Raw genomic sequence first — 288,358 nt, 5'->3', positions numbered from 1 at the left:
CCATGAACCGGTTTTCGAACCTTTTCAGGTTCACCTTCAGATGGCTTCAGGAAGTTACATCATTATTTCCAGCATAATGCTGTGTGCTGGCTCTATGACAAAAAGATGGAAAACACTTCAATGTATCGCCATTACTATAGCTTATCTGTCGATATGGATGTAAATTTACCTTTTTAATTACTGCGACAGCATAGGCTTCTTTTTTTCGGTTAGTGTCCATCTGTCTGTCTCCATTTTGATGTCCAGTTTTTGTATCACTACACACACTTCCAGACAAACTATATTAATTTACACTCTGATAGCGAGACTTTTCCAGCATCCAGCATGCGCTGTACAACTGTTGCTTGTAACAAAGATCTTGACAAAAGGATATGGCATAGGCCTACTTTGCACAGAGACATAATTTGTTTTTCTTTACATGTATTAAGGACGATATAAGGGCAAATATTTTAATTACACTGGCGATAACATGGGAGTACAAAATAAAATAAATAAATAAACTACTACAAGAACAAACTTCAGGTGATCTGATATCATATTTCTATTTGTATATTACATATAATACAGGCAGTTTATAGCATTTTTTGATATATTTTTTTAATGTGATTGGCATTAACATGGATACCCATGAATCTCCACTACAGAGCTCTTGTATCTGCAGTGATATGCAGCTGTCTGTTAGACTAGGACCTTTATATTTAAATTTAAATCAATAACAGACCTTCAGAAGAGCTGTTGACTTATTTCTGTTGTTATGTTAACATGATCTGGGGTATTAGCAAGAGTAGATTCTGTTTATTTTAGCTAAAGGTATATGTAAAAAGTTATACTGACTGTAATGAACTAAAGCTGTTAACTGTTGACTTATATTTATTCTAACATTAAAGTGATCTGGAATACTGGTAAAGGTAGCTTCTGTTTGTTCCAGCTAGAAGTAATATGTATAAAAGTACTGATTTATGTTAGCAGTAGAAATATAGTACAGTTTTTATTCTGTGGTAGGATATTACATCTACATCTACATTTCGACATTTATACTCCGCAAGCCACCCAACGGTGTCACAAGTGATACAACTGGACATCATCTGCACCGGTGTGGTTAGGATGTAAGGAGAGGGAGGGAGGGTGTCGTTGGTTGGGGATGGAATGGGGAGTCGGTGTAGGGTTTGCTGAGTGGTTACTTGTTTTGAACTAGTATATCTTCAAGGTTCTGAAGGAAAAATTTGTTTCTCAGTTAAATTTGAACTGAGTATTCGCCGTCTATACTACCCTACGTCCTATATCTTTTGACAAAATCGCAAAAGTCAACTCATTTGCCTGATTAAATAGTCCTGAAGAGACATGGTGATAATAATAATAATGTCAAGTGATATTACTGCTTGTGGACTGGCTCGTAACATCCTAACATTATTTTAGGTAACATGTTTGCATAATTATGCCAAACAAATTGAATGAACCGTAAAAAACTACTTCTTTTGTTTGTACTAGTAGAAAAGAAAAGTCTCCGGAAAATTAACATCTGTAAACCCTGATATAATTCCAATATTTTCTTCTACGATATAGTAATTACTCTACCTTTGAAGTAAGTGAACTTAGATTGTTTCCTTCTTCCTCTTCTGACATCGCCACGATTCGACTGTAAGTATACTCACTGAACGTTTGCTAATAATAACTGGAGTATTACATTTAAAATATGTTTCATTTTGTAAAACGATAAACCTCTCAGTTCCTCTGTTTTAATCAAACCACGTAATTAATTTCTGACCGTTTAAATTACGTTGGGAGCCACTTGTTTGGTGACGCAACGATCGAAAGTCTTAACGGCTCTGTCATTAGTTATTTTGTTATTAGAAAGTCGGACCTGCAGCTTAATTTAAAGTGCGATTAACTTTTTAGAAAATAAATTCCTTTGTGCAAACAATAACTACACACACAGTCATTCATCACCAAACGCACCATTAACCAACAATAGCTTTTTGGCTTGAAATTAAATTTGATTCATTCTATTCAAGGCAACTAACATTATTCCTTTTAAAGTAAAATAATGTGTTTACAACAATTTCAGTTGGAAATGAGAATAGTCGCATTCCCCATTTTTACCGCATTTGGAGTGGATCCTTTAGTTTACGATACTTATAATCTGGAAACTTAATAGATTTATACAAAAGGAAACACTTGTAAGTGTTATGTTTTTGTGGTGGTTGTAAATTAGACTGATTTCCTATCCTCAGACATTCGTGAATGTCTGTGTTCTAATATTAACCTGAGCTTTCCTTGCGGTGTGATTACGTAAACGCTATCTAATATAAAGAGTCGCAAAATGTCTGAAACTATACAACTGTGTGTCAATTAACTTTCACCAAAAATAATTAGAATACGTAAAACTCTATCCTAAATAACCTGTCCTGTGAAATTCTCTATTGCGCAGTGCGGTGAACATTGCTACAATGCGTCACGTCACAGTTCTTGAACTGCTGTTCCAAATAACAAAAGTTTTAAATGAAATTACAAATTGAAGATTGATAAAATGCATGTTCAAAATGCTTCTGTGAAAACGCCCTGTAAATTTACGCGAGAAAGCTGATTAAATAAGATTCCCAACATTAAATTATGCACCTCGTATGTAACGATGCAATATAAGAATAAGACTGTCTGACAAAGAAATGAAATCTGAACTTAACTTTACCTAAACTGAACCTGACCATAATTTTTAAATGTTATGTTTAAGTGTGAATGATGTTAGTACGTCCTGACTGATGTTAAACAGGCACTAGCAAATTTAGATGAATTACCTAGTGGCCACGGAAACTCGGTACTACTCTAAAATGGTGAAAACAAAATGCAGCGCAGAAGCAAACCAACTAAGAAAAATAAAAAGCCTTGGCCAAGTGCAATGCAAAGAAAAACAGCTATGCTGAACACATGAACACATCATTCATTACTTTGAGCTACTGTGTTCCTCTAGTGCAATGTGGCGACACACAATTAGAAAATAAAACTGTCATGAGAGGACTTAGTAAATGACTGAAAAGAGACTAGCATTCAAAACTGTATTGCGAATAATGAAATTCATTCCTTGACAATAACAACAATCTTTACAAAAATCTCTTCTTATTAAAAAGTATTACTCTGTCATATAATACGTTACTGAAATGGTAAAGGAGTGGTGGAACTGTAGCTGTGACTGCAGGCCATGTGAACAGACAATTATGCTTAAACTCGTCTCGGCAATCAAACTAGCTGACGCAAACCAATAAAAAGAAAATTTCTAAGTAATTATCTTTGTCAAACAAATGATAAATTACGCGCGATCAAGCAATGTATCGACATTACTTGAAAATCTCCGCGCTTCTAAATCAGTCTTTATCAGACCATATCTCCAAAAAAACAACATCCTCTGCATTTGCCTCTTTGTGTACTGACCGCTCAGAAGAGTAATCAACACCAACACCCTTACTTCTCACTAAATGCTAATGCCAACGACAATGCTACTGACAACCAAAGATCACACTGCTAGCACTCTAAACCTCTGTGGCGACTGTTAAAGACATCTGTTGGAAAATATCCAGTGTAGAAATAAAAAGTATGACACATCGAATAGAAAGAGCACACATTACTTTCATTGAATACCAAAAAATAAGCCAGTAACCTTACGCACTTCAGTGCTCGTTCCATTTCATGTCGCTCCGCAACGTCACAAATAGACTGTTAAACGATGAGACTGCGTCAAGCAGCACAAAACGGCATACTATATTCGAAAATTATGTGATTTTTTCCTATTCATCAACAAATTTTCCTTTAATCTGGAGTGAAGTACATGTAAAAACCTAGAACGTCTTGAATAAGGATATGTTAATGTCAGTCATCAATAATATTTCATCAACTTAGCAGTGAAAAGCATTTTGATATTTCATGTGTGAAACACGAGAGGAGCGGGCTGGTGCAAGCCTTGACTTGTTGACTAAAATCGCGGTGCCAGCTGTCCTTCGGGTAGGAGCTCACAAATGAAGGAGGCAAATGTTTTCCGTGTCGTGTCTTCCCGTGTCGTCGCGTCAAATATTTGCCGTCGCTGGCCGTGTTCACACCCCGGTCCGCTGCAAATCAGACGTGACTCGCCGGGACGCCGCCAGCGCTCTCCGGCTGGGGCACGTACGGTGCTTCCCAGAAGCTCCGCTCCAGCCTCTTACACCGGAATCCTGGACGTTTCCAGCAGGCCAGCTGCTTCAAGGACGCTTTGCTTGTCCCACCCCTCCCCTGCGACAGCAAACACCGTAGAATGACCATATCTCTGTAATGAAAGCCACAGTTCGATTGAAAGAGTTATTTCAGTCAAACTGGAATACTTACAGAAACCTTTACAGAGGATTCGAGAATTCGTAGATACAATTTAAAATCTGTATACTTCCTGTAGTTATAAAAATCGTTGTGCCATACTTTTGTAAATGCTGATCCCAGTTAAGGAAAGGAACCTTAAATTCATGGATTCATGCAAGGGTGTTCGGTTCTTGCAGATAAATGAAAGGCAATTTGTTCCTTTGCCATACGGGCTTCGCTTCTTTTATTTATGAAACATTTCCAGAGGCGATTTCCAGTGTTGCTAGTCAATGTGTGCGGCTCAGAAGATGGAGTGTGGGGACCGAGTAAACACATCTCCAGGCCACACACATGGACTAGCAACACTGCAATTCGCCACTGAAGATGCTTCATAAATAAAAGAAGCGAAAAGCGTATGGAAAAACAAACTGCATTTCATTCAGTTGCAAAGACGAAAGATACCCCGCTGAATTTTGAAGCAACTAAGGAAAGACTGGAAACAAAAAAAATGACGAATCGTAAATCTTTATTGAATAAAACCATTTTTGCACCTCTTCTGCAACTTACTCATGTTCACTTCTAAGTACAGGCCAACGAAATCTCATAATTAAGGAAGGCAGGATTGGGTTACGATTGTGGACGGGGCCCGAATCAATTACTATTGGTTTACTTTGCAATTTCACCCATTTATTTTAATAAATAATTTTTGAAATTAAGTCAATGAGGTCGCAATCAGACTGTTAAGGTAAGTAACAACAATCACGGCTGAAGGCCTTTAACGCCTAAAATGCCAGTTATTAAAAAATTGAATAAACATATATAAAATACAACCAGCAAATAATCTTTGAAAACAAGCTAATGTGGTCACAATCATAATTTTAAAGCAAGTTACCACAATCACGGCTGAAGGCCTTTAACGCCAGAATGGCAATTATAAAAAATTGAATAAACATACATAAAATACAACCAGCAAATAATTTTGGAAAACAAGCCAATGTGGCCGCAACCAGAATTTTAAGCAAGTAACAACAATCACGGCTGGACTCTAACGCCAAAATGGCAATTATAAAAAATTTAACCAATATACTGTCAATCGGCGAATGGCATAGCATAAGTTAATTTAATAAAAAACAAACAACAGATCACCAAACAGGTGACACAAATGATGGTAACTTAATAACACAATAATAAAATAATAACACGATAATAAAACACAAGGGCCAGTGACAGACGGTGCTCCAGGAATCGACCTCTGTGTGACACCGAAAATACTTTAGGGAGGAAAGAGAAAGGCAGCCAAGAGTCGCATTTAGATCACAAGATGGTAACTCGGACTAGTGGCAGTCTAACGATCGACTAATGATAATCTTGGTGAGGCTACCTCACATCCAACCAACAAATGCAAGAGGTAAAATTACGCCAAAGCCAGAACCGGCTGTCTGGGCTCCGCCCGCAGAATACTGTACTTACAGCGCCTGGAACAAGAAGGAATGACTACCACTAAAGGTAGAAGAACGCCAACCAACCTACAATGAAGAAGCTGTCAAACTTACACGGCTCACCGGACAGCGGCGGCAAGGCGAGGAAATGTACACTGCCATTACATACACTAACCCCCAGGGCAGGTAACTGGGGCGTTAACGGCCACAAGACAGAAAAATACCGCTGATTGAACTTAACAATGTAAGAAGCTGAAAACAGTAAACAGTAATTAGAAGCTCAGGAAGGCTAATCAGATCCGCCATCCCCAGGTACTCCCATCGCTGCTTTTCGCCTTGGCGACACTACGAGCAGCAACACGAACCCAAGTCACTGGAGGTTTCTCTATGCGAATTGCAACGCACTCAACTTAAACATGCAGGATCCGGTTTCTACGAGGTCGTGCACCCTCGTGACCACTGCCCTTCGATCCGGCAGTCCATACAAGCCGCCAGCGATCCCGGCGTCTTGGCGCTCTGTGCACACCTCGCAACTCTTGTGTCCCCAACCGAACTCCACATTCACGCCACAAGGTACAAGCGATAAGCAACGCTGCTGCCACTAGCGGACAGGCAACGCTACGAAACCGAATGGCGCCAGTGAACACGAGACAAAGACAAACAACGCAACCATGCCAACTAAATGATGGGGTCTGGCAGAAACCTACACACGGCACCAACGTTAGCCGCAGCACGGCTCAGCCAATTTAAAGACTTTGCGTGTATTTTAAACTGTCATCTAAATGAAAAGCGGAAGACATGTTTTAAAGCCTCACATTGCGTATATAAATTTTACCTGAATAATAAAAACTACGGCAGCGTGAAACTTTAGAGAGCTGAAGGAAAACTGTAAATCATACTACTTCATTCACTTTGGATAGACAATCCGTACATGTAGACACCATGAAGCGAAAAGTGAGAGGAACATCCATCCAACGAAGAACTGTATGAACCCCGATAGTCCATAATTTTACTAGCTACACACATGTACACAACATATAATTACATTGTAAACTATCATTCATTCACCTTTGGGCAAACAGATACCAGGGCCGAATAGAGCCCTACACATATTTCGTAGACCATCGCAGTCAGAAGCCTTTTTAATGTATGAGTGCCAACTACAGGTAAATGGGAACGCCATACGATGCTATATCAGCTGAAGTACTACATAAACTGCGATCAGCGATAGTGCCTACATGGAAATGGCAATCCTCTTTTGATACTCAGGGTGAGTCAGTTGCCCCTACAGATGTCATTTTAAAAACCCGCAATGTTATATCTAGCCTCCAAAAACCAAGCGCGAGATGTACATATTTTCTCTCTCGCTATGTGCAAACCATTAGCCTTACAAAAACAACGAACAGGACCCTTTGGCAAGAAGTTTAATGCATTTCAATTTTGTTCTGGAATATTTTTTCGCTGGAGGCAAAGGTTTTCTAATTATTTACGAAAAACGTACAATACTGGCCTTCAAACGCACCTCTACCCCCACAACACACCCCTCACAAATCAGAACTTCTAGTACGTTTTTCGTGGCACTTCTTCCCGCCACTGTACAAACATTTTCAAATACACGAACTGTTACCGATATTCGATCTTTTTTGGTCTCTATGATTGAGCTATTACGTCAAAAGCATTGTTGCCTATTTCATTAACACTATTAATTTAATGTGCCCGTGAGGGTAATGAAAGAGTAACGACTTTTGTAAACGTTACGATAAACCTAAAAGGGCAAATGTGGGAAATAATTCGTGCAGTCTCCAATTTTTGTACAGTGCTAGAAGGGAGTGCCATGAACAACACAGAAATCCTGACATGTGGAGGCTGATTGTGGGAGTGGGGGTGCATTTGGAGGTCACTTTCGTGCGTTAATCTCGAATAATTCGAAAACTACAGAATGTAGCGATAAGGTATGCCATTATAAAGTTTAATTAGATTAAATATCCTACAAAAATATTCTGTTAATCTTCTTCTGTAGGACAAGTAATTTGCACTTAGCCAGCGAGAGAATATGAAAATCTCGAGCCTGGTTTTTGAAGCTCTGACGGAACATTGCGGGTTGCGTAAAACGACGTCGATAGGAGCAGCTGAACCACGCTGTATTAAAGCTGTGTGCGTATTTACTGACGGCCTGTGCAGGAGTGTGTTAAAGTGTCGTTCCTGGGCTGGGGATTTGCGTCGTCCCCGGATGAATCCGCCCAGCGAATTAACGATGAGGGTCGGTGTGCCGGCCAGCCTGGCTGTGGTTTTTAGGCGGTTTCCCACACACCGCTAGGTGAATACTGACTGGTAACCAAGTTCGATTCAGTTAACTAGAAACATTTCGCTCACTTCCACATGAGTAATAATAGAAGTAGTCAATAGGAGGTACACATACTTTAGTGGAAGGAGGGAGCGGGGAGGGGGGGGCGGTTGTTAGTGGGTTGCCGGCCAACCCTTAAACTAATTATGACAAATCCATTAGTAACCTTGGTGCGACCTTGCGCCGATGAGGCACAAAGACACAAAACAAAGAAGAACTGTATCCACTCAAAAGATGCAAGACAACGAGGAAGTATGTCACCTCAAACAATTAATTGTTTTTGCTATCCCCCTCCCTCGTAAGTATCATTTCTGAAATACACTCCTGGAAATGGAAAAAAGAACACATTGACACCGGTGTGTCAGACCCACCATACTTGCTCCGGACACTGCGAGAGGGCTGTACAAGCAATGATCACACGCACGGCACAGCGGACACACCAGGAACCGCGGTGTTGGCCGTCGAATGGCGCTAGCTGCGCAGCATTTGTGCACCGCCACCGTCAGTGTCAGCCAGTTTGCCGTGGCATACGGAGCTCCATCGCAGTCTTTAACACTGGTAGCATGCCGCGACAGCGTGGACGTGAACCGTATGTGCAGTTGACGGACTTTGAGCGAGGGCGTATAGTGGGCATGCGGGAGGCCGGGTGGACGTACCGCCGAATTGCTCAACACGTGGGGCGTGAGGTCTCCACAGTACATCGATGTTGTCGCCAGTGGTCGGCGGAAGATGCACGTGCCCGTCGACCTGGAACCGGACCGCAGCGACGCACGGATGCACGCCAAGACCGTAGGATCCTACGCAGTGCCGTAGGGGACCGCACCGCCACTTCCCAGCAAATTAGGGACACTGTTGCTCCTGGGGTATCGGCGAGGACCATTCGCAACCGTTTCCATGAAGCTGGGCTACGGTCCCGCACACCGTTAGGCCGTCTTCCGCTCACGCCCCAACATCGTGCAGCCCGCCTCCAGTGGTGTCGCGACAGGCGTGAATGGAGGGACGAATGGAGACGTGTCGTCTTCAGCGACGAGAGTCGCTTCTGCCTTGGTGCCAATGATGGTCGTATGCGTGTTTGGCGCCGTGTAGGTGAGCGCCACAATCGGGACTGCATACGACCGAGGCACACAGGGCCAACACCCGGCATCATGGTGTGGGGAGCGATCTCCTACACTGGCCGTACACCACAGGTGATCGTCGAGGGGACACTGAATAGTGCACGGTACATCCAAACCGTCATCGAACCCATCGTTCTACCATTCCTAGACCGGCAAGGGAACTTGCTGTTCCAACAGGACAATGCACGTCCGCATGTATCCCGTGCCACCCAACGTGCTCTAGAAGGTGTAAGTCAACTACCCTCCGGATCTGTCCCCCATTGAGCATGTTTGGTACTGGATGAAGCGTCGTCTCACGCGATCTGCACGTCCAGCACGAACGCTGGTCCAACTGAGGCGCCAGGTGGAAATGGCATGGCAAGCCGTTCCACAGGACTACATCCAGCATCTCTACGATCGTCTCCATGGGAGAATAGCAGCCTGCATTGCTGCGAAAGGTGGATATACACTGTACTAGTGCCGACATTGTGCATGCTCTGTTGCCTGTATCTATGTGCCTGTGGTTCTGTCAGTGTGATCATGTGATGTATCTGACCCCAGGAATGTGTCAATAAAGTTTCCCCTTCCTGGGACAATGAATTCACGGTGTTCTTATTTCAATTTCCAGGAGTGTATAATTGTGTGATATCCACAAAAATTATGAGACCTGTTACGGGATAATGTTTAAGAATGTTTCGCCTGATGGAAATACTCTGGCTTCAAAACACGAGAGGAATGTATGATTACATTTATAATCCACAAGTAAGCCAGGTTCTGGTGTGTGGTGGAGGATACCACAACCTTTTCGTTTTCTCCTATTCCATTCACAAATGGTGAGTGGGAAAAATGATCGTCTGTAAACCTCTTTACCACATCTAGTTTCTCTGATTTCCTCGTGATAATTTCGCGAGACGTTTGTTGGAGAAGGTAATAGGTTGCCCTTCTATTTTTGGAACATAAGCTCTCGAATCATCCACAGTGATCCTCTTCGTGATGCACGTACGCCTCTCTTGTAACGCTTTCCAGTGGAGTTTGTTGTGCATCTCTCGCACTGAGTAAACGTTTCTGTGATTAAACGAGCCGCTCTTTGTCGGATATTCTACATCTCTTCTATTTTATTTTTACTTTTATCGTCTTTTCTTTGCTTTTCCATTGCCACACTTCATTTTTAGATGATTTAAAATAAAATTTTATCAAAACTTGAAACGCTCTTTTTAAAAATATAAGCCAATTAGAAGAAAATATCCTAAAGAAAAGTTTCGTAGTTAAAGTTGCTGAGAAGATAATTACTCTGGTTTTGTTATAATACAGTAACATGACTTTTGAAGATACAGTAGGTAGGTTTAAATCGGTTTTTAGTCAGATTATGTGTTTATGGTGTACACCCGTAACGCCAAACCAAGACTTCGTAAACCCAAACAGCCTAGAACGTTGGCGTCTCCAAGAGAGCTGGCGCAGTATTTAAGATAATGGATTTACATTCAAGAAGTGTGGGTATCAACCATCAAACTCCGTTCGCTATTCAGATTTAAGGTTTTGGTATGGAAGTGCACGGCGCAAAATTGGTAGTAGCTGCCGTGTGCTTCTCTAGTGAACTCGAGTGTAGACATTTCTCGAGTGTAGACATTTCTACCGTAGTGAACCCATACTAGGTGGGACATAAAAGAATACTAAAGCTATCACTATGAAAATGTACTGTCCTCATCTCCACTGAGTTTAGTGGTTCAGAAATAATATTAAACATTTATTCAGAGCCTATTTCTATACAGACGTAAGAAAGACACATTGACACAATACTGACAATATGTAGAGTGGATCTATAAGTCATTATTTAAATGGCATAATGCGGGCTCATAACGTCAATGGACGAAATCTGCCTAAATACTATCAAATAAATTTCCCATACATTTTCAGCAATTATTTATAAACAATTAAAAACTACTGACTCTGCCCACCTGCTTAGACAAGGCCTAGAAATTACGCCATCCCCGTTTTTTGAAGCAAAAGTCAGTCTTTCACAAAACCCTGTTTTAAAATCATTTTGCAGTTAACGAATTCATAAAGTCTTTTACTGGCAGTTGTGGAGCTGCAGAGCGATGGTGCTGGCTTGGCTCCCAGAAACCACAACTGGGATTTTCCGTTCTTTGTGCAAACACATTCAGCATGACGACGGAAGTCCACGCCTGAGTCACTGTGAAATACAGCCGAGTAGTTTTTCCACGTGAATGAAGATTTAAAAGTCTTGATTCTTTTTCATTAAAACAATACAGATCAAAGAGACATACTGGATATTTCTAATTATTTAATGGTATTTCTTTAACATGCATAATTTTTATGAAGCTTTACATTGTGACTATCCTCGAAAGTGGAGTGCATACAAACCTAGAAAATTTCTCTCTAGACTCCTCCAGTAACAGGAAACAGAAAAAGCAGAAATTACCGCACAATTAAAAAAAAGCAACTAAATGAACTAGCAGGCAGGCTAAAACTTCCTGGCAGATTAAAACTGTGTGCTGGACCGAGACTCGAACTCGGGACCTTTGCCTTTCGCGGGCAAGTGCTCTACCAACTGAGCTACTCAAGCACGACTCAGGCCTCGTCCTCACAGCTTTACCTCTGCCAGAATCTCGTCTCCTACCTTCCAAACTTAACAGAAGCTCTCCTGCAGACCTCCCCCAGGCTGTGGCTAAGCCATGTCTCCGCAATATCCTTTCTTCCAGGAGTGCTAGTTCTGTAAGGTTCGCAGGAGAGCTCTGTGAAGTTTGGAAGACAGGAGACGAGGTACTGGCGGAATTAAAGCTGTGAGGAGGGGTCGTGAGTCGTACTTGGGTAGCTCAGTTGGTAGAGCACTTGCCTGCGAAAGGCAAAGGTCCCGATTTCGAGTCTCGGTCCGGCACACAGTTTTAATCTGCCAGGAAGTTTCATATCAGCGCACACTCCGCTGCAGAGTGAAAATCTCATTCTAGCAGGCGAGCTGTTTAAAAATAAAACATTAGCACTGGAGGCGTTTCGGTAGAACTGGGAAATATTTCAACAACTTAACGCAACTATTTTTATTTTATGAATTTAATCATCACTAGACATGGGCTGTGAACTGTGGAAAGGTCTGCGCTACTGGTAGGTGCATTACGATTCTCACAATGTTATGAAAGTTCAATGATGGTGAGAGAAACAAAGGGGAACTCACAGTATTTTGTCCATTCAGTGAGTTGTAAAACTCAAGTTATATTGGTGCATGAATAGCCGTCGATTACACAATTAAGACTTAGGTGTATTGCATTACATAAATACTTGTTGCATAGATAATTAGTACGACATGTCATAATGATTTGGAACGTCTCAGTTTCTTTTCACAATTCCTTTTTTTTTCAGTTACTACTTCATATCAAAAAATGATCTACTGAGTAGAAGCTGTCATTCAGAAATTCTTTTAATATGTTGTGGAATAGTGATTGGCTATCTGTGAGACTTTTAATGGTATTTGGTAAAAGACCAAAGACTTTTGTGGCAGCCTAATTCGCCCCTTTCTGTGCCAAAGTCAGATTTAACCCAAAATAGTGAAGGTCATCCTTTCTTCTAATGTTGAAGCTGTGCACTTTGATTTTGGTTTTGAATTGTGATGGATTATTAATAACAAATTTCATAAGTGAATATACTATGCACTGTGAAGTAACTGTGAAAATCCCTAGTTGCTTAAATAAACGTCTGCAAGGTGATCTCGGGTGGGCTCCAGCTACTATTCTGATTACTCGCTTTTGTGCAATGAATACTTTTTTCTCTTAATGATGAATTACTCAAAAACGTAATGCCATGTGAAAGCAGTACATGTAAACAGGCACGGTAGGCTAATTTATTGATATGTTCATTACCAAAATTTGCAATAAGCCTAACAGCGTAAGTACATGAACTCAAACATTCCAGCATATCATCACTGTATCTTCCAGTTGAATTTCTCATCAGTGTACATACATAGAAATTTTGAATATTCTGCCTTAGCAACAGACTTCTGTTCAAAATCTATATTTATCAATGGGTTATGCCATATACTCTACTGTACACCGTGTTTTCCCATAATTTAATGACTGTCCACTCAATAATTTTCCGAAAGACATTATTTACAATTTCCTCAGCTAATTCTTGTTCATTGGGTGTGATTACTATACTTGTATCATTAGCAAAAAGAACTAGCTTTGCAACTTCATCAGTACAGGGTGGTACGTCATTAATATATAATAAGAACAATAAGGGACCCAGAACGGAACCCTGTGCTACCCCATTCTTGAGTCCTCCCCAATTAAAGGAGTTTGCTGATTTTTGCAGACTATTTGTCCTGTTAATTTCAACCTTTGCATCCTTCCAGTCAAATATGAATTAAACCATTTGTGCACTTTTCCACTCATATCAAAATATTCAAGCTTATCTAGAAGAATTTCATGATTCACTCAGTCAAAAGCCTTTAAGAGACCACAAAAAATTACAGTGGTTCATGTTCGGTTATTCAGAACATTTAATATTTGATGTGTGAAAGCATGTATAGCATTTTCTGTTAAAAAGCCTTTCTGAAAACGAAATTTACATTTTGTTTGTACTTCATGTTTACAGATATGTGAAGCGAGTACTGAAGAAAATGGCGGTAATTCTCTCCCCATTCCCACCCAATCGCTTTCCAACAACCACGCAGCGGTCATTGTCGTGGTTCTCACTCGTTCGTGTTTCCCGCGTGTACGATGAAAATGGCGTCGAGTTCTTTTGTGAAACACCTTCCTGTCACGGCACTGTCATTCTGGAACCGTCACTTGATACTGTCAATGAGCGCCGTCGCCATTACCACCTGCTAATGTATACAGTCAGGGAGCTTCCATGGAAAGAGTATTTGGTTTATAAAATTGAGGAAGAAAAACTTTTCTTAAAAAAATTAACACATGTTCTCAACAATTGCTGTTCTCGTGGTCTTCAGTCCAGACACTGGTTTGATGCAGTTCTCCATGCTACCCTAACCTGTGCAAGCTTCTTCATCTCGGAGTACAACTGCAACATACATCCTTCTGAATCTGCTTAGTATATTCATCTCTTGGTATCCCTCTATGATTATCACCCTCCATGCTTCCCTCCAATACTAAATTGGTGATTCCTTTATGTTTCACAATGTGTCCTGTCGACTGATTCCTTCTTCTTGTCAAGTAGTGCCATAAATTCCTCTTCTCCCCAATTCTGTTCAGTACCTCCTCATTAGTTACGTAATCTATCCATCTAATCTTCAGCACCACATTCAGAAAGCCTCTATTCCCTTCTTGTCTAAACTATTTATCGTCCACGTGTCACTTCCATACATGGCTACACTCTACACAAATACTTTCAGAAATGACTTCCTGACACTTAAATCTATACTCGATCTCAACAAATTTCTCTTCTTCAGAAACGTTTTCCTTGCCATCATCAGTCTACTTTTTATATCCTCTCTACTTCGACCATCATCAGTTATTTTGCTCCCCAAGTAGCAAAACTCATCTACTACTTTAAGTGTCTGATTTCATAACCTGATTCCCTCAGCATCACCTGATTTAATTCGACTACATTCCATTATCCTGGCTTTGCTCTTATTTATGTACATCTTCTATCCTTCTTTCAAGACACTGTCTATTCCGTTCAGCTGCTCTTCCAGGTCCTTTGCAGTTTCTGACAGAATTACTATGTCATCGGCAAACCTCAACATTTTAATTTCTCCTCCATGGATTTTAATTCCTACTCCAATTTTTGTTGTTTCTTTTACTGCTTGCACAATACAAAGGTTAAATAACATCGGGGATAGGCTACAGCCCTCCCTCACTCCCTTCCCAACAGCTGCTTCCTTTTTCATGTCCCTCGACTCTTATAACTGCCGTCTGGTATCTGTACAAATTGTAAATAGCCTTTCACTCCCTGTATTTGGTCGCTTCCACCTTCAGAATTTGAAAGAGAGTATTCCAGTCAATATTGTCAAAAGCTTTCTCTAAGCCTACAAATGCTGGAAAAGTAGGTTTTGCCTTTCCTTAGTCTGTCTTCTAAAATAAGTCGTAGGATCAATATTGCCTCAAGTGACCAACATTTCTACGGAATCCAAACTGATCTTCCCCGAGGTCGGCTTATACCAGTTTTTCCATTCGTCTGTAAAGATTTCCGAGTTAGTATTTTGCTTCTTCTCAACTGTATGTATAGCTATATATCGAAGAAACTATCGTGACAGATAAAACCACATAAACAATAAACAGCAGCACTTATGTTAAATCCAACCGCAAGTAAGAACTTAACTGATTGAGTAAACAATAACTGAGATCAAGTAAGGCCAATAATGTACATTAGTTGGTCTTGACTGAAGTAGGGATGGGCGGTAGCCCATAGTGCTATCTATATACAGACAGTCAAATCTATCAATGGCCTTATTTACTACCGATATCCCTTTTTGTAGTATTATTGAAAATCAAAATACCTCTCAATTTCACAACATGGCAACTAGATAGTTCGTAATTTAATTTCATTTAGCTGATAGGGATGAGACAGGGGGTCTCGATAATAGACACGCCCCGTTTGGCCAAGTCCTTGTCCCACACAGCGCATGGGCGTCTGCCAATACCGAATTCGAGTACATTTCCATTGCACAGTACCAGAAACCATGTTCCTGGTGAACACTAAACAGCCGATGCTACGTGCTTGATGGTATACTGCTCGCTACGATGCCGCATAAAACGCGATGCTTTTCAAAACTGGTTCAGATGGCTCTGAGCAATATGGGATTTAACATCTGAGGTCATCAGGCCCCTAGAACTTAGAACTACTTAAATCTAACTAGCCTAAGGACATCACACACATCCATGCCCGAGGCAGGATTCGAATTTGCGACCGTAGCGGTCGCACGGGTCCAAACTGATGCGCCTAGAACCGCTCGCGCGATGCTTTTATTGAAATCGACTACATACAGCAGACGCTCGGCGGGAACTATACTACTGACCATTAAAATTGCTACACCACGAAGATGACGTGCTGCAGACGCGAAATTTAACCGACTGGAAGAAGATGCTGTGATATACAAATGATTAGCGCTTCAGAGCATTCACATAAGGTTGGCGGCGATGGCGACACATACAACGTGCTGACATGAGGAAAGTTTCCAACCGATTTCTCATACACAAACAGCAGTTTACCGGTGTTGCCCGGTGAAACGTTGTTGTGACGCCTCGTGTAAGGAGGAGAATTGCCTACCATCACGTTTCCGACTTTGATAAAGGTTGGATTGTAGTCTATCGCGATTGTGTTTTATCGTATCGCGGCATTGCTGCTCGCGTTGTTCGAGATCCAATGACAGTTAGCAAAAGATGGGATCGGAGGGTTCAGTAGGGTAATACGGAACGCCGTGCTGGATCCCAACGGCCTCGTATCACTAACAGTCGAGATGACAGGCATCTTATCCGCGTGGCTGTAGCGAATCGTGCAGCCACGTCTCGATCCCTGAGTCAACAGATAGGGACGTTTGCAAGACAACAACGATCTGCACGAACAGTTCGACGACGTTTGCAGCAGCATGGACTATCAGCTCGGAGACCATGGCTGCGGTTACCCTTGACGCTGCATCACAGACAGGAGCGCCTGCGATGGTGTACTCGACGACGAACCTGGGTGCACGAATGGCAAAACGTTATTTTTTCGGATGAATCAGGGTTCTGTTTACAGCATCATGATTGTCGCATCCGTGTTTGGCGACATCGCGGTGAACGCACATTGGAAGCGTGCATTCGTCATCGCGACACTGGCGTATCACCCGGCGTGATGGTATGGGGTGATATTGGTTACACGTCTCGATCATCTTTTGTTCGCAATGACGGCACTTTGAACAGTGGACGTTACATTTCAGATGTGTTACGACCCGTCGCTCTACCCTTCATTCGATCCCTGTGAGACCCTACATTTCAGCAGGATAATGCACGACCGCCAGTTGCAGATCCTGTACGGGCCTTTCTGGATACAGAAAATGTTCGACTGCTGCCCTGGCCAGCACATTCTTCAGATCTCTCATCAATTGAAAACGTCTGGTCAATGGTAGCCGAGCAACTGGCTCGTCACGATACGCTAGTCACTACTCTTGATGAACTGTGGTATCGTGTTGAAGCTGCATGGGCAGCTGTACCTGTACACACCATCCAAGCTCTGTTTGTCTCAATGCCCAGGCGTATCAAGGCCGTTATTACGGCCAGAGGTGGTTGTTCTGGGTACTGATTTCTCAAGATCTATGCACCTAAATTGCGTGAAAATTTAATCACAAGTCAGTTCTAGTATATTTGTCCAATGATTACCCGTTTATCATCTGCATTTCTTCTTGGTGTAGCAATTTTAATGGCCAGTAGTGTAAAATCGTATAAGGTAATAGCAAATGCGGAAGAATACGGAGCGTAATGTTTACATGTGGATTATTCTTATGATAAACAAAGAAAAAGCAGCGTTCCATTAGGCGGTGGCGGCGGGCGCGGCTCGGTTGCGACCCGCTCTACCGGTGTGTCGGTGGCGGCTGGCCGCGCCATCACTCAGCCCGGCCCGGACAGTAACTGTCGCCGCGTAATGGATTGGCCGCCGCAATATCGGCCGTTTCCATCGGAACTCATTTTATTGCCCGCTTAAATGGACAGCGGCGAGTGCGTATTGGAAAACACGCACTCGATGTAATTACTAATTTCGTGATGGCGCTTTGTGTACTAAGAATCAAGTGTGTTTGCCTCCTCGCACATACACTGCTCCATTTTCCAGTTAATTTATAGCGTACGTACAAGCTGCCTTTTTTTCCCTCTCTGACCTCAGAGTGATGCTCGAGTCTTGTTTTGACTGGGCAGGCTGTGTCGTATACTTTCGAGGTCTCTGTTAGCCAACAGAGTCACGTTTGAACAACAACGGGCGCACCAAAGCGACAGAATTCCGGGAACACCGTAGTGTGTAGAAGGAAATTATCGTGAAAGCCTCAATACACCACAGAGCTACCGTAATCAAAAATATATAATATATTCTTTTTATCGTATTACCTCAGGTCAAAACAACCAAAGTGTCTCTAGTGTAAAAAAAATGTCGTCTTAGATAATACAGGATCAGCCGGTAAAAGAGTAAATCAAAGCATTTTATGGGCGCGCTATTAGTTTACATTCAGTCATTTGTGAAAAATGCCTTACAAGTATACTCAGTTTCCAGATAAACTAGAACATTCGTTAGTAAAAGCACATCATAGACAGGGAGTAAGAGATAACGTACTCACTTACGGGTGAATATCTTTTTCGAAGATTTTTAAGAAGACAATCTACAAGAAAGAATTAACACTATTTAGTTCACATAAATTGATATCACATCGCGATTTGTCATCAGTAAAGAAACAAAAAAAAATGGAAAATCTTTGTTTTGTGTGAGGCATTTGCTGGGTTAGATATTAAGTTGGGAGCAGTAGGTATCCTCTTCGATTTGGCGTAAGCATGTGATTGTCTGCACCGTGCCACAGTTTCGCACAAGTTGGAACCCCACTCAGTAAGCGCAAAGGTGAACTCTGGTTAATCTTGCACCCACAAAGCAGGAAACAGTAGGTTATCCATTAGTACCAACGGACAGGCAGCAAATTTGATTCCGAGTGGAGTGCTTGAAAATCTGGCTTGCCACTGGCTTCTAGCCTGAATCCGGTATATACAGACTATTTCACAATTCTTATTACAGACTTAACAGAACATTTAGAGAGGACTTAGTAGATTTTCATGCGGAACACATACATGACGATGTATCGTTTGCGTTTAAAATAAGTTCGAAGATCGGAGCACTTTCAAATCTCCCGCTTTACGGTACGGTATATAATGACAGGGCTACACAACTCATGTATCGAGGACGTTTCCCACGTCAGATGTGTCCCTCACATACCACATTTTCGTCCGACTACAACAATGGCTGCTTCGCAACTAGGATGCGCGACTGTGGTGCTACGAGGGCGGGCACTAGGGTTTGTAGACCATGTCAAAGAATGCATGAGCCCCACATACACTTTTTTTGTAACGAACAGGAGGGCTGTCACGTGGAACAGCTCCTTTAGAGACCATATATCACAGCTCATTGTCTTCGTTGTGTGCATGCCGTGAGCAGAGCTATTCAAATTTATTTAACAGCCAAATGGTAACATTTCAGGATAAGGGTTCCTCTAATTTGAAGCCATATTGACTATTAATCGACCGTGATTGTTTCAAAAATAAGAAAAGGTTTTTCAAATATCGTTACAAGTCACTGATCACGGTATTTTAAAACCTTTTCATATGGGCTTTTGTCAAAGTGTTACCAACTAAATCCCCTCTACAAGAGAGAGCGAGAGAGAGAGAGAGCTGCAGTTGTTGTGTTTCCCTCAAGGGCGTGGAATACAACCTGAATGACTTCGCAAATAAAGTAGTGGACAACATTAGCTAGCAGCTTACAGAAAACTTGGTCTCCCTTATCTGCAGCAAATGGCAGTACATGATGCTTCTGACATGGAACTCACGTAGAAGCAAAATTTTAATCGCACGAGGTGATCATTTAATACTCACTGAAATGAAACCTTTTAAAGTCTAAGTGCTGAAGAGAGCCGAAAGGTCGAAAAGACCGATTGCGTACCACATTGAGGATCTTGTGCAGAAACTAAATGCTGTTACCTTCAAATGGTTCAAATGGCTCTGAGCACTATGGGACTGAACATCTGAAGTCATCAGTCCCCTAGAACTTAGAACTAATTAAACCTAACTAACCTAAGGACATCACACACATCCATGCCCGAGGCAGGATTCGAACCTGCGACCGTAGCAGTCGCGCGGTTCCGGACTGAGCGCCTAGAACCGCTAGACCACCGCGGCCGGCTCTGTTACCTTCACTGTAGCAATAATTTCCACTGTCTCTATCGCTGCAACGCGAAAGCTTTCACTCTTATATCCTACGGGATATTTTCTAGATATCTTGTAAATTCACAACGTATATCCTTAGCCCAAAATAGGGCTGTCACAACGATTGCGGCGTCAGTTCACTAACTGTGTACAGCCCGTTGTTCAAACGTCTCAAACTCTGACGTCTCTCTACATACACTCGCGAACGTGATCTGTGGTTAATAATAGGGACTCACTCGCTAGTACCACCCAACACTAGACAGAATAACTACTTGCACTTGGTGACAAAATGGTTCAAATGGCTCTGAACACTATGGGACTGAGGTCATCAGTCCCCTAGAACTTAGAAATGTTTAAACCTAACTAACCTAACGACATCACACACATCCATGCCCGAGGCAGGATTCGAACCTGCGACCGTAGCAGACATCTACATCTACATTTACACTCCGCAAGGCACCCAACGGTGTGTGGCGGAGGGCACTTTACGTGCCACTGTCATTACCTCCTTTTCCTGTTCCACGGCTCCAGACTGTAGCGCCTAGACCCGCTCGGCCACTCCGGCCGGCACTTGGTGACACTGCTTTAACCATGGTACAGAAAGGTATGCACTGTCTGGCAAGTCTCAATACTCTTCTAATAGAACTCAAGAAATTGTGGACAAACACTAACTTTCCAAATCTAAGTTCAATGTCTCCCTTGCAGTATACTTCTTTCTTCTGTTCACGAGGTCCACGCAGACTCTAGCCTTACACTGTAATGCAGAATTTGTTGCATACAAAGTAGCCGCTAGACTTTTATACATTTATTTCTTGTTTTCGTAGTCTTACTTTCTCGGCTTTTTTACTTTCCTATCAGCCTTCTGTCAATTATGTAGTGACTCTTTTAGTATCCAATTGGATATGGTTCATAAAATCCCAGGGGTCATAAAAAACAGAAAATTAAAAATTACAGTGATTCTTTTATTACACACTCATGTGTCTATTTACATGTATCACCTGACAAAACAAACTCTCCAGATTAAGACAGAGATAAAACGGGTAGCTGATAGTATAGTTACAAGCTGAGTGGTGTCACTCGTTCTTCGAGCAGCTGACAGCCAAGATGCTGCAACAATACAAACAGGAGCAACATTTCTTTCCGACGAAAAAGAGATGGAAGGAAGATTTGGTTGTAGCGTCCCATCGACGACAAGATACACTGCTGGCCATTAAAATTGCTACACCACGAAGATGACGTGCTACATACGCCAAATTTAACCGACAGGAAGAAGATGCTGTGGTATGCAAATAATTAGCTTTTCAGAGCATTCATACAAGGCTGACGTCGGTGACGACACCTAGAACGTGCTGACATGAGGAAAGTTTCCAACCGATTTCTCATACACAAACAGCAGTTGATCGGCATTGCCTGGTGAAGGGTTGTTGTGATGGCTCGTGTAAGGAGTAGAAATGCGTACTGTCACGTTTCCGACATTGATAAAGGTCGGATTGTAGTCTATCGCGATTGCGGTTCATCGTATCGCGACACTGCTGGTCGCGTTGGTCGAGATCCAATGACTGTTAGCAGAATATGGAATCGGTGGGTTCAGGAGGGTAATACGGAACGCCGTGCTGGATCCCAACGGCCTCGTATCACTAGCAGTCGAGATGACAGGCATCTTATCCGCATGGCTGTAACGGATCGTCCAGCCACGTCTCGATCCCTGAGTCAACAGATGGAGACGTTTGCAAGAAAACAACGATCTGCACGAACAGTTCGACGACGTTTGCAGCAGCATGGACAATCAGCTTGGAGACCATGGCTGCGGTTACCCTTGACGCTGCATCACAGACCGGAGCGCCTGCGATGGTGTACTCAACGACGAACTCGGGTGCACGAATGGCAAAACGTCATTTTTTCGGATGAATCCAGGTTCTGTTTACAGCATCATGATGGTCGCATTCGTGTTTGGCGACATCGCGGTGAACGCACATTGGAAGCGTGTATTCGTCATCGCCATACTGGCGTGTCACCCGGCGTGATGGTATGGGGTGCCATGGGTTACACGTCTCGGTCACCTCTTGTTCGCATTGACGGCACTTTGAACAGTAGACGTTGCATTTCAGATGTGTTACGACCCGTGGCACTACCCTCCATTCGATCCCTGCGAAACCCCACATTTCAGCAGGATAGTGCACGGCCATATGTTGCAGGTTCTGTACGGCCTTTTCTGGATACAGATAATGTTCGACTGCTTCCTTGGCCAGCACATTCTCCAGATCTCTCACCAACTGAAAACGTCTGGGCAATGGTGGCTAAGCAACTGGCTCGTCACAATACACCAGTCAATACTTTTGATGAACTGTGGTATCGTGTTGAAGCTGCATGGGCAGCTGTACCTGTACACGCCGTCCAAGCTGTGTTAGACTCAATGCCCAGGCGTATCAAGGCCTTTATTACGCCAGAGGTGGTTGTTCTGGGTACTGATTTCGCAGGATCTATGCACCCAAATTGCGTGAAAATGTAACCACATGTCAGTTCTAGTATAATATATTTGTGCAACGAATACCCGTTTATCATCTTCATTTCTTCTTGGTGTAGCAAATTTAATGGGCAGTAGTGTAGCAGGAAAGTGAGCACTCGGACTGGGAAAGGATGAGGAAGAATATTGTTGGTGCCCTTTCAAAGGAGCCAGCCTGGCATTCGCTTTAAGTGATTTAGAGAAACCACGGGAAACCTAAATCTGGATGGCTGGACGGGATTTCAGCCACAGTTCTTCCGAATGCGAGTCCAGTGTCTTGAACAGTATACCACCTCATTCAGTATTTTTGTTTTCCGCTCGTGTGCTCGCGATGATTCATTGGCAATATACGCCCAAGTGTTGCATGGGGGCTTAATTATATAGAATGCAAATAATTTTTAAATTTTTAGTAGCTGACTGTCCGATTACGAAGTCTCGTAAACGGTTTGCCCTGACTAGTATTTGTACGTAATCTGACTGCATAGAACAACAAAAAAGAGTGAAACGAAATTTCCGTTAACACAATTAATTAATTAAGTCCCCAGCAACTATGAAAGCTACGAAACAACAAGGCATAAGTGTCGCTGTTCTGTGTGTGGAAGTGTGATTCAACGTACACATCTGGCACGGTTCTTCCTCAAAAAGACAAGATATTTTAAATACCATTTACACTGAATTAATTAAAAAAAAGAAATACTATAATTGCACATAGATACCAGAATTACACTCTAATACATGAACACAAGCCAGATGCTTTGTTGACTGAACCTGTGACCAAGAGGCATTGTTATTTAGCACATTTGAAATAAAAAATAAAAGAATTTATTACCTTCATATATATTGACGAAAAGCACATTACTGCATCCCTAATCCAACAACATCTGGTGTCTAGCCCATCAAAACAATATGACAAAAATCTGAACAAGCACTCTCCATGGGAACCTCTCAACAACGACTCATCACTGCTACATCTCAACAAGCACTCTCCACCTCGACAAGAACTGCCAGTGGAGGCGGCTGAATAATACTCTTTGGCGCAATCTCTGGCGTTGTGGCTCAGTGTAGCCACCTTTCAGTGTCTTCTGCGGCAAAATCACGATTATCTTCATTTATCATCGTGACATTTTCTGCTGCTAATTTAGTCTGGGATGTTAAAATGAACTCCTTTATTGAGTCAATCCACGTAAATCTGGTACGATAGTTTTCTGTGTGAACAAATATTGACATGATCACATGTGCGACTACCATAATCACAACATCTGTGTAAAACAATGAAATTCTTTCAATAAAGGCTTTCGAGGTTTTATAGTATTGATGTTTAGGTATAACAATTTCTGATTATAAAGGAATTTTCTCATGTGCTTTCTGCATTTTGTGCACAGAGGAAATTACGTAACGAAAACTGTGGAACATTTTGAAAATTCTTTATTTCTTTAGACGGCTGACGAATTATCATCAGATAGAAAGTCACACAGTTGTAAGAATAGACGCGAAGCCGAAATACTGGAAGATTTCCAACAGCCAGTCGTTATGCTGTACGCAACCATTCAGAAATGTGCGAATCAAAATGAAGGGCGCCAGACTACAATGCGAAATGTCGCTAAGAGTGACCAGTTTCCGGTCAAACAGCGGATCACAGACAGAGCAAACACAGCGCGTGTTTGTTTGTCCCTGCATTATCAACCTTCTACACACTTCAGTTAACACAATCTGCTTGTTCTTCGTTTTCCCGTTCTATCTACCTCCTCTTCCATTGAGATTCAGAACGTCTAACAAAAATATATGCTTTGGTTTATATTGTATAGGCGTAATATTTATTTTTGGTGTGATCTCATAGAAGGCAGATAACCCTGGTAAACATTTAATTTAGCTCAAGCGAACAAGCCTCTATGTAGGTTATAACAGGGTATAAAGAACCAATCAAATGTTGGAAGTCTAGAGTTCATATATTTTGAATGTTACAATGGTGTACCCCCCCCCCCCCCCTCCCTGCCAACAGATATACAGGGCAAAATCAGCACCAATAGAACAAATAAATATCTCATTGCAACAGAACTGCCATATCCAGTAAAGTAAGCATACTTACAGTGCAAAAGCAATACACTACGTAAATGATAAAAATAGATATGAAGTCCAAGAGTAGTATAATTGTTTACATACTGAAACTGCAACGTCTAATCTATACATATAACTACATACATATTCCAAAAGCCGCCATACGGTATGTGGTGGAGGATACCCTGTGGCACTATTAGTTATTTCCTTTCCTGTTCCAGTCGCAAACAGAGGGAGGGAGAAACAACTGTCTGTATGCCTCTGTATGAGCCCTGATTTCTCGTACCTTATATTCGTGGTACTTACGCGAAATTTATGTTGGTGGCAGTAGAATCGTTATGCAGTCATCTTCAGATTCCGGTTTTCTAAATTGTCTTAATAATAATCCTCCAAAAAATGTCGCCTTCCCTCCAGGGATTCCCTTTTCATTTCCTGAAGCATCTCCGTGACACTTGAGTGTTCGAACTTACCGGTAACAAATCTAGCACCAGCCTCTGAGTTGCATCAATGTCTATGTTTAATCAGACTTTATACGCATCGTAAACACTTGAGTAGTACTCAAGAATATATCGCACTAGCGTGCTAGATGCGGTCTTCTTTACAGATGAACCACACTTTCCCAAAATTCTCCCTCTAAAGCGAAGTCGACAATTCGACTTCCCTACACAGTTCTCAGATGTTCGTTCCATTTTATATCGTTTTGTAACGTTACGCACAGATATTTGAACGAAGTGACTGTATGAAGCAGGACACTAATAATGCTGTATGCAGAACATTAGGGTTTGTTTTACCTCCTCATCCGCATTAACTTTTTCTGCATTTAGCGCTAGCTGCCATTCACCACACCAACTATAAATTTTGTCTGGGACACCTTTTATCTTCTTATGATCAATCAACTTGGACAACTTCCCTTACACCATAGCATCATCAGCAAACAGCCGCAGATTACTGGCCACGCTGCTCGCCAGATCATAAAGTATATAGAAAATAATAGCGGTCCTCCCACGTTACCTTTGGGTACTCTTTACGATACCCTTGTCTCGTGTGAACACACGCCGTCGAGGACAACATACTGGGTTTTGCTACTTAACAAGTCTTCGAGCCACTCACATATCTGGGAACCTCTTCCATACGCTCATACCTTCACTAACAGTCTGTAGTGAGGCACTGTGTCAAGTGCTTTCTGGAAATCTAGAAATATGGAATCTGCCTGTTGCCATTCGCCCTTAGTTCGTAGTATAACATGTTAAAAGGGCAAACTGACTTTCGCACGAGCTATGCTTCCTAAAACCGTGCTGATTCGTGGACTTGCGTCTCGGTCGCAAGAAAATTTTATACAATCGGAGAATGTGTTCAAGGATTCTGCAACAAACTGAAGTTAGGGATATTGGTCTGTAATTTTGCAGGTCCGTTCTTTTACCCTTCTTAATACGTAGGAGTCACTTGTGGTTATTTCCAGTCGCTTGGGGCTTTGCGCTGTGTGACAGATTCACGGTAAACGCAAGCTAAATAAGGCTCATAGTCACAGAGTACTCGTTGCAAAATCGAATTGAAGTTTTGTTTCTCTACTCCAGGGATGCTTATTACTACGTCGTCTATACGGTGGTCTTTTCGATGAGCAAACGACGGTATTTCCAGAATGAGATTTTCACTCTGCAGTTGAGTGTGCGTTGATATGAAACTTACTGGCAGATTAAAACTGTGTGCCGGACCGAGACTCGAACTCAGGACCTTTGCCTTTCGCGGGCAAATGCTTTACAATCTTTTTTTTTTTCGGTATAGTTCGTTGCGTTTGGTCTGGGCGGATGTCACAAGACATCCGTTCAAGTTGATCGTTGATTCCTTGACTCAGTTTTTTTTATTACAGAGAGCACGCAGCTCTCTGACCGAACACGCTGAGCTACCGTGCCGGCATCATCTGAGCTACCCAAGCACGACTCACGCCCCGTCCTCACAGCTTTACTTCCGCCAGTACTTCGTCTCCTGCCTTCCGAACATTACAGAAGCTCTCCTGCGAACCTTGCAGGACTATCAGTCCTGAAAGAAAGGATATTACGGTGACATGGCTTAGCCACAGCCTGGGAGATGTTCGAGTCTCGGTCCGGCACATAGTTTTAATCTGCCAGGAAGTTTCAAACGACGGTATATTTGCACGATTCTCCTGCGTGAAAAATTTTTAAACGCGAAATTTGAAGCTTCCAGGTTTGTTATGCAGTCTTCAACTGCCATACCGGACTAGTCAACGAGTGACTGGATGGAAGCGGGTCCGAAATTTCTCGGCCAGATATTTTGCTAAGGTATGATGGTGGTAGTTGCATGCTTTGCGTATGGATCTTTTCACAGCCGTGCGAATCGCTACCAGCCTTTACCTGTCGCCAATTGCGCGTTCTCTTGCAACGCTAGTGCAACAGCCCTTGCTTCCTCAGTATTTCTGGATCATTTTGCATGTGAATCCCCATATATTTGAGGCAATTCCAAGGTAAAATGTTCATAATAATTTCAGATTATGTGCGAATGACAGAATGCAAGTTCCATTCATTCACATGCACCCAAATTTGACTTGACAGTCTTCGATCTACATCGCTTGTTCATACGAGGGCTGTTTGGAAGGTGAGTTCCGAGCGCTCACATGAGCTGCTGGCTATGAAGATAACGTTTTGGCATAGGCAACGAGCCGTTGCTTGGCATAAAGCACAGGCGCCTGGCTCCCATGAAGAGAATATTGGAAAGTTGGTACAACGCTACGACAAGTGACTAAGTTGGAGCGGTGACTATGTAGAGAAACGGGTGGAAGGTGAGGCAAAGTGTTGCAAATAGAACATATTTTTTATTGTTACAGTGGTTTCCATTTCATGACTAATAGGAACTTTTTTCCGGAGTAGCCCTCATTTGTCGATTAAGCTGCTGCGGCTGAAAGAGCCGCAATGATTTGGACTGTTTAAAATTATTTTGTGTCCTCGATTTCACACGACCTGCTGAAGACCAGCCGCATCCATACTCTGTACTCAACAGACTGTTCATTCCGTTCAGCAGATCATGTAATTCTTCTTCACTTTCACTTAAGAAAGCAATATCATCAGCGAACCATATCACTGAAATCCTTTCACCTTGAATTTTAATTCCACTCCTGAGCCTTCCTTCTATTTCCATCATTGGTTCCTCGATGTATAGATTGAACAGTAGGGGCGAAAGGCTACATCCTTGTCTTACACCCTTTTTAATACGAGCACTTCGTTCTTGGTCGTCCACTCTAATTATTCCCTCTTGGCTGTTGCACATATTGTACATGACCAGTCTCTCCCTGTAGCTTACCTCCACTTTTTTTCAGAATTTCGAACATCTTGCACCATTTTAATTTGTCGAACGCTTTTTCCAGGTCGACAAATCCTATGATCGTGTCTTGATTTTTCTTTAGTCTTGCTTTCATTATTAACCGCAACGTCAGAATTGACAGGAATGTAGCCACTCTAAATGGCTCTGAGCACTATTGGACTCAACTGCTGTGGTCATAAGTCCCCTAGAACTTAGAACTACTTAAACCTAACTAACCCAAGGACATCACACACATCCATGCCCGAGGCAGGATACGAACCTGCGACCGTAGCGGTCGTGCCGTTCCAGACTGTAGCGCCTTTAACCGCTCGGCCACTCCGGCCGGCCCACTCTAAATGATTGCTGGCAGCGGTAATCACAAGAATATACGGTAGCAAGAAGACCAGCTCCTGCCAACCATGTGATGCTACCGAGAGGGAAGACTATCGTGTTCGGCGTATGGCTGTGGCACATTGATATATCTGCAGGAGCGTCTGCAGGAGAAACTGGAGCATCCTGTGTCCTGATGTGTTACCTTTCGTGCGATGGTGTCATTTTGCCGCTTTTCAACAGAACAATGTCTGGCTGATGCTGAAATGTTCCTGTGACTAGGAAGATCACCGATTCTGTCCCCAATAGAGAATGTGTGGGGCCAGGTCGGACGCCAGCTCTGTCCCAGCGGCAGTATCCACGCTGTCAAGGAGCAGTTACAACGTTTGTGGACCAAGATGCCTCAAGAGAGAGCGCGGCGACTTTACTATAGCCTTCCCAACCAAGCAGTGCATGAATCTAGGCCAGAGGCGGAGAAACGTCATACTGGTATTATTCTCACATTTCAAGTTATTTCGAAATTTGACTCTATTTTGTAGTCACTAAAATAAAGTCACATACGCTCTCAATTCGAGAAGTTTCACTTCGTTTTTTCTCCTCTTGAGAGTACTTCACTTTTTTTGTCATCAGCGTATTTTGAGATGCTTGTCGTTGCTGAGTGAGAACGTTATACAAGGTGTCCCCCCCCTCCCCCCCCCAAAAAAAAACAAAAAAGAAACGGCAATGCTAAGTAAGTTGTGCGGGAAGGCACACTGCTGATCGGTTTTCAAGGAAGAACACATAAACCCATATCCGGAAAGGCACGGCTTGGATGCTGGAGAAGGCCGAAGTTTGACGGTTTGTTCCAATTCTCATCTGAATACAGAAGATACATAACACTTCAGCCATCTGTGTACTAAGGATGGACGACTCGACCCTAATAATAATAATACAGCGCATGCTCTAAGTTCTGTAAGATGGCAAGAACTATGCCCCTTACATGAAGTCATTAAAGATCACCGAACTCATGTTGAGTGAACAGTAGGGCTGAATAAAAATGACTGACAAGGCACAATGCAACCTGTAGAGAGTATAGTTTGGACGTATTGGAATAATTAATGTTGGGTGATGGTTTTAAAGTAATTCATGTGACATGAAAACTTTGTGGAAACGCATCGATTTACTGGAGGCTAGTTTATCCCAAGGAAGTATTCAGAGTTGAGCGTGGCCGGTCTGGGGATCGGCGAAGGGAAGCGACAATAGTCAGCTTAGGGCAGCTCAAGCTCTGAGAAAGCGGTAACGGGGCACGGCCTCCAGCTGCCTTAAGATGAGTGACAGTGAGCAGGGGTGGTTGACCAAATGCTGGTGTACCGGGAATCGGACAGAGAACATGTACACCTGTTGATAAATGTCCGTCGTCCCATTTTCAGTGAAACATGCAAGAAAGCCGTGCAAAGCTACGGTGGAGCGGTCAACAGAGGCCAAAATATGCATGTTCGTAACTATAGCAACTTCACGCTGAATTCATGGTCCGCAGAGTCTGAAGTAAATCAGGTGAAGAGCGACAGAATGAATTACGCCGACCTCCGAGGGGAGCATAGGACCAAGGAAATTGAAGCAGTCTCCTGGGAGTCAGAATTCCGGAAAAATTGGTGTTTTGTGCAGACGCTAACCATGATGGGTGGCCTGGGAGGAGCTAAATAGCAGAAGTTGAGAGGAAGGGAAATTTCGTGGGAATTTGTTCACTTCCCAGAGCAGGCATTGGTCGGCACTGGGAAATGATGCATAATTAACGCGACTTGCTCTGCAATTGGCGTAAGTGATTTTGCTGGAGGGGAAACCGAGGCGAAAAGCGGACTGGCAGAAGTCTCCATAGAAGTCTTCCGTTTCCAGCTTGCCTTGCCTAGATTGCAGACGTGGCGTTCTTTACTGATTGCCTGAGAGAGAGTGAGCATCTATGCAGTTTAGGACTTAGTAAACAGAACGATTGAGCTTGGAGATAGAAAGTTTTGGTTCAGCTATGTACTGAACAAGATAGCTAGGAGTGAATAGATGAGCGCAGCCTTGCAGCACCACGAGGTCGGCTGACGTCCGCACAATGACGCCGCCCCGCCACGCTGAATTCGGTGATATTGCACCCACTCCGGCTTGAATTAGGCCACTGATTAATTTGTTGGATCACGTCGGCAAAGTTTCCACGAGGGTTTCATGGGCCGTGTATTGTAGAATTCTTCTCGCACTTCGCATTACGCATGGGTCAGTCGATAGAAATTACTTTTGATTTGTCGCGCTTTACTCCACGCAAACGCAATTTATTACCACTGCCTGTTAGGAGAGTCATGTAATGTGATGATTGAAGGTCGTGAGTTAAAATAGTGCTAATCGACTGCATCTGTTTTCAATCAAGTAGTTGAAATCCCAAGTCACTTTCTTAATTAATTTTATGTTCAACATTTGCATCTGATGTTCAATAGCTGAATATAACATCAATGTGCACACCTTTTTAATTAAAAGGGATCAATTCTGAATCAATTAACGTCAACACTGCCACCGAAGTTCAATCAGGAGTCACAGGGCCTTATTACTTTCTTTGTGTTATCCGACATTGCGGCAGTTTTGCACTCTCTGTTGATCTGTTAGTCAATTACCTGGGGTAAACACATGCCAAAACCAGATAAGTGACAGGTGGGGTGTTACAGTTCCTCCATGGAGTCCTTGGGCGCATCCTAATCCGGACCTTGTGTGATCTTCCAGTGCAGTAATTCTGTTGAGAGCAGTGTGACTTTACCAGTACACAGCTGTGGAAATGACCGGCGAAGAGGGTTGCAGTGGGAGAGCCACTGCAAGACTGTATGCGGAACGTTTTCCAAACATCACTCTACGTTCTCTGTCACCGAGAGACGCCTCAGAGAAGCTGGAAAGTTACACGTAGGTAGTTTCTGCCAGAGATGTGTCCATTGTACAATAAAGTAGCGACGCCTTGTGTTACAGTTTACTGGAAGTCCTCTGGTAGGTGCCGAAACGTGATGCGGGACGTCCACTCTCGGCTCGAACACTACACTTGGAGGAGGGCGTGCTGACAATGTTGGAAAAGGATCGAGACACCAGCCCCCGGCAGGTGGCACACGTGCTTCACACGAGTAAAAGTCCCGTAAAGTGTCTTTTCCATGAACACTGGCTCCACCCACACCATCTGCAGAAAGTTCAGGCATTACCCATGACGGGTACGACAACGCATCTCCAGCCACGATTCCCGAGCTTGGTGCTATATACGGATGAATGCACGTTTACTAGAGACGATGTATTAAACTTGCACAATGTGCATGTTTGGGTGGAAGAAAATCCGCGTGCGCATGTTATTCAAAATCACCGACATAGGGTCGGTATTAACATCTGGGGCGGGATAATTGGTGCCCATGTCATTGGATCATGTCTACCGACAAGCGGATCAACTGGACCGGTCTACTTCACATTTGTTACCTACCCTAGTAGATGTAATGCCACTAAATGTTTGGGTGGAGATGTGACTCCAACACAAAGGATCTCCAGCACACTTTGATGTTGATATGCGGAATCACCTCGACGTCGCATAACACAATCTTTGGGTTGGTAGAGGTGGGCCAGTTCTACGGCCAGCACGGCTGCCGAATGTAACACCTCTATACTGTTCTCTGTGCTATAGTACGAAGAGTATAGTGTATGTTACACCTGTCACGTCAGCGGAGGGCTTTATATTGCCGCGCAGGATTAGCCGAGCGGTCTGGGGCGCTGCAGTCATGGACTGTGTGGCTGGTCCCGGCGGAGGTTCAAGACCTCCCTCGGGTATGGGTGTGTGTTTTGTCCTTAGGATAATTTAGGTTAAGTGGCGTGTAAGCTTAGGGACTGATGGCCTTAGCAGTTAAGTCCCATAAGATTTCATACACATTTGAACATTTTTTTGGTGGGCTTTATTCCTCGAGTCTACGGAGCGACTGAAATACTTCAAAGATAGCCGCACGTATAGGCTCACGCGTGTGGGGCTCGACACAGTGATGTAGGCTCTGCGTTGACGTAGGAGGTACGCAGTTTGAAGCCCTTTTGCAATGTAGGTAGCGCGATGTGCTGCTCATGTTCGGTTTATTGACGTAATATGGAACGGACACCCATCTCAGACTTCGACCTCTTCAGCGTGCTGTGAGCTTCGGGATGTGGATTCCTTTTTGAAAACCAATCTGTGTGCCTTCGTGCACAACATGCTAAGCGTTGTCGGTGCTTTTTGGGGACACCATGTACACTGAAAATGTTAGCGGGCCATTAGCCCTTCTTTGAGGCTAACGCGGTTTTCCTTCCGTTTCTCTTGAACATTTGTTATCCAGTATAGCGTACTGGTGTCTATGAAACAAAAATACTCAGGCTAATCATACATTTGAGAATATATTTCGCACCATCGTATCGCTGTTATCAGGCGACTCAGTCGAATGCCTTACGTAAATCTAAGAAAGAGGAATGAACCTGTTCGTTTGCATCTAGCGTTTATAAAATACCGGGTGTGAAAATAAGGATCCGTGTTTCACGTGACTGGTTTCTTTTCTTTTTTTCCTCAAGTTGTTAATTTATTAATGTAATCCCCTTTACCTCAGAAGTTTAAATCACATATAATAACTTCAATTTGCCTAGAAAAGTCTTAATGAAACTTTGCCTTAGAAAAATGGAGTCATTGGTGTTAGGAACTGGTAAGATGTCACTTGTCTAGCGAGCACTATTTAACAGCGATTTAAATAAGACCTATAGTGTCACAGATGGCGGCAGGTAGCTCAAACGAGGATGGTAAATGTTCGACCTGAAACGTCGTATCGGAAATACCGGGAGTATTTTCGATGGCGTGCGTGACGAGATGACTGAGCGATGCAATACCTGCATTCAAGTAAACAGTGAAAATTTCGAGCATCTTTTGTAAATGTGATCTGCTGTAAACGTAGAAGTCACAAAATTATTGCCTTCGCTGTAACCAAGGAAAAGCTGCTTTTATTTTGTGTTACTTTCCTTTTGTCCCTTCTTTTTTTGTTTATGGGCACTATTTAGTAAACAAAGCGTAGGTTATTTGCAGATAACGACGCAGTTCAGAAGCTTACACTCACTTGTGACGCAATAAGGTAAGTTTTTGTTGTACGGTACTTTGCAATAAAACTGCGGAGACCGGCGACAAGTAAATAAATTAATGCATCAATGTAAAGACAATTGTCTCACGCAGTGAAAAAGAATACGACGTTGTAGAGCCAAGACGTTAACCCTAAGCCCCACGCGCTAAAGGCGCGCACTAGGCATTTTTTATTTTTAAATCTCATTTTGTTCCATTGTTCGTTGACTTTGTTCGTGGCGGGCGTCCGATGACACTCGTTCAGGTTGTTCGTTGATCGGTTCACTCAGTTTTTTATTACAGAGGGTAGCTAAACCCTCTGACCGAACACATCATTTTGTTCATTGTTGATCGTTGTATTTGATCGTAGCGGACGTCACATGACATCCGTGGAAGTTCGTTATTGATCCTTTCACTCAGTTTTTTTACTACAGAGACGAGCCAGCTCTCTGACCGAACACGCTGAGCTACCGTGACGGCTAGGCTCGGAGCTACATCGATGTGAATATGAGTTTGAGGGGGGGTGGGGGGACAGGGGACAGGATGAGTTGCGACAGAGCGACAACGTCAACCGCTGCGCGTGAGGCGGTGTACACCACCTAGTGACGTCAGACGTTCAACATTTGTCACCCACTTTTGACGGTATTTCCCGACATTTGCCGCCGTATGTGTATGATATTAAATCACTTCTCTCAGCACAACTACGTCCCTTCGGTTTTCGAACGTTGGTAAGGATCACGCTGTATAACGTAATGAAAGAAGAAACGAGGATGTGGGGATGACGAGCCTCTGTACAGTGACAGCCCTGCAGCAGCCTCGGACAGTGGTGCCGTAACGTGAGCACTGCTGCGGCCGCCTTTGACTAGGAGCCCGTGCGACTGCTCCAGGCAGAGACGTACCCGCCGTCCGGCTCTGGCCGCGGCGCACAATAATTAACTGGTTCAGGCACGGCGGCGGGAGCAAACAGCCAGCAGCCAGTGGTCGCTTATTAGTTTTATCTTGCGCCTAATGGAAAGCGTGTTTGCCCGGTCGGCCGCGGCCTTTGTCGGCGCCGCGTGTTCCCGGACAGGGCGCAGCCGAGTGCAAACACGGCGGCGAGCGCCGCGTCTCGAGCGCCAGCGCCGGCATTCCCGGCCCATTAGCGCTCCTCCGGGCCCGACACCGCCCTGTGCTGCGCCCGACACTTCCGGCGCCGCTCTGAGGTGGGCGTGCCACGGTTCAGCCCCACGGTCGGGACGTCCTCGGAGTCACTGTTGGAACGCCGTCCGTATTCATTGCAGTATTTGCCAAGTTAGAAAACTTCTCATTCCTAGAGCTCCCCATGCTACACTAGGCATCTATACTACCATCAGAGAAATAGAATACCATAGAGACGCGACACTGCGACCATTGTGAAGCAACCTGAACAGTCTTCCGTCATGTTTTGTGCTATTAAAACAAAGGAGAGTGGCACATGACGGTGTGTAACGAAATTTTTGCAAAGTGACTTAGAAAATCGAAACTACTAGGTAAATCATTTTTATGCAGTCGCCTTTTGCCATTCACTTCATACATAAATTCGATTTTAAAATGTGAAGAACCGTGCGAGTGTATTCTGTCGGAAATCAATATTGCACGATTCGTCCAGCCGGCGTAGTGGAGACCCACGACAAGGCCCCCTTTCAAACTTCGGGTCCTGATAATGCTGTGTTATATGAGTACGCAACATCTCTTTGTCCGTAACCGCACTCACTCAACATTTGACCCTGATCACTTATACACCCTACTAGGCCTGGTAGAAACACTACACATGGCCAGCACCAATGCATTCTGGGAGCTATTCCATCCGTGACTCTAAACATTTACATACACAGGTATGCTGTGTATGTCAGTTAAGTTACGTTGACATGCAACATCTCTTCTGGGACCGATCGAGGTGGCGCAGTGGTTAGCACACTGGACTCGCATTCGGGAGGACGACGGTTCAATCCCGTCTCCGGCCATCCTGATTTAGGTTTTCCGTGATTTCCCTAAATCGCTTCAGGCAAATGCCGGGATGGTTCCTTTGAAAGGGCACGGCCGATTTCCTTCCCCATCCTTCCCTCACCCGAGCTTGCGCTCCGTCTCTAATGACCTCGTTGTCGAAGGGACGTTAAACACTAATATCCTCCTCCTCCACTCTTCTGGGTGTTTTATTTTTTTCTGTCAGTGTGTATTATACGATCGGCGTTCAGTATGTAAAGCTACACAATTTATTCTCGAAGCACGTCGATTTTTAATCTGCCAGGAAGTTTTATATCAGCGCTCACTCCGCTGCAGAGTGAAACTCTCATTCAGGTTGGTTTTATTCAGGATTCCAATACACCACATTATTCCCCACTCTTTTGGCCACGAAACTCTATTTTTCAGGCCGGCCAATGTGGCCGAGCGGTTCTAGGCGCTTCAGTCCGGAACCGCGCGACCGCTACGGTCGCAGGTTCGAAACCTGCCTCGGGCATGTATGTGTGTGCTGTCCTTAGGTTAGTTAGGTTTAAGTAGTTCTAAGTTATAGGGGACTAATGACCTCAGATGTTAAGTCCCATAGTGCTCAGAGCCATTGGAACCATTTTTTTCAATTTTTCATCTCTATTCACGGCGACAGCCTTACGCCACGTTACTGGAACGACCTATATACCCGCATGATACCACTCTACTGGTAGACGTGAGACCCATCGTCTTGCTGCATCAATAACATCCCCCTCATCTACGTACCGCTTCCCGTGGAATGCATCGTTCATTGCGCCAAACAGATGAAAGTCGCAAGGTACGAGTCCGGGCTGTGGATTGCGTGAGGAAGATCGGCCCAGTGATATTTTGTGAGCTTCGCTCGTGCGCACAGTCTGGTGTGAGGCCCTGCGGTATCATGGAGAATGAGAAGTTCGTTATGGAGACGAATTCGTCAGAGTCGATTTTTCTGTTTCCTGAGGGTAAAACAGAACACTTCAGAGTTGACTGTTGCACCGTGAGGGAGGACATCAAACGGAATAAATCCCTTCAGAGTCCCAGAAGACCGTCACCATGACCGGCTGAGGTTGCAGCTTTGAACTTTTCTTCGGAGAAGAGGTGGTGGGACGTCACTACACTGATTGCCGTTTTGTTTCCGGTTCGAAATGATGAACCCATGTCTGATCACATGTGACGATATTCGAGAAAAAATTGCCACGATCAGCCTCTTAGCACGCGATCAATTCCGTACAGATGGTCTTTGGAGCTCTTTATGGCGAGGAAACCAGTGGGCATACACCTTTGAGTATCCCAGCTGGTGGACGAGTTGTAACTAGGCTGTTTAGGTTTTTATATTGGTAACGCCACTTAGCACTCTATATGAAAATCACTGGCTGTGCTGTGTGCAGTCTGTGGCTGGTTTGCATTGTTGGAATTTTTCTATTGTAGCTGGATGTGAACAGCACGTAGCGTTGCGCAGTTGGAGGTGAGCCGCCAGCAGTGGTGGATGTGGAGAGGGAGATGGCGGAGTTTTGAGAGCGGATGATCTGGACGTGGGTCCATCAGAGACAGTAATTTGTAAGACTGGATGTCATGAACTGATATATATATAAATATACAGGGTGTTTCAAAAAGGACCGGTATATTTGAAACGGCAATAAAAACTAAACGAGCAGCGATAGAAATACACCGTTTGTTGCAATATGCTTGGGACAACAGTACATTTTCAGGCAGAGAAACTTTCGAAATTACAGTAGTTACAATTTTCAACAACAGATGGCGCTGCGGTCTGGGAAACTCTATAGTACGATATTTTCCACATATCCACCATGCGTAGCAATAATATGGCGTAGTCTCTGAATGAAATTACCCGAAACCTTTGACAACGTGTCTGGCGGAATGGCTTCACATGCAGATGAGATGTACTGCTTCAGATGTTCAATTGTTTCTGGATTCTGGCGGTACACCTGGTCTTTCAAGTGTCCCCACAGAAAGAAGTCCCAGGGGTTCATGTCTGGCGAATAGGGAGGCAAATCCACGCCGCCTCCTGTATGTTTCGGATAGCCCAAAGCAATCACACGATCATCGAAATATTCATTCAGGAAATTAAAGACGTCGGCCGTGCGATGTGGCCGGGCACCATCTTGCATAAAACACGAGGTGTTCGCAGTGTCGTCTAAGGCAGTTTGTACCGCCACAAATTCACGAAGAATGTCCAGATAGCGTGATGCAGTAATCGTTTCGGATCTGAAAAATGGGCAATGATTCCTTTGGAAGAAATGGCGGCCCAGACCAGTACTTTTTGAGGATGCAGGGACGATGGGACTGCAACATGGGGCTTTTCGGTTCCCCATATGCGCCAGTTCTGTTTATTGACGAAGCTGTCCAGGTAAAAATAAGCTTCGTCAGTAAACCAAATGCTGCCCACATGCATATCGCCGTCATCAATCCTGTGCACTATATCGTTAGCGAATGTCTCTCGTGCAGCAATGGTAGCGGCGCTGAGGGGTTGCCGCGTTCGAATTTTGTATGGATAGAGGTGTAAACTCTGGCGCATGAGACGATACGTGGACGTTGGCGTCATTTGGACCGCAGCTGCAACACGGCGAACGGAAACCCGAGGCCGCTGTTGGATCACCTGCTGCACTAGCTGCGCGTTGCCCTCTGTGGTTGCCGTACGCGGTCGCCCTACCTTTCCAGCACGTTCATCCGTCACGTTCCCAGTCCGTTGAAATTTTTCAAACAGATCCTTTATTGTATCGCTTTTCGGTCCTTTGGTTACATTAAACCTCCGTTGAAAACTTCGTCTTGTTGCAACAACACTGTGTTCTAGGCGGTGGAATTCCAACACCAGAAAAATCCTCTGTTCTAAGGAATAAACCATGTTGTCTACAGCACACTTGCACGTTGTGAACAGCACACACTTACAGCAGAAAGACGACGTACAGAATGGCGCATCCACAGACTGCGTTGTCTTCTATATCTTTCACATCACTTGCAGCGCCATCTGTTGTTGAAAATTGTAACTACTGTAATTTCGAAAGTTTGTCCGCCTGAAAATGTACTGTTGTCCCAAGCATATTGCAACAAACGGTGTATTTCTATCGCTGCTCGTCTAGTTTTTATTGCCGTTACAAATATACCGGTCATTTTTGAAACACCCTATATATATATATATATATATATATATATATATATATATATATATATATAATGACGTTTGAACACTATTAAGGTAAATACATTGTTTGTTCTCTGTCAAAATATTTCATTTGCTAACTATGCCTATCAGTAGTTAGTGCCTTCAGTAGTTAGAATCTTTTACTTAGCTGGCAGTATTGGCACTCGCTGTATTGCAGTAGTTCGAGTAACGAAGATTTTTGTGAGGTAAGTTATTCATGAAAGGTATACGTTATTGTTAGTCAGGGCCATTCTTTTGTAGAGATTATTGAAAGTCAGATTGCGTTGCGCTAAAAATATTGTGTGTCAGTTTAGTGTTGATCAGAATAAATAAAGAGTGAAATGTCTGAGTACATTCAGTTCTGCTCAGCTGTTTGTAAATCAAATAATGGAAGAGGTTTATAAGCACAGTTATTCATAAATTTTTCTAAGGGGACGTTTCAGAGTGTGTTATCACTACCAACAGAGACGTCCAATTGAGCAACGAGGTGTTTGATTGTGGTCCGCCGACCACCTCCAATATGAGTGTCCGCACGTTCCAAAATTGCCAGGGTCACAGCTGTGTGCAGCCAACCGGCACGCGGCAGATATGACCAGTTTAAGCTACCTTGTTGCGGCGATGACAGACGCCTCGCCCAACAACTGACAGTGCTTTTGTTCACTACCAAATCTCCGTAGACATTCTACACGTGCCTGTGAATATCTGCGATGGTCTGGTTTCCCTCCAAAAGAAACTCAATGGCAGCTCTCCGTTTGCTCGACGCTGGAGCCAATGTCTTTCTGTATCAACAAACTCCCTATCATACATGTACTGCTCCCCGCGGAGTGGAACCCTCGTTGGATCAGACGGAAATCGGTTTGAAAATTTCGCATAGCGCCGTCTATCGGAACTTCATGAAACTATAGGCGCTGAAGCATTTTTTCAACCGAAACTGGCCGAGAGAAAAAAATGTGTTGCATTACTTATACAACGCCCCTCGTAGTTTTCGCGCGGTCGTCATCTGAAACTCCAGAGGTACTTACTTTGCACATGTTGCTTATTACTTTTGCTACGAAATAAAGGCGACCCCTTTTTCCAGAATATTGATAATTTAATGACATCAAATTTCTGTGTACTGGGCCAGTTTAAGTTCTTTTACAACAGAAACGCAGAGATAGTGCCAGGACGCGAGACGTGCCGTCCAGACGAGACAAGTAGACAGGTAAGCAGACTAGCAGATTGTGCCGGCAGCTCAGCCGGGCCGCTGCGGGCGCACTCGGCGCTGTGCTGTGCCGATTGTTTGAACGGCTGATGGGCAGATAGCGGCGCTTTGGACAGGTGCTAAATTCATAAGCTCGATAAACAGTATCCGCCCCTAGATACGCCGGCAAACATTTTCTTTAGGAGGCACGCGCTCGCACGCACACACACGGAATCAAATAGGCGCCCAGCGCCGGGGGCACGGCTCGGCGCAGCCGCGAACGGGAGAGCGAGTGTGAAAATATTTAGACAGATAGTGGTCCGCCTGTTGAATCACGCCCATTCAACTGTATCAACTTATTCCGCAGCTCCGGGACCAATACGCTGTGTCCACACACAAATATTTAGGTACTCGGCGGCAAACACGCTCCTTATACAACAAATATATGCTCGGTCAATACGGGGAGCACCTTTTAAATGTTTCTTATCGCGAGGAATGCAAAACAGGTCTGCAGCCACTCGGAGTAAACGATGCGGGGCGTCGATTCGCGTCCGTGTACGACGATGTCTGGGTAAATGTGTGGCGGTATGTCGCCGAGGAATTTACTCAGCAAACAGAGCAGATTCGAGCGGGCGCATTGTAGCTGACACTGCCTGCTCTACCGTTATGCTTCTACATCTCTTCTGTGAAATTTAATCCGCCAGCTAAAACGTAACACCTATGTTACGAACCCACACTACCCGAGACATTTACTTTTAATGCTATTTAAATACCCTTAGGATACATCTTCTGTGGAGCCAGAATGTAATTAACTTTACGTACACAAACATTAACTTTTTAACGTTTACTTATTGTCTTCGAAATCACAGATATTATGCAGGGGTGTAACACAAAAAAAGTTTATGTATATGTGTCATTCGTAATAAGTGACACACCTTAATGTGCTATCTACCTTTCCTGCTTTCTTTGTAGTTCGTACAGAAATGTTATGATCTTATCATTTCCACTAAAATGGCTTTAAAAAATAGATACTAAAACTATATAAAAGTAAGTGCTACCGTCTCTACCAGACCTAACCAAACAACGGTCCGCGGGCGTTGCACTCTATCCGCCCTCCCCGCTTAGCGAGTGGAGCCGAGGTTTGAGGGGAAGGGGAACATGAAGGCTGCAGAAGAACATCGCTCGAGCGGAGCAGTCGGCTTGTCAAACGCGAAGCAGTTCCCTGACAACACTATTTGAGTCAAATAACATTTACGTTCTGCGTTAGGAATATTATGGCGTCTACAACTTGTCCAAAAAATTCAACGCTGAACGGGAAATGCATTACTTTTCGTATCGTTTCAAGGCCATGCAAAGTGGTTAATATGCCATCGCACTATTGTGGGCTTGGATAACACTTACTGGAGCATCATTACAACACCAACCACAAAGACGATATAGTGCACTTGTTTTCTGACGGACCACAGTGAATGCTCGCTGAAGTGAAGGCGACCATTACGAAAAAAACGAAGTTAAGAATAAATAGAATGATACCAAAATCTGTTATAGATGAATTCACCAATTATCTGAATTCGTTAAGAGCCTTAATACAAGGGGAGAGTCATTTGGTAACAGATGTGGCAGACAGGATTGATACTACGAAACACAAAGGAATCATATCGAAAAATCAGCTTAAGCTCATGACATGGTACATTTCGCGTAACTCAGTGCAGTCATTTGTGGACCAGACATGAGTGACTACGTTACAGCAATTGAAACATTTCATCATGAGATCTCAAAGAGATCTGAAGACATTGCACGACCGAAGAAGGATTTCGATGTATTTGTCTGACCATTCCCGCTTTTGGCTGCTAATGTACGCTGTTACTTTCAAGTTGAGCAGATAGATGTACTGTGAAACACCCAGCTCCATGACCTGTTTGTCCATTTAATGAGTTTACATTACTTTTATAACTGTTACCCCAAGAGTATCTTCGACTGCACAGACAAGCCGCTAACGTTATTTCAATTTTTTCTTCGCCACATGTGTGATAAAGTTTTTTTCTTTTTTTTCCCCTGTTATGAAACTGACAAGTCCCACTAACATTAAGGTTTAACAGATTTTAATCTGTTTAACTACACTCATCAAAAAACGTTTTGCATCATCCCAGTTCCCAGAATTCCAGAAGATAGACGTTGACTGTGGATATTGTATCACAGACACAGTCCCTTTGACTGTTCAGAGATGTCACTAAACCCGACCAAAGATGTAAACAACCATGCATGAGCAGCGCCTATTAGATGGAGGGGATCCGACAGCCGATCAGTTCCAGTCATTCCACCATGAAGGAGGTACACGGCTGGTGTTGTCTGTAGTTCAACCACGCCTAGACGGTCAATACCGCCGATCGATCGCGTCCGCATTGTTACTTTGTGCCAGGAAGGTCTCTCAACAAGGAAAAGGGCCAGGCACCTCGGAGTGAACCAAAGCGATGTTGTTCGGACATGGAGGAGATACAGAGAGACAGGAACTGTCGATGGCATGCCTCGCTGAGGCCGCCCAAGGGCTACTACTGCAGTTGACGACCGCTACCTACGGATTATAGCTCGGAGGAACCTTGACAGAAACATCACCATGTTGAATAATGCTTTTCATGCAGCAACAGAACGTCGTGCTACGACTCAAACTGTGCGCAATAGGTTGTACGATGCCAAACTTCATTCCCAATGTCCATGCCGAGGTACATATTTTCAACCACAACACCATGCAGCGCAGTACAGATGGGCCCAACAACATGCCGATTGGACCGCTCAGGATTGGCATCACGTTCTCTACACCGTCGAGTGTCGCATATGCCTTCAACCAGAAATCGCCGGAGACGTGTTTGGAGGCAACCCGGTCAGGCTGAACTCCTTAGACACACTGTCCAGCGAGTGCAGCAAGGTGGAGGTTCCCTGCCGTTTTGGGGTGACATTATGTGGGCCCGACGTACGCCGCTGGTGGTCATGGAAGGCCCCGTAACGGCTGTGCAATACGTGGATGCCATCCTCAGACCGATAGTGCAACCATATCGGTAGCATATTGGCGAGGCATTCGACTTCATGGACGACAAATCGCGCATCCATCCTGCACATCTTGTGAATGACTTCCTTCACGGTAACGACATCGCTCGACTAGAGTGGCCAGCATGTTCTCCAGAACCCTATCGAACATGCCTGGGATAGATTGAAAAGGGCTGTTTATGGACGACGTGACCCACCAACCACTCTGAAAGATCTACGCCGAATCGCCGTTGAGGAGTGGGACAATCTGGACCAACAGTGCCTTGATGAGCTTGTGGATAGTATGCCACGATGAATACAGGCATGCATCAATGCAAGAGGACGTGCTGCTGGGTATTAGAGGTACCGGTGTGTACAGTAATCTAGACCGCTACCTCTGGAGGTTTCGCTCTAAGGTGGTACAACATGCAATATGTGGTTCTCATGAACAATAAAAAGAGCGAAAATGATGTTTATGTTGATCTCTATTCCAATTTTCTGTGCAGGTCCCGGAATTCTCGGACCAAGGTGAAGCAAAACTTTTTTTGATGTGTGTATATGTGGTTTCACTGTACGTGAACCATAGTTGCAGCTATATTATATATTCTAAAACTGAAATGTGTTTAGATATATATAAACATTACAGTTTAATATTAAATCCCTGTCTGTAAAGTTTTTTATATTTCTCCTCAACATATCAGCATTATCTAATTCTCTTTATTCGGGGTGCACTCAGCCCTTGTGAGGCAAACTGAGGAGCTTCTTGATTGAGAAGCAGCGGCTCCGGTCTCGGAGACTGATATACAACTGGGAGAGCGGTGTGCTGACCACATGCCCCTCCATATCCGCATTCAGTGACGCCTATTGGCTGAGGATGACACGGCGCCAGTCGGTACCGTTGGGCCTTTATGGCCTCTTTGGAAGGAGTTTGTTAATACCCTTGTTTAATCAAGTAATAACAGTTATTGCTTTGGAAGAAGAATAAGAAGGGAAGACACACGATTAACTTTTTTTATTTATCGATTCGTCCATTACTTCTTGGTAGAACAATATTTAAGGCTGAATAACAAGTACACTGTTTTCGCTCTATAGTAGAACAAAAGCAGTGTACTTGTTATTCAACCTTCAATACACATCTTACACTCCTGCTTATAAAATATGTTGCAATATTCGCCTCTTAGAAATAGTTGAACTGTGTTGCAGATACGTTTACCTGCAACCTTCGACATCTGTGTTACACAACAGCTCAAAATAGCGCAGTGTTGGAGGAAACTGCGGAGCTGAGCATACTCGACTACGCTCACGGAGCACGAGGTCACTCCAGGAGCGCAAATCTTGTCCAAGCCTGATCTATATGAATCTTAGAGTTTCGTGCAGAATGTAGGGGCTGATACAGTTATATCTTTACAAGCTCGTTACTCAGTGTTCCCCATTGATAATTATTTTTACAAGTCCAGAGAGTAACTAATATGTGAACCAATTTTGGATGTAGTTGCTAATGCCGTTACTGAGTTCTATTTACCTTTGAAAATCAGGGTGAAAGGATATTAATGATAAGATTCGCTGATGACATTGCCATCTTCAGTGAGAGTGAGGAAGAACTGGAGGACCTGTTGAATGAAATGCACAGTCTAATGAGGACACAGTGTGGATTGAGTGTAACCAGAAAGACAAGAGTAATAACGAATGGCAGGATTGAGATAATTGGTAAATATAACACAGAAATTGAAGACCTTGAAGTAGATAAAGGGATGGAAATCTGCTACTTTGAGAAAAAAAAAAGCCAAGACTAGCACAAACAAATAGGGCACGTCTCGTCCAAAGAAGTCCAATGTATAAAGCTTTGATCTCAATTCGAGGAAAAAAATTCTGAGGATATATGAAGTGCAGCGTTGTATGGGAGTGAATCATTAACTGTGGTAAAAACTGGAAAAGAAGAGATTAGAGGGGGTAAGATGTGGCGCTGTAGAAGAATGTTGAAAATTAAATAGTTTGTTAACACAGAAAATGAGGAAGTCCTCTACCAAGTCGGCGAGGAGAGGTATATGAGGAAAACACTGGCAAGAAGAAGGATCACGATGATAGCGTATATGTTAAGATATGAAGGAATAGCTTCCATGGTGTTTGAGGGATCTGTGGAGGATAAAGACTGCAGGGAAAAGAGACTGGAATACTTCCAATAAATCAGTGAGGACTTTGGATGCAAGTGCTACTCTGAAATGAAGAGGTTGACACAGCAGAGGAATTTCTGGTAGGCTGCGACACAACAGAGAGAAGACGTACGATTCAAAACAGAGTCATCTTTATGAGTGGTAAGTGTGCCTCATCTCACCGTTTCTATTTTTCTCTCAGATAGTAAGTTACTAGTAACCCACCGCCTGTGATACTTCAAAAAATCTAAATCTCATGTTTAAAACACCAAACAACGACAAACGTCTGATTACTTTATAAATAAGTAAACAAAATAAACATTTCAGTTTAAGCATGGGAAATCTTTATTGTTGAAGACGCAGAAACTCAATAATATTAGTTTTATTAGTTTCGAATTATTCACCTACAGATTAATGCTGTCACTGTCAAACATCGGTTGAGTATAGTCTGTGTAATTTTCGCTCCGTTTTAATATACACTTGTTTTTCCCTGATTTCAATGTTTATGACGTCATGTCCATGGACAATAAATAGTTTGGACAAGAAGAGAATAGAAGCTTTCGAAATGTGGTTCTACAGAAGAATGCTGAAGATTACATGGGTAGATCACATAACTAATGAGGAGGTACTGAATAGAATTGGGGAGAAGAGGAGTTTGTGGCACAACTTGACAAGAAGAAGGGACCGGTTGGTAGGACATGTTCTGAGGCATCAAGGGCTCACAAATTTAGCATTGGAGGGCAGCGTGGAGGGTAAAAATCGTAGAGGGAGACCAAGAGATGAATACACTAAGCAGATTCAGAAGGATGTAGGTTGCCGTAAGTACTGAGAGATGAAGAAACTTGCACAGGATAGGGTAGCATGTAGAACTGCATCAAACCAGTCTCAGGACTGAAGACCACAACAACAACGACGTCAAATATCCTGGACTATGTGTCGTAAAATGATAAAATGTTGCAGATTCATTCAGTAGCACACGTGGACACTCTTTGCAAAATGTGTTGCGAGCGGAGTTAGTAGTAATGGGATAATTAATTAAAACATCATGCCTAACGCTTAAGTTTTACAGCGTGGACAACCAAAATCGAGTAAGCGATACACTGCTATCCTTGCATTAATTTGTGTGTGTATGTCTGTGGGGACGGGAGGGGGGGGGGGGGGTCGGTTCAGTGGAAAAAAAGGTTTGAAATAATGTTTAAGGTTTGTCGGAAGTCGCTGAGTGCTCACAGTCTCACATACTGGATGAATATAGCTTTCCAGGTGCATTCGGTACTATATGTAGATACGGTCTAAAAGTCGTGTTCCGTGAATCACTAAAAGGACACATCTAGGAGTCTGCCTAAACTGATCTAAGGAATACTCGGAAAATGTATAACAGAATGCCTAAACAGAGATCTGTTGAATGGTACTGCGAAATCTGTATATCAACTCGTCGATCGGCTGACGATTTACTCCTTCTAATGAAATCTTTAGTGTCGCAGTAAGTCATGGACTACCTGTCGTCATATATTTTTCAGAACAAACAAGTGACAGGTCGGAGTTAGGATATAGTTAGGTTAATAAGCAGGCATTGTAAGTAGGAGGAAGAAAATAACAGTGAGAAAATAGTGTGTACAGTGCATTTACAGTGCAATGTATTACAGCCACGTCCGTAACGTATACTCCTGCAGAGTAGCTAACCCACAACACAAGGAGCTGTTGCTGTTGGACGAAGCTACCGAACCTCCTCACACTTATGTTTTATCCTACAACTCATTCGTTTAGCTGTGTTGTATTCTGCAGCTTTTCTCTCCTTTCTTTACTAGCATGCAACCGTCCCGCCCTGAAGTGCTGCAAAACGGGGAGCGGGTTTTCCCGGAGTGTGTCATCCGCTTGTCTCATCGGGAAATCAGGTGTCACATTCAGTTTCTACTGTGTACGTCAGTTCTCAAGTTTTGCTTCAATAGTTTTAAACGCTTCAGGGTCCTCTCGGAAACTAATTTGTCACCTCCCACAAATACTACTAGACGACCAACACGCCTAAAGGGGAAATGTCATGGAGCGTACTGACGCTGACACCACCAGAGTGTGAAGAATAGGAAGTTTTCTCAATGAAGGTGGGAAACGTTGGACAAAGATGCTTTTGACAAATCCATTAGTTTATACCCGTAAGAGAAATTGCAAACGATGAGAAACTTGTTCTTTATTTGTCTTGTCATCAGTAGCACACATTCGTCGCACAAAGTACAATATACCAGGATCTGTGGATAAACGATGAAGCATAACATAGCAACGGGGTGCTACGAAATGGCAAGATTTAACGATATCCTGCAAATTATTTGCTGCTAGAAAAATCTGCTGCCATTTTGGACGACAGGGAATCCATGACTTACTGCTACTCTAAAGATTTCGTTAGAAGCAGTAAATCGTCAGGTACAGTAAAAGTACTTATTGAATTTTATTGTGTTCAAATGGCACAGTATGAATTTCTGCTGCATTTGACAAATTATTCACTGCAACCAGAACCGGTTTAAGTAATTTTCGTGTCCTCTGCGAAGGACATTAACGCGTTAACCTCGAGTTGTAAGAACACCAGATAGTGTGGATTTTACAATATCTTCGTGTATTTCTCTCTTTTTTTATGTTCAAGAATACCTGAAATATATACTAAAACAAGCAAATTATGCACCAGAAATATGCTAATATGCACTTAAAGTTAACGTACCTGTGCCGAAACGAACACCGAATAAAAGTGGAAAAACAAGAATCTAAAAACTTAGTAGGAGTTTCTTAAATTAAAATAATACTGAATGAATTCTGATTTTAGTTGTGTCTTTTATAGTAAATTACCAACTTTCGTTCCAAATATTTCAAAAAGACTATCATTACATCTGTCAAAACAGTTTTTACATTTGCAAAAATCCCCTCTGTGGCACATTGTGGTACAAAGTAGAACTTCCTTGTTGCAATATCGCTTGCAAAATAATCCTCGAAGAGTACGTCTGGAATCGTGATAACTGGTATAATGTTTCTCTTTAACTCACAAATTGAACACCAAGCAAGTATATGGCGATTTTGAAATGTACTAAAAACTTGAGTGCAGTATTTCATATAAACTGAGGGAATTACAGATTACTACAGATATTGCAATGGCTTTAACGACTGAGCGTTTCTTCGTAATTTTTACTTCTTAAGAAGCAACAATGGCTGTCTCAACGCTGGGTTTTCAGATTGTGCGAAACATTGATCGGTTTTTACATTCAACACAAGCAGCCGGTAAGATCTGTCTATTTTTATCCATTCTCAGATTTTGTTTTCATGATCGTTTATCACTGACGACCACATGTTAGTAATAGTTCACAATAGTTACGAGCGAAGCCCGATTGATTTGGTAGTGACAACTATTACATGCATCGCTATAACATGAAAAATTAAGCATATAGTTTAACAGATTCTGTCTAACGAAAAATAAAATGGGGGAAAGCCTAATAAATTGTAAAAATATTATTTTAAAAATTACTCACGTTAATCTTAACTTTTCTTGCTTTTTCAGTAGCGCAGCCTTTAAACAGTTTCTCGCTGTCGAACGAAAGTGCAGTCTGTATTTCCACGTCTATTATGCAAGATTTCTCAGCTAACCGTTGGTCACTGAAGATCTGAAGTAGTTTTTAATAGTCTTTAAATTGGAAAAACTACATTCTGCAGAAGCTACAGACATTGCCATGCACAAAAACATTTTAACGCTAGAGTAGCATTTGGGAAAACGTTTTGCATGTTCATTTCGAAGAATACTGAAGTACTTCTAAACATGTGTTCGTAGTTTCCTGAAGCGTAGGGGACAACAATTCCAATTCTTTTGCAAGATTTTGCAAATTTATATCTATTGTATGCGTTTCATGGTCTCTTAAATGTTTTGCAAGACTTCTGCTTCCTTTGTTGAGAACGTATTTCTTTGTTGCCAAATTCTTAATATCAAAAATAGCACTAAACAGTTACTGAGCTGCTGACGTAATAGCCGTGTCTGCCACAAGATAAAAGAAGTTTACGGGAGATTCTCTTCCCCGTAGGAAGGGTTCATCTTTACTTTCGTAAGAAAACTGCCTTTTAATTATTGCAGATCTGATTTTGTTAACTCAGCAATATTTCCTACAGATGCAATCGATTCCTCTGCTTCTATATTAACCTTTTCAAAACCGTTTGCTCTATATTCTTCGTTAACACCAAGTGTTGACTTTATTAATTTTACTGTTGTGTCGACTCCTCTGCTTCTTTCTTAGCCTTCTCAAAACCGTTTGCTCTAAGTGTTGATTTTATTAATTTTACTGCAGTGTCTAATTGCATCCTAATTACTGAACTGCATTATTGACTCTGTTGACACCCATAAGGACATTATGCCATAGCATAGCACACAAAGAAAATTTAAATTTTGAGATTTCGTTCAAGGGACTACATATTTCACTGAAATACATTGGATAATTTTTGCACGTGTTCTTTAACTCTGTTGATGCAAGCCCAATGTTGTTAAGCTCAGATCTTACTACCTAGAAACTTTCAATCCCATCCTCCCATCTCGTATCACACAGCAGCTTTAGAGTCAGCTTCACGTGATTCTTGAGTGCTTTCCAGTGCTTCAAAGAGGGTGAAAATAATGTGAATAATCATAATAAAAAAAATTCGAACTTGAGAACCACTCTTCTTGCACTTTTTTTGACAAGCTCTTCCAGTCTGTTAAACCATTTGTTATAGCGCCAGCACTCGAACAACTTGCAACAAAAGCCATCCACAGCATCTTTTGTTCGAGAATATACAAGCCACGTTCGCTTAACTTTTTCGTCTTTTTAAAGATGATGAAAGCATGGAAAACAGTTACAGTTAAATACCTTCTCGTCCCGCAATCCAGAGGAATTATGACATTCTTGCGCTAATGCCTTGCGGACCTTCCTTAATTGCTCTTATCCTTAAATTATCATTTTTAATATATGTCCGGATGCCCAGATCGCTAAAATCGACAGCCTGAACGCCGTTATGTTCCTCATATAATTTTACTTCGTCTTGGAGATCTTGGCCTGCTCCGGTTTCTTCCGCAGTAACGTTATAGTTGCCAACGGCCTTGCCGCAAGGGTAACACCGGTTTCTGTCAGATCACCGAAGTTAAGCGCTGTCGGACTTGGTTAGCACTGGGATGGGTGACCATCCGGTCTGCCGAGCGCCCGGTTCCGGTTTCGGAAACTGACATACTGCCGGGAGAGCGGTGTGCTGACCACGTGCCCCTCTATATCCGCATCCAGTGACGCCTGTGGGCTGAGGATGACACGGCGACCGGTCAGTAGCCCTTGGGTCTTCATGACCTGTTCGGGCGGAGTTTACGTTTTAACGTTATTGTTAGCTGTTTACGCTAGTGCAACATTTTCATCAGCCACTAGTTCTTGCTTGCACGTAACGTACGATTCTGCAGCATAATCAACTGATGAAACCTTAGTAACACTGCATTCTTTCATTGCCTCTGTGCATTCACTGAAACAATGTTACCTCGCTTTACAATTTTATTTAATAAATCATTTTGCCACAGCTGCTTTTTTAGGATGTCACACCTACATTTTCCTTTTTTGCACCTGACAAGTATTTACGATCCCTTCTACACTCTAGCATAAAAAAAATTATAGGCTCCGACAGCAACAACGCAGACCACAGATTGCCTTCATACTTCATATCTGACTGAGCTGCTGAACCAAGATAAGAGAAAAACTGGGGTGCTTTACTCGAGCGTGTCCGCCCGTGGATTAGCAGCGGAAATTCCAAACCGGTAGCTGTCATGCACGGTGCACTTTGTGTAGCGGGCAAGGTATACCTCTTATATGAATGCGTGGTTTCTGTTATTTCGGACATGTCCGAAAGAACAGACACCACTCATTCATATAATTGATATGCCTAGATGAGCAATGGATCCACTTTCTTTAGTCCGGATGCAAAAATGCATCCGACGTTATGTGGGATTCTCACAGTAGTGAACAGTGAGTACAATGGACAGGGACAGGGTAACTGGCGCTCGGTGGGAATGTGGATCGGCTGTGAGGCGTGCCGCGCGGTTGAGATGACGCTGTGTCCTGGATTACACAGTAGTTAACGCACCTGCCTAGCAAGCAGGAAATACCGGGTTCAAATCCCCATATGGTACATATTTTCACTCGTCGCCGCTGATTCCGCGTAATGTCCCGCTGCAGCTGACAGCAGCGATACCCCTTCAATTTACATATAAGGTATACCGCGCCAGTCAGCGACGTCAAACGTCCCTAGTATTCCCCTATAGGTCGGCCATCGATTGGGACCGAAATGGAAATCCCTGTTTTCGTCGGTTCACTGGCAGAACTACTGCCACGGTTTTCATCAAATCTGTACGGTTTCAGAAAAAAATGGAATCAATAACGAAGGTGCTCTTGATAACTGGACTAGCGTGAACGGAGCCTATTAACGTTCTAAATTTGAAGAATTTGAGCTCGGGGCTCCCACGGCTGTCGTGACTGCGGTACCCTTAAACTGGCCCTGACTGCAACGAGTTTCGGTGATCTAAAGATAATTGCCTGATCAGTCACCACTGGTCATCCTTCCATAAATTTGAGATGAAGACAAATAAATTTATTATTGGATGCTCAGATCATGTACTGCACAAACTACACCACATCAGTTCTTTAAGATAAATCTACGCGACGATTATGTGCATTTCGCCATCAAGTTAAAAAAGTTGCTCATCGTCAGAAGAACGTCCAGAATACAAATTATACTGCCACCGCTAACGTTTGCAAAGGACGTAGTCCTTCTTGTCGGCTCTTAAGAAGCCTCGGAAGACCTAGTGGAAGAAATAAATAACATACACTTCTGATCAACAGCATCCGGACACGCCGTTGTGATGGAGAGTTGTGCACTACATGTCACAAGTAAAAGGAATCTGGGAGCATCATGCTGTCAGCAGGGAATCAGTAAGTGCAGAGTGGGGAGATATGATACTGCGTGAAGAGTCTAACAGAGCACTGAAAGACCTGAGTCGAAACAAGGCCACGGGAGTAGACAACATTCCATTGGAACTACTGATAGTCTTGGAACAGCCAGCCCTGACAAAGCTCTACCATCTGGTGAGCAAAATGTATGAGACAGACGAAATACCTTTAGACTTCAAGAATATAATAATTCCTATCCCAAAGGAAGCAGGTATTGACAGGTGTGAAAACTGCCGAACTATCAGTTTAATAAGTCATGGCTGTAAAATAGTAACACGAATTCTTTACAGACGAATGGAAAAACTGTCAGAAGCCGACCTAGGGGAAGATCAGTTCGGATTCCGTAGAAATGCTGGAACACGTGAGGCAATACTGACTCTACGACTTACCTTTGAAGATAGATTTCTAGCATTTGTAGACTTAGAGAAAGGTTTTGACAATGTTGATTGGAATACTCTCTTTCAAATTCTGAAGGTTGCCACGGTCAAATACAGCAAGCGAAAAGCTATTTACAATTTGTACAGAAACCAGAAGGCAGTTATAAGAGTCAAGTAGCATGAAAGGGAAGCATTGGTTGGAAAGGGAGTGAGACAGGGTTGTAGCCTATCCCCGATGTTATTCAATCTGTATATTGAGCAAGCGGTAAAGGAAACAAAAAAAATTGGAGTAGGATTTAAAATTCATGGAGCAGAAATTAAAACTTTGAGCTTTGCCGATGACATTGTTATTCCGTCAGAGACAGCAAAGGATCTGGAAGAACCGCTGAACGGAATGGACAGTGTCTCGAAAGGAGGATAATCGAATGTAGTCGAATTAAATCGGGTGATGCTGAGGGAATTAGATTAGGAAATGAGACGCTTAAAGTAGTAGATGAATTTTGCTATTTGGGGAGCAAAATAAATGATGGTCGAAGTAGAGAGGATATAAAATGTAGACTGGTGATGGCAAGGAAAGCGTTTCTGAAGAAGAGATATTTCTTGACATCGAGTATATATTTAAGTGTCAGGAAATCTTTTCTGAAAGTATTTGTATGGAGTGTAGCCATGTATGGAAGTGAAACGTGGGCGATCAATAGTTTAGGCAAGAAGAGAATAGAAGCCTTCGAAACGTGGTGCTGCAGAAGAATGCTGAAGATTTAATGAGTAGATCACGTAACTAATGAAGAGGTACTGAATAGAAATGGGGAAAAGAGGAGCCATCAAGGGATCTTCAATTTAGTATTGGAGGGCAGCGTGGAGGGTAAAAATCGTAGAGGGAGACCGAGAGATGAATACACTAAGCAGATTCAGAAGGATGTAGTTTGCAGTAGTTACTTGGATATGAAGAAGCTTGCACAGGGTAGAGTAGCATGGAGAGCTGCATTAAACCAGTCTATGCACTGAAGACTACAACAACAACAGCTGCCCAAGTTGACGGGTGATGTGATTCTGTACGGTAAACGCGAAAGAACAACCAAAGCTAAATCAAGATCAGGGGGACCCTCTGCACTGAAGAACAGTGGCCGTTGAACATAGCGTAGACTGAGTGTATAAACTCTCATGTGATGGCATGAGTCCACTTAGCAGAATCAACTGTGCGTAGGGAGTTAAAAATAATGGGGTACAACGGTCGAGCTTCTCCTCATAAGCCACACATACCTGTAGTTAACGTTTATCAATGCTGGAGATAGAGTAAAGAGAGACGCCACTAGACAGCGGATGACTGGAAACGAGTGATATGGAGTGATGAATGAGGATGCATCATACGGCAACCAGAAACGCTGGCGTTTGGGTTTGGCAAATTCCTGAAGAGCGTTACCTGCCATCAGCGTGTCGCGCCAGCAGTGAAGCACGGCTTAGGTCGTTTCACAAAACAGGGGTGTTTTTCGTGGTTAGGGTGTTCTCCCCTTATTGCGCTTAAGAAGACTCTGAAAGGGGAAGGATATGAATACGTTTTATAGAATTGTGTACTGCGTGCAGTGGAAGAACAGTTTGGAGACGGTCATTGCTTGCATCAGGATGACAAAGCACCCTGTCATTAAGCATCATCTCTAAGGCAGTCGTTTGTGGACGATAACATTCCTGAGATGGACTGGCTTACGCAGAGGCCCGACCTGAACCCAACGGAACTCCAGACCGCTGCGTCCAACGTCACCACTCCCTCTGGTTTCGGCTCTTAAGGAAGAATGGGCTGCCATTCCTCCACAGACATTCAGACACCTCACTGAATCCAGAATGAGATTTTCACTCTGCAGCGGAGTGTGCGCTGATATGAAACTTCCTGGCAGATTGAAACTGTGTGTTGGACAGAGACTCGAACTCGGGACCTTTGCCTTTCGCGGGCAAGTGTTCTACCATCTGAGCTACGCAAGCACGACTCACGCCCCGTCCTCACAGCCTTACTTCTGCCAGTACCTCGTCTCCTACCTCCCAAACTTTACAAAACACAGTTTTAATCTGCCAGGAAGTTTCATATCAGCTCACACTCCGCTGAGGTGTGAAAATCTGATTCTGGAAACATCCCTCAGGCTGTGGCTAAGCCATGTCTCCGCAATACCCTTTCTTTCAGGAGTGCTAGTTCTGCAAGGTTCGCAGGAGAGCTTCTGTAAAGTTTGGAAGGTAGGAGACGAAATACTGGCAGAAGTAAAGCTGTGAGGACCCGGCGTGAGTCCTGCTTGGGTAGCTCAGATGGTAGAGCACTTGCCCGCGAAAGGCAAAGGTCCCGAGTTCGAGTCTCGGTCCGGCACACAGTTTTAATCTGCCAGGAAGTTTCACCTGACCGAATGTATTCCCAGCACAGTACAAGGCGCCATAATGGCGAAGGGAAGATACATCCCATATAGTTCTAAGGGAAATGAACCTACCCTTCGTGGTCTCCCAGACAACAATGCTATACGACTTTTCGATGTCTGTAGTGATGCCCATTTGATGCGGACTCCCAAACACCGAAGCAATACCCAAAAACTGGTCGCACCAGAGTCCTGTATGGCATTTACTTTACAGATGCATTGAATTTTATTGAAGTCTTCCATTCTCTTTCCCTAATATTGGTTTTACGTTATACTCTCATTTCATATCGCCTCTTACACGATTTGACGCGCTCAACCTGCTGACCACTAATCTAGTGATCAGATATTATAAGGTTTTCTCTATTTGTTGTAGGCATTATCGTACAACTTTCCCACATTTAAAATGGGCCGCCATTCGCTACGTTAAGTGGAAATTTTATCCAAGCCTTCCTGCAGCTCCTTACGTTCGCCCAACGTTTGTACTTTCCTGTACACAGAGGCTTCGTCAAAGAACACCTCACAGTACTGCTGGCCCAATCTGATAAGTGGTTTAAGTGTACTGAAAGTAGTATAGTCTTATAAAGATTACTTGTGATACACCCTGAGTCGCTTTCTTTATCGTTTCTTTTTTGTTTAGTAATTGTTGATCCTGTGATAAAATAACGGTAGCTCATCCCTCTCTCATTACTATCACTCTTGAAAAGATCTGATCTGCTCATAGATCGGAGGTCTAATTATTCCATTCGTTAGTCGGTTGGTGGCCTAACTGTTTGAGGCAGTTGTCAGACCGTTTTCGGCATTACTTCGCAATGCTGTTTGACCTTAGTGCTGATAGCGCATGTGCAATTTTTCCACTTGATTCTGAGTAGGTTTAACTCACCACCTACTACTACGTAAGGGCCTATACTTGAGGTATTTCATTGCTGCCGTATAGAGTAAAATATTTTTTTCATTTTATTCCATTTGCATAATTGAAAGGTTTTGGTTACGAAGCCATCTTCAATTGCAGCCTTTCCTGTGACTGGCGGGCGTTTTGTATCAACTCCTGTTCCTTTCGCACGAGAATGAGCTTCAATTTAACTTTCATCAAGCACACGTGGCACTTATCGCAGATGATGCAATTTTTTATGACTCCTCTTCAGTAACGAAATTTTGTGTTGAGAAACTCAATAACTTTGTACTAGCATCAGCATCATTGAGAGTAGGAATTTTCGTTCTGAATAGATCTGCCACCTGCACGTGCAATGTTACGTTTGGAATCAGGTGTGGGGCCACCGAAGTCGTTCACTTTGAATTTATCTTTTAACGATAAGACAGAAAAGGCTTACACAGGAAATGACTCAATGAGGGACTTTTGACATTTGCATCATCTACAGAAAGTGCCAAATTGTTTCAGACGCGTTAAGTATTCGTACTCATAAAGAACTTGCGTGCACCAAAAAGCTTCCTCGTGTCACAGAAAGGTTCGCATTTGAAAGTTATGTGATGTTATTTCAGATATTACTTAAGAGAGCAAAATTTACAAAGGAATTGACAGTATAAGCCCACGTGTCAGTACGACCTCATGGATGAACGCACTCTTCCGGGTGTCTTAAAGCCGTTGTATCCTCTCCTGAGGCAAGCTGGCCCACAACTTCTGTAACTATATGAAGATCATATCTGTTCCTTCGCGCCAATTACCTTCTACAGTGTGGATGCACTCACATTGCTCAAACTCTTACGGGAATTGGTAGATTGACTGCCGCGACTTATGGGTATAGTGGGCAGGTGTACTACAAATGTAGTGTGTGGACAGTAAGTAGGAAATGTGGGTCTCACGGGGAGCGTGCCAGAGATAAGTCCCTGCAGTCGCACTATCTTCTGTGTCCTCGATGGCTCAGTCGGATAGAGCATCTGCCATGTAAGCAGGATACACCGGGTTCGACTCCTAGTCGGGGCAAACATTTTCAAATATACCCGCTGATATTTATCAACGCCTGTAAGTAGCTAATGGTCTGGATTTCAGTGTAATTTCACTGTTGTAACTGGTCGTCGACATCCAGGATACTGGCACTGGTTCTGTGTTGACGTCCGATCTGACTCCACAGATCGGGGGATCTCGCTGGCCACGAGAGTACCTTATGATCACGCACACGATTTAGAGACACGTCCTTAGGTTAGGCGACCACTGTTCTGTTGAAAAGTGGCACCACAATATTCTCGCACGAGAGGTAACACACACAGACTCAGGATGTACGTAGCATACCCTTGTACTGTCGGGGTTCCCCCAGTCACTACCAAGCGTGACCTGAAGTCATAGTAGATGCCTCCCTACACCGTGACGCTAGGACACCTCCGGCCCTCAAAACTTAGGACAATTAGGACCTCTATACTCGCCGACGATGGTAGTGCAGAACCGCCGTTCATCGATAAACACATTCATACAGCGTGACGCCACCGATCGCCAGTCCATGTTTCCGGGTCACGGCAGCACTCCAAAAGCAGCTGCTGGTGCTAGTACACGACCATTGGTGTGGAATGATAGGCCTACAGAATGTTCCAGGGAGTCCTTTACTTGCTGTCGGAGAGGGTTGCGATATGCCTGGTGCACAATGCGGCGATCCTTCCCTGTAGTGGTCACACTTGGCAGCACAGAATCTTGACGACGAGTGTGGCTGCCCTGACTTTCCCATGCACTTCAACATCTGTCCACTGTCACAATCGAATGTCCCACAGATATGGAAATTGCACGACCCAACCAACCGATCAATAAGAGAAGCCTCGATGAGGCTCCTCCCAAGCTCTGTCAGGTTGTGATAACGCTATCTTACTCGACTACGCGGCAGTTCTATGTCTTTTACAGCGATCACCGAGCACCTGGCGCTGTTAACGCCTCTTACAGGCTGAAAATTATTGAATTATATATATATACACTCCTGGAAATGGAAAAAAGAACACATTGACACCGGTGTGTCAGACCCACCATACTTGCTCCGGACACTGCGAGAGGGCTGTACAAGCAATGATCACACGCACGGCACAGCGGACACACCAGGAACCGCGGTGTTGGCCGTCGAATGGCGCTAGCTGCGCAGCATTTGTGCACCGCCGCCGTCAGTGTCAGCCAGTTTGCCGTGGCATACGGAGCTCCATCGCAGTCTTTAACACTGGTAGCATGCCGCGACAGCGTGGACGTGAACCGTATGTGCAGTTGACGGACTTTGAGCGAGGGCGTATAGTGGGCATGCGGGAGGCCGGGTGGACGTACCGCCGAATTGCTCAACACGTGGGGCGTGATGTCTCCACAGTACATCGATGTTGTCGCCAGTGGTCGGCGGAAGGTGCACGTGCCCGTCGACCTGGGACCGGACCGCAGCGACGCACGGATGCACGCCAAGACCGTAGGATCCTACGCAGTGCCGTAGGGGACCGCACCGCCACTTCCCAGCAAATTAGGGACACTGTTGCTCCTGGGGTATCGGCGAGGACCATTCGCAACCGTCTCCATGAAGCTGGGCTACGGTCTCGCACACCGTTAGGCCGTCTTCCGCTCACGCCCCAACATCGTGCAGCCCGCCTCCAGTGGTGTCGCGACAGGCGTGAATGGAGGGACGAATGGAGACGTGTCGTCTTCAGCGATGAGAGTCGCTTCTGCCTTGGTGCCAATGATGGTCGTATGCGTGTTTGGCGCCGTGCAGATGAGCGCCACAATCAGGACTGCATACGACCGAGGCACACAGGGCCAACACCCGGCATCATGGTGTGGGGAGCGATCTCCTACACTGGCCGTACACCACTGGTGATCGTCGAGGGGACACTGAATAGTGCACGGTACATCCAAACCGTCATCGAACCCATCGTTCTACCATTCCTAGACCGGCAAGGGAACTTGCTGTTCCAACAGGACAATGCACGTCCGCATGTATCCCGTGCCACCCAACGTGCTCTAGAAGGTGTAAGTCAACTACCCTGGCCAGCAAGATCTCCGGATCTGTCCCCCATTGAGCATGTTTGGGATTGGATGAAGCGTCGTCTCACGCGGTCTGCACGTCCAGTACGAACGCTGGTCCAACTCAGGCGCCAGGTGGAAATGGCATGGCAAGCCGTTCCACAGGACTACATCCAGCATCTCTACGATCGTCTCCATGGGAGAATAGCAGCCTGCATTGCTGCGAAAGGTGGATATACACTGTACTAGTGCCGACATTGTGCATGCTCTGTTGCCTGTGTCTATGTGCCTGTGGTTCTGTCAGTGTGATCATGTGATGTATCTGACCCCAGGAATGTGTCAATAAAGTTTCCCCTTCCTGGGACAATGAATTCACGGTGTTCTTATTTCAATTTCCAGGAGTGTATATATAATGCACAGAGCATAACTTAATCATAGCTAACAATTGGTTCAAGAATCATAAAAGAAGGTTGTATACCTGGAAGAATCCTGGAGATACTAAAAGGTATCAAATAGATTATATAATGGTAAGACAGAGATTTAGGAACCAGGTTTTAAATTGTAAGACATTTCCAGGGGCAGATGTGGATTCTGACCACAATCTATTGGTTATGAACTGCAGATTGAAACTGAAGAAACTGCAAAAAGGTGGGAATTTAAGGAGATGGGACCTGGATAAACTGAAAGAACCAGAGGTTGTAGAGAGTTTGAGGGAGAGCATAAGGGAACAATTGACAGGTATGGGAGAAAGAAATACATTAGAAGAAGAATGGGTAGCTCTGAGGGATGAAGTAGTGAAGGCAGCAGACGATCAAGTAGGTGAAAAGACGAGGGCTAATAGAAATCCTTACGTAACAGAAGAAATATTGAATTTAATTGATGAAAGGAGAAAATATAAAAACGCAGTAAATGAAGCAGGCAAAAAGGAATACAAACGTCTCAAAAATGAGATCGACAGGAAGTGCAAAATGGCTAAGCAGGGCTGGCTAGAGGACAAATGTAAGGATGCAGAGGCTTGTCTCACTAGGGTTAAGATAGATACTGCCTACAGGAAAATTAAAGAGATCTTTGGAGAGAAGAGAACCACATGTACGAATATCAAGAGCTCAGATGTCAACCCAGTTCTAAGCAAAGAAGGGAAGGCAGAAAGGTGGAAGGAGTATATAGAGGGTTTATACAAGGGCGATGAACTTGAGGACAATATTGTGGAAATGGAAGAGGATGTAGATGAAGATGAAATTGGAGATAAGATACTGCGTGAAGAGTTTGACAGAACACTGAAAGACCAGAGTCGAAACAAGGCCCCGGGAGTAGACAACATTCCATTAGAACGACTGATGGCCTTGGGAGAGCCAGTCATGACAAAACTCTACCATCTGGTGAGCAAGATGTATGAGACAGGCGAAATACCCTCAGACTTCAAGAAGAATATAGTAATTCCAGTCCCAAAGAAAGCAGGTGTTGACAGATGTGAAAATTACCGAACTATCAGTTTAATAAGTCACAGCTCCAAAATACTAACGCGAATTCTTTACAGACGAATGGAAAAACTGGTAGAAGCGGACCTCGGGGAAGATCAGTTTGGATTCCGTAGAAATGTTGGGACACGTGAGGCAATACTAACCTTACGACTTATCTTAGAAGAAAGATTAAGAAAAGGCAAACCTACGTTTCTGGCATTTGTAGACTTAGAGAAAGCTTTTGACAATGTTAACTGGAATACTCTCTTTCAAATTCTGAAGGTGCCAGGGGTAAAATACAGGGAGCGAAAGGCTATTTACAATTTGTACAGAAACCAGAGGGCAGTTATAAGAGTCGAGGGGCATGAAAGGGAAGCAGTGGTTGGGAAAGGAGTGAGACAGGGTTGTAGCCTCTCCCCGATGTTATTCAATCTGTATATTGAGCAAGCAGTAAAGGAAACAAAAGAAAAATTCGGAGTAGGTATTAAAATTCATGGAGAAGAAGTAAAAACTTTGAGGTTCGCCGATGACATTGTAATTCTGTCAGAGACAGCAAAGGACTTGCAGGAGCAGTTGAACCGAATGAACAGTGTCTTGAAAGGAGGGTATAAGATGAACATCAACAAAAGCAAAACAAGGACAATGGAATGTAGTCAAATTAAATCGGGTGATGCTGAGGGAATTAGATTAGGGAATGAGACACTTAAAGTAGTAAAGGAGTTTTGCTATTTAGGGAGTAAAACAACTGATGATGGTCGAAGTAGAGAGGATATAAAATGTAGACTGGCAATGGCAAGGAAAGCGTTTCTGAAGAAGAGAAATTTGTTAACATCGAGTATAGATTTAAGTGTCAGGAAGTCGTTTCTGAAAGTATTTGTATGGAGTGTAGCCATGTATGGAAGTGAAACGTGGACGATAACTAGTTTGGACAAGAAGAGAATAGAAGCTTTCGAAATGTGGTGCTACAGAAGAATGCTGAAGATAAGGTGGGTAGATCACGTAACTAATGAGGAGGTATTGAATAGGATTGGTGAGAAGAGAAGTTTGTGGCACAACTTGACTAGAAGAAGGGATCGGTTGGTAGGACATGTTTTGAGGCATCAAGGGATCACCAATTTAGTATTGGAGGGCAGCGTGGAGGGTAAAAATCGTAGAGGGAGACCAAGAGACGAATACACTAAGCAGATTCAGAAGGATGTAGGTTGCAGTAGGTACTGGGAGATGAAGAAGCTTGCACAGGATAGAGTAGCATGGAGAGCTGCATCAAACCAGTCTCAGGACTGAAGACCACAACAACATGAAAGAAAATCGTTGTAACTTCTGAACAGTTTGCTTTAGGGCGTTCTAACCGCACAGTTGGTCGGGGGGCATGATGGAAATTGTATGGTTTGGTTTGGCGACGAAGCCCATTTTCACTTGGATGGGTACGTCAGTAAGCAAAATTGGCACGTTTGGGGCACTGAGGATCCACATTTCGCGATCCAGGAGTCTCTTTAACCTCAGCGGGCGACTGTGCGGTGAGCAATGTCCAGCCACGGAATAATCGGTGCGACATTCTATGATGGTACGGTGACTACCGTACGGTACATGAGGGTTTTGGAAGATGATTTCATCCTCATTATCCAAAGTGAGTCTCATTTCGACAATATGTGGTTCATGCAAGACGAAGTTCGACCTCGTAGAAGCAGGAGCCTGTTTGATGTCCTGGAGAAGCACTCTGGGGACCACGTTCTGGCTCTGGTTTACCCAGGGGTCACTGGCATGGACCTCGACTGGATCTCAACACATGCGACTCCTCTTTGTGGGACTATATTAAAAGATGTACAGCGATAACCCAAAAACAATTGCTGGGCTTAAAACAGCCATTTAGAAGGTCATCGACAGCATCGATCTTCCGACACTTCAGTGGGTCATGCAGAATTTCGCCATTCGTCTGTGCCGTATCAACGCCACTTGTGGCAGGCATATAGAACATGTCATAACGTAAATCTGAATGTCTGTAGTGACGTTTATATGTTGAATGAAGCGTGTACACGCCGTAGTTTGTAACTAATTCCTTTTTTTGTGATGTAGTTCAATAATTGTCACCCTGTATATGCCGCACCAGGCCTGGTAACAACACTAAACACGAACACTAACGCGCTCTTGTGCCTTTTGACCTCTCATAGGGAATTACAACTCTAATCGTTCACTTACAGATCGATGGCGTGTTCGTGTACGGAGTTGCACTGACATCCGTCATGTCTTCTGGATGCTTTACTCTTCCGGTCAAGCAGTGTAGTTAAACTACCATGAAATTTAGGTGACTGCAAAAATTTGACCACTGTAATATCTTTAACTTCTTTGCAGTATTTTAAACTCTGATTGCTCTCGCTAGTTTAAATTATGAAAAATTCATTTCATGTTTATTTATTTAATCGTTTGTGAGCTACATCTGTAATTAATTAATAGGCTATGTATACTAGGTTACAAATATAACTGAATAATAGTTATATATTCATATATACATTCGTGATCTTCACATATTGTAAGTCGTCAGTATTGTTTATAGCAAGGCTCATATCCCTCTCTAGTGTTCAGCGCACTCACTGCAGCGTCGTTGGCCAACCACAGGTCTTGGAAAGTGCATGGGGCCAGCAAGATGGACAGGTCAACAGGTGTGTCGTCGTTTGTTTTCCTCCACATTGGCAGAGCTCTTCTTCGGCGTATCCCCATGTGAACAGGTTCTCCTTTGATCTTCCGATTTGACACTTATTTAGGCTCTTCCAGATTCTTCATTCCAATGGTGATCCAGCAGGGAGTTTTTCTTTAATGTTCCAACTTTTCAGGCAGCCTTTATCCAATTTCTGTTTCCACATTGATTCTCTGGTTGTAGGTTGACTTTCGTTTAGTGGAGGTTCAACTTTTACGAAATCTTTCCTATATTTAAATCTTGCCACCGCTGGCTGATGTGCGTACAGGGGATGTCTTCTACCTTCGCACTGCCTGCTTCGTTCGGCCATCGCCAACGATTGTTGTCTGGTCTGTGGCCGCGGGGGCAGGGGGGGGTGGGGGGCTATTCCAGACACATATAAAGGAGATCATGGTTTGTAGGCTTCAGGCATCCCGTAATTAATCGACATGAGTCATTCAGTGCTGTGTGTCCGCCTCTGGTAACTGAGTGATCAACGCGACGGAATGTCATGCCTAACGGCCCGGATTCGATTCCAAGCTGGGTCGGAAATTTTTTCCGCTCAGGGACTGGATGTTGTGTTGTCCTTATCATCATCCTTTCATTCCCATCGACATGCAAGTCGCCGAGGTGGCGTCAACTCGAAAGACTTGAACCAGGCGAACGGCCTACCCGACGGGTGGCCCTAGCCACACGGCATTTCCATTTCCATTCAGTACTGCATCTAGCTTCTGGGCATGCGTCGATCTTCTCCATACGGGGCATGCGCATTCAGCTGGAGCAAATCACAATGCCATGGAAGATGCACATAGAATTTCAGGATTTGCTCCCCACTGTGAGTTGGAAGTTTGTGGGTTATACCGTTCAGTATGTTGACTTTCGCTCTAGCTTTTTTCTACATTTTCTTGTAATACAATGTTTGATCTAACGTGACTCCCAGATAACCTGGATTTCGGCAGTGTTTAAGTTTAACTGACTTCTATTCCAATTGTAATTCCCTGTTTGTTTCCTTATTGTTCAGATGAAATAAACAAGTCTGCGTCTTTGCTGGAGTCGGTCGAAACTGGTTCCCGTTGTAATATTCAATTAATACTTCTAAATCACCTGTTAGGTTTCTCTCAATCTGTTTGGTTGATCTGGATTGGCAGGCAATGGCTGCATCATCAGCTTAGAAAAAACTTCTTGTCGTTGGTCCAACTGGTTGGTCATTTGTACACAGATTGAAAAGAAGAGGGGACGAAACACTACCTTGTGGGAGCCCATTCTTCTGGTTCCTCCAGCGACTTCTTTACTCTTGAAATTCCACATAGTATCTTCTGTTGGAGATCAGTGATCTCACAACTTCAGTAACATGGTAGTTTCCCGCCATTTTGAAAATTTTTCGCAGGAGGGTTTTGTGGTTTATGATGTACTACTCAGTGTCAGTATATTTTATTTCGAACAGTAATTAGACGACTCAGGTTTGTAAATTACTCTTTAACAATGAGTGCAAATTATTTAACAGTAAGCGACGTATGTATTAAAAAATCATACAAAAAACGTGTACTAATACATAAGACTTATTGTGCCGTGTCTGTCACGGATTTCAGTAGCATAGGAATTTTCCTTTGAAAATTTAGCAGCTGACGAAAAGTAGGAGGAGCGAAGGGAAGTGGAACAGCTGCTTTAAACACTGTTGTCCAAGTAGAAAGTTAGCACGGAGACCTTCCTAAACTTTAGAAGAGCAATTCAGTTCTGAAAATAGTTAGTATCGGCTTGAAGGTTAAAGTTTCAATCGATACAGAAACAAAGTAAAATTAATCAGGGCACATTTTAGTAGCATAGATATAGTTGCTTAAGGAAATGGTCGTCGTTACAAAAGTATGCCGGCCGGTGTGGCCGTGCGGTCTAGGCGCTTCAGTCTGGAACCGCGTGACCGCTCCGGTCGCAGGTTCGAATCCTGCCTCGGGCATGGATGTGTGTGATGTCCTTAGGTTAGTTAGGTTTAAGTAGTTCTAAGTTCTAGGGGACTAATGACCACAGATGTTAAGTCCCATAGTGCTCAGAGCCATTTGAACCATTTGTTACAAAAGTATGAATGGCAAACCCAATCCCGCGTCATAATGGTTCAAGCAGTTTAATCCGTCCGATGTTGAGTCCAAGCGATGATAGAAGCGTAAAAGACTTACTGATATTTAAAAGTAAAAGAGTTTTCGGGGCCGGCCAATCATTTATTTTGCTGCTACCCGTTTTGATGGTTCGCAGCATCATCTTCAGGTGCAGAACTGTTTAGTTATATAGCTGGTGTTAGTGAAGAGAACAGACACCTTTCCAAAGCAGCAGACAAGACAAAGGCAGTGTATGACGCGTTTCTCTCTTTTTTTATTATTTTTTTTATTTTTTTACGGAAAGTGCTTTTGAAGTTATAAAACATGACTTTTTGACAGTAAATTCTACTGTGAAATTAGAGTCTCAAAAAGTTTGCATACTGTTAGTCGTTGTATGTCCTCTTCCAGGAGCTTGGTTTTTCGTTACTCTGCATTGTACTATTAAACGGTTATATACATAAATTCGTCTTTCTTTTATTTTAAAATGGTGAATGGGCTACAACAGAATATGGACACGTACACATTTCTGTTACTGTATTACATAGTTAGATTTTCACAAACATAGTTTTCTTATATTTTAAGAGTATGTGTGAACTATAACAGAACATCAAAATGGGCACAATTTGGTTATTATATTAAATGCTTCTATATAGAAAAAGTTACAACAGGTCATGCATATACGCGGAGTTGAACTTATGTGGAAATGAATGGGGGTGATGAAATAAACTGCTGTACATTGAGCTGTAAATTATGAGAATGGTTGAAGTTCTTTGTCTAAGCTGTTTGAAAAGTTGGATGAGCCTATTTCATCAATTTCGTTGAGTAGACTTTCCCCAACAGTTTTTCATTTTGTCTTTACGATTCTACTGCCTCCATAAGCACAATTGACTGTCACCAATACATGCTTTCTAACTTTAAAAGTGCCTTTTATTAAAAAATTGTTTTTGTCAACTGCAAAAGGCGCATCATAACCTACATCGTCCTTGCGCTGTTTCTTTGGAAAGACGCCTTTGCTCTTCACTAACACGAGCTTTTTAACTAAAGAAATCGCCATCTGAAAATAATGTGAACCATGGAAACGCATAGTGGCAAAATAAGTGACTGACGCAGAAAATTGTTGTATTTGTACTTATAAACAGTCGCAGCCCTCATAATGCTGTCTATTATGGTCGAAATATTCACTGATATTTGCAAAACATATTTTCCATGAAAATTAAAATGATGAAAGCGACATAAAGCTCAATTTGATGCAGCGAGACAGTAACCAAAGAAACGCCTTTCTTGAAACTGCATAAAATGTTACAGCATCTTTTTGAATAACGTTGATTTTTTGAAGGTAATTTAGAAACGTGTAACATGTATATTATGGAACTTATTTTCTTATGGTAGTTATTTTCGCTAGGGCAAACAATTGAGAAAGGAAAGTGAAGCATGCGCGCTAGTGCGCGCACGTGCACGCGCGAGCTTGTGTGTGTGTGTGTGTGTGTAAGTGAGTGAGTTCTAAATATATTTGTTTGCTTCACTGATAACAGTTGTGAACGTTAGTTTGTCTAAGTCGTCTGCAAAGAGCATTTTCTGAAATCTATGTGTGCCATCAAATTAAGCAGCAGAAAACTATCTGTCTCCAACTCATAGGCTGCTTTTTCGACTGTAATTATTATCCCTCATTAATTTACAACTACGTATTTCAAATTTATGTCTCTGTGTATACAGATGTTTGAAATTCGCGCCAGTTGCATGACGATGTCTCAGTTAATAATGTTAATGCGCAGAGGAGGAAATAACGGTACTCGAAGTGTTTACTTTATGGTACAATGATGATCCAAAACGGTCTGACTGCCTGCTTAACAGCATACTGGCCCAGACTTGAAGCTCAGTACAGCATTGATTCTGCGTGACACAGATTCAACAAGTCTTTATCAGGTTGTTAGAGGTATATAGCAGCGTATGGCTACACAGAGATCACGCCCTTTCCGTAAATTGCGAGCCGGTGTTTTCTAAGCGCTAAACTGGTGCCCGTGTGCTTAGTCGGTCTCACGTCGGTCGAATTAAGGGTAGGGGAGGGGGGAAGGGGGAGGATACATCAACGTGAGTTCATTGACATACACCTCCAAGCCCCACAGAACGATTCCAGCTTTGTGATACGGATAATTATCCTGGAAGATGCCATCGCCGTCAAGGGAAACATCAGTGATGAAGGGATGGAGATGGTCGCAATTATGTTCAAGAATTCCACAGCTATCAAGGTACTTCCATTAGTAGCCCAAGTTCCATGACATAACGCTGCCCTCATAGGCGTGCGTCTGTGACGAGGTGCATATTTCGAGCAGCCATTAATATGAATGATGGCTTACCCAGATACAACGTGATTCATCCGACCAGTCATGACATTTCTATTCATCCACGGCTCATCTCGACGATCCTGTGACTACCGTAGTCGTAATTGACGATCTCATTGGGTCGACATGGGAGCACGTAGGAGTCATCTGTTGCACAGCCCGTTGTTCGACAATGGGCACTGAATGGTTCGTTCCGAAACACTTGTGGCCGCACCAGCTTCGTACTGTGTAATTAGGTCTGCACAGGTCGCCGCCTGCCCTGCTTTGTGAGTTTCCATACACGCTCATGACAGTAGAAAATGCTTCGCTGTGTTCTATAATCGGTGCTCGTTCACAGGTACCGAACCACAACAAACTGCTCTTTATCAGTGGATAGCTGCATTTGTGTCCCGTATCGTCTCTAGAATGTTTCCACATTTGTGTCTGGTTCTCCTATATACTTTACCTATAGCGTGACGAGCCTGCAGCGCCACCAGGCGACAGTGAATATCGCAGTGGACAGTGGGCATAACGTGTTGGCTAACCAGTACATTTATCGATTATTTCAAGTCGTTAGAGGGAGAAAAACGATGGCGATAATCGCATGAACGCTTAACTTGACATAAAAAATATCAGCTGTTAAATGACGACTCCACTGGTCATACTACTGGGATGAGAATGGTAACGAAAAACCACCTAATTTGATTCCCTAGCACATTATCTAGCTAAGGCGAGGGTCTACCTTGGAAATAAATAGGCCTATTCTAGAAAAAGGGTACTCCGCTGACTGGTCTACGGACAGGCAACAAAGAAGGAACTTGAGTTTCTCATGGGGTATACAACGTTTAAATAGCTTACGGGAATGCAGCCGGGTGGCGTCGTCAAGCGTCATTTCTACATGTGCGGATCCCTTTATTTTCAAGGCAAAACTGCAGTAAGTAAGTGCTGTGCAAGGGAATTAAAAACCTTAGATTTCACAGAAATTCCTGGAAAGTAACACACACACAAATTGTAAACACCAGCGCCATCACAAACGAAAGCTGACCGATGTCAGGAGCTATCGATGGTGAAATTAATAACCAACGGGTGAGGTAGCATTAACTCTGTCTCTCTGTTTTCAACAAGGGAGAGAGCAGGATGCTAAGCAGAATTTAAGTAAAGATTCCCATCTCTATTTATAAGGTTATTTGCAGATTTAATTTCAGTTCCTTCCGTAATAGCATTATCCGGAAAGCTGGAAGTCATATCAGAATCTCCGTGTTGTTATATTCCATATCACGACCGGCGCCAAGACAGCGCTTGTTTGCTGAAGTTTTGCCTTCAAAATGACAGGGTGCGCACGTATCGAAATATCGGCGGTTGTCGACGACGTCAACCGGCTGCATCCCCAAAAAAGGAGATTCAAGTTACGAGTTTTAGTGCATACCAAATAAAAAGAGTTCTACATTTACGTATAGAAGTTGTTTTACTTCTGCAGATAGACTACAAACGAAACGGACGAGCAGAGAACATGAAACAAGCAAGTAATCCTAATCAGCATAGGTACGGAAAGCAATTGTTATCCCGATAAGACGTATGCAAGCATGCACAAGACCTGTGTTTCTCCTGGCGTTTACAAAGCTCAAATAACTTACGGGAATGCAGCCGGATGATGTGGGCCACAAAAGCCGGTACTTGGAAGGAGCGCACCCAGCAATACGTTGGCCTAGATCTTGCTCGTGGAAGAATCCATTACATTCGTCGACGGTTGCATTATGTTTCCAAGGAGCTGTTTCGGCTTCATTTAATGACTGCTTCAAAAATTTCTGCCTTTTCTTGGGATTGGCTGAACGGTGCTTCTTGGTCACAGTCAGACTGTGAATTTCATTCTGTAACTGCCCGTCATTTTGCGAAGTTTGAACGTTTCCATGGCTCGGAGTCTAACATTATCTCTCGACGTTCCGTGATAAATCTCACGTAGAAAGCTCTGACGACGCAGCTTTACCCGTGTTAGGGAAAGGTTTAAAATTTGCACCGACTCCCAAGCCTGTACCAGAGGATTTTGTTAGTTTTGTTCAACAGGCTGTTTTTAAACTACCTCCTGACGTTGCAAAGGAGGCGAGGAGGGAGGCATGTCGTGTGCTGACTGGGGTATGTCCACCCGAGAGTAGTATCGCAGCAGCTGACAGGGCTGCTTTACATTCACTTAGATCTGATACGGGTGTTACTATTTTACCCGCGGGCAAGTGCAATGCTACCGTTGTTTTGGACAAGCAGGATTAGTTTAAAATATGCAGTGTTTGATTCAGCGTATCGCAGTATCGGTGCTGACCCCACAAAAAGTGTTGGGAACAAAACTTACAAAAAGTTCCTTATCGCTGGAGACTGTCAAGAGTCTTAGTTCTCATTGTGCTGTTCCCCTTACGTTATAGGATCTCCCTAAGATCCACAAGGATCCAATTGTAGCATTGGTATTCCAACACATCGAGTAACCAAACATCTTGCTACTATATTGAGATCTACAGAAGGTCGGTGTGAGCACCACATTAAGAACTCCGCGCATCTCTTACGTCGCTTAGTGAGAATGCGCCTGAAAGACTCTGATATTCTAATATATTTTGATGTGATCTCTCCCTTCACACGTGTTCCTCTGGCTGATCCGTTACGGCTGATTAAGGTCAGGTTTGGTGCTGAATCAAAGAAGCTATTTCCAAATTTGTTGACTTCCACATACATTTTATTCAATGATCAGTACTACGAGCAGACACATGGAGTTGCGACGGGAAGCCCGTTGTCACCTATTATTGCCATTTTGTCTACGGACGGTTTCGAGGGACGTGCCTTGGAGTCGAAGGCTTTGAAATCTGTGTGTTCTTTTACCAGATATGTAGACGATTCTTTTGTTGTAAATTATAGATTTCAGCAATCAGTCGTCCTTTTTAAATTTATTATGCGGATCTAGATTTCGGCTAGAAGCTAGCCATTCTCAATGCACCATTATTTTCGCTAAAATCATCTAAGTCCCTGTTGATCGGGCTTCACCCACAGTTTATTGTATACTAGTAGTTGAGCAGTATTCGGAGCACGTCTGGAATTTTCGAACGTGTGCTGACATCGAAACCTACCTTCAACACGAAAGGTGCCGCTGTAGAGCACTTACTGTAATGTATTTGTTCTCAGGTATATACACTCCTGGAAATTGAAATAAGAACACCGTGAATTCATTGTCCCAGGAAGGGGAAACTTTATTGACACATTCCTGGGGTCAGATACATCACATGATCACACTGACAGACCCACAGGCACATAGACACAGGCAACAGAGCATGCACAATGTCGGCACTAGTACAGTGTATATCCACCTTTCGCAGCAATGCAGGCTGCTATTCTCCCATGGAGACGATCGTAGAGATGCTGGATGTAGTCCTGTGGAACGGCTTGCCATGCCATTTCCACCTGGCGCCTCAGTTGGACCAGCGTTCGTGCTGGACGTGCAGACCGCGTGAGACGACGCTTCATCCAGTCCCAAACATGCTCAATGGGGGACAGATCCGGAGATCTTGATGGCCAGGGTAGTTGACTTACACCTTCTAGAGCACGTTGGGTGGCACGGGATACATGCGGACGTGCATTGTCCTGTTGGAACAGCAAGTTCCCTTGCCGGTCTAGGAATGGTAGAACGATGGGTTCGATGACGGTTTGGATGTACCGTGCACTATTCAGTGTCCCCTCGACGATCACCAGTGGTGTACGGCCAGTGTAGGAGATCGCTCCCCACACCATGATGCATGGTGTTGGCCCTGTGTGCCTCGGTCGTATGCAGTCCTGATTGTGGCGCTCACCTGCACGGCGCCAAACACGCATACGACCATCATTGGCACCAAGGCAGAAGCGACTCTCATCGCTGAAGACGACACGTCTCCATTCGTCCCTCCATTCACGCCTGTCGCGACACCACTGGAGGCGGGCTGCACGATGTTGGGGCGTGAGCGGAAGACGGCCTAACGGTGTGCGGGACCGTAGCCCAGCTTCATGGAGACGGTTGCGAGTGGTCCTCGCCGATACCCCAGGAGCAACAGTGTCCCTAATTTGCTGGGAAGTGGCGGTGCGGTCCCCTACGGCACTGCGTAGGATCCTACGGTTTTGGCGTGCATCCGTGCGTCGCTGCGGTCCGGTCCCAGGTCGACGGGCACGTGCACCTTTCGCCGACCACTGGCGACAACATCGATGTACTGTGGAGACCTCACGCCCCACGTGTTGAGCAATTCGGCGGTACGTCCACCCGGCCTCCCGCATGCCCACTATACGCCCTCGCTCAAAGTCCGTCAACTGCACATACGGTTCACGTCCACGCTGTCGCGGCATGCTACCAGTGTTAAAGACTGCGATGGAGCTCCGTATGCCACGGCAAACTGGCTGACACTGACGGCGGCGGTGCACAAATGCTGCGCAGCTAGCGCCATTCGACGGCCAACACCGCTGTTCCTGGTGTGTCCGCTGTGCCGTGCGTGTGATCATTGCTTGTACAGCCCTCTCGCAGTGTCGGGAGCAAGTATGGTGGGTCTGACACACCGGTGTCAATGTGTTCTTTTTTCCATTTCCAGGAGTGTAGGTGCAATTTGGCTCCTCGGAGACTATTAGGTCTGTACGGTATTCGTTAAGTCGTAATACGTCATATCGTGCATATACCATCTGAAACGCATTCCATTTAATTCCTACGGGTATTTTCGTTGTTGCAACTTCAAGGAAATGACTGATTTTTTTTTTTTTTCAAAAGATGCATTTCGCTTTATTGAGACAAAGCATCATCAGTGGTGGTGATTTCCGCTTGGTTTCTCGCCTACATCGGAAATGCCGTCTGTTAGCACGTCTTTGGAGTTTTTCCTCGTTAGACACTGATACTTGTAGGCTAGCTTTTAGTTTCTCTGCAGAACTCTGCATTTGTCACGTTTTACACGGCACACTTTTTCGCATACCACCGTTTTCTCTTTATTTTTGTACTTCTAATTCGTAAGAAATGCATACTTCTGCAGAGAAACTAAAAATTTGACTACAAGTATCAGTGTCTAGCGAAGATAAACTCCCAGAATATGCTACCAGGCGCATTTCCCCATGTAGGAGAGAACCCAGACGGAAATCACCACCACTGATGAGGAAAGCTTTACGTCAATAAAGCAAAACGCGTCTGGTGGGAAAAGAACGACACAACGAAAATACCCCCAGGAATTGTAAAGCAGCTACGGACAATACGGCCACACCAATGAATAATCTGCATTCCATTTGAAGATGTCTTATATTGTTCCGATAAATTTAAGCTCTAAATTCACATTCCCTGGTACTGATTTTACGTGATCATTCCATTTCATATCGCTTCTTAGTATTAACCGTGAATAATTATACGATGTTCTGTGCTCGTGATAACCCTACAACGAATTACTATCTGATTAGTTTCTTTGTTTTGGCCACGGTACCTTGGAATAAAAAATTCCAGGAACAAAATACTCCGCCGACTGATTTGCTGATCGACCGCTAAAGAATAAGATTCAAGTTCTGCTTTATACTGTATATTACGCAAAATAAAAATTAAACTCAAATGCCCGTGAATGATACCAGATAAACAAAACTGTTAATATGTCGAAGCATGTAACTCTGTCAGTCGTAGTCGTTCTCAGTAGCGGTCGGTTCGTTTCTGCCTGTTTGGCCCCTGTCACATTCCACTGCAGAATCTATCGCTTTCCTAACTGCTTCCATTCCGTAAGCTGGGTTACAGAAAACGTTCTACGCATTAGTCGTATCTGTAAAGTCGATTCTGTAACTGAGTGACAAAGAAAACTCTATCGAACGGCCAGATTAACAGTGAGCTGAAGCTGAATGTCTCGCCAAGAGCAAGTATAGCTGTCACTGAATCCTAACACAATTTTTGAAAGACTTTTTTTTGCCATAGTGAGGTCTTCATAATTTTCCCTTCTTGGCGCATATTACACAGTATGACGCGTGACAGAGTGGAGTGCATATAGACGCTAGATATTATTTAATAAAGCGAATGCTGTATGTGATTACATAGTATCTGCCCAACTTCTCTTTTTTTTATTGAGGCAGAATGAAAATTGGTAGACGAGAAATGAAACCTCCACGGTCTATTATACTCGTTTCGAGTTTTTATTGCAATCGATATGAAGAGATACGTATTCGACCTGAGCCCAACCCATGTCGTTGAAGCAAAAGGTCAAATAAAATTTAAAAAAAAAAAGGAAGGCTTGAGCTGTAAGTCAGAGATTAAACAGAGAAGGATTTAAATGTTTAGACTGTGTTTCCTTAATCTAGGAGATCAGATGTATCAAGACACGAAAGGGATTTCCGAAAATAGGCAGCGTTCTCCGAAATTCGTCGTGAACGAGAAGAAGCCAAACAGACTATGGCGACAATTCAGCTTTGTCAGTTACGGTTAGTGAGAGCTGTCGAGTGTCGCCTTACAGCTTTACGGGTGACGTGCGTCGCGGAGCTGGCCCAGCCTAATAAGCGAAGGCGTCGGCAGTCGCGGCTGGGCAGTGGGAGGGGGCGCGAGTCTGGAGTGGGGGGAGGCGGCGCGCGCGCATTGGCCGCCCCGGAAGCGGAAGCGAGGCGCCCGCGACAACGCCCCTCATCCCTCTCGTCTCTCCCCCACCACGCTCCAGATCGATAGCGGTGTTCAGCCATTGGGCTGGCGACGAACGGCGGCGGAGACTGCCGAGAGCCGCCGAAAGGGCGCAGAGGGCGCGCGCGCTGTTGCCACTCCTACTCCACCAACCAGGCGGGCACTTCAAAGGCGCTGCGCCTCGCCCTGTACGTCCGTACCGACTGCCTTCTCCCACCCCACATGGCTTTTATTTTATTTTCTAATTTTATTCCGACTCCGTACAGTTTTGCGTCAGACTCCCTTTCAGTATCACCAAAATATATAAGAGTAAAAGACGACTCTTCGTTTTGGAGTGGTTAGTTGAGATTATCCTTATTTTTAACAAATTCTCTCCAACTAGAATTACAAATAAAAGATTTTCTGCGTGAGTCATTGGTTTACTGTGCCAATAGGCATCTCGATAGTTCACATCATCTTTTACATTCTTTTATGGTCTTGCTGTTAGTGTATAACACAGAAGCCTTTTTGCTGAAAGAGGCCACGTTTTCTCTGCACTAACACCAAGAATGTAATTATATAATTCTCCACCTGAATGATGGCGCAGAAAATATTTTATTTATATTTAATTGTCACTCGCAATCCCCATAATGCTATCCTGTATGGGCGAAACAATTATCTCATCGATATCACATTATCTCAAGGCCCACCCTCAAAATTACAGTAACTCCAGTTAACCTAAGCTACGTTTTGGTTTCGTAAATAACTTTATCACAATAAAATTATCTTTTTATCACAAATGGCGCACATCCGTTGATGTAGCGTTCCGGTTCGTTGGGATGTAAGCGCCAACCTCTTCTTCATCCTGAAGCACCAGCTCTTATTCACTTTGAATTCTGCGCCGCCTCCGGTTGCAAAAATTTCTCTTTAGCTGCAGCTTCTTCATTCTGATGACTTTTCCAATAATGGAAGGCATTGTTTGTTTAGATAAATGAAAGCATATATTAGCACAAACTGTCGTTCTTCAATCTGTTCCACATGTGACACCGTCTACAATAATTCGCTTCTGTGGTAGCAAATTTTCTTCTTGTAGAATACTTTTTGGTAGTCGGCTTAATTCTACACCACAGCCTTAAAGTCGACAGTCAACGCGAAACAGTAATGAACCATGATTCATGGATCAACGTCACGGTAATGGCTTTCATTCGTTGTCTTTCTTCATTTCTCGGTGATAATCAGAATGATGCGGTTGATTTTAGGCACGTTATTAATACAAAATGTAAATCACTACATTGCAGTGGCGGAATATGTAAATAAATATAAACAAAAATCAGAATAACTACTGATTTAACTTTTGGTGTAACCAACTACACAACTTAAAAATACGGACTTTACTTCTCTAAAGTCTTATTAGCGAATGTAGACATCCCCTGCTTCACAACAACGAATTTCAGACACGTTGTCGTTCTGTTGTCGTTTTGGTCTTAGTCCAAAGACTGCATAGACGTTATCCACGCTATCCCGTGCAAGCCTCTTCATCTCTGCATAACTACTGAAACGTACATTCATTTCAACCAGCCTTGGTGTCATTATATAATTTTTATGATCACGCTTCCCTCCATTCAAAAAGAAACTATACCTGGATGTCTCAGTATGTATCCTGTTAATCTATCCGTTCTTTTAGTAAGTAGACCAATCTTCAAGCCGCGCAGGGTATCCGTGCGGTCTCAGGCGTCTTGTCACGGTTCGCGCGGCTCCCCCCGTCGGAGGTTCGAGTCCTCCCTCGGGCATGAGTGTGTGTGTTGTCCTTAGCGTAAGTTAGTTTAAGTTAATTAAGTAGTGCGTAAGCCTAGGGGCCGATGACCTCAGCAGTTTGGTCCCGTAGTCCTTAGCACAAATTTCCAATTTTAATCTTCAGCATTCTTTTGCAATTTTAAGTTCCGTAAACCTCTATTCTCTATTTATTTGTTCTGTTTATGGTCCACGTTTCACTTTCATACGAGGCTACACGCCAGGCAAATGCTTTTAGAGAATACGTCCTAAAACCTGCATTTATAATTGATGTCAAACTGATGTCAACATATTTGCCTTTTACAGAAGGGCTTTCCTGACTGTTAATTGTCTGCATTTCATATGCTCCTTACTTCCAGCATCGTTAGTTACTTTGGTACCGCAACACCGAGATTCCTACTACTTTCAATGCCTCATTTCATGATCTAATTTCTCCAGCATCATATATTTTAATTTGACTACTTTCGACTGCCCTTGTTTTAATTTTTTTTGTTTGCCTCTTAACTTACATCCTTTCCATTTGTGCCATCGTCAGTTAATTTGCTGCCCAAATAGTAGAGGCAGGCTTTTCATCCCATCCTGCATTGTTTTCGGATCTTGGGTGGCTTTCAGCTGCTTGTGTCCCAGAAAACAGTACGAGAGTAGAGTATTTTCTGCATGCTGTTATTCGCGTGGAACAGTTTCGGTTGTCACCTCTCCACACGGTCCGTTATTTCTCGAAACAGCCCGTATGTTGGCGTGGGAGCTTGACGATTATGTTCAGCTGATCTTCCTAATCTTTTGCCACATCTGATACAATTTGGCCTTACAGTTTGAAAGTACTTAATGAAAAATATTGAATGAAGGGAAATTGTGGAAAGTATCTAACAAAATGAAAATTATTTAATTTTGAAATTTCTAATGAAAATTACTTTGAACATTGACAGTATTAAATGAAACTAACCTTATCGCGGAAATGTTCACTCACATTGACTATACATTACATGTCGAGGATCTATTCACATCTGATTTATTTCATTGCACGCAACAGGGAAATCTCAATCCAAATGAGTTCTGTAATTAGGCCCTGATCATGTCTTACCTGCAACGGACAGTCAGTTCTATTCTGTATCGGCATAGCAGCCGATGACAATGCTTTTGTGACATAATAAGCTGAAAGAGAAAAGCGCTATAAATTACCGCTTGTCATGAAAGACAACAGCCTATCCAATTGTCATTGTGTTCATTTGCTAACAGTGCTCTTACTACTCACTGCATTCAATATGTATTCAAAACGTATGTCATTTAAGAAAGGAAGAAGATAATTATAAAAGAAAAATAAAATGAAATTAGAACTTATTTAATTTTCTCATAATTGCAAATCCGACATTGAAACTCCTTTTTAAAAATTTACTCTTTCTTTTTAGCCCTATCACCGACACCAAGCATTACCGAAGTATAAAATTGCTACAAATTTTTCTTTTAAATTATTAAATCAATGGAACTGACTAACAACTTGCACATATGACTGATAACACTCGAAATCACTGAACATCGGAAATCAACAAACTACAATAATCGATAAATGCACGCAAACTGTGGTGTCACCGCCAGACACCACACTTGCTAGGTGGTAGCTTTAAATCGGCCGCGGTCCATTAGTACATGTCGGACCCGCGTGTCGCCACTGTCAGTGATCGCAGACCGAGCGCCACCACACGGCAGGTCTCGAGAGACTTACTAGCACTCGCCCCAGTTGTACGGACGACTTAGCTAGCGATGCAACGGACGAAGCCTCGTTTATTTGCAGAGAAGATAGTTAGAATAGCCTTCAGCTAAGTCAATGGCTACGACTTAGCAAGGCGCCATAGCAATTGATAGTTATCGTATGAAGCATGTCTCATCAAGAACGATGTATACAAATGATGGATTAAAGTTAAGTATTCCAGCAGCCACGTACTTTTCTTTATAGCATTCATTACGTATCCTGTTTCAGACCTCACGCCATCCTGCGTGAGCTTATAGCGTGCGTTTCGGTCTCCTCAAACCACACTGTGTCGACACTTCTGTCGACACATCACAAACAATCCGACAAATACCTTTTCGATGCTGAGTCGTTTGTACGTCAAAATCAAATTCCAAAAATCTTTCGTCGAATGATATTCAATTCTCCACTTCTCAAAATTTCATATCTCTAAATGGGAACTACTTTCTCTGGCCCAGAGTTCTTCAGCTAAGCCAACCGATCACCGTCTCATCTCGCGATTTCGGCCTACTATGCCATTTTCCAACGACATCTCACACTGATTTGCGTCAACGCGTAATCATTTCTTTTAAGAAGAAAGTGATCTCGTGTCAGTCATGTTTATGTACTTCATTTGCATAATATCTATCTTGTTATTCAAATGAAATTTGTAAACATAGTTCAGACGATTATGCGTTGACCATAGTGGTTGAAGTTCGAGCTCAATGAGATGGAGACAAATCGAAAATTCTACATTTCAGATACGTGTGTACTAGCTATGACATTACCAGTATCTCAAACCGAAATCAGTGGCGCTTCGTAGCCACACATTCGCAGTTGTCGCTTCTGTTAACGCATCTGCGCCAGTTTTCTGCGTTTCTTTATGACACACCACGCACAGCTCAGCTTGGGTCTTATAATCTGTTATGAAGTTGTTCATCATTCTCTGCAGCAGCCGCCATTTGACATCTGATACCGGATGAAGACCTCAGTCAGACTTCCGCTAGTGCAACATATAGGCTACATGTTTTGTACGTATACTTCTCCTACGTCCACATTTATATTTGGCCAGGCATCCTAAGGTGCAAGGCTGAGGATACTTTTGGCATATCTCTTTTCTCTGCCATTCCGTGCTCCATTCGCAGATGGTTTGTGCGAAGAAAGAATATCTTGAACCTCGATATGAGCTGTAGTTGTTTTCTCGTCGTGATCATTTCATGAGACGTATGTTGGCACAAGTAATACGAGGGCAGTTCGGAAATTAAGGATCGATCGGGAACGAACTGAAAACCACAGTGGCAATCCGATGAAGCTTTGCACAAACGCGTTGGGCAGTGTCTATTGTGTGCCTGTAGATATCGTCATGTCGCTCATTTCAGTTTTGTGCGTACAGTGAGCACTCAAGGATGCCTAGAAAACAATGTCTCATGCCAGGCATGGGTGGTTACCTGCCGAAACATTTCACCTAATTTCATGCAACCCGACATAACATAACACATAACTGTCACACATTTCCATCTTCGTGACAGTTCTCGGCTGCACACTGCAGGGGCAATGAGGAATCTCCTTCAGCGTTTTCGATGGCAAGTGTTTGATCACCCACCATACAGCCAGGACTTGGTTCGCACTGATGTTCATCTCTGCTCACATGGACCATTGGCTATGAAAACAGCGTTTTCACACAGTTAACAAGCTGCAGTCTAGTGTAGCAAATTGTCGGAAAGCACAGGAGGCTGCCTTCTACGACCAGTGTATTGGAATGTTGGTACAAGGCTACGACAGGTGTCTAAGTCGGAGTGGCGACTATGTAGAGAAGTATCTGGAAGGTGTAGCTAACTGCTGCAAATGAAACAGTTTTTATTTCCACTGTGGTTCCCAATTCGCGACCTATCGTTTCTTAGTTTCCGAATAGCCCTCGTGCGTCGTCCGACTTTCTTGGAATGTACGCTGCCGAAATACCACCAAAAAAACTCTTTGTGTTGCAGAACGCCTTTTCTGTAGCATCTACCTCTGCAGTTCGTTGGCATCTCCGTAACGCTCTCGCGCAGGCTAAACAAAGCCATGACAAAACGCGTTGCTCTTTTTTTTATATTCTCTGTCTCTCTCATTATTTCAAGCTAGCAAGGCTCCAACACCGGTGAGCAATACTCGAGAATCGGCATATCAATTCATTTGTAAGCCACTTATTTCGCAGATGAATTATATTTCCTTAAGACTCTCCCAATAAATGCCAGCCTGCCAACGGGTTTTCCTACAGCTTTTTGTACAGTTACTCTGTTAGTGGATCACTCCGCACAGTTACCCCCAAGTATTTTATAGTAGTTTCCACAGGTTTGTTTGCCAGTAGAGTAATCGAACAGTACAGGATATCTTCGCTTACTTACGCACAATACATTAAAATTAATTACACTTAGGATCAACTGACATCGGTGGAGCAATCGTCTCCTCGGGTCTTCCTTCATTTCGCTGCGTTCTTCTGGGATTCCAGCCTTCCTACACACATCATTTGTGAACTTCGTGGGGGCTTCGGCGTTAGTGTCTATAGACAGGATGTAACGGGTATAAGAGCAGAAATTTTTAATGGTGACTGATGACGGTGTACTGAACAAGAATACACCAGTATTTACGTCATTTGTAGACAAACAATTATGGCTATTACAAGTCCTATGTTTTTAGGTTGGTTAGCACCTCCAAGTATATGTGGTAAGAGCAAGCCAATGAAATTTATTCTCCCTTGGACAATCGGTCAGGTGTTGAATTGTGGATGGCGTGGACGCAAAACGAATAGTTTACACTAACAGGCGTAGTCCACCTAGCGATGGAGTTACGACTATATATATATTGCAAAACATAACAGCCCAGACATTGCCTTGGCGTGCTCTCGAAATTGCCTTCTCATGTGTGAATGCTTTCTGATGCAGCGCTTAAAATACTCCCCTCGTTTTCGTGAGAAATAAAGTTGCAAGGCTCCTCCGCCCTTCTAGATTCAGACTTTCTCTCCGAAACGTTCGTATTTCCTAAAAAAGACGACAACCGATCTTATCCGTCATTTTTGTCCAAACGAAAGGTTTTCTTCGTCTGTAAATGATTTCGTCGTCGAGGGAACTTTTACTTGAACTTTTCTGAGGAGAGGAAAATTTTATATGATGTTCTCGAAGAAACTACCTGACTTTGTCTCAAGTTGGCGTAACAGATTTCTTGGTATTATACCATCTCATATTGTAGAAGAGCTAATACTTGGAAAAGCAACATTTCGGCCACAGTTACAGCGACCTACTTCTGGGTCTGCTGTGACCATTAGCCCTAAGATAAGGCCACTTTAACCGAGACCAAAACATTGGTTTCACCAGTAATGGCTTTTTACAATATGTCGCGATACAACAACTAAAAAACTTTGATGTTAGCTGACTCTGGCCGCGAAAGGCTGCGCTATTTTATTTGCTCGAGTGTTTCGAGCAACTGGGAGAAAACGTAAGACTTGATTTCACCTCCCCTTCTCCTGAATGTGGATCCAGCCCCTGAACCACAGCTTAATCTGAAACGTCCCCTTTGAACAATTGTACAAGACTGTGCTTAACCTGACACACAATATTTTGTTAGCGCAACGCAATCTGACTTTCAAAATTCCCTACAAAAGAATGGCCCTGACTAACATTAAACTATACCTTTCACAAATCACTTACCTCACAAAAATCTTCGCTGCTCAAGCTACTGCAATACAGCGAGCGCCACTACTGCCAGCTAAATAAAAGATTCAAACTATGGAAGGCACTAACTACTGATAGGGATAGTTAGCAAATGAAAGATATTAATAGAGAACAAACAATGTATTAACCTTGATATCATCATATATAAATATAGCAGTTCATGACAAATTACAAATCTCCGCCATCCCTCTCCCCACATCCACCACTGCTACCTATTGTTTGTTCTCTATTAATATCTTTCATTTGTTAACTATCCCTATCAGTAGTTAGTGCCTTCCATAGTTTGAATCTTTTATTTAGCTGGCAGTAGTGGCGCTCGCTGTATTGCAGTAGCTTGAGCAGCGAAGATTTTTGTGAGGTAAGTGATTTGTGAAAGGTATAGTTTAATGTTAGTCAGGGCCATTCTTTTGTAGGGAATTTTGAAAGTCAGATTGCGTTGCGCTAACAAAATATTGTGTGTCAGTTTAAGCACAGTCATGTATAATTGTTCAAAGGGGACGTTGCAAATCCTGCGTGAAGAGTGGTAGCAGTAGTAGTAGTAGTAGTAGGAGTAGCTTTATTCATCCGTAGATCTCTTTTTACAAGGATGTAGGACATGACAAAGTATTTACAAGTTTAGATCAATTTAATATAAGCTAATTCGTATACACATATATTTACAGAATTCTAGTTAGAGACAATCGTTAGATTTACTCCTGATATACAATACTTTTCTTACAAATAACTTATTAAATAATGTAATGCCACACTGTTCACTCATATCTCACTATCAGTCACTGCACGCACTATACACACATTGTTTCATAACACTTCACTCACTACACGCGCAGACACACACACACACACACACACACACACACACACACACACACACACACACACGTGTTTGTGGCTTTTAAAACTGTCAGTTCTCACACGAGTCAATTCAATCTACGAACTTCACTTCCGTACTACTTAAAAAGCGGCAGAGTTCCTTATTTAGCTATAAATTTATTTGAGAAGGGAGTATATTAGAAAGAGCTGTTTTAACGAAGTTTTTAGGTCGAAACAGAGGGGGAGAAGCAATCATTCCAGGCGAAGAGGTGTTAAATGGAAACTTTTTTTGCCCAGAGGACAAGGCATAGACTTGGTAATGCGGAAAGAATCGATAGCTGGGGTTCATTTTGACGTTCCGCTTCCGCCGGTGTAATTCTACAATTAAAACGACAGAGTGCGGCGACGAGAAAGAAAAAAATGTAAATGGAGAACTGATTAATTTGGAATTAGCGCCGAAGTTGTAGCGAGCGACAAGTCCCGCCGTGCCGCGCCGTCAAAGACTTCATTAGGCAGCAGGACGGGTAATCAGGACACAGCCCTTCCTGCGCTCCGTGCTGCGCGCTCCCTCGCGAGGGCCGGGACGCCAATCCCTCCGACCCTTCCTCCTCTCGCAGCCCATGTCTTACGCCATTCACACGACTCGCTTTCTATTTAGCACATTCTTATCTTTGTTTGCTGTCTTCGTCTTCATCGGCATTTTCATCTACCTCACGTCTCTTACTTGTGCCTCGACGTGCTGGAGATAACTATGGAAGATGCTCCCCAGTCTCCTATTGTTCGGCAAATACCACAGGTTCGCCTGACGAGTCTGGATTCTCAGATGTTATGTTGTGAAGTCGTCATCAGTCTGAAGAGTGAAACTTCCCTGCAGAGTAAAACAGTATCCAGGACCTGGAATCTTGGGAAAGGTCACAGATTCGAGTCCCAGTCCGGCACATAGTTTTAATCTAAACGGAAACTTCAAATCAGTACACACCTCACTACAGATTGAAAATTCATTCTGGAATCTAAAGATTGGTTTGAACTCCGCAGTGCTTTTACTAAGCACAGTGTTATTGGAAGTGGTACGCCGTTGTCTTCCTCCGACGACTGCAGTGACATTTTCAAGAAGGGTCATAAATCAGATGCGAATAATTATAGGCCTATTTCGCTTACGTCAATCTGTTGTAGAATAATGGAACATGTTTTGTGTTCTCGTATTATGACGTTCTTAGATAATACAAATCTCCTTCATCATAACCAACATGGATTCCGCAAACAGAGATCATGTGAAACTCAGCTCGCCCTATTTGCCCAAGAAATTCACAGTGCCGTAGACACTGGCGAGCAGATTGATGCCGTATTCCTGGACTTCAGGAAGGCATTTGATACGGTTCCGCACTTACGTTTAGTGAAAAAAATACGAGCTTACGGAATATCGGACCAGGTTTGTGATTGGATTCAGGATTTCCTAGAAGAAAGAACACAACATGTCATTCTTAACGGTTCAAAATCTGCAGATGTAGAGGTAATTTCGGGAGTACCGCAGGGAAGCGTGATAGGACCTTTATTGTTTACAATATACATAAATGACTTAGTTGACAACATCGGTAGCTCCGTGAGGCTATTTGCAGATGACACGGTTGTCTACAAGAAAGTAGCAACATCAGAAGACTCGTACGTACTCCAGGAGGACCTGCAGAGGATTAATGCATGGTGCGACAGCTGGCAGCTTTCCCTAAACGTAGATAAATGTAATATAATGCGCATACATAGGGGCAGAAATCCATTCCAGTACGATTATGCCATAGGTGGTAAATCATTGGAAGCGGTAACGACCGTAAAATAGTTAGGAGTTACTATCCGGAGCGATCTGAAGTGGAATGATCACATAAAACAAATAGTGGGAAAAGCAGGCGCCAGGTTGAGATTCATAGGAAGAATTCTAAGAAAATGTGACTCATCGACGAAAGAAGTAGCTTACAAAACGCTTGTTCGTCCGATTCTTGAGTATTGCTCATCAGTATGGGACCCTTACCAGGTTGGATTAATAGAAGAGATAGACATGATCCAGCGAAAAGCAGCGCGATTCGTCATGGGGACATTTAGTCAGCGCGAGAGCGTTACGGAGATGCTGAACAAGCTCCAGTGGCGGACACTTCAAGAAAGGCGTTACGCAATACGGAGAGGTTTATTATCGAAATTACGAGAGAGCACATTCCGGGAAGAGATGGGCAACATATTACTACCGCCCACATATATCTCGCGTAATGATCACAACGAAAAGATCCGAGAAATTAGAGCAAATACGGAGACTTACAAGCAGTCGTTCTTCCCACGCACAATTCGTGAATGGAACAGGGAAGGGGGGATCAGATAGTGGTACAATAAGTACCCTCCGCCACACACCGTAAGGTGGCTCGCGGAGTATAGATGTAGATGTAGATGTAGATGTATAGGGGACCTACAGTTTAACGTGGGCTCTGAACCACGGAGCAACTCGGCATTTTTCACGTCAACGAATGTTGCCAGAGGGGATAGAAGTGATAAGTCACAGATAAAAATCCTAGGAGTGATTGACAATCGAACGAGTGCCCTTTGAATTCGTAATTTGGAACTTTACCACTCTGCCACCGCTATGTCACGGACATGTGGGCATCGATTAATTATCTGAAAGAATTGGGGTCAAGGTGTGGGAGACTGTTCAGGTAACTAATTTCTTGGATAACCAATAGTTCATGAAAACATATCGTTCGAGTGTTCGTATGAATATGAAACAAAGAAACATTGAATAGAACACCAAATTGGACGTCGGTCTTTGTATATATCAATTTATATAATAGTTAAGATGTTTTTATTTATTTCTTGCCATTTCCCGACGCGATCACAATCATTTCACGGATTAACCGTTTACACCATCTCAAACGGCCATCTTCAGATCTGAAAATCAATATGAAAATTAAAACTTCTATATGTCACATGCAAAATGCATTTAGCCTACTATTATAAAGTGTGTAGGTAATCAATTTCTCATACCCAGTTGCAGAACCATGCCTTGTCACTAGAGTAAAAGTGTCCTGCTACATTTTATATAGCAGAAAAGAAAAAGAATAATTTTTCCACTATAATATTTATGTTGTAAAAGGAAATAAGAAATATTTTTGTAACAACAATGTAATGGAATTTTAAATAAAATTTATATCTTCCACATTTTAACGAAACAGTTTAACATACACAACATATTTTTACCTCTTTTGCAACCACCATCAAATGTCGACAGTGGATAAGATTTTTCTATTACTTTTGCTTTTAGATTCTGGTACACGAAATGTATTAAAATACTAATAGGTGACGGCGCATGGTTCTCCTGTGCAGCAATTGGGTATGAGAATTATATTATCTCGTTATTTTATCTCCCTATTATCTCGTTATATTTGCAACATGTGACATGTAAGAGATTTAATTTTAATTGTTAAATGTAGTTCTGAAGATGACTGTTGGAAACGGTCGAAACTGTTAATTTGTAACGATAATTGTGACTGCGTCGGAAAATTGAAAAAAATTAACTATTGTATTTTGTATCACACCTCGTACAGCCAACATAGCTAAATTACTAAACAGCCTAATATGAAAAGTAGACCTAAAGTAGACCTACTGTTTATGGAAAGAAGCCAAAATTTTGTTTTTACTATAGAGCTAAATTTCGCAAACACCTACAACTCTTATCTACATCTAAATCGCGCAAACATCTACATCTGTGTGTACATCTACACCTGCATCTACAACATTTTATTGGCAGAAACTGGACAGCATCAAATTCTTCTTGTTGTCCTGCCACTTTGTAGCCATCTCAAGGTAGTGAAAAGCGCCCTCAGTGGCTGGTCCCTTCTCAGCACGGTCGCTGTTGATAGCCTCTTTCTCGTTGTCTCCAGGGACTTGGTCGTCGATGGCACTGGCAGTAAATTCATCGGGTACCAGTACGTGATAGCCACGTTCATTAACATCACATTCAAACGAATCATGATTGTCTTCATTATCACAGGCGAGAAATCCTAAAGTCATAAGTTTCTAAAAACAGCAAGTTCGGATACAAATCGGCTACCAAGTGGGTTAGCGCATTGGTTATCACACTGGACTGACATGCAGGAGAACGAAGAAATCGCATCCGCCTATCCAGATTTAGGTTTTCTGTGATTTCCCTTATCGCTCAAGACAAATGCCGGGATGATTTCTTTGAATCAGCATGGCCGCATTCCTTCTCCATCTTTTCCTAATTCGAGCCTGTGCTCCGTCTCTAATGACGACGGGAGGTTAAACACTTATCTCCTCCTCCACAAACTGGCTGTTTGGTGGCTCTTCAATTCTACACCATGTGACAGTCAGATGTGTGTCTACGTATACATACAGGGTGGTCGGAAATTCCCGTTACAAACTTCTAGGACATGTAGAGGGTAGTCAGTACATAACATTTTGAATAGGAACTCATGTCCGGAAACGCATCGTTTCCGTTCTACGACAGTTTCAATGCAGATGATTATCTCGTCCACACCCACCTGAGGAATGTACTTAGGTGTGACCCAGTACAATTGTTGCAATCTATTTGAAAAGAATCTACATCTACATCTACATACATACCCCGGAAGCCACCTGACGGTGTATGGTGGAGGGTACCTTGAGTACTCTATCGGTTCTCCCTTCTATTCCAGTCTCGTATTGTTCGCGGAAAGAAAGATTGTCAGTATGCCTCTGTGTGGGCTCTAATCTCTCTGATTTTATCCTCATGGTCTCTTCGCGAGATATAAGTAGGAGGGAGCAATATACTGCTTGACTCCTCGGTTAAGATTGTAAGTACGTTGTTTAGGTTTTTATATTGGTAACGCCACGTAGCGCACTGTATGAAAATAACTGGCTGTGCTGTGTGCAGTCTGTGGATAGTTTGCATTGTTGTCTGCCATTGTAGTGTTGGGCTGTTGGCTGTTAACAGCGCGTAGCGTTGCGCAGTTGGAGGTGAGCCTCCAGCAGTGGTGGATGTGGGGAAGTGAGATGGTGGATTTTTGAGAGCGGATGATCTGGACGTGTGTCCATCAGAAACAGTACATTTGTAAGAATGGATGTCATGAACTGATATATATATTATGACTTTTGAACACTATTAAGCTGGCAGTAGTGACGCTTGCTGTATTGCAGTAGTTCGAGTAACCAAGATTTTTGTGAGGTAAGTGATTTGTGGAACGTATAGGTTAATATTAGTCAGGGCCATTCTTTTGTAGGGATTTTTGAAAGACAGATTGCGTTGCGCTAGAAATATTGTGTGTCAGTTTAAACACAGTCATGTATAATTTTTCTAAGGGGACGTTTCATATGTCGACCCTTAGCCGAGGATACCTCACTGGAATCTTCTGATTTTTTCTTGTAGTTTGTGTAATTAGTGCAGCCTTTGTTTATTGCTAGCGCGTAATTGTAGAGATAATTTCCTTTGTAGTTGTAGTTTTTCTTTCTTGCACAGTAAAACAGCTGTGCCATGCATGTAGATTTGCACCAAGTATTCTGCAGCTGTGCTTGCAATTAAGGAGATATTATTTTCAATGCTATGTTAACGTGTTTTCTTATTTTGCTCTTCAAATTGTGCTTTTCTGTGTTGTCGTGTGAAATATTGTGACAATAATGGCGTGTGAAAAACGTAATACTAGGCTCCAAAGTAAACTGAGAAATGATAGTGAAGACGAAAACAGTGTGTTAGCGCCGTCAGTAATAATTTGGTAATTGTGCATAGGGAAATGGAGCGGACTGCAAATAATGGTGTAGGCAGTGACACAATTAGCGAACAGGGAAGCATTATCGATCTATCGGTCGGCAACAGCTCACCTCAGGAATCCGAAATGACAGGACACAATCTTGCAAAAACTGTAGATTCAGGTTTTGCGTCCTCACTGTTTTCTCAAATAAGCCAAGACACATTTTCTGCTTGTCAAAATGTGAATGTTGCCGGTGCAAATGCACTGCCGAAAAGCATAGAGGAATAGATTCCAGACACTAATACATTATTATTGCAATTAATGCAACAAATGAAACAAAATCAGAGACAAACCAACAGTTAGACACAATGGAACAAAATCAGAGACAAACGCAGCAAAAGCTTCAAAAGCTAGACACAATGGAACAAAATCTTCGGAAGCTAGACATAATGGAACAAAATCTTCAAAAGGTAGACACCACACTTGAACAAACACGTGAAGATTTAACTACTGAGTTACATAACATTGAATCGAAATGTCAAAAAGTCTGCAATGACGTAAAAACACAAATTTGTGAACATTTTCAACCCATTTTTTTGCGGCATGAAAATGCATTACAGAATCACGAAGCAGCCATAAAAGATCTGCAAATCATTGTTCATGAAAATCATGAGAGCTTGTGGGCTAAAATAGACTCAGTTGCGTCTACCGATTCGGTTACGCTACTTGCAAAAACTCAGGAATACTCAAAGGACACAGTAGATACTCTGAAAATCGGTTCAGAAAGACACATGGAGGAAATTAGTTCATTATCAGAGAAAGTAGTCGAACTTTTATCTACGAAGTTAGATGATAATCTGAATGACGCAAGACCGGTAGTCTTTAATGACACAGAAGAGTACGAACAAATTAGGAAATTCAAACAAAATCAGAATCAAATTGACATCTTGGGTTGTCGGGTGTTCTGCCGGATATCAGCGTCGTACTTGCACGATATTTCGGTCACGTAGCTCGAGACCTTCATCAGGTGCGACCTGAGACTGCTCCTCGAGTGGACCTGGTCCAGTATTTATGCCTATGGCCTTCCCCCTCCACCAACGGCTGCAGGCGCTTCCTCTGTGGTCCGCGCCCATTCCCTGCGACCTGCTGGAGCGTTGCTGCTCCGTTTTCCGTCCGCTGCGGTTCTAGGTGTTCCCTCTGCGGTCCGCGCCCACCAAACCCGCTCCTGGGCGTTTCATCTACGGTCTGGGGTACCAGGCGTTCCCCCTGCGGTCCGCGCCCGCTCTCCACGACCTGTTGGAGCGTTGCCGCTCCGTTTTTTGTCCGCTGCGGCTCTGGATGTTCCCTCTGCGGTCCGCGCCCACCAGTCCCAGTTCTGGGTGTTCCATCTTCGGTCTGGTGCTCCTGGCAGTCCGTCAGGGGCTCGTTTACCATCTCCATGTCTCTGGTTCTCCTGTTTGTGTAGTGTTGCAGCTGGCCCCGTTGCTCCTTTAACAATTCCAGAGCCGGATCCCAGGCTCTGCTTAGCTGGTACCCTGTGTCACGATTCACAAGATCGTCAGCCATTTTAATCTCAATCGATTCTCTTATAACGCTGTCCCAAAATCTGGGTGTTTGTGCTAGAATCTTGGTATCCTCATACTTCATGGTATGATCTAGTTCTAGACAGTGTTCAGCAATGGCTGACTTAGTCACCTGTCTTAATCTAGTGTGCCTCTGATGTTCTTTGCACCTGATCTCCACAGTTCTTGTCGTCTGGCCAATGTAGGACATGCCACATTGACAAGGTATATTGTAAATCCCTGGTTTTCGTAACCCCAGGTCGTCTTTGACACTCCCCAGCAGTCCCCCGATCTTGTTGGATGGACAGAAAACACACTTGATATTGTGTTTACGCAGGATCCTACTGATTGAGGAGAGGGCATTGGAGACAGCCACATTCAAACCCACATGCTTCTTTAGGTATGTGGATGACACCTTCGTGATCTGGCCACATGGGATGGACAGGCTCAATGAGTTTCTTGAACATCTTAACTCATGCCACCCTAATATCAAGTTCACCATGGAACTGGAGAAGAATGGCCAGCTGCCATTTCTGGATGTACTAGTCCAGAGGAAAGCAGATGGATCAATTGGCCACAGTGTGTACCGAAAACCAACACACACTGATTTATATCTGCAGGCCAGCAGTTGTCACCACCCTGCACAGAAGAATGGGGTTCTGAAGACTTTGGTCCACAGAGCACGTGCCCTATCAGACCAAGAGAATCTACCCACAGAGATAGAACGTCTCAAAACAGTTTTCTCCAAGAATGGATACACGGACAGACAAATTGAGAGGGCACTCCGACCAGCCACTATACCACAGGTTCCTGAAGAAGACCAAGATGAAGCAAAGAAGGTGGCATATCTGCCCTATGCTGGCTCTATTTCTGCCAGAATCAGTAGGATCCTGCGTAAACACAATATCAAGTGTGTTTTCTGTCCATCCAACAAGATCGGGGGACTGCTGGGGAGTGTCAAAGACGACCTGGGGTTACGAAAACCAGGGATTTACAATATACCTTGTCAATGTGGCATGTCCTACATTGGCCAGACGACAAGAACTGTGGAGATCAGGTGCAAAGAACATCAGAGGCACACTAGATTAAGACAGGTGACTAAGTCAGCCATTGCTGAACACTGTCTAGAACTAGATCATACCATGAAGTATGAGGATACCAAGATTCTAGCACAAACACCCAGATTTTGGGACAGCGTTATAAGAGAATCGATTGAGATTAAAATGGCTGACGATCTTGTGAATCGTGACACAGGGTACCAGCTAAGCAGAGCCTGGGATCCGGCTCTGGAATTGTTAAAGGAGCAACGGGGCCAGCTGCAACACTACACAAACAGGAGAACCAGAGACATGGAGATGGTAAACGAGCCCCTGACGGACTGCCAGGAGCACCAGACCGAAGATGGAACACCCAGAACTGGGACTGGTGGGCGCGGACCGCAGAGGGAACATCCAGAGCCGCAGCGGACAAAAAACGGAGCGGCAACGCTCCAACAGGTCGTGGAGAGCGGGCGCGGACCGCAGGGGGAACGCCTGGTACCCCAGACCGTAGATGAAACGCCCAGGAGCGGGTTTGGTGGGCGCGGACCGCAGAGGGAACACCTAGAACCGCAGCGGACGGAAAACGGAGCAGCAACGCTCCAGCAGGTCGCAGGGAATGGGCGCGGACCACAGAGGAAGCGCCTGCAGCCGTTGGTGGAGGGGGAAGGCCATAGGCATAAATACTGGACCAGGTCCACTCGAGGAGCAGTCTCAGGTCGCACCTGATGAAGGTCTCGAGCTACGTGACCGAAATATCGTGCAAGTACGACGCTGATATCCGGCAGAACACCCGACAACCCAAGATGTCATTAGATCGCCGGGAAAGCCTGAAGAGTTACAGAATCAAATTAATACGCAACACCAAAGAGAAATCCGGGAAGTACAAGATCACTTGGCATAAGTAATACGAGAATTACAAATTTCAGAGGACACTCGCGCTCCAACATGCGGAGAGGGACTTAGAAATACGGAAAAGTCACAAAATAATAACACACGGCATTTCCGATATTATGAAAGAAATTGGCAAGGTGCACCGAATTTTGAGATGGAACCGCCGACACGACGTTACAATGACCGATATGCGACTCGCCGACACGATGATTTTGACTATAAGCTGTTCATTACTACACGTAAATTCAAAACATTTAAGAATTCTGGCAACGACATTCATCCACAAGTGTGGCTCCATCAATTCTCTCATTGTTTTCCTCCCAACTGGTCATTAGAGCACAGATTAGAATTTATGTGTGGCTACTTAGAGAATGAACCAGCTGTGAGAATGCGATCGGTCATTCACGATTACCACAGTGAAGGAGAATTTTATCATGCCTTCCTCTCAACATATTGGTCTCAATCCACACAAGACTGAGTAAAACATAGCATCATAATGATGAAACATTTCGAAAAATCTGAATTTTCCAGTCTTGTGAAATATTTTGAAGACATGTTCCACAAGAATCAGTACCTGTCAAACCCTTACAGCCCCTCAGAACTCATCAGCATTTGCTTAATCAAATTGGCTGAACATTTACGACATACTATTTTGGCAGGACGTTGCAAAGACGACATTGAAGCTTTTCAGGGACTGTTACAAGAATTGGAAATTGAAACTGACAATTGCGGAACGCGAAAACAGGAGCACAACAATTGCAGGTCACATCCGTCAAAATTCCGCGATGACAGAAATAATAACTGGACACGACAAGGCTATTCTTACAACGCAAATCGTGACCAAAACAGACACCACCAGTATGACAGCCGTTGGCAGAGTAGTAATAATTACAGAGAAAGATCGCACTTCCATAGTAATGAATGTGACAGAGACAACCATAGAAACAGACAGTATGGGAACCAAAACAAGTATTATCAAGGGAGACAGAATAACTTCAGACGCAACGGTCCACCGTGCACTTACGATTCCGGGAGAAATTCTCCACCACATGACCGTCAAAAAAGAAACTATGTAAACTACCGACAGAACGACAGACCTGAATTTCATGAGAACCGGCAGGATTCAAACAGGGCAGGACCCTCTCGGCAAGGTGAATTTGTAGAAGTTAGGTCTCCTAATCCTAATAACGACACGCATCAACAAAGAGATAGCAGACAATGACTCGCACTGCAGGCAGCCACGTGCGCTGGCTGGCTCAGAGAAAAATAACATAGGCGCTAACCTTGAGAAAAATTTGAGCATTCTTTACCAATGTACCATATACCACATTATAATTCCGTTGAAGTTGAAACTCTGCGTACTAGGAAGAGTAAAGGTGTACACCACATTTCACATGTAAAACCGTTTATTGAGAGATAATCTGTTTTTCTAACTTAGTCTTTGCTATAAAATTTTTCACTTTACATTTTTGGTATGCTTTGTCAGACTTAGAATCTGTTAACATGCAACAATGTTTGAAGTTAAGTATCCACGCAAGAACCAAGAGAACTTATTTAGACAGTAATTACGAATGCATTGTTATAGTGAACAGATGACACAGTTTTATTGTGTGTGTACATTCTTACTTGTTAGTTGCACTATTACGTAACAACTATAAGGCTTACATACTTAGAACATATACAGGTACTGCTAATGAGATTTTAATGCAACATTTTGGTTTACTTGAAAAGACATTCCTTATTTGAAGTAGTTATTGTGAGATTAAAGATGACTTAGTATTTCGTTTATTTGACAGCTGCACGCTTATATCACGACGTTACTAATGTGTGACACAATTTACATTATTGCTTTGCAGTGTATCTGTTTTATATCTGCACAGTTTTTCTGAATTCTTCTGGAAAGTGAAACATGTTTTAGTAGTAACTTTTGTGGTATAGCTACAGTGAGACAGCCTTTTCCATAGCACAACAATACGTTACAGCACAGTACTACCTTCATCACGGCAATAAGCGTAATAACTAAGATATCTATACGCAAAGTATTTCACTTTTGTTTACGATGAGGTAAGTACATTGACTTCTGCAGAACTTAGATTTCGGAGGACGATAACTACGGCAGTTCCACAGAATTATCTTACAGCAAGATGCACATTTAGCGCTAAAGTACACGTACTTGAGTGATTAATTTTGTACTTAAAACGTTTATTTTTAAAGATTTTTGAATTACAATGATACAAAGGTTGTCCCTGATACATTTCATTCCATTGCTGTAATCTGTAACGCCTGAGGGTATAATTACATTAATCCTCAGGGGGTATACGCTTACTTTGTGTACCACGTGTTTGGCAAGCACAAGGATCCGTAGCTAATATGGTATTTGCTTATACAACTTTACACATAGGTACCATATTTCCCTAAGACATAAATTACACAGCTATCTGATTATTTAACTGAGAGAGACAAACATTTTTTTTACTATGTCAGTGACACATGTTTATGCAATTACACAGTTGGATAATTTCACACTTATGAAATTGTATTTTGTCTGTACTTTGTGAACTGTTCATATTTTTTCGGAACCATTGTGATACTATGAGAGCTTTGAATGATGTATTTGGTATGGGATCATGATTTTTAAAGTACGTTTGAGGTAGATGACACTTTTGACATGAGCAGAGAATTTTTTTTAGGTTTTGAAATTATTGAAGGAAGCTAGGACGATTTTGAGATTTGGCTGAGGTTTCATGATGTTATGATGACGATGCGTATTACGCTGTTGCGGTATGTTTATGATCAATAAGCTGATGCTATATGAGGAATTTGATTATACTACGTATCTGTTATGATGAAATATTGAAGAAGTGTCGACGAATACGTATATGTGTAATAAGGTAAGGAATAATGAGTAGTGGTTAGGGACTCTGACTTGTGAAAAAGGATGTAGGAAACCAAGAATCGTACTTTAAGAGTTATGAAATGTGTGTAAATGCGTGAATGTATCACAATGCCGGCGAAACTTTTTTGGACACTGTTATATTTACAGGAATTTGTTTCTACTCATTTGTAACGCAAATTCTCGACCTGTGATATTTTTATATGAGACTGTCACTGTAGCAGAAACTGCTGTCGTAAATATTTCGTTAAGAAAGGTAAGTGACCTTGACGTAATGCGTTTTGGGCGCCCAGCTGAGAGATAGTCATCTGAAAAAAGAAAGCCATTAGGTGAAAAAAAAAGAGGCCATTATCCTCGCTATTGACATTTCTTTGTAGAAAGCATCGCAAATACGACACACTCAAACTTGAAAACATATGATTACACTGTGGAGCTCGTAATTTATGATATTTACTAAAATGCCTAACGAAATGATGAGAAACATTTTACATCTATTGTGTTTGTAGTTGAGAGATTGCTCATTTTGTTTAATATCTAGTTTCTAGCTGCACAGCAGCATTGGTTAAAATAAAATTTAATAGATATACTAATATCACTATTTTCTGTCTACAGACCCATTAAAGAATAATTTTATGATGTACTTTTGTAGAAAAGAGAGCACAAATAGACATTTCCCTTCACAGGAATTGCAAAAATAATTTTTTAACGGTTTGGTAACTTGTCTGCTAGAGTAAGTCAAGGTGATGCATCACTCTTGTGTTAAGTGTGACATAGGCATCAGACATGGCCATCTTTGCTGTAATATTGTTTCTGCTTGAGCTTTGTCATGTTTAGATATAAGTTATTGCATTTGCTGCTGCTGTTTGCCAGGCATAGTGCTACTGAATTTCACTTTGTATTACTCTGTTAAGCCAGTTTTACTACTGATTTATTTTTCTTGTTGCTGCACATTGGCTCATATTAGTTGTAATGTTGCATTAGCTTCCCTAATTTATATATATTGCTGATTGCTTTGCCAATTTCCATTTTTTTGTCATTGCTGTTTGTGTTAATTGTTTTGTGCTGCTGCATTGCCTCGTCCCTTAGTTTAGCATCTGAGCTCGGTAGATTTCAGTTAGCTTAAGAGGGGGTAGACTATATAAGAAACTAACTATGATGAATTGGAAGAAATGCATTGAGAAGCTATAAGAAAATGGTTTGGCCAAAAAAGTAGTGTACAGTGGAGAAAAACTATTTTTGAAACAGGATGTGAACAGAATACAGAAAGCATGCTTGGATAGGATTTTTTTTTTTTTTGGTGGAAACAAATGTTGAAATAAGCGGAAAGATCTGCAGAATTAAGTTTTGGGTTGGACTGCAGTACCAAATGTCACACTGAAAACAAACCCTGTCCTGTATTTTTGTGTTATTACACTGTGTGAATTTGTGTTTTTTCCTGTATTTATGTGTTTAGCTAATAAGAGTGATGTTGTAGAATTTTTCTGATAATATGTTATTTACTTTGTAAAGATGTTTAGACATTATTTATTCCGTTTTGTTTTAATGCTCATGTGTGAAGTTGATGTTTCGAAAGTTATTCTGATCTTTTATGTCATAATTCCTGTAACACTGATGTATATGTCTATTTATATTCTTTTGTAAAGCCTGTATTACTACAAATATTATCTGTAATATTATGTTCTTTAATGATGTATTTTGTACCTTTGTAATTGTATTCTCATGTTATAAAATTGTAATTGTCACCAGTTCATCAAATTAAGTAACTTGTAAGTTACATTTCACTGCACATGTTTCTGTTGGTCATAGTATATGGACAATATGTGAGAAGTAGGGACTGATAGTGTTTGCCCGTGTGTTAATAATTCAGCAAGGGACTGGTTAACACCATGTCTGGTTCTAAGGACAATTTAAAAAAACTTCGTGAGTGCACAAGTGGTGGTTTATGGACTTGCTTTGTTCTCCGCAAGACTCTTCGATGGTGATTGTGCACCTGCACAGTCGCAACGGATGGCTGCTAGCCATCTCTACAAGGACTACAGTGGGTCTACACCTTTGATGATACGATTATTTCTACAAGGACTGCAGTGGGTCTGCATCTCTGGTGGCCCACCAATACCGTAATCTCTACCGGGACTACAATGGATCTGCTCTGTGATGACTTACCTACCAATATTCTTCAAAACTTCGACTGACTCTGTTGTGGGTTTTCTCTGTTGTGGCCCATTACCTGTCTACATGTCAAGAGTCAGCACTGTCTTTCCGTTGGAAGGACAACACTACTTCTTCAAGACTGCATGGAAATCCACTACTTCCGTGTGCATTTTCTTTTACTGCTCAGACTTTGAGAAAAAAACTGAAATTTTACTATGATGGATGATCAGGACTGTCTTCATGGACTGTGAGAAAATTTTAGCTTTTGACCAACACTGTATCAATAAGTGTGTGCATTTGATATCTTTGTAACTGTAATTATGAAATTTTTTTTTCAAATCTGTATTGTCCACTGCCCAAAACAATTTGTAAAATTTTTTGTGGGGAGCATGGGGACTATATAAGTAGGTTGTTTAGGTTTTTATATTGGTAACGCCACGTAGCGCACTGTATGAATATCACTGGCTGTGCTGTGTGCAGTCTGTGGATAGTTTGCATTGTTGTCTGCCATTGTAGTGTTGGGCTGTTGGCTGTTAACAGCGCGCAGTTGGAGGTGAGCCTCCAGCAGTGGTGGATGTGGGGAAGTGAGATGGCGGATTTTTGAGAGCGGATGAGCTGGACGTGTGTCCATCAGAAACAGTACATTTGTAGGAATAGATGTCATGAACTGCTATATATATAATGACTTTTGAACACTATTAAGCTGGCAGTAGTGACGCTCGCTGTTTTGCAGTAGTTCAAGTAACGAAGATTCTTGTGAGGTAAATGATTTGTGAAACGTATAGGTTAATATTAGTCAGGGCCATTCTTTTGTAGGGATTTTTGAAAGTCAGATTGCGTTGCGCTAAAAATATTGTGTGTCAGTTTAAACACAGTCATGTATAATTTTTCTAAGGGGACGTTTCAAGGTATGTTCTCGAAACTTCAACAAAAGCCTGTACCGAGCTACTGAGCATCTCTCCTGCAGTCTTCCACTGGAGTTTACCTATCATCTCTGTAACGCTTTCGCGATTACCGAATGATCCTGTAACTGACCCGTTCCGTTATTACTTACGCATTTGCATTACAACTTACACCTTATGGTTTACATTAGTCGACAACAACAAGAACCGAGCATCTACGGCACCAGCCGCAACGTACCGATGCATTACAACATCGGCTCGATGTAGCGACCATCAACGTACCTCCGAAGCATGTTCTGGTGCACTCTCTCCATCCCACCTGGTGTCTCTTCAACGTCTAGTGCAGCGGCCAGAACTCGTGCCAGCAGATCTTCCTCTGTCACTACAGGTTTCGCATAAATTAGGTTCTTCATACGCCTCCAAAACTCCACGGGGGTTATATCCGGCGATCGTGTTGGCCACGCGGTTGGACCATCACGGCCTATCCAACTTTCACCATACCGTTAGTTGAGATGTCTCCGGACAGCCAGTGAAAAGTGAGGTGGTGCTCCATCATGCTGAAACCACGTTTCCTGACGGACATTCAGTGGCACAGCTTCCAAGAACGGGTCCATTACGTACCGTAGGACGATTAAGTATGCGGGACCCGTGGCCTTGGATGGAAGGAGACGTTTCTCTTGCCCTAAGCAGACGTTGACGAGGTAAACATATGAACTGAAACTGTGGTGGAAAGGAACGATACGTTTCCGGACATGGTTTCCTATTCAAAATGTTATGTACTCACTACCCTCTACATGTCCTAGAAGTTTGTAACAGGAAATTCCGACCACCCTGTATGTAACACACACACACACACACACACACACACACACACACGCACACACACACACACACACACTGATGAGCCGAAACATTATTACCTCCTGCTTGACAGCGGGTTGGCACAATACAGCAGTGATTTTCTGTGGTATGAATTCGACGAGCAGATTTCTAGAAGAATGTGCTGCGCAAGTCTACTCACAGGTCACGCCATACCCGAAAAGTACGGGCCGGTCTTTCGTGGGCGTGAAGCTGCAGCCCCACACCGTCCCAGAAGTGTTTCAGCGGCGAATCTGGTGGCCGCGACGTCAACGTGAGTGCCTCAGCACGCTCCTCAAACGACATTAGTGTGATTCTGGCCTTGTGAAGCTGACAGTTCTTCTGCTGGAAGATAGATAACATCTCCGTCGGGGAAGACATCGGACATGAAGGGATTCAGATGGCCTGAAATAATGTTAATGTAGTCCACAGCTGTCACCTTGCATACAGCTACTGCAGCCCACGCCGGATACGGTGGCCGATGCGCGGTTTCAAATTTTTGTCTAAAGTGCTGGGGGGGGGGGGGGGGGGGTTCGTTAGTTAGTTCGGAAGGGGAGGTCAGTGTTTTTGCCTCCTTTCGGCTGATCTCCGATTACTGAATCGAGGCGCACCCCTGCAATATTTCTCGAACCATTTTCCAGAAACTACACGGTAATTTTTTTTGAGTTACTTATAACTTTATATGTCAACTTCATGATGATGTGCCCATCATTTCGTTAAAGGTCGTTGTTATAGTGATATTTTTACGTAAGACACTGCGTGAAATTCGAAAAAATTTGCAATGAAAAATAGGGGTCGCTTTTATTTTGCGTTTGATGCGTATAACATAACATGTTACTGTATGTAACATTTAGATAAAATATTGAATTTTTCTTTAAAATTTTATGGAGGTCTCTATCTGTCGCCAATTTCAAGAAAACTGATCCGATGTACCACACACACCTGCGATCGCGCGCACCAGCAGTGAAATATCCACAACATTCCTCATATTTAATAAACTGTTTGAGATATCGAGATGAGATTTTGGCAAATGATCATATGCAAAGAGAAGAGTACTTTTCCGTATGGTTATCATGCAAAACGCCATTATCTACTGTGTTTTTCACCTAAATACACACTTTTTCGATGAAAGAATGTAATTTTTAAGGGGCATCGATAAATGGTTCAAAAAAGTGGTTCAAATGGCTCTGAGCCAGTGTTGCCAACTCTAAAAGACCCGAGTCGCTAGATTCAATATCAAAAGTCGCTAGAAAGTCGCTAAAACTGATTTTACTAGGGGTGTACTGAAAATTTCGTGCTGTGAATGGTGCAATAAGCCAGTGGGGGAGGGGGGGGGGGGGGAATAAAATATTAATAAAAACTCTCATACGTAATTGCTATATTGTCTTAATTAAATGACGCATCACTTGCAACAACATATATATAAAATACGCTAACATTTAATTAAACTTGTTATCATAATTGACGCAACACATAAATTGTTGTTTCAATCACAGTACTCAAATATACTAGAAATATACAACTATATTTCTAACAAAAGAAAGCAAGAAAACAAATTAAGTTACAAAATATATAAATACCGGTATGTCAGCTATTCATCGTCGTCACTCAGAAGATCGAATAACTCTTCTGTTTCATGCTCTGACAGAACTGTAGTTGATGTAGAGGGTTGAACGTCGCTCAACAGATGATGCAGTTCGACTGGTTTTGTCGCAAAAGGGTAACTTTTGTTCGTTCCAACAAGCTCCAATACGTCTGACGGTATGTCAAAAGATGCACAATCTTTATTTTGTTTCTTCAGCTGGTCTCTCAATATGATCAAAGCATTAATTGTCTTTAACTATAATCTGTCACGTTGTTCAGTTTTTATAATGTTCATAGAACTGAATATTCTTTCCATTTCTGCATTTTAATGCGGTAGGCATAGAACAGTCATTGCTACCTGTGAAATCAAAGAAAAAGGATTCTCCCCTGCGGTATTTTCATACTGCAAAACCTCACTCCAAAATAAAACAGTGTTAGTAGTGTTATTCCACCTAATGAAGTTGATATTATGCCATTCTTGCAGCATACCGTCTATGAAATCGCTACTAAAACCCAGTTCTTTGGCTACATGCGCTACAGCATTATTTTTATTCACTTTTAGTGTTTCTTCAACATTCAGCATTGACATTTTTTTCAGGATCGTAACTTTACTTGGCAGTCTTTGTTGAATTTCTTTTATGAGTTTCAGGCTAAACTGAATGCATCTCTTCTTCAAATAAACTTTATTTTCTTCAGACAAACTTGACTCAGACAATTTCTATAATTAAAATCTTAGTTTTGTTAATGAAAATACTGGCCCAAAATAGTTTTGAGTCGTCAGTACTCCAAAAGTCGCCAGATAAGTCGCTAAATAATTTTTGTCGCTAAAATGTTTTTTTTTGTCGCTAAAACGAAGGCAAAAGTCGCCATTTCTAGCGACAAAGTCGCTAAATTGGCAACGCTGCAGTCTGAGCACCATGGGACTTAATTTCTAAGGTCATCCGTCCCCTAGAACTTAGAACTACTTAAACCTAACTAACTTAAGGACATCACACACATCCATGCCCGAGGCAGGATTCGAACCTGCGACCGTAGCGGTCGCGTGGTCCCAAACTGTAGCGCCTAGAACCGCTCGGCCACCACGGCCGGCGATAAATGGTGAAACGAGAAATGGCACGGGTGTTGAAACAGCGTAAGTAAAGGCATTATACGTTCATTTTTCTGCCAGGGAAGTATTTCTTCATAAGCTACTGACCTTATTTTTCCTCATTTTCTTATACAATACTCTTAAGAAACCGTTCCTTCAGAATTCTCTCGCAACTGCGTCTGCACAATGCGTTAGAGAGCTGACATTGTGCAAACTCCAATGTTTTGTGACAAAAGAAACAAATTTTAACACGGCAACAAGAGAAATGTGTAGGTTTTACTTGAAATTCGCCAGTCATGACGCTTCTCTAAAAGTTAAAACGGTTAACAAGCTAGGAGAAAATTAATCACTGCTTTTCTTGCGGAATTTTTAAAAGATTCTAACCAAAGCGGTGGTGACCGATCTTTTTGAAAGACCAACATGCAAGTGTGAGCGTGGAGGGGCTCCACTTAACAGTTTCAAAAATGTGAGCGTAGACTTCAGTTTAGAAAGGCACCTCCCCTCCAGCACTCTGTACTTCCCCTACAGCGTCTGCAAGTAACTCTCACCACTACCGTTCTCCCCACCCGTGCCCTGCCGACTGTGCGTCTACTGAGCACGTTATTGTGTGTGGACTTTACCCCAGCTCCCACGGAAGCCCTGGTCCAAGTCCCCCATACCATAATAAAGTCCCCAATGGCACCGTGACACGGTGCAAGTTTCAAACAACCATTCGCCCTAATGACGGTGTATCCGGACGCGACCATCGTGACGCGTTTTGATTGGTACATACTCCAGTATGGATGATCCCGTTTCCATTGCATTCGTTATTGATGTTGTTGTTGGATCAACGTGGGAATACATAGCGTCATCTGCTGTGCTGCTGTGAATCCCCTTGTTCAGCACAGCACACTAAAAAGTGAGCTCCGAAACACTTGTGCCTGTATCGGCATTGTACTCTATCGTCAGATCTACCACAGGTCGCCTCGTGTCCCACTATACAGAGCGGCCAGCCCTCAAGTTGTCACCTTCTGTGATGAGGAATGGAGGTTCAACACCCTTTTTTTTGTTTTGTTTTTGCTTTCTCGTGGTTCTACTGTCCTTCAACCAGTCACGACGGTAGCACACCAACAGTTGGTCAGCTTTGCCGTAACTAAGATGCTCGTTTCAGACGTTGTCCATAACAATCTGCCCTTTGTCAGTGTCCGTGACGTCGGTGGATTTCTGTATTTATGTCCATATCAACGCCTCCCCATAACTCTCTGCACTACTTACATACTTTTCCTGCTGTGTCACATGCCCGTAGCGCCACCGTGATTGGCAGCGGTCATAATGTTTTGGCTCATAATTATATGAATAGGATGTGTTGTGACTTGGCAAGACAGCCAAGCCACTAGGAGGTAGCCGAAAGGCACGCGTTTAAGCTCACGCAGGCTGACGTGAGGTCTGGAACAGGTAAAGTAATCATACTAGCAAAAAAGGTACGTAGCTTCTGGAATACTTAACTTTAATCCATAATTGGTGACCATCGGTCTGACGGTACGTGCATCACAAGATACATAGCAAATGATAATGGCGCCTTGCTAGGTCGTAGCAAATGACGTAGCTGAAGGCTATGCTAACTATCGTCTCGGCAAATGAGAGCGTAATTTGTCAGTGAACCATCGCTAGCAAAGTCGGCTGTACAACTGGGGCGAGTGCTAGGACGTCTCTCTAGACCTGCCGTGTGGCGGCGCTCGGTCTGCAATCACTGACAGTGGCGACACGCGGGTCCGACGTATATTAACGGACCGCGGCCGATTTAAAGGCTACCACCTAGCAAGTGTGGTGTCTGGCTGTGACACCACGGGATGAGTCAGTTAAAACGTAACACCCTTTTATTTGCGAACATTTCAAAATGTCGAAATGTCATTTTCGGTGAATGATAGGCGGCAAAGGGTCACGCAATTCTGTTCCGTGCTTAACACTCTTAACCCTTGTGTCAACAGACATATTGAAACATGTATGATTTTTCTTAGAGGAACGATAGTCTATAAGGAGAGCGGGGCAGAGGGGGAGGGGGGGCGAAGGTGTAGGGTGGGAGGGAACCAAAAATAACAGGAATTTTCCTCTGGCAGATGGCAGATCACTACTTCCTAGTTCTCCCACTAGATGCCTTCACTAGACACCATTTTTTACGAGCTACCCTGGCAGCATTGGCGTGGCTTAATTGTGGTCAGTGTGACTGTTTTTATAAGCGTCATTCCCCGTGTTCGGCGGTTTTTGCAATATCAGACATTAAATACGAACGATCTAATACCCGGTCCTGTTACCTTGTTTAGAAAATCAGAAGTAAAAATAGTCACAATACTTCGGACGGCTTATGAGGAGAAAGTGGTCAAATCTCAATTGAAGACGTCCCTCTTCCTCCAGAAAAGACGAAAACATTGGAAAAAAATCCATGTTGCGATCATGTTTGGTCATCGTAGAACAATTGATGGACTGGTAGAAATGTCTGAAATATCCTGGAGCTCATGCCAAAGAATTTTGACTGAAGATATGAAGATGAAACATGTTGCAGTAAAATTCGTTCCGCGACCAGAAAGCCAATCATTTTGTCATGTGCCGGGAACTGAAAGGATAATCAGAAGCCGATCCGGATTTTGGCGCAAAAGTCATCATAGATGATGAATCTTGGTGTTATGGATACGACCCAGAAACCAACCAACAATCCAGCTAGAGGAAGCCTCCATCAGCAAAACAAAGGAAGCAACGCAAATGAGTTCCCATGTGAAGACAATGTTTGTTTGATTTTTCGGCATCAATGGGACCATCCGTCGTTAGCTCGCTCCACAGAATAGCGCAGTTGACCGACGTTAGAAGCTTCAAGTGCTAAAAATATTACGTGGAGCAGTGAGGAAAAAGCGACCCACACTGTGGCAATTAGGAGATTGGCTTTTGCACCGGGAAAACGCCCATGTGCACACAGTATTGAATGTCAGGCAGTTTTTGGCCAAAAACCAATTGATAACGGTTTCTCACTGACCCTACTCACCGAACGTGACTCCTCTGTGATCTTTTTTAGTTCCCAAGAATGAAAACAAACCTGAAAGAGAAGCGTTTAAAGGCGTAGAGGAAGTGAAAAAAAAAGCTGCTGGAAGCATTACACGGCGTGGTTTCGGACGAGCTTAAAAACTATTGCTACCAATGGAAAAAAAATTATTGAGGCAAGTGCATTACGTCCGAATGGACACTAATTTGAAGGTGTTTAAGTTTTGAAAATATTCCGTCAAATTCAAGATTTTGTACAAGTCAATTCTCGTTGTTTCTGGGTCCTCTTCGTACTTTTTTTAACGGGTTTCGTAAACACTTGAAAAGAAGAGTACAGTGACGTAACGCTTGTTAATGTTGTTGTGTCTAGACAAGACAGCCTAGACACAATGAGAGGAAGCCGAAAGGCACGCGCTAAGCTAAAGCAGGATGGCGTGAGGTCTGAAACAGGATACGTAATGAATGCTATAAAGAAAAGTATGTAGCTGCTGGAATACTTAACTTTAATCCATCCTTGTGGTACATCTGGAGATTCTGGCGATACAAGTGAGACTCTTTAGATACATGCAATGTTACTAATGGCGCCTTGCTAGGTCGTAGCCATTGACTTAGCTGAAGGCTATTCTAACTATCTGCTCGGCAAAGGAGCGAGGCTTCGTCAGTGTAGTCGCTAGCAAAGTCGTCCGTACAGCTGGGGCGAGTGCTATCCCGTATTTAGAGACCTGCCTTGTGGTGGCGCTCGGTCTGCGATCAGACAGTGGCGACACGCGGGTCCGACATGTACTAATGGACCGTGGCCGATTTAAAACTACCACCTAGCAAGTGTGGTGTCTGGCGGTGACACCACATTCCTCCCCCGCAAATCGGCGAACGGTCGTGTTACAAGGCGTCCGCCCGCCGTGGGGAGGACCCCATGTTGACGTGTGCGATGAGGTGGGGAGCCTAACAACAGGCGAGGCTGTGCCACCCGCACCCGGCCATTCGGTCCGAGGGGAGCTAGGAAACGCCTGAAAACCTAGTCCAGGGTGCACGTCAACATGCGGTGTATGCGCCCGTAAAGAGACAGGAGGGGCCGAAGGGTCGACCTCCATTGCGTCGGGGTACCCGACACGCGAAGACGCCATGTGGTCCGGAGCGGGCAAGAGTTCCATGGCGGAGGACAGCTGGTCACGGGAAGCGATCGGCGGCGCGTGACCCAGGGAGGCGCTTGGCGGCTGCAGCGAGGCGTCCACTGCGGGCGGCGCCGGCTGGAGGACAGGCGGCGGCGGCGGAGGCGGCGGCGGCGCGTCGCCATGGGGCAAAATGGAAGGCATCGTCGGTAACACCTGGGGATGAGGCGAGCCAGGAGATGGGACCCCAGGGCGCTGACCGGACGGCACCGTCGCTGAAAGCTGACGGGGAGCGGCAGAACCCGTGCGACGACAGAAGCGCAGCTGATTGAGATGCCGACGCACCTCACCAGAGGCCCCCAAAACCAAATACATCGCGCGGCCGAGGCAGCGAAGAATGCGCCCTGCGAGCCAACGCCGTGAACCTCGATAGTTGCGATAGAATACAACGTCGCCTGGAGCAAAAGCAGGAGTCTGCCGCTGCACAGGAACCTGATGCGGCGGATGCAGCAAAGACATCAAGGTTCGATGAGGACGACCGTGGAGCAACTCAGCCAGCGAGCGACCATCTCGGGGCTGAGAGCGATACGATGACAAAAAGAGCAACAACGCGTCCTCCCGAGAATGCGACTCTTTCAACTTCAACATCTGTGACTTGAAAGTCCGGACCAACCGTTCAGCGGCACGATTTGACTGAGGCGAAAATGGCGCGGATGTCAGATGTTGAATACCATTGGCCTGGCAGAATGACTGAAATTCTGCGGACATGAATTGTGGGCCATTGTCGGAAACAATAGTCTGCGGAAGACCGTCAATGCAAAAGATAGCAGACAACACTTGGATGGTGGCAGATGACGTCGTGGAAGACATCCGGACAACAAAAGGAAAATTACTGAAGGCATCCACCACAACCAACCATCTAGCATTCCAGAATGGACCAGCAAAATCGATGTGCAAGCGTTGCCAAGGGGAAGTGGCTTTTGGCCATGCAAAGACTTTCCGCGGCGGCGCGGATTGTTGGTCGGCACACGCCGTGCAAGAAGAACACATATTCGTAATCGCAGCATCGATTCCGAACCAAGTACAGTGCTGACGAGCAAGTTGTTTCGTTCGCACTATACCCCAATGTCCTTGGTGGAGAAGCCGTAAAACAGAGGACTGTAACGAACGTGGGACCACGACTCGGGACTGATCATTATTAGAACGCAACAACAAAACACCACGTCGAACAAAAAGTCGCTCCTTGTGAGCAAAAAATCGGCGAACCAACGGATCCTCGATCCGAGACTTTGACAAAGGCCATTGCGTAGCAACAAAACGCAAAACGGTAGCAAGGACAGGTTCAGCAGCTGTGGCTGTAGCTACACGACGAAAATCAATCGGAAACGATTTGAGCACGTCATCAGATTCAGCATCAATGAACATGCAAGCAAGTTCGGAAGAATCGAATGCTCTATCCTCAGTAACAGGCAAATGGGACAACGCATCGGCGTTTCCGTGCTTAGCAGTGGACCGATACAAGATATCGTAGCGGTACTGCGAGAGGAAAATAGACCAGCAAATGAATTTCTGCGCTGTACGCGGAGGTACTGGCTTGTTCGGATGAAAAAGCGACGTCAAAGGTTTGTGGTCTGTGATGATAGTAAAGTGACGACCATACAAGAAATCATGGAATTTAGTAACACCAAACACGAGAGCCAAAGCTTCTTTCTCTATCTGTGAATAATTTCTTTGCGCAGACGAGAGCAATTTGGACGCAAAGGCAATAGGGCGATCATGCGACCCATCTCTGTGCGCAAGCACAGCACCGATCCCAAAATCCGATGCATCTACCATCAACAAAAGGGGTTTCCAGGGATCGAATGGCGTAAGGCAAGTAGTGGAAAGCAACGCCGATTTCATCTGGCGAAAAGCGCGTTCGCATTCCGTCGTCCAGACGAACGGAACACCTGTACGGCGTAAGCGATGAAGCGGAGCTGGGATGGAAGAGGCATTGCGCACATTCACTCACACCTTGTGATTCTAAATCGTGTAATGTACTTGCGATCTCATCACGCAATGCGTGAGGAACGTTGCGCGCTCTGAAAAATTTCGGTTGCGCGTTGACTTTCAGTTCCAAATGTGCTTCATAGTTTTTAGCGCAACCAAGGCCCGGTGCAAAAATGTCTGCAAATTCTTCACATAGCCGAGAAACACTGGCGGAAGGCACAGTCTGATTCACTGATAGGACCTGATTTACTATAGACATGTTAAACAATTGAAATAAATCTAAACCAAACAAGTTCACTGCAGAAGAAGAACGAAGAACGTAAAATGACACTAGTTTTGTTTGTCCCTTATATATTGCAAGAAGAGTGCACTGTCCTAACACAGGGATATGCTGTCCTGAATAACTATGTTACTTAACATTCGCGGCACGCAACGGAGGTTTGCCCAGTTGTTTGTACGTGTCGTGATTGAGCAATGAAACTGCAGCTCCGGTATCGAGCTGGAATGGTATGACCTTGCCATTAAAGTCCAAATTTACAAAAAGTTTATTGTCCTGCTGACGACAAGAGCGACTGTCTCGTGCAATTTGAACTGATACAGGTACAGCATCACTTGCTAATTGACGTGATTTCCGGCGACGTCGACGCGCACTTTTTGTGGGACGAACACAGTCACTGTTAGAGAAAGTGGCACTGAACGAAGTGGAATTAACTACATGAATGTCCATGGGCGAAGGTTCACGAGCCTGAGTATTCTTGGTTCGATTCCGGCCGAAGCAAAGGGCCTGGAATGGTTGTGATTGTCTGATCTGAGCTTTTTCTGGCAAACACTTTGAACATGTCCTTTCTTATTACAGAAAAAGCAAATAGCTTGGCGTGACGGGCAATTTTCACGTGAATGTCTAGTAGCACACCGCGGGCATGATTTCACTGCATTTGTATGCTGTCGCGGCACACCTGGTTTAGAGCGTGGCGACAGCTGCGTGGACGTGTGCGAGGGCAGTTTACCGGGCCGTGCAGCGCGCCCGGCGGGCCGGTTAATGTTACACACGGCTGGCGAAGTTTCAAATGATTCCTGTGCAAAGTCAAGTGTGTCTTGCCTATCCAATATGTCTATCACTTGTTGAAGGGAGGGATTGACGAGTTTCAAAATCTGTTCCCAAATGCGAACATCAGAAACGTTCTGTGCTATTGCATCACGTACCATAGTATCTCAATAAGGGAGGCCACATGCACACTCAAAAGCACAATCCCTTGTAAGGCCTTGCAATGTTGCAACCCACTCCCTATTAGTTTGACCAGCCGTACGTTTTGTACGAAAGAAAGTATACCTTTTTGCAACTACATTAACTGTTTCCTTGAAATAGGCATCTAAAGCAGACAAAATTTCTTTGTAGGACAGAGTTGCTACGTCTCGTCGGGGAAATAATTTCACTATCACACGGTACGTTTGCACCCCTACACACACCAATAAATGAGGCTGCCGCTCGTTACCTTGAATTCTGTAGGCGGCGAGATGAAATCCAAACTGGCGTGACCACTCCGTCCATGTTTCCACGTCTGCTTGAAAATTACGGAATGGTGGTGCAACTGCATGTTGTGGCTGCGGTAGCGGTGAAGCGGCGGCTGCCGCATCGTTTTGCAGTGCACGTTGACCCTGGACGAGCTGTCCAAGGGCATCCAATAACGCCTGCGTCTGCTGATTCTGCAAGCGATAAAATTCGGATGGTACATCTGGCGAAGCCATGACACAAGTAAATGTAAGCAATTAGAAAGAACAAGACCCTTTATGGACTCGTCGCCAAAAATGTTGTGTCTAGACAAGACAGCCTAGACACAATGAGAGGAAGCCGAAAGACACGCGCTAAGCTAAAGCAGGATGGCGTGAGGTCTGAAACAGGATACGTAATGAATGCTATAAAGAAAAGTACGTAGCTGCTGGAATACTTAACTTTAATCCATCCTTGTGGTACATCTGGAGATTGTGGCGATACAAGTGAGACTCTTTAGATACATGCAATGTTACTAATGGCGCCTTGCTAGGTCGTAGCCATTGACTTAGCTGAAGGCTATTCTAACTATCTGCTCGGCAAAGGAGCGAGGCTTCGTCAGTGTAGTCGCTAGCAAAGTCGTCCGTACAACTGGGGCGAGTGCTATCCCGTATCTCGAGACCTGCCTTGTGGTGGCGCTCGGTCTGCGATCACACAGTGGCGACACGCGGGTCCGACATGTACTAATGGACCGCGGCCGATTTAAAACTACCACCTAGCAAGTGTAGTGTCTGGCGGTGACAACACAAATGTCATCACTGCAACTTTTCGCAAAATGTCAAAGAAACATGCTAAAATTCAAAGGCAAGCTGCATGGAATCGACTAGTGCCGTGTTAACTCCGCCCGATGGGTGTCACATGGCGTCGTTGTATCAGGCATTATAATTGCTTACATGTTCGACAGAAGCTGCTCACTTACGTATGAATACGTACGCAAATCTAACTTTGTTTTCCTAAGCGCCTTTGCTACAACTTAGCAGATACTTCCGTTTACACAAAAAAAAGCTGACCCATTTTTTTTCGTAGTAGTGTTCTTGTTGCATATAAATGCGGAATCTGGCCTAAGAGTCCCCTTGGACGGTGTTGACAATGCGTTATCATACTATCTATGTTTTTAAATAGAATTAAATCCGAAAACTTTGCATATGTATTCGTGACTAAGTGACCCATTGTCGTCGTTATTCCAAAGGGTTAGACATAGGCTTAGCCCATAGGTAAATTTTGAATTCGTTCCGAGCGCATCTGAACCGTTTCGGAAACAGCCTCAAACACAGCGCCATTACTTTCCTGGACAAAAGATCGTCAATTTAGTCCGGATTCAGTTTTTGTGGTCAGGTCTCCGTCTCGCAACTAGGCGCGCGGCGAATTCAGCTGGAAAACAAACAAAAATGGAAAGGACAGCCACACACATGCACTGACATCATGACAAAGTAAACAATTTCGAAGTAACTAGTTCAGCACTTGAAAATTTTATAAACTGTGGTTTTGTGCAATGTGTGAGCGTGTAGTTGCCAATCTGACGAATAGAAATTGCCAATGTTGACAGATCGAGACTGACGCCTGTTTTGATAGGAAACATTCAAAAAGTCGTAAAATAGTAAGCCCCTAACTGAACAACATTTTCTTATCTGTACCTACGGTATATGAACAAAAACAGGAAAAATATTCGTAAGGCACTTCATCATTTTAAGAATCCCTATTATGTGAATGACCTCACGGTGAACAGTTGTATGCGATACCGGCAGTATATCATTAGGCAGAGGGGTTGGAATGGAACCACACCACGCACAGTAATGCGCGACGACAGTGTTGTTTCACAGGAAAGTCTGCTGAGATAGTATCACATTTTGTTGTGCATTCATTACACCAATAACGTAATATTACCGGAAACATCACTCGTTTGACAGATAAAATCTAATACGTTTTGACATATTCTAGTTCCTTAGCGGAGGCATTTCGAGCGAAACGAATGGTACTACACGTAGCAAAATATTACATCTGCCTCTACTTCTACACCGTACGGTTTGTGGCGGAGGGTACCCTGTACCACTACTAGTCATTTCGTCTCCTGTTCCACTCTCAAATAGAGAAAGGGAGAAATGACTTTCCATACGACTCCGTACGATCCGTAATCTCTCTGATCTTTTATTCGCGGTTGTTACGAGTAATATACGTTGGCGCCAGTAGAATCGTTTTGTAGTCAGCCTCAAATGCCGATTCCCTAAATTTTCTCAATAGTGCTCCTCGAAAATAACGTTACCTTCCCTTTAGTGATTCCCATTTGAGTTCTCCGTAATACTTGCATGTTGTTCGAACCTACCGGTAACAAATCTGGCAGCCCACCTCTGAAATACTCCGATGTCTTTCTTTAATCCGACCTGGTGCGGATCCCAAACACTCGAACGGTATTAAACAACGGGTCGCACTAAGCCTATATGTGGTCTCCTTTACGGATGAACCACATTTTCGTAAAATTCTCCCATTAAATCGAAGTCGATCATTCGCCTTCCCCACTACAATCCTTACATGCTCGTTCCATTATATTGCCTTGCAATACGCCTAGATACTTAATCGAGGAGACTGTGTCAAGCGGCACACTACTAATACTGTATTCGAACATTATGGGTTTGTTTTTCCTATTCATCTGCATTAAATTACATTTTCCTACGTTTAGAGCTCGATGCTATTCATCATGCCAAGTAGAAATTTTGTCTGAGTGATCTTGTATCCTCCTACAGAGGCAACGAGGACACCTCCCGGTACATCGCAGTATCATCAGCAAACAGCCACCGACTGCTGCTTACCCTCTCCGCCAGATCATTTATGTATGTAGAAAATAACAGCGGTCCTATCACGCTACCGTGGCGCGCTCCTGACGGTACCCTCGTCTCTGATGAACATTCGGTCAAGAACAGCATACTGGGCTAAGTTACTTAAGAAGCCTTCGAGACATATATCTGCAAACCTGTTCCGTACGCTTGTACCTTCGCTAGCACTCGGCAGTGTGTTACTGTGTCAAACGGTTTATGGAAATCTAGGAAAATGGTATCTGACTGTTGCTCTTCATCCAAAGTTCGCAGTACACTAGGTGAGAAAAGGGAAAGCTGGGATTCACACGAGCGACGCTTTCGAAAACCGTGCTGATTTGTGAACAGAAGCTTTTCCCTTTCAAAGAAATTTATGTTCGAGAATTCTGCAGCAAATAATGTTGAGGATATTTGCCCGTAATTTCTGAAGGTCCGTTCTTTCACCCTTCTTATACACAAGGGTCACCTGCGCTTTTTTCCATTCGTTTGGGAAATACAAGCGAAGTAATGTTGTAGAGTTACTCTTTATAAAACTGTATTGGAATTCCGTCAGGGCCCGGCGATGTATTTCATTCCAGCTTTTCAGTTGTTTCTCTGCATCTGGGATGCGTATTGTTACATCCTTCGTACGGGAGTCTCTGCGATGGTCAAACGACAATGTGTTTGTACGACTTTCTCTATGCGAAATTTAAAACTTCGGCTTTACTATTGCTATCTTCTACTGCCACTCCATACTAGGCAACGAGTGATTGGATAGAAGCCTTAGACCCACTTAGCCCTTTTACGAAGGACCAGAATTTTCTCGTGTTTTCAGCAAGACCTTTTGTTAAGGTAGTGGTAGTTCTTGTAAGCTTCGCGCACGAATTAGGCATTGCCTTCGCTAAAAGTACGTAATCTAACTACAAATATATTTTGTATTAAGGATTGTTCTTAAAAATTGATTAAGGTATTGATACGCCTTTCTCTTCAATGTCCTGTTCGACAGTGAAACAGCAATGGTTCAAATGGGCCTTAACGTCTGAGGTCATCAGTCCCCTAGAACTTAGAACTACTTAAACATAACTAACCTAAGGACATCACACACATCCATGCCCGAGGCAGGATTCGAACCTGCGACCGTAGCGGTCACGCGGTTCCAGACTGAAGCACCTAGGACCGCTTGGCCATCAGCTGCCGGCAGTGAAACAGCAGTTTTCAGTATACGCCACAATTACTGCATGTTTTGTAAGTTATCTCCTTCAATGAATTTCAATACAAAATCTCTAGGAAAAGAAGTCAGCCTAAAGCGAATAAAGAAAATTTAGAACTCCTACCAAACATTTCTGCCGCGTAGTGCTGAGATAGAGCGAGCGGTTTTGACACTGATCGTTCTACTCATATGACAGTAGCTGCACACTCTGGACTGGAGCATCGGCTCGGATTTTATCAAGCACTCTCATTTTATCTTCTGAACTTAACAATTTGTATTTAAAGATTTTAAACATGGCTGAAACAGCGACTGTTGAAATTCTAAACGCTAAATGATGACAGCCAAAACAGTTGCAGAATAAAGATTTATTAAAATTCTTGACCACGGTTTCGGTATATCTAAATATACCTTCATCAGAAGTAAAATACCCTAAAATTACATCCTGCAGTGGAGATTAATAAAACAATTGTGCTAAAGGCGTCGTCAGTAGTTAAAACATCATCTCCATTTATACAACATGATTATGGACAGAGGGTCCTGCGACTGTTTTGGCTGTCATCATTTACCATGAAGAATTTGTATTTAGCTCTCACACTCATCTTGGTAACTATACTGGACTATATGACACTCTAATGAACTTTTAAGCGGTCGCAGAGATGCAATTTAATATAACTCTTCCTGTGAGTTTCAAATGAACAAGCTTCGACGTTGTTGTTCTCTTGTGACGAACAATGGTAGTCTACATACACCGAAGAGCCAAAGAAACTGGTACACCTGTCTTATATCATGTAGGGTCCCCGCGAGCACACAGATGTGCGGCAACATGATGTGGCATGAACTTGACTGATGTCTGAAGCAGCGCTGAGGGGAACTGACTTCAGGAATCTTGCAGGGCTGTCCATAAAACCATAAGAGTACGAGGGGTTGGAGATCTCTTCTGAACAGCGCGTTGTAAGGCATCCTAGATATGTTCAACAATCTTCATGTCTGGGGAGTTTGGAGGCCAGCGGAAGCGCTTAAACTCAGAGTATTCCTGGAGCCACTCAGTAGTCATTCTGGAAGTGTGGAGTGTCGCATTGTCCCGCTGGAATTGCCCGAGTCCGTCGAAGTGCACAACGGACATGAAAAGATGCAGGTGATCAGATAGGATGCTTATACGTGTCACCTGCCTTGAGTTGTATCTAGACCTATCAGTGATCCCATATCACTACAACTGCACACTCCCCACACCATTACATAGCCTCCAACAGTTTCAACAGTCTTCTGCTGACATGCAGGGTCTATGGATCCATAAGGTTGTCCCATACCCGCACACGATCATCCTCTCGATACAATTTGAAACTCAGACTCGTCCAACTAGGCAATATGTTTCCAGTCATCAACAGTCTCGGTGTTGACGGGCCCAGGCAAGGCGTAAATCTTGGTATAGTGAAGTCGTCAAGAGTACACGAGTGGGTCTTCGGCTCCGAAATGATGCTTCGTTGGATGGTTCGCACACTGACACTTGTTGATGGCCCAGAAATCAGCACCATTTTGCGGAAGGGTTGCACTTCTGTCACGCTGAACGATTCTCTTCAGTGGTCGTTGGTCCAGATCTTGCAGGATCTTTTTCCGGCCGCTGTGATGTCGGAGATTTGATGTTTTACCGGATTCCTGATATTCACAGTGCACTCGTGAAATGGGCGTGCGGTAAAATCTCCACTTCAAATGACTCTGAGCACTATGTGACTTAACATCTGAGGTCATCAGTCCCCTAGAACTTAGAACTACTTAAAACTAACTAACCTGAGGACATCACATACATCCATGCCCGAGGCAGGATTCGAACCTGCGACCGTAGCGGTCGTGTGGTTCCAGACTGAAGCGCTTAGAACCTCTTGGCCACACCCGCCGGCTAAAATCTCCATTTCATCGCTATGTCGGAGATGCTGCAGCCTATCGCTCGTGCGCCGACTATAACTCCACGTTCAAACACACTTATCCAGATAATCTGCCGTTGTAGCAGTAGTAACCGATCTAACAACTGCGCCAGACACTTGTTGTCTTATATAGGCATTGCTGTCTGCAGCGCTGTTTTCTGCTTGTTTACATGTCTTTGCCTATACCAGTTTCTTTGGCGCTTCGTTATCGGACATGGGTGAAATGATTGGGAATTTCACAACAAATGATCTTGGCGCGAATGATATCTGATACACAAGACAGCGTTTCACTTCGTGGTAAAAATTATCGCGAATTCCGAATTAATGATAGTTTATTTTACACGTATACTTTACGATAAGAGAAGGTCTTCATTTTAGCAGAGCCATACACTGATCAGCTAGAACATTATGATAACCCTCCTAAAAGCCGGTACGTCCACCTTTAGCACGGATAACAGCGAGCGACGCGTCGTGGCTTGAAAGGAATGGGGCCTTGACAGGTCGCTGGAGGGAATTGGCGCCACATCTGCATTCACAAGGCATCTAATTCTCCTACACTCCAGGGAGTGGGTCGATCAGCTATGACTTCACCTTCAACCACAATCCAGATGTGTTCGATCGAGTTCAGATCTGGCCAGCTGGGGAACCAGCACATGAACTGGAACTCACCATTGAGTTCCTCGAACCAAACATCACTCTCCTGTCGTTGTGACACGGTGCATTAACTTGATGAAAAATGCGTCTGCCGGCGGGAAACATGTGTACGTGGTCTGTAACCAGTGCACGGTTTTCCGACATGCAACTTGCACAAGCTCCAGAGGATCCATGGATGGCCATGTGAATGTCCCCCTGAGCATAATTTAGCCGCCGTCAGCTTGTCTCCGCCCCGCAATATAGGCGTCAAGGAGCTGTCCCCCTGGAAGACGGCGTACTCGCGCCCTCCCATTGGCACGATGAGGAAGGTACCGGGATTCATCAGACCATGTAACGTTGTGCCACTGCGCCAACGTCTACTGCCGATGGTCATGTCCCCATTTCAGTCGTCGTTGCCTTGGTGTTATAATTGGCACGCGCATGGGTAGTCGGCTGCGGAGTTAGGTGGACTGTGCGTTCAGACATACTTGTACTCTGCCCAGCATTAACGTCTGATGTTTGTTCCGCCACAGTTCGCCGCCTGTCCTGTTTTACCAGGCTGCCCAGTTCACGATGTCCGACATCTGTAGTGAGGGGTGGCCACCCACCCCTACGACGTCTGGATTTGGTTTCACCTTCGTTTCGCCACGTGTTGAAGACACTCACCACAGCACTCCTCTAAACCCGACGAGTCGTGCAGTTTCCGAAACGCTCGTTACGAGTCTCCAGGCTTTCACAAACTGCTCTCGGTCAAACACAGACAGATCGCTTCCTTGCCAGGTGACGCTGCTATCGCCTGCACAGGTTTATATCGATATTATGTCGGTGCTCATAATGTTCTGGCTGATCAATGTCTGTCTCATAAAAGAAGAGTTACTAAGCAAATGGATTTATCGTGTTTGAATATTACCATTCAATACCTGCTTCCGTGTAATATACACTCCTGGAAATGGAAAAAAGAACACATTGACACCGGTGTGTCAGACCCACCATACTTGCTCCGGACACTGCGAGAGGGCTGTACAAGCAATGGTCACACGCACGGCACAGCGGACACACCAGGAACAGCGGTGTTGGCCGTCGAATGGCGCTAGCTGCGCAGCATTTGTGCACCGCCGCCGTCAGTGTCAGCCAGTTTGCCGTGGCATACGGAGCTCCATCGCAGTCTTTAACACTGGTAGCATGCCGCGACAGCGTGGACGTGAACCGTATGTGCAGTTGACGGACTTTGAGCGAGGGCGTATAGTGGGCATGCGGGAGGCCGGGTGGACGTACCGCCGAATTGCTCAACACGTGGGGCGTGAGGTCTCCACAGTACATCGATGTTGTCGCCAGTGGTCGGCGGAAGGTGCACGTGCCCGTCGACCTGGGACCGGACCGCAGCGACGCACGGATGCACGCCAAGACCGTAGGATCCTACGCAGTGCCGTAGGGGACCGCACCGCCACTTCCCAGCAAATTAGGGACACTGTTGCTCCTGGGCTATCGGCGAGGACCATTCGCAACCGTCTCCATGAAGCTGGGCTACGGTCCCGCACTCCGTTAGGCCGTCTTCCGCTCACGCCCCAACATCGTGCAGCCCGCCTCCAGTGGTGTCGCGACAGGCGTGAATGGAGGGACGAATGGAGACGTGTCGTCTTCAGCGATGAGAGTCGCTTCTGCCTTGGTGCCAATGATGGTCGTATGCGTGTTTGGCGCCGTGCAGGTGAGCGCCACAATCAGGACTGCATACGACCGAGGCACACAGGGCCAACACCCGGCATCATGGTGTGGGGAGCGATCTCCTACACTGGCCGTACACCACTGGTGATCGTCGAGGGGACACTGAATAGTGCACGGTACATCCAAACCGTCATCGAACCCATCGTTCTACCATTCCTAGACCGGCAAGGGAACTTGCTGTTCCAACAGGACAATGCACGTCCACATGTATCCCGTGCCACCCAACGTGCTCTAGAAGGTGTAAGTCAACTACCCTGGCCAGCAAGATCTCCGGATCTGTCCCCCATTGAGCATGTTTGGGACTGGATGAAGCGTCGTCTCACGCGGTCTGCACGTCCAGCACGAACGCTGGTCCAACTGAGGCGCCAGGTGGAAATGGCATGGCAAGCCGTTCCACAGGACTACATCCAGCATCTCTACGATCGTCTCCATGGGAGAATAGCAGCCTGCATTGCTGCGAAAGGTGGATATACACTGTACTAGTGCCGACATTGTGCATGCTCTGTTGCCTGTGTCTATGTGCCTGTGGTTCTGTCAGTGTGATCATGTGTTGTATCTGACCCCAGGAATGTGTCTATAAAGTCTCCCCTTCCTGGGACAATGAATTCACGGTGTTCTTATTTCAATTTCCAGGAGTGTATGATAGTACGATAGGCTTATTTATAGTTTGTCTGCAGCCGTCTGAGATAACAATACAAAAACACGTATTGTTGTATTTGCGTTTTATAACACGTTTCGTGGCATAAATCTGATGACCAGATACACGTTTCTTACATTTCTTGATTTAATGATTGGCTACGTGACATGATTGTGTTATTTTGTTGATGGCCTCTATTTTACATCAGCAGTGAAAAAATGCGTACAAAATAACGTTCGTGCAGACCATCATTCCACTAGTTCCTAGAGAAAACAACAGCACTTATCAACAAAACGCTGCAAAAATAGCGAGGAAACATCCGCGTTACTAAACGGGTATCCCGGTTAATTGTTTTTAGTTCATGGTTCACGCAACCAGCTGCAGGTTCCTGCCCACCTGACGGCTTCCAGGGGCAATAAAACTTTGATTTTCAGTATTTCGCTTCGTTACTCACCGAATTTGAAAATTTAAAATTATTTCTAAATCCACTCATTAAGAGATATAAGCTTATGTTAAACGTTCAATATAATAAGAGAAGTATTATAGTTAGAAACTATGTGCACGAGTATGTCATGAAGTAGCGTAACTCAGCTCGCACAGATACCCAGATTATATTCATCCAGCGTTTGAGATTGAGAGCACTTAGCGACTTACCACAATCTTTAAACATGTTTTCAAACCTTTATGAAACCTTTTCTCGCTACATCCCCCACTACTTTTTCGCTATTCGTGCAGTAAAACAGCCACATGAGGCGTGACATTTTCATTTATATTTCTTTTCTACCAACTTTATTCGCAAAATACATTTTGCAGAGTCCACACAAACCACTGAATATACATGAAAAATTATGTAATTGTACGACACTGAGTTCGGGGTATATGACGCCATAAACATTGAAATGCGTGAAAACTAGGTTTGGCTTAAATCAGACAATAAATTAACCATACTGTACTCATTCGTCGTCGGGTAATGGGAGCACTTAGCGACTCCCAAGGAACTTAAAACGTAATTTCAGACCTTTTTCTAATCTTCTTCTCGCTTACATAGTTAACGTCAAAAATTTAACACAGTAACTCATTTGTAAAGTAATCACTAATCAGATATTTGAAGCTGTTTTAAACATGTGAATTCGATTCTTTAAATAATCGGGGTTTGACGGGTCCACAAGACTGCAACATTGTGACTTGTAACAAAAGAGTAGTTGCGATCTGAATCTCTAAATATTCGGTAAAAAGTTTACGGACACTACAGAGTGAGGCAGAAATACTGTCGTACTTCGTGCTATGACCTCTGAATTTTAGAAGTCATAAAAATCAAACAAAAGAAGGAAGAGAAAATTTTCTTTTCTTTATCTGAAAAAAGCTCGTTTGCATCAACTTTTTTTTCGTTGGACGAGTGATACTGTTTAGAGCAGATGCTCATCGTATTGAGAGTCATTGCACCTCGAACTGAGGTGATTTCTTATCGTATTGTTTTAGTTAATCGTTCGTTAGTTCCAGGGTGCCGTATGCAGAGCCTAGCTTTGCTGCATGTGCTAGGAAAAAATATCACAAAGGTTAGGTTGGTGCTCGGACTGACATATTGTAATAATATAAAAGATCAGTTGAGTGAATAGAATTGACAAGACAAGATTAGTAGACTGTGATTCCCAGGTACTGTTGAAACTACAAATCCTCTTCTAAGTCATTCACTACGGGGGACAGGAAGTTCTGTAGCGTATCGCAACGTCGATACGACGCCATTGATCACTATGAGACATCTCACACATTTGTTTTGGGGCCAGCGCACCATATATTAATACAAGGTGTAAAACATAAAACATACACTGTTGTTGAAATATTTACTTGGTCAAAACTACTGTCCTGCTCTTCTTAATAAATATTTTGTAAAGTGTATCGACAATTATTCCGACAGTTAATTCCTTGTACGTCATTTCTTGACATTAATTTTATGGTTATGGTTATGTAAACTCTGTAGTGTCGCTGTTGCAGCTAGACGTTATATCATCTTTGGAAACAACTTAGTTGGGTTCGAGAGGTCGGAAAAGACGGAGCGTGTCTCTGTTAACGTGATTTAAGGAGTACCGTGGTCTACATCTGAAAGTATTAGGGACGGCGTAATGGGTAAGTCCAGGACAAACTGCTAATACGTGTCAAGAAAAATTTGTTCAGATTATTAGCAATCAGTATAGTCCTCCTCTTTATTACTGCTCTAAGAAACACTACGCTTGCGTTGGACAATTTCTCAGGAGGGAAAAGTCGAAACTGATAATTCCGGTCCCTTTAACGCTGAATGAAGAGACGATCAGAAGCCATTGTACACTTGTTTCAGTATATAGAATTTGTTTACTTTCGATTTAATGGCTGTGCGCAAAAAATGTTAGGGAAAAATTTTGGTTAAAAACATTGACATATTTATCTGTGTTGTTATTTGTGATTTAGTACGTTTTACTGCGCCACTAATAGAAAATAAATAGAACGCTATTACGCGCCTAAACTGCTACAGAAATATTCAGCTTGGAAATTATGATATTTTTACCAAAGATTTTAAATTGGAACCATGGTATGTATCACTGATGATGGTTACGACCTTGAGATTGACAGTTTTCAATGAATTTCTGAAAAAGTTTACGCATCATAATCTGCTTTTCGCAGGGCTGACTTTTCTTAATTAATAGTTTTGTTTCTCAACTGGACTGTTAATATTGTAGTGACTGAAATTTGGTATATATGTCTCACTGTCATTTGACGCATAGCACTGCACGCATGCAGTTTTGCCCTTCATGCAGCATTTATTTTGCGAAAAGAAGTTATAGGTAAACAGATATGAATTAGTATAACCATTGCTTAGCTAGAATTATCTAATTTATGAACAACTATGCTAATCAGAAGAAAATATTTGTGACTAAGTTATCAGTAACACTACGTAGTGCGCTCGAATAGCTTAAGCAATTTACTTCGTTGATTACTTCATATATACCGTATTAGCCATGATGAAAGCACAGACTGGTTTCTGTAAGTTCGTTTAATAAACATGAATACCTAAACCGTCTCCTGTCAATTGAGACTGGTTTCTACTCTGCACTTTTTTAGGAAAACTTCCTTGTTCTGTCACATCTGCTTATATCACACGGCGAGAATATAGTTCTCCCCTTTAGTATTGGTCTAGGAAACACTGCGCTTGCGTTGGACGATTTCTCAGGAGGGAAAAGTCGAAATTGATAATTCCATTTCCTTAACGCTAATATATTTTGTTAGAAAAGTTGATCATTAAACTCTTATTTGATCAAGCTTACGATTGATCAGTTAAGTGTGTTCCTATTAGGAAGCCATGCCGGTGCAAATGTTCAGGCCTATGCAGTGGGAAGTTCCTGAAACACTCGGATGAAACATGTCGTCTTATTCCTGATGATTCCTGACGATTCGACAATGGCGCCAAAAAGGGAGCGCCTCATTGTTAAATAACCTAAGAACAATAAAAATGTTTCATCAGTAATGATAGCTGTTTGAGATATGCTATTACTGAAACTTAATGGAAGAAAACTGAATCAAATGAGTTTCTGCAGTTAAAAAAAAGAGAAGTTGTTTATTTGCTGTTTTAATGTACCCCAAAATTTCTTTAGCAGGACTTCCACATTGCGGGAATCATGTGTATAACTTCGGCATGTGCATGTAAGCTGTGCAACAGTTGCCAGTTTTTATCATGTCTGAACACTAATCAGTCTACAGCACTGATTGAAGTCAGTGACAGATGTACATTACAATATACACGACGGCAACAACTGACATGTAATGAGGCTGCGATAAGAGTATGACTAATTTTTCATATCATTCAGAAATTAGTTTAGTTATTTAACTACTTGTGGTTCATTAGCTAAGTAAATAACGTCTGCGTGTAGGTCCTCCCTCCTCAGTTGTTTCAGTGCAGCCAGTCTTTCGTTCTTTGTCTTCAGTAACATACATAGTGCAGCATGTACATATAACATACTCAATGGTGAATGGAACGGACTGTACGACACGAGGTGACGACTGGCACTGCCCACTGATTTTTATATCCGAAGCTACTTCAATTTATGTACACGGAAAGTATCAGGCCGCAGAACATTCAGCTTAGTCACGTAATGCAGTGTTTTGAATGTTCACAGAGTACCCTCCTATGATGTCCAAGTTTAACAGTGAGAAAGCAGATCTCAATGTCACTAACAAATTGCGACGGCCTTTCAGCACATTTGTCTCTTTATGAAGACGAAAGAACAGCTTACTGTCAAAAGCTTGTTTGGTTACCGAGTGGTCTAATGGAGTGAATTTGCAACTAATACTCCAGTGTCTAAGAGTTTTATGTTTAAGTATGCGAAAGTATGTGGAAAATTGTGTGGATTCTGTTTCCGCACTGCCGTTGATAAATGTCGTTGAATTAAAATACTTTCTTTGCTGTCAGAATGATCTTGTCATTTTACTAGCATAAGTTTGGGGAACTGAAATAATCCGTAAATCCAAATCACATTAATTGAAATTTTGTCTCCTATACATAATTGGAAATAATTACCATAAAAGGACACGGAATTATCGACGAAGGAATTGAAATATATAAGAGGCAGGTGAGCCGAACTTTACAGATGTGAAAGCAGTAGTAAACGAAGCTATAGCAGGCTTACTATATACAGACAAGTCATTGTTTAACGTTGTTGCCAACGCTTGTTAAAAGCATGTTACAATTAAAACACATTACAAGCATGTTATGCAGGTATTTACATGAACACCACGAACATGTCACTACATATAGGTCTATAGCAGAACTCCAATTCAAACTGAGCCGAAACACAGCATGTTATATAACGATGATCAATTTTTAAAGAAGTATCTGTAGTCTCATAAACATTTTGTCATAATAAATTAACCGCCACAGTCAATTAGCTTCCTGCTTAGTTATTTGGACATTTCTTAAATTTACCATTATTTATTTTAGACATTGACGTCACAGCTCTCTCGCAACATCTCATTTTTTTTCCTTAAACTCTTCCACATTTTTAGCCCCATTAATTAGAAGTTTTGTGCTTTAATCGTCTTCTACATCGTCAATGACATCTGTAGTAGCTAGGCGTTATCTATATCAGCACGGCTGGCAGTCTCTTCCATTACCAGACAATATTCTTGAAGAAGCTCTACGCCGTTTTTTTTCGTCGCAAGAGAAGTTTAGCAAAACCTTCTAGCTACTTGTTTTGCGGAAAAAACCATGAGCAGTTGGTTCCAACCCATTAAAAAAACTTTTACTTCGAAATCATACATTCACTTATGACTATATGACCTTAGAGCATCCTCAATTTCACGAAACGACACACAAAATTTACATTGGTTCTGTGAATGTGCTTCCCTTTTATAGTAGTGCTTTTAAATCGGAATCTTTTTTCGTCTTCTTCTCCAATAAATTCAATCTTTTATTGTTACCCATTAGGAAACATCATACTCTTCATCGTCATCATTCTCTTCACGTTCTGTGTCGTCGTTAATTTTCAACGCTAGTTCGTCGATGTTGAAAAAATAATAAAAAGCGTCAGTAACCATTTCATTTTTCGCCCCACTCTCTATACACAATATATTTCATATTGCTCCTTTTCCGCTTCTGAAAATGACGCTTCAGTAAATGACTTCTTAGGTTTAAGTTCAACAGTTTTTTTTATTGAAAAGCAAAGGCACCAAATACTGTCGAGCCTTTCCCATTATTTTCAGTCATCTGGAACTTGTGTAAAGACTTACCAGCTTTAACCTTTGCACAGTCTATATTTTCATTTACTTTTTCGATTTTGCCTAACGTTGCCATTTATAGAAAAGTTATCGGCTTGTTTCACTCTTCACAACGTTTACAAACTTCCAAAAACGAACGTTTTATAGCACCACTGTCGTTATGAGTCCTTTCTCGGCGTTCCACGCCACAACTTATATCGTCTAATAGTTTTTGACTCGTCGGATATTTCTTCTGTCGCCGCAGCGTTTAAAATTTCTCCTTCAGTTTTTCTTCTACTGCTAATCGTCGTTAAACTGTGTACCCCACCGTAGATCCACAATCACAGAATCACACGTCGCTACTTCGCCACAAGCAAAACGGTGCCAGAAAAGTCGTCGTGAACGTTCTAGATAGGCAATTAAACTGCGTCGTCACTCGTACAGCAGTTAATCGTGGCGGAGCCTCCAAAATTTGTAAGAAGCGGTTCCAGCGTTCACACAAACTGTTTACTATTCTCACCGCTACATACTCTTAACAATGATCAAAACGAAAGAACGGTCCAATGCAACTCGCTTCCTCTGTGTGATCTTGGTTTCTTTACGAAAGCACAAAAAGTATTCTGCATTATTCTTCTCCTCTGGTGTGTCACTTGTCCTGTCGGCAAGAAAACCCTTAAATCTCTAATCCAAAACTTACATTAATATGATTGTATGCCCCTTTTTTGAATTGAATTATATATCTGTATATGGTTAAATCCATCATATCAAAAGGATAGAAAACACTGACAAGAACACATTCATTCTGTTTTGAATGTAATAATTGAATGCTACTATTAATTCAGCCCAAACATGCATGGTAGCAGAAAACTGCTATAGTTTATTAATGTAACCGTTGCACGTTTACGATAAGTACACACTTTTCTGATAGGGAGGCAACACAATAGGAAGTAGCAAATAACGTTTATTAAAAGTGTGTTACAAACTGGTAAGCCGGCCGCTGTAGCCGAGCAGTTCTAGGTGCTTCCGCCCGGAACCGCGCTGCTGCTACGGTCGCAGGTTCGAATCCTGCCTCGGGCAGGGATGTGTGTGATGTCCTTAGGTTAGTTAGGTTTAAGTAGTTCTAAATCTAAGGGACTGATGACCTCAGATGTTAAGTCCCATAGTGCTTAGAGCCATTTGAACAAAATGGTACTTAACTTACAATTTGCTGCGTGGCTCTTGTGATCCTAAAGCTACCTCAATGATATCTTTTCTGTCTTTTGACAATCCATATCTTTTCACTATAACTGATAGTAATACTGCAGATGTAACAACAAAAATGCAGATAAAATACCATTTGCACCGTCCAAAATTTTTCGCCGTTTAATATCCGTTGATAACTTGTGCTGTACTGCTAATTCTGAATCTGTAAACTTCATTACAGAAACTGTAGTTAATATGTAATGGATGTAATAGTGTATTTATTTCCGACTATGTAAAACTGATTGTAATTATAATGTAAATATTGTAAATTGCTGGGTAACAGGCAAGGGAACGTTATTTAAATGTATCGATAGCAACAACGAAATGGGAATAGCTGTGCCATTGTTCAAGCTTGCGTATGGAGAGTCTCTGTCGCGCTGCGGGCAGAGAGGAAGCAGAGCAGCTTGAGTCATGAAAGAGTGCGCAAGTGTTGTTGGGGGCTCTTGCAGATGGGTGTACAGATACTGTATGGTCGCGCCAGTGTAGGCGCACATAATTCGTTAACACGCAAGCAATAAGAGCACGGTCGGCGTGGACAGGCGGAGGAAGCTGCACATTCCAGCTATTGCTTGTCTCAAAATTATCCACGGCTCTGGAAACGACTCGTGGTTCGCAAACAGCAGCAGTTCAGCATTGTCGTCGGCTACATCCTCCGTCGTCCGCATAGCTACATCGTAAGACTGTTAACTGACAGAATATTACTAATATTGTACAGGAATTACCCAGTGGAATTTTTTTCACAAACTTTAATAGTTTTCCTGAATAACAACTTGCAAAGACTTTCACAAACTTTAACAATTTTCTCGAATAATAACCTGCATTAGTTCAAACTTGTTGGGCACCTGCGTTGTCATTGTCGTCAGACATTATTACCAAGCAGAGTCCCTTTCCTTTCCATGCAGTCTCCGAATTCGTAAAAATGTGAAAGTTGATTAACTATCTGCTGGCAGTTTTGTTTGTTTCCTAATGCTCAGTTTCAGTCTAAATTATGCTGCCTAGTAACGTTTCATTCTTGTGTTGCATAACAGAGGTTTAATGTATTTTCTATTTTGAGTATTAACTTCAGTCACTTAAAGTGACGCAAAAGTTCATTGGCAAAACTAATAACTAAGGTTACAGCACAAGTTAGGAGTGCACAATTGCATTTATTTTCTATTTACCTTAGCGACTGACTTCTGCTGGCTTTGTATGTTATTGCACTTTGTTAAAATTAAATTCAGCTACTCATTTGCTTAGAGTAAACTCAATTCAGTCTTTCAATAATTAAAAGTAAATAGCTTTCCCCTTTTCAAAATTTGCATTACGTTACGCTGAGGTTACTGAAAATCATTTTTTCACGTAACGAAGTTTCAGTTACAGCCAGTCACTTATTTAACCAATAACTTCACTTAACTTTGCTTTCAAACTGTAGTACTTCAGATTAAGTAACTGCAAACTTATTGGTTTCTGATTCATTTATTTTCTAGTGAACTGTTGTGTTGTGGGCAAGCTTGACGGTCTTCTGTTGCCACTTCATTGATTATTTGCTTCATTTCCTTCGCCATTACCTTTCTTAAGATGCCGGAGACCCATTGCCCTAGTGGGCTGGCGACCATTTAATTATCCCTTTTTTGCTAATCAGTATCTTTTACATTATCAGTATTTTCTGTGTTAAAAATATTACGTGGTACCCGTTTCCTCTCCTTGTGTGGTTCGTGAGCAATTGCACTTTATTCCATCCATTTGAAAACTGTTATCAGTGTTTAGATTAGGTTTAAAATAGATTCTTCCATCAGAAGAGTCTGTTGTACAGTTTACTTCTACTATAAGGTATGATTTTCCTTCGGTAACGATAGCCTTATTCACTGCTAAATTTCATTAGGCATATGCGATCACGGTCGATTACATCGCAGGCCGATTAAGGAGGGAGGGGAGGGGACCGGGGGGGGGGGGTTACACCGAGACTCTAGACATTCCAATTACTGTGTAAATAGCTACCGCTAAATTGTAAGGTAGTCTTCAGACTACACTGAAGTCATAGCGATAAGCACATACACAAATGGTGTGAGTATCGCGTACACAGGGTATAAAAGGGCAATGCATTGGCGGATCTGTCATTTGTACTCAGTAGAGATGGGCAAACTAGTTCATCCTTGGGAACTAGTTCACTGCTGATCGTTCTTTTTTGGGAACCGTTCATTTTTACTCGTTCACCTTTCATTTGTGCTTGATATATGGTTCTTATGAAAAACTGAAAACTAGTAGTGTAGGTGACTGAAGGATGGAGGGCACCAAGAGGGGGCACTTGCCTCCCCCCTGGAGCATAGAGTTTTTATTCATTACAGAATTCTTACATACTTTTGGAAGTAATTTCTGTGATTCTGCAGAACCTCTCGTTTAGCCAACTGAAGCCTTGTGTGGCTGATCGCAGGGAAATAATATAGGGTGGCGCACGGAAAACCGGCCTCGAGTACAGACTGCTCGCCAATTATGGACGATGTGTTGCCAGTTACGAGCAGATACAACAAACAGACAAACATGTAATAATTAGGCAGTGAAGAAATAACAAGCTAATGCAAACAACAATTGCGAAACAATCGATGACGATGTGTAGAGAGCTGGAGAGGAGAACATGAAAATCTCACGCGACGCGCATGAGCTATAGCTCATGTAGTCTTGTAAACCTGCTGGTGGCTGTTTCCCAACTTAATAGACCACAAGTGTCTTGTATAAAATTCTTCGTTTCGACTTCCACTACATAGCTATGCTACGTCGTAAACAGTAATCGTTTACACCCTATATATACTTCACGTTGTCTCTGAGTTCGTAGGCATTTATGGAAGCATAAAATAAAATGTGGTTTTCTCATACTTGCGTCACACGCTTAGTAAAAATTAGGTTTTTATGTTGCATTATTAAAGTTAATGCAGCATTAATAATAATAATTAAGTTCGCAGTAATAAAGTTTTTGGTTTGAAAGCTCCTCCTGAACAAATGTTTTTGAGATAATAAGTAAATACGATTTTATGGCAATCTATGTCTTTTCAAATGGAGAGGCACTGCTTTTCCTACAGAGCCAAAATGACCCACAACCCACTTTTTTTTATGGAAACCAAACTAGCAGGTAATGCAAATTGGAAACAACCAAACTTAAAAATAATTAGAGCCTTTCAAAATGTAGTGTTTTGTATATGAAAGATACACGAAAATCGTTTTATATGCATTTTCTTAAACTAAAAATTATGCAAATTATTGAAAGTTAGCTGCTAAATCAAGTCGATGAAACCAAAAAATATATGAATAACAAAAAAAACTTGCCTTGTTATAAGTATGTCTTCTGCTGTTCATCGATATAATGAAGTGAGCTGATATTCCCTTTTGTTACCTGAAAAGACGTACCTATTACATACAACGTAATTTTTATGTAATTTACGTAACTATAAAATACTTTTTGATTACCGATCGTGGACGCTGAATAGCCAGAACCAAGTGCAAGAACAGTTTCGAACACATGTAAAATAGGCGAGCGCAGTGAACGTAACGAACAACTGGATACTGAACTAACTAGGAGCAGTCGGCAGTGGAACTGCGACAGGTGGTCATGCGAAGAACGACGAGTGCGGCCTAGGGAGACCGAGACTGATACGAGCACGTGACCGAGGCTGGAACGAGAACTGCCGAGGTGACCGCTGCGACCGAAGTGAACTATGAACCGATCGTTCCTTGTTCCCGGGAACTATAAGTAGACCGCCGCGACCGAAGTGAACTATGAACCGATCGTTCCCCGGGAATTCGTTCCTCGGTCCTTTCGTTCATCTTGGTGAACCGTACCTTTGCACCCGTTCGTTCGCGAACCACCCATCTCTAGTACTCGTACTCAGACGATTCATGTGAGAACGTTTCCGATGTGATTATGCCCGCACGACGGCAATTAACAGACTTCGCAAGCGGAATGGTAGTTGGAGCTAGACGAATGGGACATTCTGTTTCGGAAATCGTTAGGGAATTCAATATTCCGAGATCCACAGAGTCATGAGTCAATTTCAGGCATTACCTCTCACCATGGCCAAGATAGTGGCCGACCGCCTTCACTTAACGACGGTGTTCGCACGGAGTTGTCAGTGCTAACAGACAAGCAACACTGCGTGAAATAACCGCAGATATCAATGCGGGACATACGACGAACGTATCCGTTACAGGACAGTGCGGTGAAATTTCTCGTTAATGCATATGGCAACAGATGACCGACGCGCGTGAGTGCCTTTGATAACAGCACGACATCGCCTGCAGTGCCTCTTCTGGGCTTATGACCATATCGATTGGATCATTGACGATTGTAAAATCGTGGCCCGGTCAGCCGAGTCCCAATTTCAGTTAGTAACAGTTGATGTTACAGTGGTGCAGACCCCATGAAGCCGTGAACGGAGGTTGTCAACAAGGGACTGTGCAAACTGGTGGTGGCTCCATAACGATGTGTGTTATGTTTACATAGAATGAATTGGGTCCTCTGTCCAACTGAACCGATAATGGACTGTAAATGGTTATGTGCAGTTATTTGGAGACCATTTGCAGCCATTCATGGTCTTCATGTTCCCCAACAACGATGTCATGTCACCGGATCACAGATGTTCGCAAATGGTTTGAAGAACATTGTAGACAATTGGAGCGAATAATTTGGCCACTCAGACAACTCGACATGAATCCCATCGAACACTTACGGGATATGATCGAGAGATGAGTTCGTTCACAATATCCTTCACCGGCAACAAAATGGTTCAAATGGCTCTGAGCACTATGGGACTTATCATCTGAGGTCATCAGTCCCCTAGAACTTAGAACTACTTAAACCTAACTAACCTAAGGACATCACACACATCCATGCCCGAGGCAGGATTCGAACCTGCGACCGTAGCGTTCACGCGGTTCCAGACTATAGCGCCTAGAACCGCTCGGCCACTGCGGCCGGCTCACCGCCAACACTTAAGCAGTTATGGATTGATTTAGAGACAGCATGGCGCAGTAATTCGGCGAGGGATTTCCGAAGATTTCTTGAGTGCACGCTCCCTAGAGTTGCTGCTCTAGTTCGGGAAGAAGGAGGTCGAACGCTATATTAGGAGATATCCAACGACTTTTGTCATCTAAGTGCAATACTTGTTATGCAATGCCTGTTGGTCCAGACATGCATAAATGCCTGAACGAGGATACGTTGTAAAATAACTACGAACAATTTCAACTGGAATCATCGCATATGAAATGTTGTGGGGAAGGCGAACGAAAGACTACGTTTTATTTACAGAGCACTTAGAAGATGCGACGGATCTAATAGAGTCTGACTATGTTACGCTTGTCCTTCATTTTCTGTAGTATTGCTACACGTAATGGGATCCTTACTAGAGAGGATTGGGGAAAGACATCGGAAGAGTTCAAAGAAAGGCAGCTTAGTTTGTTTTATCGCACAACAGGGGAGAGAGAGTGTCACGGATGTGGTACGCGAATTGAGGTAGCAATTGTTTAAACGAAGGCGTTTATCGCTGCTGCGAGTTCTTTTCCACGAAATTTCAATCACCAACTTTCTCCTCCTGTTACCTACATATTTTTTTTATTTTTACATAGGGCGAAGAGCCCATTAAATACACTCCTGGAAATTGAAATAAGAACACCGTGAATTCATTGTCCCAGGAAGGGGAAACTTTATTGACACATTCCTGGGGTCAGATACATCACATGATCACACTGACAGAACCACAGGCACATAGACACAGGCAACAGAGCATGCACAATGTCGGCACTAGTACAGTGTATATGCACCTTTCGCAGCAATGCAGGCTGCTATTCTCCCATGGAGACGATCGTAGAGATGCTGGATGTAGTCCTGAGGAACGGCTTGCCATGCCATTTCCACCTGGCGCCTCAGTTGGACCAGCGTTCGTGCTGGACGTGCAGACCGCGTGAGACGACGCTTCATCCAGTCCCAAACATGCTCAATGGGGGACAGATCCGGAGATCTTGCTGGCCAGGGTAGTTGACTTACACCTTCTAGAGCACGTTGGGTGGCACGGGATACATGCGGACGTGCATTGTCCTGTTGGAACAGCAAGTTCCCTTGCCGGTCTAGGAATGGTAGAACGATGGGTTCGATGACGGTTTGGATGTACCGTGCACTATTCAGTGTCCCCTCGACGATCACCAGTGGTGTACGGCCAGTGTAGGAGATCGCTCCCCACACCATGATGCCGGGTGTTGGCCCTGTGTGCCTCGGTCGTATGCAGTCCTGATTGTGGCGCTCACCTGCACGGCGCCAAACACGCATACGACCATCATTGGCACCAAGGCAGAAGCGACTCTCATCGCTGAAGATGACACGTCTCCATTCGTCCCTCCATTCACGCCTGTCGCGACACCACTGGAGGCGGGCTGCACGATGTTGGGGCATGAGCGGAAGACGGCCTAACGGTGTGCGGGACCGTAGCCCAGCTTCATGGAGATGGTTGCAAATGGTCCTCGCCGATACCCCAGGAGCAACAGTGTCCCTAATTTGCTGGGAAGTGGCGGTGCGGTCCCCTACGGCACTGCGTAGGATCCTACGGTCTTGGCGTGCATCCGTGCGTCGCTGCGGTCCGGTCCCAGGTCGACGGGCACATGCACCTTCCGCCGACCACTGGCGACAACATCGATGTACTGTGGAGACCTCACGCCCCACGTGTTGAGCAATTCGGTGGTACGTCCACCCGGCCTCCCGCATGCCCACTATACGCCCTCGCTCAAAGTCCGTCAACTGCACATACGGTTCACATCCACGCTGTCGCGGCATGCTACCAGTGTTAAAGACTGCGATGGAGCTCCGTATGCCACAGCAAACTGGCTGACACTGACGGCGGCGGTGCACAAATGCTGCGCAGCTAGCGCCATTCGACGGCCAACACCGCGGTTCCTACCGCGGTTCCTGGTGTGTCCGCTGTGCCGTGCGTGTGATCATTGCTTGTACAGCCCTCTCGCAGTGTCCGGAGCAAGTATGGTGGGTCTGACACACCGGTGTCAATGTGTTCTTTTTTCCATTTCCAGGAGTGTAGAATAAGAGAAATCAGAGCTTGCAAGGAAAGATTTAGGTGTTATATTTTTCCTGCGTTCTGCTCGAGAGTGGAACAGTCGAGAAATAATCTGAAAGTGGTTCTTTAAGCCCTATTCCGAACACTGAATAATAATTGCAGTGCATTATTGTAGATGTAGATGCACTGTCTCTTCTTGCCCCTTATGGACGTGCATGATTGAAGATTACAGGTGAATGGAATTTTCGTTTACTCTTCGTGAAAAACGGTGCGGAGGAGACGGGAAGGTCTAAGAGATTATCCTGGCGACTTGTTCACGCCGTGTGGAATCACGATTAGTGACGAGAGTGTAGGCTACATTCCAAGAGATCGGATGCGGTATTCTGTGAGCGCCGCTCTGTCCCGAGGCTGTGAGGTGGTTCCTGTGCCTGTGCGGGTGGTATGGCGGCGTCGCTACAAAGGTCGGCGTGCGTGTGGGTGTAGGTGGGGGCGGCGGAGGGGGGGGGGGGGGGAGGTCTGAATTTGGAGTCGGGCGGCGCTGCGTGGTGCGTTGCGTCGCGACGCCGGCGGGTTCGGTAATTGCGGCCGAGCAAACAGCCAGCCCCGGACCCCGGACCGCCCGTGCCCGCACGTGTTTGCCCGCGCCGGGCATCGATCACGGCACCACGGCTTGTGGCGCAGGCCCCCAGGCTGCCCTGGCGTGGCCTCACACCGGTACTGACTCGCCTCTACGGCACACCGCTGATACAAGCCTTACGTGACGGCTTTATCTGAACGTTCTCCTGAGACAGGAAATTCAAGTGTAGCGTTCGAACAAACCCCCTGTTTATGCTGACGAAGTTTACTTAAGCGTCCTCGCAGGTACAGACTGTTGGCCATAACGGCAACGAGGACGGCTAACTTTCTTGCTGAAGTTACCACATGAGATGTGGCGGCTGGCTAGTGGAAGATCGTCTGTTTCAAGTGCCTGTGTTGGAGAAAAAAAAATCAGTGGTATTAGCTGTTTGGCTGTTAAGATAAGCACAGCCAGAGGCTAATCAGCAAAGAAAAAGGGCGAACGCTTGGTCAGGAACGCTGCTGAGGATGTGAACTGACGGAAGCGGTGTACTCTCTTTGCTTTACGGGTAACTGAGGTAACTTTCTAATGAAAGTTGTATTTTTTAATTTGAAACCTCTCAGATGTGGGTAATCGGGAAGCACGCCATGATGGGGAGAGGGCTGCGACAACGCCATGGACTTAGACACTGTTCAGTTAGAATTGCATGTTTTTGGGTCACTTCTGTAAAGTTTTTACGCTGACAAGCCACATGAATTTGCAAGGAAAACTGGAGAAAGGAAAATGACTAGTAAATGATGGTTATTTATTTCGACGTTGCATCAGCATATGAGACTATAAAAAAGTAGAAAACATTATTTCCGTGTGGTTACACGGACTGACAGACCATCACTGACGGAAGAACCAAAGATCATCGTTGAGGGGGAAACGTTGGTGTTGCCCTGCAGGTATGTTACCATCCAAACAACTGGTAGGTTTAATTTACAATATACTTGTCGGTGAATGTGTTTCAGAGCAATGGACGACACCCGTCACTGAAATGGGAACATAAGAAATAAAGACCAAGCATTCGGGACTCATCTGATCCCAACTAACAAATGTTTGGTTCACTCTTAACGAATGAAACGAACAAACAAAGGTAACACACTGTAAGCAGGCTGTTTAGGTTTCTATGTTGGTAATGCCACGTAGCGCTCTGTACGAAAATCACTGACTGCGCTGTGTGCACTCTGTGGCTGGTTGGACTCATTCTTGAAATATTCACGACTGTAGTGTTGTGCAGTTGGATGTGAACAGCGCGTAGCGTTGGGCAGTTGGAGGTGAGCCGCCAGCAGTGGTAGATGTGGGGAGAGAGATGCCAGATACCAGAGTTTAGAGCGGACGATCTGGACGTGTGTCCGCCAGACAAAGGAAATTTGTAAAGATGGATGTCATGAATTGATAGATCTATATATGATGACTTTTGAACATTATTAAGGTAAATACATTGTTTGTACTCTATCAAAATCTTTCATTTGCTGACTATGCCTATCAGTAGTTGGTGCCTCCAGTAGTTCGAATCTTTTATTTAGCTGGCAGTATTGGCCCTCGATGTATTGCAGTAGTTCGAGTAACCAAGATTTTTGTGAGGTAAGTGATTCACGAAAGGTTAGTCAGGGCCATTCTTTTGTAGGGATTTTTGAAAGTCAGATTGCGTTGCGCTAAAAAATATTGTGTGTCAGTTTAGTGATAATCAGAATAAGTAAAGAGAGAACTGTCTGAGTACGTTCAGTTTTACTCAGCTGTCTTTGTATCAAATAACGTAGAGGTTTACTAGCAGAGCCATTCATAATTTTTCTAAGGCGACGTTTCAACACAGATTCCTCACCATAAAGAAAGTAAAGATGCATTTCTCTTGCGGGAAGGTTATTTTGTCTGTCTTTTGGTATTATCGAGTTGTCATCCTCGTTGACTAGGTATGAAAGAGACAGATCAGTGGGGCCCATATTTACCGAATTCGGAAACTCACATCGATACCATAGATGTCAGCAATGCCTCGCTGCTATCGGCAACGACGAATGGGAGGCGTTGGCAGAGCCGCGTCCCCTCTCCCAGTGCCGCAGCGCCACCGCACGGAGACCGGTACACAGCCGAGCAGAGGATGGGTCTGTCCTGTTCGTGACCTCCGACGATGCAGACATCAACTACACTACTCGCCATTAAAACTGCTACACCACGAAGATGACGTGCTACATACGCGAAATTTAACCGACAGGAAGAAGATGCTGTGATATGCAAATGATCAGCTTTTCAGGTTGGCGCCGGTGGCGACACCAACAACGTGCTGACAAGAGGAAACTTTCCAACCGATTTCTCTTACACAAACAGCGGTTGACCGGCGTTGCATGGTGAAACGTTGTTGTGATGCCTTGTGTAAGGAGGAGAATTGCGTACCATCACGTTTCCGACTTTGATAAAGGTCGGGTTGTAGCCTATCGCGATTGCGGTTTATCGTATCGCGACATTGCTGCTCGCGTTTGTCGAGATCCAATGACTGTTAGCAAAAGATGGAATCGGAGGGTTCAGGAGGGTAATACGGAACGCCGTGCTGGATCCCAACGGCCGCGTATCACTATCAGTCGAGATGACAGGCATCTTATACGCGTGGCTGTAGCGAATCGTGCAGCCACGTCTCGATCCCTGAATCAACTGATGGGGACGTTTGCAAGACAACAACCATCTGCACGAACAGTTCGACGACGTTTGCAGCTGCATGGACTATCAGGTCGGAGACCATGGCTGCGGTTATCCTTGACGCTGCATCACAGACAGGAGCGCCTGCGATGGTGTACTCGACGACGAACCTGGGTGCACGAATGGCAAGACGTCATTTTTTCGGATGAATTCAGGTTCTGTTTACAGCATCATGATTGTCGCACCCGTGTTTGGCGACATCGCGGTGAACGCACATTGGAAGCGTGGATTCGTCATCGCCACACTGGCGTATCACCTGGCGTGATGATATGGGGTGCCATTGGTTACACGTCTGTGTCACCTCTTGTTCGCATTGACGGCACTTTGAACAATGGACATTACATTTCAGATGTGTTACGACCCGTGGATCTACCCTTCATTCAATCCCTGTGAAACCCTACATTTCAGCAGGATAATGCACGACCGCATGTCGCAGGTCCTGTACGGGCCTTTCTGGATACAGAAAATGTTCGACTGCTGTCCTGGGCAGCACATTCTCCAGATCTCTCACAAACTGAAAACGTCTGGTCAATGGTGGCCGAGCAACTGGCTCGTCACAATACGCCAATCACTACTCTTGATGAACTGTGGTATCGTGTTGAAGCTGCATGGGCAGCTGTACCTGTACACGCCATCCAAGCTCTGTTTGACTCAATGCCCAGGCGTATCAAGGCTGTTATTATGGCCAGAGGTGGTTGTTCTGGGTACTGATTTCTCAGGATCTATGCACCCAAATTGCGTGAAAATGTAATCACATGTCAGTTCTAGTGTAATATATGCCCATTAAATACCCGTTTACCATCTGCATTTCTTCTTGGTGTAGCAATTTTAATGGCAAATAGGGTAGTTAGGACATATGTGTTATTCATGTCTTAGATGGAACTGTACTTTGGGCACTGAGAACTCTGTACTTTGAAAGAAGAGTTTAGTAAAATTGTGCATCAAGTAATGCACAAATAATCATGGAGAGTTGTAAGTTTTAGGTAAATTCCTGTTGCAATGGACTGTATGAAGCTGAGCAAATCTTCTTATCCTTCTTGCAATAACGTGAACTAATGTTTCATATGTTGTAGTTCCAATTAACCATCTTCCACAGCAATCTAAGAACCTATAGTTTTGACCGACGATTGTAGTTTCGTCAGGTCATAAGAGATACATTGATATATTATTATTTGTTATTTGAGGTGTGTTTCGAGGTTAGCTGCTATTATTGGGAAGAGAATCATTATTTTTCGGGGAATCATCTCTTGTGGAGTAGAACTGTCATTGATTTTCATTATTAGGAATTTTGATACAGTATTAATATTATATGCAAATATTACGCAAGGTGAGCAAAATAAACTTGGTCCGGAAAATATTTACTATCAGACTAACGGGATACTAACCATTGTTTTCTACATCTACATCTATATCCATACTCCGCAAGCCATCTGACGGTGCGTGGCGGGGGGTACTTTGAGCACCTCTATCGGTTCTCCCTTCTATTCCAGTCTCGTATTGTTCGTGGAAAGAAAGATTGTCGGTATGCCTCTGTGTGGGCTCTAATCTCTCTAATTTTATCCTCATGGTCTCTTCGCGAGATATACGTAGGAGGGAGCAATATACTGCTTGACTCCTCGGTAAAGGTATGTTCTCGAAACTTCAACAAAAGCCCGTAAAGACCTACTGAGCGTCTCTCTTGCAGAGTCTTCCACTGGAGTTTATCTATCATCTCCGTAACGCTTTCGCGATTGCTAAACGATCCTGTAACGAAGCGCGCTGCTCTCCGTTGGATCTTCTCTATCTCTTCTGTCAACCCTATCTGGTACGGATCCCACACTGGTGAGCAATATTCAAGCAGTTGGCGAACAAGTGTACTGTAACCTACTTCCCTTGTTTTCGGATTGCATTTCCTTACGATTCTTCCAATGAATCTCAGTCTGGCATCTGCTTTACCGACGATCAACTTTATATGATCATTCCATTTTAAATCACTCCTAATGCCTACTCCCAGATAATTTATGGAATTATCAGCTTCCAGTTGTTGACCTGCTATATTGTAGCTAAATGATAAAGGATCTTTCTTTCTATATATTCGCAGCACATTACACTTGTCTACATTGAGAATCAATTGCCATTCCCTGCACCATGCGTCAATTCGTTGCAGATCCTTCTGCATTTCAGTACAATTTTCCATTGTTACAACCTCTCGATATACTACAACATCATCCGCAAAAAGCCTCAGTGAACTTGCTATGTTATTCACAAGGTCATTTATGTATATTGTGAATAGCAACGGTCCTACGACACTCCTCTGCGTCACACCCGAAATCACTCTTACTTCGGAAGACTTCTCTCCATTGAGAATGACATGCTGCGTTCTGTTATCTAGGAACTCTTCAATACAATCACACAATTGGTCTGATAGTCCATATGCTCTTACTTTGTTCATTAAACTCGGGCATGGATGTGTGTGGTGTCCTTAGGTTAGTTAGGTTTAAGTAGTTCTAAGTTCTAGGGGACTGATGACCACAGCTGTTAAGTCCCATAGTGCTCAGAGCCATTTTGTTCATTAAACGACTGTGGGGAACTGTATCGAACGCCTTGCGGAAGTCAAGAAACACGCATCTACCTGGGAACCCGTGTCTATGGCCCTCTGAGTCTCGTGGACGAATAGCCCGATCTGGGTTTCACACGATCGTCTTTTTCGAAACCCATGCTGATTCCTACAGAGTAGATTTCTAGTCTCCAGAAAAGTCATTATACTCGAACACAATACGTGCTCCAAAATTCTACAGCTGATCGACGTTAGGGATATAGGTCTATAGTTCTGCACATCAGTTCGACGTCCCTTCTTGAAAACGGGGATGACCTGTGCCCTTTTCCAATCATTTGGAACGCTACGCTCTTCTAGAGACCTACGGTACACCGCTGTAAGAAGGGGGGCAAGTTCATTCGCGTACTCTGTGTAAAATCGAACTGGTATCCCATCAGGTCCAGCGGCCTTTCCTCTTTTGAGCGATTATAATTGTTTTTCTATCCCTGTGTCGTCTATTAAGATATCTACTATTTTGTCATCTGTGCGACAATCTAGAGAAGGAATTACAGTGCAGTCTTCATGTGTGAAACAGCTTTGGAAAAAGACATTTAGTATTTCGGCCTTTTGTCTGTCATCCTCTGTTTCAGTACCATTTTGGTCACAGAGTGTCTGGACATTTTGTTTTGATCCACCTACCGCTTTGACATAGGACAAAAATTTCTTAGGATTTTCTGCCAGTTCAGTACATAGAACTTTACTTTTTCGATAGTTATGGTTTTTATTCACTACAGAACCCATAGGCACCGTTATGCCGCTAAGTTTTGCATTGCAGACTTCGCAGGAGGTTTCAACAAAACACTTCCACTCTTAAGCTTGTGCTCAAACAGTTCCTCACAATCTTTCCTCATATAGTGCTTCGTACAACACTCATAAATTGGTAGGCGATGTTTTATTATGAACAGTATTATGTGCTGCATTCAATTGGTCTGCTCCTCTAGCTCACTCAGATACAACGACACAACAGAATACTCCGAGCAGAGAATGCAGGAGGTGCGCATGCGCAGAAAAGTGACAGCAAGCGATTGGTGTGTGGAACTCGTGGTTTCGAGCATTTTCTGTGGTGGACAATTCTGCTGTTCATTACCAAATCTTATAAATATATTATGGACCACTTTTATATTGTATACTTATTATGCTCTTCAGTAGCATTGTTTCTGAAAAGACTTGTTTATTGTCTTTCAAGTATGTCTTATTCAGGAGTCACGAGGCTGCAAGGTTGATTTCATACTCTGCGGTGGAGTTAAGTGACTGCAAGATTGCTTTCATACTCTGCAGCAGTTTTTAATAAATCATTTGGAACATAGCGCATGTAATCAAGCCAGTCCAAGCATTCCATTACAGCTCCGTATCTATAACACACGACGCATCACTAAGAATCATCTATGAACAAAAAGGTATCATATTGCATTCCGGCAAGGAAAACGACTCAAGCAAAAAATATGTGTGAAGTGCCCGAAAGTGCACGAAAAAATCCACTTCTCTGTCTCCTAATTTGTCCCGATCAGCGCAGTTGTGTCTAGTTATTGACTACTTCATGATTCGCCACTTCCAGAACAATGTCACTTCAGCTTTGCTATTGGCAGGTATGCATGGGCCATTCAAGCAGAACGGCCAGTTTGCAGTTCTGAAAGTTTTGATGTATAAGGTAGGTTGAACGAAATTTTTAATATCATTAATCATTGTCGGTGTTGACACAATGGTCATAAGTTTCAATATCATTGATCATTACACGGACGGTGTTGACAAAGTGTCTGTATCTTGCATTACAATGTCCTTCACACATGTATGCATGCTGAAGGAACAGATACTGTTTCGACGATTGTAGCTGTTGCAAACATTACGAAATTTCGTGCGTTGCATCATACAGGAAAGAAATGGAAATTCTCGCTATTATATAAGTCAATTTGTGATTTTATGTTTTCGTGTTTCTTGAAGTGTACCTAATTAACGTTACTTATTAAACTGTACTAATTTTCACAAGTGGCAATTTTGCACTTGGTATTTTTCTGACACAGCAATTTCAGATTCTCTTTCACTTGTTTTTTTGACTTAAGTACTGATTTTGCTTGATGGAGGTTCGAATGTATTTATGACAATAAGTAAAAGACTATACACACATCAAAAAAAGTTTTGCATCAGCCTGGTTTCCAGAACACCTGAAGACAGACGTTGACTGTGGTTATTGTATCACAGACGCAGTCCCTTTGACTGTTGAGAGGTGTCACTAAACCCGTCCAAAGATGAAAACAACCATGCAAGAGTAGCGCCTATCACACGGAGGGGGTCCGACTGCCGATGAGTTCCACTCATTCCGCCGGCCGGAGTGGCCGAGCGGTTCTAGGCGTTACAGTCTGGAACCGCGCGACCGCTACGGTCGCAGGTTCGAATCCTGCCTCGGGCATGGATGTTTTTGATGTCCTTAGGTTGGTTAAGTTTAAGTAGTTCTAAGTTCTAGGGGACTGATGACCTCAGATGTTAAGTCCCATAGTACTCAGAGCCATTTGAACCATTTGAATCCAGTCATTCCACCAGGAATGTCTGTAGTTAAACTATACCTAGACGGTCAACACCGCGATTCGATCGCGTCCGCATTGTTGCTTTGTGCCAGGAAGGGCTTTCAACAAGGGAAGTGTCAAGGCGTCTCGGAGTGCACCAAAGCGATGTTGTTCGGACATGGAGGAGATACAGAGAGACAGGAACTGTCGATGACATACCTCGCTCCGGCCGCCCAAGGGCTGCTACTGTGGTGGATGGCGCTACCTACGGATTATGGCTCGGAGGAACCCTGACAGCAACGCCACTATGTTGAATAATGCTTTTCGTGCAGCCACAGGGCGTCGTCTTATGATTCAAATTGTGCACAGTAGGCTACATGATTAGCAACTTCACACCCGACGTCCATGGCGACATCCATCTTTCCAACCACAACACCATGCAGCACGGTACAGACGGACCCAACAACATGCCGAATGGACCACTCAGGATTGGCATCACGTTCTATTCAATGATGAGTGTCACATATGCCTTCAACCACACAATCATCAGAGACGTGTTTAGAGGCAACCCGGTCAGGCTGAACGCCTCAGACACACTGTCCAGCGAGTGCAGCAAGGTGGAGGTTCCCTGTCGCTTTGGGGTGGCATTATGTGGGGCCGACGTACGCCGCTGGTGGTCATGGAAGGTCCCGTAACGGCTGTGCAATACGTGAATGCCATCCTTCGACCGATAGTGCAACCATATCGGCAGCATACTGGCGAGGCATTCAGCTTCATGGATGACAATTCGCGCACCCATCGTGCACATCTTGTGAATGACTTCCTTCTGGATAACGACATCGCTCGACTAGCGGCCAGCATGTTCTCCAGACATGAACAGTGTTGAACATGGCCGGAATAGATTGAAAAGGGCTATCTATGGACGACGTGACCCACCAACCATTCTGAGGGATATACGCCAAATCGCCGTTGAGGAGTAGGACAATCTGGACCAACAGTGCCTTGATGAACTTGTGCATAGTATGCCACGACGAATACAGGCATGCATCAGTGCAAGAGAACGTGCTACTGGGCATTAGAGGCACCGGTGTGTACAGAATTCTGAACCACCACCTCTGAAGGTCTCGCTGTATTGTGGTACAACATGCAACGTGTGGTTTTCATGAGCATTAAAAAGAACGAAAATGATGTTTATGTTGATCTCTATTCCAGTTTTCTGTACAGGTTCCGGAACTCTCGGAACCGAGATGATGAAAAACTTCTGTTCATGTGTGTATATTATTGAGGGTGGATAAACGGCGAAAATATTTAATGAGAGGTCATAATAAAAACAAAAAAGTTTTTAGAAATTTAAAAAAAGAGACGCTACTCAAAGAACTAATTAACAATTATCCGATAACATCTCACATTCGATCGGAACAGAACTACATATCGATTATCTGTTGTATGGACTATAATGGAATTTAATGCCAAATTTACTTATTTGAAATTTAGTGGAAGCTTATACTATTTCAATTTAAGGTTCATAGAATTCTTTAAGTCAATTTTTCTAAAGCATTGCGTTTTTCAGTTGTGCAGCTCTTCTTGTCGTGATGCGGTATTCAGAGGCGGAGTAATAAATTTACAACGCTTGAGGAACGGGCCTATGCAACAAAAACACACATTTAGTATTTGTTAATTTTCTCACTATACCAAATTCAGGAGAAACGAATTTTGCGTTTAGAGGAGTTGTTGAACCACTGTAGAGTTCTGTATTACACATCCACAGGTTCCATCACTAATAAATACACTCTTTCCACACGCTTCGAACCTTCGTGAAGCGTGGCGTTGTGACAGTGCAAGGTATTATGAGTCTCGGGGAAGCGAAGTGTGCAAACGTTTGGACTGAATAATTTACTTGTAGCGAAGTATGCAAGGACGGCCACCTGCCGCCGTTCCTAGCAGGAAGTGGGCAGCAGGAAGGGGGCGGGGGTGGGGGTGTAGCAGCAGGCAGCACACCGCGGATCAGTAAATCCAGAACTTGCTAATCCTTTGAGTCTATTGACACAGGCGCGAGACGGAATCGCTGCAAGACACACACGTGGCCCTGTAATTGCTTCCGAGTGGCGAACAATGCCGGCAAGTTTCGTTCCTCGGCCCGCGCAGAGCCGGCTCCCAATTAGTAAAGGAAATTAAGCTTAGGCGAGTGGCGCCGGCAAACATCTGGCACACCGCCGCGCCGCGTCTTGAGACAGAGCGCTGTTTGCACGCGCCGCGTCGCCAGATGCTGCAGCCGCCTCCTCGCTGCCCGCAAACCCGCGCCTAATTTATGGCCTCCTGCGGGATGCCGAGCAGCCCCCAGATCGAACTGTCCCCTCTAGCTACCGAGGCCGCCTAAAACGTCTCAGCACTATATTCCTTCCCCTCCGACACTTCCCCCTCCCCCTCAATCATTCCGCACGTAATTTGCTGTCATATTTATACTACTGGCCATTAAAATTGCTACACCAAGAAGAAATGCAGATGATAATTGGGTATTCATTGGACAAATATATTATGCTAGAACTGACATGTGATCACGCAATTTGGGTCCATAGATCCTGAGAAATAAGTACCCAGAACAACCACCTCTGGCAGTAATAACGGCCTTGATACGCATGGGCATTGAGTCAAACAGAGCTTGGATGGCATGTACAGGTACAGCTGCCCATGCAGCTTCAACACGATACCACAGTTCATCAAGAGTAGTGACTGGCGTATTGTGACGAGCCAGTTGCTCGGCTACCATTGACCAGACGTTCTCAATTGGTGAGAGATCTGGAGAATGTGCTGGCCAGGACAGCAGTCGAACATTTTCTGTATCCAGAAAGGTCCGTACAGGACCTGAAACATGTGGTCGTGCATTACCCTGCTGAAATGTAGGTTTTCACAGGGATCGGATGAAGGGTAGAGCCACAGGTCGTAACACATCTGAAATGTAACGTCCACTGTTCAAACTGCCGTCAATACGAACAAGAGGTGACCGAGACGTGTAACCAATGGCACCCCAGACCATCACGCCGTGTGATACTCCAGTATGGCGACGACGAATCACGCTTCCAATGTACGTTCACCGCGATGCCGCCAAACACGAATGCGACCATCATGATGCTGTAAACAGAACCTGGATTCATCCGAAAAAATGACGTTTTGCCGTTCGTGCACCCAGGTTCGTCGTTGAGTACACCATCGCAGACGCTCCTGTCTGTGATGCAGCATCAAGGGTAACCGCAGCCATGGTCTCCGAGCTGTTAGTCCATGCTGCTGCAAACGTCGTCGAACTGTTCGTGCAGATCGTTGTCTTGCAGATGTCCCCATCTGTTGATTCAGGGATCGAGACGTGGCTGCACGATCCGTTACAGCCATGCGGATAAGATGCCTGTTATCTCGAGTGCTAGTGATACGAGGCCGTTGGGATCCAGCTCGGCGTATTACCCTCCTGAACCCACCGATTCCATATTCTACTAACAGTCATAGGATCTCGACCAACGCGAGCAGCAATGTCGCGATACGATAAACCGCAATCGCGATAGGCTACAATCCGACCTTCATCGAAGTCGGAAACGTGATGGTACGCATTTCTCCTTCTTACGCGAAGCATCACAACGTTTCACCTGGCAACGCCGGTCAACTGCTGTTTGTGTATAAGAAATCGGTTGGAAACGTTCCTCACTTCAGCACCTTGTGTGAATGCTCTGAAAAGCTAATCATTAGCATATCACAGCATCTCCTTCCTGTCGGTTAAATTTCGCCTCTGTAGCACGTCATCTTCGTTGTGTAGCACTTTTAATGGCCAGTAGTGTACTTTTAACGTAATACATGTGTAGAGCATTTTAGTAATACTAAGAATCAAGATACAAAGAAATTAATGACGTTACCTGTCAGAGGGCAATGACTTTTATCAGTGGAGAAAGTCGATAATATATGCTGCACCAGTATTCGAACCCGAGTTACCTACTTAGTAGGCAGATGCGCTGACCACTACGCCATCCGGACACAGTGGGCAACACAACAACACTGACTACTCTAGCACTTCTGCCATCAGACCCAAATTCTCAGCTTATCCACACTACTCATGTAGTGCCCCTTGCCCAGTATCATTACTTGCGGCATTTCCACGATTCCCGTAAGAGTTCGAGGTTTTTGTGCATCTCCGCTGAAGGGATCATTGACCATCCTCGGCTTAATCAATATCAATATATTTTATAAAAGTAGGTGTAGTACGTGCGTGCCGCTAAAACTCAGAACCGAGTCCCAGTATGATCAAAGAAGTTACATGATGTGGTAGCCCTCTAAACCCAATCCGGAAGAAGGTTCCCGTTTTATCCTGAAGGGCGTGCTTTTGAAGATATAAGGGCTGGAAAGTTTCACCCTCTAGAAATTTCTAGAACATTCCAGAACATTCGAGAGTGTCCGAGAGCATCCCAAAACATTCCATAATATTTAGGAATGTTCCAGAATGATCGAGGATGTTCTGGAATGTTCAGGAATAGACAGGAACTTTCGGGAAGATTTCAGAATCTTCGGAAACATCCCGGAACATCCCAGATTATTATAGGACATTCCAGAACACTCTCGAATGTCATGGACCATTCGAAGTCTTTTTGGTATGTTCCGGAATTCGCCAATGGTTGGGCTACCCATTAGACCAGCTGTGTGGCTGGACTGAACAGTTTTTAGCAAACAGAACACAGCATGTTGTTCTCAATGGAGAGACGTCTACAGACGTTAAAGTAACCTCTGCTGTGCCACAGGGGAGTGTTATGGGTCCATTGCTTTTCAGAATATATATAAATGACCCAGTAGATAGTGTTGGAAGTTCCATGCGGCTTTTCTACATCTACATCTACATTTATACTCCGCAAGCCACCCAATGGTGTGTGGCGGAGGGCACTTTACGTGCCACTGTCATTACCTCCCTTTTCTGTTCCAGTCGCGTATGGTTGGCGGGAAGAACGACTGTCTGAAAGCCTCCGTGCGAACTCTAATCTCTCTAATTTTACATTCGTGATCTCCTCGGGAGGTATAAGTACGGGGAAGCAATATATTCGATACCTCATCCAGAAACGCACCCTTTCGAAACCTGGACAGCAAGCTACACCGCGATGCAGAGCGCCTCTCTTGCAGAGTCTGCCACTTGAGTTTGCTAAACATCTCCGTAACGCCATCACGGTTACCAAATAACCCTGTGACGAAACGCGCCGCTCTTCTTTGGATCTTCTCTATCTCTTCCGTCAACCCGATCTGGCACGGATCCCACACTGATGAGCAATACTCAAGTATAGGAACAACGAGTGTTTTGTAAGCCACATCCTTTGTTGATGGACTACATTTTCTAAGGACTCTCCCAATGAATCTCAACCTGGTACCCGCCTTACCAACAATTAATTTTATATGATCATTCCACTTCAAATCGTTCCGCACGCATACTCCCAGATATTTCACAGAAGTAACTGCTACCAGTGTTTGTTCCGTTATCATGTAACCATACAATAAAGGATCCTTCTTTCTATGTATTCGCAATACATTACATTTGTCTATGTTAAGGGTCAGTTGCCACTCCCTGCACCAAGTGCCTATCCGCTGCAGATCTTCCTGCATTTCGCTACAATTTTCTAATGCTGCAACTTCTCTGTATACTACAGCATCATCCGCGAAAAGTCGCATGGAACTTCCGACACTATCTACTAAGTCATTTATATATATTGTGAAAAGTAAATGTCCCATAACACTCCCCTGTGGCACGCCAGAGGTTACTTTAACGTCTGTAGACGTCTCTCCATTGATAACAACATGCTGTGTTCTGTTTGCTAAAAATTCTTCAATCCAGCCACACAGCTGGTCTGATATTCCATAGGCTCTTACTTTGTTTGTCAGGCGACAGTGCGGAACTGTATCGAACGGCTTCCGGAAATCAAGGAAAATAGCATCTACCTGGGAGCCTGTATCTAATATTTTCTGGGTCTCATGAACAAATAAAGCGAGTTGGGTCTCACACGATCGCTGTTTCCGGAATCCATGTTGATTCCTACAGAGTAGATTCAAGGTTTCCAAAAACGACATGATACTCGAGCAAAAAACATGTTCTAAAATTCTACAACAGATCGATGTCAGAGATATAGGTCTATAGTTTTGCGCATCTGCTCGACGCCCCTTCTTGAAGACTGGGACTACCTGTGCTCTTTTCCAATCATTTGGAACCTTCCGCTCCTCTAGAGACTTGCGGTACACGGCTGTTAGAAGGGGGGCAAGTTCTTTCGCGAACTCTGTGTAGAATCGAACTGGTATCCCGTCAGGTCCAGTGGACTTTCCTCTGTTGAGTGATTCCAGTTGCTTTTCTATTCCTTGGACACTTATTTCGATGTCAGCCATTTTTTCGTTTGTGCAAGGATTTAGAGAAGGAACTGCAGTGCGGTCTTCCTCTGTGAAATAGCTTTGGAAAAAGGTGTTTAGTATTTTTGCCGATGATGCTGTAGTATTCAGAGAAATTGCAGCATTAAAAAATTGCAGCGAAATGCAGGAAGATCTGCAGCGGATAGGCACTTGGTGCAGGGAGTGGCAACTGGCCCTTAACATAGACAAGTGTAATGTATTGCGAATACATAGAAAGAAGGACCCTTTATTGTATGATTATATGATAGCGGAACAAACACTGGTAGCAGTTACTTCTGTGAAATATCTGGGAGTATGCGTGCGGAACGATTTGAAGTGGAATGATCATATAAAATTAATTGTTGGTAAGGCGGGTACCAGGTTGAGATTCATTGGGAGAGTCCTTAGAAAATGTAGTCCATCAACACTCGTTGTTCCTATACTTGAGTATTGCTCATCAGTGTGGGATCCGTGCCAGATCGGGTTGACGGAAGAGATAGAGAAGATCCAAAGAAGAGCGGCGCGTTTCGTCACAGGATTATTTGGTAAGCGTGATGGCGTTACGGAGATGTTTAGCAAACTCAAGTGGCAGACTCTGCAAGAGAGGCGCTCTGCATCGCGGTGTAGCTTGCTGTCCAGGTTTCGAAAGGGTGCGTTTCTGGATGAGGTATCGAATATATTGCTTCCCCGTACTTATACATCCAGAGAAGATCACGAATTTAAAATCAGAGAAATTCGAGCTCGCACGGATGCTTCCCGGCTGTCGTTCTTCCTGCGAACCATACGCGACTGGACCAGGAAAGGGAGATAATGGCAGTGGCACGTCAAGTGCCCTCCGCCACACACCGTTGGGTGGCTTGCGGAGTATAAATGTAGATGTAGTAGGAATATATGAAGCAAAACCCGTCGTCGGTTCGAACGTCAGTTTCTTATCAGAGACGAAGAGAGAAACCGAAAAAGTAGTGTAGTGACTGAATTAAAACAAACAGGAAGTGCGAGTAGTCAAAGTGATACCGTGACTGACTATAAATCGAAAACAATGTGTGAAAAGTGTGTAAAGTGTACTTAGTGTACTTGTTGATAAAAAGTTCGTTTGATGTATTATTTTAGATTATGACACAGACGTAAAATAGGAGAAAATCTTGCCAATTTCGAAGCAAAACGACGAAAGCAAAATGAACAGAAAAAAACGAAAAAGACGAAGAACCCGAATTACGTTTAAGCTCCCAACGAACGACAATGGCCATCGCGAGAAGCAGAGAAACAGAAAAGCAATGAAATGAACCAATTGAAGAATCAAGAATTGAGACACAATCTTACAATAAAATAATGCGAACTCAAGTCAGCCGTGAAAATATCAGCCTACGAGAAGTGCGGTCGAGGACTTTTAAACAATACAACCCAATAAATGAAGCATTCCACTACTACCCGATGAAAGAATATAACGAACACCCACACGTCGAAATTGGAGAATAGATAACATCTGCCAGTTTTGCAAGACGTAAAAATTCAATCGAGAAACACCAGGACTCTGCTGCTTGAATGGAAAAATTGGATTACCACCACTAGAAGCAGTAATTTTTACATTACATGAAACGGCTGCTTCTAAATAACTTCTTTCGGTGTCACTTCGCTCAACACTAACAGAGATGAAATCGATTATGTTTTGTCCATCAAAGGACAAATCTACCACAACAAGGAATCATCACTACCACTACCCAACGAAGACCATAAATTTCTGCAAGTGTACTCCATCGGAAATGAAGAAACAGAAATTGATTTACGATGCACAAATATCATTGGATTGAGAGGAGAAATAGTCCAGGATGTACAGAGAATCTTATAGAAATCAACTGATTCACTTATTCAAAACAGCAGCAGACAGAATGATTTCTTATGATTATAAAGTTATCATTCGATCTGACACAAACATTTGGAGAACACGAACGGCTATTTAATGAACCTGAGATAAACTAAGTCGCCGTTGTGATTGTGTACAATAAAAACACAAGCCGTGACATAACTGTACAGAGAAGAAGAGGACTGCAAAGCATTCAAAGACACACCGTTCACATGATGCCCTCCAACATCCATTAATATTTCTGCACGGAGAGGACGGGTATCATTTTAATATGAATCAAGTCCAACACGAAACAGGAGTAGAAAGAAACAAACAAATCACTTCCAAGGAGTTCTACGCTTACTGCTTAATGTTCAGAGACAATCACATTCTTAACGTTCACTGTTTATCCCAACAATTCTTGGTAGGCATATGTGCAAAAACAGAAGCGGAACGGAGTTTTACATAAGACTGAATCAGAAGAAACTACGCACGGAAGAATTCATCCACCTTCGAGACGCAATCACACACGACGGAAAGGAAGTCCGAGACGCACGAATACACTCAAGATGCCATGACTGCATAAGAAAATATGACTTGTTCATAACATTCACATGCAACTCGTCGTGATCAGAAATCAAAGAACAACTAAAATACGGACAAGCCCTCATTCACGACACGACATTGTAGACCCAGTTTACCGACAAGAAAAGATGAGATTTATTGAAGTCATCACAAAATACCACATCTTTGCAACCGTTCGATGCTAGATGTAGAGAATCGAATGGCAAAAACGGAGATTGCTTCAGTCACACAATCTCATATGGCTACATTACAAAATTCATCCCACGGATATCAACAAAATCATCCAAGCTGAATTTACCAATCCACAAGAAGACCCGAAACTATACGACGTAGTAGTGAAAAACATGATTCACGGCTCATTAGACGCCAATATTCTATGTACGAGTGATGGAAAATGTACAAAAAATACGCAAAACCATACTTGGAGGACACACAAACCGGAGTTGAGGCTATCCGAAATACAGAAGACTATAACCCAAAATCGATGGCTTCACAGCATAAGACGAATACGAGGCTGCGGCGAACTGGAAATAGATAATCAGTGGGTAGTGTCATATAATACAATAACTTTCCATAATGTTCCAAGCTCACATACTGCAATTCAGTGAACTCCATCGAATATGTCTGTAAGTATGTGACCCAAGGCAGTGGACACGTCAGTATTTCAAATAGGCAAAAACATCGAAAGTCAAAACAGAAACGACGAGATCCTCATGTAACAAATGGAAAGATACATCAACAGTAACGAAGGAGCGTGGCCGATTTTCGGGTTCCCATACACGAACGAACCATCTATACAACATTTAGCAGTACATTTAGAAAATAGACAGAGTTGACTTCACAAAAAAGACCGCCAGAAAAATTGCAAGCGAGCCACCTCAGAATGCAACAATAACAAGAGAGGGACAGGGGGAATGGGGAGGGAGAGATGGGAAGAGAGAGGGCGGACGACGAGATGGGCAGATGGGGAAGGAGAAGACGAACTAACAGAATTGGAATACATAGATAGGCAATTCTGGGTTATAATAATATATTAATATAATAATGATAATTTATTGACAGTAAAGTAGTGATATCTCGTGATGTGAAATTCGGTATTACAAGACATTTGTAGTGCCTGAAGCATTATACGCCTCAGAAACTATAGCTCTAGGAGGCCACCCAAAAACTGATGAAATTGGAAAGGAAGAATGAAAAGTTCTTAGAAAAATGTATGGTATAATTAATTTAAATGGCATATGGATTAAAAACAAACAGTACACCAGTAGAGCGTGTTTGTAATTATACTTTCGCTATATGAGCCGGTGTAAACGGTAAACCATGTACCGTATGGATACCCAACATGATACGAATGACGTTAAGACCGTGCGCTACACGATATTCGTTGTTAGTGGTGTTAGTGTCATGATACGCAATTAGGCGCTGGTACTAAATACAGTACCACTTAACAAACAGAAGTATAATGAGGAGCTGGAGATAATAATGCAGACTGCAAAAAATAACGGATACCAAGAATCCCTAGTAACAAAACTGAACAAGAAAAATCCAGAAAAGCATAAAAATAAAAAGAACCACACACACAAATATAGAGAACCCACCACAAACACACACAGCAACATCAAGACTCAACTACACAGAAAGGAGACAACACAGAAACTCAACAGACAAGCTAGTAAACGCTCATATACGGAAACAAAATGATACACGGTATTGGGATCATCCTCAAGAAACAAGGAATAGAAGTAGCATACTAAAGCAATAACTCTACGCAGAAATGTCTAAATAAGGAAGATCACTCTGGCATGTACCAAAAATTTGGCATTTACCAACTACATTGTAACAGGTGTGATACTCAATACTTAGGGTAGGCCAACAGGACTTTTGAAATAAGGTATTGTATATGGAACACGAAAAGCACGGATATACGACACTAGTCACTCAACATTTGCAGAACACCTCCAGCAAGAAAACCATCAGCCTATCACGATGGAAAAGGACATGAAAATGGATTCAGTAGCAAGAAACATTGAATTTTCTCATTTTGAGAGAACCGAAGGATGATCTGTTTGATTCTTAATGGGTTTTAACCATAAACATCTCCTAAAATTACAAGAGACCTTGCAGATTCAAAAAGCAATAACTGAGAAGAAACACATAGTAAAAGATCAGACAAACATCAGCAGCCAGTCGTTATTTAAACTAATGAACCATATTGTAGAAAAAGGAAAACCACCATAGACATCACCAACTGTCACAAAATAGGCAATATCCACACCCTAGATCAGCCACAACTGGGCTGCAGAAAAGCAGTAATTTTCACTACAGTAGTTAGGACATGTCAGCTCACTTTACAAACCAGGTACACACATACACAAGCGCGAGCGCGCGCGCCCGCCCCTAAACCTGACGAAAAGTATACACACACACACATACACTGACACAAATACACACATACACACACACACACACACACACACACACACACACACACACACACACACTAGAGGGAAAATATAAACGCTCCCACATACAGTGCAATAGAAGACGCTCCAACTACTACCAAAAAAAAAAAAAAAAGGACGAGTGCCAGATGACAGTGGTTCTTCGAAACACAAAAACGTAAATATATTTAGTGTTAGTGAAAGTGCTGTGAGTAACGATAAGAATTAATACTGTGTGAAGCAGAACGTAGTTAAGTTAAAGCATGCGAACTGATCGCGATCCTAGCAAACAGAATTGTCGACATTAAAACCATTTTGTTACAGTGACTGCCAAAGATGCTTTAGAATAATGCGAACCATGTTTGTTCTTAATAAGACTTTATTACGTTTGCAAAAGACGGATTTAACCTATACGACTTGTACATATACGACTGCGGAAAAAAGAGGCCGAAAAACAAAGAAGACAACACGTAACATGCAAAAACTTTGCTTATTGTTTGTTATTTTTACCCAGCAAAAAAAGGCAACGTGCTCCACCTTCTCCTGGTGTAGTCGGTGTTGCCACCACACTGTTTAATACAATCGAACTATCAGCCTCACTAGCCTATCTATCTCAATACTCTCGAGGACTGCTCACAACTGCCCGCTTTCAGCTGAAGTGGCTTCTTTTGTTATGGTTGCTTTCGGTGTCATTCTAATGAAATCAAAAACATTACGTCAGATCACTAACAAAGGAACCTCCCCATCGCACCCCGCTCAGATTTAGTTATAAGTTGGCACAGTGGATAGGCCTTGAAAAAGTGAGCACAGATCAATCGAGAAAACAGAAAGAAGTTGTGTGGAACTATGAAAAAAATAAGTACAAACTGAGTAGCCCATGTGCAAGATATGTAACATCAAGTATAATCCGAGATCAGGAGCGCCGTGGTCCCGTGGTTAGCGTGAGCAACTGCGGAGCGAGAGGTCCTTGGTTCAAGTCATTCCTTCGAATGAAAAGTTTATTTTCGCAAAGTTATGATCTGTCCGTTCGTTCATTGATGTCTCTGTTCACTGTAAAAATTTTAGTGTCTGTGTTTTGCGACCGCACCGCAAAACCGTATGATTAGTAGATGAAAGGACGTGCCTCTCCAATGGGAACCGAAAACGTATTGCCCACGAAATACATCTCACGTATTTAATGCACTCTCGTCCAAAGTAGCGAACAGTCAACTGCCAGCCAGGGAGCCTCGTTAGCAAGAATATTCTCTCTTCCGTGCGCTGCAGTCGACTGACGTCGAGTGTTTCGATTTTTGTTAAAGTGTAGCGTCCCCATACTACGGCGCAGTTACGTCGCATCGGACGGACGGACGGACAGATGATAATTGTCTGAAAATAAAAAATTAAAATATTTCAGACGAAGTAAGGTTTGAACCAAGGACCACTCGCTCAGCAGCTGCTCACGCTAACCACGGGACCACGGTGCTCCTAATCTAAGACTGTCCTTGTTGTTGCTTATGTTACAGATGGACTACTCACTGTATATTTTGCTTATTATTTTCGTAGTTCCACACAACTTCTTCCTGTTTTCTCGATTGATCTGTGTTCAGTTTTTCAAGGCCTATCCACTGTGCCAACTTATAACTAAATCTGAGGGGGGTGCGATGGGGAGGTTCCCTTGTAAGTGCCTTACAAATTAATTCAATATTCCTACAGTTTCCAATGACTCTGAAGACCATTTACCCAAAATAGCACTAAGAGACCTTCACAGACTGCTGGTTCTGTTTGCATGCGGATCATGTTTATAATGTACCGATTTTACACGACTGACAAGGGGATAGAAAGGAAAAAAACAAATAAAAACTAAACTCGATGCGAAAATGCCAAGACTAAAATCTTACGGAATTTGGCTCACATTGAAGGTAACCGTCGTCTTGTAACTTTCAGTTAAGCAATCCAAAAAATGTTGAGACAACTTTTAAACTGATTTTAAGCCTTTTCCAGGCAAAACTCAGTGAAACTTGAACTGATTCGAAAAATTCAGTGACGAAGGTTAAACTTTCGCAAGGAACCATAAATTTCAGATATTGTTTCTGAAGGAAATAGATGATTAGCAAGGAATTCTGTAAAGGTAATGAATGCTTCGTACAATGAGGCCCATCTTGTAGACAAACATGTATCCAATGCAAATATATTTGCCGCTGTACGACTTGAACCCAAGTATTCTAGAAAATAAGTGATTAAACTCTAATGCTTAGAGATGAAATTTCGTAGAAGACTGATCAGAAGACGCTGCTGTTGGCGGAATTGCATTCAGTCACAAACTATAACACCGGTACTTACCCTGGAGCTGAAAATATTACGCAAGCCAAAAGGAAATGCGTACAATGCAAGTGCATTGCTTATTGAAAAGATTTGTCAAATGGGACAGAGAGTCATTAGATGGCCAGTCGTGAATATGCAGAGCCACGTAGATTCATGAATACACGGCGAATGAAAAGACGAATTCTGAATCGTTTCCAAAGATGATCTAATACTCAAGAACTTTAACTACAGGATAGGCAACCCTATATGGGCGATCACGAACAGTCTGAAGCATTGTATAGCAGCCAACAAATCCCTGGTTTTACAACACGAGCAAGAAATAAAACACACAAAACGATCTACCGGGTGGTTGTAATTAAATTTTTCCTGTTTAACACGTTATAACACAAAAGGTAGTTACCCTACGAGTACCAGACTTACTAGCATTAATGTCCAGAGTATGCACTGCGTGATTTCCATGCGCCACAGCACCAACATCCAGTTCCAACTATGGCCACCAGGTGCCGTGATCAGTCATCGCGATTCATAGTCTCATACACCTGACAGGTTGCAGCGCAATTGTTGACGTGTCAACATGGTTCAAATGGCTCTAAGCACTATGGGACTTAGCATCTGAGGTCATCAGTCCCCTAGACTTGTTGTTGTTGTTGTGGTCTTCAGTCCTGAGACTGGTTTGATGCAGCTCTCCATGCTACTCTATCCTGTGCAAGCTTTTTCATCTCCCAGTACCTACTGCAACCTACATCCTTCTGAATCTGCTTAGTGTATTCATCTCTTGGTCTCCCTCTACGATTTTTACCCTCCACGCTGCCCTCCAATACTAAATTGGTGATCCCTTGATGTCTCAGAACATGTCCTACCAACCGATCCCTTCTTCTGGTCAAGTTGTGCCACAAACTTCTCTTCTCCCCAATCCTATTCAATACTTCCTCATTAGTTATGTGATCTACCCATCTAATCTTCAGCATTCTTCTGTAGCACCACATTTCGAAAGCTTCTATTCTCTTCTTGTCCAAACTATTTATCGTCCATGTTTCACTTCCATACATAGCTACACTCCATACGAATACTTTCAGAAATGACTTCCTGACACTTAAATCAATACTGGATGTTAACAAATTTTTCTTCTTCAGAAACGCTTTCCTTGCCATTGCCAGCCTACGTTTTATATCCTCTCTACTTCGACCATCATCAGTTATTTTGCTCCCCAAATAGCAAAACTCCTTTACTACTTTAAGTGCCTCATTTCCTGATCTAATTCCCTCAGCATTACCCGACTTAATTAGACTACATTCCATTATCCTTGTTTTGCTTTTGTTGATGTTCATCTTATATCCTCCTTTCAAGACACTGTCCATTCCATTCAACTGCTCTTCCAAGTCCTTTGCTGTCTCTGACAGAATTACAATGTCATCGGCGAACCTCAAAGTTTTTATTTCTTGTCCATGAATTTTAATACCTACTCCGAATTTTTCTTTTGTTTCCTTTACTGCTTGCTCAATATACAGATTGAACAACATCGGGGAGAGGCTACAACCCTGTCTTACTCCCTTCCCAACCACTGCTTCCCTTTCATGTCCCTCGACTCTTATAACTGCCATCTGGTTTCTGTACAAACTGTAAATAGCCATTCGCTCCCTGTATTTTACCCCTGCCACCTTTAGAATTTGAAAGAGAGTATTCCAGTCAACATTGTCAAAAGCTTTCTCTAAGTCTACAAATGCTAGAAACGTAGGTTTGCCTTTCCTTAATCTTTCTTCTAAGATAAGTCGTAAGGTCAGTATTGCCTCACGTGTTCCAGTGTTTCTACGGAATCCAAACTGATCTTCCTCGAGGTTGGCTTCTACTAGTTTTTCCATTCGTCTGTAAAGAATTCGTGTTAGTATTTTGCAGCTGTGACTTATTAAGCTGATAGTTCGGTAATTTTCACATCTGTCAACACCTGCTTTCTTTGGGATTGGAATTATTATATTCTTCTTGAAGTCTGAGGGTATTTCGCCTGTTTCATACATCTTGCTCACCAGATGGTAGAGTTTTGTCAGGACTGGCTCTCCCACGGCCGTCAGTAGTTCCAATGGAATATTGTCTACTCCGGGGGCCTTGTTTCGACTCAGGTCTTTCAGTGCTCTGTCAAACTCTTCACGCAGTATCATATGTCCCATTTCATCTTCATCTACATCCTCTTCCATTTCCATAATATTGTCCTCAAGTACATCGCCCTTGTATAGACCCTCCATATACTCCTTCCACCTTCCTGCTTTCCCTTCTTTGCTTAGAACTGGGTTTCCATCTGAGCTCTTGATATTCATACAAGTCGTTCTCTTATCTCCAAAGGTCTCTTTAATTTTCCTGTAGGCGGTATCTATCTTACCCCTAGTGAGATAAGTCTCTACATCCTTACATTTGTCCGCTAGCCATCCCTGCTTAGCCATTTTGCACTTCCTGTCGATCTCATTTTTGAGACGTTTGTATTCCTTTTTGCCTGTTTCACTTACTGAATTTTTATATTTTCTCCTTTCATCAATTAAATTCAATATTTCTTCTGTCCCCCCCCCCATGAACCATGGACCTTGCCGTTGGTGGGGAGGCTTGCGTGCCTCAGCGATACAGATAGCCGTACCGTAGGTGCAACCACAATGGAGGGGTATCTGTTGAGAGGCCAGACAAACGTGTGGTTCCTGAAGAGGGGCAGCAGCCTTTTCAGTAGTTGCAAGGGCAACAGTCTGGATGATTGACTGATCTGGCCTTGTAACAATAACCAAAACGGCCTTGCTGTGCTGGTACTGCGAACGGCTGAAAGCAAGGGGAAACTACAGCCATAATTTTTCCCGAGGGCATGCAGCTTTACTGTATGATTACATGATGATGGCGTCCTCTTGGGTAAAATATTCCGGAGGTAAAATAGTCCCCCATTCGGATCTCCGGGCGGGGACTACTCAAGAGGATGTCGTTATCAGGAGAAAGAAAACTGTCGTTCTACGGATCGGAGCGTGGAATGTCAGATCCCTTAATCGGGCAGGTAGGTTAGAAAATTTAAAAAGGGAAATGGATAGGTTGAAGTTAGATATAGTGGGAATTAGTGAAGTTCGGTGGCGGGAGGAACAAGACTTCTGGTCAGGTGACTACAGGGTTATAAACACAAAATCAAATAGGGGTAATGCAGGAGTAGGTTTAATAATGAATAGGAAAATAGGAATGGTAAGCTACTACAAACAGCATAGTGAACGCATTATTGTGGCCAAGATAGATACGAAGCCCACACCTACTACAGTAGTACAAGTTTATATGCCAACTAGCTCTGCAGATGACGAAGAAATTGAAGAAATGTATGATGAAATAAGAGAAATTATTCAGATTGTGAAGGGAGACGAAAATTTAATAGTCATGGGTGACTGGAATTCGAGTGTAGGAAAAGGGAGAGAAGGAAACATAGTAGGTGAATATGGATTGGGGGACAGAAATGAAAGAGGAAGCCGCCTGGTAGAATTTTGCACAGAGCACAACATAATCATAGCTAACACTTGGTTTAAGAATCATGAAAGAAGATTGTATACATGGAAGAACCCTGGAGATACTAAAAGGTATCAGATAGATTATATAATGGTAAGACAGAGATTTAGGAACCAGGTTTTAAATTGTAAGACATTTCCAGGGGCAGATGTGGACTCTGACCACAATCTATTGGTTATGACCTGTAGATTAAAACTGAAGAAACTGCAAAAAGGTGGGAATTTAAGAAGATGGGACCTGGATAAACTAAATCAACCAGAGGTTGTACAGAGATTCAGGGAGAGCATAAGGGAGCAATTGATAGGAATGGGGGAATTAAATACAGTAGAAGAAGAATGGGTAGCTTTGAGGGATGAAGTAGTGACAGCAGCAGAGGATCAAGTAGGTAAAAAGACGAGGGCTAGTAGAAATCCTTGGGTAACAGAAGAAATATTGAATTTAATTGATGAAAGGAGAAAATATAAAAATGCAGTAAGTGAAACAGGCAAAAAGGAATACAAACGCCACAAAAATGAGATCGACAGGAAGTGCAAAATGGCTAAGCAGGGATGGCTAGAGGACAAATGTAAGGATGTAGAGGCCTATCTCACTAGGGGTAAGATAGATACCGCCTACAGGAAAATTAAAGAGACCTTTGGAGATAAGAGAACGACTTGTATGAATATCAAGAGCTCAGATGGAAACCCAGTTCTAAGCAAAGAAGGGAAAGCAGAAAGGTGGAAGGAGTATATAGAGGGTCTATACAAGGGCGATGTACTTGAGGACAATATTATGGAAATGGAAGAGGATGTAGATGAAGATGAAATGGGAGATATGATACTGCGTGAAGAGTTTGACAGAGCACTGAAAGACCTGAGTCGAAACAAGGCCCCCGGAGTAGACAATATTCCATTGGAACTACTGACGGCCGTGGGAGAGCCAGTCCTGACAAAACTCTACCATCTGGTGAGCAAGATGTATGAAACAGGCGAAATACCCTCAGACTTCAAGAAGAATATAATAATTCCAATCCCAAAGAAAGCAGGTGTTGACAGATGTGAAAATTACCGAACTATCAGCTTAATAAGTCACAGCTGCAAAATACTAACACGAATTCTTTACAGACGAATGGAAAAACTAGTAGAAGCCAACCTCGGGGAAGATCAGTTTGGATTCCGTAGAAACACTGGAACACGTGAGGCAATACTGACCTTACGACTTATCTTAGAAGAAAGATTAAGGAAAGGCAAACCTACGTTTCTAGCATTTGTAGACTTAGAGAAAGCTTTTGACAATGTTGACTGGAATACTCTCTTTCAAATTCTAAAGGTGGCAGGGGTAAAATACAGGGACCGAAAGGCTATTTACAATTTGTACAGAAACCAGATGGCAGTTATAAGAGTCGAGGGACATGAAAAGGAAGCAGTGGTTGGGAAGGGAGTAAGACAGGGTTGTAGCCTCTCCCCGATGTTGTTCAATCTGTATATTGAGCAAGCAGTAAAGGAAACAAAAGAAAAATTCGGAGTAGGTATTAAAATTCATGGAGAATAAATAAAAACTTTGAGGTTCGCTGATGACATTGTAATTCTGTCAGAGACAGCAAAGGACTTGGAAGAGCAGTTGAATGGAATGGACAGTGTCTTGAAAGGAGGATATAAGATGAACATCAACAAAAGCAAAACAAGGATAATGGAATGTAGTCTAATTAAGTCGGGTGATGCTGAGGGAATTAGATTAGGAAATGAGACACTTAAAGTAGTAAAGGAGTTTTGCTATTTGGGGAGCAAAATAACTGATGATGGTCGAAGTAGAGAGGATATAAAATGTAGGCTGGCAATGGCAAGGAAAGCGTTTCTGAAGAAGAGAAATTTGTTAACATCCAGTATTGATTTAAGTGTCAGGAAGTCATTTCTGAAAGTATTCGTATGGAGTGTAGCCATGTATGGAAGTGAAACATGGACGATAAATAGTTTGGACAAGAAGAGAATAGAAGCTTTCGAAATGTGGTGCTACAGAAGAATGCTAAAGATTAGATGGGTAGATCACATAACTAATGAGGAAGTATTGAATAGGATTGGGGAGAAGAGAAGTTTGTGGCACAACTTGACCAGAAGAAGGGATCGGTTGGTAGGACATGTTCTGAGGCATCAAGGGATCACCAATTTAGTATTGGAGGGCAGCGTGGAGGGTAAAAATCGTAGAGGGAGACCAAGAGATGAATACACTAAGCAGATTCAGAAGGATGTGGGTTGCAGTAGGTACTGGGAGATGAAAAAGCTTGCACAGGATAGAGTAGCATGGAGAGCTGCATCAAACCTGTCTCAGGACTGAAGAGAATAGAAGCTTTCGAAATGTGGTGCTACAGAAGAATGCTAAAGATTAGATGGGTAGATCACATAACTAATGAGGAAGTATTGAATAGGATTGGGGAGAAGAGAAGTTTGTGGCACAACTTGACCAGAAGAAGGGATCGGTTGGTAGGACATGTTCTGAGGCATCAAGGGATCACCAATTTAGTATTGGAGGGCAGCGTGGAGGGTAAAAATCGTAGAGGGAGACCAAGAGATGAATACACTAAGCAGATTCAGAAGGATGTGGGTTGCAGTAGGTACTGGGAGATGAAAAAGCTTGCACAGGATAGAGTAGCATGGAGAGCTGCATCAAACCAGTCTCAGGACTGAAGACCACAACAACAACAACAACAACAACATTTCTTCTGTTACCCAAGGATTTCTACTAGCCCTCGTCCTTTTACCTATTAAATAGGGGAAGTTTAAACACCAGCACTCAGTATTCACAATGCGTGCGCGAGAGCGATCGAATGGTACGAATGGTGAACCCATGTTTCCGAACATACCACAAAGGCATGCTGAGTTCCAATTCAGTTTGAACAAACGCGTGACTTGAGAATTTATTTTGTGTGAAAGGTATCTGTCTCATCTTCGATATATTTTGTTTTTACGTAGCTTTCTCGTGCGCGTTTTCTTTGGTATTATATCTGGACCGATTAATCGTCTTCTGCATATACATGGCTGCTTTGGCTGTACGACTATATCCACGTGAGGTCTTTGAGACCAGAGCGTTTTCGGCCAATGTCTCGCGAGGGCGTGGTCGCCACACATGGCTTGCGAGTTTGGAAGGAAAACAAGGCGTTCTGCTGCAGTCTGTTCCGTTTTGGCTGCTCTGAAATGTAGATGTGTTTTTCTCCTGTGTAATATAGTGTGCTAACAAGTTATGGCTGCATTAACATATACTGATGTGAGAGAAAATGGACAGTTGGCTCCAAACAATCGATAAAACAGCAAGGAACTTGCCAGGTACTTCAGAGGAATATTTAACTACCCACAATCAAAAAGTTCTCACCTCAAGAATCTGAGGACAAATTCACTACCACCCGACGAAGAAGAAATTGCTGAACGGATCTAAAGCATCAAAAACAATAAAGCATTTAGGAAAGATGGTATCATAGCAGAAATCATCAAATCAGCAGGCTCCAACTGCATAAAAAATTATCAAAATCATTCAAGACATTTGGCAAACAGAAAAAATTCCAAAGATTTCAGACATGTGTTAATTCTCGTACTACACAAGCAGGATGACAGAACATATGTAAATAACTGCAGCGGAATCTCAATAATGTCGGCTGAATACAAAATTCTATTCTGGTGCCTTCTCGATACAGCACAGAAACAATTTTAACCAAAAATTGCAGACTAGCAGCAGGATTCGGACCAGGCCGTTCATGACCACAGAAAATATTGAACCTAAAGCTAATCGTAATATATCACAGAACTGTATCAATAATTCAATTTCAAAAAAAAACTTGTGACTCAGCTGACCGCGAATCTCTCTTTCAAGTATTAAAAGAAAAAGATCTAGATCTGCAAACACTTGCAATCATAATAGAGACACTGACAGATATAAAGTCCAAGGTTAAATTTATGAAGCAATTCTCAGATCCGTTCTAAATCAAAACGGGACTACGATAAGGAGATGGGCTGTTCAAATGGTTCAAATGGCTCTGAGCACTATGGGACTTAACATCTATGGTCATCAGTCCCCTAGAACTTAGAACTACTTAAACCTAACTAACCTAAGGACAGCACACAACACCCAGCCATCACGAGGCAGAGAAGATCCCTGACCCCGCCGGGAATCGAACCCGGGAACCCGGGCGTGGGAAGCGAGAACGCTACCGCACAACCACGAGATGCGGGCGAGATGGGCTGTCTCCATTACTTTTCAACTGTGCACTTTAGAAAGTAGTACAAGAATGGCGCAAACAGAAATCAATCCTCAAAATTGAGCAACCAGTCACTTTAGGTAGACACGAGTTACCTGTAGACTGCCTAGCATTTGCATAAGTTTTTACACTATTAATTTACGACATTTCAGCAGCCGAACATCAGATTGAACTCTTGAAAGAAGTGTAGAAAAAATCGGTCTCCAGCTACCTTTTGGAAAGGCAGAGTACATGATATACGTCAAACAAGCAGTGAAATATTGCAAAATTAAACGAGTTCCACAATCAAATATTTGATGAAACTGTTGAGAAAACTGAACTAAAACAACAGCGAACAAAATTAGATTATAAAACATGGAAACTGCATGCCGACTTATCTGAAATATCTACAAGAAATTCCTCTCAAAACACACATAAATAAGACATTACAATACAGTAAATAAATCAAAATGCTTTTGTGGATCAGGAAATGGACACTGAAAACACTGAGAAAAGAACGCAAAATCATAAGAAAAATTCTGGGTCCATAAGTTATAGATGAAAAATACCGGGTCGGAAGTAGTTAGGAAATCAAACAACACATAAATTTCCATAATGACTTTGAAAACATAGATAAGACTTGCAAAACAAATAGTCAGTTTTGTTGACAACAGGTGCAAACCAAAATGGACACGATGAAATGATTTGACGAGATCAAAACAGATCTAAGGCTGGCAGGAATTACTCGAGAACATGTTCAAAACCACGAAATGTTCAAGTCGAAAGTTCCCAACTGCCAAGTTGACCAGGAGGAAAAACCGAAGAAAAAGACTAAGCGAACTTTGTGTGAAGAGATACAGGTAGCCCACAGGAAGAAAGTAATACGGCCATAAGGGAAACCAAATTTCCATCCCTAAGTCCTCAGAATAGTCCTAATGGGCTTCTTCGCAAATAATAAATAAACTGAGATGGAGGAGAGAGGGGGGGGGGGGGACGGGAGGGGGGAGGAGTAGAGAGACATACACGAAAGCAGCAATGAGCTTTTATTGATGAAGTGGCTACAACAACCGTGTACAGCTCTCTATGCCCCTATTCCACAACACAAATAACGTATTGCTTTCTTTTACGATCTGCCGAGCAATAGTACAACAGCGTTATTGTTTAGGCAACGTTGTCGAATACGTAGAAGTGAGAGGTTCGCGGTTACGATAATTATGGCGCAGATCCCGTTGTGTTTACAAGCTATTTGATTGGTAATCGGGTTAGCAAGCCGATATCTTAATCACCATTGCGTTTTCCATTTGATTTGCTTCTCAAATTCATATTATGGAGCAGGTCTTTGTATGATTGTGCTGAGAGCACAATGTCAGTCATGTAATATTAATCTGCTATTAGTCTTCTGCTTATGCTCTGCGACAACGTTACGTTACAAGGTCACCGTAATCAATATTAGATCATTTCAGATGCCCAGGGAATTTCTGTTGTTTTTTGTATGGGTGTCTGTGATGAATTATTCCTGAAGATACTCAGATCGCGTAATATTATTATTTACTTTGTGCTTTACTCACTTGTAAAGAGGGTATCTTTGATCAGGGCAATTTCAAATGTAACTGTAATGTCCACAGCTACTAGCGAAGAGACATTCAATTCATTAGACATCATACAACACGTGTGGGAAGCGCGATTAAAGCGAAGAGCACGTAGTGACCTCACCCAAATGTGAAGCAGCATGCTGAAACTGTAGACTTGCCACCAGCGTCCACCCAACACAAAATCTTAGCCCACAGTAGATCCAAATCAAGCAGAATACGCTGCTAGACTGATTTTTGGCCAGGCCACGCTTTCCTCCAAATGAGATTGGCAGCAGGGCTTCTGACTGGCTCTCTCAAGGTAAAGTCCCTGACCTGTACGCTTAGCACAGAGATAAACGGCTACCAGCCAGGGTATCGATCTTTGGAACACGGGGGAATGGCAAGTTGGACTCTGCGCATTTATGGACCAAGCGAGCGAGAATAATAAAACAAATAGAAATAACACTTTTATTCAAATACAGCAATTACACTGGAGTCACTGCGATTCATGGTAGTCTTTTGGTAATGTCCTTTGGACGTTGTAAAAGGCAGGACAAAGCTGTGAATAGGGCGTGTATTCACCACGGATGGCAGTAGATGCTCTACAACGTGTTTCCATGCTGGCCACGAGGTTGGAAAGGAGTTTTGTGGTAGTGAGTTCCATTCCTTCACCAGTGCGGTGGAGGATTGCTGGATGATCGTTGGTGCACGTGAACGTGATCCAGTATATCTCCCAACGCAACCCACACGTACTCGGTGGGATTTAAATCGCGGGAACGGGCGGTCCAGTCCATTCTCTCAGTATCTTGTCCCAAGAGCTCTCCTCCACCTGTGCTGTTCAATGCATCACACTATCATCCGTAAAAATGAAGTGTGGAACGAATGTACCCCTGAAATGACACACATGGGGAAAGGACACGGTGTCACAATAACGTTAAACGGTGAGGCTGACGTGTTCAAAGATCTGGAGGTTAATACGCCCATCCAAACATTATGCCTCCTCAAACCACAACACCTAAACCACCATAACGATCATGTTCAATAGTGTTCCTGTGCGCATTACGTTCCCTCATACCGCGAGAGGTGGGAAAACGTACAGTTTAATATTGCGAAAACACAACCTGGAATAGTCACCAGGTGGCAGATCACTGTAAATAACAGCAAATAAAGTAAATAGCATGAAAATTCCTGTCAGACTACAACTGTATGTCAGACTGGTAGTCGAACATGGGGCATTTTTCTTTCAGACAATTCTTCTACCGATTGAGCTTTCCAAGCATGACACATGATCCGTCCTAGCGAGTCCTGAGTTGTGTTAGAATATTTCAGTCGGTAGAGCACTTCCCCGCGGGAGGTCTCGGGTTCGAGTCCTGGTCCGGCACACACTTTTAATCTGCCAGGAAGTTTCACATCTGGGTTATTTCCAAGAATGATTGCCTATCGAAGTCTCTGGGTCCGAACAATACATAGCGAACGTGCGATCGTAAATTGATCATGCAACTCTGGTGGCGGGCGTTATGAGTATGCTTACGGTGGTCACTACAGCAATGACAAACGAAGAGCGTTACAAAAATACTTGCAACTGCAAAGGAGACGACTTACCTTACTCGTCGTCGGTGTTGTCATGTTAAAATCCATTACGGTGGATCGTAAATTGATCATGCAACTCTGGTGGCAGGCGTTATGAGTATGTTTACGGTGGTCACTACAGCAATGACAAACGAAGAGCGTTACAAAAATACTTGCAACTGCAAAGGAGACGACTTACCTTACTCGTCGTCGGTGTTGTCATGTTAAAATCCATTACGGTGGTCTTAACCGATAATTTGAAAGAGTCGAACCATGTATTCTTCCTGATGCTCGTTCGTTTTCCGCACTGTCCGCAATGAATTTGTAACAGCATTTCAGCATCGAAACTCTTCTTAACGAAGTTTTACACACTTCGCACCACCATTCTACACAGTCCCTTCTTCCCTCGTCTGATAGTACTCCATATTTGCGACGAAAAGTCAAACAATTTTCTGCGCTGGATAAACATGGAATTACTTTTTCCATGTGAGACAATCCGCCGAAGAAACATCAAGAACATCACACATCCCACTGACTAACGACACAAATCGTCTGGGTTACCCTAGCAACTCACAAATAATTCGCGGAGGTACTGTAATTTAGAGCGCCGGCCGAAGTGGCCGTGCGGTTAAAGGCGCTGCAGTCTGGAACCGCAAGACCGCTACGGTCGCAGGTTCGAATCCTGCCTCGGGCATGGATGTTTGTGATGTCCTTAGGTTAGTTAGGTTTAACTAGTTCTAAGTTCTAGGGGACTAATGACCTCAGCAGTTGAGTCCCATAGTGCTCAGAGCCATTTGAACCATTTTTTTGTAATTTAGAGCAACTACAGGAACAACGGGAAACAGGTAAAAATAACGATCACAAATAATTGATCACAACGCCCGCCACCGGAGTCGCATTATCGATTTACGATCGCACATTCGATATGTATCGTTCGGTCCCAGCGACTTCGATAGGCAATCATTCTTGGAAATTACCCACATCTGCGCACATTCCACTACAGAGTCGGAAGTCATTCTAGAAAGTATATGGGGCAGTCAAATCAAAGCGAAACAGTTGAGGAAAATAAGTACACTGTTTACTATGCCCCATGCAAATCAAAGCGAAACAGTTGAGGAAAATAAGTACACTGTTTACTATGCCCCATGCAATTTCATTCTGTGGGGCTATGTAAAAGATTCAGTGTTTAAACCTCCTCTACCAAGAAACGTGCCAGAACTGCGAGCTCGCATCAACGATGCTTTCGAACTCATTGATGGGGACATGCTGCGCCGAGTGTGGGAGGAACTTGATTATCGGCTTGATGTCTGCCGAATCACTAAAGGGGCACATATCGAACATTTGTGAAAGCCTAAAAAAACTTTTTGAGTTTTTGTATGTCTCAAATAATAAAGTTATTGTAGAGCCGTGAAATCGCTTCAATCATTTGTAATAACCCTGTATTTATCCCACTATGAGACAGGATGGTCAGTGCCTTCGTGGAAAAACCAGACGTCCACCTCTTCGTCCGAAGCAAATCGAGGACCACTAAACGATTTTTTTTTTTATAGCTCCAAAAATATGGCAGCCGCATGGGGAAAGATTGGGATTATATGCAGGACATCTAAGGGCTTTCTAGCGAAACTACTGCAGTGTCATAGAAACAACCTTGGCATCGTCCTGCTACAGAATGGTGCTATCTGTCTTCATTTCTGGTAGTTTGGACTTGATGGCTCGTTTCATTTTTGCAAAATTTCCATGTACCTCTGTGCGTTAATTGTGGGGACCTCTCCGCATACTATTTCCTGTTTTTAGATTCTTGAAGAAACACATGCGTGGCGGTCGATCTGCTTCGGGTGAAGAGATGCATGCCTGGATAAGCAGTGTAATACCTCCTCAGAACATTCGTACTTCAAATGAAATGTTCGATTCCGTATAAATTTCGGCCTGACTTCAGTTTTATATGCAAAACTCATATATTCCACAACTAAAGATAATTTTGCATGTATTTGATCACCATAACACTATTTTTCTGATAATATAATTTTATGTTTCACATCAATCCATTTAGCAACATCGTTCTTGAACATTGAAAATTAGTAATACATTGTTAACTTAAATGGGTTAAAAACCACTTGACAGCTAAACTAATATTATTATGCTTTATTTTTCATGGTAACAAAATTTTTGTTTTCGTTTTTAATTGTTATAATTTGATTATCGATAACTGAGTAGACACTTATACAAAGACAGAAATGTGACAGTTGCACATTCTCAGAATTTGCAACCTTCATTATTATTAGGCGCATCTTTATATAAATAATTATTTCCAGAAAACATTATGTAAATTACAGCTGAAAAATAAATTCACTTGAGAGAGTCATAATAAATTTAATTTTAACTACATCCTGTTCTAGAAGTGTCTCAAAGCTGTGTACGTAATACTTATGGAAATTTTAGGCCTCAAACGCACCATAATAGCTTTAATTGTTATCGAGATTGGTCAATGTAGCTATCAAGTTCTTTGTGTTGTGTTGAAACGTGGCACAATGCATTTACTTAACAAGTGGTGTCGTAGAAAGTGTCAAGAATTTATGAATAAATACCTGTGATGCCAAAAAGCAACAATACTCCACAGAATTTTAATGAAAAAAAAAACCGTCTTGTATCTATTAACTGGAAAGCAAAAACAGGAACTGATATCCTAGGCAACGAGACAGCCATAGTAAGATGAATAACTTTATCTGCTAATTATACATATCGCTATAGTCAACGTAGAATATTTACTTTCTGAACATCTACGAACAGTTTGGTAGCAAGGGATATGTAACATTATAGTACGCAACCGCAAACATTTTTCCATTAATGCATTGACCATATTGTCTCACAGTAGGGTAAATGTATTAACAATCAAGGAGATTACTTCCGAAATAACAAACAGCTGAAAGTTTCTTATATAGTTAAATTCGTGTTTTAATGTCAAGTTGGTTTCTGAGAAACGTGTAAAACTTGTTTTTGCCATCCAAATATGCAAATCTCAGTGCCGGGCAACAGAACTACGTGAAAATTTATTTTTGAACGGAAATATGTGGAGTTCACGTTATACGATGTGAAATCGACAGTAGTCAGTACATCAGCCCGTCTGCGAGAAAGTAATCCGTTTTCAATTAAATTTACATACGCCATCTGACTGCAAAACAAAATGACTCACCTTAAAATGTTAGTCCCGAATATTGCTAATCTTTACCTTTAGCTTGCAGACAATTTCTGTACCGGAACTGTTATTGTAATTACACAGCAAAGGTAAATAAAAATTTACGCATCTGATTTTCTGATAAAATTTCTTAAAAATTCACAAGATAGCACTTAACTAAAATCTTTTACTGGCATTGAGCCTCTGAACTGATATTGATATTTTCTCTGAACTGATATTGATATTTTCACAAATACTCTCCGTCAATCACTGTGCCTTACAGAAGACATGAATTTTGATGATCATGTGACTGTTCCAAAATCAAATTTCGTTTCACTTACCTACGCTGTGCAGTGTAAGACGGTATCTCACAATTTTCATAAATGCTTCTCAGTACACAGCTCGTGATGTGCAGTGTGAATGTGCAACCAGTCATGAAAGTAAATGAAAATGAGGAACTAATCTTAACGACTGATAAATCAGAAGAAAGACTCCAAATTTAGCTGTACTTTACTGAGCCATAACAACAATACACGTTTTCATGAAGTTCTCGCATTTAGACAAGTTAGCAAAATATTCCTGTGTATAGTTTCTTTCCTGTACACACTTGTTTCAACTACAAGACAAGACCATATAATTCTTAGCAAAATATTCCTGTGTATAATTGCCTCCCTGTCCACTTGTTTCAACTACAAGACCATATAATTCTTTGCAAAATTTCTGCACTAACAATTAGAAGCTACACAGTTACAAATACAAATAACTGGATTACCTTAAAAGAAAAAAGAAAAAAAGGTATCATGTATAATTTTGGTATCTGAATTTTTGGTTAATGATTCGATTGTGAGCGAGCAGCGATGTTGTAAGCTGTGTCGCAGAACTTGAGTATCTTTGAGCTGCGCGAGGGCACAGTGGTTCAATGTTCAGCTTTGGTAGAGAGAGCTGTCGAAGTTCAGCTGTGTTAAGAGTTACGCTGATAATGTTAAGCAGTGTTTGTGACGAAGCTATGGCAATATTATGATTCAAATTCGATGTCTCAAACTATCATTTTGTTCAGTCGTCATGATTATGAAACTGATTTGTGAAGGGAGAAATCTAATGGAATGTCAGATAAATGCGATAATGATGCTATTTCTTTTTTCACTATTTCTGCGCCACGACCTAACTTGGTTATTGTACTGAAAACTGTTAGATTAGTGAGATAGGAAAGTGTATTGTTTGGATGTTGAGAAGTTCATTAAATTTAAAATCTGCATTGAGAACTTTTTCTCAATATATAAAAGAAACACAGTGTTGTCGTTTATGCGCATAATTCATTTTCTTACCAGTCCGCAGCTCTTGGTGTAGTGGCTAACGTTATTGCCTCTGGATCACAGGGTCCTGGGTTCGATTCCCGGCTGGGTTGGGGATTTTCTCTGCCCGCGGACTGGGTGTTTGTGTTGTTCTCATCATTTCATCACACTCATCTTTCGCGTATCGGGGTGGCGACAGGAAGGACATCCGGCCACCCCTTAAATTAACCCTGCCAAATCTGCACATAACCATGCCGACGCTGCAAAACTGTTGTGCAAAGGCACCAGAAAAAGAAGAATTCATTTTCTTACCAACCTTTCCCTTACAATTCCTTTTAATGGATTATCCAACCAAATATGTTCTCGGCACGCAAGACGGAGCAGTAATGGAACGCGTTGTCCGGATTTGTGCAGAATAGAGGTAACGAGAAACGATTACCTTAGGTTTCATGTCTTGTAACGTTCTTTAAAAAAATGTGAATTAATAAAAGCTTTAAGATTACGATGAATTAAGTCTGATCTGTGGAATGAGTACTGAACTCGACTTGTCGTGCTGCGTGTTGTAAGTGCAAGTGGTGTGGTTACTCTGTGTTATTGGCAGCAAAACTTTACGTATCCACTGAGCAATGCAACTCCCAATACCAATAAAGAAATAGTCACTGCAAAATATATTCAGTCCCTTAGGCACTGAATCATGGTTGGTTCAAATGGCTCTGAGCACTATGGGACTTAACAGCTGTAGTCTTCAGTCCCCTAGAACTTAGAACTACTTAAACCTAACTAACCTAAGGACATCACACACATCCATGCCCGAGGCAGGATTCGAACCTGCGACCGTAGAGGTCACGCGGTTCCAGACTGAAGCGCCTAAACCGCACGGCCACGCTGGCCGGCACCGAATCATCTGGCCCTGTTCAAAACAGATAACTTTGGTCCCTGTGTACATAACAAGTACGTTAAATTATCTTACCTCTAAAGCAACAACGGAGTAACGCGATATATTCTGGTCTCTCACAAAAAATATGAATGCTAGGTACAGGCTCAGCAATGTGTAATGCTGGCCATAATACTTGAAATGCACATGAAATTCATTTGGCTGATAAACTAGAACATTTAAGAAAATTCAACTTCTTTAAAAAATATATGACCTGGACTGGGAGGCGGTACTGATTATGGTGAATTACCGTAAAATCAAATTCCTGCAAACAAAGTTTCCAACGACTGAGTCTCTCATGTGTGAATTTAGCTGATAAAAGAAATTGAATAGCTCTGTGATCCGTGTAAACTGTTGTGTGTCTGCCGTAGATAAAGTGACGAAATTTAGTGAAAGCTCAAACTACACATAATGTTATGAGTTCGGTGACAGAATAATTTCTTTCAGCCTATGTGAGGATGCGACTAGCAAGCGCGATGTTCTTCTTAACAGTTGTATCATTTTCCTCTATTTCCTTAACTACGTGGACACCAAGAGCAGTCTTGGGACTGTATGTAGCAACAGAAAAATTCTTTGTCGGGTCAGGATGTGATAGGAGAGGAGCGTTAAGTAAAGCATTTTTTAAACTGAGAAACATAATGCCATCAGCCGAATTTATGTGACCTAGAAATTTAATGGAAGTCTTGCCAAAATGAGATTTACTGAGGTTCACGGTAAAACGTTCTGCAAGAAAAGTTTGCAATAGCATGCGAAGAACAGAATTATGTTCCAAACAAGAAGGTCCTGCAATTAGAATGTCATCAGTGTTAGTGGTGATTCTGTCTTAATTCATTTGGAAGAATAGAATTCATCGCACGTATGAAAGCAGCGGAGCTAATTGTTCAAGCAAAAGTCAATTTACAAAATTGGTAGCAGTTACCGAAACAAAGGAAAGCAGTGTATCTTCTGCAATTAGGATAAAGTTGAATTTACTAGAATCCAGATTTAGGCCCAGAGTAGAATAGATTGACGTTCCGTGAAATTTTTGTAAGAACTCTTTCAGCGTTTGTGAACGATCGGTTTCAGTTGATCTGACGTGGATCCAACACAAGACGAAGGGAGCCATCTTTCTTGTTAACAACGTGAAGATGGTTAGTATATTAACTAACGTCTGGTTCAATGATACCTTGGTCTAAGATAGCCTGAAGTTTTTGCTCGACTTGATCTCTATAGATGAACGGAAAGGAATAATGTTTTGCCTTGAGTGTATCATGCGGTTTTACTTGGAATTCGTAAGCAAAACTGGACATGGTTTCTGGTACACTGTTCAATACTTCAGAGTGCTGTAAAAGAATACCCTGCAACTGTTGTCGCCGTTCGTCGGTCGAAGCTTTACACTCATTCACCTTACTGTTGATCGTCCGCACAATGTCATAATCCACTTACTTAAGGATGTTGTTACTACGGAAATATGTGTCTGTAAAGAATGTTGTACGACAATTGGTATTCTTAGATGCTGAAATGACCTCTACTCTGTTAATGTCTTGTTTCTCAGCTGACAAAGTAATCTGAAAAGTGACAGATAGGTGTTGCGTATTGGATTTCAGTATCAGCAATGACTTCTTTAAAAGTTGATAACAGCGTCATGTTCGACAAGGAAATCCGTACCAAGGATGACGTCGGCTGTTAAGAGAGGACCGATCCAGAAATTAGCATGAAATGTGTAATCAGCAAGGATAAAATGTAGATGGGTTTGTAGTTTCACATGTACTCCCTTGTTAGAGGCTGCTCCTCGAACTTTTGTCTTACTAAGTGGAAAGGTAGGACAGGTATTGTCAGCGTTACATTTTTAGAATGCTGTTTCATTTATCACTGTTACTGGTGAGTCGATCACTGCAGAAAATAAATACAAACCAATTTTAATTTCGACTACGGGATGAGAAATAATGAGTTCGGTGTCTCTCTCGTAATAATGTGTCTCTAATGTCGTCGAAGGTTATAAAGTTTTGCTGAACGGTATTATGAGTAGAAGAATTGCATTGAACAGCGTCGTTAAGTTTCTAGTCATGCATTGCTGGTGAACTGATTGGTGGCAGAAGATTACTGTGATGGTTCAGTTACTTGTACTGTACGGTTGGTTTGGTCTGCAGAATGCCGCGGTGGATGGAAATGAACACTAGGATCATTAAAAATGAACTGAGACCGCTGGGACTGATTATGATAAAAGTTGCTGTTGTCGAAATTACGCTTAAATCGTTGAATATTCCGTTCATGCTTGTAGTGAAAACTTATTTGCTGCTGACCGTTTCAATGTGAATGTGGTAATTGGTTTTTGTGGGAGAAGTTATTCCCTTGCGGTTGCGTAAACTTACTTGACTAGGCTGTACTGGCAAAGCTGGGCGGTGGCACATTGACCTTCGGTTGGGCTTGTCGACCGTATTGTTGTTGGATATTTCCGGGCTGCTGCAACTGCGTCAAGAATTGCGGCTGTAAACTAATTGTTGGCGTCGAAATTCTGATATTGTTGCTGCTGTTGAATACACTGGTTATCAAAATGTTGTCCCTTGTTAGCATGTCCATAAAATTCGTTATCGGAATCAAATCTTTTATTTCTCTTGCTATGAAATGGGCGGGATTGCTCGTTGTAGCCGAATGAGTTTTTACCTTGATTGCTTTTATTATAGTTCTTATTGACAAATGAATAGTCCGATTGCTGAATTTCTAATAATTTTAATAAGTCTCTTAATACTGAAATACTTTCCTTTCGCTTTCCAGTTAGAAGGGAAACTCGTAATGAAAGTGGAAGTTTCGATATGCATCATTGTATGAGAGCAGATTGGCTATACGGTTCGGTCAGGTACTTGTTTTGTTGGAGCATATACTCAAAAAACTGGGTGATAGTGGAAAAACTTGAGTGTTCAAAACTGGGTAAACTGATGAACTGTTCTTTAATGCCTCGCTGAGTCTTTTCCGACCAATACGCAGACAGACAAGCATTCTGAAACTCTTCGACGGAATGACATTGCCTTGCTATGGGTCTCATACGCATCGGAGGTTTTCCCGCTGAAAAGCTACAGATAAATTCGGGCTTGTGCGTCACTGGCCCGTTTGGTGGCAGCGAAAATGAAAACGGCTGCACCCAAACAACGGGATGCAGATCTGTGCGGTCATTTCTAAATACCTTGAATTTTTATACAGATAGGAAATGTTTATAGTCGAATCCTTCTTGTTGTAAATTTTGAGAGGGTTAGGCGGGGTAAAAAACTGATTGAGAAATGATTGGCTTGTATCAAAGTCATGCACTCCTAGTAGTCTGCTCATATCATTGTCAGGCTGAAAAGTAGGCGACTGTTGCTGTTGCACGTTAGTTTGAAACTGATTACATGGAGTAAATTTTCTAATATTGTCTGCTTCCTAATGTAAACTGACTTTCCTAAGTAGAGAACTGTTATGTGCACCAAGCTGGTTTAATGTTTGCAGAATGTGTTGATATTCTTGAGATTCCGTGAACGGAATGGGAGCTGTGTGGTGTGATTCATTTTCGTTTGATTTTCAAGTGTTCATCTTTCCGTGAGCGTAAGAATGTGTGTGGAATTGTTTGAATCCAAAGCGTCGACTTGCTTCTGTAGTTTGTGCGTAGTTTTGTTCATCTTTTTCAAAGCTGCTTTAATTGTGTCAGGGTCCTGCACCAGTTCTATTTGTTCAAGACGGGAGCTTAACGACTCAATGTCATCTGTACAATTTTCTTCAACATTTTGGATTCGTGTGTAAACAGTGGTTTTGAAATCATTTACATCTGTCTGTATTTGGTTCTGTGATTGTTTTACTCTATTAACCTCGCTTGTAACGGAATTTATACTAGCGTCAACATGGGTTGTAACACTAGTGAGCAACTGTTGTTCTACTTCCTGTCTTCGCACTGTTAATGACTGTAATAGTTGATTGTTTTCCTCTGTGTGTTTACGGATAAAGTTTTTGTATTCCTTTTCTGAGGCCTCAGTGTGAACTTTAAGACGTGCATCTAATCGAGTGCGTTTTTGATGTATTCGTTCAATAACTGATTCAATTTCATCTGTAAGCTTTTTATAGGTTTCACTACACTGATGTCTTAAAGCATGAACGTCATCTCTTAAAGGTTCGCTACTGTCTGCGCATTGCCTGGCTATGGCTTCAATTTTATTGCAAAGACGTCTTTCACTGGCCTTAATGTCTGTGTCTACTTGTTTGACACAGTTATCAATCGTTTCTGTGTATGATTTAAGCTTGTCACTTGTGGTGGAAAATAGTTCAGTGAACTGAGTCGTGGTGTCAACTTGTACTTCTCGTATTTCTTGTCGTAACTGATTCGTGGTGTCAACTTGTATTTCTCGTATGATGGAAAATTGTTCATCATTTTTATTAAATCGTTCATTGAAAAAATGCATGAGATTTTGAAACATCGCTCCCATATTGCTTTGAACTCATGCATCGAGTGTCACCTGTTTAATTCTTTGTGATGTGCAGACATCATCTACAACCACGGACGTTTCGTTTGTTGCATTATCTGCATAATTACCGTTTATGAAACATGACGGATTTTTTAAAACAGACTGAGTACTCTGCACTGTTGTCTCTTCTGACATACTATCGGCAACCTGATTAATTGTGTGAAAAGTAGGTAAATCATTGACCTCTTTCGGTAAACAATCAAATTTTGAATTATGTACATCAGCCATGTGCAGATCGGCGGCGTCCGCAATATCGGAATCTACCGTCTTATTACTAGTCAAATTAATGGGTTAAATTGTAGTGTCAGAAGTTTGTTCATTATTTTTGGAAACGGAACTCACGTTTCCAGTGGCGCTTTGCAACTGTTGCACCGCAGAGTGGTCACAGTCATTCTCAACATTGTTCTCAATAATCGGACAGTCATCCATTTCGGTATCTTTAGTTGTAAGATTACGCGCCGGAACATTAACAATTTTGCGCAGCATCTTAAACAAATCGAAAGACAAAATTTCAAGGCTCAACAACTACATGAAAAAAAAGACGCAACATAAGAATGCCGATGAACTGTGGAAAAATTTTGTACAAGTTAGCAAACTGCGTTTCACCAAAAAATCTAACTGCTATTATCGCTACAGAGTGGTTGAGAGAAAATATATTATATGACTGTTTTAATATCAAAATTTTCACAAAGTGAACGACTGGAAGAGCTGTCGCCAAGTGCAACGTTCTTTAAGAAATTGTGGATTAATAAAAGCTTTAAGATTACAATCAATGAACTCGAATTGTCGTGTTGTGTGTTGTAAGTGCAAGTGGTGTGCTTACTTTGTGTTATTGCTAGCAAAACTTTACGAATCCATTGGGCAATACGACCCCAATACCAGTAAAGAATTACAGTCACTGCAAAATATATTCAGCCCCTTAGGCACTGAATCATCTGGCTCTGTTCAAAACTGATAACTTTGGTCCTTGTGCACAAAACAAATACCTTAAATTATCTTACCTCTAAAGCAGCAACGGATTAACACGATATATTCTGGTCTCTCACAAAAAATTTGAATGCTAGGTACATGCTCAGCAGTGTGCAACGCTGGCCATAATACTTGAAATGCACATGAAATTCATTTGGCTGATAAACGAGAACATTTAAGAAAATTCAACTTCTTTAAGAAATATATGACCTGGACTGGGAGGCAGTACTGATTATGGGGACTTACTAACACTCAGTTTTCTAGCAAAATTATATAGCGAGTTAAGTTTGACTTTTCAAAAAACATCTGACAATTGAAGTTACATTACCCACATTTCATTCACAAACAATAAGATTTAAACAGCAAATATTATCTAACTTCATTAATCCAACATAAAGGCAAATTATCAAATTTCACATAGCTCTGTTAACAAATCTTAAAAGCATTGCAAAAATTAAATATCTAACTAGCTTTTTTGTCAAAACCGTTTACATACATTTTAGGTTCACTCAAAAATTACAAATTATCAGCTAACTCATCTATACTAACGTGCTGGCAAAAATAGAAATCTTAATTATTTAACATCTTTTCCTTGGTTGCATGAAGCTTTCTGCTTCCATGTTCTACAACATTGACATACCTAAATTAATCTAACTCTTGGTGGCTTCACACAGCACACCTTAAAAACTGTCTACTCCATCTTCTTTCCCTCACAGACGGCTACCTGCAAATGGGCGCCCAGCGCTCTGTTACCCCAACAAAGCAAAGACTCTGTGGTCGTGCAGTCAGCGATCCACATGATCGAGGCTATCAGAGACATTGCTTGTAGTACATTAGTTTCATTTTAATTTAATAATATTCTTATCTTATTCTGGTGCCACAAACAAGTGTGCCCCAGTAGACACCTTTCAGTCTAAGTTAATTATTCAGGCAGTTTATACTGTTCAGAATTGTTGCAGTCAGATTGCTAATTTTTACAGTACGAAAGACTTCCCTTTTCATTACGACAGTGTATTGATTTTTCGGTGTAGCTAGTCTTTCACATTACGACAGTACAAGTTTCATTACGAAAGTTCCTTTCTTACCACAGCTCAGGCTTACAATCAGAAACAGAGTACTACAGACTATATTTTTTTATTTATTTCGATAATTTTCTATATATTTTTATTTTTAGAGAACTTTCACCATTCGCATAATCTCATTTGCTAAATATCTTTCCTCAGAACATGTTACTACAAAATCCTTTTGAAATAAAGCTGCCATCTCTACACAGCAAGCCAGTTTCCATCCTTTTGTAACCATTGCCAGACTGTCCAACACCCTCTGATACTGCTGCTCTCTGATTTACTATGACAAAGCAAAATTACCCTCACTGAACAAAACTCTGGTCCCGAACAAAGTCTTACAAAGAAAATGATTATATCGATATTACAGAGGTTCAGTACATTTATCAAATTCGCAACTTCATCCACATTTAAGGCCAAAACTTCCTGAAAATCGTTATCGCAAATGCGACATCCCCCTATCCCAAAGAAAGCAGGTGTTGACAGTCGTGAAAATTAACGAACTATCAGTTTAATAAGTCACAGCAGCAAAGTACTCACGCGAATTCTTTACAGACGAATGGAAAAACTGCTAGAAGCCGACCTCGGGGAAGTTCACTTTGGATTTCGTAGAAATGTTGGAACACGTGAGGCAATACTAACCTTACGACTTATCTTAGAAGAAAGATTAAGAAAAGGGAAACCTACGTTTCTAGCATTTTTAGACTTAGAGAAAGGTTTTGAGGAAGTTGACTGGAATACTCTCTTTCAAATTCTAAAGGTGGGAGGGGTAAAATACAGGGAGCGAAAGGCTATTTACAATTTGTACAAAACCAGATGGCAGTTATAAGAGTCGAGGGGCATGAAAGGGAAGCAGTGGTTGGGAAAGGAGTGAGACAGGGATGTAGCTTCTCCCCGATGTTATTCAATCTGTATATTGAGCAAGGAGTAAGGGAAACAAAAGAAAAATTCGGAGTAGGTATTAAAATCCATGGAGAAGAACCAAAAACTTTGAGGTTCGTCGATGACATTGTAATTCTGTCAGAGACAGCGAAGGACTTGGAAGACCAGTTGAGCGGAATGCACAGTGTCTTTAAAGGAGGATATAAGATGAACATCAATAAAAGCAAAACGAGGATAATGGAATGTAGTCGAATTAAGTCGGGTGATGCTGAGGGAATTAGATTAGGAAACGAGACACTTAAAGTAGTAAAGGAGGTTTGCTATTTGGGGAGCAAAATAACTGATGATGGTCGAAGTAGAGAAGATACAAAATGTAGACTGGCTATGGCATGGAAAGCGTTTCTGAAGAAGAGAAATTTGTTAACATCGAGTATAGATTTAAGTGTCAGGAAGTAGTTCCTGAAAGTATTTGTATGGATTGTAGCCATGAATGGAAGTGAAACATGGTCGATAAATAGTTTCGACAACAAGAGAATAGAAGCTTTCGAAATGTGATGCTACAGAAGAATGCTGAAGATTAGATGGGTAGATCACGTAACCAATGAGGAAGTATTGAATAGGATTGGGGAGAAGAGGAGTTCGTGGAACAACTTGACAAGAAGAAGGGATCGGTTGGTAGGACATGTTCTAAGGCATCAAGGGATCACAAATTTAGCATTGGAGGGCAGCGTGGAGGGTAAAAATCGTAGAGGGAGACCAAGAGATGAATACACTAAGCAGATTCAGAAGGATGTAGGTTGCAGTAGGTACTGGGAGATGAAGAAGCTTGCATAGGATAGAGTAGCATGGAGAGCTGCATCAAACCAGTCTCAGGACTGAAGACCACAACAACATCTCGTTTTCATTCGACTGCCCGTTATAAACAATAATAAAAATAGTTTTTTGTACACTGTTTCTCGATGTAAATTAATATTTTTGTGAGAACAAAAGGAGAGGCTGCAGCGCGCTGTGTGTGGCTTTTGTGTGCCAGCGGCAGAGGCGGCGGTGAGCTCGGGCCGTGTCCGTTATCAGCGCCTCGGCGTCACTTATTTGCCGTGCTGCGCCGCGGCTGTTTGCTCAGGAGAAACCCGAGCGCGGCCACAGCCTTCCAGGAAGGCCTTCCCCTCTGCCGCTCCCACAGGACACAGCTCCAGGTGAGCCCAGCCGCACGTCTGAAAAATAAAACACTCCCATTCCGCTTTGTTTCCCAGCGGAAGAATGTACTCGCCGACCAGATCGGCTTTAATTTCATTTCCGCCCTGCCGACGTAGAGGTGGGTGGTGTGCGCGCACGAGGGAACACGCAGATTTCAGCCACGACAGAGACCAAAAAAAGGTGTGACACCGGGACACGTCAGCTTCGAATTACATCGTGACGTGTAGCTCGGTACGAGTGAATGCTTTTAACGCGTGAATACAATTCAGCTATGGTTGGTAATTCGCGCAGGTGAAGAGGCGGTCCTGCACGGTTTTCTGAATACGTTCGCAAGGTCCTGTACAATGACCGACACACTCACTGAAATGAGAACACCGCATATGCGACCTTCGGCTCCCGCTACTATACTAAGCTTCGGTAAAAGTCTTGTTGGTATACGACAGCAGCAACTTGGCTACAAGCACTAATGTTTGAGCTACGTTTAGGGCCGCACTGGCTAGGGTTGGCGGTTATTGCTGAAACAACCAGTTCTCTGTTATATCGTTTTTTTCCAACGCCATTTTAACTGAATTGTTAAAACTGCTCAAAATAACCGGTTTCTGAAATAACTGATTTTAAGTTTCTGTTCCTATTATTTTCTGTAAGAAACGTAGGAATCGAACAGAGACTGCCCTAGTTTAAAGATACATAGAATGAAAATATTAAATTAAATAGGAAAATAAAAGGAAACTTGGTCCGCCCACCTTTTCTCAAAATGTGATAAGTGGTTGACTCAAAAAAAAAAAAAAAAAAAAAAAAAAACTCTGCTAAAAATCATGTTATAATCAGGGATCATCCCATTATTTTTTGTACATTATACTAGTTAGTTCCGAGGGGTGAAAACTGACGTCGAAGAACTCAATTCAATGCTGTGTGCAGATAATGATGACCGTATGGCACTACTGCTGCTATGGCTAATTGATATTTCGGTTTCTTAACCGGTTACTAGTAAAAAATAAATATACCTGTTATAACTGAGACCAAATAAATACTAAAAATATCGGTTATTCAGAACTAAGATACCGGTATCGGTTTTAACCGGTCCGTTTTTCCAATTCCTACCATATAGAAGACCGATCACTTCATAGAGCGCACGTGTGTGGGCAAGTCGCAGCGAGCAGACGCTGATCGCACGGAAATCAACACAGGCAACATGATGGGTCGGTGCTTGCAATATGGTTGCCTGGATGTTTAGCAATGACGTATGGCCGACTCGTTTGTCTTGTTATTAAGCGTCGTTGTGCAGTGTTGTTTCGATCGCTTTGCCCACGTTGAGTAAGAAATTTTGTCCACAGCTCGTGGTAGTGCGGTAGCGTTCTCGCTTCCCACGCCCGAGTTCCCGGGTTCGATTCCCGGCGTGGTCAGGGATTTTCTCTGCCTCGTGATGACTGGGTGTTGTGTGTTGTCCTTAGGTTAGTGAGGTTTAAGTATTTCTAAGTTCTAGGGGACTGATGACCATAGATGTTAAGTCCCATAGTGCTCAGAGCCATTTGAACCATTTTTGAGTAAGAAATTTACGTTAGAATTTCTAGTTACTCAGGAGCCACGAATTTATCTGAGAAGTCAAGACCAAAGTTGGCATTTATATTAAGAAGTAATACAGAATACACCCTCCAATTCTGCAGCGATTAGCATTTTGAAGCTTCTACTACAAAAGTACAATCGATGGGAAGTCCATAATAACATTCGCCATGCAAAGGCTCCATCTCATGATTTTGAGCTGTTTACGAAATAATTATAAGCATTATTACAGTTTTTAATTTATAAGCAGAATGGCAGACGTACTGCGATGTTACGAGGACATTTTCATTTAAATGTTCATGGAAAATCTATTATACAGCTGTACTCAAGTCTCTTATCATTTTATATTATTTAACTCTCCCTCATACAATTTACAATAATCAGCAGTGCTGCTATAGACAACATCGAGATTGCAAACAAGTTGTGTAAATACTTATCGTGAAGCTATAACACTAGCGAATAAGAAAGCAACTGAGGACTAATAGCCCGCATCTCGTGGTCGTGCGGTAGCGTTCTCGCTTCCCACGCCCGGGTTCCCGGGTTCGATTCCCGGCGGGGTCAGGGATTTTCTCTGCCTCGTGATGGCTGGGTGTTGTGTGCTGTCCTTAGGTTAGTTAGGTTTAAGTAGTTCTAAGTTCTAGGGGACTTATGACTACAGCAGTTGAGTCCCATAGTGCTCAGAGCCATTTGAGCCATTTGAGGACTAATAAACGAAAAGCAAGTTGTATTAACACACTGGACAGATTTACACAACCCACTTGGCGTCAGAAAAAAGTCATATATTCTGTAAAGTAACCTACCGTTTCCAAGGAAAGCTACGATCCGTCGCTCGTACAGGTGGCCTCCAGGCTTACGAGATAAGGAGCCAACGTAAAATAAAATTCTCTGAGTCTGTAAGTCTGGAAGCTGAAAATGAATTTTGCTATATGGGCAGCAAAGTACGTGATGATGACGGAAGCAGAGAGGATGTAAAATTCAGACTACGAAGAGAAAGAAAAGACTTAGTTAAAAAGAAAAGTGTGTTTACATTTATACATATCACTAAACTAAGTGCCCCACCACGTTCTTTTGTGCGCTAACGTCGGGAACTATTGTTGTGATTTTGATATTTTCTTAATAGGTAGAGTGATTCACGAAGAGGGTTTGAATATATGATTGATAGATATTTCGTGCAAATTGAACTGTAATAAACTGAACTATGACGATTTAGAGTCCCTTGTCCCATTTTTCTGTTCATATGTTAAGGCTAATCTCAGAAACTACAATATGGATTTTCATATGGCTTCCACTAATAGATACACTGGTTCACGAGAAAGTTTGTGTATACATTTTATTACCCCCTACGCCAGACAGGTCATTCGGCTGTAGATATTTACAAGGGAAACTCCCCATCGCATCCCTGTCAGATTTAGTGATAAAATAGGCCACTGGATAGCCCGTTCAAAACTGAACCCAGGTCAAGCATGAAAACAGGAAGAAGCGGTACTGAACTGTTACAGAAGAAGCAAAATAGAAACAGTGATCGGTCCAAGATCAAGATTTTCAGCACTGTGCGAATTGGCAAGAATCTTAGTGTTATAGTTGTGCGGTCATGCTATTAGACAGCAAAGTGGGAAATCCGTGTTGAAATCCCCCTCATGCCCAATTTTTTTCACAAAATCATAAACTTTCCGACCGGTCGTTGACGGGTCTGTTCTCCTACTGTAGCATTGGCAATCGTCATACTATACACTTGTTATAGAATGTGAGTCATGTGATAAGATTAATTACCGTCGCAAGTAATGTGGTGAATAGTGAGAGCAGGCGATATGCCGCATAGACCTCTCACAGAAATGAAAGCAACAAATAAACTGATGTGAACTATGTCACAACAAAGAAATTCAAGACTCGAAACTTCGGAAACGGAACGCAAGAATCATAAAATGTGGTACTTGTGTAGAAAGTAGGAGGTACGTAGTCTGAAGGTCCCTTCCTCAACCTCGCTGTTGCAAACGGACGTTACACCACGACACAGACACAAATCTCAATACAGCGAATAGACACGTCAATGACCGGACGGACAGTTCATAATTTTGTTAAAAATAAGTATGGGAAACAGGGGAGATTTGAACCTAGATATCCCCCTTCGCAGACCCACACTGTGACTAGACAACTAGAACGCCGTGGCTATTTGAATTCCCTCGATGTTGCTCATCTTGAGCTTGAACCGTTCACTGTTTCGATTTTGCTTCTTTTTTCACTGTTCAGTACACATTCTTACTGTTTTCATCCTTGATCTGTGTTCAGTTTTTGACGTGCTATGAACTAGGTCATCTTACCACTAAATCGGAGAGGGGTACGATGGGGAGTTTCGTTTGTTAGCGCTACCCGTGAGAAGTCGGGGCGGGTCACTAATCTAGTATAAATTTAAAAATTAGGAATCTTTTCTGAAAGTATTTGTCTAGATTATAGCTTTACGAAACATTGACAACGAAAAACAGACAAGAAGAGAAACAGAATGTAGTGTAACAAAGAATGTTGACGCTGGATGAGCAGATCGCATTGACACGCTCTAGATCATAACGGTTTTTCCATGCTATTGATCAATGGAACACGCAACTAACTAACTGAAACGTCCCCTTAGAAAAATTGTACATGACTGTGCTTAAACTGACACACAATATTTTTAGCGCAACGCAATCTGACTTTCAAAAATCCCTACAAAAGAATGGCCCTGACAGACATTAACCTATACGTTTCACAAATCACTTACCTCACAAAAATCTTGGTTACTCGAACTACTGCAATATAGCGAGCGCCACTACTGCCAGCTAAATAAAAGATTCAAACTCCTGAAGGCACTAACTATTGATAGGCATAGTTAGCAAATGAAAGATTTTGATAGAGAACAAACAATGTATTTACCTCAATAGTGTTCAAAAGTCATAATGTATATAGCAGTTCATGACATCCAGTCTTACAAATTTCAAAACTCCGCCATCTCTCCCCCTACATCCACCACTGCTGGCGGCTCACCTCCAACTGCACAACGCTACGCGCTGTTAACTGCCAACTGCCCAACGCTACAATGGCAGACAACAATGCAAACTAGCCACAGACTGCACACAGCACAGCCAGTGATTTTCATACAGAGCGCTACGTAGCGGCGGCGTTACCAATATAAGAACCTAAACAGCCTACTTACATAACTAACTAACCAAAGAACATGTACCGACGCCACAAAAGGCGTAAAGATCTTTATGGCATAGTCTGGCGGAAAGAGAAATTCGGTTGGTAAGACACGATCTGAGACACTGAGGAAAGGATAACTTGATAATGAAATGAATTGGGGGGAGGGGGAGGTGGAGAGGGGGGTGAGGAAGGAGAAATTGTGAAGGGAAATCAAAGCTGGTCTACAGTCAACAGGTTCAAAGTGATGTACATTTAAGCACTTATGAAGAGATGGTGAGACATTCACAGAACAGACAAGCTTAGAGAACAGTATCGGACCAAACTGAACACTGCACAAAGAAAAGAAGTATAAATACAGATATTCTTGGGGTGTGAGCGTATTACAGTATGACGTTCTTGCATAGCTAGTACAGTTTATTGAAAAACCTGTAGCAGAGTTTTCCGTCTCCTTGGCTCCTTTCTTTTTCTCTCTATCTATGCTAACTGCTATACATTCTACTCCTCTCTCCCTCTGATAATCGAAATGTCTCTTTTATCTTCCTCACAACCTCCTGCGTAAAAAACGAGTCTCTTCTGCGGTTTTCTTTACTACGTTCACAATTCTGTGAAGTCGTGATATAGCTGATAATAGCGTTCTATGACTTGAATGATATTTTTCACCGTTTCGCCTGAACTTTTTCCCGTAATTATTCGGTTAAAAAGTTTTGGTCTATTATCTTGCTTCATTTGATGCTGCATTGGGCCTGGTAGTCTAGCGGTTGGAAACCGAGAGGAAGGCGGATCGAATCCCTGTCGGAAAACAGGAATTTCACCTCTCGACGACGAAAGAGTCGCCGGGAACCACACATGGTTCGGATTTCACGTTAAACTGTAGGTCTCGTATCTCTGGTTGTTTGGCAGGTAGATTACGGGCAAGCAAGTCGCCGAAGTGGCATCCAATCGAGAGATTTTCTCTCGGCCATTGACCCACATTCAGTTATTATCATCTAACGCTGAGAACGTTATGCCTACGGAATGGGAGTCAAATTGATGTTCACATTTCAGATAAGAAACGATTCTTCTTTCTTACTACGTAAACTGAAAGTGGATTATGGAGAAAGGAAGGGAAACGACTACTGATGTCAGCTGCATCGAGATTTTATACGGAATCAGCGGCGACGAGTGAAAATTTGTGTCGGCTCGGGATCCCCTGCATAATAGGTGTTTAGGTTAACCACTGCGTCATTCGGACACAGTCTTTATCGCAATTGCGCGAAATCCCTCGGTACGCCTCCCGACCGACCCACACTGTCAGCCAGCGCCAGCCACCCACAGTCCGCGTCATGTCCTCCATGCTCGCTACTTTTGAGAGTCTCACAAGAAGTCGAAAATAATTGTGCATCCACACTGAAAGTCACGGATTAATTGTCCATCCAGCGAAACAGTTATGTGAATTATATGACATATCCGAAAGAACAGGCACCACACATTCATATAATTGGTTCTTCTTTCCTCATGGCCGCTGCAAATTTTCAGTGATTTCTGTGTACTCTTTGAGACAATGACGACACCGATGGTTTCAGTTTAATAATGACATCGCTTTCCTTTCCATTTCTTGCACACTAGAAGTAAGTTTCACTGTTTTGCACTAAAAGTGGCTGTGCTATTCGTCCCATAAACGAAAATTATATTCTCGCCACTATCAATTTTCTCAATAATTTTTTTTTCTTCTCAAGTATCATTTAGACGTCAAACGGGGGTTAACAGCTATTGGTAAAATCAGTTTCATATAGATTAATTTTAAAATTTTATGTACAGGATCAGATAGTTTTGAATAGTTTAAATTTTCAAGTCCAGCAAATTGGAGAGATGGGAATCTACTGCTGCTACAAATGTTACATTTTATATGTTTATAACGTAGTGCTCTCGTCATCTGCTGTTAATACATATTTGCCGCGTTTATTCACTTTAACTTGATTGTATCGGGTCTAACTATCGAAATTACAGTTGTAGTTGTCTCAGTAAATTCGTCTGCATAACGCGTAAACATAATATTTTAATAGGTGACATAGATGACAGAATATTAGCTCACGTATTACGTTATGACCTTTACTTCAGGGATGTGCAGTATCGATTATTAAACGTTTGTATACCGTTGTAACACTCACTTTTGGAACAGAATGGCAATCAGTCCTACAACAAGAACTTGAGTTTCATCCGAGATTAATCTGCTACGACAAATAAGTAAGCAAAACCGTCAATAGATTTTAACATAGCAATTTCTAAAATAATTTATGTTAGTAAAATTTCTATTTTCTGTTAGTGCAATTTGATTTTCCTTTTTTCCCTGACTTTTAATTTATCAGATCGACATTGACACTTCATCTGATTATGTGTAATACGTTGTGATGCTATTATTCTTGATATGCCTCTGTGGCGAGACCTGTGTGCGTAATTCGTAGCCACTGATCGCTGCAGATTAGTTTCAGAAGGAGCTTCTCTCACTCTTCACAATTTTTAGCTTACCTGATGTCGCACAGACGCTTAGGCGAAACTTCTACGCTGTGAATGTTCTTCATTTACCTTTCGTTTTCTATTCGTGTTTAACCATGATGATGATACTATGACGAAGATGAAACGACTCCTGAGCTTCAGTAGCATTTGTTGTTGTGGTCTTCAGTACAGAGTTTGGTTGTATGCAACTCTCCACGCTTGTCTACCCTGTGCAAGTCTGTCTACGTCAACATAGCTACTGCTACCTACATACATTTTAACCTGTTTAATGTAGTCCAGTCTGAGTTGCGGTCTATAATTTTTGCCCCTTATGGTTCCCTCCGACATCATATTAGCTATTTCTTTAACCGCACCTGTACTTTCCTTTAATCAATTTGTGACATAAATTTATTTTCTCCTGTTTCCATTCAGAACTTCTCCATTCGTTATTCGGCTACACATGTAATCCTAGCCATTTTTCTGTAGAGCCGCATTTCCAAAACTCCTGCTTCCTTCTTACCCCTACGTTTGTGGTTCATATTACACGTCCTAATATGATTACACTCCACGTATAGGGCACCGCTGTAGCCGAGCGGTTCTAGGCGCTTCATGCCGGAACCGCGGTGCTGCTACGGTCGCAGGTTCGAATCCTGCCTCGGGCATGGATGTGTGTGATGTCCTCAGGTTAGTTAGGTTTAAGTGGTCCTAAGTCTAGGGGACTGATGACCTCAGATGTTAAGTCCGTTAGTGCTTAGAGCCACTTGAAACAGTTTGAACTCCACATATAATCTTCCAGGAAAGACTTAACACTTGAATTTATATTAAATTTTAACATACTTTCTTTTTCAGAAAGGCTTTTTCTGCTACTGTCAGTCTGCATTTTATATCCTCACAGTTTTTCCCATCATCAGTTCTTTTGCTGTCCGAATAGCATACCTTGGCTACTACTTTCAACACGTCATTTCCATATCTTATTTATACCTTCAGAACCGAAAGATGATCAGTATCGGCCTTAATATTATCTGTATTTTACTGCAGATTTAGATTTCAGCTAGCAGCGCAGGTATCATCAATACGTTGTAGGTAGTGATGCTGGTTCAGCGTAGTTATATCGACACATATTACAATATAGTGTTGGCATTTACAAGCATCAGTCGAACTGATGCTTGTAAGTGCCAACATGATATTGTAAAATCTGTCATTATAACTATGCTGAGTCTACATAACTACCTATAGCGCACTGTTACCTGATATCTAGATCCGAAACAAAATACAGATGATATTACGACCAATGCTGACCTTCTTTCTGTCCTGGATTACATCGTGGGGCACAGTTGTTCTCATGGAATCAAACTCCGTTACTTTTGCCACCGTCACTTAGTTGACTGTGCAAATGTCAAAACTCTTCCACTATTTGCAGCGTGTCTTTTTCCTAGTCTAATTCCTTCAGCGTCAACTACAGTACTTCTACTACATTCCACTGCTTTACATTTGTTGATTTCCGTCTCATAACTTCTTATCAATACACTATCCCGTTCCGTTCTTCACAATGTCATTGGTAATTTTTTTAAATTTTTATTTTCTTCCTTTTGTAAATTTCTCCTTAGCTTCCTTTATGACTTAGTTTGTGTACAGGTGGAATAAAATGCAAGCATAGAACTAAAAACAAAAAAGACAAGAAATTTATGTTAATCTCCTTTCCATCAAGATACTGAGAATCTTGTCTCATACAGACATCACACATTTTTCATAATGACTCACATTGCGAATCTAAAAAGAGAGAGAAAAATAGATTATAAGTGACCTCTTGCTGTACAGTGATCAGCGACTTCCAAAGTTTGTATAGTTGTATACATATCTGTCTACAGGATATTCGGGGTAACTTCGCGTTTCTATTAATTTGTTACAAGTATGATAAATTGCTAATTTATGGACAATAAGGTAGTTGCTCATAGTTGAAGAGTGAGTATGCGTATCTAAAGTTAGGGAATCGATCATAGCTTCCTACCATGATTCTTACACGACTTTTAATACAGTCTAACACGTGTGACACTGTTCTGGTTTATCTTCCTACCTCGGTAAAACAAGGACACTCTGTGAGTGTTTTAGGAATTTGGTGTGGAACCTATGGCCTGCAAGGTAGGAAGATAGCATCTTATGCATGCAGAGTTCAGAGGAGTGCAACAGTATGGACAGTGGTGCAATCAGACATTGCTCTCAATATCGGTTCCACTACACTCCCTGTAAAGGAAACGTTATTGCTAACAGAAATTAGTGTACGGGTTCAGGCGTAACTATATGTTAGCAAAAAATTAAAATCTTAGATTTTCGTTATTAAGGTTTATTTTTACTCTAAGTACGAGGGTTGACTGAAAAGTAATGCCTCCACTTCCGTAATTCTTCAACATTGGCAGCATTGATATGCGGCAGGTACTAGCTTGTTCCGTAGCCTCTTCTCTACAGCTCCAGTTGGCAGGAAGCCTTAGCATTGAACGGTTGTGTTGTTACAGTGTAATGTATGGAACCCTGCGCAGACGGTCGGTCAATACGATTTAAACAAGGTGCAGTCACTGAATTATTGACAGCAGAAGATGTCACCCCAAAGGAGATTCATCAGAGAATGAAAGCAGTTTATGGTGATTGTGTTGATGTGATTACCGTGTGTCGTTGGTTCAAAATGGCTCTGAGCACTATGGGACTTAACTTCTGAGGTCATCAGTCCCCTAGAACTTAGAACTACTTAAACCTAACTATCATAAGGACATCACACACATCCATGCCCGAGGCAGGATTCGAACCTGTGACCGTAGCGGTTCCAGACTGTAGCGCCTAGAACCGCTCGGCCACTCCGGCCGGCTGCGTCGTTGGGCGAGTAAGTTTAAAAATGTTGAGGTGGGAACATCTGACCTGCGCGACAAAGTTGGACGTCCTATGACAGCAACCACCGAGTTTCACATGCAAATTGTTGACAGATTGATTCAGGACGATCGTCGTATCAGTCAGAGAGAAACTGCAAGCACAAACGGTATTTCACAAGAACGTGTGTGTCACATTATTGCTTTGCTTGACTGTCGGGAGATCTGTGCACGATGGGTACCCCGGATGCTGACTCCTGAAATGAAAGCGCATAGACTTGAAATTTGCCAGAAACTCCTCTCGCGTTACAAGAATGAAGGTGACGCTTTTCTCCTTTCAGTTGCGACTGGAGACAAAACGTGGTCACATTACAACCCGTAGAGGAAACGTCTATGGAATATCGACACAAAGACCCGCCCCAGAAAAAGAAATTCAAGACGCAGCTCTCAGCTGGAAAAATAATGCCCACAGTGTTCTGGGAGCAGATGGAGTATCCATGTTGATTTCAAATGATCGTGGAACAACAATAAATTCAGAGCGTTGCATCACAACGCTGCGAACTCAGAAACGACGGCTAACAAGGGTCCTAAAGGAAAATGGAAATGTTTTGCTGTAGCATGAAAATGCCAAACCACACACTTCACGTGTCACGACAACAGAACTTCAGAGACTGAATCTCACGACCGTACGGCATCCTCCATACAGTCCAGATGTAGCACCGTCTGACTTCAGTCTGTTCCCGAAAATGAAAGACGACCTGCGAGGACATCATTATGCTGCTGATGAAGACGTTGATGAGACTATGAGATTGTGGCTACGGAAACAGAGTGTCGACTTCTTCCGTGACGGCTTCAGAAAACTTGTCCATAGTTGGCAGAAATGGATCCAGTTGGCTGGTGATAACGTGGAAAAGTGAATATTGGTAATTAAAGATTAGATTCTAAGGATTGTTTCTGCGTTTGATTTATTAAAATATTCCCACCCAATTAACGAAGATGGAGGCATTACATTTCATTCACCCCTCGTATGACCTCATGACAGCAATGTTAGCAAAATTACTTACAGCATGGTAAAATATTGAAATTGGTTGTTCACAACTGTGAAGCGACATCCCTAACTATTATAAGACACTTTGATGGTAAGATGGTTAATGACCAAAAACAGGAACAAATTAAATACAATTGGAGCCAGAGATATCAATTACGCTAAAATGCACAATGAAAATATCCAAAATTGCATTGGGTTGGGTAAAGAACAATTAAAAAAAGTACACAATTAAAACAATTCAACAAGCCGTAGTATAAAACACTGTACAATGGCTGATCAATCATTTTCGTTAGCACGGAAGTCTTGCATGTTTGCTTCAATTAAGCCCAACAATTGTGAGTGTGTTTAATACAGGTCATGGTTGAATGTACGAAAGTTAGGGTAGGTGGAGACGAGCGCAGTTCTGAGTGTTAACTGAATATGACTTGCTGGCTTATCACTAGCGCATGTGATTACCTTGCGTAGGTGGCGGCAGTAGCGGCACTCGGAGCGAGCTGTGAATCTGAGAATCTATTCTAAATCTCTCTCGGCTGTTAAACATCAGACTGATAAATTTCCTACATCTTTGGTGAAGCCAAGACTCCTATTTATTGCGTAGCTAAGTTAATTGACGCCAACAGCCTTGCCACAGTGGTAACACTGGTTCCCGTCAGATCGCCAAAGTTAAGCGCTGTCAGTCTGGGCTTGCATTTGGATGGGTGACCATCTGGTCTGCCGAGCGCTGTTGGCAAGCGGGTACACTCAGCCCTTGTAAGGCAAACTGAGGAGCTACTTGATTAAGAAGTAGCGGCTCGGATCTCGGAAACTGACGTAAGTCCGGGAGAGAGGTGTGTTGACCACATGCTCCTCCATATCTGCGTGCCTACGGTCTGAGGATGACATGGCGGCCGGGCGGTACCATTGGGCCTTCATGGTCCGTTCGGGAGGGGTTTAGTTTTTTTTTAAGTTAATTGATATGATACGCACTATTTGGCTGGAATAGTGCATATGTCATTACCCTCAAATCACTTGCAAGCGTTAACTGTCAGTGCTCAGTGCAATTCTCCGTACTAGGACACTTTTCAGGTTAGCTCCTTATCAGTTAAGACAACCATGTGAACAAGTGTTCCATAATGACTCTCGCAGTTGTCTCAGTGCGGCGCACATCGTCTTGCTCAGACACTCGACGATTTTCTGCAAGAGAGGAGCCAATTATTCTGCCTGTATCAAAGCTGGTGGCCACTTGTTTTCTTTCTGGCCTATCGGAACAATCGTACTCGTTATAACTCCAAATGGCTCTGAGCACTATGGGACTTAACATCTAAGGTCATCAGTCCTCTAGAACTTAGCACTACTTTAACCTAACTAACCTACGGACATCACACACATTCATGCCCGTGGCAGGATTCGAACCTGCGACCGTAGCGGTCGCGCGGTTCCAGACTGAAACGCCTAGAACCGCTCGGCCACACCGGCCAGCGTTATAACTCCACCCACTAGAGTTTTTGTATCCTATCGCAGGCGTCATTTCTTTCGTAGGGCAAAGTTTAACTTCTCCTACGTAATACTGAGATACACAGCTTTTTCTTTCATGCAAGTTTTTAACACATGTGGCTACAGTAAGTCACCAATGCTGTGAGTTTGGTTCCTCTGGACGTTTTATCTGCCATTTCCCGCTATGTTCTTGTAGAAGGGCTTTCCGAAGGGTCGTCCTTAAAAGCAGGGACAAGGACTACTTTGGCGGCGTCTTACGCAGTGGCTCCGGCGTCTCATTGTGTCCTCTGTGTGCCCTACTGTGAAGTTTCAGCCGCGCGTGGGATCGCGTGGCGTGCCGTCGTAAATTCTCTTTCTCTCAGAACTGCATCTCATAGCTCGGTCAGGGAAACTACTTGCGTGAAATTACTAGTGTGAGTGTTAATGGTTTATAGTCATGAAATGCTGGCTTATTTATTAGATCTACATATTAATAAAATTTGTAACTTTTCACGTAACTATGTGCAAAGGCATTCCAGTTACAGTAGAAGCAAACCTAGTAAATCACTGAGGAGTTCCAGTCTAACATTGGGTTGATGATTGTTTTGCTTGTTTTAAACTCATGAAAAGATCTAAAGAATTCCACAGAGACCTGTATTCAAGATGTTGGATCGATTAATAATTAGGGTATACATCTGTTTGAAGAGTATATGTTGGAATAAACTTTTCAACAATTTGTCTTTCATAGACAGCTCAGCCAGCAGTGATGGCATGAGTAATTACATAAAACTGTTCACTTAATTTAGGAGCCCGCATCTCGTGGTCGTGCGGTAGCGTTCTCGCTTCCCACGCCCGGGTTCCCGGGTTCGATTCCCGGCGGGGTCAGGGATTTTCTCTGCCTCGTGATGGCTGGGTGTTGTGTGCTGTCCTTAGGTTAGTTAGGTTTAAGTAGTTCTAAGTTCTAGGGGACTGAGGACCATAGATGTTAAGTCCCATGGAGCTCAGAGCCATTTGAACCATTTGAACGTAATTTAGGTAGTACATTACGGACAAGCCACATAGTCAATACACTAAACTGCGATCGGGAAGAACAGGAGTGAAGTCTTCAGCTCGCGTCTGTCATAATTTCTGCAACGGTAGTGGATAAAAACTGGAATGTACTGCCTATCACAGTTTCTCTATCAGCCGGGAAGCTGCACTTACCTGATATTTATCTGTCCCTGGACTGTGGAGACATCCATCTTCTTCACCTATTGTAAATATTTTGTCGCCTAAATTTATGATCTATTTCAGGAAATGGAGTTGCTAGTCTCCTCTCGAGAGCCTCCCCAATGGCGGATAGGGGGAATGCTCGCTGGATACAGTGAGGAAATAAAATACCTGGGATGGACCAAACTAGCAGTTGCTGTCTTGTAGTTAGATATTGGATTATCAAAGGCCAAATGAAGACAAATTTGAATTAAAAATAACCTAGTCCTGCAGGTTGCGGATTGATGCAGCAGACCAATTCCCCATTCAATGGAAAAAATGCAATGCTAAAAGATCCAAGGTAATATAGCCTGACATATTAAATAGTGAACAGAAAGCTATGGAAACGGATTATGAAAACTGAAACATGGAACATTAGAGGACTAAGGAATTAAGAAGGGGAAATAAATTAGATAGTTAGAAAAAAAGATATCAGAACATTGTGTTATCAGAAACAAAAAAGAAGGGAAGTAGCATAGAAAATAAATGATCCTATATACACTTATACAGCGAGTTTCAAAAACATCAAAGGGCAAAGTGAGGAGTCTCAATATTAAGAAAAAATTGCAGAAACATATTACAAGTTGGGAACCTATTGATGAAGATCTGATTAAAGTGAACATAACTTTATATGGACATAACACTACTATAATAGGAGTCTATGTAGATCATCCCAAAGAAACATTCTTCGATAAATTAAATGTCTTTGTAGAAGGGATAGGAAATACAAGAGAAATAATGATTATTGGATATTTCAAAAGTAGAACAGGATGACAAGTAGGAAATAAAATAGTAGGACCACATGGAGAAAACATAGTAAATCATAATGGGCTAAGATTAATTAATTTACCACTATGTGAAAAAAACTCACAACAAAATTTGCATGGTTTCGATCCACATAAAGAAATTCATAAATATACATGGCATTAGGAAACATTACAATTAAAATCAATAACTGATTACATAACAATTCAGCAAAAAACAGTTTTAAAAACACAAGACATCAGAGCATGCAGAGGAGTAATCCAGAGTGATCATCTTTTGGTTAACTGTAAAATTGTGTTTCCATATGTAGATATAAAAAGTAAAGAAGAAATTGTTAATGAGGAGGAAGATTTTAAAACTGAAGTAATAATCCCAAAGTATGGTGCACATAGTCTAGAAAATGAAAGTACAGTGTTTCTATTCAAAAAAGATTAGGTGAAAGGTTAACTGAAACACAATTTGACAATACAGATATACAATATAAATATATACTTAATGATCTACATGAGGCAGCCAAGGAAGCCATGGGCGAAGAAATTGAGTATGAACAAAAACATCTTTACACTATTTTTATACAGAAATAGTGAAAATGGTGCAAATAAAGAAAGAAAAATATTTAAAGTAGCTAAATACACAAAGTATCCAGCATAAGACAGAATTAAGAGAACAACAAGCAAAAATTAGGAAAATTGTGACAGAAGCAAAAAATTAAGAACTGGGAAAATACCTGCAATAAAGTGAATAATCTAATTGAACCTAAGAGAAGCTCAGAGGCAAGGAAGATACTGAAAACACTGAAAAAAAATTCTAAAGAAACTTAACAAATTAACTGCATGAGTATCCAGACTAAGGAAAAATACTTCAAAGAATTATTGATTGAATTTTTGGGTACAACGAATAAAGATATAGAAGAAACAGAAAATAGTGGCAGCACCTTGCAACCGACTGGTTCCTTTAAATTACGCTTTCCAGCACTTTCTGTGGTGAGCAATTCTACTGTTCATTACCGAGTGTCAATTTCGCGTCAGTCTTATACATATTTTCCGGGTCAGTTTTATTTTCCCCACCCTACTCATGCACATAAAGCACCCCTTTTTCACAGTATGAAGAATTACGAGGTCATTTTCGATGCTGCGCACTTTATGATAAACTTGTATGAGGTCAGCTAAGAATGTGCGTTAATGTCTACATACTAGCGGGTACCCGAAACAAACCGGAATTATTTCAGCTCCTCTCTCGTTTTTTTCTTAACTTCTTCCATGTTGTCAAATTGGTATTTTCATGCATGGAATTAAGAAAGAGCCGCACGGAGCCAGGTCAGGCTAGTAAAGTGCGTGGGGCAGCGGAACCATGCCAGTTTTAGCCAAAAATTCTGTAATAGAGATGGCGGTGTGTACAGGTTCATTGTCGTGGTGGAAGAGACAGTCTCCTTGAGCGAACACTGTTGCACAATCTTCTTAAAACTTCCAAATAAAAGGTTTGATTGACGGTCTCACCTGGGGGAACAAACCCTGAACGAACTAGGCCCTTGGCCTCAAAAAAGCAAACCAGCATTGTTTTAATGCATGATTTGATATGACGACATTTATTTGGATGAGGTGATAATGACGTCTTCCGATGGGATGGCTGTTGCTCTGTGTCTGGGTCGTAACCGTGATTCATCATCAATCAACCTTCGACAGAAAATCTATATCAGTTTCAAGCTGTTGTTTCAAAGCACGACATGTTTCAACTCGATTTCCATTTTGATTGTCAGTCAGAATCCGAAGAATAATCTTGGCAGCAACGCTTTTCATTCCCAAATTTTCCGCTAAAATTCACTGAACTGAGATAACCCCGAATCTCTGACGATTGATCAGTTGCCTGCCGACAGTCTGTGAGCACAAGCTCTTGAATCTTTTCAATATTTTCGTCGATTCGGGCAGCTAGTGGACTTCTAGAATGAGGTTTGTCATCAATCGACATATCACCAGTTTTAAATCGAGCAAATCACTCGTACACTTGAGTTTTTCCCATAGCGTCATCCTGGTAAGCTGTTTTCAACATTAAAACAAGTTCAGCAACATTTTACTGAGTAGAAAACAATATTTCATAGCTGCACATAGTTCACTTAAACTTACTATCATAAAAAACGAAATAAGAACGAAACAGCGCTAGCAAAAACAATCACTGTAGACGAACAGAAAAAGCCAGGTCTAAACATAGGCGGCACTGAACTGGCAATGAGTTGCGCTATACACACCTAGCGGCAGAAATGCGTACTACTCAAGCTCCGCCCCCGGCAATGATTTTTTTTTTTTTGTACCCCTTCGTATTTATATCCTTTTTAATTCTGTGTGTGCCTTGTATCATGTTTTCAAATTCCTTCGCATTTGTCCTTACAGTCATAGTAGCTTTGTATAAGTCACCGTTTTGTTATGAGGCTTGCGTTGTGTGAATGATGTGTGCTAAAAAACGTACCGGTGACGGTTAAGATGTATACGCGACATGTGCATTGCGTTTTTTAAATGAAACCTGTCCATTGACAGGAAGCATAAAATTTAAGATTTCTAAAAAGTCAATATGACGCCATTTTTCCTACGACGTTATTGGGCACATAGCTTTTAATGTTGTCCCACTTTTACTTTCGCAATAATTTGACGTTACTTCAGTGCCACACAGTGTAATCTATATTTTTCTTTTTATCTGTCCTGACTGCACATGTGTGTAACTGAAGATTTTTGGTGTTGAAACTCCTTAATGTAAACTATATAAATTTTAATTATAAAATTATGTACAACGTTTGGTTGTATTTAACACAATGTCGGTTTCTGATTCCACTAGAAAATGGCTTCAATATAAAAGCTGAAACCAATAGTGGAGTCAAATAAAGAACTTTTTAGGAAGTTAAATGGTTATTCGTCGATAGTAAACGTGCCAGAGCCCCAAAATTTCTAAGTCGATCGTTAGTCACAGGTATGAGCCCGTGTCACAACTACTTAAGTTCAGCAGTTGATTGTTAGAATAGCACAGAACTTCACTTTTCCTACTTTTCTGTTTTCATTTAGCAATCACGCTAAAAGAATAGCTTATTATAAACGCAAAAACGAGAGCCGTAAACAACAGTATTTTCTAATTACCCTGAGGCGAGAAAAGTCCTGGGATCCCGATATGCATATTTACAGATGGCGGTAGTATCATGTACACAGGGCATTAAAGGACAGTGCATTGGAGGTTCAGTAATTTGTACTCAGGCGATTCAAGTGAAAAGGTTTCCTATGTGATTTTGGATGCACGACGGGAATTAGCTTTGAACACAGAATGGCAGTTGGAGCTACACACATGGGAGACTCCATTTCGGAAATCATTAGGGAGTTCAACATTCTGAGATCCACAATGTCAAGGGTGTGCCGAGAATACGAAATTTGAGGCATTACGTCTCATCAGGGACAATGCAGTGGGTGGCGGTCTTAACTTAACGACCGAGAGCAGCGGCATTTGCGTAGACTTTTCAGTGGCAACAGAAAAGCAACACTGCGTGAAATAAGGGCAGAAACCACTGTGAAACGTACGATGAATGTATCCATTAGGACAGTGAGGCTAACTTTGGCGTTGATAGGCTATGGTACACGACGACCGATGCGAGGGCTTTGTTAACAGTACGACATGCCTGTAGTGGCTCCCCAGGGCTCGTGACCATATCGGTTGGACCATAGTCTACTGGAAAACCATGGCCTGGTCAGATGAATCCGAATTTCAGTAGGTAAGAACTGATCGTGGGGTTTGAGTGTGGTGCATACCCCACGAAGCCGTGAACCCAAGTTGTCAACAAGACACTGTGCAAGCTGAGGGTGGCTTTATAATGGTATGGGTTGTATTTACATGGAGTGGATCAAGTCCTCTGGTCCAACTGAACACATTATTGACTGAAAATGGACATGTTCGTGTACTTGGAGACCATTTGCGGGCTTTGATGGACTTCATGTTCCCAAACAACGACATAATTGTTATGGATAACAATGTGCCGTGTCACCGGGCCAGAATTGTTTGCAATTTGAAGAACATCCTGGACTCTTCAAGCGAATTGAAGATTTACGGAATCTTGCACCGGTAACTCTTTCGGAATTATGGGCAGCTATAGAGGCAGGGGACTCCCAACGACTCGTTGGATACATGCCACGCCGATTTGCTGCACTACGCCGTACAAAAGGAGGTTCGGCACGATATGAGGAGGTATACCACAGCTATTGTCGCCTCAGTCCATATCATTCAGCACTTCTTCTTTTCCAAAGTACCGTCCTGTGTGCTATTTCGACCATATGGGTGGCAATATCCTACAACATAATAAAATGACAGTTTCATTGTAGCTGAAAAATCGAAGAGAAAATCGTTATCCAAGCTGGTAGATTTTATGTCACAAGCATCGTCTGTATTGCTGTGATAATCATAGCTCAGAAACACATCATTAGGGAAACATTTAAGGGGGTCACAGAAAATCTGTTGCCCAGTTAAGACTATTACGAGTGAAGCGAGGCATTGTGAGTCCGGACGTGGATATTGTTATTCAGTTGCATGTTGACGTTGTTCTTTCCACAGAGTTATGTTCCTGTAGAAGCCAGCGACAAGAACTTTAGCAATGAAATGTTGGGCTTTTCCAGTGGTAGATAAAAATGGAAGTGAAAGCAAGACTGAGGTTGGAGTCAAGTAACGGCGTGAAACCTTTTATCGCAGAGCAGCGTGGGTCGGGTGCGCTCGACGTATTTATCCGATTGTTGTGTCGCCATAAATAATGCCACACGTTGTGTTTTCATGAGATACTGAATACTGATTTGGTACGTAACTGGGAAGTAGGTAGCATTGTAGTGAATACTCAATCACGTCAATTTCCCTAGCCAGCCAAGTGCTGGAGATGAAACTTTATTCTGCCACTGGAATTCGAGCTGATGTGCTTCAGTTTGAACGCCACCACACTAACACGTGGACTCGCATTCGGGAGGACGACGTTTCAATCCCGCGTCCGGCCATCCTGATTTAGGTTTTCCGTGATTTCCCTAAATCGCTCCAGACAAATGCCAGGATGGTTCCTTTGAAAGGGCACGGCCGACTTCCTTCCCCGTTCTACCCTCATCCGATGGGACCGATGACCTCGCTGTCTGGTTTCTTCACCAAAAAACAACAACAACAACTAACACGTGTCATCAACCCGTACTTTGGACCCAGATAACACTCATCTACAGAACTGTTACGACGTCGGTTTAAATTTCCCAAGCAATTGATTCCCTACTTATTCATATTGGTCCTTATCGCTAGTTCTTAAGTACCCATTTAAAAAGTACTAGATCCTACGTTTCAGCTTGACACAGTCCTCCGAACCATATTCAATTATTTCAATTTAAAGTTCAAGGTGTATGATGAAGAAAAACAGATACCAATTTCAGTATCACCTGGACGTGGCAAGCACTGGATGTACGAGTCTTTTATCTCCAACGGCAAACACAATTTTCTTAATGCGAACGTAGACCCTTGCAGTCGGAATCCTTCTCAGTACGATGTTTCTCGACATGTGATCGTGTCATAACGTAATAGAACCATTGGCGTTTCGGCCCACCCTGAAGAACGCTGCCTGCAACGGTATCCAGAACGTCGTTCGTTTTACAACAACATATTTGGCCATCAAGGGGAGGAGAGTTGGTGGATTTAACTTCCTTATTAGCAGTCTTTGGACCAGTGTCCTGGATTAAGTTCTAAACATCGCAGCAATGTTTCATGACGTCAAGGCATGTGACACTGTGGATGGTCGTCCATCTGTCGGATGGTAACGAAGGGTGAGGGGGAACGTAAAATCGTAAAAAAAAATGGTTCAAATGGCTCTGAGCACTATGGGACTTAATTTCTCAGGTCATCAGCCCCCTAGAACTTAGAACTACTTAAACCTAACTAACCTAAGGACGGCACACACATCCATGCCCGAGGCAGGATTTGAACCTGCGACCGTAGCGTAAAATCGTAAAAAAGTTTAGATTTTTTTTGTTACCACCTAGTTCTGCAGCATGTTAGAAATACTGCCTCCAATTTTAAGAGTTTAATTCGTGCTAAAATGATATAAAAGCCGCCTTGTTCCAACCAATGTACATTGTCATGCTTCATTTTATACATGACTCTGTCCTTGTTTGTATGCTTTATTGTTTCCTGCCCTAAGAGAATCATCTGGAGAATGTAGAAGACTGTAAGGCCGTTTACCACTTGTTTATTAAGGAAATGCGCACATAGTGGAACACAGCTTTAATAACCTCATTTGGAACAGATGCCCAGAGACAACGTTTTGCTCATCTGCTATTGTTAAAATTGCCTCGTATGATGCTTGTCTGTTGTTCAGTGATTTTGGCATTGTAAAAATCAGGACACTGACGAGAGTGGCTTCGCTGAAAACCTGTTGAAGGAGATTGATAGTGTGCGTATTTTTTTTTTTTATCCTGTAATATGACAACGGGTGTATAAGACGAGAAATATGTTTTTTCGACGACTCATGATTATGTAAAATAAGTGGACAATTAACAGTGAAACGGAGTGAATATCTTTCAAAAAATTCTGTATTAATGTGATCCTCCAGAAACGAATGATCAGTGAGCGTATTGTTTATTCTAAAATGATATGTCAGTGAAGAGTATTATGAAAAGGGGCGCCAGAATAATCAGGTAAGAAGAAAAGTGCTATATGAATGGTTATGGCCAGCACTGACATACTTATTTATCACATCAGTGCCAACAAAAGCTTTGTTACATTTCCTGCAACGGTTTTTTTTTTTTTCAAGGTATAAGGAACGGTTTCTCCTGAACCATTGCAGATAAATGGTAAAATATGCTACAGACTCGTACATACTGTAACTCAACTTCTCGTGGTACAAAATATTTCAAAGTGCGTTACTGTCAACCTCAGTTAAATTTTTGTGAAATAAAAATTGCTATGTATCATACACTAAATTTAAAAAAAATTGCTACGAGGGTCCTAAGTCTGATATTAAAAAACCTGGTACACAGATTTGTTTATCTAATTACTTAGAATAAACTACCACTTTGCGAAAGTAATGAACGAAGTAACCTTCGAGGATATGTTCCTCATGTGAAAGACAATAACATAACGACAAATTTCCAAAATTTGGTACAGTTATCTCTGACAGCAAGTTACATTAGCTAATATGTACCCGTACATTTTCTCGTATGTCCCGCATTACTGAATGACCCCCTTAGCGCAATTCAAGAGGAATAGGCTATGTGGCGACACCAGGTTTCATCCGCTACTTTCTTTCATCATCATACAACACAAACATTACACTACACTACACACTCATTCATTTCAGTCGCTTACACTCCACAACTGCACATGCGACACAGCTCTCACATATCAACAAGGAAAGGGGCCAATTTGTGCGGAGGGGGAATGAACACCTTTCCGACAGGCAGCCAAACCAACCGTGTGGGATATCCCAGCAAACAATGCCATACGACATTTACATTTTTGAACAAAAGAATTTTATTGAAAACGATTTTCGTTCCATGTTCTCATCACGGAAAGGTATCTAGCATCGAGCTGTATTAGATTTGGTACATTATTAAATAGACTTCTCCACAGGATTAATTACTGACTTTTTGCTAAATTTGTTTCCTTCTAAACCACGTAAACATCTCTGTTAATCTATGTCTTTGCAAGTAACCATTTGTGGAAAAACAGGAGGTTGATTGTTCAAGTATCTATTCGTGAGAAGTAAATACAGTTTTAAATGCGTGAAACTTTGATTTACTTTTGTGTGACTTAAATATGTTTGTACGAGGTCAAAGGTTGCGTGCATAGTTCGCTCGTATAAGAGAACAAATTGTGCTGACCGCAGGTTACGAAACATGAACCATCCGTCACGACTGTACAGGTAATATCTGAACATTGATGAACATGCATGTTTGCTACATTGTGACGTCAGCAGTGACGTCAGTCCTGACAGCACTACCACGCCCTTCAAATATGGCAGTGTTTACACCCACTGGCGAATAAAACAGCTCATTTAACCGGTGTTGACTGTTAGGCGTGTCGGCACTGTGCATGCAGCCTTCAGATGTTAATCATCTTTATTGAGATACAGCGCGTATTTCATCGGAAAATTCCATACTTTTCTGGAAGAGTGTCGCTTACTTATACGAACGTTAACCTGCAGTGACCTGAAACAATTAAAAGAATTACTGGAAAAGAAAGGTCTACGCTATAGCGTTTGTTTCAGTATTAATACAAAGACAAGAAAAAATAAAGAAAAACCCCAAAATAAAATCTTAGTGAGCATGTTTTTCGTATGCGAAACCGATAGAAATAGTCGCTTACGGTATTTTCAATATGTGGGGCCAAAGTCCGTAGCATCTGCGGTTCATTACTTCCATCACACCACAACCTCTGTCACTTGTTTGGTATTCCTCCAACTGTTTGCTATTCAACTATCTGTTTACTGTTCTACGAGGGACATTCAATAATTAGAGAGACCATCTGTTCAGGAATCAGACTGTTTGTAGAAGGAGATTTGTATGTTCATGACTTTAAGTTGGCATCACTGGGGTGAGCGGAAAACAGCTGATGGACAAACATAGTTTCATTTATAATCTCAGGATGGCATATAACGACGGCGTGTTCACTAGAAGTTTCAACGTGTTCACTAGAAGTTTCAACATTACTTGAAGAGAGTTTAGCGATCCGTATTTTGCTTTTTGATTGTGACAAACAGGCTAATCCTTTTCTCGAGTCATTTTACACTATGGTGAAAGTTGTAAGAACGTCTATAATTATTATAAATACACTCCTGGAAATTGAAATAAGAACACCGTGAATTCATTGTCCCAGGAAGGGGAAACTTTATTGACACATTCCTGGGGTCAGATACATCACATGATCACACTGACAGAACCACAAATGGTTCAAATGGCGCTGAGCACTATGGGACTCAACTGCTGAGGTCATTAGTCCCCTAGAACTTAGAACTAGTTAAACCTAACTAACCTAAGGACATCACAAACATCCATGTCCGAGGCAGGATTCGAACCTGTGACCGTAGCGGTCTTGCGGTTCCAGACTGCAGCGCCTTTAGCCGCACGGCCACTTCGGCCGGCACAGAACCACAGGCACATAGACACAGGCAACAGAGCATGCACAATGTCGGCACTAGTACAGTGTATATCCACCTTTCGCAGCAATGCAGGCTGCTATTCTCCCATGGAGACGATCGTAGAGATGCTGGATGTAGTCCTGTGGAACGGCTTGCCATGCCATTTCCACCTGGCGCCTCAGTTGGACCAGCGTTCGTGCTGGACGTGCAGACCGCGTGAGACGACGCTTCATCCCGTCCCAAACATGCTCAATGGGGGACAGATCCGGAGATCTTGCTGGCCAGGGTAGTTGACTTACACCTTCTAGAGCACGTTGGGTGGCACGGGATACATGCGGACGTGCATTGTCCTGTTGGAACAGCAAGTTCCCTTGCCGGTCTAGGAATGGTAGAACGATGGGTTCGATGACGGTTTGGATGTACCGTGCACTATTCAGTGTCCCCTCGACGATCACCAGTGGTGTACGGCCAGTGTAGGAGATCGCTCCCCACACCATGATGCCGGGTGTTGGCCCTGTGTGCCTCGGTCGTATGCAGTCCTGATTGTGGCGCTCACCTGCACGGCGCCAAACACGCATACGACCATCATTGGCACCAAGGCAGAAGCGACTCTCATCGCTGAAGACGACACGTCTCCATTCGTCCCTCCATTCACGCCTGTAGCGACACCACTGGAGGCGGGCTGCACGATGTTGGGGCGTGAGAGGAAGACGGCCTAACGGTGTGCGGGACCGTAGCCCAGCTTCATGGAGACGGTTGCGAATGGTCCTCGCCGATACCCCAGGAGCAACAGTGTCCCTAATTTGCTGGGAAGTGGCGGTGCGGTCCCCTACGGCACTGCGTAGGATCCTACGGTCTTGGCGTGCATCCGTGCGTCGCTGCGGTCCGGTCCCAGGTCGACGGGCACGTGCACCTTCCGCCGACCACTGGCGACAACATCGATGTACTGTGGAGACCTCACGCCCCACGTGTTGAGCAATTCGGCGGTACGTCCACCCGGCCTCCCGCATGCCCACTATACGCCCTCGCTCAAAGTCCGTCAACTGCACATACGGTTCACGTCCACGCTGTCGCGGCATGCTACCAGTGTTAAAGACTGCGATGGAGCTCCGTATGCCACGGCAAACTGGCTGACACTGACGGCGGCGGTGCACAAATGCTGCGCAGCTAGCGCCATTCGACGGCCAACACCGCGGTTCCTGGTGTGTCCGCTGTGCCGTGCGTGTGATCATTGCTTGTACAGCCCTCTCGCAGTGTCCGGAGCAAGTATGTGGTGGGTCTGACACACCGGTGTCAATGTGTTCTTTTTTGCATTTCCAGGAGTGTAGGTAGAATAGTTCAAAATTGGTCGAACCACACTGACTGACGAGCGACGTCCTGGATGGCCAGTCGAAGTGTCAGCTCCTTCGTTTGGAACCGACAATGACGACATTATTCGTGAAAATCGACGTATTACAGGATGGCCTTTCATTGTAAAGGATAATAATCCTAGAAACTTGGTTTATCACACAATAAAGAAGACGTGGAAAGACGCATTCCCATGAGCATAGTAAAACAATTTCGACTTTGCTAAGTATTCTTGCGGTAGTCAACAAAAAGGAATATTAATTTTGTGGTAAGCATACTTCTCATGTCTCGTTGAAAAATTACTTTGGTGGTAAGCATTCTTCCAATGGCCTTTAAAACAATGTTATTTGGTGATATGTGTACTTTCTAAGATTTCTAAAAGACACAAGAAACATTTCACGACAATTAAAAGCTATGTTTCACAACAAACTGAAACTACAGCTGACGCAGCCCGTTACCACTACATTCCAGGAGTGTACGGAGGTGGTATGACGTATCCCTACGAACCCGGTATGAAAACATAATTGATGGGGAGTATACTTCTCGCTGCCCTCGAAAGGGCTAATAATGATTTTTCAGTGTAAAAACTATCTGTGCTCCTAAAATTTGCTGGATGGCTTAATTTAAAGATCGGAAGAAGGCAAGGCAACAATAACTCCAGCACGCCTAGTAAAGCACTGTCGTGTTCAAACCAACCTTCGGGTCGAGGACAGATTTACTTCCCTTTCATTCATCCTTTAATGTCCTATAAATGACATGATATTTCCACGGTTACGTAAGCATATTACAGTTCTCGGGGACATTTTTGTTTGTTAATGGTAATGGTGACAGTTTACTGTCTCCAGCAGTGTCTAAAACAATGCTGATAACCGAATGAACGACCCTATCAAACAGAGCGACATCCACGGAGACAACACTATATTGTGCTATGTAGATTTTGAGTTACCTCCAACAAATATAAAAATTAGGTTTCAAATAAGCAGTCGGGTTTGAGCCTTTTCAGACAAGTTACTAACGTATTCTCCGGTTAATTATCGCCCTTAACATGTGTTGGGCACTGCTTTCTAAATTTTGTCCGCTCAGCAAACATTTGCAAAGGGTTGTATATGAACGTTTGTACAGGCTGGGTGGAGCTTATTAATTTGTAATTTCGTGCCATTAAGAAACGTATATTAGCCACGGCCATCGAAGGGCGTGCCCTAATAGCCTCTGAGCTGTTCAACGACTGACAAAGACGTGGAACAGGCACGTGCGTGCTGATGAAACTTTACTGAAAGGCGGTTTACGTACTGTGACGCTATGGAATGTACTTACTCTCGCTATCACGTCGTGACGTTTCAAAGGTAGATTCATTAAAGTATCCGTACATGTAGAAGCGAATCTTTACGCAGTTAATTAGCGATTGGTTTACTACGAAATGCAATTCCCAGATTCTTTGTAAAGTCACCAATCGGTAATGCTTTATCTGGCCTGGTCCTGTTGTAAGTAGACTTCTAACATCCACATGCAACCCGTAACAATGTGTAATATCTCCGTTGCTCACTAGATCTTAAATCTTCCTTCCACTGTGTAGATTAGGTAAGTCGGTCAGTAATTTCTTCAGAAATTTACGTGGTACTGTCTGAGATATTGCCATTATGGCTCTATATTGGTTTTTGTGTAAGGAAAAGTAATACATTCTGGGGTTTTCACTCAGTAAAGGAATGCGCGATATAATAAAGCCTTCTGACAGATCAAAGACAGACTTCGGCTATCGCCGACAAGACTCACTGATTTGGCTGCACCAACACCTCTCTCCTGAACTTTAAACTTCTAAACTTCCAGGTGATCCATAACAGATAGACAGAGGTCTGTGTTCCAGTCCTCGTCTGTCTCAGGGTCTTAGAAAATTTCACATCCCTCAGTGCTTTTGTTACGGATTTTTCCTAAACTTACGACTCACTACCGCTTATGGCATAGTTACCTCTTTGGAATTAGCGAAATATATCTGGAAAAGTCTCTTGCTGACTAAACCAATACTTAAACAATTGTACAGCTCTTCTTTCAGTAAAAAATTGCTTCAATTAAACCCAACAATTGTGAATGTGTTTAATACAGGTTATGGTTGAATGTACGAAAGTTAGGGTAGGTGGAGACGAGCGCAGTTCTGAGTGTTAACTGAATATGACTTGCTGGCGTATCACTAGCGCATGTGATTACCTTGCGTAGGCGGCGGCAGTATCGGCACTCGGAGCGAGCTGTGAATCTGAGAATCTATTCTAAATCTCTCTCGCCTGTTAAACGCCAGTCTGATAAATTTCATACATCTTTGGTGAAGCCAAGACTCCTATTTATTCCGTAGCTAAGTTAATTGACGCCAACAGCCTTGCCACAGTGGTAACACTGGTTCCCGTCAGATCGCCAAAGTTAAGCGCTGTCAGTCTGGGCTAGCATTTGGATGGGTGACCATCTGGTCTGCCGAGCGCTGTTGGCAAGCGGGTACACTCAGCCCTTGTAAGGCAAACTGAGGAGCTACTTGATTAAGAAGTAGCGTCTCGGATCTCGGAAACTGACGTAAGGCCGGGAGAGAGGTGTGTTGACCACATGCTCCTCCATATCTGCGTGCCTACGGTCTGAGGATGACATGACGGCCGGGCGGTACCATTGGGCCTTCATGGTCCGTTCGGGAGGGTTTTAGTTTTTTTTTTAAGTTAATTGATATGGTACGCACTATTTGGCTGGAATAGTGCATATGTCATTACCCTCAAATCACTTGCAAGCGTTAACTGTCAGTGCTCAGTGCAATTCTCCGTACTAGGACACTTTTCAGATTAGCTCCTTATGAGTTAAGACAAGCCTGTGAACAAGTGTTCCATAATGACTCTCGCAGTTGTCTCAGTGCGGCGCACATCGTCTTGCTCAGACACTCGACGATTTTCTGCAAGAGAGGAGCCAATTATTCTGCCTGTATCAAAGCTGGTGGCCACTTGTTTTCTTTCTGGCCTATCGGAACAATCGTACTCGTTATAACTCCAAATGGCTCTGAGCACTATGGGACTTAACATCTAAGGTCATCAGTCCTCTAGAACTTAGCACTACTTTAACCTAACTAACCTACGGACATCACACACATTCATGCCCGTGGCAGGATTCGAACCTGCGACCGTAGCGGTCGCGCGGTTCCAGACTGAAACGCCTAGAACCGCTCGGCCACACCGGCCAGCGTTATAACTCCACCCACTAGGGTTTTTGTATCCTATCACAGGCGTCATTTCTTTCGTAGGGCAAAGTTTAATTTCTCCTACGTAATACTGAGATACACAGCTTTTTCTTTCATGCAAGTTTTTAACACATGTGGCTACAGTAAGTCACCAATGCTTTGAATTTTGGTTCCTCTGGACGTTTTATCCGCCACTTCCCGCCATGTTCTTGTAGAAAGGCTTTCCGAAGGGTCGTCCTTAAAAGCAGGGACAAGGACTACTTTGGCGGCGTCTTACGCAGTGGCTCCGGCGTCTCATTGTGTCCTCTGTGTGCCCTGCTGTGAAGTTTCAGCCGCGCGTGGGATCGCGTGGCGTGCCGTCGTAAATTCTCTTTCTCTCAGAACTGCATCTCATAGCTTGGTCAGGGAAACTACTTGCGTGAAATTACTAGTGTGAGTGTTAATGGTTTATAGTCATGAAATGCTGGCTTATTTATTAGATCTACATATTAATAAAATTTGTAACTTTTCACGTAACTATGTCGTGTGATATATTGATTTAACTGGAATTGTTGCAGGAATTCAATTTAAGGTGCGTTATTTGTTTGACACCCTACAACAGGCTGAAGAGAGTGTTTGAATAATATGAAGTTGCACAATCAGTAATACTCCACGTTAAATTTCAGACTGCCTTACAGCTGTGAAGCTGAGGAGGTGGAAAGCAAAGGCATTCCAGTTACAGTGGGAGCAAACCCAGTAAATCACTGAGGAGTTCCAGTCTAACGTTGGGTTGATGATTGTTTTGCTTGTTTTAAACTCATGAAAAGATCAAAAGAATTCCACAGAGACCTGTATTCAAGATGAGATGCCACCTTAAGAAGAAACAGCCTAGTTTCGAAGGGTTAAGTTGGACGACTCTTGGTGCCAGATGCTCGATGAGCAAGACTTCTGCCAGACGACCAATTACAGAACACTTCCCCTCAGGAGACACGCTTTCTGCCAAAGTTTCGCATGAAGAGATGTTTGTTTGCTATAACTGAGTACACAGGTTGTAATGTTAAAGGCCAGGTAGTTGCTTCCTTTAGGTACCCTGTCGATTCTTCTGGTGTTTTTATTATTTCTTCAACCGCTAACCATTTGCACAGTCTCTGGCAATATCAGTGATATGGCTTCATGTTATGCTTGAATGAACATACATGCGTATGTGTGCCAAGGCCAGATGTCATAACTATGCTCCTCTTGTCCACTTATTGAATTGATACATATTTATTTCAATGGATATTTCATTTGTTTGATGCTTCATGGTGATAAACCAACTCGTTATAGTGATCAATAGTTTCTGTTGTAGGTAGGTAAGGCCCTTCCTCAGTAAATCCATATGTGGTGTGATACTCGTACTTTCTTGCTTACTCGGACTACCCTTAACAGTTTTCTTTCAGTGAGACATTTCCATTGCTTGACATTGTTCCTCCTAAGTTTGTACGATCTTATGGAGAGTTTCCCTTCCCTGTAGGTCATTGGGGACTGTACTTATAGCATGTGAGGAATATTATAAACAGTTCCATCAGCACCTCGTACAGGAATTTGGCGATCCTGTCCAGGGTTTAATATACGAAATTTTGTTGTATTCTAATTTATGAACTCAAAATTTTAGATCAACAAATTTCACTATTTGAATCATTTGCTTATTAATGACCTTTTAACCAGAAAAATAAAGATGAAAATTTACTAATTTGCGCTTTTCTTACAGGAAATGGACGTAAGCAAAAGTTAATTATTGTCTAGAGTTTAGACCCCTCAATTTCGATGGAAAAATTTTAATGTGTTTTGTTTAAGGTAGGCTTGCATTGTGTTTCAGGGTATGTCTAAGTTAAGATACTGATCATTAGGAGGAAGTGTTTGAGTTTTGCGCCAGTATTTAGTTATGCAAAAATTATTCTATTCTCGTGCACATAGTTTAAAAAATACAAGTACAATCTATAGGGAAGAAGCGAATTCATCGTTATCTGTAGACCGCGAAATTAATATGCAAGCTAAGTCGAACAAGGCAATTCAACAGTGCTAAGATAAGAGAAAGTTGTGAAAGTCATTTGCACGAGTCATTAGCGACAGAGATTTAAATAACTGGCAGAGTAACAGAACTATCCGCATCTGAGTTGCTATGTGAAGAGAATGTGAGGCTGTCATAGGTAATGGAGAACTCCAGTCCCACTTGACCGTAAGCTGTGACGCAGAATGATGCCTAACGCGTATCAAATTCTTCTTCACCGCCACATTTCGATCTAAGTCGTTGTTAGTCTAAATGGATTTCGAAAACAAGTATCCACATGAGGAAACGACCTGCATTACAAAACGATCGCAGAACAACATAAGAAGCTGGATGAGCGTTAGAAAAAGACAGAAGAAATTTTCAAGAAGACAGACATAAATTTGAAAAAGAGAGACGAAAATTTCAAAAAGTAAGAGAAGAAGAATGGTGCACATTTCAGAAAGACTGAGTAACAGTTCAAGGTGCATAGTGAACATTTTAAGAGGTTAGAACACGAGGTAACATGTCACGTACAATGGTGTAACGGAAGAACTGACAAATTAGAAAAAAAGATCGGGGAAGAAATCTGAAGAGAATACGGAACAGTTAAACGAGGAAGAAGTCAACACTTGCGAAAATAAACTGGGCACAATAACGCAAGAGGAGAATGGCGTAACCACAGAAATAAGCAGGGACACAGATGTCATTAAAGAGTGGAAATGTGAAGTTGTGGATAATGTATCGCAAGTCAAAAAACAGATAAATAAACTGTCCGTGCATAATGATACGGTTTTGGATAGGACCTTCCCGGTAGACTTAAAAGATCAGGAGAAATAAAATTGTTGTTCCAATTTAAAAAAATTCAAGCAGGCAGCAACCGCCGCAATCGTGAAGCGCCGGGGGTATTGTTTAAAGAGTGGGCTAGCCTACAGTATACGCATTGGAAAGATGTTAATGAGTCCGGAAGATGTACGGAAGCATCAGAAGGAACTACGTGGATTAACAGACAGACTCTGTCATATATTTGGCGATCCAGAGAGGCCAAAAATGAATGTACAATCGTCTGTACCGGTACCGGTAGGAATAAATTATTAAGAAGTTGAAGAGGACAATATTAGAAAACGTTTTGTTTCCTTTCAGAAGTATGCGCTGCTTCCAGACAGAAAGAACAGTTTGCATCCCAAAATTTAGATCGAACGTTCCAGAACAGACTTCCTAGGTCTGCTGATTACAAAAGCAATATCATTTGCTCGTATCTGTAGGAAGAGGCAAATGGAATGAAGTGAATAATTGTGGCAACTTGCAGGACTTACAAGGAGTTTAAACAGGCGTTTCTTCGGGAATTTTGGGCGCAAGAGAAGTAGAAGTGTGCCAGACTAGGCATTTTGATGATGGACCCCTGTGCGAGACAGGTGTTTCATACTCCAGTACTGTATTTAAAAGAAATGGTCAAAAGAAATCAGTTCTTAGACACACTATTTGAGTAAACAGAGTTCATATGGATCTCGCAAACAAAGTTCCCTAACCGAATTCAGAAAGATATTTCACTGGCCGTTTATGGTATGAAAGCAGCAGCGCATTTTTACATTTACTTGATGAGCTTGGCTATGATCGAGAAGCTGATGTGAGGGAACCAGAGTGTCGTGTACACATGCAAGGCAAGCCGCCACGACATGGACCGTCTAATGCGAACCGACGAGCGAGGCATCCCTCCCGTAATAATGGTAACAAGTGGAGTAGGAACAATCCTCACTGTTCGATGGCACCCCACATAGGACTGACGATAGTCGACATTAAAGACGACTCAGCGATCAGAGAAATCAAAGAAATACATGGGCCAGATCCACGAAGAAACACAAGCGAAAATGAGGAAGAGAGATTGCAAACATTTTCAAAAATCACAAACTAAAAATTGGGTTTTCTGCATCTAATAAACTGCAACGAAAACTAATACATAATATAAAGTGTAATCAAGATCCATATTGAAACTCTGGAATATACAAGGTAACATGCCAGGAATGCTCTGTATTCTGCCTAGGACAAACAGGCCGAAATTTCAACACCAGAAAATGTGAAGACAAAATATTAAACGAATAAATTGAAAGTGAATCAGTGAATTTCTTCAGATGTTTCGACAGTACACTTAAATATGAATACTAACACATAGAAATAAGCACATTTGTAAAATCGATGTAAGTAAATTATGAAATACATTGTTAAGACAAATAACCTCTGTACAAAACCATATCATACTCTGTGAAGGCCTATAATGTTATCTCTGTGGACTACTTGTAAGAACATCTTTGTAAGTGTTTTGTTTATGTAAGATATTTTCGATGTTTTAAGTGTGTAGCATGTTGTCTGTGATGTTTAGTGTGTCTTGGACTCTGCACAAATGGACCATTAGAAAACTGTAAGAACAAATTCTTCTAAATTTCGTCACTAAATTCACAAAAAGACCGAGAACCAACTAAAAAATTGCAAGTTTCTTATATACTGCAGTAAAGTCAGTGAAATGAAGCAGATTCTCACACATCGACAACATCACACAGAAATGGCATAATACACACAAATAACGCACTTGAAAATGAGTGTCATTTCCCGAAATGCGTCGTGTGAAAAGTATATAAAGAAAATCGTGACAGGTAGCAGGAGATATACACTCCTGGAAATGGAAAAAAGGACACATTGACACCGGTGTGTCAGACCCACCATACTTGCTCCGGACACTGCGAGAGGGCTGTACAAGCAATGATCACACGCACGGCACAGCGGACACACCAGGAACCGCGGTGTTGGCCGTCGAATGGCGCTAGCTGCGCAGCATTTGTGCACCGCCGCCGTCAGTGTCAGCCAGTTTGCCGTGGCATACGGAGCTCCATCGCAGTCTTTAACACTGGTAGCATGCCGCGACAGCGTGAACGTGAACCGTATGTGCAGTTGACGGACTTTGAGCGAGGGCGTATAGTGGGCATGCGGGAGGCCGGGTGGACGTACCGCCGAATTGCTCAACACGTGGGGCGTGAGGTCTCCACAGTACATCGATGTTGTCGCCAGTGGTCGGCGGAAGGTGCACGTGCCCGTCGACCTGGGACCGGACCGCAGCGACGCACGGATGCACGCCAAGACCGTAGGATCCTACGCAGTGCCGTAGGGAACCGCACCGCCACTTCCCAGCAAATTATGGACACTGTTGCTCCTGGGGTATCGGCGAGGACCATTCGCAACCGTCTCTATGAAGCTGGGCTACGGTCCCGCACACCGTTAGGCCGTCTTCTGCTCACGCCCCAACATCGTGCAGCCCGCCTCCAGTGGTGTCGCGACAGGCGAGAATGGAGGGACGAATGGAGACGTGTCGTCTTCAGCGATGAGAGTCGCTTCTGCCTTGGTGCCAATGATGGTCGTATGCGTGTTTGGCGCCGTGCAGGTGAGCGCCACAACCAGGACTGCATACGACCGAGGCACACAGGGCTAACACCCGGTATCATGGTGTGGGGAGCGATCTCCTACACTGGCCGTACACCACTGGTGATCGTCGAGGGGACACTGAATAGTGCACGGTACATCCAAACCGTCATCGAACCCATCGTTCTACCATTCCTAGACCGGCAAGGGAACTTGCTGTTCCAACAGGACAATGCACGTCCTCATGTATCCCGTGCCACCCAACGTGCTCTAGAAGGTGTAAGTCAACTACCCTGTCCAGCAAGATCTCCGGATCTGTCCCCCATTGAGCATGTTTGGGACTGGATGAAGCGTCGTCTCACGCGGTCTGCACGTCCAGCACGAACGCTGGTCCAACTGAGCCGCCAGGTGGAAATGGCATGGCAAGCCGTTCCACAGGACTACATCCAGCATCTCTACGATCGTCTCCGTGGGAGAATAGCAGCCTGCATTGCTGCGAAAGGTGGATATACACTGTACTAGTGCCGACATTGTGCATGCTCTGTTGCCTGTGTCTATGTGCCTGTGGTTCTGTCAGTGTGATCATGTGATGTATCTGACCCCAGGAATGTGTCAATAAAGTTTCCCCTTCCTGGGACAATGAATTCACGGTGTTCTTATTTCAATTTCCAGGAGTGTATTTATAAACAAAACATATTTCTGTCAACCATACTTTATGTTTCTGCATTTTCAGAGGAGTCATCTGAGATGTATCTTGAACAATAGTTTTCAGAATTCGAAGGTTGGTAGGAAGGAGGAAGCATCATACAGAGATAGAAATAGAAGAAAAGCCGTCGTGATAATCAGGGAGTATGTCAGCACGTGATACCAGCGCAGTAATTAACTGTATGGTACACCAATAACATGTCAGGCACTTATGTAAGGCACATGCTCAAATAAATAGAGAGGATTCTGTTTACATCTGCAGATACCGCAGAAAACTTTTAACGACATCGCACTTGCTGTATACTAACTGCATGTATGCTAACTACCACAGCAATAACTAATCATTTGCCTTCCAGGGAACATAAAAAATAAGCATCTGTAAAACTATAATTGCTATAAAGTCAGTTTTATATATTAATCATTAAATTTGTTTATTCATTTTTTAAGAGACCCAGGAGCAAGAGCTTAGTATTTTCTCTTTTAGAGAGCATGCAGCCCAGAGAAATATGTACCTCACCAATACTTTCATAACTTCTGAAGACCTAAGGGACACAATACTTTATTAGTTGTTGAATTGTTGAGGTTAGAGAGCCATAATTCTTATTATCATGCTTGTTGACAGTAGTTTTATTAAACAAGGATATTGAACGTAATGATTTTTATGTAAATTTTGTTTCTGTATGTATAATATTCCAATACAACACTGTTTGAAGGGCTTACGAGTATTATGAGCAATACGACCCACACAAGAAGGCGAGGTGGACACCTGAGCAGAGTGGTAGCCGTTCAGAGAAAGCGATGAGATCTTGACTGAGTGCTGGCTGAGGAGGGACACCCCACAGAGCGACTTCTGTTGCAGTGGAACAGCGCAGCTGCAGGTCACATACCTGAGGAAGCGCACCAAGTCAGTGGTGCACTCCTGCCCGACCAGTGTCTGGCCCAGTGCAAAAGTCCACTCTGCTCTTCATGGAAGCTTCTGCAAAAGAGTACGGCGTGCTGAATGACCAAGACAGCCGTAATGCCAGCCATTGATCTGATAATGAATAGATGCTGCGGAGGTCGTCTAAACCACATCGACAATGTTAGTTATCAGACCGGCTATAAGTCAACCCGAATCATTAGTGAATCTGTGTGGGAGGACTGCACAAGGAAGTGTATATGAACTCGCCATTGAACACATAAACAATTACTCACCTGTCAACCGATATGAATTCTTATGTGGTTATCCAGCTAAAACTTGAGTCATCCTATTGAAATACATTCAAATTAAAGTTGCAGATAACATGATATATAATAAATGCAAACGTGGCCTGTTCGGACGGTATTTCTTTTGTTTCTTTATGTTTATTATGAAGATATGCTGTGATTGTGTTACTATTTTGTTTGATTCTGTCACTGCTTGATATCAGAACTACGACACTTATTTACCAATACGTACATCAATTTATTTACACAATAACACAAGTGTTGTATGCTTAATTAGGTCAGCCCTAGTAGTTTTCTTTCAATAAAACATTTCTTTTGCATGACATTGTTTTTCTTAAATTTCTATGATCTTGTGAAGAGTTTCCCTTTCCTATACGTCAAGGGAGAGCGGACTTACAGCATCTTGGGGGGTATGCTAAACAGCTCAACAGACACGCCACAGAGTGATCGAGAAATACTCTGGAAGTATGAAATCTTCACAGGTTATCAGCCGATTGGCGTCGTCTTCTAGTCGCAACGTTTCATTGAATTGCGTATCCATCATCTTCAGGCGAAGATGACGGATACGCAGTCCATTGAAACGTCGCGACTAGAAGACGACGCCACTCGGCTGATAACCCGTGAAGATTTCATAGCTGAAATACGCCGAGAAAGCCTTCAATCGCATACTCTGGAAGTGGTTCTATGAACCCTGTGGCAAACAGCTAACTGGGATTTGTAGAGTAACCTTGTATATGTAGATGAAAACAACTTAAGCATCTGAGTTAATGTGAGCTAGATGACACGAAGCCACTGAAGCAACAATATTGTTTTCTTTTTTAAACTTTTTGATTTTTATCTTTCTAACTATTAAAACGGTTAAAAAAGTATTTTGGTTTCTATTTCTTTGTGCCTTCTGACTCGTGTTAATACAGAGGGTTTTCTGGATACCATTTTTAACTGAATCATTCTTTGTTTTTAGGTGTATTTGTCCTGTTGTACGTTCGTTTTTACGGGAATGAGGCATTGTGTTTTCATTCGTGTAGACAATAATTCCTCATACTAAGTTGATAAATCTTCAAAGAACTCAGCTGTATAGGTAGGTAAAGGCAATAAACAGTAGTCATTCTCTTCAAGGCTCCTGATTGCCATGCAATAGTAGATGTGCAGTAAGTCCTCAAACATCAATCGCTCGATTACCTCGTAAGCCGCTTGTTGATATGGTGTACGTCCATAAGATTGTGTTAACAAATCATTTCGCGCGCTGCAAAATTGAAATCGTCTTCGAAATACAAGTCCAGTGTGACGCTATATTCGAAGATATCAGCATGATTTACTCACGCATGAGGACAATGTTACGTTTTAGTTTCTTTTGAATCAATGATCCAGGATCTGATCGCATTCCGTTTAGATTTCAAATAAAATACACTGTGCAAACAGCTAGTTTTCTAGCGTACATTTATGGGCATCCTCTAGTAGAACGAGAAATCCAGCCTTACTGCAAAATGTGCAACCACGGTATTTACAATAAGAGTAGAAGAACGGACGCACACAGCTACACACAAATACCTCTATGGTAAATTTACTGTACGGTGATATAGTATTACAACATATCTAGGTAATACGTAGCTTCTCTCAGTCCATCAGAAAACTACACAGATAAAACGAAGCTCGCTATTTTCACACATTGTGTCTTGCAAATAATAGATGATCATCAGGACGATTGCCTTCTGATATCCAAGAAGTGATCATACAAAGTGCCTTAAAAAATAATATGACTACCTCGAAGTATGCTGGCTGATACTACCCAGCATGCTATAGTGGTAGACGAATGTCGAATAGAAATGTAGGAAACTTCAGGTGTGCCTAAAGGAAACGTTATAGAACCACTCATTATGTAAATACAGTCTACATAAAAGATTTATTACGTAGTGCTCGTATTGTTCGCTGATCACGCTATTGTCTGCAGGGAAATATCATCGCTGCATTACTATAAGAAAATGCGGAGCGACTTAGACATATCTTCACATCTAAATCTACATCTACATTATTACTCTGCAACTCACAATTAACTGCCTGGCGGAGGGTTCATGGAAGCACCTTCAAGCCATTTCTCTACGGTTCCAACCTCGAAAGGCGCACGGGAGAAACGAGCACTTAATTCTTTCCGTGCGAGCTCTGTTTTCTCTTATTTTATCTTGATGATCGTTTCTTCCTATGCAGTTGGGCACCTACAGAATATTTTCGCAACAGAATGAGAAAACTGGTGATTTAAATTCCGCGAGAAGATCCTGCCACAACGAAAAAGGCCTTTGTTTTAATTGGCTGGGTTGTCCAGACAGCGAGATCATCGGTCTCATCGGATTAGGAAAAGAAAGTCGGCCGTGCCCTTTCGAAGGAACCATCTCGACATTTGCCTGGAGCGATTTAGGGAAATCACGGAAAACCTAAGTCAGGATGGCCGGACTCGGGATTGAACCGTCGTCCTCCCGAATGCGAGTCCAGTGTGCTAGCCACTGCGCCACCTCGCTCAGTTTGTTTTAATGACTGCCACCGCAATTCACATATCATGTCCATGGCACTCTCTCCCCTGTTTCATGATAATATGAGACGAGCTGCCCTTCTTTGCATTTTTTCGATGTTCTCCGTCAGTCCCATCTGATGCGGGTCCCACACCACACAACAATACTCCAGGAGAAGGCGGACAAGTGTGGTGTAAGCAGTTTCTTACCAGACTTGTTGCGCTTTCTAAGTATCCTGCCAAAAATTCGCAGTCTTTGAATTGCTTTATCCACGACATTATCAATGTATTCTTTACAATTTAAGTTATTCGCAACTGTAATCCCTAAATATTTAGTTGAATTTACAGCGTTTAGATTTGTGGATTTATCGTGTAAGCAAAATTTATTGGGATTTTTTCCTAGTACTTATGTAGATGAATTCACACTCCTCATTACTAATATTCAATTGCCACTTTTCGCACCATATAGATAACTTGTATAAAGAATTTTGTAATTGGTTTTGATCATCTGATGATTTTGCAAAACAGGAAATGATTGCATCATCTGCAGGCAATCTAAGGGAGCTGCTTAGATTTTCTCCTACGTCTTTAATGTGGATAAGGAACGGTAGAGGACCTATAACATTTTCTTGGGGAACGCCAGATATCACTAATGGTTTTTTCGAACTGTGCTGCGAACTGTGACCTTTCTGCCAGGAAGTCATGAACCCAATCACACCACTGAGAAGGTACGCCATAGTTAGAAGGCGCGTGTGAGGAACGGTGTTGAAATTCTTCTGAAAATCCCAAATACGGAATAAATTTGACATCTCTGTCGATAGCACATGTTACTCCTTGAGAGTAAAAAGCTTGTGTTTCACAATAATGATATTTTCTGAATCCATGCTGAATGTTTGTCAACAAGTCGTTTTCTTCGAGATAATTCACAATTTTCGAATACAGTATATGTTCCAGAATCCTTCTACTTCGTATAATGAATCACCTCTTTCAATATAGATGAACGCAAGATAATATGCAAAAATATATGAATAGCTAGGCATTATGCGACTATTATGTTAGTGGTAAAATTCTACAGGTTTTTAAGATAGTTTAAACTTTGACTAGCAATAGTTTGTCGCAGTGACAGACATTAATATATGTGTATTTTAATTAATATAGTAGTCAGAAGTAACAACACGAAAAATATATTTCTGGCTGTTTTGTATTCCAGCCTAGGGGGGGGGGGGGAGGCCTTCCTCCGAGGTTTCAGAAGATGACTGCACAAAAACTACAAGAGATATAGATACAGATCAGTGGTTACAGCATCTCTCCAAGTACGTAACACAAATCACGTGTGGTCAATATGGGCTCCATTTGTGATGCAGCAAACGTCAGTAAGTGCCTGCAGATCATTGACACGAGCTGTCCGGGAAGGCAGGACAGCAGCCCGCTCTGCAAATCTGTTCATCGGATTGCCTGTCTGGAAGTGCGAACTATTTCCATCCGATATTACGAAGCGGAGGATTAACAATGAACAACACAATCTATAGTTGCAGTCTGCAGTTAATATACCGAGAACCACAGACTCAAGACTGTGGCGAGATTACCAAATTTCAGACATTACTTCTCGTCATTAACGACCGAGAGCAGCGGCGTTTGCGTAGAGTTGTCAATGCCAGCAAACAAGCAACACAGCATGAAATAAATTCAGAAATCAATGTGGGATGTACGATTAACGTTCCCGTTGAGACAGTGCGGTATAATTTGGCATTAATAGGCTATGGCAACAGGCGGACGATGCCGGTGTCATTGCCAACAGCACGACATGGACTACAGCGCCCCCCCTGGGCTCGTGACCATATTGGATGGACCCTAGACGACTGGAAAACAGTGACTTGGTCAGACGAGTCTCGATTTCAGTTAGTAAGTGCTGACGATAGGGTGCGAGCGTTGAGCAGACCCCACGAAGCCACGGACCCAAGCTGTCAACAAGGCACTGTGCAAGCTGGTGGTGGCTCCATAATCGTTTGGGCTGTGTTTACATGAAATGGACTGGGTCCTTTGGTCCAAATGAACCGACCATTAACTGGAAATGGTTATTTTCGGCCACTTGGAGACCATTTGCAACCGTTCGTGGACTTCATGTTCCTAAACAACGGGAATTTTTATGGAATTTTAATGGATTGGTTTGAAGAACATTCTGGAAAATTCGAGCGAAGGATCTGACGACCGAGATCGCCTCACATGAATCACATTGAACATTTATGGGACATAGTCGTGCATAAAATCCTTTTTCTGACGGACACACGTCCAGATTGTCCGCTCAAAACTCTGGCATCTCTCTGGTGGATGTGGGGAGAGAGATGCCAGAGTTTTGAGCGGACGATCTGGACGTGTGTCCGTCAGAAAAAGGATTTTATGCACGACTATGTCCCATAAATGTTCGCAGTTGTGGACACCTATAGAGGTAGCAAGGCTCAATATATCTGCATGGGACTTCCAACAACTTCTCGAGTCCATAGCACGTCGAGTTGCTTCACTACGCCGGATAAAAGGAGTTCGCACACGATATTAGGACGTACCCCATGAGTTTTATCGCCTCAGTGTAAAACTAAGAAACTATAGGACACAGGTCAACACGAGAAACCAAAGACAGTGATGGCGAATGGAAAACATGGTGTAAGTAGCTTTACTGTATGATTACATGATGATGGCGTCCTCTTGGGTAAAATATTCCGGAGGTAAAATAGTCCCCCATTCGGATCTCCGGGCGGGGACTACTCAAGAGGATGTCGTTATCAGGAGAAAGAAAACTGGCGTTCTACGGATCGGAGCGTGGAATGTCAGATCCCTTAATCGGGCAGGTAGGTTAGAAAATTTAAAAAGGGAAATGGATAGGTTGAAGTTAGATATAGTGGGAATTAGTGAAGTTCGGTGGCAGTAGGAACAAGACTTCTGGTCAGGTGACTACAGGGTTATAAACACAAAATCAAATAGGGGGAATGCAGGAGTAGGTTTAATAATGAATAGGAAAATAGGAATGCGGGTAAGCTACTACAAACAGCATAGTGAACGCATTATTGTGGCCAAGATAGATACGAAGCCCACACCTACTACAGTAGTACAAGTTTATATGCCAACTAGCTCTGCAGATGACGAAGAAATTGAAGAAATGTATGATGAAATAAAAGAAATTATTCAGATTGTGAAGGGAGACGAAAATTTAATAGTCATGGGTGACTGGAATTCGAGTGTAGGAAAAGGGAGAGAAGGAAACATAGTAGGTGAATATGGATTGGGGGACAGAAATGAAAGAGGAAGCCGCCTGGTAGAATTTTGCACAGAGCACAACATAATCATAACTAACACTTGGTTTAAGAATCATGAAAGAAGGTTGTATACATGGAAGAACCCTGGAGATACTAAAAGGTATCAGATAGATTATATAATGGTAAGACAGAGATTTAGGAACCAGGTTTTAAATTGTAAGACATTTCCAGGGGCAGATGTGGACTCTGACCACAATCTATTGGTTATGACCTGTAGATTGAAACTGAAGAAACTGCAAAAAGGTGGGAATTTAAGGAGATGGGACCTGGATAAACTGAAAGAACCAGAGGTTGTACAGAGATTCAGGGAGAGCATAAGGGAGCAATTGACAGGAATGGGGGAAATAAATACAGTAGAAGAAGAATGGGTAGCTTTGAGGGATGAAGTAGTGAAGGCAGCAGAGGATCAAGTAGGTAAAAAGACGAGGGCTAGTAGAAATCCTTGGGTAACAGAAGAAATATTGAATTTAATTGATGAAAGGAGAAAATATAAAAATGCAGTAAGTGAAACAGGCAAAAAGGAATACAAACGTCTCAAAAATGAGATCGACAGGAAGTGCAAAATGGGTAAGCAGGGATGGCTAGAGGACAAATGTAAGGATGTAGAGGCCTATCTCACTAGGGGTAAGATAGATACCGCCTACAGGAAAATTAAAGAGACCTTTGGTGATAAGAGAACGACTTGTATGAATATCAAGAGCTCAGATGGAAACCCAGTTCTAAGCAAAGAAGGGAAAGCAGAAAGGTGGAAGGAGTATACTGTATAGAGGGTCTATACAAGGGCAATGTACTTGAGGACAATATTATGGAAATGGAAGAGGATGTAGATGAAGATGAAATGGGAGATACGATACTGCGTGAAGAGTTTGACAGAGCACTGAAAGACCTGAGTCGAAACAAGGCCCCCGGAGTAGACGATATTCCATTGGAACTACTGACGGCCGTGGGAAAGCCAGTCCTGACAAAACTCTACCATCTGGTGAGCAAGATGTATGAAACAGGCGAAATACCCTCAGACTTCAAGAAGAATATAATAATTCCAATCCCAAAGAAAGCAGGTGTTGACAGATGTGAAAATTACCGAACTATCAGTTTAATAAGTCACAGCTGCAAAATACTAACACGAATTCTTTACAGACGAATGGAAAAACTAGTAGAAGCCAACCTCGGGGAAGATCAGTTTGGATTCCGTAGAAACACTGGAACACGTGAGGCAATACTGACCTTACGACTTATCTTAGAAGAAAGATTAAGGAAAGGCAAACCTACGTTTCTAGCATTTGTAGACTTAGAGAAAGCTTTTGACAATGTTGACTGGAATACTCTCTTTCAAATTCTGAAGGTGGCAGGGGTAACATACAGGGAGCGAAAGGCTATTTACAATTTGTACAGAAACCAGATGGCAGTTATAAGAGTCGAGGGACATGAAAGGGAAGCAGTGGTTGGGAAGGGAGTAAGACAGGGTTGTAGCCTCTCCCCGATATTGTTCAATCTGTATATTGAGCAAGCAGTAAAGGAAACAAAAGAAAAATTCGGGGTAGGTATTAAAATTCATGGAGAAGAAATAAAAACTTTGAGGTTCGCCGATGACATTGTAATTCTGTCAGAGACAGCAAAGGACTTGGAAGAGCAGTTGAATGGAATGGACAGTGTCTTGAAAGGAGGATATAAGATGAACATCAACAAAAGCAAAACAAGGATAATGGAATGTAGTCTAATTAAGTCGGGTGATGCTGAGGGAATTAGATTAGGAAATGAGGCACTTAAAGTAGTAAAGGAGTTTTGCTATTTGGGGAGCAAAATAACTGATGATGGTCGAAGTAGAGAGGATATAAAACGTAGGCTGGCAATGGCAAGGAAAGCGTTTCTGAAGAAGAGAAATTTGTTAACATCCAGTATTGATTTAAGTGTCAGGAAGTCATTTCTGAAAGTATTCGTATGGAGTGTAGCCATGTATGGAAGTGAAACATGGACGATAAATAGTTTGGACAAGAAGAGAATAGAAGCTTTCGAAATGTGGTGCTACAGAAGAATGCTGAAGATTGGATGGGTAGATCACATAACTAAGGAGGAAGTATTGAATAGGATTGGGGAGAAGAGAAGTTTGTGGCACAACTTGACCAGAAGAAGGGATCGGTTGGTAGGACATGTTCTGAGGCATCAAGGGATCACCAATTTAGTATTGGAGGGCAGCGTGGAGGGTAAAAATCGTAGAGGGAGACCAAGAGATGAATACACTAAGCAGATTCAGAAGGATGTAGGTTGCAGTAGGTACTGGGAGATGAAAAAGCTTGCACAGGATAGAGTGGCATGGAGAGCTGCATCAAACCAGTCTCAGGACTGAAGACCACAACAACAACAACAACAACAGTGTAAGTAGGCTGTTTAAGTTTTTATGTTGGTAACGCCACGTAGTGCTCTGTATGAAAATCACTGACTGCGCTGTGTGCAGTCTGTCGCTGGTTGGACTCATTGTTGAAATATTCACTGGTGCAGTGTTGTGCTGTTGGATGTGAACAGCGCGTAGCGTAGCAGTTGGAGGTGAGCCACCAGCTGTGGTGGATGTGGGGAGAGAGATCCCAGAGTTTTGAGCGGACGATCTGGACGTGTGTCCGTCAGAAAAAGGAAATTTGTTTAATTGGATGTCACAAAATTATATCTATATAATGACTTTTGAACGCTATTAAGGTAAATACATTGTTTGTTCTCTATCAAAATCTTTCATTTGCTACCTATGCTATCAGTAGTTAGTGCCTTCAGTAGTTGGAATCTTTTATTTAGCTGGCAGTATTGGCGCTCGCTGTATTGCAGTAGTTCGAGTAACGCAGATTTTTGTGAGTTAAGTGATTTATGAAAGATATAGGTTATTGTTTGTCAGGGCCAATCTTTTGTAGGGATTGTTGAAAGTCAGATTGCGTTGCGCTAAAACAAATATTTTGTGTCAGTTTAGTGATGACCAGAAAAAGTAAAGAGAGAACTGTCTGAGTTCGTTCAGTTTTAGTCAGCTGTCTTTGTACCAAATAATGTAGAACCTTACTAGCAGTCATTCATAATTTTTATAAGGGGACGTTACAATAGATTTGTTGAGAGGACTAAAAAGAAACTGCTATGTTTGTGTGAAAAAACCTACATACAAGTCGCTGCTTTGCCTTGTTTATAGTTCATGTACAAAACACGTGCATAGTATGCACCGAAATACCAATTGTAAATTTCTTTATTACGCAACACAGTTTTACTCAATTTACCTTGCAGTTTTAATTATTTATAACGAGAAGTGTGTAAAATATGGAGCGAACGTACTCCAAGGACTACCCCACAGATCTCGGGCTATTCTGTATTCACATTAGTTGGCATCGACAACTCACACACAAAATGTCACCTTGCGACCCAACCTGGATCCAGGGTTATGCACGGAAGTTTATCATTATAGCCAAGATTTCAATGGTGGACACTGTTATACACAAAAACAAGTCGCTAGCGCTTCATTTTGTAGTGTAATTCGTCTGTATTCTGAGTCCTTATAGGCTCCGCAGCAGCAGACATCGAAAAAAATCAAGAGATGGGTCAGTATAGCCCGTACGAAAGTGCAACGGGGATGTTGAGGTAGCAGACATAGAAATAGTTTGAACAAAGGAGACACTGTTCTCTCTGTACTTCATTTGGTAAATTCAGACAACCGACATTCGAGGACGGCTGTGCAACTGTTCGGTTACCTCAGTCGCATATCTCACATAGGGAGCGAGAGAATAAGATAAGAGAGATATGGGTGCGAATCGATGCCACATAGGGAGTCATTTTCCTCTCAGTCCATACGTGAATGAAATAGGACGGAAACTGGAATGGCAATGCGTCCTCGAACATGCACAGTATAGTGGCCTGCGTTCTATATACAAGAAATTTTTCCGACGTGTTTTGTGGAGGGGGGATTATGGCACTTCAGTTCATTTGGAATGGTTGAACTCGGGTTGGTACTTGGTGGAACTCGGAAGGAGCAGCCAGTCTACCGATTCAAGGTTCCAGTCTTACCTTGTTGCATCATCATCCACACAAACACAACATTTCACTGTCGCATTCTCATTACATTAATATATAAACTGTGTGACCAAGAGTATCCGGGCTCTTAGTGCACATTAATATGGGGTGTATCAGCCCTTCACCTTTATGAAGGCTGGAGCTCTACTGGGGACAATTTCAGTGAGTCTGCGGAGGAACGGCAGCCAATTTTTTACGAGTATCGAAAGTAGAGAAGATAGTGATGCTGGACGGGTTATGGAGCGGAGTCGTCGTCCTAACTCATCCCACAGGTGTTCCATTGGGTTCAGGTCAGGACCTTGGGCAAGTCACTCCATTTCAGGAAAGTTATTGTCCACAAATCACTGCCTCAGGGACGTTGGTTTATGACCGAGTGGACTGTCATGTTGATACAAACAATTCTCGTCTCCGAACTTTTGCTTTACTGTACTCATAACACAATGCAGTAAAGTGTGTCGATACCCATCCGCATTTAACATTTTTAAGCACAATAAGAGGAACACGATGTAATCGCGAGAAACGACCTCACAGTGCGACACCACCTCCTCAGTACTCCACTGCTGGCACTACAGTTAGTGGCTGGTAATATACTCCAGACATTGGCCAAACCCGAACCCTCCCATCCGACTGCCACGAGTATAATATGATTCATTATTCCAAATCAGTCGTTTCCAGTAATCCACTGTCCAGTGGCGTCGCCCTTTATGCTACCTCAAGCGTCACTTAACATCGATTACAGAAATGTTTTGTTTATGAGACCCTGCTCAACCATTGTAACCCATTATTTCTTACTCCCTACGCTCATACTCATTCATCTAGCTGGGCTGCTGGACGTAGTTTGGAATACTCACAAGCATTTCATGCAATATTTTAGAACCACCTTCGAACAATGGTCGGCAGCCTCTCTCCGTTTTTGCATGAAGCCTGCCTGGCCTTGCTTTAGCTTAGGTTGTGCCATCATGTTTTCACTTCACAGTCACATCACCAACAGTCGACTGGAGCAGCTTTAGAAGGGCTCAAGTGTCCATGATGGGTTTGTTACTCAGGTGACATCCAATGGCTGGTCCGCCTTCGCTGTTACTAAGCTTCCCTGACCTGTACATTCTACTGTTGCCACTTTTCTCCTGTCAACACAATTCTCCCGCCTGCTTCTAAACTTGTGCGTCGGCCTCTCGTGACATTGGATGGTCAGCTCCATATAGCAAAGGGGTGTCCGAATACTTTCGATCAGATGGTACAGTTCCGTTGAAGACATCTGATATGCAAGCATCCCAACTGTTGTGAATGAGAACGGCTTGGACAGATCTGAAAGTAGCACAAGCTTGTTAGTTCTCATTGTCCTTTTCCTTCAGAGTTTTCAGTATCGCTAGCGGAAAGTCGTGGTGTTTACATTCACAGCGAAAAACTTCCGATTCACTGTATGTATTTGGGAAACTTCTGGAAGAAAAACTACAAATATTGTTTCACAGCGGGTGAGGGAGGCTAAGGAGAGATACATGAAGAGATGAAAGCGGTAGAACGACAGCTTCTATGGAAAGGCTGTCCACTGTTTTGACGAGGAAAGTCGCGGACGTGATCTCTGATGCGGCTGGTCCGATGCCATATGCCGCAACACCTGGCCAGTATTAGTGGGCCGCTGACAATAGCCGCTTACTTTAGAGCAGCGACTTCTTCAACTACGTTCCGGCGCACATTAACACCTTGCATCCAAGGCCCTCTGTAGTCGCGGCCGGGAAGCGGAGGAGAGGTGCAAGGAAGGTTGCAACTCCGCAGAAGCAACCAACCACGTTGTCCAGAGCTGTAGCAGGACCCATGGCTCGCGCGTCAGGAGGCACGACCGGGTCATCAAATATATCGCGCGGAGCCTGACGCAGAAGGAGTTTAACGACTTTGTTGAGCCTCACGTCCGAAAGCCGCGCCCAAAGGATTCCAGAAGCCGGACATCGTGGCGGTAAAACATGGCGACGCCCACGTCGTCGACGCGCAGGTTGTGGGCGACCACCTCCACCTCGGTTGGTCCCATCGAGTGAAGATGGCCAAATACGACAACGAGGACGCCCAAAGTGCTGTCCATGGCTTACACCGTGATGACAACATCGGCAACGTTAAACAGGTGGGGAACTTGGGTGACACAACTCGCCAGAATCCTCCTCAACCTTTGTCTGGGTAAATGCGATCGGAGTGCTCTAAGTACAAGAGTGCTAATCAGTGTAAATTATTCCTTTCGAATCTTTCAGAACATCACTACCAGAGGGACGATGAACAGGGTTGGAGTGCGGTAGAGTGCCGGATGTGTGTGTGGCGCCGGCCGCTGTGGCCGAGCGTTTGTAGACGCTTGAGTCCGGAACCGCGCTGCTGCTACGGACGCAGGTTCGAATCCTGCCTCAGGCATGGATGTGTGTGATGTCCTTAGGTTAGTTAGGTTTAAGTACTTCTTAGTCTAGGGGACTAATGACCTCAGATGTGCTTAGAGCCATTTTGTGTGTGGCGCTGTGGCCTGGATCATGTTCGCAGGCTCAGTATGTGCTTTCTTCCGTTGTGAAATCTTTGTTCCTTCGTTCGTACGATGCCTCGCAGGTTGTAACGCGGATAGTGACCCGTGATCTTAATTAATAGCGGAAACTGATGCTAGTGAGAGTATAAGATAACAGAAGCAAAACCTTTTCAAGCGTCCACAAACAAGTTGTGTGGTTACGACTTTAGTATGGAATATTCTTCCTGTAAGTAGGCTATAAATGTTTTTGAAAGGTAGACTTTTCGATTAAGTTCTTGTCTGGCTTGACTCAAATTTGATCCGTGGTCTATAGTTGGGATATGATGGGGCACCGGCTTATTTTGCTAACGCACCAATATGGTTCCACAAGGATATGTCGAGCAGAGCTTGTACCTTGGCCTCCAAGATCACCTGCTGTCTGTACAGCTCTCCCATTGACACGGTTGAAGAACTGACGCCGGGAACAGGACACTATGGTAAAGATTTACAATTTACTCAGGGGGTGTAATTCACGGCAGAGGCGTGCAGTATTCCAACCAAATGCGAGGACAACCCGTTGAACTTCTTCACTTCCCACAATACGACTCCTAATATATATATATATATTTTAGAAAGCTGCTGCCGAGCGAATGAGACGTTCTCACGATAATATATATATATATATATATATATATATATATATATATATATATATATATATATATATATTATCGTGAGAACGTCTCATTCGCTCGGCAGCAGCTTTCTTCTCTGATAAAATGCCATGAGATTTTAATCACAAATAACTACGAGACTAATAACGCGTAAACGTTGTTGAGCCCACAAAGAATAGATCATGTCTATTCGTTCTCGTTGCGGTGTATTTGTTTCTCTGTGGCGTCATCGTACTAGCGTAGGCGCATACGCGTCATTGTTACGAATTGGCTTTGTACAAACTGGTGTAGCGTGGAAATGCATTTAGCTAGGACATCGATTCAAGTGTCATTTGGAATAGCATGCGAAACACTACTGGGAACCAAAGAGAGACAATAAAAATATTCGCCAGAATGCAAATGAAAAATAGTATTAAATTGAAAATTACGAGGCAATGAAAAATGGAATATAACTCGTAAATATGCTGGAGTTTACAGAAAGTCAGAGGAAGCCTTCGTCGAAAGGAATACAAAAAAACCTGCAGAATCCACTGCCGAGCGAGTGCGAGAACAACGGCAGCGTCGAAAAGGAAATGAAAAACGGTGTAAAACGATTACGCGGCGGGCGTGCGGCGGCCCAGCGACAGTCCTGACTTGTGAGTCATCTATTCTGTGGCCATTAGCAATGTCCTCGTATTATGGAATCTTATGATTAAATTGCATATTAATCTTTTGCTAGGCACACACAGAAATATTGAACACTTTTACAGCCATTTCTCAAAATATTATGTGTTGTCTTTAAACACCATCGAATAAATTATTCCCGGCTTTCAAGCCGTGTCAATTCAAATAAAACTCTCGAGCTTTCGATGTCTTATCTCCGCCATCTCATCACGAGTAGGACTACTGACCGCCGGGGCTGGAACGATTTTCCGATGAAACAGTCACGATCACGGCCACTGGCACCAGTCAAAGAGGGCCGAAACTACGCGAGCGCGGAAGGTGCGTTGGACAAGCTCATAGCAGCTCCGGCCCGCCGCGTGACCTAGTGACGTCTATTGGCGATTCGCAAGGTGTCCTTCTTCGGAGGCACCTGAAAAGAGTTTAAAATTTCTCTTTCGCTATAACCATTCTCTCTGAATCTCAATTGCTGCAATTCAGAATGTATGTGGTCGTCGTCAGAAATAACTTTTGCTCTGTGTGTTACGTGTTCAGGACCACTTTATTGTGTAGGGTGTGGTTATTGACCACGAAAGACGCACTGGTGCTACCAAATAAATAATATGCTATTGCTCCTGTGGCTGAAAAAATTGTTGCATTTTGTACTGTTTCATGTTAAATGTCTTACTATAATTCCTCTGTCGTACGAAACACAGATCCGTTCCAAATTTTCCACAGTTTAGTGAAATACCTATGAAGGCCAATCCCACATCCTCCTTTTTGGGCAGTAGTCTGGCCAGTGCACAAAACTATAAAATCCTGCTTCAATTACTGGCACTAGAGCTCCACTTTTCATCTTCTTCTGGACTTGTTGATCATTCAATATCCAAAGCCAAGTCTCATCTTTCCAGAAAAGATCAGTCCATTTGCAATTTTCTAGGTAAACAACCGCTAACAGATTTGTGCAATAACTCACCTTCAGCACCTCGTCTCACCGTTTATAGGCAGTTTTCATTGCGCAAGGTAAAACAGCACTACAAAAATCGTAAGAAACTGCTACACTGGTAACTGATGCTCCCATAACATTACACGGTGTCTGCTAAAGAGGCAGACTATTTATTAAATTTTCAACGGCGACAACAGAATATTGCAGTATGTGAGTTCCATCCAAGTACGAAACCTGAAACGTGTTGCAGGAAACAATGTGCAGTTTTTATGTTCCTAGAATGAAATTTTCACTCTGCAGCCGAGCGTGCGCAGAAATGAAACTTGCTAGAACTGAACTAAACTCCGCCCGAACAGGCCATGAAGGCCTGACGGTACCGACCGGCCGCCGTGTCATCCTCGGCCCACTGGCGTCACTGGGTGCGGATACGGAGGGGCATGTGGTCAGCACACCGCTCTCCCGGCCGTATGTCAGTCTACGACCGGAGCCGCTATTTCTCGAACAAGTAGCTCCTGAGTTTGCCTCACAAGGGCTGAATGCACCCCGCTTGCCAACAGCGCTCGGCAGACCGGATAGTCACCCATCCAAGTGCTAGCCTAACCCGAGAGAGCTTAACTTCAGTCATCTGACGGGAACCGGTGTTACCATTGCGGAGACGGCGCTGGCGATATGAGACTTCCTGGCAGATTAAAACTGTGTGCCGCACCGAGACTCGAGCTCGGGACCTTTGCCTTTTGCAGATAAGCGGTGATGAGGAGCCGTGAGTTCGTGCTTGGGTAGCTCAATAGATAGAGCACTTTCCCGTGAAAGGCAAAGATCCCGTGTTCAAGTCTCGGTCCAGCACACAGTTTTAATCTGCCAGGAAGGTTCAATTTTCATGTTGCTTGAGAGCAACATTGCCAAATGAAGGGTAAAATTTATGATTTTAGCCCGACATTTCCACGAAAAATCTACTGCGCTGACCCGAACTGCGCACACTTAATTTTTTTCTTGTTTTCTGCTCTTTGTTCCACACGTTATACATTGCATGGGGGCTTAATTAAATAAAATGCAAATATTTTTAATTTTAGTCGCTGTATGTGCGGCTACGAAGTCTCGTAACCGGTTGGCCCTGAGTAGTATTAGTACACAATCTGACTGCATAGGATAACAACAAAGAATGAAAGGAAATTTCCGTAAACACAATTAATTAATTAAGTCCCCAGCAGCTATAAAAACTACGAAACAAAAAGCTACGAAACAACAAAGCACAAGTGTAGCTGTTCTGTGTGTGGAAGTGTGATTCAACGTACACATCTGTAACGGTTCTTCCTCAATAAGACAAGATATTTTAAACACCATTTACATTGAAGTAATTAAAAAAAACCAGAAATACTATAATTGCACATAGAAACCAGAATTACACTCTAATAAATGAACACAAGCCAGATGCTTTGTTGACTGAACCTGTGACCAAGAGGCATTGTTAGTTAGGAAATTTGAAATAAAAAATTTTTTGTTACCTTCATATATATTGACGAAAAATACACTCTGATCATTACAACATCCCCATTCGAACAACATCCGCTGTCTAGCCCATCAGAACAACTGCACACGACATGGCCTCAACTAGTACTGCTATCGACATACTCTCAACAAGCACTGCCCACGGCAACCTTAGAACTACTACAGCCCACGGCAGCTTCTGAACTACAACTGCCCACAGCAACTTCTGAACTACCACTGCCCAGTGGAGGCGGCGGAAAAATACTCTTTGGCGCAATCTCTGGCGCTGTGACTCAGTGTAGCCACCTTTCATATGCCCCTCCTCCACGGCCTAGAATTTGATGGTATTTTTGCCAGCATTGGTGGTGAAAATACCACCAAATTCATCAAAAAAAAAATACAGACAAAAATAAAGGGTAATATTTATAAGTAAACACCACATAACTAAATAAATTTTATCTTGACACTGACCCTTCAGTAACCTGATATATAAAATACAGTAAGGAATACAAATGCTTGCATACATGTGATTTTACATAATAGTTTACGCAAGTATCATTCAATCAATGGCACCAGCAATGACAAATAAGTGTAGGCAAGAGTCTCATAATAATTCATAAACAGTAAATATACAAAAAATCAGTTTATACAAATATTCACATAAGACCTTTTCAATAGTTCAATAAACAAGTAGCACTCCTCAGAGTAGTTGACAGTTCCAACAGTAGCACCCAGCAATGGTCAACAGGTGCAAATAGCAGTCTCATAACATTTCATCAGCAGTATTTAAACAGCTCCAACAGTGGCACCGAAAAATGGCGAGCAGGCGCAGACACCAACAAGTGACATTATCTCAGTAGCAGCAGTTCCATCAGTGGCACCCAGCAATGTTGAACAGGCGCAGACAGCAAGTGACATCATTTCAGTAGAAGAAGTTCCATCAGTGGCACCCAGCAATGTTGAACAGGTGCAGACAGCAACAAGTGACATCATTTCAGTAGAAGCAGTTCCATCAGTGGCACCCAGCAATGTTGAGCAGGTAACAGTCCATAATATTCACTATTACTAATTAGACAGTTCATCAGAGTTCATTAGCACAAATTAAACATTTCCAAGTGGCACCCACCAACGTTAATACGTGTAAGCACGAACAACACTTTGAATGCACACACAATTGCTTTTACAAAATTATCATCAATGTTCTTACACTAAACATACAAATTATAATAAACACACAAATGGTATCAGATAATTGTCATATTAACTATTACAAATACACAAGTATCAGTAAACCTATAATATTTATGGGTGTCAATGCAAGCCATAACAAACAAGTAAAATAATATTTAGGAGTTAGGTCGGTACCAATTATTTGGGATTAGGAGAGGAAAACACACAAAACACACTCACTCATCTTTCATCCACATTTAAGTACTACTGTGTAATTGAATAGTGTTAACAGTGTAAATGCAATTCTGTCAAAATTTGATGTTCAATATGTGTATCAAGTAGTAGTGGCACAGTGTATAACAGTCAACAATAGTTAGTCAACGTCATAGTCATCATGTCAAGACCAATGTTTGCCAAGCCAAATCAAAATGTACACTTGCTGAACAACTGTCAGTGTGCCAAGATATGCAAATACTTCCTCTCTCCAAAAATAAAGCACATACTGCCCATTGATTTAACAAATTGTGTGTGTAGACAATCTTCCTTTCACTTAAGTGTTATAGTCTGCCATCTTCATCGTCTTTGTTCCATATAAACCAACAAAAAAACAAAAAAAAAAAAAAAAAAAAAAAAAAAAAAGAAATTGCTCCTCACTTACTTTACCTCTTATCCACCAAAACTCCAATAATCATCAGCATCACATAATCTTAATACTTCAATAATACCTCTTACGTCGATACATATACCGAGCGAGGTGGCGCAGTGGTTAGACACTGGACTCGCATTCGGGAGGACGACGGTTCAATCACGCGTCCGGCCGTCCTGATTTAGGTTCTCCGTGATTTCCCTAAATCACTCCAGGCAAATGCCGGGATGGTTCCTCTGAAAGGGCACGGCCGACTTCCTTCCACATCCTTCCCTAAACCGATGAGACCGATGACCACGCAGTCTGGTCTCCTTGCCCAAACAACCAACCATCGATACATATAAACCTTATCATCAATATCACTTACCTTACCTCTTGTCCACCAAAACTTCAATAATCATAAATACCTCAATAATACCTCTTCAATACGTCGATACATATAAACCTTATCACCAATATCATTTCACTTCCATAACAACTCTCCTCGAACAAGTACAGATAAAATCCTAGTGCAAACTGCAATTCATCATCCCATACAATCCGAAGACACAATGTCCACACACAACCTCTGTGTAATCCATCTGACCCAAATCTTCTACTCACTATGAATTATAAAATAAATTTTGGTTACCGTGTCCATCATTAAATAAAAGAAATGCATACATGACCTCTAACAGCCTTTAGTTTGAATAACTCTCAGTAAGTAAGTATGAGTACGGAGTGTGAATGATCGTAATATTTCACAGTGTGTACACCACTTCAAGAACCACGGCAAAACAGAAGCAAACATGTGAAGTATTTCTTGTGTCAAGTGTCACTTGCAATTTCAATTGCTCACGAAGAATGCAGTGTAATAACTGTCAATGGTCTAAACCTAGTGTTGGTATGTCATGTCGTTAGCTTCCTTTCTACTAGCACAAATTTATACAGCTTCCATAAAACCTGCAGCTTATGTGACTTCAATGAAGTTTCTTGTACCAATGTCGTTCGTAGAATTATAGCAGTTCATTTTCTTATCTTAAAATATAAAGCACTGAGCGTAAGCAAAACATGCAATAGCGAGTAAATATACCAGTAGAGAACAGAATGTCAACAAGTGGATGCAGCACAATCTCTACAACGAGGTCTGCCAAGCGAACAATCTATAATTAATACCACAGTGTGACCTAAACTCCATGTTCGTACACAGTATATCAGCATTTCTATATACCAAAATAAAGAGTAGTTATGACAACAAAACAGAAATGTGTAAATATGCAATCCATACGCAAAGCAGCAAATATATATCTTACATAATAAACAGGTCATTAGCATCATATCAGCATAAGCAAATAAATGTTCATATGTAATCTTAATAAGTAAACATGAAGGCGCAAGCAGATAAATCACAAAGTATAACCTACATACATAACCATATCAGCACAATTAATCAGGTGACAATTATGGTTTAAATAAATAAGCACAGCAGGCACATAATAAAAAAAAGTGACATCAGTGAAAAAGCATAGCAGCCAAGCTATGCATGATATACACAAGTAACAACCCTGTTCATTAATAAAACATTGTCAAAATCAGCAAATGTACGCAAGCACGTCGCTTCACAAGTAAATTCATAGAACATAAAATTTAGCACAAAGTATAAATCACGCAATCGCGAGCAGCAAATTACGTATAAAGTACATACCTAAGTAGAAATATGTTACCTGAAAAATAAACTCAATTAATAGTTATCTTTTTAGTTTATTACTTTCTTCTTCGAAATTATATTCTTCCTGAAATTTTCTCGATAGCAAGTCCTCTTAACGTCGGACACACACAGAATTTACCTGAAGTTCTTAAATATTTTATACAACTGTATCCTTAAAAATACTGAAATTTAATAATATAATTTATCAAGTCACTATAGTTTTATACTGAATTTAATCAGAGAAATTAGACTGTGTATTTGTTTACGGCTGTCAGTGCATTCGCACTGAGCGCTCGATCAGCTGTAGGTACGCGTGACGTAGGAAGTAATTGTTTGCGGTCAAAGACTGCCTTGCGCGGGGCGCAGACTTGACTGTTGCTTTGAGTATGTGCCGCCGCCGGAACACGGTGCGGTATCCTTGTATTCTCTGCATGTTTACGTATAACTGTTAATTTCTCAAAAGTATGTCATTCCACAAAAATTTTAACGTTCGATACATGATGTATTTCCTTAGAGCGCCGAGATTTAAGAGTTTCTACTTCGACAGTGTTATCATGAATAATTTTGCGAACACTATATGGACCGTTATAAAGCATAAAAAATTTGCGACACAAGCCTCTTCCTTTGTGAGACAAACGGTGAGACTTAATTAACACCTTTTGACCAACTGACAAGGTTTTTAAACGACCAGGACGTTTAGCTGATTTCTCTCTTCTAGCAGCAGCAGATGCAATATTCTGTAGAGTCAGGTTGACAACTTCAGAATGCCGCAGTTTCCGTGAAGGCGGAAAAGGAACGATTTCAGAAATGCGATTTGTAGGTGCTTTATTTTTTTAATATCAATATAGGCGGTAAAGAAGTTGAATCATTAGGGAGTTTGTTCAGAATGTTTTGAAAAATATGAAGATACTGGTCCCACGTTCTGTGATTCTGATGACAATAAAGTCGACACAATTTATTGATTTCCTTCATCCATCTCTCTGAAGGGTTAGATTGAGGGTGAAAAAGTGAAACGAAAATTGGTTTACGACGCCGTAGAGTATAAAGCCAAAATTTAGGTCGAAACTGTGATCCATTATCTGATATAACCTTATCAACATGACCCACTTCTTTAAGAAAATGTTTGATGAAAGCATTAGATACCGAACGAGCTGTTGCTTTGCGTAAAGGTGTACAACACACATATTTTGATGTCAATTCCACTGCTACCAAAATGTACGCAAAACCATTAGTAGAACGAACCACTGGACCGAACAAATCGACTGCAGCCATCTCCTTTAATTTCGCTGGAATGATAGGAAACAACGATGCTCTGTGAGAAATAGTTGGCGGCTTAGCCTTTTGACATAATTTGCATTTGGCAAGAACAGATCGAATACGTTTTTCCATATTACTGAAGTAGCAATTTTCTCGTAATTTATGAAAGCATTTTCTGGGACCAAAGTGTGCATAACTGAAATGTGTATACCAAATCAATTTATTAACCCACTCATCAGGAATGCAAACTAACCAAACAGAGTTGTCGACCGATTTTCGATTAAAAAGAATATCATTGCGAACTAAATAATACTGTCTAACCGCTACGCTTTCCTTTCTCCTCCACTTCTCCTTAATGTCCTTCCAGATTGGATCCTTGTTTTGCTTTTTAGCGATGTCCTGGAACGAAGACGAAATACAATTTTCAAACGCAACACCTTGAATATACATCAAACAATAATTGTTTTCTTTGCAGTCCTCCTCAGCACTTTGTTTCAAACCCACAGGTGCACGTGATAAAGCATCAGCAATAATATTTGAAGAACCCTGTATGTAAACAATACTAAAATCAAATTCCTGTAGATACAGCGCCCATCGTGACAGTCTTCCATGTGTTAATTTTGTTGACATAAGAAATTCCAGAGCTCGATGATCGGTGTAAACCTTAGTATGTCTGCCATACAAAAATATGCGAAATTTTGTGAAAGCCCAAACAACAGCCAAGGCTTCAAGTTCCGTAATCGAATAATTCTTTTCTGATTTAGAGAGAACGCCGTTTTCTTCTATCTCTTGAAATAAGTGTGCACCGTGGCCTTTGTATGACGAGTCCGTCGCCAAACAAAAATCTTTAGATAAATCAGGATGTGAAAGAAGTGGAGCAGCAACTAAAACATCATGAAGTTTTTCAAATTCTGACTGAGCTTCCTCGTCCCAACACCAATCAAAATTCTTTCCAGGTAGTTCACATAAACGAGGTGTGGCCAAATCGTCCAATCTAACAAAGCGTCTAAGAATATTACAGACACCAAGGAAACTACGAACATCACGTTTTGTAGTAGGAACAGCATAATTACGAATAGCGTCTAGTTTCTCTGTATCAGGAAGAATACCTTCTGTAGAAATAATATGACCAAGAAATTTCACCCGAGAACGAGCAAATTCAGATTTTTCCAAGTTCACTGTAATGCCAACTCTTGCAGAAATACGTAATAATGAATCCAAAATTTTGTTATGCTCACTCCAAGAACGTTTAGCAATAAGAATATCGTCAACATATGAAGTAATATTGTCACGAAGTTAAACAGGTAAAATTTCGTTTAAACTACGAATGAATGCTGCAGAAGATATAGTAAGTCCAAACGGTAATTTCCGAAATTGATAACAGTTACCAAAGGCTAAAAAGGCAGTGTATTTTCTACAATCAGGGTGGAGTTCTATTTGCCAAAAGCTTGCGCGAATATCAATTGTGGATAAAACTTTAATACCATGGAAATGTTGAAGAAGTTCATCTAAATTTTGTGGACGGTCAGTTTCAGGAATGATGATATTATTTATCTGTCTGGAATCCAGAACCAAACGAATTGACCCATCCTTTTTAAGAACGACATGTAATGGGCTGGTATAAGGACTGACTGCTGGCTCAATAATGCCTTGATCTAACATACATTGAAGTTCACTCTTAACCTTGTCTCTGTAAGCCAAAGGAATAGCGTACGTTTCCCCCCGAAATGGTGTGTGTTCTTTTACTTTAAATAAATATTGTAAGCCTTGTATAGTTCCTGTGTGATGACTAAATACTGCAGCATGTGACGTCAAAATTTGGTGCAGTGCTTCTCTTGCAACGTCATCTGGCACTTCAGCTTTGTTAACTTTTTCATTAATTAATTCTTCACTATTAATTATATCATCCATCGTGTCTCTGTATCTATTGTCGTTGTCATGAATGAACACATTATCGTCATAATGCTCAGCGAAATCATCAGAAGTAAGAAACCTTATTTTGTGTCTGGTTCAGATTTCGTTAACACTCGAAAAATTTCAAACATCTCGGCATTCCGGCAACAGTCAAGTTCACACTTCCTTCCTTAAAGTTTAAAATTGCCTTATGTGTGTTAAGAAACTCCATACCTAATATAACTTGTGTACTGAGTAATGGAACAATAATAAAATTAGCAGAAAATTCATATCCTTGACAAATGAAATTTAAGTTGGTCTGTTGTTTGACTTACACACTTTTTCCAGAAATAGCTCCTCGAATTGTAGTTTTAGAAACAGGTAACACAGGACAAGCAATAGTTCTTGCACATATACGAAAAACTGATTCACTAATAACATTCAATGGGCTTCCAGAATCTAAAACCGCAGTGAAATTATTCTTACTCACACAGTAACAGGATGTAAAAATGTGTCTACATTATTTTCCTTTTCGTCTAGCAAAATGTCTCTCATGTCTTCCAGGCGTACGTAGTGTAAAGTCGTAGTGTCATTACTTTCTGAACCGTCTATATTGCTGCCAGAAGCCGAAGCTACAAGTCATTGTCGATTGTTTGCGTCACGTCTTTGATTATTCGCGTCATTTCGCGGATCAGCTTCTACGATTTGCACTTGTCTCTCTGAATTTCTGTCACGTGGAGGATGCCAATTAGGTCCCTCCTGTCTGTTACATGTAAATTCTTGGTTGTGTCTGTTATTAAAATTTCTATTTTCCTGTCTATCTGCATGACTACTTCTTGTATAATTTCGACTGTCACTTCTGAAATTATTGTTATATCTACTACCCTGGTTATTTCTGTAGTAAGAATTCCTATTATTGTATGAATAATTTTTGTCTTGATGATACCGATTACCGTTTCCGTATGATTGGTCATTCCGGTAGGAGTTTCCGTTATTATAATTATCTGTCTAATTTCTGTTAGAACGTCTGTTACTGTCATAAGGCTGGTATCTATTGTCCTGTCTGTTTCGTCTGTCATTTTCAAAATTACCGCTATAACGTCCGTTACGATCACTATCCCTTTTCTCTGAAACTCTATTGTAATTACTGTTACTGAAAAAATTACAAGAAGTTCCGTCGTCGTTGTCATACTCAAGTTCTTGTAGCAAAGTCTTAAAAGTCTCAATGTCGTCTTTACATCTTCCGGCTAAAGCAATTTGTCTTATCGATTGTGGCAGCTTAGTTAAACAAATGCGAATTAATTTAGTCGGGCTATAAGGGTTGGAAAGGAACTGATTCTTTCGAATCATGTCTTCAAAGTATTCTGCTGGCGTGCGGAACTCAGACTGTCTAAAATTACGCCGCATAATAAGACTATGTTTGACTCGGTCTTGCGTGTTTTCGGACCAATATGCCGATAGAAATGCATGATAAAAAGCATTTAAATTATTACAATCTCTAATAAGTGCGCGCATCCGCGTCGCCGGTTCGTTTTCTAAATATCCACACATAAATTCCAGTTTGTGACTTAGTGGCCAATTTGGTGGAAGTGCGTACATAAATTGATCTAACCATGAACATGGATGTATGTCATTCTTAGAATTGCGAAAGATCTTAAATTTCCGAACAGTTAAAAAGTGTTTATAGTCAAAGTTTTCGCCTCGTGGCGACAAAGACCTACCGCGTCTGTCCCAGTCCGAATGTCGATTATTGTCAAGTTCGAGCCCCTGGCGCTCTCTTGTTGCATCTCGTAAATGAAGTAAATTATTTTCTTCAAAACCCGCTGCTATCTGTGATTCTAAATTTCTTCTACTGTCTTTTCCTGCGATTTCACCTTCAATTTGTTTGACTTGCTTTCATAATGCCTCAAATTCCCTTTTAACGCGTTCATTAAACTTTCCCTGATTGTCAACATGTTTATTTACGTTCTGGTACTCTCCTGTTTCTGCAAATGGCAATGGAGCTGTATCATCTGAATCTTTGTCCCCATTTAAACTAAGATTTGTCAATTTATCTGAAATCTCCTCAACTCTTTCCGATAAGTCACCTATTTTATCTTTCTGTTTATTTACGTCTTCCGTAAGTGTCGCGACTCGGGTTTCAGTATTGACACATTTAGTAGTTAACTGTTCATACTGTTGTGTTAGGTTATTTATTCTGTCATTTGGTACGGATTCCTCGATTCTTTCAAATATTTCTTCCTTATCGTGTGCACGTTGTAAATTTAACTCTGAAAATTTTTGTACTATCACGCGATCTCTTTCTTCCTGTTCCTTTTGTCTGATTTCTATTGAAATTAATCTATTATTGTGAGCATTCAAAATGGGTTGTACTTCTTCTCTGATTTCTTTCTTTAATTCATCTTTCATGTTTTTAAAACATGTCCCTATTCGTGAATCTAACCGTGTTTCCATTGTTCCCATATCAGTTTCTAACCGTGTTGCCAATGTTCCCATCTCTGTTTTTAATTCAGATCCTAACTGTGATCCCAGTGAGTCTAACCGTGTTTCCATTGTTCCCATCTCAGTTTTAATTGTTCCTATTTGTGAGTCTAACCGTGATCCCAAATTTAATATTGCACTCATCAACTGCTCCATATTAATTTGTTCGAAATTCTTTTCGCCCCTAACATTTCCCGTAAAACTAACTTTCTTCGTCATAGCAGTAAAGCTATTTGTGTTCGATACTATTCCAGAATCTTCTGTCGTTAATCTCGTATTCTGAAAACTTTTTGATTGTGAAACATTTTGAACTGGTTCCGGACTATTTTCCCGACTTTTAAATTGTTTTCTCATTCATTATTCATCATACTGTTCTCCTGTGTTGGCGAGTTCGCCATGTTACACCATTTACACTGAAGCAATTAAAAAAAAACAGAAATACTATAATTGCACATAGAAACCAGAATTACACTCTAATACATGAACACAAGCCAGATACTTTGTTGACTGAACCTGTGACCAAGAGGCATTGTTAGTTAGGAAATTTGAAATAAAACATTTTTTGTTACCTTCATATACAGGGTGAGTCACCTAACATTACCGCTGGATGTATTTCGTAAACCACATCAAATACTGACGAATCGATTCAAGAGACCGAACGTGAGGAGAGGGGCTAGTGTAATTGGTTAATACAAACCGTAAAAAAATGCACGGAAGTATGTTTTTTAACACAAACCTACGTTTTTTTTAAATGGAACCCCGTTAGTTTTGTTAGCACATCTGAACATATAAACAAATACGTAATCAGTGCCGTTTGTTGCATTGTAAAATGTTAATTACATCCGGAGATATTGTAACCTAAAGTTGACGTTTGAGTACCACTCCTCCGCTGTTCGATCGTGTGTATCGGAGAGCACCGAATTACGTAGGGATCCAAAGGGAACGGTGATGGACCTTAGGTACAGAAGAGACTGGAACAGCACATTACGTCCACATGCTAACACCTTTCTATTGGTCTTTTACACTGACGCACATGTACATTACCATGAGGGGTGAGGTACACGTACATACGTGGTTTCCGTTTTCAATTACGGAGTGGAATAGAGTGTGTCCTGACATGTCAGGCCAATAGATGTTCAATGTGGTGGCCATCATTTGCTGAACACAATTGCAATCTCTGGCGTAATGAATGTTGTACACGCCGCAGTACATCTGGTGTAATGTCGCCGCAGGCTGCCACAATACGTTGTTTCATATCCTCTGGGGTTGTAGGCACATCACGGTACACATTCTCCTTTAACGTACCCCACAGAAAGAAGTCCAGAGGTGTAAGATCAGGAGAACGGGCTGGCCAATTTATGCGTCCTCCACGTCCTATGAAACGCCCGTCGAACATCCTGTCAAGGGTCAGCCTAGTGTTAATTGCGGAATGTGCAGGTGCACCATCATGCTGATACCACATACGTCGACGCGTTTCCAGTGGGACATTTTCGAGCAACGTTGGCAGATCATTCTGTAGAAACGCGATGTATGTTGCAGCTGTTTGGGCCCCTGCAATGAAGTGAGGACTAATGAGGTGGTCGCCAATGATTCCGCACCATACATTTACAGTCCACGGTCGCTGTCGCTCTACCTGTCTGAGCCAGCGAGGATTGTCCACGGACCAGTAATGCATGTTACGTAGATTCACTGCCCCGTGGTTTGTGAAACCCGCTTCATCGGTAAACAGGTAGAACTGCAACACATTCTCTGTTAATGCCCATTGACAGAATTGCACTCGATGATTAAAGTCATCACCATGTAATTGCTGATGTAGCGACACATGAAACGGGTGAAAGCGGTGACGATGCAGTATGCGCATGACACTACTTTGACTCAGTCCACCGGCTCTCGCAATGTCCCGTGTACTCATGTGTGAGTTCATGGCAACGGCAGCTAACACACCAACTGCACCCGCTTCTCCTGTGACGGGCCTGTTACGGACCCGTTTGCGTGCTACGACCATACCTGTTGCATACAGTTGGCGGTAGATGTTTTGCAATGTGCGGCACGTTGGATGCTCTCTGTCCGGGTACCGTTCTGCATACACCCTGCAGGCTTCAGCTGCATTTCGTCGACACTCGCCATAGATGAGTATCATCTCCGCCTTTTCAGAGTTCGAATACACCATGGTCACAGTTCCTACAACACTACTCTATCAGAGACGTCTGGTAACACGGTGTACTACAGTTGGTCTGCGTGCGGAGACGAATGCGGAATAACAATAGCAGCAAACGCTACATGCAGACACTGCGACAGCTAGACCAAACCACAACAGTTCACTACAGCCACACTCGTAAACACTGTCATCGTCGTAAACATGTCCCTGCAGATGCTGCTCGCCGACTGTGGCCCGTGTTTGTTAGAACATGCAACTGAACGTCGGAGGTTTCAAGCGTCAACTTTAGGTTACAATATCTCCGGATGTAAATAACATTTTACAATGCAACAAATGGCACTGATTACGTATTTGTTTATATGTTCAGATATGCTAACAAAACTAACGTGGTTCCATTTAAAAAAAACGTAGGTTTGTGTTAAAAAACATACTTCCGTGCATTTTTGTATGGTTTGTATTAAGCAATTACGCTAGCCCCTCTCCTCACGTTCGGTCTGTGGAATCGGTTCGTCAGTATTTGATGTGGTTTACGAAATATATCCAGCGGTAACGTTAGGTGACTCACCCTGTATATTGACGAAAAATACACTCTGATCATTACAACATCCCCATTCGAACAACATCTGCTGTCTAGCCCATCAGAACAACTGCACACGACATGGCCTCAACTAGTACTGCTATCGACATACTCTCAACAAGCACTGCATACGGCAACCTTAGAACTACTACAGCCCACGGCAGCTTCTGAACTACAACTGCCCACAGCAACTTCTGAACTACCACTGCCCAGTGGAGGCGGCGGAAAAATACTCTTTGGCGCAGTCTCTGGCGCTGTGACTCAGTGTAGCCACCTTTCAACATATACCATTCTTATCCAAGTTGTATTATTGAAAACCTTGTTATTAAATTATAGTTTCCCGTCTGCTGACAACAAGAGTGTAGATAGTTCATGTATCAACATTATACCATAAAAAATATTAAAAAATTACATTTCTTAAAAATCACGTGCACTGCCAGATTTGCTTCTCTAATAATTCTCTTTTAGGATTGACATACCTTGTTTGAGAGTCCCCATTCCCGTCTTTCTAAAAAGAGCGTCGTTCAGAAGGGCACCTTATCTTTTCAGAAAACTGCGAAATTCAAAATCTTGTCTTTATTGAAAATTGTTGTCATCAAAAGAATTTCATAATTCTCGAATGTTAAAAAGCAATGCTTTCGAAAATCTAGAGTAATGGCCTTGTAACAATAATTTTTACATTTCGAAAAATGAATATTTTTTCTAAAATAACATTTTAGTTTAAGAAATATTTTAATAGGAAAATTCGATCTTATAGAAAAACTTTGGTGAGTTTTGGAAGTCCCAGTGCGCACTCAAACTTCCACCCCATAGAATAAAATCATACTTTGTACCAGTTTACGGTCATCCAGCCAGTTGTTAATGAGCATGTATGAATGTGAAAATCTATTTCACCTATGTTCTCTCAAATTATTTAGGAAACCGTCACTTCGAAATACTTTCAGTCAACAAACGAACTTAGAAGAAGAAAACTATCAAAGAAAACGATTTGCGTGTACGTGCAGTTTGCAATAGCTGCACCATCTGGTCTATACATAGTTTCACGCTGTCATCGTCGGTGTGGTACTAATGAAGTACAATGCTCCTCTCCATTTAAAAGATTAAGAACGCGAGGACCCACAACAGTCCTGTGACGTCATACAAGGAGAAAACTTATAAGTTAACAACTCATTCACAGTTCTTATCAAAAACTGAAAGTAGCTGATCTGTTTCCTGTGTCTCTGTAATATGATTTTATCTGTTTGTAGGCTTTTAAAACAGGATAATTAACGCGAAAAATAGATTTCTTCAACCTCAATGTCCACCCTTTAGCACTGACTATTCCTTATGTCCAAATAGAGGTAAGGTCCTCGATTACAACGTGATTTTTGATCATAGTATCAAAAAAACTAGTATCAGTAGTGTGTTGGTGATCTTTCTGTAGTATTCAACCGCTCATCACGAACGATGGACGGAAAAAGTTTTCGTTTTATGTGCCTATTTAATTTAGTATTTTGATTCTATGTATCTTGATGATGGGGAAGGCAAAATTTTTCAATCTTACTTAGATTTTTACATGTTGTTGTTGTGGTCTTCAGTCCTAAGACTGGTTTGATGCAGCTCTCCACGCTACTCTATCCTGTGCAAGCTTCTTCATCTCCCAGTACGCACTGCAGCCTACATCCCTCTGAATCTGCTTAGTGTATTCATCCCTTGGTCTCCCTCTACGATTTTTACCCTCCAAGCTGCCCTCCAATACTAAATTGGTGATCCCTTGATGCCTCAGAACATGTCCTACCAACCGATCCCTTCTTCTAATCAAGTTGTGCCACAAACTCCTCTTCTCCCCAATCCTGTTCACTACCTCCTCACTAGTTATGTGATCTACCCAGATAATCTTCAGCATTCTTCTGTAGCACCACATTTCGAAAGCTTCTATTCTCTTCTTGTCCAAACTAGTTATCGTCCATGTTTCACTTCCATACATGGCTACGCTCCATACATATACTTTCAGAAACGACTTCCTGACACTTAAACCTATACTCGATGTTAACAAATTTCTCTTCTTCAGAAACGCTTTCCTTGCCATTGCCAGTCTACATTTTATATCCTCTCTACTTCGACCGTCATCAGTTATTTTGCTCCCCAAATAGCAAAACTGCTTTACTACTTTAAGTGTCTCATTTTCTAATCTAATTCCCTCAGCATCACCCGACTTAATTCGACTACATTCCATTACCCTCGTTTTGCTTTTGTTGATGTTCATCTTATATCCTCCTTTCAAGACACTATCCATTCCATTCAACTTCTCTTCCAAGTCCTTTGCTGTCTCTGACAGAATTACAATGTCATCGGCGAACCTCAAAGTTTTTATTTCCTTCCTAATCCGAATTTTTCTTTTGTTTCCTTTACTGCTTGCTCAATTTACAGATTGAACAACATCGGGGAGAGGCTACAACCCTGTCTCACTCTCTTCCCAACCAGTGCTTCCCTTTCATGTCCCTCGACTCTTATAACTGCCATCTGGTTTCTGTACAAATTGTAAATAGCCTTTCGCTCCCTATATTTTACCCCTGCCACCTTCAAAATTTGAAAGAGAGTATTCCAATCAACATTGTCAAAAGCTTTCTCTAAGTCTACAAATGCTAGAAACGTAGGTTTGCCTTTTCTTAATCTAGCTTCTAAAATAAGTCGTAGGGTCAGTATTGCCTCACGTGTTCCCATATTTCTACGGAATCCAAACTGATCATCACCAAGGTCGGCTTCTACCAGTTTTTCCATTCGTCTGTAAAGAATTCGCGTTAGTATTTTGCAGCCGTGACTTATTAAACTGATAGTTCGGTAATTTTCACATCTGTCAACGCCTGCTTTCTTTGGGATTGGAATTATTATATTCTTCTTGAAGTCTGAGGGTATTTTACCTGTCTCATACATCTTACTCACTAGATGGTAGATTTTTGTTAGGCCTGGCTCTCCCAAGGCTGTCAGTAGTTCTAATGAAATGTTGTCTACTCCCGGGGCCTTGTTTCGACTTGGGTCTTTCAGTGCTCTGTCAAAACTCTTCATGCCGTATCATATCTCCTATTTCATCTTCATCTACTTTCTCTTCCATTTCTATAATATTGTTAGTCAAGTACATCGCCCTTGTATAGACCCTCTATATACTCCTTCCACCTTTCTGCTTTCCCTTCTTTGCTTAGAACTGGGTTTCCATCTGAGCTCTTGATATTCACGCAAGTCGTTCTCTTTTCTCCAAAGGTCTCTTTAATTTTCCTGTAGGCAGCATCGGTCTTACCCCTAGTGAGATAAGCCTCTACATCCTTACATTTGTCCTCTAGCCATGCCTGCTTAGCCATTTTGCACTTCCTGTCGATCTCATTTTTGAGACCTTTGTATTCCTTTTTGCCTGCTTCATTTACTGCATTTTTATATTTTCTCCTTTCGTCAGATAAATTCAATATTTCTTCTGTCACCCAAGGATTTCTACTAGCCCTCGTCTTTTTATCTACTTAATCCTCTGTTGCCTTCACTACTTCATCCCTCAAAGCTACCCATTCTTCTTCTATTGTATTTCTTTCCACCATTCTTGTCAATTGTTCCCTTATGCTCTTCCTGAAACTCTGTACTCTACATATATTACAGGAAATAATAGCAAAGAAAAACCGAAAAGCACTTATTTCAGAAGCCGGTTATTCTGAACGCTTTTAACACTCAGGCTGAACTGGCGTTGAAAGAAAACGGTATAACCGAAAGCCGTTGTTTCAGCGATAATCGCCATCCCTAGTCTCAGCTTCTCCTCCATGTGTGAGAACCTCGTCGTCGGCGGAACATATAACTCAAATCTTCCTGTTTTCTGTAATTAAACAATATCAGGGCTATGTCATTATTGGAGAGAAAAACTGAAGAGCTACAATTGTGGCAAGAAGGAAGTAGTTAGGCGGAGGGAACTAGAAAGCGCACGCCCGATTTGGGAAGACGTGGCGAGGCGGACGCGCGTGCGGTGCTGTTTGCGCTCTACTGAACAACGTAATGAGCTCGCGAGCTGTGCACTAGCTGCCTAGTAAGTCCACCACATTGTGTACGCGGAAATAGTGGCCTTTTTACAATGTTAGCGCTCCGCGTTACGTGTGGTTACAATAGTCGGACAAATATTGTTATTTGCCCTCTCGTCTTGCTATATTTGCCGACAAAGCTTTGCACAGCGGCAGTCTAAATTTAGCCTGTTTGAATGTTTATGTGTGCGTGGGAACGGGTCGCGATATCAGCGATGGCACGCAGGCGCGTGTTTGCCGACACGCTCGGCGACATCAGCTTTTGAAGCCGTGCGCTGCCGTTGTGTTTGCCGTGTACGCGCTCTGCGACTCCTCGAGTGTTATTGCTTGATGCGGCTTCCCCGCAAATGGGGAGCAGAGTGGCCGACATACTTCGTCCTTCCGCAGGTGGAGCTGCTCCGGTCGCGTCGCAAAGTGTTCGCCAAACAGACAGTAGTGTGCCTGCGACTCTGATGTTTACGCTGTAGACGAATGGCGTTGCAAGGGAACGCGACGTATTCAAGTATCAGTAAGGGCTAGCAGAGACGGTCACTGCTGATATGTGGCGACAGTTAGTCTGCTCCAGTGATTTCCGACCACTCTCACACCATTCTGACGAACAAGAAACAATGCATTACGTGACTCACAAAACTAAGGTAATACAAAGTGTTTCACAATCGTTGGCATGATATTACTTGGACACAATCAACGACAGAACATCACAACACGTAGTGTCCTTTTTGAGAAAAACTGGCTATATAAATTTCGCAACTAGCTATAAATGTTATCAACGGATGGCGCTGGAGTTTCTGTTACCGTTAGGTCAACGTTACACGATAGTTTGGAGCTCCTCGTTATTAACGCTGCGTTAAGCCTGTCGTGTCCTGACGTAGGTGGGAGATGGAGGAAAGGGGTTACTGGTCAGTCTGCGCTCCCAAGCGGTACATCTACATCTACATTCGTACTCCGCAAGCCACCTGACGGTGTGCGGCGGAGGGTACGTTGAGTACCCCTATCGGTTCACCCTTCTATTCCAGTCTCGTATTGTTCGTGGAAAGAAAGACTGTCGGTATGCCTCCTTGTGGGCTCTAATCTCTCTGATTTTATCCTCATGGTCTCTTCGCGAGATATACGTAGAATGGAGCAATATACTGCTTGACTCCTCGGTGAAGGTACGCTCTCGACACTTCAACAAAAGCCCGTACCGAGCTATTGAGCGTCTCTCCTGCAGAGTCCTCCACTGGAGCTTATCTATCATCTCCGTAACGCTCTCGCGACTACTAAACGATCCCGTAATGAAGCGCGCTGGTCTCCGTTGGATCTTCTCTATCTCTTCTATCAACCCTATCTGGTACGGATCCCACACTGGTGAGCAATATTCAAACAGTGGGCGAACAAGAGTACTGTAACCACTTTCTTTGTTTCCCGATTGCATTTCCTTAGGATTCTTCCAATGAATCTCAGTCTGGCATCTGCTTTACCGACGATCAACTTTATATTATCATTCCATTTTTAATCACTCCTAATGCCTACTCCCAGATAATTTATGGAATTAACTGCTTCCAGTTGCTGACCTGCTATATTGTAGCTAAATGATAAAGGATCTTTCTTCCTATGTATTCGCAGCACATTACACTTGTCTACTTTGAGATTCAATTGCCATTCCCTGCACCATGCGTCAATTCCTTGCAGCTCCTCCTGCATTTCAGAGCAGAAGGCAGAAGGACAATTCACAGTGAAGGCAATTGATTATTTTCTTCTACCTGAGCCAACACTGGTACAGGCATTATTAGAAATGTAGGTGGTGAGACTCGGTAGAGAACTCGTTGTAGAGACTCTTGGACAAACAGGGTTTTGAAATAGTTGTTTAATCCAGACAGGACTAAGTGGGGGCTAGTTCTAGGTTTAGAAAAAGCATGAATAACACTGTTACAACAGAAGCCAGTGCAGAAGTCCCAGAAGTTGATGCCAACCACAGTAGCAAACGCTAGCAGCATCTTAAGGCAACAACTTAGTTGCAAAACAAAACATACTGAATGTGACACTGTTCACTGAGGCACTCCAAGTGAGAGGGCAGACGTACGCGGAGCTGGACCGAGGCTGGAGTCGACGGACGCGGATTCGGAGCCCAGATCAAAAAAAAAAAAAAAAAAATGGCTCTGAGCACTATGGGACTCAACATTTTAGGCCATAAGTCCCCTAGAACTTAGAACTACTTAAATCTAACTAACCTAAGAACATCACACACACCCATGCCCGAGGCAGGATTCGAACCTGCGACCGTAGCAGTCCCGCGGTTCCGGACTGCAGCGCCAGAACCGCACGGCCACCGCGGCCGGCGAGCCCAGATCGCCTCACTGAGAACCCCGCCAAAATGCGGAATCTAGGGATTTTAAAGAGTCGCGTGGGGGCACTGTTTTTCCCATTTAAAGCCACCCAGCCAGTCCCGCAGGTCTCTTGCAGGCGCCTGCCAATCGCGGTTTAGTTAGGTCCCCTCTACTGCTCCTAAGGCTGGGATGTTAATGCAGTTGCACTAACTAAGTCCGTATTTGGTATCAACATTGTTCAGCTGAAAGTTAAACGTAACTGCTCTGCCACATAAGGCTTGCAACATTATTGTTATACGTCATTTAGCCCCGCCCCTCGGGCTCCCCGAGTAGGCACTGCTAGATCAACAGTTTTTTGGCGTTTTCGCTCTCTTTCTAACCCTTGTGAGCCTAATGATGTTGCTGTTCTCAGGGCTGGTATCAAGCTGGCTTTATACGCTAATACGTGACTATTGGTTAGGAAGTTCTACGGTGACAACCTACCACAGCGTCTAGACAACATATGAAGTTACATGTTAATTCCTTGAAGAGTAACTAGCTTCCTGGGACCGCGTCTGGGGATGTCTGCATTTTCGCAAGGCTCTCCCCTTACGGTTTACTTCATGTAACAATATCTCTCCTAGTTTCGTCTGCCTTCAGCATCGTCTCTGCTTCCGCGTCGTGGAGCATCTGTCCACCTTTCTCACAGCTTCAAGATAACACTAAAGTAGCAAGGAATAATCAATATATTACAAGCCGTCCTCCTAACGTTGACGTGGACGCTGAAGTTACATGCGGCCAGACGAGAGACAGCAGCGTCGGCACACGGGATGAGCTGCTTAATGTGGTTTGCGCTGTCAGTGCTCTCCATCGGCCGTTGTCGGCGTTACTGGCTCACAAACCACACAGTTCCTTTATGGAAACGCACGCGCGTAAAGTAGCTGCGTTAACTCTGTTAACGATTGTCGAAGAAGAGCGGAGAAAACAGCGAAGAAAATTCTGGACTCTTCGCTGTCTTGGGCAGCGAATTCCTGGTAGAGGAACATTACGTAATGGTATGCAGTGGTCTGAGGTACATATTAGTAGGAGTTATTCGTTAACTCAAATGCGTATTCGTATCTTTTTCAGTCTTAAATTGAATATAGTTAAGATATAGTTTCTAGTGTCAGTTTACACATGTCTAATATCCATATTCTCAGTGTTGCACTGACTATCAACAATTTTAATGGCAGCCGAGTTAATATTTCTGGCCACTAGGGAATATTTCCAGCCGTTGCCTCTGCAAAGAGAATTGCAGCAAGTACACTATTTGTAATAAACAACATCGACTATTGAGATAATAATTCTACCAAATTGCTAAGAAAGACACAGAAGCTTTTGGAAAACAAAAGGTGAAAAAATGATTTTTTGGAAGATGGTGAACGTGAACCTGCTGCCTTTGTCTTAAGAATGTCTGGTTCACGACGATTTTATCTGCACTACAGTTTCAACACCGCTGCTGTGCCTCCGTACATGGCACTGTCTAAAGACTCTAACTACAAACATCATTATCTGATATTCAGCATGCAAATGATACCAAAAAGGCTCGGTTTTGAAAGATCTTCATTACGCAGTAGCATTTAAACGGTATACCGTCGTAGCACACAGGTATATCACTTAACACATCAACGACAGGAAGCACATAGTTCCCCGTCATTTTATTTGCTGATGCTTTGAAACAGGTTATATCAGTGCCACGACTCTATGAAAAAGGAAACACAAAATACGATTTTTAACGCCATATGATATGGCGGCTTCTCTTTCCTGCCTGTGAAGAAAGACGATGTCACTTTTCACTGACCACGTTACTCTGCAAAAATCTAATATGCCAGAATCTCTGTTTCACGCTCCGCGATGTAGTGGAACGAAGACTTCCAAGCTGTGACGTCACCAGCTCTTCGTCCACGTAAATTTTCACGTCCAGTGAGAGGACGGCTTTAGAGCCACCTGACGGCTTCAATGCCAGTTTTGAGGGGCCGATCATACGAGCGTTCTCGACGCGTAGCAGTCTGTGTTAGCCGAGTGTTAAGTGTCAGATTCTGTTGTTGTGGTCTTTAGTCCGAAGGCTGGTTTCAAGCAGTTCACCTCGCTAGTCTGTATTAGGCAGATCTCTTTATCTATCCATAATTAGTCCAGCCTACATCCATCTGAACCAGCTGCGGTCAGAAGCCTTGGTCTCTGTCGACAATCCCATCCTCCCTTGCACTTCACTCCATTATCATACTGACAACTGCTTGATGCCTCAGGATGTGTCCTGTCAACTGGACCCTTCTATAATCGAGCTCTGCTGTAGATCTCTTTCTCCCCAAATTCTGTTCAGTACCACCTCCTCATTAGTTATCTGATCTACCCACTTAAAATTTTCTGTTCATTCAGCAATTTCAGTCCTTCCAATTGGGTTTTGCTTTTAGTAGGTCGCAACAGTTACCTTTGCAATACCTTAAGCTTAACTGCTATACTCAGTTTTAGTTTTATGAATACAAGCTATTTCAGCATCCTCTTTGCATGTTTACCGAGGCGATTTCGAATCTTTGGGAAGTCAGTTCGTCTTTAACCAATTGGAAGCCTTCGCGGGTTAGAGGCCACGAGGTCGTACTGCTTCGAAACAACATTCGCCAATATGTGTTCTGATGTCGAGGATTCCAGTTCCTGGTGCCGTATTTGGAGGAGTGCTGTTCTTTGTTCCCACTCGGGAGGGTGGCTCTGTCTGGAGATGGTCTGTGTTAATGTGGAGAGCTACAATGGCGAAATAATAATCGATTGAGATCATTTCAGTTATTTGCTTTGGTGTAGCTTAGATGAAGTAGTTATGTTAGTACGGCACTACTTCTTCTCGATTATCCCGTGATTAGGGATGCAACAGTAGCCATCCACATTGTGAAACGGTAACACTTAGGTTACTCAAATTTGACTGAATGGAAGCTGATTATAGTAATTTATATTATCTGTTCAACCTTCCGTGCTGTAAATTCAAAGCTATTATTTTCTCGCAAGTTATGAAAGAGCTGCAGTCTCGTTTAAAGTCGTGTTCTATGAACCTGTACTTCCGAACAAAAGTGACGCCCCTTGAAAGAATTATATGAATGGAGCGGGAATCGATAGATGTAATGCACTTGTAGAGACGAACAAACGATTACAATTTCTGAAAGATTGGATGATTTATCCAAAGGAAAGAGCTGAGCTTCACAGATGAACAACTCAGTAACGCGATGGTCCACCTCTGGCCATTATGCAAGCAGTTACTCACTTCGTATTAATTAATAGAGTTGTTGGATGTCCTTTTGAGGGATATCGAGCCAAACTCTTTCCAAATGTGGCGTTAGAGCGTCAAAATCCTGAGCAGTTTGCAGGGCCCTGCCCATAATGCACCCAATGTTCTTCTTAATTGGGAAAGATCCGACGACCTTGCTGCCAAAGGTAGGATTTTGCAAGGACGTAGACAAACAGTAGAAACTCTCTCCGTGTACGGGCGGTCAATATCTTGCTGAAATGTAAGCCTATAATGGCTTGACGTGAAGGGCAGCAAAACGGGGCGTAGAATATCGCCGACGTACCGTTGTGCTGTAAACGTGCCGCGGGCAACAGCCGAAAGGGTCCTGCTAGGAAAAGAAATGACCATCACTCCTGGATGTCGGGCTGTATGGCGGGGAACAATGAGGTTGATGTCCCAGGTTGTTAGCCCATTGCTGTCTGGGGCGTCTCCGGAAACATCTTCTTTAGTCATCGGGGCTCATTTCGAAACGTGACTCATCACTGAAGACAATTCTACTACCGTCAATGAGATTCCAGGCCGAAGACGTGTCTGAAAACGCCCCGGAAAGCGATGGGATAACATCCTGACTGCGCCCCAAACAGAGATGGAATACCAACCTGCCTGTCGCACGCCGTACGCACCGCCAGCCAGCCTTCCTGTTAAAAGCAGGACCCCTTTGGTTGTCATCCGCGGCACCCTCGCAGCAGAGCGATGCGTCTACAGGATTCTACGCCTAGTTTTGTTGACCTTCATGGCAGGCCATCCTGGACGTTTGTATTTCAGGAACATAATGCCCGCCCGCACATCGCCAGAATTTCTGCTGCTTATTTTGTGATTGCGAAAGCCTACCTTTGCCAGCGAGATAGCCGAATCTTTCGCCAACTGAGAACTTTTAGACCACTATGGGCAGGGCCCACTACCAGATAGGGATTTTGACTATCTAACTCGACAGTTGGACAGAATTTGTCTCGCTATTTTGCAGGAGGACATCCAACAACTCTATCGAGTAATTGCTTGCATAACGGCCAGGGGTGGACCAACGTGCTATTGATTTGCTCAATTTGTCAAGCTTTCTTCTGGAATAATTCATCCAATTTTTTTTAAATTACAATCATTTGTTTATCTGTACATGTACATCGCATGACCGACTTCTGTTTCATTCCGATATTTCCTTCATGGTGTGTCTTCCTTTTGTTTGAGTATATTTCGCTCATTCATTGTGAACTTGAACTTTATATTTGTTGCTTTATGGGCATTTAAAGAATTCCCTTCATTTGGTAATGACACAGATGTTTGTTTACAAACATCTTTCGGAATTATTTCGATCCAAACCGTGTCATTCTCTACCGTGCGTAACTAACAGTGCCATATTGCATGGCCGTCAATTCCGTGAGTAATATGAATTCATCTCACGGCCCATGAATATCTAATGTATCGGAAACCACTTGTTGAGTTACAGTCACAAAATGTTTGTAATACGTTGCTTCTCTTTGCATGTTATCAGGTTACAGCTGCAGACCAGGTAGATCGGCGTATGCTGATTTGACGGTCGCTGCTTCCTAAATGGCTTCGAGGTGATCCTGTTTATTATTGTGGTATTAGGTGAAAATGATATTTATAAATTAGATGTTGATTCTGATGGCTTAACTAACCCCGTAAATCAATTATTGAAAAACTGAGGAGCCAAGCCGACGCTGTGGCCGAGCGGTTCTAGGCACTTCAGTCTGGAACCGCGCGACTTCTACGGTCGCAGGTTCGAACACTGCCTCGGGCATGGATGTCTGTGATGTCCTTAGGTTAGTTAGGTTTAAGTAGTTCTAAGTTCGAGGGTACTGATGACCTCGGGTTTTAAGTCCCATAGTGCTCAGAGTCATTTGAACCATTTTTTTGAGGAGCTAATTTCATTACCACAGTTGTACACCATAACCAATGAGCTAACACTTGCTCGGTTCTTAACCACGTTCCTAATGAGACATGACTGACTGCTTGGTATTCAAATAGTAGCTATGCAAGCCTATGTTTCAGCTGAGCCGGCTTATGGAAGTATGCGTACTTGAGTACGCGTGCGTGTCCTTGCGCGCGCGCGCCCTCCCGCTCGTGCGTGTGTGTGTGTGTGTGTGTGAGAGAGAGAGAGAGAGAGAGAGAGAGGGAGAGAGAAAGAGAGGGAGAGAGCCTCATTTCCTAATATAATTCTCTTAGCATAGCCCAACTTAATTCGACTGCATTCCTGCATTCAATTATCCTCATTTTACTTTTCTTGCTGCTCATCTTACAATCACTTTCCAAGACACTTATCATTAAGCTCAACTGTCCTTCCAAGTACTATGCTGTCTGTGAGAAAATTACAGTAAAATCGGTAGGCGCAAGTTTTTAAATTCTTATCTCTGAACTTTAATTCCCGTTCCAAGTTTCTCCTTGTTTTCCCTTAATGCTTGCTCATTATATACAGATTGAATATCGTCAGGGATACATTAAATGCATTCGCAGTTGGAAATATGGACAACCATAGCTGTGTAATGGGATGGCAACAATGAAAACTTGCGCCCGATTGGAACTAGTGGATAGCCTAATGGTACGGCGACCGCTCGCGATAAGCGGGAAATCCATGTTCGAGTTTCAATCCAGTTCAGATTCATTCCCACTACCGTCATTCCATTACACATTTGATGCTTGCCCATCTCCACAACTGCGATTACATTTCATGTATTTGATAACAGATGAAATCGTCGCAGTTCTTTGCATCGTATTTCGAACAGCAAAGGAACTGCAATATCGCCCATTATCATCAGAGGTAGTTTTCACGTCAATCTCATGCATAAATAACAATCGATAATAATATGAAAGATGTGAAAGTTACTCTCTACCTGCGATATGCTTGGAATACCAGATAGAACACGGATTGCGACTGTGGTCAACGCTCCTGAGTCATTAGCACAAAGCCATTTGGGCGCGCTGTATAAACTTTATCAATAACTTCAGGAGTTCAGTGTTATCTATAAAATTAGAATAAATTTTCCATTTAAAAATAGCGCCATCGCCTGATAATATGACTTGACACGTACCGCGGTTATTCGGGATAACTGAAGGGCTTTTGTCTGATGGGCTGTAGCTGACTACCAATAAACCCTGTCCAGTATGAGTGAAACTGTGAAACTCAATTCCTCGTCTACATTTGTTATTTTTCCAATACCTTTTCCTTCATCTGTCCATTTTGATCCACTCTTCCCATTCTTTCTGCGGTGAAAACTTTCAAAAATTTAATACTTTATTCTTAAAAAGTTCCTTTCTGCAATTTGCGGTTCTCTAATGTTATTTTTTATGATATTTTCTTATTTCTATGCTGGTAAGGATCGAAAAAAGTTAACCTTCACTTTGCCATTACTTCTGTTAATTTTTCGTATATTTTGAAAGATCTGCTCATTAATTCTCATGCAAACCACCTTTAGTATTTATTGCTCTCAGTATTTTCTAATATTCCGCCTTTCAAGTATCTCTATTCTGTCCAGCTTGTATTATATTGCTAAGCATCCATAATGTCACGAATATTCTGGTTTTATAGTTCAAATGGCTCTAAGCACTACGGGAGTTAACATTTGAGGTCATCAGTTCCCTAGACTTAGAACTACTTAAACCTAACTAACCTAAGGACATCACACACATCCATGCCCGAGGTAGGATTCGAACCTGCGACCGTAGCAGCAGCGCAGTTCCGGACTGAAGCGCCTAGAACCGCTCGGCAACAGTGACTGGCATTTTGGTCTTACTATTGCAATATCGTGTTTTACTTTTGTATTTATTGACCAACGGTAATCCAAACTATTTTACCTACTTGTATCTGTATGTATTTTGGTATAATTTTAAATATTGGTCGTGAAATTTATTTATTTATGTATTGAACTGAAAGAAAATCGTCTGAAAGAGCTAGGCAGCGCACCTTAATTCCAGTAGGGGCTTCATTATTTAATGATAATCTATCCTGCACAATTACTTAGCCTACTTGTCACATACTATCTAAGCCTTCGTAATGTATGGCATGTCAAGATGGGAAATATGTATGAAGCGTCCCTCTTTTATCTTAGTCTCGCGCTGGATTACATGAATGTCGAGATGGGGCCCTCTCTCCTTCTCAGAAAAACAAAGAGCTGATTCGCAAAATCACACAGAATAGAGCTTACACGATTCGGAAACAGATGGCACTCACAACCTTTCTGTCCTTGGAACCAGGTGTCACTGTGAATTTAGGACGACCCTCTAACGACGGAAACAAGAGCCGATTTCAAGACGAGTAAAGATTTAGCATAGCGGGTACTGAAGTGACAGCAGGACCTGCATCCGAGCTCCTTGCCTCTTTTGCCACGCGCCCTCTCTGTACCAGAATCGGGGGCCGCCAGCAGCAAGACATAAGAGCCGTCCGTAATGGCAGAAGACGCCGCGGTCGACGGCGTCACCTGTTTGCGCCGTAACTCTGCGCCGCACTAGGTTCACATTATGGTTAGGATTACGGAGGAGCGCCGGCTTACCGTGATATAAGGTTCATTAACGCCAAGAGCGGCGCCGGAGAAATACGACTAGGGCGGCTTTACGGCGCTCGTTAAGTTGTAAATAAAGGAGGCCGCCGCCTAACAGCCCGGCCCCCACACCGCACCAGAATAGCTCAAGTGTAAACCCGCGGCCGAGCTGCTCGGATCGAAACCACTGAGAGCGCTCGCCGCCTCGCCCAAATTCCCACACTCGACTCGTCTGCTAAATTGCTTGTCGTACACACTCTAACTCCACAGAGGAAAATATCGTCAAAGGCCTTGCCGTCAAATCGGCATAGGGCCTTGCGCTTAAAGGTGAGTGTCCACGGGTTGCGACACACTAGCGTGAGCCACGCATTGCGGACTAGGACCCACGTGAACGAACACTCGTGGAAAATAATGCGACGTCAAAGGCTAGAATGAGGCCCAAGCCTCATATTACGCTTGTTTTGTTTTCAGACGTGAGCTTGCCTCCGACGTGTCAAAAACGGATCGGGTAGTAAAATTACAAGAGAGTGAAACTTTGCAGCTTCATGTAGGCGAACCGATGGTGTATGACGTAATGAAACATTACAGAGACAGGGACGTAACAATGGCAGCAGCAAAGAGGTGTTAATGCGCTCTCGGTACCAGACTTAGAACCGAAAGAGCTTATTTCAAAATTTAAAGTCTGGACGAGTAGCTTTTGTCCGGATTTGAACAACATATCCGATAGAGAACTGACAGTTTCCTTCACCGATGACAGTTACATACCAAAAGTCTTCTAGCTGCACCAAATGAACCCTTTTACTCGCCTGTTTCTGGCTTTCGGATAGTTTCGCAGGTATCGGGCGAGAATTTACTAACTGCGTAATATTCAGAAACAAATAATAGGTTAGGTTAGGTTTGATTAGGTTAATACTTGTTCCATAGATCATGAATACGACACTTCGTAATGATGTGGAACGTGTCAGGCTAATAAAAGATGCCTGTACAAGATATTACATTACTCAAAATATTGCATGACACTAATGTTTAAGTTTTTTTTTGTCTTTTTCCCCTTAATTTATATCTAAAAATTCAGCCAATGAGTAGAAGGAGTTGTCATCTAGAAATTCTTTTAATTTGTTTTTAAATGTTAGTTGGCTATCTGTCAGGCTTTTGATGCTGTTTGGTAGGTGACCAAAGACTTTTGTGGCAGCATAATTTACCCCTTTCTGTGCCAAAGTCAGATTTAACCCTGCATAGTGAAGATCATCCTTTCTCCTGGCGTTATAACTATGCACACTGCTATTACTTTTGAACTGGGTTGGATTATTAACAACAAATTTCATAAGTGAATATATATACTGTGAGGTTACTGTGAGGATCCCTAGATCCTTAAATAGATGTCTGCAGGATAACTGTGGGTGGGCTCCAGCAATTATTCTGATTACACGTTTTTGAGCAATGAATATTTTTCTACTCAACGATGAATTACCCCAGAATATGATGCCATACGAAAGCAGTGAATGAAAGTAGGCATAGTAAGATAATTTACTGAGATTCTTGTCACCAAAATTTGCAATAACCCTAATAGCATACGTAGCTGAACTCAGACGTTTCAGCAGACCATCAATGTGTTGCTTCCAGTTTAACCTCTCATCAATGGACACACCTAAAAATTTTGAAAATTCCACCTTAGCTACAGACTTCTGTTCAAAGTCTATATTTATTACTGGAATTGTGCCATTTACTGAACGGAACTGTATATACTGTGTTTTATCAAAATTTAAAGAGAGCCCATTTGCTGAGAACCACTTAAAAATTTTGTGAAAAACATCATTTACAATTACATCACTTAGTTCTTGGTTTTTGGATGTTATTACTATACTTGTATCATCAGCAAAAAGAACTAACTTTGCATCTTCATCAATGTGGAATGGTAAGTCATTAATGTATATCAAGAACAGTAAAGGACCTAAGTCCGAACCCTGTGGGACCCCGCACTTGATAGCCCCCCCAGTTTGAGGAATCAGCTGTTATTTTAACATTTCATGAACCACTTATTTCAACTTTCTGCATTCTTCCTGTTAAGTATGAATTAAACCATTTGTGCACTGCCCCACTCAAACCATAATGATTTAGCTTATCTAAAAGAATTCCATGATTTACACAATCAAAGGCCTTGGAGAGATCACAAAAAATACCAGTGGGTGATGTCCGGTTATTCAGAGCATTTAATATTTGATCAGTGAAAGCGTATATAACATTTTCTGTTGAAAAGCCTATCTGAAAACCAAACTGACGTTTTGTTAGTACTTTATTTTTACAAATATGGGAGGCTACTCTTCAATACATTACTTTCTCAAAAATTTTTGATAGAGCTGTCAGAAGAGAGATTGGGCAGTAGTTGTTGACATCCGACGTATCCCCCTTTTTATGCAATGGTTTTACAATGGCATATTGCAGTCTATCGGGGAAAACACCCTGCTCCAAAGAGCTATTACATATGTGGCTGAGGATACTACTTATCTGTGGGGAACAAGCTTTAAGTACCTTGCTGGAAATGGCATCAATTCCGTAAGAGCTTTTACTTTTCAGTGAGTTTATTATTTTATTGATTTCAGAGGGAGAGGTTGGTGGAATTACAGTTATTTCAAACTGCACAGGTATGGCCTCTTCTATTAGCAGCCTTGCCTCTTCTAGTGAAGATCTAGATCCTATTTTCTCCACAACATTTAAAAAATGATTATTGAAAATATTTTCAATTTCTGATTGTTTGTTAGTACACTTGTCATTCAGTTTTATGCCACTAAAGTCTTCCTGTGCTCTTGGTTGCCCTGTTTCCCTTTCAATAATATTCCAAATTGCTTGAATTTTATTATCAGAGTTACTGATCTCAGACATGATACACATGCTTCTGGACGTTTTAATAACTTTTCTTAGTACCGCACAATAGTTTTTATAATACTGAACAATTTCGGGGTCAGTACTCCCTCTTGCTGTTAGATACAGTTCTCTTTTACGGTTGCAAGATATTCTTATTCCTTTAGTTAGCCAAGGTTTTTTATATGTTTTCTTGGAATTATGTTGAACTATTTTCTTGGGAAAACAATTTTCGATACCCTTAAAAATGAATCGTGAAATAAGTTGTATTTCAAAGTTTGCATCGGGTTCCTTATACACTTCATCCCAGTCTAGCTGCTGTAGCCTTTCCCTAAAGTTTGCAATATTTATATTGTTAACTGAATGCACTGCTTTGAAAGTCTGATTTGATATACTGCATGGAGCTATGCCATGTACTGTAACTAGCTGTGCACCATGATCTGAAAGACCATTCTCAACAAGATAAGCATTTATGTCCTTAAACTTATCTTGGTCTATAAAAAAGTTATCTATCAATGTACTGCTGTTCTTTGTTATCCGAGTAGGAAAATCAATGACAGAGCTGAAATTGAAAGAACTGAGTAATACTACAAGGTCATTCTTCCTATTATACTCTTTCAGGGAATCAACATTGAAATCCCCACAAATGATAATTTGCTTCTCCCTGTCTGACAGATAACACAACAAAGCCTCCAAGTTTTCTAGAAATAGCTGGAAATTCCCTGAGGGGGACCTATACACTGTTACAATTATGAAAGTGCCATCATTTAGTTTAAGTTCAGTGGCACATGCTTCCATATGTTGCTCTACACAAAATTTTTTAGTTTCTAAATTTTTCACACTGTGGAAACTTTTGACATGGCAACTCCTCCTCTCATCATATTCTGTTTCCATTTTCTCCCTTGTAAAATTAAGTTTTCGTTACAAATACCAGATTCAAACTATAAACTTATTTCATTTCTTCTAATTTGTTGTACGCATCTCCACATAAAAACTTTGCTTACCTCCTTTTTTAGTTAATATAATTGTTGAAATATTTTTTCTAATGTGTCCTACGTAAACGCTTCGTATTGTACTTTCTGTATAAATAATATCTGTGTTAGTCACACATCTTGCTTATCTGTATTTGCGACATTCAGTTGTCACCCAAAGATGGTCTCAGAAGCCGAAAGCCGGTTTTTGACAAAATAAATACAATTTTGCACAACATTAGGAAGTGTTTTCCCTTTTAATACTATTATCATACTTTACCAAGCATCTACGGAAAATTTAGTAAATGGTATACTTCTTGTTACTTGAGTAAACATAATTCAAGTTATAAATAATTTACTTTGTTCTCCGAGTAGGAAAATCAATGACAGAGCTGAAATTGAAAGAACTGAGTAATACTACAAGGTCATTCTTCCTATTATACTCTTTCAGGGAATCAACATTGAAATCCCCACAAATGATAATTTGCTTCTCCCTGTCTGACAGATAACACAACAAAGCCTCCAAGTTTTCTAGAAATAGCTGGAAATTCCCTGAGGGGGACCTATACACTGTTACAATTATGAAAGTGCCATCATTTAGTTTAAGTTCAGTGGCACATGCTTCCATATGTTGCTCTACACAAAATTTTTTAGTTTCTAAATTTTTCACACTGTGGAAACTTTTGACATGGCAACTCCTCCTCTCATCATATTCTGTTTCCATTTTCTCCCTTGTAAAATTAAGTTTTCGTTACAAATACCAGATTCAAACTATAAACTTATTTCATTTCTTCTAATTTGTTGTACGCATCTCCACATAAAAACTTTGCTTACCTCCTTTTTTAGTTAATATAATTGTTGAAATATTTTTTCTAATGTGTCCTACGTAAACGCTTCGTATTGTACTTTCTGTATAAATAATATCTGTGTTAGTCACACATCTTGCTTATCTGTATTTGCGACATTCAGTTGTCACCCAAAGATGGTCTCAGAAGCCGAAAGCCGGTTTTTGACAAAATAAATACAATTTTGCACAACATTAGGAAGTGTTTTCCCTTTTAATACTATTATCATACTTTACCAAGCATCTACGGAAAATTTAGTAAATGGTATACTTCTTGTTACTTGAGTAAACATAATTCAAGTTATAAATAATTTACTTTGTTCTCCGAGTAGGAAAATCAATGACAGAGCTGAAATTGAAAGAACTGAGTAATACTACAAGGTCATTCTTCCTATTATACTCTTTCAGGGAATCAACATTGAAATCCCCACAAATGATAATTTGCTTCTCCCTGTCTGACAGATAACACAACAAAGCCTCCAAGTTTTCTAGAAATAGCTGGGAATTCCCTGAGGGGGACCTATACACTGTTACAATTATGAAAGTGCCATCATTTAGTTTAAGTTCAGTGGCACATGCTTCCATACGTTGCTCTACACAAAATTTTTTAGTTTCTAAATTTTTTACACTGTGGAAGCTTTTGACATGGCAACTCCTCCTCTCATCATATTCTGTTTCCATTTTCTCCCTTGTAAAATTAAGTTTCCGTTACAAATACCAGATTCAAACTATAAATTTATTTCATTTCTTCTAATTTGTTGTACGCATCTCCACATAAAAACTTTGCTTACCTCCTTTTTTAGTTAATATAATTGTTGAAATATTTTTTCTAATGTGTCCTACGTAAACGCTTCGTATTGTATTTTCTGTCTAAGAAAACCAAGAATTTGAAGTTCCTGGTTTCGAATATCGAGGATTCTGAATGCGAAGTAGAGTATTGCCAGGAGCAAGTCTATTTTTTTGTAGTTGTCAGTAAGAGATGCAAGGCGCAGAACGTATGAGCGTCACACGGAAAAACAGTTGTGTTAAAACCTTGCGGTGTAAAAAGGCTGATGTACCATATCTATACTTTCGTCTAGTAAATAATGTTCTTCCTCCGTGTGTGAAAAAATAATGTATGTTGTGTGACTGCGTGATTTGCGAAACGTAATACTTTTAAAACTGCCAGCTACGTATACTTACGCAATTCTGTGTCATCATCAACACTGTGTGCTGAATAACGATCTGAACACCGTAACATATGGTATAAATCGTAAAGAGGGGAAATGTAGATGCAGATAATGCAGCTACAGATAATACTTTGCTTTAATGACACTTCATTATATACTTCCCTCAGTCTTTTTCGCATGGAATTCACAGAGAGATTACAAAGGGCACCCGTTATATGACGCCATGCTACCATAGGTGGCGCCTTCCTAACATAAAATGGATATGCCTGAGCGATTACTGCAATTCATGGCACCTAATGTCTACATAATAATTACTACCCCTCATCTGACCCCAGATAGCAGAGAATAAATTTGTATGAACAAACCATCACCATTAGAACACCCCATTTTTAACCTTCCACAGACAGCGGATTTCATAGACAGACGTAATATTCTTATACCTAACATTATGGCATTTCCATGTCCGACATAGTGGTTTCAGACTTGCAGTCATTAACTACATCAACTGAGTGTTATTTGACTGTAGACCTCCCAGGAAAATAATTCCGTTAAGGCTTGTCGCATGAATTCCAATGTTTGCATTCATCGAGTACGGGATGACGTCTTTCAGGAAATGCGTTCTGCAATCTGACGATAATCCAACACAGCCTCACGCAAAAGCCGCGTTCACTGTGAACAATTTGAATCGCTACCCACCATCTGCTACAATAGGTGTATGTTAGCGTGGGAATCATTTAATAACGTGTGTGCATAGATGTGGATGTAAATAAGTAATGCAACACTGTTTGCTCCTAAGCAAGTTGGTTTTATTCAGGATTCCAGTACACCATACTATTCCGCATTCTTTTCGCTACATTACCGTATTTTTCAACATAATCTCCGTTCAATGCGACGGGCTTACGCAAACTTGCCGGAAAGGTCTGTAAACTAATCCATTGGTCGATGTTGGAGCCAATTCCTTGCTCTATCATTAACCTCCCCATCATCCATGAACTTCTTCCCTCGGTGTGCATCCTTGATTGAGTCAGACAGGTGGAAGTCGGAAGGTGCGAGATCTTGGCTGTCGGGTGCACAGACTTGTGTGATTCCTTGCGTTGTTACGGAGAAGGATAAGTTCGTTTGCATTTTTGTGGCGACGAACATGCTGAAGCCGTTTCATCAGTTTCCTGAGGGTAGCATAATACACTTCAGAGTTAATCGCTGCACCATGAGGGAGGGCATCAAACAGAATAACTCTTCATAGTCCCAGAAGACTGTCGCCGCGACTTTACCGAAATGAGGTGCGGCTTCAAACTTTTTGCGGTTTTGTTTCCGATTCGAAATGATGAACCCACGTTTCGTCAGCAGTGACGATTTTCGATAACAAATTGTCACGATCGGTCTCATAACACACAAGAAATACCGCACACTTAGTCCTTTGTTGCTATTTACGCTCTTCCGTTAGGCAGCGAAGAAACCAGCGGGCGTAGAGGTTTAAGTACCCCGGTTACTGGACGAGTGTGTCAATACGACCATCAGAGACGTCCACTTTGCAGCCAGGTGTTTGGTTGTGATCTGTCGATCATTTCGAATGGGAGTGTCCACACGTTTCAACACTGCAGGTGTCACATCTGTGTGCGGCCGGCCGGCTCGCGGGAGATCGGGCAGTTCTACGCGATCTTGCTGTGATAATGAGAGACGCCTCGCCCAACGATTCACCGTGCTTTTGTTCACTGCCAGGTCTCTGCTGACATTCTGCAGACACCTATCAATATTTCCGATGCTCTGGTTTTCCGCTAAAAGAAACTCAATGATTGCTCTCTGCTTGGAACGACCTCCGTTACAGATATCGTTTTGAATGCTACGTATAGCGGCGCCACTCTTCGGAACTTCATGAAACTACAGGGGCTGAAGCGGGAATACTGCACGATGTCCCACAACAAATTCCACATTTTTTCAACCGAAACTCACCAACGAAAAAAAGTATACATTACTTATTGAACGCCCGTCGTATATAATCGGATTGAGCCTGTCGATAAGAACATGGAACGTAACGAGTATGTAGACCCGCTAATCGGCCTGGAACTGCTATGAGGTAAGATGAATTTGTTGTGTGACTGAACGCTATCGCGCTCATGTCCCAGGGCGCGCCGCTGCAGTTCCGCCTTCCAGCTAGGTGGCCGACATGAGCAAGTCCACATGTAGAGACAAGGAGTGCGTCACTGGAAACGGCTGAATCCCAGAGCTGGAAATGTGGACGGCTGATGCACGCATTGCCTTTGTGCAGGAGATGCTCCAAGAAATGACGGAGTGTCAGACAATCTTAAAGATCGCTAAGTTACAGCCTTTTGAGTTTTGGTAATAATTCAGATTAAAAATTATTGCAAATCTGAATGCATTTGCTATCTCCGAGAAAAAGGAGGTGCATGCAACTGACACAACACTTCAATGTCTTTGAAACCACAGAAGTTATTACTTCACAGTGAATAAGCATTTACACAATGAACTTCTGAATTAACAATTTCTAATCGCTTCAAGCGATTTCAGTAAACGATATCTCAGGTGATAGCATTGCACTGTAGCTATCATCCCTGAAAGCTACGTATCTGTGTCAATTTCATGTATTGATTTACGACATCTTTTATATCTTTTTTATTATGCAAATGGTTGTCAAGACATTGTCTTTCCACATTTACACAGCTAATACACACAGCATGAATACTTCACATGTTGTCATACTTGTGTAGTTATTTAATGAACAGTTTACTATTTTGCCAGTAACTTTCTTTAAATGTTGATTGCAAGTGCCATTAAAAAACTGTGCAAGCTTAAATATGGCCAATCGTATGTGCTAGCGGATACCACGATTCAAAAGAGGATCATAAGACGCTGCTGTTACGAAAGCATAAATTATTGTTTACATAACACATAGCCACAATCTTTAATAATACTGGCTTTTTTATTACTGAACGAGCCTTAATTTATAATTATTGTAAACTGTGTGAGTTTCACTAAACGTTTAAAACATTTTTTATTTAAATATTGCTTTAATATATCGATTTGGCGCAGGAAAGTGGTCAAGATGAATCAGATCATGTCTGTAGAGCTTAAGGACGATGTATTTTTGGTGGGGACAGCCTTCAGCCAAGGAAGAAGCAGATGCTAGTGAAACGCTACAGGAGCCAGGCGGAAACTGGGACTTTTCGAGTGACGAGATCACGGGAGCGATTCTGGACAATTTATGAAGAAAGCAGACTTGCCTGAGGCAACGTACATGTTTCGGTAGTATAGGTGTTTGATTCTGCGTGGTGAACGAGCTCTATCGTATCTTAACTTCTGAAGGAATTTATATTTCGAGAAGTTTTAATGTGCTCCAGAGCAGGATTAACTATTTCCACTTGATTCACGAAACTGAAAATAGGCAGAGTATGAGTAACTATTATTTGTGTCCCGTGTGTTAATTTGCGAACCATCATGTTGAGCCCTGTACTGATTTGAGTTGCTGAATCATTCGTGTGTTGTGATCACGACAAGGACTTAGTCTTCGAGAATCTTTGATGACTATATAGTTTAGGGATATTGCTACCATTCTTGTAACGCTCTCAGCGTAACTTTATTTATTTGATACTTTCTGTCGGCATTTTAACTGAATATCATAGGACCACTTCCCGTTTATTTGAGATGTGCGTTCTTGAATAAACATTAATCAGTATAATTCTTTGTCGTCTAGATCAATTACAGACGTTAAAATAGAACCCTTTTTATTAAATTATTCATTTAACTTTTATAATGTATTTCTGTTTATTTTATTAAGTCGCAATTTTAGCCGATGCATAGACTATTTCACTGCTGGATCACAGCTATAAGCTACTACTAGCTGCGAACCAAGGTCCATAAACAAAAACATGGTAAGGTAATGATGCCCAAGCCATGTTTTGAAAGAAGCTCTGTAATCCTGGGATTGAACAGGAAAGAGATCAAACTCATGACTGGACTGATGACCGGCCATGGGAACTTCAAAAAACACCTACACGCAATGGGTATTATGGAAGAGGACCCTAAATGTAGGATCTGTGATGAGGGTGAAGAAACTGCATCACACCTAATCTTTGAATGCTTGGCATTGGAGAGTAAAAGATACAGAAACTTCGGGACAACTAGACGTGAAGAAATTGTGTCTAACAAAAAACTCGTAGAGGGACTCCTTGCACTATTTAAGGACACTGGTTGGCTTTACTAGATATACAACGAGCGATACCGCACAATAAACCTAGTTTCGGTGCGGGCAGTGGCGGGTTAGACCTAAGCTGTTTTAGCTCTCCAGTTAAAATCAAATCAATCAAAATCAAATCAGCTGCGAACTAGCTGGGGGCATGAAAGCAGATGCGTGCGGCTCGACCCTATGACTACATCAAGCTATTCCTTTCAAACAGAGCAGTGCATAACTCAAGTACATGAAGTACGAGCAACTGCAGGTAATGACGCTACTGGTTTGCTCACATAGACTGCTGTTTGGGTAGAGCAACTACGCTAGCAGTAACCGTTAGGTACCGAGGCAAACGCAAATAAAAATATTACGGCGGGAAAATTTACCTAACTGTAATGAAACAAACAGAAACCAAATAAAGTAAAGCAAGCCTCTGACAGAACCTATCACAGATTGGTACTAATTCTAGGCCCGTATCGAATTTTTAGCCGTCCTGTCAGTTGTCTGGCTCTCCCGCAGATGGATATGAAGTTCATACCACAAATGTGTCATCATTCACTAGTCGTCTTGAGACTGTAGAAATGTTCTTGAAGCAGCAGTTAAGGGCTACAGACACTGACGTACTGGATCCATATTTCCATGTATTTTCCTAAATCAAGCGAGCTAGGTGGCGCAGTGGTAACATACTGGACTCGCTTTCAGTCACACCATCCAATGTTTTTTTTCATAGATTTCCATAAATCTCGTGAGCCAACGGCAGTTATAGTTCCTTTGAAAGTGCTCGGTCGGTTTCGTCCTCTAACTTTCCCCCATCCGAGTTTGTGATCCAGCTTTAAATACATCGCCATCGAAGGGATGTTAAACGCTAACATTCCTTCTTCTTCTTCTATGTACAACCCCATAAATTTTGGACATATGTGGTAAGTACCTATGGGACCAAACAGCTGAGGTCATCGGTCCCTAGGCTTAAACAGTACTTAATCTAACATAAACTAACTTAAGCTAAGAACAACACACACACCCATGCCCGGGACAGGACTCGAACCTCCGAGGGGAGGAGCCGCGTGAACAATGGCAAAGCGGCCTAGACGGCGCGGCTTCCCCCTTAAATCTATAAACGTACGTACAGGATGAGACTCTTTAAAACAGATGGGCTTCTATCTGTCTTGCTACTATCCTCAATCGCCTCGTACGTATCATATACTTCTCCGAGGCCCATAATGTAAACGTAAGGAAAACCTATGATTCTTTGAAGCCTCATTAGGTATCACAGCAACCGACAACTTAATTTTGTCAAGTTGTGCTCGATTTCCTAATACTTAAATGAACATTTGATGACGTCTTCTTAATACGAAGTAGTGCTGAAAAGTAATGCCTCCGAATCTTTATATGAAAACTCTTAAAGCTTTTAAATAAAACAAACTTTAATAACATTCTTTATCTTTATTCTTCATGTCTACGTGTTTATTTCTCAACTATGGTGACGAACATATTTCTCCCAACGTAAGACCAGTTTATTGATACCGTCACTGCAGAATGTTTGATGTTATAGACGGGGCCATAGCCTCACCTTGCTTACACCGCTTTATCACTATCAAACTGAAGTCCTCGTAAGTGACCTTTAAGTTGTGTAAATGTAAGAAAATCGGATAGGGCCAAGTTGGGACTGTGTGGGGAATGGTCGATGACAGTGAACCAAAGATATCGAATTATTGTAAATGTCGAAGCGATCGTTTGTAGTCTGGCATTGTCATGCCGAAGGAGATGGATTTCGATTGAAGGCTAGAAACTCGATTACAGCTCGCTGTTTCTCATGCACTGAGATAGTGTCGTTACACACCGCCGTGTTACATGGTACAGCTACCTCTACATCTACGTGGATACTCTGCAAATCACATTCAAGTGCCTGGCAGAGGGTTCATCGAACCACCTTTACAATTCTCTATTATTCCAATCTCGTATAGCGCGCGGAAAGATCATACCTATGTCTTTCCGTACGAGCTCTGATTTCCCTTATTTTATCGTGGTGATCGTTCCTCCCCATGTAGGTCGGTGTCAACAAAATATTTTCGCATTCGGAGAAGAAATTTGGTGGTTGGAATTTCGTGAGAAGATTACGTCGCAACGAAAAACGCCTTTCTTTTGATGATTTCCAGCCCAAATCCTGTATCATTTCAGTGACACTCTCTCCCATATTTCGCGATAATATAAAACGTTCTGCCTTTCTTTGAACTTTTGCGATGTTCTGCGTCAGTCCTATCTGGTAAGGATCCCACACCGCTCAGCAGTATTCTAAAAGAGGACGGACAAACGTACTGTAGGCAGTCTCCTTAGTAGGTCTGTTACATTTTCTAAGTGTGCTGCCAATAAAACGCAATCTCTGGTTAGCCGTCCCCACAACATTTTCTATGTGTTCCTTCCAATTTAAGTTGTTCGTAATTGTAATACCTAGGCATTTAGTTGAATTTACTACTTTTAGATTAGACAGATTTATCGTGTAATCGAGGTTTCACGAGTTCCTTTTAGCACTCATGTGAATGACCTCACACTTTTCGCTATTTAGGGTCAACTGCCACTTTTCCCACCGTTCAGATATCTTTTCTAAATCGTTTTGCAGCTTGTTTTGATCTTCTGATGACTTTATTAGTCGATAAACGACAGCATCATCTGCAAACAACAGAAGACGGCTGCTCACATTGTCTCCAAAATCGTCTATATAGATAAGGAACAGCAAAGGGCCTACAACACTACCTTGGGGAACGCCGGAAATCACTTCTGTTTCACTCGATGACTTTCCGTCAATTACTACGAACTGGAACCTCTCTGACAGGAAATCACAAATTCAGTCTGATAACTGAGACGATATTCCATAAGCACGCAATTTCACTACGAGCCGCTTGTGTGATACAATGTCAAAAGCCTACCGGAAATCCAGAAATACGGAATCGATCAATTCAGATTCCTCTAGCGGCAAAGGACTTCGTCTTGCGTCAGCGAAGCGGGAAAGTCGACCGAGTAACACGCACCAAATGTAACACCTCACTCGACATCGAGAACAGAATAAAAAAAATACGGAGGCATTATGTTTTAGAAACTTTCGTAAATGCCACACGGGAGTAAACACATTGAGAGGGTGTTGTTAGACTGTTTAGCTTTTTAACCAGTTGCCTAGATGATATTCTAAGGTGGACGCCTTCAACACGTTTGTGCTGTTACATTAGCAATTGCCCACAGAATGTCTTCGTAAAGGACTTCCTGATATTTAAATTTATATTCGATGTTAATAAAGTTCTCTTTTTGTCATCTCTAGTTCGGCCATAATCTCTTAATTCACTGCCCAGGTATCAAAACTCATCTACTACTTTTAGTTTCTCATTTCCTAAACGAATTCTTCTGCGTTGCCTTACTTAATTCGACAACATTCTGTTAGCCTTTGTTGTGCTTTTCTTGCTCATCTTATAACCCCACTAGAAGACGTCATCTATTACGTTCAACAGTTCTTCCAAGTCCACGGTCTTTACTGGCAGGATAACAATGTTATCAGTAAACGTCTATGTTTTTATTTCTTCCTCCTGAACTTCAGTTCTCTTTCTAAATATCTCCTTAGTTTCCTTCAGAGGTTGCTCATAGTACACATCGAATAACATCGGGGATAGACAGCAGTCCTGTCTCACTCCCTTCTCAACTACTGCTACCCTTCATGTCCTTCGACTCTTTCAACTGCAATCTCGTTTCTGTAGAAATAGTAAATAATCCTTCGCACCTTGTATTTAATCTGTGGTATTTGAAATACACTCTTTGACATTCAGAAGGTAACTATTCACTTTTGTGCAGCATATTTTATGGAAACCATTCCTCCACATGCCTGTTCCTGAGATGGCTGTTGATAGCCGTGGATGCCACAATCTCACTGAGTTGTGCGGAAGTTTTCTTCTTTTTGACTTAGTGATGTCCTATATGTGGTATTTACTTGTAGTCTGTAACAGTGGCAACCACTTTTCTAACCATCGACAAAGGTTTAGTGGTTACCAAGGCGCCCCGTGAGCGCCCGTCCTCGGAAATCGACATAAGTAGGCTGGCGACGCAGGAGGTGTGACGATTGTCACGGAACGGCGTAGAGTGAGCGCGAGTGCCGGTTTGTTTTCGCTTTGTGTTTGCGTGCACGCGCCGCTATTACATTAGCAAATATAAACAGTGCGTAGTACGGATGTTTCCCAGTTGTGAATCGCGCGTCCGCACGCATGTTGAATCAAGGGCAGCTCTGCGACAAGAATACTTCACGGAAATTTCTGGCATTTATTAAAAGGACGGCAGCACAAACAAAGCGGCTGGTTGATCCAGTCCCCTGCCTTACCTCCCCTCAGCCGGTTTAATGAACTGCAAATAGGCAAGGGCGGAGGTCGGTAGCGAGGAGGCCAAGGGGCTGCTCTGAAAAGAGAATGAGATGCACGTAGATACACCTCGGGTTACGACCCCATCTACTCTGCAGCTTACGAAACGATGGCCAAATAACAGGACGCTTCACAAAATAGGCGTCCTCCATCTACGTTTGTCTTTTCAGAAGCAAACTTGTTAGATTCGGAATGTGAGTAATTAATATTGTCGTATTTTAGCACATGTCAGACGTCCCTTTCTAACGGATCCTCAAATTACTAGACAAAAGTAAATACGTTAATTAACTTGCCAAGAGCCATGGTGCAGTGCTTGCAATAGCACAAAGGGCTTTCAATAAGTAATATAACACATTTTTTCACTCGGCTAATTGGTTGAAAAATGCGGAACTTCTTGTGGAACATCGTGGAGTATTCCCCCTTCGGCCCCTACAGTTCCATGAAGTTCCGATGCATGACGGCGCTATATGTAGCCTTCAAAATTTCGTCTGTAACGGAGCTGAGTTCCAAGCAGAGAGCTGTTATTGAGTTCCTTCTGGCGGAAGACCACAGCATCTGTGATGTAACAAAATAAAAGTGATGTTGTTATTCAATGGAAAAGTTGGAAATTTAGATTTCGCTTACTGTTTTATCAATCACAATTGACGTAGGAATCATGGATTGACCATTGTCATAAAATATTGCATTATGGAATGTGAACAGTCTTTACTTGCAGTTTCGCGTGGCTTAAAGCAGTCACAGCTAGCGTGCTATTGATTAAGAAATTGCATTATCGTCTTTCTAATTACTTCATGATCGTAGATACGATCACACCCCGTTGTGAAGTTATTGTTATGACAAAACAATTTCCTAAGGGACCAGAAAGTTCTTAAGGGCGCAAAAACAACTGTAACATCACACAAAAGGGAAATTCAATATTAAAGCTGTTGCAAGAAGACGATAAAATAGTTTTCTTTTTGTTAATGTAACACGCACATTGGACTGCTGATCTTGGTGTCTGTAATCTTAGCAAAATGCATAATTAAAATGAAAATAATACTGAGGAGATAATAGGAATGAGCACTGCTAAATGATTCAGTATTCCCAGAACAAATATTTATTATAACTAAAACATATATCGTACCTTAAGCTTAGTACTACTATGACGGTAGATTTTTATGTCCGTTTCATGTCCATTGAGCGCTCCTTTATATAGCCATTGCCCTCTTGAGTCGCTCGTGCGTCGTCACGATAAGTTATAACAGTTCTTCTTTTTTTTTACACTTCACTCAAACTTAGACGGAACACGTTTTTATACATTTAGTAAAAAGTTAGATCAGACCGCCACAAATCTGCGTCCGTATTACTTAAGAAAAACAGTACAAGTCCTTAGCGCTCAAGGCTTCATTTGTTCTCCAGCGAACAAAATAGTGAAGGATCGCATATCCATCCGTATTCTACTGTTTATGTTACCGCCCAAAGACGACGAATTACATTATTTAGGAAATTCCACCATCGCTATGCGACGCCTTATTATACATTAATCATTCTTTGTAAACAAGTATTTGCCTTCTGGCTGAAAGTGTTAACTATTTGCTGTTTTAATGAAGCCAAAAATAGCGAATATCACACATCGCAGATACTCATAGCTGCTTGCAGAATGTCTATGGAGACCTGGCAGTGAACAAAAGCATGGTGAGTCGTTGGGAGAGCCAACTGTCATCATCGCAACAAGGTGGCTCAAACGCGTCTGATCTCCCGCGTGCCGGCCGGCCGAACACAGCTGTGACTCCTGCAGTATTGGAACGTGCGGACACTCTCTTTCAAGGTGATGGACGGATCACAAACAAAGCCCTAACCACACAACTGGAAGTCTCTCCTGGTGGTGCTGTCGCACTGGTCCACCAGTTGGGGTACTCAAAGGTGTGTGCCCGATGGGTTCCTCGCCGCCTAACAGAAAACCAGAAAGACCAACGAAGGACAACCTGTGCGGAATTACTTGCTCGTTACATAGCTAATCGTGAGGTTATTGATGCAGCTGTTAGTTGGCTCCGACGTGGACTAATAGAGTGCTATCCAGCTTGCATACAGGTCCTCCCAGTAAGGTGGCGTAAGGCCGTCGCATTGAATGGAGATTATGTTGTAAAACAGGGCTTTTATATCCAGAAGAGTGGGGAATAATACACTACTAGCTATTAAAATTGCTACATCAAGAGGAAATGCAGATGATATTCATTGGACAAATTGTAACCTCCCCACCGCAATTTTAAAAGAAATGAAATGACAATATTATATAGAAATGGGAGCCAAGTGTAATCTCCCTACAAAAATTTTTAAAGAAAAGGATGATACTAATTAGAAATGCTGATGGACATGGCTCTATGCGTAACCTGCCCACAATCAAATGTACTGACAATGGCAACAAAAATGTGAAATTCGCAATCTGACTCAAATATAAATCCTTCAAAAAATTAAAGCCCATTCAGTGACAAGAACATTCAATTAAACCGAAATATCGGTCTTTGGCCCTGTGAAAAACAATCAGAATTAAAGTCTTACCTCAGAATAAATGGATGTCACATATCTGCTCTTGTTGTTGCGCACCGCTTGGAGGAACTGCATTGCAAATAATAATATTCTCTTTTTTTTTGTGATTTTAGTGGAATTTTTCTTCAAAAGAAGTGGAATGAAATGGGAAGTGCAACGAGATCTTTAGTTCAAAAAAAAATTAAATTTTTGAGAAAATGCTTTTGAAATAAAAAATTATTATTGGGAGACTTGTTGGAGAATAATTACAATAAATAAAATTTTTCATTATCTAATGATTATATTAATTAACAGTATACCTTATTCCTCATCTTGACCATTGTTGCCGACCGCCTACATCACACAACCGCACTGGGCTGCTACTACTGACCGACCGCTCTGCATGACGACTACAGACTCAGTACTGCTCTCAACTAGACAGAGCTACAGACTCGCAACGACTGAACTGACAGACTCGCAACGACAGACTGACTGCTACTCTGCATAGCGACAACTAACTCGCAAAGACTACTACTGACTGAGAACCGCTCGCAACACTCGCGCGGTCAAGCGCATACTCTCTGGTCACAGATGCTACAATGCCTCGCCATCGCTGCTGCGTTACATACGTGTTTCATAACCCTCCACTCGGGGGGCAAAAATTTGGCAGCGATGGTGAGTCATTTGGACTTGCCAAGCGCGGCAAAATTTTTCTTTAATTAACAAAATCCTACAACTTACAGAATATTTAAATGTTGTGCACACGCACTAAGTACAAAATATATCAGACAAGGACAAAATGTGAATACTAAACATAGTAGCAAATCAGAAAAGTATATACAAATTATTTGACAGATAACAAAGTGCACAGGCACTGAAAAAATTCTTTAGCATATGCAGAACAAATAAACAGACTGGCAAGAATAATTAGATGTAGTACATAAAGTAAATGTTGTGCACACGCACTAAGTACAAAATATATCAGACAAAGACAAAATGTGAGTACAAAACATAGTAGCAAATCAGAAAAGTATATACAAATTATTTGACAGATAACAAAGTGCACAGGCACTGAAAAAATTCTTTAGCATATTCAGAACAAATAAACAGACTGGCAAAAAATATTATGTTGACAAGTGTACATGCACTGAAAAATGTCTTTAGCATTTTCACAACAAATAAACATAATGGCAAAAAAAAAAAATTCATGTCCAAAGTGCACATGCACTGAAAAATGTCTTTAGTATTTTCACAACAAATAAACATAATGGCAAACATCATGTCGACCAGTGACATAAGTGTACTCACACTGGAGTTTAGCGAATCGAAAAATGTATAACCTATGAACATAAATGATGTTACCAAAAAAAAATTTTTTTTTTTATGTGACAAGAATCAGGATAGGAAAGGGAAGGATTGCATCATGGTTGTAGCACTTTAGATTGCACACAGCTGCTCTGAAAGTCCATATCTTTCCACAGTAGTACAACGCCAAGTGACACAACTTGAAGTTCTTTTCCCATCAGAATTTATCAGTGTAGCCAAGACACTGAACTGTCGTAGTAATGTTCCATGTTTTCATTTTGGCAGTACATTAGGTACACCAAACAGTGGGACCATAATAACGTCTTCATCGCTCATGGTGGTGGACAGCATGTCGTGTCAACACCACACTCTTACAAGGCACACCAACGTAGAATTAGTGCAAAACCAAATATAGTGCTCCATGATCACTGGGATAAACAGGACAAATGGACATTGCAGTAATTCAGGGTAGTCAGCTTATGAGGTGAAGGACATCAAGTCACATAATATTGACAATTACAGTCTTCATTGATAGTTCGTGGCATTCATAGCCCAGTTATTGAACATTTCTGTACCAAGTATGTAGTATTACAGAAAAATGTTCATTAATTGTTTTACATAGAATCAGTAGCCTTCTTTTCCTGGTTACAAAATATTATGAAATAATCGCATTCTTTTCAGTTACAGAGTATAATTAAGAATCATTAACCTTTTCCTAATTACAGTTAATTAATCATTTGTCATTAATTAATCATTTGTCTAATTACAGTTAATTAATCATTTGTATAATTACAGTTAATTAATCATTTGTCGTTAATTAATCATTTGTCTAATTACAGTTAATTAATTAATCATTTGTAGCCTTAATTAATTACAAAGCATTATTAAACAGTACCATAGTTAATTAATTATGTGTCATTCCAATCTATTAAGAATCATTAGTCTTTTCCTAATTACAAAGCATTATGAAACAGTCACATTTATTTCCAATTACAAAGTATGAACATTGAAAACAAGAGTTAATTAATGGCATAATTAATAACAATTTCGTTGATTGACATTAATTATTGGCACTCAGTGGCCATCAAGTATTGAATAGAATAAAACATAGTTCATCATTCAGTATTATTCAGATCATTACAAAGTCATTATTAAAAATCAGTTAATTACAGTCAAATCATTAGTAATCACAGGCATTACAATAAACAGTGGCAGTTATTAGCTAGTGACAAAGCATTATTTTGAATATAGTCTCATTAAGAGGTCATTACTCGAGTGACATGCTATTCAGAGTTGATCAGTATTATTCAGAATTATCATAAACTAGTGACATTATGTGGGACTGGTAATACATTTTTTTGGTAGCAATGCATTGCGTTGGGATCGATAATTAATTGCTGAGGCATAATACTTTTTGCTTTTGACCTATTGCTGCAAATGAGGATAGGTAACGTCATTCGTCATGAGTCAGCTGTAGCAAGATTATGTAACAAGGCAGTACATGTGATCACATTTATAAATGATAAACACAAATGGGTAAAAAATATAAAAATGCAAGTACTAGAACAGGTATAATAAGTAAGAGGTTTAGTAAGTGTCATGAAAAACTTCTCCTGGAAAAAATACAAAAACGGATTATTGACCTGAAAGAAGAAACGCACACTATGCTGAAAAGTAGTGAACTTCGAATTAACAAGTAGTGAAATGTGTATAAAATGTGTTCCATAGCTGTCCTTTCCAAAACTTTCCGTCATCCTACTATGCAATGTAACACCTGCTGTCAAAGCAAACCGCAACAAATACTTAAATAACTACGTAGCATAAATACATAACTTCAACATTATCCTCATCTGTAAAGAAAAAACTTCATTATCCATCACTTCATTATCCATATTATCATAACTTCATTATTATCACCACCTGTAAAGAAAAACTTCATTATTCATAACAGCATATCCTTCATCATTATTCATCAGTATTCATTATCATCTGCAAAAAAATCACTTCATTACTCATTATACAACTATTCCTTATCTCTAGCATATTTCATCACTAAAACTAAGATGTGTAGTTCAGTCTGACAGCCTGCATCAATCACCTTGTATTCTGAAAAAAAAAATTAGTTAAGACTGCTATTCTGTGATGAGTATAGTATATTCTTGTTAATGCTTGTTAATCCTGATCCCTTTACTCTTCCTCATAAAGTTATTGCATCCTCTTTTCGTTTATTCCGTAGGTGAAATTCCCATTTATGTTAAATTTATTTCTTAGAATCATCATTCCTTTCTGAAATTGATGAACAAAGATTAATGTCTTGCATTTAAATCCTATACCCACTAAATAATGACTGGTTTATGGTGACACAATTAACCATACAGCATAACATGACAGAAAACGTAATATGTCCAAGACATTGACAGTGTTCGGATGCGAAAAAATGTACACAGAATAATACAATGCAGTAGCAAAAAAAATGTGAAACAGTCACGATGTTGAGATGTCATAAGGCAAAAAAAAAAATGTCAAAGTCGACTGGTGTGTGTTATATCTTAACTATTTCATAGTGCATACAAACAAAACTGGAGTACAGTCATATACACAAAAAAATGGAAAATGTGCACGGTCTGATGTGTAACGACAAGAAAAGCGACCTGCTAACCTTACCTTGCCGGGCACTTGCCAAGAAAAAAATACGATAATCATCAATAAGTAGTCACATAAATATAATTGCAGAAATAGTCGTAAATGTGTAAATTCATCTGGAAAAATATGCACGGTCTGATGTGTAACGACAAGAAGAGCGACCTGCTAACCTTACCTTGCCGGGCACTTGCCAAGAAAAATACGATAATCATCAATAAGTAGTCACATAAATATAATTGCAGAAATAGTCGTAAATGTGTAAATTCATCTGGAAAAATATGCACGGTCTGATGTGTAACGACAAGAAGAGCGACCTGCTAACCTTACCTTGCCGGGCACTTGCCAAGAAAAAAATACGATAATCATCAATAATTAGTCAGGTGAATTAATTGCATTAGTAAATGACATCATAGTGTGTTGAATCATACAGTGGTTTCACTCAATAAACGGTTTAATGTTTGAGATATGGTGATTGCCTTTCGATTTTCTGGTTCTCAAAGTTTCGACGTGTACAACATTGGGGTGAGGGATGCTGCGAATCCGATACGGACCTGCGTATAGAAGTTCAAATTTACTGCACTTACCTTTTAATTTGCTGGATAAATAGTATGTACGTACTAATATCTTCTGTTCATCGTGAAAGTCGCGGCGTGTACAAACCTGTTTTTGCTGTCTTCTCCGGCGCTCTGCGGCACGTTTGGTGTTGTTCAGCGCAATGTCAATTATTTCGTGGTGTCGTAGGCGACGATTTTTGGGGAATTCTATTAATTCTTTAATTTTGTTCGGTGGTTCAACGTTTTTCAGTATAACAGTCGGAGATAGCATAGTGGATTCATTTGGAATGGAATTAATTACATCTTGGAATGAGAGTATGTGTGTATCCCAATCAATATGTCTTTTGTGGCAGTATATTCTGCACAGCTTACCAATTTCCTTCATTAATCTTTCACAAGGGTTCGAAGAAGCGTGGTACTTGGATATATAGATCGGAGAAATGTTTCTAGCTCGTAACATGCGTGTCCATACACTACTACGAAATTGAGATCCATTATCAGAAATTACTTTCATTACATGCCCTACATGAAATAGAAAATGTTTTACAAATGCTTTCGAAACAGTTTTAGCAGTAGCTTTGCGTGACGGAGTGAAAGTAACAAATTTTGAAGTGAGCTCAACAGCGACAAAAATGTAGCAAAAACCTCTGTTAGTTCTCGGAATCGGACCAAAAATATCTACTGCGGCCATGTGTCTTAATTTCACAGGTATAATGGGATATAAAGGAGGAATATGTGAAGTGGTGTCTGATTTAGCTTTCTGGCAAATTTTACAAGACGCTAAAACTCGTCGTATACGTTTTTCCATGTTGGTAAAATAACAGTTCTGTCTCAGTATAAGAAAACATTTTCGTGCTCCGTAATGTGCGTAACTTAAATGAGTGTACCAAATTAGTTTGTTAACCAGTTCGTCAGGAATGCATAATAACCAATTGTTGCTGTCAGGATGAGAGCGGCGAAACAGAATGTCATTGCGTACAGTGTAGTGGTTCCTAATCGTAACATTTTTCCTATCTTGCCAAAGGTGTTTAATTTCTTTCCACACATTGTCCTTATTTTGTTCTTGTGCTATGTCCTATAATGATGATGAAATAAAATTTTCAAATGCAACCTGCTGAATGTACATGACACTGAAATTTGCTTTGCAGAAGTTGGTTGCTACGTCTTGCTGATTGTTACTGAGAGAACGCGATAGTGCGTCTGCTATAACATTTTGCGTACCGGGAATGTGAACTATTGTAAAATTAAATTCCTGTAAATACAGTTTCCATCTACTTAATCTATCGTGAGTAAATTTGGCTGAAAGTAAAAATTGTATCGCTCTGTGATCTGTGTAAACAGTGGTATGTCTGCCATAAAGAAAGTGCCTAAATCTCGTGAAAGCCCATACAACACATAATGTTTCCAATTCTGTAACAGAATAATTTCGTTCAGCAGGTGACAAAATGCGACTTGCAAATGCAATGTTTTTAATTACTATAGAACCATCTTCTTCTATTTCCTGGAAAATGTGTACGCCTAAAGCGGTGTTGGAACTGTCGGTAGCAATGGAAAAATTTCTAGTAAGATCTGGGTGCGATAAAAGTGGTGCATTCAACAAAGCATGTTTCAGGTTCATGAATTCACAGTGTGCTTGCTTATCCCAAGACCAAATACTGTTTTTACCTGTTAATTGACATAGTCTAGGCGTGTCTAAAGCAGAATGATGAATAAATTTACGAAAAAAGTTAATTAAGCCCAAAAAACTGCGTAATTGCTTCTTCGTCGTAGGAACACTAATGTCACGTAGAGCCTGAAGTTTTTCCGGATCAGGTGCAATGCCTTCTGCTGAAATTACGTGTCCAAGAAATTTTATGGAAGTTTTGCCAAAATGCGATTTACTGAGGTTAACTGTAAGTCCTTGTGCATGAAAAGTTTGCAGCAGTTGTTCAAGAATCAGATTGTGTTCATACCAGTTAGCTTCTGCGATAAGAATGTCGTCTACATACGTCGTAATTCTGTCTTTAATTTCTGTCGGAAGTATTGTGTTCAAACCGCGAATAAAAGCTGCAGAAGAAATAGTTAAGCCGAACGGTAGTTTGCAAAATTGATAACAGTCGCCGAAACAGAGAAAAGCTGTATATTTTCTGCAGTTCGGATGAAGTTGAATTTGCCAAAATCCCGATTTCAAATCTAATGTAGAATAAATAGCTGTACCATGAAATTTCTGTAAAAGTTCCTCTAATGTCTGTGGTCGGTCTGTTTCATTAATAATAATGTCATTAATGTGACGTGAATCAAGTACAAGGCGAAGTGAGCCATCTTTCTTCTTAACAATATGTAGCGGGTTTATGTACGGACTAACTGCTGGTTCAATAATTCCTTGATTAAGCATATCCTCCAATTCTTTTTTTAACCTGTTCTCTGTGAATATATGGAATAGGATAATGCTTTGCTTTAAATGTGTCGTGCGGTTTGACTTGAAATTCATACATAAAGCCGGACATAGTACCAGGAATGTTGTCAAAAACTGGAGCTTGCTGTAAAAGAATTTTGTGTAATTGCGTTCGTTCGTCGTCTGTACTTGCACTGCTCTCTTTAACCTTATCAGAAATCAATTGCATTACGTCGTAGTCAGCTTCGTCTGGAGTATTATAGTTGTGTACGTACGTATCCGTGAACAATGTGGGATTACAGTCTATGTCACGTGTTGCGGAAATGACCTCTGTGCGGTTAATTGTTTGTTCTTCCGTAGATAAAGAGTGCTGAAACTCTAAAGCCAATTGTACATTTTCATCCTTTAGCATTAAATAAGAATTCTGAAAATCGATAACTGCGTCGTGTTGTACCAGAAAATTCGTACCTAAAATTACGTCTGTTGTCAATAAAGGAACAATCCAAAAATTAGAGTGAAACGTGTGACCTGCGATACAAAATGATAAATGTGTCTGTAATTTAACGTCTACTCCTTTACTCGATACTGCTCCTTTCACTTTTGTTTTGCCTAAAGGTAATGTCGGATAAGTATTCTCTTTGTTGCACTCATTAAAAGTCTCCTCATTAATTACTGATATAGGTGATCCGGAATCGATTACTGCTGAAAATTTCGATGAACCAATTTTAATTTCGATAACAGGATGTGAAATGGTTTTCTGAATAACTGGTCTTTCCTGTAAAAGAGTGTCTCTGATGTCGTCAAAAGTAATTACATTTTCGTGAACAACATTTTGCGTGTCTAAGGTAGTGCTTGTATTATTGCAAGATGCGTCCTGTACATTATCTAGTCAGATTCTATCTGACGTGTTATTATTATTAGGAGGATTCTGTGGCATTTCGACTATTTGAACTGTTCTATTACTTCTTCCAGGCGTGTTACGCTCTGGATGGTACCTACTGTCGGGTTCATTCATGAGAAAATGTTCTTGCGTATGATTTTGCTGTTGGTATGACCGACTGTTGTTAGATGTTCGCTGAAAATTGTCCTCATTATTTTTACGTCTGTCGTAATAGTCATTCCTATACGGTGCATTACGATAGGAATTGAAATACTGTCTTCTTTGTACGTAGTTGTTTCCTTGCTGACGTACGTTACTATTTATTGGACCAGGGGCTATACGTCCACGCGGCGAAACATTAAAGTCTGGTTGACCTTGCGTATTCCATTGTTGGTTAGGTATGTTAACCGGCTGGTTTTGATGTTGTTGTTGTGAAACACCTCTATTGTTACTAAAGTGTTGTTCCTGTTGCTGAAAATTTTGACGGTATTGATAATTAGAATTTTGCCTGTTATTAAAGTTTTGGTAGTTGCCGTTCCTAAAACGTCTGTTATCTTTCCGATTGGAATTACGTCCCTGATCATAATTGCAGTACTGTTGTTGACCTTGGTTGTTACTCGAAAAGTTTTTGTTTACAAAAGAATAATCGGATTGCTGTACTTCCAAGAGCTGTAAAAGATCCCTGAATGCTGAAATGTTTTCTTTTTGCTGGCCTGTTAGAAGCGACACTCGTAATGACCGTGGTAATTTGGAAATGCATAATTGTATAAGTGCAGATTCACTGTACGGTTCACTTAGGTACTGATTTTGTTGGACCATATGCTCAAAAAATTGCGTTACACTGGGAAAATTTGAGTTCTCGTAGTTTGGCAAACTAATTAGTTGGTCTTTAATTCCGCGCTGTGTCGTCTTCGACCAGTACGCTGACAGAAAAGCATTCTGAAATTCCTCTACCGAGTAACACTGTCTCGCGATCGGTCTCATACGAGTTGCCGGTTCGCCTTCCAAAAAACTGCAAATAAATTCAAGTTTATGTGTTACAGGCCAAGTCGGTGGAAGAGCAAAGCTAAACTGTTGAATCCAATCCAGTGGGTGAATCTGCGTTCTATCGTTTTTAAATATTTTGAACTTTCTTACTGACAGAAAATGTTTATAGTCGAAATTATCATCTCTGTGTAATGAAACAGGTTCAGGATCGTAAGAGAATCTATTGAACTGCGGTTGATCGGAATCTAAGTCCCGTACTCTCTGTAGATTACCCAAATTATACGCGCTGCGTGAGTCTGACACATGTTCATAAAGTGGCGTCTGTTGTGGTATGTTATTAACTGACATGTTTTTCATCTCTGTTACTTCTTGTTGTAAATTTGATAACTTCCGACGTAACGTGTTGTTAGATGAATCGATTTCATTAATTGTCAGCTGTAAATTTTGAAATTCAGGTGTTTGGATAAAAGAAACCGGTGCAGTATCGTCTGATTTATTGTCATTAGTATTTTCGATAACATCAATACGACTGGCCAATTCATCACATTTTTCAGTCAGTATTTTAACCTGATCATCGGTTTTAGAATCAGACGCATTAATCTGTTTTTGCAACTTGCGCGTAGTTTCGCTCAGTTTTTTAACATCAGCTTTGATGACATCGCAATCCTGTGTTAGATCTAGTTGTTCGAATCTATCTGTCACTGTTTGAATATTTACTGTGTGTGTATCCGTTTTTGCTTTAAGATCAGAAATTTCATCCCGTAATTCCGCGTTCAATTGTTCTATGGTATTAATTTTGTCGGACACTGTAGTAATATTATTGTCTACATACGTCTTCGCTTTCGCGAATATTTTACGTTTGTCCTCTTGTCTCTGTGCAGTGATTGTTTCCATGACTTGTCGTTTTACTTTGTTTTGATCCTGAATAAATCTGCGGAAACGCGTATCACTGTTCTGTATGTGCTGACTAAAGCGCTCGTTAATCTGAGTGTTCTGCTGTTCGAATTTCGCGTCTATCTTTGCGTCCATAGTGCGCGAAAGTTCTACCGTCATTGCTTTAAACTCGTCCCGTAATTGTGCAGCTTTTTCAGAGCATTGTTTAGCGACTCCGCTAATTTCGTCTCTGAGTGTTTCTGTTGCGGCTGTTTGCATTTCTCTTAATTCTTGCGCAACAGACTTAATTTCTTCGCTATTTTTTTGAGAACAAGCCTCAATTTCCACGCGCAATTGTTCCTTAGTGTCATGGCACTGCGCGGCAACGTCTCTAATTTGTTCACTAAGTTTGTCTTGTTTCTTGTCATTATTGTCAAGTTTTTCGTTCTGTTGTTTGAAATTTTCATCGATTTTATTAAATCTTTCATTAAACTGTTTGAAATTTTCACTCTGTTGTTGTAGCAATCTTACCATAATTTGTTCAAAGCCAAAGTTAGCGTTTATACTCTCTGTGCTGTTTAGTGGTGGATCTGGAACTCTCTCGCTTACTGTAACCATTTGGTTATTCTGAGATTTACAAAAAGGTTTGTCAGTCAAATGTATACTATCAGTCATTGTTTCGGAATTAAATACATCTGTCCTACTTTGTGTGATCTGTTCATTTTCATTAGACAGATTTGACTGTACATTACTTGAATTTTCCAAATCGGGTGTGTTAAGCTCTACAGCGCTCATTACCATAGAGCATTCTGCGTCATCAATTGTCGTCAAGTTAACAGACGAGACAATTGAGTTCGTTTGTTCATCATTAAGGTGAAAGTCATCATTAGTGGTTGGAATGCACTGATTGTTAGTGAACGCAGGATTGTCATCATTACGTTGCGTATCACAATTACTATCGGTCACGTTGTTTAAGTCGGTAATTTCATTCACAATACTTCGCGATACACTATTCACAGTCTTTCGCGGCATTTTTACAAAAGTCAAAATTTTTCACAAAGCAAATAAGCACAATGCAAAAGCAACACACAAATACAACAAAGCAGCAAATTGCCGTTGACCTGTAGAAAGAAAGTCACAATATTATTAAAAGCGTTGCGCCAAATCCTAATTATCTAAGCAAATAAGAGCAGATATCTGACTGTCGCTCAAAAGACTCTCAACGAAATACGATCCTGGACTGGGTGTCGCCAAGTGTAACCTCCCCACCGCAATTTTAAAAGAAATGAAATGACAATATTATATAGAAATGGGAGCCAAGTGTAATCTCCCTACAAAAATTTTTAAAGAAAAGGATGATACTAATTAGAAATGCTGATGGACATGGCTCTATGCGTAACCTGCCCACAATCAAATGTACTGACAATGGCAACAAAAATGTGAAATTCGCAATCTGACTCAAATATAAATCCTTCAAAAAATTAAAGCCCATTCAGTGACAAGAACATTCAATTAAACCGAAATATCGGTCTTTGGCCCTGTGAAAAACAATCAGAATTAAAGTCTTACCTCAGAATAAATGGATGTCACATATCTGCTCTTGTTGTTGCGCACCGCTTGGAGGAACTGCATTGCAAATAATAATATTCTCTTTTTTTTTGTGATTTTAGTGGAATTTTTCTTCAAAAGAAGTGGAATGAAATGGGAAGTGCAACGAGATCTTTAGTTCAAAAAAAAATTAAATTTTTGAGAAAATGCTTTTGAAATAAAAAATTATTATTGGGAGACTTGTTGGAGAATAATTACAATAAATAAAATTTTTCATTATCTAATGATTATATTAATTAACAGTATACCTTATTCCTCATCTTGACCATTGTTGCCGACCGCCTACATCACACAACCGCACTGGGCTGCTACTACTGACCGACCGCTCTGCATGACGACTACAGACTCAGTACTGCTCTCAACTAGACAGAGCTACAGACTCGCAACGACTGAACTGACAGACTCGCAACGACAGACTGACTGCTACTCTGCATAGCGACAACTAACTCGCAAAGACTACTACTGACTGAGAACCGCTCGCAACACTCGCGCGGTCAAGCGCATACTCTCTGGTCACAGATGCTACAATGCCTCGCCATCGCTGCTGCGTTACATACGTGTTTCAAAATATATTATACTAGAGCTGACATGTGATTACATTTTCACGCAATTTAGATGCATAGATCGTGAGAAATCAGTACCCAGAACAACCACCTCTGGCCGTAATAACGGCCTTGATACGCCTGGGCATTGAGTCAAACAGAGCTTGGATGGTGTGTACAGGTACAGCTGCCCATGCAGCTTCAACAGGATACCACAGTTCATCAAGAGTAGTGACTGGAGTATTGTGACGAGCCAGTGGCTCAGCCATCATTGACCAGACGTTTTCAGTTGGTGAGAGATCTGGAGAAGGTGCTGGCCAGAGCAGCAGTCGAACAGTTTCTGTATCCAGAAAGGCCTGTACAGGACCTGCAACAAGCGGTCGTGCATTATCCTGCTGAAACGTAGAGTTTCGCAGGGATCGAATGAAGGGTAGAGCCACGGGTCGTAACATCTGAAATGTAACGTCCACTGTTCAAAGTGCCGTCAATGCGAACAAGAGGTAACCGAGACGTGTAACCAATGGCACCCCATACCATCACGCTGGGTGATACGCCAGTATGGCGATGACGAATACACGCTTCCAATGTGCATTCACCGCGATGTCGCCAACCACGGATGCGACCATCATGATGCTGTAAACAGAACCTGGATTCATCCGAAACAATGACGTTTTGCCATTCGTGCACCCAGGTTCGTCGTTGAGTACTCCATTGCAGGCGCTCCTGTCTGTGATGCAGCGTCAAGGGTAACCGCAGCCACGGTCTCCGAGCTGATAGTTCATGCTGCTGCAAACGTTGAACTGTTCGTGCAGATGGTTGTTGTCTTGCAAAAGTCCCCATCTGTTGACTCAGGGATCGAGATGTGGCTGCACGATCCGTTACAGCCATGAGGATAAGATGCCTGTCATCTCGACTGCTAGTGATACGAGGCCGTTCGGATCCAGTACGGCGTTCCCTATTACCCTTCTGAACCCACCGATTCCATATTCTGCTAACAGTTATTGGATCTCGACCAACGCGAGCAACAATGTCGCGATACGATAAACCGCAATCACGATAGGCTAGAATCCGACCTTCATCGAAGTCGGAAACGTGATGGTACACATTTCTCCTCCTTACACGAAGCATCACAACAACGTTTGATAAGGCAACGCCGGTCAGCTGCTGTTTGTGCATGAGGAATCGGTTGGAAACGTTCCTCATGTCAGCGCGTTGTAGGTGTCGCCACCGGCGCGAATCTTGTGTGAATGTTCTGAAAAGCTAATTATTTGCATATCACAGCATCTTCTTCCTGTCGGTTAAATTTCGCGTCTGTAGTACGTCATCTTCGTGGTGCAGCAATTTTAATGGCCAGTAGTGTATGATGTATTGGATTCCTGAATAAAATCAACCTGCCTTCAAAAAAGAATATGTTGCATTAATTTTTCAGCGCCCTTCGTGGTTTCGCATCACAAACGAGTGTGATTCAAATTCCAGTCCAACAAAGTTGATTTTTTTTTAGTTTTCCCAAATCGGCTGTGCATTGTGGGGCTCGAAAGTTTCTGAACAGAGGTCACATCCAACGTTCTCCTCTGTTTGTCGAACTGGACTAGTGTTTTCTGGCGCAACCTTTTCAATTGGACCCCATTTAGAAGGCCTGTGTGTCGCACATGTCAAATTTGTACCCTATGGGTCGCCATAAGTTGAGATTCGTCTGGATGCGGAAACATCCTCGGTTATTCAGCGCAATAACTTTTTGTACACAAAAGTCTTTGCCGATGGCGATATTACTTGATATATCTGCAGATGTCTTACTCTGTAGAAAAATGAATTGCTTCCGGCTGTAGTCGCAGTTTTATTTTGTCTAATGACAAGCGGTTTCGGTACCAAGTACCACTATCCGGAAATCCTACGATCAAAAGATCACAGTATATAGTTTAAACACTGTTTAAGTTGGATTGGGTTGTTTGAGGAAGGAGACCAGACAGCGAGGTCATCGGTCTCATCGGATTAAGGATGCACGGTGAAAGAAGTCGGCCGTTCCCTTTCAAAGGAACCATCCTGGCATTTGCCTGAAGCGATTTAGGGAAATCACGGAAAACCTAAATCAGGATGGCCGGACGCGGGATTGAACCGTCGACCTCCCGAAAGCGAGTCCAGTGTGCTAGCCACTGCACCACACCGCTCAGTACTGTTTAAGAAATATTTACGAAATACAGTAGTCAAAATAAATGTTGCATATTGCTAAAACATTAAAACTGAGCGTTGTGATCCAGAAATAAATTGTAACATCAATACACTGTTTTGTTTGTAGCGAAATCTAGCGAAAAGTCCATGTTTCTACCGTGAGGGGGCAGTATGTGCAGTCTGTGGGAATCGTGCCACCTGTAAACACAGCAGTCCATATGCTGCGTATAATTACGAGAGCTATGTTGCTTCAGAATGTTTCGGACAACACCAACGTACGTTTAGAACCTCAGTATAGTCACTGTAATGGAGCAGGGAATGAGACATGTCTCGGCGAATGTCGCTATGAGTTAAAGTGATGTCTCTAGAATCTGGAACAAGGATCAGTTGAGGACAGTCACAGGTGAGACTGCGGGAGAAAAACAACAGGTTTGCAGGATCAGTGTTTGCATATAACAGGAAGTAGAAACCTCAACACAATGCTACACGTCTACGGCGGCAGTTCCAAATAGCTGCTGGAGGGCAGCTATTAACACAAACGATACGAAATAGGCTCTACGAGCAGGGATTATGTGCCAAAAGACTTGTCAAGGTTCCTCCTCTGTATTGGGTTTGAAGAGGGGCTTTTGTCACATGGACACGGAAACACACTTTGTGAACTGGCCAGCATTGGGACACAACTCTCTTTTCTGATGAGATTCGTATCAGTCTCCACCCCGACAGTAGCGATGTTCTTATTTGCGGACAACGAGGACAACGTTTATGCCCTAAGTGTATCGTCCACCACCATCATTATCAAGACGGTTCAGTAATGTTTTGGGTTGGATAAATGTGTACCTGCATGACAACTGCGTCAATACATGGGATGATGACTGGTGTGAAGTATCGGGATGACATCCTTGCACGCATTGTGGCTCTATTTGGTGAACGTATTGGAACGAGATTCACGCTGATGGACGACAACCCACACCTCCAGCGTCACAATCTTGAGAACACATTATTAGCGGATCCTAGACTCAGTCCAATCGGATGGAATAGCCCCCATGGTTTTCAGATCTCAGCTGCATTGGAATGCAAGAGTCATGCTCAAATGAGTGATTACTGTCCCACAGAGCCCTCACAGGGCATCATAGAGGCTGCTTTGGAGGAGTGGGACAATGTTCCAAAGGCTTATCTGGACAATTTGGTAACGAGTATACCTATTCACTTACAAAAGTGTCTCCAATTACGAGGGCCAGTAGGTTCATAAACAATGTGTTGTGCATGATGGTAGTGAGAAAAACTGTAGTGTTTGCAGTGGAATCACCTGCAAGTTGTTCAACTGTTTTATTTTTATTTACTTTTTTATCAAGTGGAAATCTGTTTATCCTCCTTAGTTTTGTTTCCTTATGACTGTATCTGACAGGAGAAAATCAATTTTGTTTCCTGTTATGTCCATTATTGACAATAAAACGATGGGCAACATTAATTTTGACCACTTGTTCTCGTCTGAGATAGCTATAGTGTAATGTATAGAAGCAGGGTCTCTCGGCGATATGAATTAACAAAATCTTCTCGGGCTTTCGGGTGTTAAAAAATCAGCTGGCCCTGCTGCAGGAAAGGTTACATTTCAGTAAGCAGCAGCTGGATTCACACGGTCGCGTGCTACTGGCTGTCCACCCGCAATTGACGGAGGTACCCTCGGAACTAAACTGGGAGTAGATCGATACGGCCACTGTAGCAGAACAGGTGTCATCGCAGAGTAAGATCACAGAGAAACAGAAAGAGAAATGCATCCGGCTCTGTCAACAACAACAACACGGTGCAGAACGAAGGTCAACATAACGAACTGTCATCAATATGACGGAGAGAGATATCGACGCGGGCGCCATTTCGGCATTTAAGGAAAGTTTTCACTTCCTACCAGCCGTTGGGATCATGACTCTTGCATTCCAATGCAGCTGAGATCTGAAAACCATGGAGGCTATTCCATCCGATTGGACTGAGTCTAGGATCCGCTAATAATGTGTTCTCAAGATTGTGACGCTGGAGGTGTGGGTTGTCGTCCATCAGCGTGAATCTCGTTCCAATACGTTCACCTGTGATATTATGAGTGGGGCTGAATAAGTAATCCGCAAGACACCTGTACTGGTAGATAGGACAGCTTGGCTGTGGAAGTGGAAGGGTAGCCCACAACATAGACAGACAACAATATTCACAATTACAAGCACCCAAGCTTTAA

General features: G+C 42.3%; 2 pseudogenes; both read left to right on the top strand.

Annotated features, from left to right (window-relative positions):
• Window positions 1–189,400: 189,400 nt before the first annotated feature.
• LOC126424545 (5S ribosomal RNA) lies at window positions 189,401–189,518 on the top strand (annotated as a pseudogene).
• Window positions 189,519–205,070: 15,552 nt separating this feature from the next.
• LOC126428437 (5S ribosomal RNA) lies at window positions 205,071–205,188 on the top strand (annotated as a pseudogene).
• Window positions 205,189–288,358: the final 83,170 nt, after the last annotated feature.

This window comes from Schistocerca serialis, chromosome 1 (genome assembly GCF_023864345.2).
Source record: "Schistocerca serialis cubense isolate TAMUIC-IGC-003099 chromosome 1, iqSchSeri2.2, whole genome shotgun sequence".
NCBI lineage: Eukaryota > Metazoa > Arthropoda > Insecta > Orthoptera > Acrididae > Schistocerca > Schistocerca serialis.
This window is presented reverse-complemented; position numbering and strand designations above follow the sequence as displayed.